Source organism: Wyeomyia smithii, chromosome 3 (assembly GCF_029784165.1).
Source record: "Wyeomyia smithii strain HCP4-BCI-WySm-NY-G18 chromosome 3, ASM2978416v1, whole genome shotgun sequence".
Lineage (NCBI taxonomy): Eukaryota > Metazoa > Arthropoda > Insecta > Diptera > Culicidae > Wyeomyia > Wyeomyia smithii.
In genome coordinates, this window is record NC_073696.1 from 83922100 (window position 1) to 84210457 (window position 288358).

Here is a 288358-nt window from a genome sequence, read left to right on the forward strand (position 1 = left end):
GTGAGCCAAGATAGACAAACTCGTCGAATACCGCGAACTCATCAACGTCGGTCGTAATGCTACTGTTTAAAAGTTGTTTGTCGGTTTCGGTTCCGCCTGCTAGCATATACTTCGTTTTAGACGCATTTATCCGCAACCCAATCCTTGATATTTTCCGTTTTAGTCTGATATACTGTTCTGCCACCGACGCAGTTGTTCTGCCAACAATGTTCACATCATCAGCAATGTCCACTTGATTCATAACACCCTGTAAGGAATGTTAAATAGCAGGCAGGACCATCACCTTGTCGAAACCTCCTGCGAGATTCAAATGGAGCCGACAATCCACCCGGAATCCGCGCACAGCACTGCGTCCCATCCACCGTAGCCTTTATCAGTCTAATCAGCTTCCCTGAAAAGCCGTTTTCGTCCTTGAATTTTCATAGCACTTCTCGGTAGATAGTGTCACACGTGGCTTTAAAGTCGATGGATAGCTGGTGCCTGGAGGTTCTTTATTCACGGCATTTCTGGAGGATCTGCCGCATGGTAAAGATTTGGTCTATCGCAGACCGTCCTTCCACGAAACCGGCCTGATAACTTTCCTCAAATCTGTTGGCTAACGGTGTGAATCAGCCTAAATTGATTTGGGAAAGTACTTTGTAGGCGGCATTAAGGACGATTATTACCAGTAGTTCCCACAGTCCAATTTGTCGCCTTTCTTATATTTAGGGCAGATTACCAAATTCTTCCACTCTTCCGGTAGCTGTTCTGTCTCCGAAATTCATGCAATCAGCCGTTGCAAACAAATGGCCAGCTTCTCCACTTTCGGTCACCACATGATCATCCGTCAGAATACTACTATCTTTATTCCGGCACATTTCGGCTCGTGACACAAAACTTCTGCGGGATGCGTTGAGTTTCTGGTAAAAATCTCGCGTTTTCTGAGAATGCTGCAGCTCTGCACACTCCTCCTCCTCCAGACGGCGCTTTTTCTCTCGGTACTTCCGTGGTGAGGGCTCTGCACATTTATAATGCTGATCTTGAAGAACCGGCCCTTGATTCTCAACCTGCACATTCGAGGGCTGATTGGACACCACTCAATCATCCGTCAAACTATAAAAGCTGTCCCCAGTTCATGTGTGCTGCCGCAGCTCTGTTAGATGGCATGATCATCCAGGCCCGTAGGTACCGGGGGGGCTAGCGGGGGCTTAGCCCCCCCACGCGTTTGTATTGCCCCACCACGCAATTTGTGATTGATACTGGGTGAAAAATTCCAAAAGAAAAATCTGAAATATTAGTAATAAGCATTATTGAATAGTCACCAGTTTTTTTAATGTTAACGGTATCAGTCAATTTTTTGGTCGAACAAATATGCCAAAAAAGATAAGTTCTTCAATCTTTTGGTGAGCCAGTATCCCAACTTCCTGCAATATGATCTTGTGATTCATGTTCATGTTCAGTTCAATATATTTTGGCCAGACTTTTCCACATCTCGGAAGCATAACCCAGACCGTTACCAGGCCCGAACAACTCTGTTCCGGTTCGGTCCGAAATAAAATCAGACTATGAAAATTGTAGTCTGACTGAACTAGGCATTCCACTCTTTACCTGGTCTGATGGTAAACACTGATCAAACAAAGCCTATCGTAAAATTTAGAATTTGGGCTGACGGTTGAATGGCTCCATTCTCTCAGTATTTTTTCGCGAATAGATTCTCTCAGTATCGTTGGTTGACATCGGTCGGCGACTCTCGAAGCTGGATTTATTTGAATTTCGTTTAACGATAGGGCTCAAAAGTTTCGTCTTCTCGAAAAAAATCATCCAAATTTTTTTTTTCCGATAAGGTACACCAGATCTTGACGTTTCATGCATCTTTTAGACATTTGGCATAAAAAATTCGATATCGACGATATCATGAACTTTTACCTGTGCATTTCATCAGTCAGAAAGTTGAAACAGTGATCGCTTTGAGGGACGTGTTCCCAAAGGCCGATTTAGCTGAAATTTTGCATGAGGACTTTTGAACCCTACCGCTAAACGATATTCTAATGACCTTTTTTCATACATCTCACTGGCGCCCTACTGTATATGTTCCATTACTCGTCAATTGAGTATTTTTACGGCTGGGTATTTGAATACAAGCTCGATATGAATATAAAGTAAACGTACGAACCTCTTACCCAGTTAGAGTAAAACTAGCTGAACCTGCGTAAAAGATTGGTCCCTTGAAACTCAATTACACAATGTAAACCTGCTCATTTAAGTTAGCAATTTGTAGATTTTTTTTCTTAAGTAAGGAGGTTTTCAACCACAAGCTGGCTCGCCACTTTAAGACAGAAATGATGAAGTTTATATCCCTGCTTTATTTCCGGGTAATTCCGGGAATATAAACCCGGAAAATCGGATTTTCGGGAATAAGAAAATTCTTACGGGACACCCCTAACGCTTATTTGAAAATAAATGAGCTTCTGAACCTTTAGGTGCTAAAACAATCGAAATGGGACGAAAACTGCAAACGGTATAAGAATTTTAATTTGTGAGTACCCGAGAACTCCGTTGCTTAATCCACAAAAAAACGTTTTATTAAATAAAAATTCTCTGCCCCCCACGCGAAACGGAGTAGCTTCGGCTCTGTGATCATCCCGGAACGTACGTACCATTGAGCCCTTCCAGCGCACCTTCTGCAGCGATGCGTCGAACCTACGGGATTTCAATACATTTAGGAGGGCACTCGTGTGCTCCCTTGGAAATTAAGAGATTAGCAGTTTCACGTCCCGAGCTTCCAACCGTTAGTCCGTTTTCGTCGTGGTCTGTGACGATTATTCCAGTCCGAATTTCTTAGTTCCTCGTTATTACATGTGAGTGTTTTACGGTGGCGGCTTGGCCAGCGCACCAATTGCCTGTCTCGCCGGAAGGCCATCGTACACAACACTGTTTAGAGTCCTACATTGGCACGATAACGGTGATCGGCCACCCCTCACCTGGAATACAGACGCCGTTTTGAACCGCTGCTAACATGGAGGACAGACGCATAGAAACTCAAAAGAGCCCTCCTTCTCTGCAGAATACGACCGAGTTCCCACTGGGGTTGGCACCGCGCGGAGGTTAGAATAGGAACGGCTAGATAAGAGGTTAAGGACCACGTGCGGGGTCTATGTTTTTGCTGTAGGTGCACTTGGCACCGATGGTACGTAAAATCCAGCTGTTTACCAGCCTCTGTTGGATCCAGAACCAGTTGCATAAGAAAGAAACAAGGACAACGAGATTAGCAAGTGCCATAAGAGATTAGCACGTGCCATTGGAGATTAAACTTCATCGAGTAGGATTTCTTCTTTAACGTGAACCCTCACGTTGAGCGACAAATAATAGTGCCAAAGTAGTAGGTGAAACAATTTGCGCCAGAAGCATATGAGAATGCTAGGATGGAACTATTTCCGGCATCTGCGAGAGATGAAAAAAAAGGTATAATGTTAAGTGAAGCCTCAGAGATGAAACTAAATGCGTGAAATGATCATAATAATGCTTTTCACAACAGCTGAAGAGACCATCCATTCGAATAATAGGAGTCTACCGATGACGGACGATGACTGATCAAGAGCGAGAATTCCACGAACATAGATAACGGCCTAGATTTATAAAGTGAGAGTTTTGAGAATATGGCTTACCTAGAGGCCAGCAAGACATCATATTGAAGTGAGGCGGATGCCACAGTAACCCCGTTCTCCCGTTTACCTGCAAGGTTCCGTCATTTGTTTGACATAGTCAGAACCCAGAAAAGCCCCGGTCTTCTGCTGGGTGAAGAAATGCAAAATCCAGAACACAATCAGGAAAACAGCAGGAATCTCACGAGAACTTACCGAGTGGTGTGATGTACGAGCACTTAGAGATAGACAAAGTGCGAGAACCCTGCTATAGTACCCTGCTATAGTACCCTGCTATAGTAATAGTACTAAATCAAAAACATCATATCAAGAAGACTGGCATCTCTGGATCGATCCCATACAAATGCGAGATATGCCCGGGTGTCTGCTGTATCCCGCACTTCTATTTTTAGCAATACCGCTATTGAGAAGTGGCATGCTTATTATTATTTTTGATCAGTGCTTGTGTGTAATGTACTTCTATACCGAGCCTCCTTCCTCCTGCCAAATATCGCCAATTATAATTTCCTGGAGAAGTTTCGTCCGTGCGTCCTTCTGGCCAGTTTTATTGATAAGAGGGACTTATTTTTTGTTAAGAGGAAGTCACGCAAAGGTATTATAGAATTCAGCGTAAAGGAAGAATAAGTAGTGGGGGTGAGAATAAACTCATACTTAAAGTCCTTTTTGACATCGAATGGCCTGGTTCTACTAAGATTCGAGCCCACGACCATCCGCTGGACAAAGCGGACTCTGTTACCTTGCGGCTACACAGCTCCCCAAGTAACACACAAAACATGTTAGAAAATAAGTAACAACGAAAGTAGTCATATAAGTGTACTACAAGCGCAATTGAAAACTTGTGTTATTATATTGTGTTTGAAGTTGTTTTTCATCAGTAATACAACCGCATTTCGAAAACAAGCTCGTTTTTTCTGGTTTTGGAGATGTTTTTAATAACATGAGTTCAAATCCCAAATCGAGATGCGTAAAATAACGTGATTCAGCCCATATATCATCTGGGTTTGGAAGAGGATTCTGGTTACATTCCAGAGCGTTGTTCAGCCTCATCGAATAATCTCCATACACATGAACTGATACACAATCTGATTTACGTAGGACGACTATCAAAGCTGCCTAATCTGAAAATTTTAATGATACTGTTTTTCTAGAACTTATCGAGTTCTGTGTTTACTTTTGGCAGTTCACCGTATGCAACGGGTCTCTTGGACAGTAGACTATCTAGAGGGTGGTTCCAAAAGTCATAATTTTTACAAACTGCGTTTAGAAAACTAAAATTTTCGAACCTTTTAGTCGATTCCATTACTATTACAACCAGAAAGCAGAAAACTTCGAACGATAATGCAACATGTAAGTAACTTAGAGTTGCACAATTCTTTTAAATTTCAATGGTGCAACGACCAATATTTCTTGCAATATTAATCATCGTCATTTGAAAAGATAATGCATATGGAATAAAAATTACAAAAAAACAGTGTAAGCACTAATTTTATTCAGATGAATTAGACAATGAGTAAGTAATCTCGCCCAAAAAGCACCGCTACAAATAATTAAATGAATCAAAACGTGAGTATTCATCCGAATCTAAAATATTTCCCAGAATTAACAAGTATTTCAGTAAAATTAACAAACAGCTCTCCAAAATCCGCTCATGGAACGCTAGCTATAGGAATAAATCTCAATAATGTTACACACCATCCCGAGCGAGCTGCACTTGGCAAATATACATTCAACCATGCGAAATGGCATCGTCAGACAAGCATATTGAAGTCATACCTGTTTTGTTCCGTGTCCTGTATTCAGTGGGAAAGCAAATAAATTGCTGCTGAAATGTGAAATAAGTTTCATAAATCCGTGCGCCTGTTTTTGACGCGAATATTATTGTCCATCAGCTTTCCATCAGAGTGGGCCGCATTTTTGCCGCCCACCCGAGCTCGTGCCGAAGCCGCCTCAGTAATCAGCTCTGCCAGCAGTAGCGTCCTTTTCATCGCAAATCATTTCTATATTCTATTTACGCTATTATGAGCATTAAAAGTCTGATTTTATTATACCCATCACAATTTGCACGGAAGCGTGACGATTTGTGTGGTTCAGAGAGGTACATACGGACGGTAGGCGTGCGCGTGAGTTGCCCGCTAGGGATGTGCTTGAATTCTAGAAATGTCCCTATTAGCTTTTGGATCATACAAACCGAACATCCCTACCGTTACCACTGTTGCTGATGTGCACAAACAAAACCAATTGGCAAACATTGGTCGCACATTGCGGGGCTTGGGCACACGCGGGTAACCGCCGGTGGTTTCACCCTTCACGTGAATCGAATCCATAGATTCACGTCCGTCCTATTGGTTCGGGATCGACGGATCGTAAAAAACGCGCACGCAAAACGTGAGCAAGGTGGGCGCAGAATGTACGCGTGCTCTAGTCAGCAGCCGCACCGATATGCTGTTAGACATACGTCGGCTTAGTAAACGATAACTTGCAGTGTTATCGCAAGTAGGATAAACATGTTTATATAGCATTGGTTATCACAACCGCTTACTGCTGAACTTGGTCACTTTCTTTTGTTTTCTAGTTATCGAGTCACTTCCTTCTGTTTTCAGCTATCGTAACATTTTTGATCAATATTTCATTCCCTTTGCGATTTATTTTTAATTTTATTTCATTTACATTAGTACCCATTTCAAAACTAGTTTGGTTAATGAAATACGAAGGTCTGTTTTGTATCAAATAGTAGAAAAACCGGAAAAAAATTTATTACATTATCTTCAAATACAACATCTTGATAACATTTTCACAAATTTTCATAAAGATCTGAGCAATAGGAAGAAAGTTAGAGCGATTTACAACGCGCCTCGCCGCGGCCGCATAAGCTAAACTTTACACGCGATTATCTCGAAATAGTTTTTTCCGGAAAATGACTTTGCCGTGATCCTAATTGCGGGAAAACTACTGAGCCGATTTCCTTCATCTTTTTTTTTTAAATATCCGTTATAAAATTCGCCGGTCCTCGAACGATCGCTTTTTGAAACATACAGTTACATTTTGCCGCAAAAATTTTTTTAGTGCAATTTTTTGCGCTCAAAACGTGCATTTTTTGGGAAAAACGTTCCTGTTTCCACTGAAAACAAAATACTCATAAAAGCGATCGTTCAAGAACCCGGCACACTTTCAAACTAATGAAATAATATGATTTTTTTTATTTCGGTTGATCCGCTGAGTCTTTATCGCCGCAAGCCTCTGCAAAAAATAGCGTTTCGGGGAAACGGCCATTACTCCAGTAATAATTGGTATATCTCAAAATCAAACGAATTTTCTTGTTGTTGATGAACTGTACTTTCAGAAAAATACTACTTTTATGCAATGAAAATGGTGCTATGCACTTAAAAATAAATTCAAACTTCCCTAATTTTTCTCGACCAAAAAGGTATATAACCCCTTAAGTTGTAATTTAAAGTTCGTATATTCAAAACACACACATACAAGCGCAATTTGCAGTATCCCGTTTCCAGAGATGGTAAACTTTGCTAAATTGACAAATGAAACTTTTCATGATAGAATGCGACAAATTTTCCTATACGTGTTCGGTGACAAAAGTGAAGCACAAAGTTTTCCATCATTCCTTCGAAAGCCACGTGGAACGGGTATTCTTTGTGCGAGGTTTGCGAGCGAAGCGATTTCCGTAATGCTCGTTTCGCACTGCGATGATTTGATTTATTTTGATTTGATTTGTTGCGAGTTCAAAGTTTCCCGGGTTGAAGGAGGCCGCCTCCTGGTGAATGGGGTTGGAAGGGATTAGGAGAGTTTGCTAGAGTTGACAAGATTTGTGCCATCGTCGTCATTGCCGGCGTCGTACATGATGCAGCATCAGCATCGTCTCCCGGAATTGCCTGGCCAGTAGCAGCAGCAGCAGCACTGGAACACTAAGCTCGAACCCGTCGGTATGTCGGAAAAGAGCGTGACAACTTGACGCTTCAGTTCAGCCAACAGTAGTGAAATTCGCCATTTCTCTGAATGGGAGGCAGGAAGGCATGTGGCAATGATGGCGAAGGAAAGCACAAAGAATGTAACATTTGAGGTAATTCAATCAAAATAAAATTACGCTCTCTGTCAAAGAATGATCGAGAGGGGAATTTTCGGATGCCGGATGAGTACAGATATTCGGATTCATAGCTTGAAAGCAATCGAATTTAACCGAGAAGACATGCAATGGCTGAGGGATATCTTGAATTTGGCTAACAACAGGAAGAGCAGGAGCTGCGAGTTAAGCTTTATTCTTTTAGGAGGCATAACGGTATTAATTGCATCGCGTTAACAAAAATGTATTAGGTTAAACAGTTTGCCCATACACTTTCTGTCGAATTAATATCAACGCACCGCAAATGCGATTTCGCTAATTTTTGAGCTAGTTAGCTACACTAAGGTCACTTTTTACGCGTATTCCGGAATTTACGCGGTTTTTTACGCGGATTCCGGAATTTACGCGGTTTTATTTACGCGGATCCCGGAATTTAAGCGGTTTTTTTTACGCAGATTCCGGGGTTTACGCGTTTTTTTTACGTGGCACGTATCCCCCGCGTAAAAAGCGACTTTAGTGTACACTGTTAGCGTCGCTAAAATTTCGGCCTTCAAAGGCCAATCACTAATTCGCTAAATTTTGTAGAGAAGCGAAAATATCGCTATTTATAAAAACTGTGAATTGCGTTCGTCACTTATAATCGTCATCCTGTTCCTGCTCTGCTCATCCGGCTCCTCACCGTTCAATAGCGCCTGAAAATGCTCCTTCCGCCTGGCTGCAACCGTCGGTTTATCAGTAAGCAGGTTGCCGTCCTTGTCATTACACATGACCGGCACAAAGAAATTCCTGCTTCTGACTCTGTTGACAGTTCTATAGAATCTCCGCACGTCGTTTTGAGCATAGCTGTCCTCTGCGCTGGCGAGCACCTGCTCCTCGTACTCGCGCTTCTTCCGACGGTGTGTTCTATTTTCGGCAGCTCTAGCCACCCTGTAACTCTCTCTGTTCTGACGCGTAGCCGCAGTGAGCATGCGGCTCCTGGCACGGTTCTTCTTATCTGTCGCTCTCTGGCACTCGGCATCGAACCAGCCGTTAGGCTGTCTTCCACGTGTCGTACCTACCACCTCTCTCGCAGTCGTTTCGGTGGCGCCGTGAATACTGCTCCACAGCCCATTTATGTCTTCCACTCCTTCCTCCTGCTCTTCTGCGATCCGTTGATCCAGCTCTCTGGCGTATTCTGCTGCCACGCCTTCAGCTTTCAACCGCTGAATGTTGAAACGCGTCGTCCTCTCTGTGAGAGATTTCAGCACGTTCGACAACCGTGCGCGGATCTTACAAACGACGAGATAATGGTCAGAGTCAATGTTTGGTCCCCGAAAAGACCTAACATCAATAACATCCGAAAAGTGCCGACCGTCAATCAGTACGTGATCGATCTGGGAGCAGGCTACATATGGCGATTCCCCTGGCCGCGGCAAAGTTTATCAGCCTCAGGCCGTTTTCATTGGTTGACGAGTGGAGGCTATGCCTTCCAATGAGCGAACGGAAGAATTCCTCCCTCCCAACCTGTGCGTTTGCGTCTCCGATGACGACTTTTACGTCGTGTTTTGGGCACTCGTCATAGATTCACTCAAGCTTGTCATAAAACTCATCTTTGACTTCATCGGATTTGTCGTTTGTCGGTGCGTAGGTGTTGATTGAACTGTAGTTGAAGAATTTGCCCTTAATCCTCAACACGCATATACGGTCATCTACGGGCCTCCACCGGATATCTCTTGTTTTCTGATTTCCCAGCACTACGAAACCGACGCCCCGTTCCGCTGCTTTGCCGCCACTGTAGTAGATGTGGTACTTGAAAGAAGTGCGTGCAATAGGGTCTACTGCACGGAATTCCCTTTCTCCGGAATTTGGCCACCGAACCTCCTGAATCGCTGCGATTTCGACTCCCTGCCGCTGTAGTTCTCGAGCAAGCAAGCCAGCCCGCGCCGGTTTATTGAGAGATCTGACGTTCAAAGTACCCAATTTCCAATCGTTTGCCTTAATCTTTTTCCGTGTTCGTAGCCTAGGTCTTTGCCGATTGATCCGTTCCGTATTTCTAAAATCGTTGTTCGTGGTTAATGAAAGGTTTCGGTATGCTACCTTACCAGGGTCGCGATACCTACATCCTGCTGATGGGGCTGCCATCTTAGGTGTAGCTGGCGGGATACAGCATTCCATAATTCAGCCGCCCGCTCCGGGTCAGACGCTGTTGTACGCCGCCCCTATGGGGATACAGCCGCGTATGACCCCCTTCCCAGTCAGCATACGACCATAGTTTCCACCGGGGTTGGTTACCCGATCTTCGCTGCGGTTACTCGTATTCCGGTCGGCACCACGTGGAGGTTGGGATAGGAGTTGCTGGACAGAGGTGAATGGCCACATTAGGGTCTCAAGTTACACGTGTCCAGCCATTTGCCAACCACAATTTAACACATAATGGTTAAAATAAAAGTCCGATTACACTGGTCAACACAAGTGTGGCCCCAAAGTTCAAACTGAGAAAAAAATGAAAAATTATAGCTTTTTTAACCATTCCTGTGAATTTTTTCTTTCTCTGACAACTATTGTGAGCTTTAGAGCAGCATTTTTTTCGATTTTGTCAACCAGTGTTATAGTTAAATGAAATGGGTACCAATAAAGCAACTAAACCTTTGATTTAAAACTAAGATTGTTGAAATCAGTCCAGCCATCTTTGGCAAAACGAATGAATTTATTCATTCATAACCTCTGAATTACGTGTTCAATCATCATAAAATTCGTTAGTTATGGGTTTTGAAGATAGTCCGTTCATTTGATACCTATTTTATTCAAATCGGTTGTGTAGTTTCGGAGATAACGGAGTTTCATAACTTTTACATTTTGATACATGACAGACAAAGTTACAGTCCGATTATTATAAAATTCAATAGGGTCTTATCAGGCAACTTGGTCTTTCTATTGCAACTTATTTCGTAAAAATCGGTCTATCCACTCTGAGAAAAGTGGGTGAATAGAAATATGTTTCTCATTATAGCTTGATTTCACATTATTATACATAACGGACAAAGTTAAAGCCAAATAACAATAAAATTCAATGGGGTTTTATGAGGCAACAAGACACTAATTTTGTGAAAATCGGTCCAGCCATCTCTGAGAAAAATGAGTGAGTTTAAACAGTTTTTGAAACACGTTTCTTTGCATAACTTTTGAACTACATGTCCAATCATTATAAAATTATTTTACGAATGGTTAAAAAAACAAGCCCGTTCTTTTGATATCAATTTTGTTCAAATCGGTTGTGTAGTTTCTGAGATAATTAAATTTTGTGATTTTTACATTTTGATACATAACCTAGAAACTAAAATTCTGATTACAATAAAATTCAATAGGGTCTTATGGGGCAACTAGACCTTCCATTTGCAATCAATTCCATGGAAATCGGTTCAGCCATCTCTGAGAAAACCGAGTGAGATTGGGAGAGCGTTACATACATACATACACACACACATATTCCAATTTTGCTACTATCTTTGGGCGGCATCCATAAATTACGAAACGCTCATAGGGGGGAGAGGGGTATCCTTGAGCGTTACGATTTGTTACATAGGGGAAGGGGGAGGCAAGATCAGCGTTACGTAACACGGAAACTCTGGAGAGACTCTTCAGAAACGAGCATTTTTACCAGGCAAATTCTTCTACAGCGTTACGTAATTTTCTGGGAGGGTAGGAGTTGGCGTTACGTTTCTTAACATATGGGGAGTGGGAGTCCAAAAATTGGGTTTTTTGTGTTACGTAATTTATGGATGTCGCCATGGAACTTTTTTTTATTATGGACATGCTTGATGATGTAATTTAATGGATATTGGCCAAGGTATTCAGAAAGTTAAGTCAATTAATTTTGATCAGAAATGTTGCCAGTTGCTCGAATACCCAGAATTTTTTTTCTATCAACTCTAAATCAAACATCTTAAACTCAGGAATTTACTAAATTAAATTTTTCAAATGCAAAAAGAACATATCTGGCAACACTGCCGCTTAAAATTTTTTTTCTGTGTGGACTCATTACTGTGACCAGAGCTTAGATCAATAGACCTTTTTAGTGCCACTAGTTGGGGAAAATATTTATAAATAGATGTTTTGTTTGCAATGCTATGGTTTTAGCAGCTGGACAAAAATCAGTTTAACACTCATTAGGGGCCATCCACATACCACGTGGAAAGCTTTTGGGGGGGGGGGGTTGGCTAATGTCCACGGTCCATATATTTTTTTTAGAATTTATATGGACAGTTGTCTACGGAGGGGGAGGGGGGGGGGTTACAATCGTTAAAAATCTGTCCACGTGGTATTTGGATAGCCCCTTATATGTTTTAAACTTGTTTCTGAAGAAAGTTTACTTCCCTCTTTTAGGGGGAGTAATCAATCTACATTAAAACTTAATAATTAATATTTTAAGCAAGCTCTCCGATAATGAGAATAACGTGAGCAAAATATCATACCTTCAAGCTTAATCCCACACGAAAATGTTTTTCACTACGTAGGGGTGTTTAGAAAGCTGATTTCTCACTTTTAGGGGTATGAATCACACAACGAATACTATCAAAATATAGGGATTGATATTCTAAGCATTTTCTCCGAAGATACTATGAGCGAAAAATCACGCTTTCAAGCTTAATTCTACGCGAAACTGTTTCTCATCACGTTGTTGAGTTTGCAACAGCAGCATGCTGCAGCAGTGTTGCTGGAAAAATTCAATGTTGAGCCGTTCGTCAGACATTCGATCAGTTTAAGGTGAATAACTTTTTCTACAAACTTTGTAGCGCCTTACAGTCTTCAGAAGAATTATTCCCAGGAAAATTTTCTACAAATATCATGTATTGGTATATTTTTAGGAGCCAACTGGAAATTTCTAGAGGATAAGTTTTGAAAAAGTGGATTTTCTCATATAAAATCGTATGGAAACTTTAAAAATCGGGCGCAAATCAGGGGTTCCACCGATCGATCTGAAAAGTTACACAGTTGTTACAGGACCCATAAGGAACACGAAAAGTGCATTGGAGCGAAAAAATTACACCAACGCTTTTTTCCCATACAACTGTGTCCCAGTCTAATACCCATATCGTTTTTTCTATCAATTGAAACACTTATGTCCTTTAGTGGATTCACGTTAGATTTGTTGAGCAACTTGTGTGCAACTCATCTAGATAACTTGTTTACAAGCTTGATATTCCTTCTTCAAAATGTCATTTTTGTGCGCGACTGCTTTCACGATGATATACTATGAGGTGTTCCTTTGCAATGCAATTCGAAATTTTGGGATAAATGTTAACACTAGCTAGATGTTAAATTCGACTTAAAAAAACACTATTGCATAAAATTCTGAATATTTGTATTTTAATTTGTCAAATTTTTATTTAGTTACTTATGAATTATATAATATAAAAAATTTCTTTGTAGATTCCAGCCAATCTAATAATATAATAAAGTTTCAACTTGTTCATATATCATCACGACTCTGGGAATTAAATTGTTATGTTTTGATTTCAATCGTATCTTCGGAAGTTTGGAGGTCGCCAACAGCTCGACATTTCGTGAAACAAATTACGATGTTCTCTTATCATCGCACACAAAAAGTACTACAAATTTCGCGATTCGTGCATGGTTTTGCTAGTAACACAACACCAGAACTGTTACGATCGGTGTCCTATGACAGCAAGCCAGTTGCAGACTTGAGACTACTGAATGAACGGTTACCTCCATTCGCTAAATTCAGCGGCTGCAACAACCGGCGAAACTACTCAAGTGTCAGCCAAGATGACATCCCACCGAATAAACCACGCAGCTTACCAAAGTTGATGGACTTCCCGGAATTAGTGTGGCCTTCAGTGGTAAAATCGGTCAAGAACTGGATCATGGTGCACTTCATTATCAGACCCTACTTTGACCGGGACTTCAATCTTCCGGATTTCATTCGTGGTGCCAAACAGGCGTTGCAAGTTAGCTGTTTGATTAAGAAGTATAATGTGTTAGCTAATAATAATCTTTTCTGTCCTAAGATTGTCTCTGCTTCATTGGCGGGTGGAGAACTTAAAAATCTGGAAGGCTTGGTTGAACGACCAGTTATAAATGATTTGAAAAGTTCGGTTGGCAAAATGTCCGTTGCACAGCGTTATGATCTGATGGTGGACAAAGAGGACATCTACTTTTCATTTCCCTACCAGGTAAATGCAAGGAAATATGAACTTTCACTCATCGTATTCGAACATTTTACCAATGTGTTATTTATCAGGTAGGCGTTATGTTTGACGAGGAAGATCAGGATAGCCAGAAACGGTTTGTTGAGATAACAATGGTGTTTCACGTGCTTAAAGGTTTAAAAGGAATGGTTGAAAGAGGTGAACCGATTCCGCTCAACATTGGGTTCGTAAACTTATATTTGTATGAATTTACTGATTGTTCAACTTGTTACTGTTTCTCAGTGTAATGCCTGAATTCCGAGACAAAATTAGTATCTGCAACTATCGGTTTATCAAGGAATTTACGAAAGGTGTTGATTCAGACTGGACAGTGAACGTGGTTAATCACTTTAAACCAAGCGATTTTGTGGATGAATAACAACCCACCAGCGCCGATTGGTGATGTAAACCGATGTTGATCGCTAGTGTGTGCTACCGTGTATATTATGCAAATAAAAAATCGAAACTATTAAAAGGTAATTTTTACAGTTTGTCCTTTACATATATTCAATGATCGATTATTACGGTGGCGGACCAGCCTATAGCTGAAAACCACCTCAATAAAGAAATTTAAAAAAGGATCTAGTAGTGAGTGGAATATTACAGAAAAAATCTCACATTGGAAAAGATTTATTACATATGTAAAAGATCCTAGATCATTCTACTGCCTGTTAACCCCACATTACGCTAAGTACCTACATGATGCCTTTTCAGATCTATCAAGTTAAAACACCGTTTTTCATTTAAACAGCCGAAAGTTAGGCAATGGAAAACACCGACAAATTTGAGGCTGTTACATTCTGAAATTACGTTAATGGGACCCATCTGAGCTGCGGTTAATCTTCAACTATACCAAAAACTTTTAATGAACAAACTGCTGAAATATTTTTTAACAATATTATCGACATTATATGTGATTATAATCGAATATTCAAAGCATCAAATCATTGCAAGCAGATTTCAAATTAAGGTGTCTCAAAGTTTTAAGGATAACAAACAAAAAGTGAACCATTTAAGCGGTGTACCTACTATTTTCGAGGCTTTTTGAAAACTTCAAAAGACATATTTGGCTTTTGCATGAACAAGTCGATTCGAGCAAATTTTAAAGGCTGAATTTTATACTTTGTTTTAAACTCTGTTTATACTTTGTATAAACCAAAATTCATATGTTATGTATATTTTCCTCTCTTACTAACAATTTCATATCACTCTTCATCTCATTTGATCAAGGATGATATGACATATAGTTGCAAAAAATTGCTTCTATTTTTCTCGTTGCAAATTACGGGACCTCTTACTATCCCACTCTTGACCATTTGAAAAGTGTCGGCAAAACTATAACCTGGACAAGAAAATTCAGGACATTTACACTACTGCGATGTGCATGATTCACCTCAGTTTAACCTAAATGGAAACTTGCAATTCCATATCAGACACGGAACCTGAATCCCAAAGGTTATATGATACTTTTCTAGATTGTGTAAAAGAAACTTGGAGATCCGTTATTGGGATTCTTCAATTGGTTGCAATGTGTCATGCTGATAACTTTGCTCTAATTTGTATAGCAGGTATTAGGTAGGTCGAAACGATGAATGGCTCATTTTATATGAAGAAGTACATTTAGGAAGCGCTACTCGGCGGTTATGGGCAGTTTCTTATCGTTGTTCTGCCATTCGTAGATTATGTGACATGTTCATAGTACACAGCTCGTGTGGAAGACCTTACATGAACTCTTGTTTTCAGTATACTAGTAGAGCCCAGTTCTAACGAGATGTCTTATCATGTGAAATGGAAAATAAATTACAGTGTTATTGGGTCATTTCCAGCCAAAATGCATAATTCTAATCTGTCGTTTTCGGTTTAAATGAAAATTTGCACACGTATTTGGTTCAGCAAGCTGAGTATCATTCACGGATAGAGGCATTTTTACACCCGAGAGCAATTTTCTAAAATGGCATATAGGCTGGTTAGCAAATTTTGATAACTATAAATCAAAGTCCCACTGCGACAATCAGCTTCAGCTCTAGCGAGAACGTCCCTATCTCAAACTCCTCGTGGTGCTAACTAGGATACAAGTTATTTTAGGGGTTATATACCTTATTGGTCGAGTAAAGAAAAGAGGGAAGTTTGAATCTATTTTTAAGTGCATAGCACCATTTTCATTGCATCAAAGGGGTATTTTTCTGAAAGTATAGTTTATCAACAACAAAAAAATACGTTTGATTTTGAGATATACCAATTATTGCTCGAGTAATGGCCGTTTCCCCGAAACGCTAATTTTTTGCAGAGGCTTGCGGTGATCCTGATAGAGACTCAGCGGGTCAACCGAGATCGAAAAACTCATATTATTTCATTAGTTTAGGAGTGTGCCGGGTCCTTGAACGATCGCTTTTATGAGTATTTTGTTTTCAGTGCAAACGGGAACGTTTTTCCCAAAAAATGAACGTTTTGAGTGCTAAAAATTGCATTGAAAATTTTTTTGCGGCAAAATGTAACTGTATGTTTCAAAAAGCGATCGTTCAAGGACCGGCGAATTTAATAAAGAAAATTAAAAAAAAAAAAGATGAAGGGAATCGGCTCAGTAGTTTTCCAGCAATCAGGATCACGGCAAAGTCATTTTTCGGAAAACAATATTCCGAGATAATCGTGTGTAAAGTTTCAAGTTTAGCTTATGCGTCCGTGGCGAGGCGCGCTGCAAATCGCTCTAACTTTCTTCCTATTGCTCAGATCTTTATGAAAATTTGTGAAAATGTTCTCAAGATGTTGTATTTGAAGATAACACAATAAAAATTTTTTCGGTTTTTTGAAAACTAAAAAGGTATATAACCCCTTAAGTTAAGATTCGGTCCTCTGTTGGAACAATACGATCTTCTGGCCGGATCTAGCTTCGTACCAGCATTTAACTTATATCCATGCTAACGAGGTCTCTCTTGTACCAAAGGACATGTACCCATGACATGAAATTGAACATGCGTAATTCACCGGTGAACCCTGTTATCAGAAGGTTGTAAAAATAAGACGAACTCACAAGGTAATTAATTTCAACAGTACGTGTTTATGTCAAGCAAATCCAGATTTAGAGAACCGGAACTGCGAGATTGAGCAGAGACAGGTTTTGCTTTAAATCTCGCGCCACTGGCCGTCGCGTCGCTACTTCGAAAAACAATGATGAGCGATCATTTCCGATTTCGCGGAATCATCGTTCACTTGTTCTTTTTTCATAAAAAGGTTATTTTATCCAAAACCTATCCAAAATGTGACTTAGTAGTATAATATTTATTGATTCGCCGAATGTATAATAATGACAATAAATATTTCTAGTGTCTAAATGGTTTGCTTAATGGGTATAGTGTCTTCAGAAAAGATGTACATAATATCTTTTGTTCTATTGGCGTTGACGGTGTTGCTGATATTTGTTTGGTTTCTGCGTGCGAAAAAAAAAGAAGGAAATATTTTTGCTTTTGTCATCACGCACATTTTGACAATTACATACGAGAGTTCACGTAGGTGCAAACAGCCTTCGAAATCTCTTCCAACGCGAATAAACCGAATAGACACGTTGTGGTGTTGACAAGTATCTCTTGCAGACTGTTTATTTGACATATTGTGAGTATGGGGTGGTACAATAATATTTAAATGACATAGGGTGTTTCTAATACAACATCTTCCCTTTTCCGAAAAGCCTTAAATTTCCGTACATTAATTGTTAGAAAAAGTCTTAAATCAACTAATCCAAAAACCTTGAAGGTTTAATAATTTCTCGCTTTGGTCGACCCGAGGACGACGGAACAATATTCTCTACGTCTTTTGAGTTTCGCCTTGATCGAGCTGTTGGTGTTGTCGGTGAATCTCTTTCCTCGTTACTGGGATTGGACACTTCTGTGCCCAAAGACGAATGCTGCTTCTGGTACTCCGGTACTGGCTGGTCCATCACGTTGGTTGCTCCATAGTCATGTCGTTCGAACACATATTTCTCCGAATTTGCTGCCGCTTTGTTAACCATATTGCTTCTCGTGAATGACGCTTTGTTTACTTGCTGCTGCTGTTCTTGGTGTAGCTTCTCTTCTCGTTCTTGATTTAGCCGACGCTGTCTTCGCAACTCTACTTGCTCGTCTAACTGCACTTGTTTGCCTGGCTTCACGTGTACTGCACTCCTGCGATAAACTGCACCATCCTTCGTTTGCACTTCATATGATTGGTCCTCAAGTCGCCTTAGTAATACTGCTTTCTCCCAGGTAGATCCCAGGTCCGGCCTACGTTGTACCAGTACATCAGCTCCAACACTCAGGTTTGGCAACTTTTTTTCGTTTTTATTGTAGCTTACTTTGGTGACCGCTCTCTTGTGCCGAATATTCTCCTCCACCTGTGGCGCTTTCGGTGGCTTTAAGCGATTAGTAATGACTGGCACTACACTGCGAGTATTTCTTGAATATAATCTTTGGTTCGGGCTGGATCCTATCGCATTCGGCGTGTTGCGATGCTGTTGTAGAACTCTCCAAAAATCAGTTCCATTTTTTGTACATTTCCTGTACAGCTATTTCATGGATTTTATTGCAGATTCCGACTTACCATTTCCTTGGGCATGGTACGGAGAAGAAGTCACGTGAACAAAATCCCATTTACATGCAAAACTAGTCCATTCGTTGTTATCAAACTGTGGTCCGTTGTCTGTGACCACCACTTCAGGACTTCCATGTCGTGCGAAATTGCGTTTGCAAGCGGTTACGATGGTTCTCGTTTTTGTATCATTTAAAAAGTCTACTTCAACGAAGTCCGAGTAGCTGTCCGCTGTGACCATCAGTGTCAACTTTTTGTCACCTGTTTTTATTTCGCCGAGGTCGATATTGACTCGCTGAAATGGATATTGTGGAATTTGATGTGTTGTCATCGGCGGTTTACTTTGATTTCCACTGAACTCCATGCAAATCTCACAGTTACGAATGTAATTTGCTACCTGATCGCTCATACCTGGCCAGAAGAAAGACTCTCTTGCCGCACGCAGTGTGTAATCAATCCCGAGATGAGCCATGTGTAGATTTTCGAGCAGTTTTTCCGAAGACTTTTAGGTACTAAAACTCTGCCGCTTTTGAAGATGACCCCTTGACAAGTTGACAAATCGCCTTTCATTGTCCAGTATGTATACATTTCATCATCCAAATCAGTTTTACTTTCCGGCCATCCTTCGATGAGCAGCTGCATCAGTTTACTTAAAATCAAATCTTTTCTGGTTTCCGTAGCAATTTCACCGAAACGTTCATCCGATATGTTGATGAATTCGACCGTATTGATACCTGCGATCTCTCGAAATGCTGTCTCTACCTTTTCTCCTTGCAATCTATCTAGGCCTGTACCTGCTGTTGCTGTGCGAGAAAGCAAATCTGCTATGTGCATATCACTGCCCTTCCTGTAGCGCAATAGAATGTCATATCGCTGTAACGTCATTCGCATTTTCTGTAGACGGAGTGGTGCATCTGTTATTGGTTTTTTAAAAATATCTTCCAAAGGCTTATGGTCTGATTCTACTACTACCGACCGACCTGCAACGTATTGGTCGAATCTCTTGCACGCGAATACGATGGCTAAGCATTCACGTTCAATAGGAGCATGATTGCTTTCTGTTTTATTGAGTGTTCGAGAAGCGTAAGCTACCGGTCGCCCCCCTTGAAGAAGAACACATCCAACGCCGAACATGCTCGCATCACATTGTATCACAAGTGGCTCTGCTGGATCGTAATAGCGCAATATTGGTGCTTCTGTAGCCAACTGCTTAATAAGCCGAAAAGAATCTGCTGCTTTCCGGTCCCAGACGTATTCTACCGCGTCGCGCGTAAGCTTTCGAAGTGGTGCACTTACTTCAGCCAGTCTAGGCAAAAATCGTCCCAGATATGTGACAAGTCTCAAAAATGTCAGGAGTTCTTTCTTGTTCTTTGGAGGTTGAATATCCAGAACAGCAGAAATTTTGCTAGGATCCGGCTGGACTCCCTTGTCCGTTAAAATATGTCCAAAAAACGGTACTGATGTTAACGCCACTTTTGCTTTTGCTCGGTTCAGTTTTAGTCCTCTATCCCTGCATCTTTGAAGAACGTCCTGTAAATTTCGATTGTGGTCTAGCATTGCCTCTTCCATCGTGTCTCCACATCCGAATACCACTACATCATCAGCTAAGCAGCGTACTCCTCGAAGACCAGAAATAATCTGCTGTTGAGCCTTTTGAAAAACTTCGGGCGCGCATGAGATTCCAAATGGCATTCGTTTCCAACGATATACACCCATAGGTGTCCAAAAAACTGTCAAATCCGAGCTACGCTCGTCTAGTTCTAAATGCCAGAAACCGTTCTTGGCGTCGAGTACGGTGAAAATCTTCACTTTAGCGAATTCCGGAAGGAGTTCTTCTATGGTAGGGATTTGATGGTTAACACGTTTCACTGCTCGGTTTAGCTCTGCCGGATCCAAACACAATCTCAGCTTGTCACCCCTCTTCACCAACACTAGGTTGCTCAGCTACTCCATGTGCCTGTTTACTGGTTCGACTATTCCTCTTTTTTACAAATCGTCAATCTTGGTTTTAAGCTCCGACAGATATGCGAGGGGAATACGTCGTGCTTTTTGTTGCACAGCTGTAACGGAATAATCGATTTCAATTTTGAATTTACTCTGGAACAGACCGTCACCTTGGAAAACGTCGTGGTACTTACGGAGTATTTGATCACAATTCTGTTGCAACGAATCCACGTTGTATATATTGTGTATCTTGATAATCCCAAGGTCTATTGCTGATTGCGATGACAGTAACGGTGGCCTATTGTTTTTGACAATCACAAATGGCAGTGTTTTAGTCCCTTTCTTCAGTCGGATTTCCAACTCTGCTTTGCCCTTCGGTGTTATGATTTTTCCAGAGTAACATCGCAGTTTAATCTTCGTGCTGCAGATGTTCACATTCGCCGCAACACGCTTTAAATCTCGGTAAGAAAGTACATTGACTCTAGCACCTGTATCCACCTGTATATCCAATGGTTTTGTCGCTCCAGTACTATCCACTATTTTCAGTTGTACCATAATCTTGCCTGCATCCATCATGTTGTCGCCGTCAATCTTCGCAATGTCGACAAACTCGCATTCCTCCTCGTCATCCGAGCTTTCCGTATTTTCAGTATTTTCTGCTATTTGCCTGACATTCCTTGTTCTGGATTTCATCTTCGCAGTCTTCCCTCGACAAACTCGTTTGAAGTGATTAAACTTCCCACATTCATGACACTTCTTGCCAAATGCTGGACACTTGTTTTTGTCTTTCTGGTGCTTTGTTCCACAGTATTTACAGTTGTTCATCATTTCCTTGGTAGTTGTCAACTTAAAAGTATCCCTCGGAGGTTCACTCGCTGTTGTCATACGTTCATATTTCTTGGCCAACTCTTCAATTTGCTGATGCTCTTTGATTTTCTTCGCCATATCATCTACCGAAATATCACCGGCTTTAAGTAACTCCTTTCTAACCTGGTGGTCTCGAACTCCCGCAACCAGGCGATCTTTTAGCAATTCTCCCTGCTGATCTGCTGCGTATCCACAGGCCAACGCTTTCTTTTTCAACCGTTTCACGAACTCTTCTACTGTTTCTTGTTCATTTTGACACATAGTGTTGAATTCTGCTCTCTCCATACGCTTGTCCCGCTGTGGAACCAAGTGCTGCTCTATTTGTGTCAAAATTGTATCCGGTGTGGCCCGTTCCGCTGCCGTCAGCTGCAATTCCTCAACCAGCATAACAGCCTCTACTCCAATTATTGCCATCAACGTAGCAATTTGTTGTGCGGCCGGTTTACTCGAAAGGTCTGTCGCTACTGCATACAGAGATGCCAGATGTTTTTGAAAAATGTCTGCAACTGCTCGAAAAACCGGAAAAATGTGCTCGAAATCTGAAAAAAATCTACCCGTGATCCGAAAAAAAATCGCTCACGCGGGCAAAAGTCTGTAAAAATCTGCACCATTTTAAGAAAATCTGCGCAAATATAAGGAGACTCTGACAAAAATCTGCAGAAATCATGGAAAAACTGCAAATATCTGCAAATCACTAAAAATCTGCACACGGACTCCAAAAATCTGCGTTTTGCAGACAAATCTGCACATTTGGTATCCCTGACTGCATAGTAGTTCCACTGTAGCTTGAATATTTTAATGGCTTCGCTATCTTCATCCAACTTCAGCGGAGCTGGAACCGGAATGTTCGCCATTTTGGGGTTATGTTTACACTGTCAATGTTTATCGCAAAGTTTTCCAATTATTCCGCACATTTACACTGATTCTTCACGCGATAACTTAGCCACTGTCCGCCGAACTTTGTCCCGGTCGCGAAAAAAGATAATTCTGTAGGTATTGTATCTAAAAATGCCCACTTCTGACACCATGTTCTATAGACACGTTGTGGTGTTGACAAGTATCTCCTGCAGACTGTTTTTTTGACATATTGTGAGTATGGGGTGGTACAATAATATTTAAATGACATAAAACACCCCCCCTAATACAACATCTTTATCCATCCAAAAAATATACACTAAAAAAACAAAAAAAAAAGATTTATTTTCAAAAATCATAAAGACCTAATATAAATGAAACAAATCATTTTGGCTCAAATAAAAAAAAACAGTTTTCTCTTCAAATTTTAATTTTGCCATTCTCCTAGAAAGGTATAGCGATCACTGAAAAAACCAAAGGTATAAAAGTGCTCCAAAGGGTCATATCTCGTATATCAATCAACTTAGTTCGACGAGCTGAGCATTTTCTGTATGTGTGTGTATGTGTGTGTGTGTGTGTGTGTGTGTGTGTGTATGTATGTAACAGTCTCCAAATCTCACTCGATTTTCTAAGAGATGGCTACACCGATTTTCATGAAACTAATTGCAAATGAAAGGTCTAGTTGCCCCATAAGACCCTATTGAATTTTATTGTAATCGGATTTTTGGTTTCGAGGTTATGTATCAAAATGTGAAAATCACAAGACTTCATTATATCAGAAACTACACAACCGATTTGAACAAAATTGGTATAAAAAGAACGGGCTTGTTTTTTGAACCATTTGTGAAATAATTTTATAATGATTGGACATGTAGTTCAAAAGTTATGCAAAGAAATGTGTTTCAAACACTGTTTAAACTCACTCACTTTTCTCAGAGATGGCTGGACCGATTTTCACAAAATTAGTGCCATATGGAAGGCCTTGTTGCCCCATAAGACCCTATTGAATTTTATTGTTATTGGACTTTAATTTTGTCCGTTATGTATAATAATGTGAAATCAGGCTATGACAAGAAACATGTTTCTAAGACTGTTTGAACTCACCCACTTTTCTCAGAGATGGATGGATCGGTTTTCGCAAAATAAGTTGCAATAGAAAGGTCTAGTTGCCTGATAAAACCCTATTGAATTTTATTATAATCGAACTGTAACTTTGTCTGTTATGTATCAAAATGTAAAAGTTAATAAACTCCATTATCTCAGAAACTACACAACCGATTTGAACAAAATTGGTATCAAATGAATGTCTTTAAAACCCCTAAATAACGAATTTTATGATGATTGAACATGTAGCTCGAAGGTTATGAAAAGAATCGTGTTCAGAAAACTTTATCAAATTCGCTCGTTTTGCCAAAGATGGCATCACTGATTTCAACAATCTTAGTTTTAAATTGAAGGTTCAGTTGCTTTATTGGTACCCATTTAATTTGATTATAACACTGGTTGACAAAATCGAAAAAAATGCTGCTCTAAAGCTATTAGCTGCCCTAGAAAGAAAAAAATTCAAAGGAAAAGCTATAATTTTTCTTTTTTTCTCAGTTTGACCTTCGGGGCAACACTTGTGTTGACCAGTGTAATCGAACTTTTATTCTATCCATTATGTGTTAAATTGTAAAAATATTCAAAATGTCTTCTTTCAAAGATTACACGACTTATTTAAAGAAAACAGGTGTCGCAAATTCGGATTTCAAAATGAAGTATGAAGCTGATTCCCGGTCTCTGAGCATCATCCCGGGTACTGAAAAACTCACATTGGGTAATGTTTGTCCCTTTCAGACTGGTAGAAACCGGAAGCTACTGTCTAGAAATTTGAAATGGCGTCTGGAGATGATTTCTGGCCTCAGGGTATCAGTATACCGCTTCCCCAAATCGTATTGGATGATATTTATCACTTTAGGCTGTTGATCAGAAACTGTCGCCATCTTCGCCATAGAAACACCCAGATTAGACAGTTCAGCAATTTTATGATGGATTTTATGATTTTATGATTATCAGGCAACCAGAAGTGGTCATCTGGATGGAAAACTGGGTTTTAGGTCGGATTCTGGCAATCTGGGTATAATCCAGGTTTCAAGAACCCATATTGATTGGTATTTGGCCATTCATTGGATGCCAATGTTATTTGCATGTATATGTGTTAATTTATATTCATATCGTCGGTTTCGTGCAACGCTGGCACAACTTAAAAAAACATAGTTTCGGAAATAACGCGTTTGAAAATTTGCGTCAAAAATTTATTTTTCGATTTTCAAGAAAACTTTGAAGTTTAAGATTACCAATCCTTATTAAACACCTTTGGGTCTGTTATGCACATACTGTGTGCTCACGTTGTCCAAGCTAAAACCTTATTTTTAATAACTTTATGGAGAAATTTCGATTTGTGCAGCAAAGGCACTTCTACTCATAACTCTGGAATTTTTGTGATTTTCGGAATGGGATTTCGTGTGATGAAACTTAACAGTATTTGGCATCGTTTGCCATAAAAAACTCAAAAATGCAAAATTTTGAGTTGTGCCAGTGTTGCACGAAGCCGATGATATGTTAAATTTTAAATGTTCGATATAGTTGTGCTGTTGGCTACCAAAAATTTGTTGTCTAGAATGAATAACAAATCGAGCAGAAATAATCAAGGTGTATTTTCTAAGTGTTGGAGTAAATCTATTTTAACAAATTATAAGTTCGAAGGAGAAAGGCTAGGTCTCACCGCTAGGTGGATTAATTTAGGTTTTTCTGGTACCATAGCTTTATTACCTAGAACTTTGCTGAAGACTGATAGGCAAAAAGAACAACTATCAACTAACAACTGAACAAAGTTTCAACGAAATCTGAAACCATGCTTGGTTCCGCTCTTTTGCTCTTTGAATACTCATTAGGCTGTATTTTGTCAAGGAAGCTGAATTCGAATAATCCTTGTATGAAGCACTTGTTGAGATACTCTATCTCCACAATTTGTCCAAACATTGAAATAGTATTAAGTATTGTTGGAATTGCCATAGGTGCTGAGCCAAAAAGTCAGACCAAGCTTGTAAAACCGGAAGAGCTCCTCTTTTGGTACCTATTATATTATCACACTTGAAGAGTGTCTTTACATAAACTAAGTCTAACTCACTTTCTACCAGAAGAGAATACTATGACCAGCACTTCTTCGAAATTTAATATAGAACTCAAGCAGCCATGCTCGAAACAAGTGGTGCAATATATTATCTCATGATTCGCTTTCACTCCAAGTTACTCACAACCACAAAGCCATTAACCAACAGAAGATACTCAAGCTTTCGATTGCAACTTTCTTGTTAGCCTTTCTTTTTCAAAACCTCTACACAACCTCCTAAGCAGTTTGTGTGTCTGTGTACCGCATCGAGGTGAAAAGGTGATTCACTATACGGTTGGTTCTCTTATCAGCGATTTAATCTAGCTTGTACTGGGGGCTGTTCGATGCGACGGCGTAAAACCTTGACAATACGCTGTTTGATCTGGTTCAACCGGAACGCTGGTCCTCGGTGGTAATCATTTATTTTTTTTCCGGACCATTCTCTGTAGGCGAATTTTGATTCACCATTACATATTCCAGCCAAGTCGGAGCTGATAACGGCGGCTGACGGGTGTTTTGCGAGAGTTCGCCGGCAAGCACGCTTCAATCGACTGGTGGAAAGCGTGCGCTATGGTTATAAGCTAGGAGTCACAGGTCCCGTGGAAGTGAAGTCGTTCGCAGTTAAAGCAGTTCTGGGAAATCGGTGAAATGATGTTAGATAAATTCTGTTCAAGGCGATGATTCAAAAGTGAGAGAGCTTTGAAAGTGCGAAAGAGAGCTTTTGTAGCTAAGTGTATAAACTGGAATCAGTATTGAAAAGTGCACCCTGGGGACAGATGGTCGTTAGTACGAAAGTCATCTACTTTCAAAGTAGTAGCAGTACTCATATGGAAAACTTTTGGAAACACACAGTGAATTTAGGAGATTGAATAGACTGTGAAGTTACAAATTAATGGATTAAAACATAATAAAACTTCAACTGCCATCCCATCCGATCTTATCTGACTGTGCGGTAAGTGGTCATCTTTTATCTTGGTTTACTTTAGAAAAAAATAACAAAATTTACTCAGTACCGGCAATTTGCAACATGAGACCAGCGCGTGTATGATGCGAAACAGAGCGTGGAATAGCTTGACGTTTCACTATCTTCTACACACAGTAAGGTTAAATTTAGGAATAAGCCTCAGGGTAAACAATTATTGTTAAAAAAGGTTATGTATCACTCACTCACAAGCGAACTGACACTTCTCAGCTCGCTGTATCACCAGACATCGTGCAGACAGATGACGTCCAAGCCGGTCGCCATCTTTGTGTTTACGTCTAGGATGGTACGAAGTACTGTACGATTAGAAACCGGCCGACACCGGTTTCTGCCAGCGTCTTTAAATAGAAGAACTTGTCGAGAAGTTGGTTATTCCGACGATAACTGCCCGTGATGATTTGCTAGCTATAACAGTGGAAGCCTGTTTTAGCTGGATGTTATCTATAAAGTGGGTGCAGAGACCATTGTTAATGTGTGATGTTTAGTCTAAAATTGCCGTTACGTGTTTGAAGAAACCAAATCAATCAATACGTGTTGAATGAGCTTCAATGATATCTCTGCTGTACAGTTGTAATATGGTACAGAACATCCGGTTGGAACAATTTATTCCAAGGTTACAGGATGTTGAATATATGAAAAACAAAATAAAAAATTGATTTTGATAGATAATTTTTTATTTTTCTGAGCGATTGTGGCGTAAGATTACAATTTTTTTTTCATTGAAAATTTAACAATTTTATTCGCGGTTGTGTTACGAACAGAACTGTTGATAAAAAATATATCCAAGTTTGCATGAATATATTAAGAAATTCGTATTTCATCCACGTCACTAGGTTCGATAGAAATTGCTTCTCATAGTCACGACTCGCGGTTGTCCTTGAGATACATTCTCCGAGAAGTGACCGACTAACCTAAACTATATTCAACCAAAACGAAATGAAAATTTAAAATCAAAGACAAACTCAGTTTTACCACAGAGAACAGTCATTCATGTTCATATAAAGAAATTTGAGAATCGTGTGTAAAATTTGAATCAAAATAAGTTAATATACTAACGACATCTGTCTTGTGGTGCCCCAGTTCCACTGTCCAAATAATGCCGTATCGATATTTTATCGATATCAGTGCTTGGTTTATCATGGACGTGATCCGCGTAGCGGAAGCATTACCTCTTACGGTGAAATGACGATTGCAAGTTTTTAAACATCTTTTGAAAATAGAATGAACGTCTCCTAAGTAACATTTTAGGTTTTAAAGCGTATTACGTGTACGAAATAAGTTTCAAGAAAGTCTCCACGAAACATAAATTGTTACTTGGGCTGTTCTCTGTGGTTTTACTTAAAACTTTTAGCAGTTTTTAAAATAAACTATGGCCCACACCTTTCATTCAATATCGTCTGCTTCAAATTCAGATAACATTTCATTGAAAACCTTCTTGTTATATAAGGTATATATATCACAAGGGGCCATTCCTAAACCACGTGGTCATGTTTTGATCACTTTTTATACCCCCCGTACCCCCCGTGGTCTTTCATGGTCTTTTGGCCAAGCCATCCCCCCTCCTTGCGACTTCAACCACGTGGTCTTGTCGTTTGTCAAGTGCCAAAAATTCACTAAAATGTTATATAATGTTATATAATGAAAATATAACACTTTTAGTACATTCTATATTTCCAAAATGCAAAAGCTTCATTCATGACTTGGTGGCAGCAATAAATTATAAGTCAGGAAAAAAATTACGTGGTTACCCCCGTGCGTGATTATTCGTGGTCTTCTGACAAATCCCCCCGTCCCCTTCTTTATGACCACGTGGTTTAGGAACGGCCTCCAAGAATTGCTACTGAAATAATCTTGATACTCATTGTTTTGTGGATCATTACCGATTCAAAGGTTTTCGTTTGTCCTGAACAAATGATCGATTGTTGTATTGTCATAATCAGAGTGGAATACATATTATTGTATTGCCTAAGTAAACGAAGTCTATTAGTTTTCTGCCTTTTAAAACTAGACGATAAATAACATGCTTGTGTTGGTGCATTTTACATGCATATGCAACACCCTGAAATATTTCCTTTTAAAAATAATTTATTAAAAATTATCCCACACGCATCCCAGCAAACCGATGCTAAGACTTTGCCTGCGAATTTGAGGCAATTACTCTCATGCAGTCCATTGTTTTGATTGTTCTAAATTATCTAATAGTGTGATGGTGATTACTACGAAGCATCGCCAAGCTTGCACAGAAAATATCCTTACGACGGTTTTTTTCATCCAAAGTAAGTCTCACCTTGTCCACAGCTTTCTCATGTCCAAATTTTGACTGAACTCATTTTATTTTGTCATAATTATAAATGGTATTTTAATAAACATAAAACAGTTACTATCACTAACTGTTTGTCATTGTTACGCGGTGATGTTTACCTATTTTTTCCTATGTCAGTTCACAGACTGAAACTATCAGTGTGCGAAGAAGTGTAAACAAAAAATTGCAATATTGTATTAAAAATCCCCTCTAAACAGTCCGCCGCAGTGTTTACGCTATAGTGTGACCTAGTACCGGCTAGAGGGCATCCGTTAGTCCGATAAAGCTTTCCCATGGGCGCTGTCTATGTGGACTTACACGAGTGGGTTATACTATTCCAACTGATAAGCCTGACCGGTACCGAGGTCAGCATTTGCTTTACTTGCACAAGCATTTGTTTCAAAACACCAATACGCGGGTTTGGCGTATTTCACAACTGAAATAATCCAAGTGTGGTATTCTTTTGTTCCCACTACAATCACTGTCACGTAACAATTTCTGGATGAAAAGATTCAGGTCACGTTTACTAGCGAACTTGTCGCAGTTGTCAATTTCTGACGTTAAGATCTTATCGGATCGTGATTCCGATAAGCTGCCGATTCCCGATGGATTGCAGTGAATGGAAGTTCACGATATTGATGAACATCATCGGTCGGATGGAGTAACAAAAAATATCTCTCTGTAATGACACTCATTTTGTTTAGGTGTTAATTTTGCATTATTGAAGATGTCTCACCTGACGAACGAAGAAGCACTTTACTAAGGAGATTCGTTTAAGAATGCTTTCATCTACAGTAAACAGTGATGTCCTTTACGTGACTTCTGCTAGAAACGCAAACCATCGATCAAGAAGCGATGAATCATAGTCTATATTGTGGAGTAAAAACTTTTCACTACTCTTTTGATAGACGTTCAACAATGAAGCAGCATCTTTTTTTTCGTTGAGAAACTCAGTAATGAAACCAGTGTAGGTAATTGCTTTTCCGACAAATTGAACTGTGAATCATCATCGATCAACAAGCTTTTACGTATGTACCGCTGTACTCTGGGGGAACAACCGGCTGATCTTATTTGGTTCTATAGACAGGTTACGTAAATATAATTGGAGATTGGCTCTAATGAACCAGTGAGTTCTCGAACCCCAACAACAAGTTATTAAATATTAAGGCAATCGATCCTGTAGCTTCCGAAGAAGCGTTGGGGATTATAATTCTTGCATACGATTATCGGACGTGAGCCCCTTTGTTGTACCACGTTTCCGTCTGTTGACATGTTGGGAAGACACGACCGTTGTAACATTTGCACGATGTTTCCCGGCTACGTGACGTCGTGCTTCAACTTTCCACACTCGGACGCGATCGCTATTAATTGTAATCATAATGCAAATAACAAAGTACCTGGCAGCGGCAGCAGTAAATGCAAATCACTGACGTTATGAAAGAATGGTTGGGTGTCAATACTCGGGTGAATATGATATATGCAACCGGCTGCTAGCTACCTGGGTTCTACCACGACTGGTTGGCGTTTATAAACACCAATAACAGCAACTTGAACGATCTTTGCAATACCACTAAGTAAGTGAAGCACTTCCTGCTGAATGGCGCAGCTTAAAGGTAGCAAGTGGAGTATTAGGTATTTGTGATAATTGTTGGGTACTCCTTGCATTAATTGTTAGATATAAACTAAAACTTGTAGTACCTCGAGGAAGTCATATGGGTTTTTTGGTATTAGTTTTTTTTTTTTTTGAACTAAGACTACACTTCTGTTTTTTTATTTTGTGGTACATTCCGTAAAAGTGACTAGAATTTTGAACCAATGTTCTGTTTCATAAAAACTAATCAAAATTTAATCACCTGACTTGGGAATGGCCCCAGTGCACCATTTCTCTTGATTACTAGACGAAAACCATTCAGCTGAAGCCACCAGAGTTACCACACTGCAAAAACGTTGTAAGTCATTGAGTTTGTTTCAACACCCGCCACCGTACAATCCATTGGCCCTAGCGCATAACTTCGTTCGCAAAGGTTATCAAAAAAGAAAACATTGCAAGCCTAGGTACCTACCCTCCGGAACAGTCGGAAATAATTGCATATGCCCTTCAACGGTCCGATCACCTAGAATTATCATTGTCTGTTTTGATTTCGTTTTACGGATTTACGAAATAACGTCTGGCATGAGGTGCGTGTTACGGTCTCTGAAAACAAACTGCTTATGCTAAGATGCCTAGTCAAACACTACTTCAGCATGCATTTTCGGTGTCTCACATGGCAATCGCTAACGATCAATTAGGTTCATTGGCACGGCGTTTGTTTTAAATAGCAAAATGCGTAGTAAAAAATCACTAAATAGTTCGGTCCACTCCATAGCTTTGAGCTTATTTACATTATATTTTTCAACAAGTGATTATCACTCTCCATCTTTCGCATAAACAAACAGCATTACTTTACTCAGTTCTGACACTTGTCGGTGCCTAAAATTTTAGCAATCATTAATTTTCGGTCGCCAGTTTGCACTCCATTGATTATCACATTCTGTGTGATATCAAATTTCTATCCAGCTACAAATCTCGGAGGGATCACTGTAGCTTGATACAATCAGCATTCAGCGGTTAATACCCACGACCACTTTCATAATCATCAACAGAGACAAGTTAGTAAACAACTGTTACCCAGCCAGAACCCTAGCGCCCATTGTGGCGAGTGTTCTTCTCACCATTTTCCCGGTTTTTATCGGCGACAACGTGATGCTGGATAGTAGTGTGGCTGGAAGTTGAGTGACTTTTTGCGCCTTCGCCGGAGTGCCGCTAGAGCACGGAATAAAACCTTCACCCTGCGCCCAGTTACCAATTAGTATCCGCTCAGTGCTCGATCGAGATCGAGCTCATTAGGCAAAACCGAACCCGTTCTTCGGACACACTCTAGCCACAAACATACATGTACATCAAAACAACAAGCGCGCTCGTTTAATTGTATGCCGATCGGATAACGGCGCTCTAATTGTTCAATTTAGTGTTTGCCGCCTTATCGGCTTGTGATATTGACGCGTTCAGCGGTGAATATTGAATAGAGAGAAGAAAAAAAGCTATAATAACAGTGCAGTGTGCGGTTTGTTTTCTTTGTTACTCGAAATTTAATCGCATTTAATCTTTCGCTCGAAACGTTGGATTTCTTTGATTCGGTGGGTGTGTTTTGAACCCTTGAGGCGAAAGTTTAGTATGTTTCCAGAACCTTTTACCATAAATAGCGTTTACAGAAAGTGTGAGTGATGGTTTCCAACCGAAAACATACAATAGTTTTCGTAAAACTCTCTAAATTGTAAGAAATTGTGTTTACACATGCCCGCATTATTCCAGCATTCTTTAAACCGCAGCGTATTATATGTACTGATAGTGGACAGAAATATACCAATTCAGTTCCAACCGGACGGCACCAGAAATGTGCCGGCATGTTATGTTTGTGCTTATCTGCGGCACTGACGAAATGATTGTTCAAACAACGTTAACATTGAGCTACCCAGAAAGGTCGTTGAAAGAGCTTACTTTTTCATTACGGTTTTCGAGTACAATACCTGATAAACCGAAATTCTGAATTCATCTTCGGCAGACGTCACACGTCAAAGGCATGTTGAGAGCAATACTGTTTGCAATATCAGACTCTCTTAACTTTTTTCCCTGTCTACCCCTGAATACTCATTATGAATCCTTCTGATAATAGTTATTCTAGGACTATTCTGTTCGTTTCCATCCATTTTTTTGCTATACGAACAGAGCTCTTGTAGAACAATAGTTTGTTGAAAATTTTGGTATCAAATTTATCCTACTAACTGGTAATTCATAGGTTTTAGAATTTTAAATCCAGGTAAAAAATATATGAGATAAGGTTCACCATAAAAAGCAGAATCACAAAAGACAGAATCGTGAAAGGCTGAATTCTAAGACTAAACTCACAGGGAAGAGTATTTCATAAAACGGAAACATGAAAGGCAGATTTACGCTGGGCACCAAAGGCAAGATATAGAAAAAAAACAGACAGGTAAAACTATGAACGCTATAATATAGCAAAAAAATGAAAATATAACAAAACACCAATGATAAGTACCGGCGAAAGATAAGTAAACAACCAACCCTGAAATCTAATGGTGATGAAATTGCAATTTTAAATTGTACAGAGCTTTGAACTGGTGGTGTTATCTCTCATTATCAACGTTTTTCATAAGTTTCTTTTTGCGCTATATAAAATTGCATTTTGCAGAGTGTATTTTATTTTTAAAGACGTTATCTATACTTAAAGACGTTAAAATCAACACTGAGAAAATTATTTAGTCCATAGTCAGTTGCTGACCTACCTTCGGAAGCGGTGGCGTCTCACAAAAAATAATTATTAACTGGTCAATACAGGCGCACTCAAAAGCTCAAACCGGAAAAAAATGAAAAATTATAGCTTTTCAACCATTTTGTCAACCAGTGTTATTTTCCAGGTTTACTCGAACATATTAACTTTCGTTTGATAATGTCTGAACTAGTATTCGATCGAAAGCCCCGAGGGTTTTTTCATTAAATCGGTACTGAAAATGATTCCTCCCATGATTCTACAGACCATTGGGGAAAATTTTCAACGATGCCAAAACAAAATACATTAACATAAAAATTAGCGTATAGGAGAATAACATTCACTTCGGAACCAATTGCGCTCACACTAATGATCAAAGGGACGCACTTGCTTGAAGAGAGCAGCGAATCGTGTGTATCTGAGTAGCTTGCAAAAAACCATCGCGGTGAAATCTGAATTATATCTAGGGAGATAATAAACTGGTGTGAGCTTTCTCACACGAAAGGACATTACGCACAATAACTACACAGCAGCGCTCACTGCAGTGCTTTTACTGTGCATGTCTTAAGCATACCTCTATCAAATGAGGGGAGCATCTAGGTAGGAAAGTGAATTGCGTTGATTGCTTTGCATCTCGAAACTAAAAAAATCCACCCGCCGTCACGCATTTTCTGCTTCGAATGCAATCGAATTTATCTCTGCAGTGCAAACCGCGGTGTACTTCTGTGTATTATCACTAGAGTGATTCACCACTCTTGTTTCGCTTAACTGGGGTGTCAGTAGCAAGTGCATTAATGTTCCTACACGCAAAAGTTGGAGTGTGCGTAACCAGATCGTTTATGAGCGAAATTAGCGCATTTACTGATTAATATTAGAACCTGTACAACGCATGTGCGTTGGGCATAACGCATATGATGCTCTAGCGTATTTTGAATGTATTGCGCAGCTCCAAACCACTACACTTATAAAGCATCAGCCGATGTTCAGAAGGTTGGCATCGTTAAAACAGTGCAACCAGCAATCAATACTGATAAGTTGGGTACTGACTCCATTGAAGAAATTATTGTCTGATTGATTAACTTTCATGAATCAGGTCATTTGAAAACATCATTCAACCATTAACAATAAACAAAAACATGAGACTAGTCCAAAACATTCTGCATTAATTATGACTCTGGTTTTATTCACATGCATTCGGTTCTGCGTTACTGGCACCAGCGTCAATAACTTCCGCGGCAACAAGGCTCGCTATTGGCTGTTTCGGTTGCTGACGATTTTTAGGGATGCACGAGCCGTTGATACGCACCGGCTCGCAAAAGTAAAGAACGGTTTTTTGAGCGCCTCGAAACTGTTTGTTCGCCCGAAGCCGAAGTTTACCGAGACATTACGATTTTTGTGTATATGATACATATTCTGATTTTGATCTCTGTCAATGTATTCCTTGTACAACTTTTGCGTTATGCGTACCACGCATTGGTTGTGCGAAGTCAGAGCAAATTCTGTGCGAATTGAAAGGACACATTGGATGATTAAGGCTTGAACTTTTGCGTGTACAAGCAGTAGAAACGCAATACAAAGTACACAGTACACAGTACAAAATATAGTGAAAAAAAAATTGCTACACGCAACGCTCATGCTAGGTATGAAGTGAACGGTGAATATTCACACTGCTCTTTCAACATAATGAGGAGAACAGCAAGTCATTGTGAAAATTGTCGAAATTGCAAACAAATTTTCACAATTTCATGATTACACTTTCTTGATTTTCCACCTCTCCTGGAAGACCCTAACGAATATATCATTCAGTAAAGTAGAAGAAGCCACAAGTCTTTTAACATTATAAAAGCATCCGAGAGGAATGCCAAGATGGCAGATTAAGTTAAAAGTTAAAAGAAGGGGAAAGAAAGGATTCCATACCCGTTTCTATGGTCACCATCGAACATTTACGCTTTTTTTTGACCAAAACTCCCGGAGGAGAAAAAATTCAAATTCACTCACAAATCTGTAAATCTGGTATCCCTGTTTTTTACTGCCTTTTAGCTGTATACCACTTGCAGTTTTTTTTTCTCTCTAAGTTTTCAGTTTGCCATATGAATTTATGATTATCGGGACACTCTCACTCACAAGGTGGTTCAATCCAAACATTTTCATTTCACGGCTCGATCGGATCAAAAGACGATAACACTGGTCGACAAAATAAAAAAAAATGCATTTCAAAAGCTCAAACCGGAAAAAATGAAAGATTATAGCTACTCAACCACTCATATTTTCCTATTTTGGTGCCCCTAGCCATTATCAAAACGCGTCAACTTACGTGAGAATGTCGTATAGAAATTGCTCGCCTGGTTCATCGCTATAACGCTATAACGAGGAAACTTCTTTAAGAGCTCTCTGACACGATTTTGATCATCTTTGTTAGAGAGAAGAGTATTTCATAAGACGGAATTTATTATTTTCTTTGTTATTTTCATCGTGTTCCTGAGAAAACTACATGACTATCACCCCGAGATAAAGCATGGCCCCTCCACATACCACGTGGACAGATTTTAAATGATTTTACTTTTTTAATCACAAAAACACCTTGTTGGTCGTCTTCTTCCTACCGAATTCGAGGCAAACACGATCATCGCTAAGTAGTTGTTCGACATTCTTACAACATGCTCTACCCAGCGTATTCGTCCAGCTTGAGCCACCTTTTGAATACTGGGTTCGCCGTAGAGTTGCGCGAGCTCATCATCCGCCTCCATATCCCGTTCTCCTGCACGTCGCCAAAGATCGTCGCTAGTAACCCGTCGTTCAAAAACTCCGAACACTTGCGGTCCTCCACGAACATTGTCTACGTATCATGCCCGTAGAGAACAACCAGTTTCATGAGTGTTTTATGAGGTTACACTTCGTACGGGGGCTTAGTCTGTTCGACCGCATTTGCTTGTGGAGCCCATAGTAGGCACGTTTTCCCAGGGTGGCCAGCGAACCGGGAAAACCTGGAAAACTGGGAAAAAGCCGGGAATTCGAAAATGAACCGGGAAAACCGGGAGAAAGCCGGGAATTTCAATACTAAACCGGGAAATTTGTCATATTTATTTTGAACATTATTTTTCATTTACTACATGCTTGGGATCTGTTGTATTAGTTCAACGCGCTATATATTTTCTGCCAGTTCACAAACACTGGAAGACTCAAGATACCATTTAATTCATTCTCGGGGTAAGATGCTGCAGTAACAAGCCGGTCGTCATATGTTAAAATCTCGGCTAAGAGAGACGACCGTTAGAGTCAATAGGATCCTAGCGCTAGCCCCGCAATTGTTCTGTATATTAACGGTTGGCAGCGATTGTTTCTCTCTAATTTGTCTTCCTTCTCATTCGCACTGATTAGGACTTCACAGTAAGTGCCGATCAAACATCAAAACAATCACCACTTTACAGTTATGTATGTTTAATGTTGTGTTTTAAAGTTGTGTACCGAATTATTTATAATTGACGTAAACATATTCTTAAAAAAAAAAACAAGATTTGAATCTTAGGTTACAAATCGCCAACAAAAACTAACAAAACCCAGGGAAGGATAAAACTTTAAATTACTAAAAAATATTTTGAAGGCCAGAGAAGTCAAGAATGCCTCAAATCAGGTTTGTTAACTTGAAATAGGCAAAAACTAAATAATGATAAAAATATATCTAAGCCGTAAAACAAGTGACGCCTCCACCAACCACGCTTTAATTTTAAAACAGAATCTAGAAAAGTGTGTGAACACTGTGTGTGAATTTTATATTTTATTAATGATAGAAAATAATTCCAAATATTTGCCGTTTCCGAAGCTCAGCAGCAGCCAAAACAATTTTGAATTAAATTCCAAATTTGTGAAAATATATAGGATTAAAAAACTAACGCCGAAAATCTCAACCAGAGAGTGCAAAAAGTTAAAAAAAAACGCTTCAGTTAAACAGTTTAATTAAACCAGGAATTAATGTGAGTCTCAAATGACAGAAAATTGTTCCAAAGAACGGTTCAAAATAAATTAAAAATTTTTGTGAAAATACTCTGAAACATGAGGTACACATTGATTCTAAATTATATCTTGAGTTTAGCTGAGTGAATTGATGAAATTTTTGAGAGAATGACATTTTCTGCGCGCCCCAAACGTGCCCTTTGTATTAGACACAAGATAATACCAGATAATTCGTTTGTAATTTACACAATGGGCCGAGTTGCATTCCTCAGCCATGAAAAGTCGAAAAATCAACAGCAACAGGCCGAAGTAGTTAGCCCTTTTTCAAGTTTTGAAATGAAATAATGATATCGAAAACAAAATTCTTTCACAAATTTATTTTGTCAATGAATAAACGTGGTTGAACTTATATATTTATGCGTTTTAAAACCGGGAAAAACATCAATTTCTAACCGGGAAAACCGGGAAAAAACCGGAAATTTGAAATTGGAAATCTGCTGGCCACCATGCGTTATCCGCTGATAATACACCTCCGGTTCTCACGGCTGGTATAATTGTCCTCAGTTACCAGTGAGCCAAGATAGACAAACTCGTCGGCTATCTCGAATTTGTCGACTTGTCGTTGATCGTAGTGCTACTGCCTAGATGTTGCCGGTCGACGTTGCGTTTTAGTCATATATACTGTTCTGCAACCGCCGCAGTTATTCTGCCAATATTGTCCATTTCATCAGCAAAGTAAACGAATTGACTGGATTTGTTGAATATCGTACCTCGCGTGTTGATGTACGCTCGATTCATTACACCCTGTAACGCAATGTTGAATAGTAGGCAAGAGAAACTAACACCCTGTCGAAGCCTCCTGCGGGATTCAAATAGACCCGGCAATCCACCCGAAGTCCGCACACAGCACTGCGTTCCATGCCTTTATTAGTTTAATCAGCTTCCTCGGAAAGCCGTTTTCGTCCATGACCTTCTATAGCTCTTTTCAGTCAATAGTGTCATATGCGGCTTTGAAGTCAATGAGTAGGTGGTGCGTGAGGGTTTTTCTGAATTCACAGCAATTCTGGAGGATCTGCCGTATGGTAACGGTTTGGTCAGTCGTAGATCGTCCTTCTACAAAGCCAGCCTGATAACTTCCCACAAATCTGTTAGCTAGCGGTCGGCGGAAAATGATTTGGGAAAGCACTTTGTAAGCGGATTTCAGGACGGTTACCACATGATAGTTCCCACATCCGATTTGTCGCTTTTTCTAATTGATTGGGCATATATCCCCATCCTTTCATTCCTCCGGCAGCTGTTATGTATCTCAAATTCCTGCAATCAGCCGTTTAAACAGATGGCCAGCTTTTCCGGTCCCATCTTTATAAGCTCCGCTCCGGGGTCATCCTTCCCAACCGATTTATTGTTTTCCAGCTGCTTGATGGCAACCTTAACTTCGCCTCCGTTGGGACTGGCACGTCTTCTACTTTTGTCGCACCGACGCGAACGTTTTTTCCGCCGCCATGGTCCTCTACCTGAGCGCCATTCAGGTGTTCGTCGGAGTGCTGTTTCCACCTTTCGATCACTTCATGTTCGTCCGTCAGAATACTACCATCTTTATCCCGGCACATTTCGGCTCGCGGCACACAGTCTCTGCGGGATGCATTGAGTTTTTGGTAGAACGTTCGCGTTTCCTGCGAATAATGCAGCTGTTTCAGCTCTCCTCCTCCTCCAGACGGCGCTTTTCTCCCGGAAGACTTTACACATTTGCCCGCGCAGCGTTCTTCTCATCCATCACCCCCCCCCCCTCGTCGTCGAACCACTCGTTTCGTTGGGATAGTCCCACATGCCCGATGACGTTCTTCGCTACGTTGTTGGGAAAACTGTTTCGATGGTGTTCCAACAGTCCTCGAAAGGAGCTTCCTCGTGTTCTCCCTTGGAAATTAAGAGATCAGCAGTTCAACGCCCCGAGTTTCTAATCGTTAGTCCGTTTTCATCGCGTGGGTCTGTTCCGATTGTTCCAGCCCGAATTTCTTTGTTCCTCTTTTATTACTTGTGAATATTTTGCGGTTTGTAAGACCTGCGCACCAACCCCCTGTCTCGCCGGACGGCCATCGTGAACAACACTGTTTAGAGCTTAGGATTAGCTTAAATATTATGACGAATTCTGCATTTCTTGAATATGCCATTTCAGATTCTGTTTTATGGAATAGTCCGCCTTTTGTGATTCGAACTTTCATGATTTTGCCTTGCATAATTCTGTTTTTTTTTCATTTTTCGTTGATCATATAAACATATTAAAAAATTCGTGATCATATAAACAAACCAAATAAACTTCAATTTTCAAATTTATAACTCTTTGACCAAAAATTCGTGTAGTTATAATGGCATTAATTTAACTGGATGGGGAAATTTTGCATACAAAAATTAGATTGAATTGTTGCAGGATTACAGAACAAAAGAAACACATGTTCATTATGACGGGGCTTATTTTCAAAAATGTTTTCGAGACCCGTTATCCCAGACAAAATAACCTCCTTGAGTTTCGATAACCAACATCTAAAAAATCAATCAAAATGTTTTTCAAAATATTTCCTATTTGCCAATCGAATTTCTTGAATGCTCCTGTGATAGCAAAAAAGACCACCAGTTCTAACTTAATACTCCAGCTTATATAATGAATTGCCAACCATAATTTGGATCGTTTTCATTAAAGGGTCTGCTTAATATCTCATCAATACTGAAAAAGTTCACATTCAACCTTACCCTTAATATTTTTTCTGTCCAATCACGAATTTCTTTAGTTCCGGTGCATACTACCACCCGATGTTAATTTGTATCCGGTACCTTGATAACAAAATGAGAATGAAAATCACTTTTTAATTCTTTATACCTAATTTAGAGCATTCTAAGAGTGGCTTCGAAATTTCTATGATGAAAATTCGAAATATGCATCGGTTTTTCTCCGGTTACTTTGAAAATCCTATGTAACATGCTTATGTTGTTGTAAGCATTGCAACCTTGGTGGCAAGAAACGGAGCGTAAAACAGATATTTCCGGTAAAAACAATTCTACGGAAACGATGAACAATATGTTATATGAATATATTATCTAATAAATAACCATTGACCAGTTGACCATTGTAAACAAAATTCAAAACCGTGCAGTTCCAAATGTTATTGATCACATTCAATTGGTCTGTTGACAGCCGCCACGTCCAACTGAATACAACGTAAACAAATTCAATGAGCAGCAGGAAAACAGCTCTGCTAACGCCAGATGCCCTAACTGTAGAAGCTTGTTAACGGTAGCGAACTTGTACATACGTTTAACTTTTAACACGTACTTTTACAACCTCGCCGCGAAGTCTAGACTCAGCTGTTTGGAATGTTTTTTTTATCACCCCCAACAGTGAATAGAGTTTAAAAATATCCGGCCTAATTTTAAAAACAATCGCCAATTCTAACCTGTTTCAGCGAACGAAAATTCCAGAAACACATTCATCGCAAATGGTTACTGTAAAATCACAAACAAGCACTCTCTTTGCGAATGAGTGATTTAACATTTTTATCTGAGAGTGTACATAGTGTACTAATGTGCTCATGACATTTTATCTTTTGAAGATTATTGACACATCGCGAGCTCTTCAAATTGGTTACGTGAGAGGGAATTAACTTTTATTTGAATCTGCCAACTGCTCATTTTGATAGCTGACAGATTTATGCAACGATGTTTAAGTCTAACTGCGTCGTTACTTTACAACCTAAATGTAACAGAAAACAAGCTTTGTAAAACGAGCGGGGGCCAAGTGTGGTTGGTAACGTCTCCGCCAACCACGCTCGACGCCTGGGTTCGAATCCCACCGCCGACATAGGTGTCGATGGTTGTGAGGTGGCGTGATCCACTCACAACCAACCCAACTGGTCTAGACTCAATCCTAGCCGACACCGGGAGATTTTCTGAGGCGAAAAATCTCTGGGATCACGCCTTCCATCGCATGAGGAAGTAAAGCCGTTGGCGCCGGTCCGTTAATAAACGGGTCGTGAGTTAGGGTCCTGGGTGTGGAGTCGCCTCCCTGGGCGTAGTTGATTGGCCACAACAGTGGCGGAACTAGACCGACGGAAAATAAGCGAGAATATAAAAAAAAGCTTTGTAAATGATTGTTTATAGCGACCCAGCTGGTAACAACGCGGAAGAGTTCCGTTAGCACAAATAAACGACTTCCTTTTCCCTAATTGACAAATCTGCTCAGCAGCCACGTCCGTTGGAAACCATCACTCACAGCGGTCGAAACCGCGCTACGCTTACTAATCCTTAACCTTTGCGGGTAATAAAAATTCTAACCAGAACAAAGACACCCATTATCGTTCAGTCAAAATCAGCACCCCAAACCGTTTCATCCTGTTTGTCAAAGGCCCAACTCTACCGGCACTGACCGAAACCGTAAGTCACAAAATGTTTACCGTGTTTCGTTTTGGTAAAAACGGTAACGAACCGAGCAGTCTTCCCACATTCGTAAAAACATTAGACCCTGTCGGATGCGAGCGTCTCGAACGGCCTTGATCTTGAGAAAGTGCCCCAGGTACCATACCGAACTTAGAGCAATTCAGATGCGTTTGTGTGTGTATATGTGTGCGTGTGTGTTTGCATGTCTAGCCTCCAGGCCACCTGCCGTCACCGCATCTACTACTGCTGCTGCTGCAGTTGAAGCTCTAACGTCGCGACGCAGAACCAGTTTCTAGATCAGTTCCCGTTTGGCAGCCTCGAAGAGAACCCGATCGACAGAGCAGGCGCGCGCGAGCATCGCGAAACCCGATCGTACAAAAAGACGCGCACGCCCTGCGTCGCGTTTCAGTCGCTTCGCGATATCCACGCGAAAATAGACGGTGAGGCAGAGGTATCAGAAGAGGTATCAGGTAGAGGAAATAGGTATCAGAATAGAATAAATACCGTGAGTGAGCGGGTCTGTCGATCGCGCAGTGGGAGATTCGTCATAGGTTTCGTCGTCAAATCGTGTGTGCGCGTAATTAGTGCAAGTTTTCTGTTTTGATTTCAATTCACGCTTTCAGTTCATTATAGAAATCGAAACGGCTAGGACATTTGTGCAAGGTTCGGTCGGGGTGCTCGGAGGTGGAAACAAAAAACATTACAATTGTACGAACTGTTCTGTTCGAATATTTTCTTTTACACATGCCTCGTTTCCAAAGGTTCTTGAGAAGAGCTACGAGTCACACGGAAAAAGAAATGTTTTGCGGTCCATCAATAATGGATCTGCTGGTCGGAGGTCAGTTTGCCGGTGAGCAGGACAAAACCGGTGGACAAGTGTCGCGGATGATTTCGGAAGAATCATTTCGTACGTACAATCAGCGCGGCAGCTTTCGCAAGGATTCATCGGATGCCGACGATTTGGTGTTGGTGTCTTCACGGAGCGAGGACGGCAGCCCGTGGTACGACACCGAGGAGGAGGTGGACTTGAGCCAGTTTGAAAATGAGAAACAAACACGAGACTATTTTCGAAAAAGGATTGCGATCTTCGAGGCATCGATGAAAACGCCGGTGGCTGCCAATCGTCGCCTAGCAGCGCGTAAAATGGAAATGGAAGGCGGCTTCGGTGAAGCGTGGGAGGCGGAGAACGAGTGTATTCCGCCGCGGCAGTTGCTGATGTACTTGGTCAGGTAATTGATGCTTGTTGATTGTTTTTTTTTTTGGGTGCTTAGATCACATTATTGCTACAAACCCGGTGGCACAAACTGTTACATAAATCAAATTTCTTCATCTCGCGTGTGTTTTCGCCGGCAATTAGCCCCTTTGGCAGATGTGAGTCGTTATACAGCCCGTTGAATACCTATCGAATTAGCTGATCTGGGTGACCGCTCTTGATTGAAAATTGCATACTAGAATGCATAATATAAGAGGTGATAGAGGTGATCTGTTACGTAGCAAGTCGTAAGTGTAGGATACTTAGAATAATTACATGCCTGCGATTAGTTTTATTCAAATCGGCTTGCGCATACATAACACCGTAATATTATTAAATTTTTGTCACAATTAGTTCGAAAATCACTTTATTTATTACAAACTCAGTGAGCAGCAACAATACATCGGCTAAAGGATATGTACGTGCCTCAGCCTGTGTTAATGCACAAGGCCAACAGGAAGGGTGTGCGCTTCTAGCCAATAAAACCCAGGAAGAATCAGCAAAGTGAGCAAGTCGTGAAAATATTATTTCTCGCAACCGTCTGCTGCCTTTGTGGATTAAGAGACTGGTGTATATTTAATTCCATTAGTTTATCGCTAGAGTTAGGTATTTGGAGAATTTTTGTGCTCCACTTGGCAGCAAATGCAGATTTTCATTGTCGTCACTGCAGTTTTTGCTCCGAGTAAAAAAATGTGTTTTAGGCCGTGACGTTAATCATTGTCGATTTCACGCCCAATTAATTTTTAAATTTTACATTATAAAAACAGATGGGTATATTTTTCGACTGCTATCTTAGTGATTGATTATAAAATTAGTATAAAATATCATAAATTCTGGCATTTTTTCTTCACGTGGCGTCGATATATTTTGTGCAAGCGTTTTGAACCAAGGTATTGAATTAAAGTAAGTGATGGTATTGAATTAATGAAGTTTTTTTCCCCTATAATTTTATAGCTCTAAAAACAAAAAGCTTGAAAATAATTTGCTACAAGTGAATCTATATAAGTTATTCGAATGGCTATTATAAAAGCTATAAAATTAATCTTATTGCGATTGCGTTTTTATCACAGTACATCTAGTTTCTATAAAGAGTCTCCCATCAAAGGTTCATATATAGTATGCTACGTACCGTAGCTTCCACTATTATTCTGTAGGTATCGGACATTACTATGGCTGTGCTTCGTATACCATCCATCAAAGCTAGTTTACTAGTAAATCATCTTGAGACTCGATTGTATTAGGAATTTATTTTGCCTTACAGAATCGTACGCTGCATTGAAATCTCAAAACAGAGGACGGTAACTCTAATAGCTCAGTTATCTTAATCAACCGAAAACATTGCCTTAAAAAAGGGTTTAGCCTTTAGAAGAGAACTGAACATTCTATCAGCGAAATAATCTCGAAAATGAAAAATTATTCATTTATTTTGTAATGGTGATTTTCACTGAAGGTCATTCGTCGCTCCCACAAAAATTTATTTTAACATATTTTATTTATTTATTTATTCGTTTTTGTATCATCAGACCAATATCGGTCCCCATGAATGATGGGTGAGGAAAAGCTCACTTGAGGTGGTCACGTGGATCTTCCTCAAATGTGCGTGAAAACCTCACCATCTTTTAATCTAAAACATACTTTATGAAACTAGCACATAACAATATATATAACATCACAGCAAATTGTTGGAAACTAATCTACGGCGATACATTACTGAAGATTCGTCGAAGTTAAACATTTCACTGAAATCATTAAATTGGCGAATCATAGACGAGATGGGGGAGTTTGCGGCGTACTCTGTTGAAAGTCAATTTTTCATCCAGTATTACACCCAAGTCTTTCACTTGTTCAACTCTTTTAAGTTTTGTATCAGAAATCTCGTAATCAAAGGAAAACATATTTCGTGTGCGATGATAGCTTATAATAAAGCATTTTTCAATGCTCAACAATAAGCAGTTTCGGGAGCACCAGTCACTGAATAAGTTTAATAGGTTTTGCAACTCTTTGCAGTCCTCGAGGCACCTGACGACTAGGAAAATTTTCAAATCGTCAGCAAAAAACATTTTTCCTCCTGAGTTGAGTAACAGTGCAGCATCATTAATAAAGATGGAAAATAACAGTGGCCCAAGATTACTGCCTTGCGGAACTCCTGAACAATTTGAAAAAGAGGCAAATTGACAGTTTCCAATTCGTACAAACAATTCCCTACGAACAAGATACGATTCTATCCATTTACAAAAGCGCGCAGTGCAGCCAAGTTTCTCTAATTTGGACAAGAGGATGGTATGATTGACCGAATCAAAGGCAGCTTTTAAATCGGTATACACTGTATCCACTTGAGCTTTAGAGCCAATATTTTTAATACAAAGTGAAACGAATTTTATGAGATTTGTTTCCACCGTACGACCTCTAAAAAATTCATGTTGTTCTTTGCATATATAGTTGCGACACGCAGCAAAAAATGTGTTGTTGATGATAGTTTCAAACACCTTAGATTCAGCGCGCAAGGAGGTAATTCCTCTGTAGTTCAAGACGTTACATTTATCTCCTTTTTTGAAAACTGGAAACATACATGATTTCTTCCATGCGACGGGAAAGCATTGTTGATGTAGCGAAGCATTAAATAGCCAAGTTAGCGGTGCTGCTAAGATCTCGGAACATTGTTTCATTAGAGCTGCAGGGATTACTCCCGGTTCAGGCGAAAATGATGATTTAATACTCTTAATGGCTGATATCACGGACTGCTCGCTCACATTGAAAATATCCACTGCTAGCGGCACATTACTCAAAGCTTGCTCGTTTTGTTGAGAAGTGACTGTGTTGCTACTAAACACGCTAGCAAAGTGTCTTGCAAATATGTTGCACTTATCCTTAGACGTGACAGCGGGCACATCATTGAGGAATACAGTCTATGGTAAACCATTCTCTTTCCGCTTTGAGTTTACAAATTTCCAAAAATGTTTAGGGTTTTTGCGCAAGCTTTGCTGAGCGCGAAGAATGTGGCGAGTGTACAGAAGCTTTTTGTAATGACGATATTTGTTACTGGCAGTAGCAAAACAGCGTCTAGAATTTGATTCACGTCGTCGGGTATAAACTCGAAGGGCTTTAGCTCGAATGCTTTTCAGTCGTCGAAGCTTCGCGTTAGACCAAGGTGGTTTCTCAGAGGCTTGGCGTAAGGGTACAGCAATCATAAGACAGTCATACAGCTTCTGATCGTAATAATCAACTGCATCATTCACATCAGTGAAGGTTTCGAGGACGCTCCAGTCAATTTGTGATACAAGATAGCGCAATAGGTCAATGTTCGTTTTATTATAGTCAAGTAGGTTTGTGTCAGGAATATCTTCGAATTCTACTGGTCGACGAGCAGCTTATTCTACGCTTAGAGCCGGGTAAAAAACATCAGGCGGAACCATCGCTTCAAGAGCTTCATGAACCTTGCATTGTGAAGCGCAATCTTCACTCACGATTACGAGGTCCAAACAGCGAGACTGATGGTGGCAAATACCATTTATCTGTCGGAGTCCCAAGAAAGCGATCCCGTCGAGCAACATGCGGCTAGAAGGCGTAAACGTAGAGTTGATTGGATCAGCGTATGTGAGCCCATGCGAAGTGCTTATCCATAATAGACCAGGCTGGTTAAAATCACCCAAAACTGAGAGTGAGTCTTGCGTGTTCATTTTGGTACATACAGATTCAAACATGTCCAGCACATTTTGAACTACGTTGCAGTCGGATTTAGTCAAATAAAACTTTTCACATAAGTTTGGCTAAGTATACTTAGTATTTTCAGTGAGTGTGAGAAATGTTTGGACTCAAGAGAAAATGTGAAAGGGGCGTAGATATTTTATAGAAAGCCTTCAGGAACGAGTAGAAAGAAACTAATAAATTAGTTTTTCTCAAAAAGAGCCAAAAATATACATTATATTTAGAACAAAAAAAAGATGAAAATTGTCTTAGTTTTTTTTTTGTTGAAACTTATTGCAAAACTTTTATTAAGAAAATTTTTTTCACCAAAGTTTATTTGCTATGTTCGATTATAATATTTTAAAATTTTTTTTAAGTTATCGCTTCGTTTAATTCTATGGAGATACACTTAGATAGCAAAAGGATGCCTTAGAAAAGTTTTGTCGTATTTCGAATTTATCTAGCCTAACAGAATCGTACGCTTCATCGAAATCTATGAACAGAAAAAGATGAATCTAGAAGCTGAGCTCACTAAATCCATCAACAATAATTTAGAATATTGCGGAGATTTTAGCTTTTATAAGAGAGCTGAAAAATCTATGCTAGGTTAAGAGACGCTACATGAGCGTTTCCAATTAGAATTATCTGGAAGTCCGCAAAAAATCAATAGATTATTTCTTATTATTCATGAATTTCATGAAAAAAATCAAAATGAATATTCACAAATAGGAGCGATACATTCATATTTTTTTTTTTTGAATCTTTTTAATACGAAACTTTTACGCAGACAAATTTTGTGTTCCAAGTTAATTTTGTGTTCCAAGAATCCTTTGCTATCATTTTTTTTTTCAAAAGAACTTGTTAGCACCTTTACGGTTGCTTTCACGAAGATAAATTTTTGACAGTACTGTGTTCCGTGTGCTGTCAAAAATTTTTCTTCGTGAAAGTAACCGTAAACGTACGCTTCATTGTAATTCATAAACAAAAACGGTAAATTTAAAAGCTGAATTCAGCAAATCAATCGAAATCAATGCTGTATGATGAAATAATTTTAGCTTCTAGAAGAGAGCTGTGAAAAATCTGTGTTACGTCAGGAAGTGTCGTACAAGCGTTTTCAACCAGAATGATCTGTAAAACTGAAAAAATTAATCGAATACTTTTTTAATCGATTGAAACGCACACATGTTTGGCTGCAGGGTTGTCGTATCTCCTCAGAGAATCACTGACGTGTAGGAGAACATTTTTCACTGCGAAAACAACTGCTCTTACGCTGGTTAACCACTTATGTTACGCTTGGTTGTGGTATAAGCAACAAGTGAGTTGATTTTTGCTGTTGGTTGTTTGTAGAAGTTTGTTGCTTTGTAGAAAAAGTATTGCTGATTACAAATATTTTTAGAGCCAAAACGGGTTATCAATCTCTTCGGCACCAATCAATGTGATGTCTTCGACAAGGTTGTGAATACTAATTTTGTCTTTCTGAAAAAAAATTAATAAATAAAAAATATAGCTGGAAAAAAATAAAAACTATTTTTTTTAAAAGATAATTTTGCTAATTATGTATTCTAATTCTATTTCGAAAAAAGAAACAATAAAGCAAAAGAAAGTTGAGGCCAGAACGGTTTCTTTGATTGGTGTAACATCTTTAGCGAAGTTGAACACAGTAACTTTGTCCTTCCAGGAAAAATATTCTCCGTGAGACAGAAATAATGTTTTTGCCTTTCTACTAGAAAGGTATAGCAATCACTGGAAAAACCAAAGGTATAAAAGTGGTCCCAATGGCCGAATGTAATATACCACTCGACCTCTTTCGACGAACTGAGCATTTTCTGTATGTATGTATGTATGTGTGTATGTGTGTATGTGTGTGTGTATGTGCAACTTTTTTTCTCACTCACTTTTCTCAGAGATGGCTGGACCGATTTTCATAAAATTAATTGCAAATGAAAGGTCTAGTTGCGCCATAGGTTGCTATTGAATTTCATTGTAATCGGATTTTTAGTTTAGAGGTTATGTATCAAAATGTAAAAATCACGAAACATCAATATCTGAGAAACCACATAACCAATTTCAATAAAACTGGTTTCAAATGATCGGGCTGTCTCCAGAACTCTTACCTTTTAAATTTCGTTATGATTGAACATATGGTTCGAAAGTTATGTAAAGAAAAGTTATCCTGAGGTTGTGTAAACTCACTCATTTTTCTCAGAGATGGCTGAACCGATTTTCACAAAATTAGTGTCAAATGAAAGGTCTAGTTTCCCCATAGGTTGCTATTAAATTTCATTGTAATCGGATTGTAACTTTGTCCGTTGTTCATAAAAATGTGAAATCACATAATGAAAGTAAACATATTGACTTTCTCCTAACGATCACTGGCTAATTAAAAGGTAGAAAAGTGATCCAAATGGCTGAATATCATATACTACTCGACTCAGTTCGACGAATCGAGCATTTTCTGCATGTATGCATGTATAGGTGTATATGCACCTTTTTTTCGCACTCACTTTTCTCAGAGATGGTCTGACTGATTCTTTCTATCTTGGTGTCAAATGAAGGGTCTATTTGCTGCTTATGTTGCCATTGAATTTCATTGTAATCAAACTTTTAGTTTTGGCGCTGCGTCAGAATGTGAAAATCGTTTTTATATCTCAGAAGCTGTGAACATAGTTGAATTCAAATTAATGAGCTTTTGAACCCTTAAACAATGAATTTCATAATGTTTGAACATGTGGTTTGAAAGTTATAGAAAGAAACGTAACCCGCAGACTGTTTAAAACTATAGCTACGATCAAAATATGTGGCCTCAACATCATTTAAATTTGATATTGTACTATTTCAATGTTTGCGGCCTTGCTCGGGATTGAAGTTGAAATTAAAAGTCATTTATATCATTTCACTTTTTTTTAAGTCATTTCAATCATTTCACTTTTTCAAAAGGGCCAAATTTCGTATATCACTCAACTCAGTTCGACGAGCTGAGCATTTTCTGTATGTGTGTGTAACGCTCTCCCAATCTCACTCGATTTTCTCAAAAATAGCTGAACCGATTTCAATGTAAATAATTGCAAATCAAAGGTCTAGTTGCCACATAAGACCCTATTGAATTTTATTGTAATCTGATTTCTAGATTAGAAGTTATGTATCAAAATGTAAAAGTCATGAAACATCATTATCTCGAAAACTACTCAACCGATTTGAACAGAATTGATTTTAAATAAACGGGCTACCTAAAAAACCCTTAACTTTCGAATTTTATGAAGATTGAACATGTGGTTCAAAAGTTATGGAAAGAAACGTGTTCTGGAGACTATTTAATCTCACTCATGTTTCTCAGAGATGGCTGGACCGATTCTCATAAAATCAGTGTCATATGGAAGGTCTTGTTGCCCCATAAGTCCCCATTAATTTCTTCTGCAAACGGATTATAAATCTATTTTTACAAATAATAAGTTTGAATGAGAAAGGCTGAGTCTGACCGCTAGGTGGATTAATTTAGGTTTTTTACAAAAAAATACACAAAAATGTAATTAAAAAAAATAAATATCTTGCAAGACTCACTTTCTATGAATCCTTTTTTTTCTACAAAAACTACACTAAGCTAAACAGCAATATTGAACGAGTAAATTAAAAAAACTGAAAATGTTGGAATTTGTCGAACAGAAAACAAACATTTTGACGTGGGACTACGTCTTTGTTTTCTATACTGGGATGCATTCTGTAAAATAAGAAACGCAACTTGCAAATGTTACGTCAGATTTCAGACGATAATAACAGTATAACCATATGATGGATAACAATAACCAATATATTGTTGGATAGATAAAATGTGTAACAATTTTATAATACGCTAGTCATCATTATTATTTCACTGCTCAACGGTGAAAATTGATAAAAAGTTACAAGGAAATTTACGTGAACAATTGACCAATCACACGCGAGCATTCCTAGCACAGACGATGTGAATGGACACCAACCATTCCCTGATGTTCTCTGTATCAATATCAAAAAAAAATGGACAGAGTTCCCCCGTCCCAACAGGTCAATTTGAGTTTGCTTCCATGAACTTAGACTAATTTGAAATCTCGAAGGTAAAGATCTTTCGAAAAGTTTTGAAACAAATCTTTTACTTGAACAATTTCTAAACCTGCCGTCAGAGCATAATAAAAACTGATGTCTTGAAAGAAAACATGCTGGTAAAAGCAACAATACCGTACAGTATAATATACACATTATGTGGAGCAGAGCGCCGCTGGTCTCTCTTCGTCTATCATTGCAGTGGTACACGACTTCTATTTCCGTGAAATCAAGAAAAAACTGCAATGCTGCTGCATTGATAGTGATTAAAATTTTATCTCATAAATGGTCGGCGTGCGACCAGACCGAACCAAGCGCCAAAAACATTATTTCGAGTAATCGGCGATCAAAGTTTAACCATCCCGTATGCTTCCTGCAAGCTGCTGCAGAAAAATTTTGTTATAATACCATTATAAACTGTTCAAATAATTTCGTTTTTTTTTTCATAAAAGATAGATTATCAGTTCTAACATCCACTAGTGTTAAAAACCCAATTTTCAAAAAAATGGCGCTTGGTTCGGTCTGGTCGCACGCCGACCAAATATGGTTACCTTAAAAAAACATAAACTACTCAACAAGAATTGAGCATTTTTGCAACAGTCATAAGATTTATTTTTGCATTTTATCTAAATGATCGTGATCGAAAGAGAGTTAAGAAATTTATATAAGCTTATGAGCCAGCGAATGCCATTGAATATTTTGTTGATTCACTAGGATCTATTCAAAATCTTTTTTCACATTTCAACATTGTTAGATGATCTATTTTTGTTATCAACTTTAAGTAATATTCTTACGTATATTAGCTGTCTTCGTAATACAGTGAATGTAATTGTTGGCAAATGAAACAAACTTGTCAAACAAAAAACAGAAATTAATCATTTTGAACTTCAACTTCCTTGTAATTGTTGATTGTTATGATTTTTCGCTGGAACTTCTTGATAATTTTGTTCAACTTATCTTCTTATGTTTCCTTATGAGTGAACCTATGTAACGGCTTCGAAATTATTTTCATTATTAGATTTATATAATAAATTTAATTTGATCAGAGTTTAATAAGACAAAATCATGTATTATGATAACGTAAATATTGTTAGATCTGGTTTATGAGAAAATAGAGTAAATTCTGATTCAGACGCATTGCGAGAAATTCTTGGTGTTTCTTCAATGACAACGATACGCCTGTGCCTTGTTAAAGAAATGTTGTTCGCACAAAGAAACACTACACAATATCGTTAAGTGTAATCGAAGTTTATTCGAGTATTGTTCAATATATTTCTAAAAAGAAAATTTATGGGGAGTCTGCATATAAAAAAATACTAAATCACAGAACAAACGAACTGTTGCTGTCTGCAGATTCTTTAACATTTGTAACTAAAAATCTTTCTAATTACAGTGTTTAGTCCCACGTCACCATTTCATATAACCCTAAGGCTGTATACCTTGTAGTATTTTTTAAAGACAAAACTATGTCGATCAATCAAACCAGAACAAAATCGGAGACGTCAAGTTTTTGAATTATCTCTCACGTATCTATTATTTACAAAAAATATTTCTAGCATCTAACCGGTTTGTTTAATCGATATATTGTCTTCGACAAAGTTGTAGATAGTATGTTTATCTTTCAGGTAAATATGAACTGATTTTAAAAAAATATTTCGGCACCTCTTTTTAATTTTTTTCATTCTTGAAGCTGTAGTGCGTAGTTTTTGTAGAAAAATAATTCAGATTAACAAAAAGTGAGTTTTTTAAGATATTTTTTTAATTATATTGTTTTTTTTTCTAATTATTTTGTCTCATTGTGTATATTTTCTCTGGAAGGAAAAAAATACTGTGTACAACTTTGCTGAAGTTGTTTTACCAATTAAATAAACCATTATGCTTCAATTTTTTTTCTGAAAGTTTTTTAAATTTTTTGTTTCTTATTTTCTCATGATCGGACAACCATCAGCGTTCAGTTAATTTTTTTGTCGTTTTCATAAAAGTTATTTTAGATAGTTTTTTTTAATTTTTTTTCAGCTTTTTATCTAAAAATAATTTTGTTTTATGTGGTATATATTTTTTTCGGAAAGACAAACTTATTATTTACAATATACCGAAGACGTCACATCGATAAAACAAACCCAAGATCATATATTTCTAAAAAAATTGTGCTTCAGATCTTAACTTTGAAGAGAAAAAGGTCCTTTCATATTATATACCAGAGTTTTCCAATAACTTCATGCTTTAGTTAAAAATATGAAGAATAAATTTGACCTATTTGTTTTAAATAAAATATTTGCTTGTTCTCTTTTATTTTTTTCGTGAACTGTATTCTAGAGCGCGTAATATTTTTCATTTTTTATTTTTTTGGTGGTGTGGCAACCTCTGCCTCTGTCTACTTCGAAAATGGAATATCGGAGTTCACGTTTTCATTATGCTGCGGTTTCTTCTTCCTGTTTAATTTTCAATGATAGTGAGTTTATTATGCGGGAGCAGCGAGTTTGCCCTGGCTGACAGCGGCTGTGCGGTTCTGTATTTGGTGATTGTATTTGGTGAACACGACCTCTGCGTATGCCTCTATTTGCATGCGAATTGCATTCAATTCAACCCGAATAGGTGAATGGTGCACCCCAACTTCAACCGTACTATCTCTAATAGAGCAAAATCGTCCCAAATGAAATGGAAATACGGAAAAATTTCATCGATCATTTTGAATATGAATGAAACTTTGCACACGTATTTGTTTTAGCAACCTGAACATTTTTCACAAATGAAGAGATGTTTTAAACCCATGAGCTATTTTCTAAAAGGGCGTATGAATTTTGACATAGGTTTTATTTAAAGCATTGTAGCCGTATAGAAAAATTGTCTGGAAATGAGTTGTAGGGAATTAATAACGCCTCATAAAAAATTTACACCGTGAAAAAACTTTTTTCGGCTAAAAAAATTGGAAATAAACACTAGATTTCAATAAAAAAAAAGTGTTAAATTTTTTTTTTTTTAAAGAAGTATAAATTTATTACGCAACTTGTGGAAAAGTCCAGGATGAAGAAATAGAAATCAATTTTTTTATCAAAGATATTTAAAAAAAAAAACAAGTCTAAACTTGACATTTTTAAAATATTTGTATTCAGATGATTTTAAAAGATTCAGGCAATCATTTTAAATCAAAAAGTTCTTGATAGCTATCTTTCTAAACGCATCGATTTTTGAGTTATTCTGAATGTGAGTTCGGAAAATTTATAATATTTAATAAAAAAATCTGTTCCTCAATTTGTCTGTGGTTCTCCAGCAAAAACCTCGAATTTATTTGAATGTTTCATCAATATTATGTAATTTATTCTTTAACAACAAGACGATGAGATGGACGATTCCAAAGAAAAGGTTTAAATGTTTCAAATGATATATTCATATAGGGTGTTAGGGAGCTCACTTAAAATCATTTAAAGGGGGGTGAAAGAGGACCCTATTTGATGAAAAAAAAATCCTTCTACGCATATGGCCAACATGTAACTACTGCATAGTTATTCACTTTTTTCAGTTTTCGGTTATGTTTGTCTTTAACGAGGTCTAGCACAATAAGCGAGATATGTTAGTATCATTGGAATGCTTTCGTACTGAATAGTGTCTTTAAAATGTCGAGTTAGAGAGTATAAAAAGCACTTAGAGAGGAATAAGTTGTAAGATTCACAATTTTCTGCTCTAATGTGTTTACGTAGACCCGTCGTTGGCGTCTTGTACACAACATGCACTGCATACTAGATAAATGCTCGAAACGTTTCGTTACACTTTAAATAGGGTCCTCTTTAACCCCTTGAAGATTTTAATTGTGCACCCTAATACCCTGTATATAAATTATATATTCATTTTCTGGTTTCATTATCTTAAGAATACTGATTTGGTGATACACAGCCTAAAGAAATATTCAAGTCATTTGAGGCGATTTAGCTCAATATCGTGACAAATGTTGTGTTTTAAACTGGTTCGCCTCATAAATTGTTTAACAGCTTCGGGAAACGTTATTATAGACTGTTCCGAAAATTATAAATGCATCTTTTTTTATTCAAATAAAACAAAAAATACAGGATTTTTCGGGTCATTTTATTCTGAAATATAGATAATAAGTGTTTTCTTTCCAGTTTCAATTCAAGTTGGGATTATTTTTCGTAGGATACGCGAGTTCTCTAACTTTTCTCTTAACACTACTCATAAGCTTTTGCACAGTGTGTTCTCCGACCATTTTTACCACTTTAAGCCAATCTTTTTTAAACTTTTCAACTTTGTTCGCTGGTTTGACATATTTCCTCAGCTTTGCCTTGGTCAAAGCCCAAAAAGTTTCAATAGGGCGAATTTCAGGGCAGTTTGGAGGATTCATCTCCTTTGGTACACATGTGACATTATTTGTTTTATACCACCCTAGTGCATCCTTAGAGTAATGGCAGGAAGCAAGATCGGGCCAAAAGATTGGAGGATTGTTATGCTGCTTAACCATGGGTAACAACCTTTTCTGCAAACACTCTTTCACGTAAATTTTACCATTCATTGTGTCATTCGTAATTAATGGACGAGATTACCTTCTCGCCGAATTTTTCGGTGTAAATGGCTTTCACTGGTCCAGGGACATCCTTTCCTTTCGGTGATGTATAAAATTGCGGTCCTGGCAGAGTCTTATAGTCCAGTTTTATGTAGGTTTCGTCATCCATGATAACACACCCCATTTTTTTGGTCAGAAGTTTGTCATAAAGCTTCCGAGCTCTCGGTTTCACAGATTCAGCTCGTTTTGGATTTCGTTTTGGCTGCTTCTGCTTCCGACGGGTCTGCAGACCCATTCTTCTCTTGGCACGCATAACGTTACTCGCCGAGGTTCCAAGTTTTCTCGCCACATCTCGTACTGATACTGAAGGATGCCGCTTGTAGTATTCCTTAACCTTTTTGTCCATTAAGGGATCAACAGGCCCGGGTTTTCTACCACGTCTTGAGGCATCAGTAAATGTGCACTCTTCACAATACTTCCGCAATGCGGTTTGAACTGCTCCGACAATTATACCTTTTTCTCTGGCTAATTTTCTTATACAAAGACCACTCACGGTGCCCCATTTGTGCACAGTTCGCTTTCTTTGCTCGGGAGAAAGGCCACGCATTTTCAAAATTTCGCACTAAATTTTAGAAAAAATGACAGCATCTGTTTCTTTTGGATGTAAACAACAGGACGCAGCCAACGTTTGGTTGAATACTGCACGTTATTTGAAATGACGGTTGATCGTAAGTGTATTTATAATTATCGGAACGGTCTATAGAACGCAATGCCGTACGAGTTGCATAGACTAAAATTGAGTTTTATACGGTCTCTAAGAAGTTTTTCTTCCTCTTGAATGCAGGGTCTTATGAGCATTCTAGGAAATCTACACAGACGATGTCCTCACGCATTTTTGGAATGTAGTTGTTAGTTTCCTTACTATACTTTCGTTTAGATTCGAAAACATCGAAATGTCACTAAATTTTACACATTCTTCATAGTTATAAATCACAAAATTGATGTCTTGTGGTGCTCTTGAAATCTTGGGTATTACATGCAGAATACTGCATTGCGTATCTCAGTGATTTACTCTAAAACAGACGCTGTTTTAAGCCACCCCTAGAATGAAAAAGCAGCCACATGCCCATGAAGTTAATCTAATACATAATAATTATCCATTATTTATACGACGTGTCCAACTCTACGCAACGGCATAAATCTGCTTTAGGCTATCAATCCTCGGCAGGTCATGAAACTGTTGGGGAAGTCCAATCGTTCAAGCACAAAAAAGACTATCGTGATCACAACATCATCAGACGACGCTGTCATGAGCCGTCATGCCAATCTAACACGGAGTTTATTCACTCGCAAAATCGAACTTCCCAGGACCACAGCTAGGGCCTAGACTAGAGTGTTAGCTGCGTGAGTAAGCCTTTTCCATTCACTTCATACATTGTACGAGTACTGACTTTGTAAGCCACCAAGTGATTGTAAATTTTAAATTCAAGCCGCGAACATGATTTATGTTCGAAGCTTCTAAAGTTTGAATTCGATTTTTAATTAACAAGCTCAGCGAGAAGCCTCAAATGATTCAACTCTTGTCAAAATTCTTTGGATAAACAATGCATTAAGGTGACTTTCAAACATGAAATCGTTTCTATTAATAAGAAAACTCTATTTGATACAAAACCTCAACCTCATGTCCTGAAAAACAACATTGCGAGGAAAAAAACTTATTAGTGTCATTAAGCAGCATCCAAAAACAATAATAATACTTACACTTGCTATCGGGCTCCGACGGAACTAAATCATCCTAGCGCAAAAACGTACAATAATTTAGTATAGTAATGATAATCCAGTGAAACAAAAACTAACTGACTTGAACCTTTATTTATTTTTTGTGTTTATTTCGAAGCTCCACGAGGCTCAATTATCGGAGCGCACAAACAACCATTATCAGCAATCACGCTAAATAGTGTAAAACTCAGGGTCGAAATGCTTCTGCGTGATTACGTTTCAGTTTCAAGTTAGATTTGCTGAAATAGGACTTAACTTTCAGGTGTCGTTTTTGAATGATTCGTCACTGCTAAGATAATGCGTGTGATGGAATTTGCCACACCACTTGATTGTCTTGGTAGGGAACGTCTATTCGTTATATAACAACATAAATAAAGATGAGTCAACACTCCTGGTTTCCATACAACCAGGTGTTTAGGTTTCCCCAAATTTCCATCGCGAACTGGTTTGAACTGATCAATCCTGTTTCTGATCTATGCTAATTGTACACATCCTAAGTCCTACTAGCGCTAAAATAAATAAAAATCATCAGACTGGAAACTGCCACAACACAACATTTGGCACAGGAAAGATCGCACACCCACTTTTAGTAGCAAAAAAAACAAAAATTTGATATATTTTCACAACGACACCTGCATGCTCGATCGAAGAATCAATAAAAAAGTCGATTTGGATTTTTACACACCCGGAAAGGAGAAGAGAGAAATAAAACGCACTGATTGGAGTGGTAAAAATTTCGTTGCTCAAAATCTTGACACCGAGCCTCCCAAATTCATGGGCATGTTGGGAAAGACCAAAATTCCATTAAATAAGAATGGTAAACCAGCTGAAAACTTCCACTATACATTTTATACCAAAAACCTCTACCGGTAGATTATGCAACTTAGGCCACACCACTTAATTGAGCCCGATGTTTATCGAAACAAACCAGCTGAGTCAAGCGCCATTGCTTCAAACTTTTTTGCTGCCGAAAATGGGGACACAAAGAAACGTCTTAGCCCAGCCCCTATCTACCGGTCAGAAAGCTTTCCGTTCGATAAACAAAACATTAATTCGATAAAAAAAACATCTTCGATCACTAACTAACACTTACTTGTTGTGCTGTTTATCACAGACAGAATATCACTTTTATTAAAATCCAACTTAACGGTTTGTTTTGAGTCCCATTCCCGAGTGAATGGAACGGGTTGTTGTCTTCGGTCTCGCGCCGTCTGCTGAAGCCTACGACGCAAAATGTTGAACTCTCCCGTTTACCGGCGCTTAGTGCAGCCGACATCCGCGCCATAATCATAACCATTCTCTCGATCGAGACCGTCAGTGAGTCGAGTCAGTAAATTCCGCCACCCGTCCCTGGGTAGTCGACCTGTGCTGTGCCGAACATTTGTTGTTTGGCCGGTAAACAACCGATTGACTTGTAAATGGAATTTTTATTGCTTACGCTCCACTCACCCCCCATTTGATTAAGGTGATATAAAGGTATAAAGTTCTAATATCTGGTTCACTTTACTGCTTCAACCTTGACAGTCGAACGCGTTAAATTCGATTAAGAAACAACCGACTCTCGTTGTTGTTCGTCTCTAGTCTGGCAAGTTTCTCTTCTTTGCAAAAAGCACAGTGAGCGTGAGCTGCATTACCAATTCGCGGTAGGACTAACAGGCAGACAGACAGTGAGCTTCGGTTTACCAATGCTAAACCTTACCTAATGTCTTAATCAAAATTTTCAGTTTGATGGAACAGATTAATGAATATGATTCGTTCTTATAATGCATAAACATTCGGTGGTATCTAAATTATGAACATATATTAGAGCTGAAAAAATAAAAAAAATGAAACGATAATGGATTAGGCACTATGTCAGGAAGTTGCAAAAAAGAGATACGATTAATGTTGAGCGGATATTTCGAAAATCCATCATAACACTTCTAGTAAATAAAAATATATCCGAAAATAACATAAACAGGGCGCGAAAAGATAATCATTTAAAATAATTAAGGTAGCTACATTTGGCATGGACCCTTTCAAACCAAATTTATTAGTGTTATGATACAAACTGCCAAAAATTTATCATTTAGGCCTAATAACATAAGGACTGAAACCATACCTAAACAGAGCTGGTTTCCAAACATTGTAGTTCTTCATAAACGTAATAACTAGAACTACAAATTGAGAATAGCAGACACCATCAACCCGACAAACCTGCCAACACTAGCTCAGGGTGGTTCGGTACAGACCTTGACCACCCAATTTACCCAATGAACGACTCTTTCTTGAACGCTGTTGATGCTGTTGTTACTCTCCGACAACGAGATTGTGCATCGTGCAACGGGTGGAACCTTAAATTGAAGCTGATAGAAATCTGAACCAGGCCGTGTACGTTGATTTAACGATCCACGACACATACACACTGCGTCGTAACATGAATCACCTGTTTGTTGTTAAGTGTTTTCCAATATAACTTACGTTCACGTACGATAACCGTTCGGCAGACAACAAAACCGTCACGAATCCACTGCCCGCTTCCGCAATTCTAAATCGTTTTGTTTATTTTTTTTTTGCAACCAGAGTGATTTTAGTTTTTCTAAACTATTGTTCGTGGGCCTCGGAATGGTCTAATTCCCCAGAGTCATTACAGAACAGTGTAGCTAGTTCCAGATTATAATTTACGCGCGGAGTTCTTTTATTTGATACAATCCGCTTCCTGAAATAGTATCGGTAGCTACTAGTTCAGAGCTTAAATGTCGACATCCTGGTAGTACTTGTACTCGCTTTGACAATAACTACGATACGCAGTGCACATGGGTGTGTCAGGAAAAATTGTTATTTCGATCTACACAAGCATTTTATTCCCTTCTCAAAACAAACTCATTAACTACTGGTCTTTAAAACTGATACCATCGGCAGAACGGAATTACCTTCCGTACATCCACGGTTGCCATATAATAGTGCCACGAAAAAATTTCCATCACTCACTCACTTCTTACCACAACAGCCCACGCGTAAATCTTCAAAGGGTCAATCAAGTTCGTGACGCGACAACCGTTGCTAACAGGTCATGCCTTAGCCGCATGATACTCAAACAACAGTAGCAACCGCACTTTAGAGCGGTAAACGGAGTCACCACTGATGACGATCGTTCGTTTACCACCCGAGAAACGGAAGCGATCGCGAATACAGTGGAAAATTCAAATTACAGTTAGCGATGTCCTTGAGCACTCCAACGGCGGCGACATGCACGCCTTCTACCCGCGTCGTAACCGACGTCATAGCGTAGGGCTCCGACGACCGACCAGCTACAGGAAGGGCTCTGAGCCATGCAAGGTAGTTTAGGACCACTTTGAAAAATTATTCTTGTGCCATGGGTAGTCATTATCCAATCGACAGGCTGTGAAAACACTTGCCCACTGGCGCGACATGTTAGACTATCTAATCGGTTTACGACTCTAATATCACGCTCTGTGGAACGGCAAATTGACCAGACAGCCGCATACCGTTTTGTTAAACGTCGACCTCTTGAACTTTGCCGGCTGCTGACAGCTGTAGCATCTTTTTCTCTGTGATGAAAAGAGGCATAGCGGTAACAGTTGGGTTCTAATCAAGACCTGATTTATGGGGTAAATTAAAGGGAAATGCCGTGTCGGATTTACCGTATAAAGACGCGCTATAGACGAGGAAATCAAGTCCATCAATCTTTTGATTTCTTTGTCACGATTCTACTTTGTGCAACTCTAGAGTGCATCTATATGCTAAACGGTAAGATTGCACCATCTCATCCGACGTGATGAAAAAAGTGTTGTTTATTTAAGCTAAGAAGTATGCTACAATGTATTAAATATGTATGAAGCAGTCAGTTTTTATCCATGATTCATCAACGATGACTTGCAATTTGGTCTATCGTAGACCTCTTTTTCTAGGAGTGCGTTTTACCTATAAAACGTTATTGGTGAAAAGGGCGATTTAATAAGAAACTGTATTGTTAAAAAAATACAAAAAACGTTGTAACTTACTGTTTAGTAAGTTTTACGCCATCTTCGCTGTTAATCGCCATCGCCCATTGCACTGTTATTAAACATACTGATCTTTCGTTTGTATTAATTCTGATCTGGTTTTGAGAGTAAAAATGCGTCTCTCAGAAAAGTAAATTCGATTCGAGTGTAAAATGAAAATCGAAAAAAGGGAAAAATGTGTATAATTTCAAATGCTAATAAATCGGTTAGTTTTTAATGGATTTACTTCACTATTGCGGCAATCGATTGAAAAATCATCGAGGTATCCTCCCAGAAACATAGAATTTGATTATTCAAAGTATTACTATTGAAAACTGTCAAACCTTGTTGAAACGCAGATTTCGACCTCCGATTGGACGCTTGATACTTGCTTTCCCTAGCAGCACGGTTAACAAAATTGTATACCTGGTAGACCGTGAGTGCACTATTTGGGCTATATGAGAGTCTGCTTCTGCTAATGGTGTAATATTCACCAAATGCTCAAAAACCAGGCTTTTTTCATGATTTTTTTGAAAGGACATTTGAGATGTAAAGTATATAAATAATATATCATTGGATTAAGCAACTCTTGGAGAATAGAAAATCAAATTTTATTACTTTTTTTCACAAAATGACGGCTGTGAATCGTTTTTTAAAAAGTTCTTCCGCGGCGAGCAGTTAAAGTCGTGCCCAACTCCACCTATAACCAAAACAATTTTTTTTTATTATCTACATAAGTGTCGCTAGTGAAGTACACATGATTATATTTTTAGAATTTTTTATCGCAAAATGGCAACGGTTTAGAAAAAAAAAATTTTTTGGCAAAAAAAATCGACTTTAATTGTTTATAACTTTTGTTGTTGTTAATCAATCGTTTAAATCATGTGTACTTCTCTAGATAATATAACAATGAAGCTACAGTTAAAATTTCAAGTCAATTGGATGTAAACTTTTTCAGTTCTACTGCTCGCCGATTATGAAAACATGGTTTTGAGAAACACACGTTTAGATTTTAAAAATGCTATAAATCTTAAGAATCGCAAAAATACAGCCCCTAATATTTTTTTAATTTTCAGTCAGCTATCCCTGCGCCGTAAAGTTGTCCTTCCTGGGGCTGCATCTACCCTTATTCACGGTATCGGACATGCGATGCTAAGCGACTTTGATGCGGTTGGCGTCCGATCCCACGCAAAACTCAAACTTGTCACTCATATTGAATACTTTTGAATATAACTCACAGTTAAAAAGTATAAAAAACTCAAACAGAGAACGTACACAACGAGAACGGCTGATCGACTAAACAAAGGGAAATTGTGAGTAAACACGTGCTGTAGAGACACTGTAACGGTCGAAAATTAATTCAGCGACCTCTATACTTGAAAATTGAAACATGATATCGATCATAGGTAACTTATACTAGTTTACAAAGCCTCGATTTTAATAAAAAAAACAAGCACCACTAAAATAAACGAAAAATGTGATTTTGTAACATAAAAGGTGGTCGGCAAAAATTGATTCAAACGAAATTTTAGTTTAGATCAATACCTGGGCAATGTAGGTTTTGATTCTAGGATAGTTTCAGCATGATTTAGGCCAATAAAAATAAATTACCGAAAAAAAATTTCAAACCAAACAGTTTACTAGTGGATGGCCACTAGAGTGATCCTAACTAACCAGAAACAGGTATTAGCAGCGACAGTGGTAGCAGCATCAGCGGTAGGTGCAGTGGCACTACTTCTTCCCCTAATATAAAGCTGCCTTTGTGCGGTAGTGGCAATCAGCGGTAGATGCATTGGCCAGCACTTTCTTTTTCATTGAAAAGCTCTGCCGTATTTTGGCAACACACAAACAGGGATGTTTGTAATCAAAATCTGTCGGCCGTCGAATTTTTATTGTGAAAACAGCTTTCCATCGTGTTATCAGTAGGATACCTGATTCCCACTGTCGGAGATAGCATATAGATACCATCAGCATTATATGTGATATTAAATTGAACAACAAATTGTCCTTTTGAGGACAAATTAAATAATTAGTAGAGGTAATATTTTCTCGTTCATTTATTATACTTTGTTCATAATTTACCAGTAGCGAGCAACGGTAGTGGCATCGGCAGGGGCAGACTTTCCGATTCGGCTTTCGGTTCAAAATAATATTGTCTGGTTCCGTCAATTGGGTCCTAGAGCTGTGCTAGTTTTTGTGTATCATTTGAAGGGGATGCGTTTTCTGAGCAAAGCGTGATTTTCGAAAAATGTTTGTCATCGTTCTTTGATTTTTAAATGTAGAGTGGGGAACTGCTAGAAATGTCTTGGATGACAGTTCGCTTATGTACGGTATATAGGCGAAGCGTCATTCGGGACATTTCGAGCTGTTTTTTATTATTCATTTAAAAATCGAAGGACAACGATGGGCATTTTATTCAAATCATGTTTTCCTCAAAAGATTTCAATCTTTCGGATGATACAAAGAAATCAGAAAACCGTGTAGGACTTTTGGACCCAATTTCCACGGTGAACACGAACCTTTCTTTCCGCCACAATCGCGGAGATGCAGAGATAAACTCGGTCTGGCCGCTTATCCAAAAATCGTTTCCGCTGCTTCTATAATTGCATGTATAACTGTCAAATTCGCGTCAGCTGAAATGCGTTTTTTGAGGTACTCCGGAACAGTAATAGATGAATATTTAACCACTTGGATGCTTCTGGGGGTAAATTCCATTCGCGCGCGTCGCTCGGTCTGATACTCATCGTTCGTCTTTAAAACGAGTTAAAATCACGCGCAACACTGTCCAACCCAGTCACAAACCACGGTGACATAACCCTTCCTTTCCGCCGCAGTCGTGGAAATGCAGAGGTAAACTCGGTTTCCGACAACAACGACTGTTACATCTCCTTCCTTACAACATGCTTCCCTACCCTAACGAGGAAGGACGTGGCCGGCGCCGTTATCGATTCGACTGAAGATGGTATACTAATACCAAGTAGCCATATACGTGGTTCCTTGTGCAAATTAACTAGCTCAGATCAATCCCGGAGGAGCAACTACGTAATTTGCGGTCGTCAAGCTCAAGCTCAAATAGTACTATGATAATATTTTTATTACACTGGTACACAATATAAAAAAATGTTGCCCTAAACAGATTATGCGTCAGAAAGCCGCAGATTATGTTGGTTTACGGGAAAACTCGTTTGAGTCTCTGAAAAATGATTTTTTCCAGGGGCACCATAATTTACACGAGTGATCAAAAAAAAAAAGGTTTTCATTTTTTCCAGTTTAATCTCCAGCGCAAAATCTGTGTTCATCAGTGTTGTCGTGTTAGTTTCGGTTAGGTAAATTGAAATTTGTTTGTTGTTGTGATTTAGTCGTTCAGAAACTGCAACAATAAAACTCGGGAAAATCGTTTGATGATAAAGGCAAAAGAAATATACTGCTAAAATGAAAAAAAAAACGAGAATGGCAATTTGTACCAGAAAATTAACCAAAACCAGACCAGGAAGTTAATAGTTATAGACTTGCCGGGCGTGACTATTGAAAATACCAAAAGCGCTTCTTAGCGCCCCTTAATCATTTACTTAAAAAAGTTTATATTACTACTTGCCAAAACAGCGCGGATAAAGGGCGGCAGAGAATTGTTTCGTTTTGAAGTAGAATTACGTCTTACGGCAACATTCTGGGTTAGGGGTGCAAATTGAAATACCAAAGACATTGGAACCGTCACGAAAGTTGTTAAATTTTAAATGACTTTATTTCGATCAGCTTGGAACAGGTTCCATACATTTTGCAACAGTCGATTGAAACACTAGCTAAGCCTCCACGGAAATGCGGTAAAGTGTGATTTTATCATGCTGGCTATTGCATTATTGAAAAATGTTGAGCGTTGTTTTGAAAGCAGATTTCGACCCATCAAAGCTGAGAACGAGACCAAATACCTTCTAATACGGGTATTTTTGGAACTGGGATGATACCAAGAGGCCGGAAATCTACTCCTGATCTCGGAGTTCGAGATAGTGACTTCCAATTTCCTAGAAACGGCTTATAATGGTCGAACGGTTCAAGACGCCATCTCGAAGTTCAAGATGGTAACTTCCGGTTTGTTAAAACAGTCTAAAAACGACCAAATACCATCTAATTACAATGCTTCCGGAATCGGAAAGATGCCTAGAGATCTGTAATCGACCGCAGTCGCAATTTTGAAATTTATGTCTGTAACTTCCAGTTTACGAGAAACAGCGTAAAATTACCAAATACCGCGTAGTGTGGGGATTTTCGGAATCAAAAGATACTTATACACAGGAAATCACGTCGTTTTTAATACAGAGATGATTTTTCTGGTTGCCGGAAAACGGCCCAAATTGGCCGATTGTCATTGAAAATGGGTGTTCCCTGAATGATGCCCTGAGGTCGGAAAATAGCCCCAGACGCTATTTTGAAATTCAAGATGGTGACTTCCGGTTTTCAGAAAACAACCAAAAATGGACAAATACCACGCAATATGGATATTTTTGGAACTAGAATGATGCCTAGAAACCAAAAACCAACTCCAAATGCCATTGGGAAGCTCAACATGGTGGCTTACAGTTTCTTAAATATTCAAAATTCAAATTACAGTTAGCGATGTCCTTGAGCACTCCAACGGCGGCGACATGCACGCCTTCTACCCGCGTCGTAACCGACGTCATAGCGTAGGGCTCCGACGACCGACCAGCTACAGGAAGGGCTCTGAGCCATGCAAGGTAGTTTAGGACCACTTTGAAAAATTATTCTTGTGCCATGGGTAGTCATTATCCAATCGACAGGCTGTGAAAACACTTGCCCACTGGCGCGACATGTTAGACTATCTAATCGGTTTACGACTCTAATATCACGCTCTGTGGAACGGCAAATTGACCAGACAGCCGCATACCGTTTTGTTAAACGTCGACCTCTTGAACTTTGCCGGCTGCTGACAGCTGTAGCATCTTTTTCTCTGTGATGAAAAGAGGCATAGCGGTAACAGTTGGGTTCTAATCAAGACCTGATTTATGGGGTAAATTAAAGGGAAATGCCGTGTCGGATTTACCGTATAAAGACGCGCTATAGACGAGGAAATCAAGTCCATCAATCTTTTGATTTCTTTGTCACGATTCTACTTTGTGCAACTCTAGAGTGCATCTATATGCTAAACGGTAAGATTGCACCATCTCATCCGACGTGATGAAAAAAGTGTTGTTTATTTAAGCTAAGAAGTATGCTACAATGTATTAAATATGTATGAAGCAGTCAGTTTTTATCCATGATTCATCAACGATGACTTGCAATTTGGTCTATCGTAGACCTCTTTTTCTAGGAGTGCGTTTTACCTATAAAACGTTATTGGTGAAAAGGGCGATTTAATAAGAAACTGTATTGTTAAAAAAATACAAAAAACGTTGTAACTTACTGTTTAGTAAGTTTTACGCCATCTTCGCTGTTAATCGCCATCGCCCATTGCACTGTTATTAAACATACTGATCTTTCGTTTGTATTAATTCTGATCTGGTTTTGAGAGTAAAAATGCGTCTCTCAGAAAAGTAAATTCGATTCGAGTGTAAAATGAAAATCGAAAAAAGGGAAAAATGTGTATAATTTCAAATGCTAATAAATCGGTTAGTTTTTAATGGATTTACTTCACTATTGCGGCAATCGATTGAAAAATCATCGAGGTATCCTCCCAGAAACATAGAATTTGATTATTCAAAGTATTACTATTGAAAACTGTCAAACCTTGTTGAAACGCAGATTTCGACCTCCGATTGGACGCTTGATACTTGCTTTCCCTAGCAGCACGGTTAACAAAATTGTATACCTGGTAGACCGTGAGTGCACTATTTGGGCTATATGAGAGTCTGCTTCTGCTAATGGTGTAATATTCACCAAATGCTCAAAAACCAGGCTTTTTTCATGATTTTTTTGAAAGAACATTTGAGATGTAAAGTATATAAATAATATATCATTGGATTAAGCAACTCTTGGAGAATAGAAAATCAAATTTTATTACTTTTTTTCACAAAATGACGGCTGTGAATCGTTTTTTAAAAAGTTCTTCCGCGGCGAGCAGTTAAAGTCGTGCCCAACTCCACCTATAACCAAAACAATTTTTTTTTATTATCTACATAAGTGTCGCTAGTGAAGTACACATGATTATATTTTTAGAATTTTTTATCGCAAAATGGCAACGGTTTAGAAAAAAAAAATTTTTTGGCAAAAAAAATCGACTTTAATTGTTTATAACTTTTGTTGTTGTTAATCAATCGTTTAAATCATGTGTACTTCTCTAGATAATATAACAATGAAGCTACAGTTAAAATTTCAAGTCAATTGGATGTAAACTTTTTCAGTTCTACTGCTCGCCGATTATGAAAACATGGTTTTGAGAAACACACGTTTAGATTTTAAAAATGCTATAAATCTTAAGAATCGCAAAAATACAGCCCCTAATATTTTTTTAATTTTCAGTCAGCTATCCCTGCGCCGTAAAGTTGTCCTTCCTGGGGCTGCATCTACCCTTATTCACGGTATCGGACATGCGATGCTAAGCGACTTTGATGCGGTTGGCGTCCGATCCCACGCAAAACTCAAACTTGTCACTCATATTGAATACTTTTGAATATAACTCACAGTTAAAAAGTATAAAAAACTCAAACAGAGAACGTACACAACGAGAACGGCTGATCGACTAAACAAAGGGAAATTGTGAGTAAACACGTGCTGTAGAGACACTGTAACGGTCGAAAATTAATTCAGCGACCTCTATACTTGAAAATTGAAACATGATATCGATCATAGGTAACTTATACTAGTTTACAAAGCCTCGATTTTAATAAAAAAAACAAGCACCACTAAAATAAACGAAAAATGTGATTTTGTAACATAAAAGGTGGTCGGCAAAAATTGATTCAAACGAAATTTTAGTTTAGATCAATACCTGGGCAATGTAGGTTTTGATTCTAGGATAGTTTCAGCATGATTTAGGCCAATAAAAATAAATTACCGAAAAAAAATTTCAAACCAAACAGTTTACTAGTGGATGGCCACTAGAGTGATCCTAACTAACCAGAAACAGGTATTAGCAGCGACAGTGGTAGCAGCATCAGCGGTAGGTGCAGTGGCACTACTTCTTCCCCTAATATAAAGCTGCCTTTGTGCGGTAGTGGCAATCAGCGGTAGATGCATTGGCCAGCACTTTCTTTTTCATTGAAAAGCTCTGCCGTATTTTGGCAACACACAAACAGGGATGTTTGTAATCAAAATCTGTCGGCCGTCGAATTTTTATTGTGAAAACAGCTTTCCATCGTGTTATCAGTAGGATACCTGATTCCCACTGTCGGAGATAGCATATAGATACCATCAGCATTATATGTGATATTAAATTGAACAACAAATTGTCCTTTTGAGGACAAATTAAATAATTAGTAGAGGTAATATTTTCTCGTTCATTTATTATACTTTGTTCATAATTTACCAGTAGCGAGCAACGGTAGTGGCATCGGCAGGGGCAGACTTTCCGATTCGGCTTTCGGTTCAAAATAATATTGTCTGGTTCCGTCAATTGGGTCCTAGAGCTGTGCTAGTTTTTGTGTATCATTTGAAGGGGATGCGTTTTCTGAGCAAAGCGTGATTTTCGAAAAATGTTTGTCATCGTTCTTTGATTTTTAAATGTAGAGTGGGGAACTGCTAGAAATGTCTTGGATGACAGTTCGCTTATGTACGGTATATAGGCGAAGCGTCATTCGGGACATTTCGAGCTGTTTTTTATTATTCATTTAAAAATCGAAGGACAACGATGGGCATTTTATTCAAATCATGTTTTCCTCAAAAGATTTCAATCTTTCGGATGATACAAAGAAATCAGAAAACCGTGTAGGACTTTTGGACCCAATTTCCACGGTGAACACGAACCTTTCTTTCCGCCACAATCGCGGAGATGCAGAGATAAACTCGGTCTGGCCGCTTATCCAAAAATCGTTTCCGCTGCTTCTATAATTGCATGTATAACTGTCAAATTCGCGTCAGCTGAAATGCGTTTTTTGAGGTACTCCGGAACAGTAATAGATGAATATTTAACCACTTGGATGCTTCTGGGGGTAAATTCCATTCGCGCGCGTCGCTCGGTCTGATACTCATCGTTCGTCTTTAAAACGAGTTAAAATCACGCGCAACACTGTCCAACCCAGTCACAAACCACGGTGACATAACCCTTCCTTTCCGCCGCAGTCGTGGAAATGCAGAGGTAAACTCGGTTTCCGACAACAACGACTGTTACATCTCCTTCCTTACAACATGCTTCCCTACCCTAACGAGGAAGGACGTGGCCGGCGCCGTTATCGATTCGACTGAAGATGGTATACTAATACCAAGTAGCCATATACGTGGTTCCTTGTGCAAATTAACTAGCTCAGATCAATCCCGGAGGAGCAACTACGTAATTTGCGGTCGTCAAGCTCAAGCTCAAATAGTACTATGATAATATTTTTATTACACTGGTACACAATATAAAAAAATGTTGCCCTAAACAGATTATGCGTCAGAAAGCCGCAGATTATGTTGGTTTACGGGAAAACTCGTTTGAGTCTCTGAAAAATGATTTTTTCCAGGGGCACCATAATTTACACGAGTGATCAAAAAAAAAAAGGTTTTCATTTTTTCCAGTTTAATCTCCAGCGCAAAATCTGTGTTCATCAGTGTTGTCGTGTTAGTTTCGGTTAGGTAAATTGAAATTTGTTTGTTGTTGTGATTTAGTCGTTCAGAAACTGCAACAATAAAACTCGGGAAAATCGTTTGATGATAAAGGCAAAAGAAATATACTGCTAAAATGAAAAAAAAACGAGAATGGCAATTTGTACCAGAAAATTAACCAAAACCAGACCAGGAAGTTAATAGTTATAGACTTGCCGGGCGTGACTATTGAAAATACCAAAAGCGCTTCTTAGCGCCCCTTAATCATTTACTTAAAAAAGTTTATATTACTACTTGCCAAAACAGCGCGGATAAAGGGCGGCAGAGAATTGTTTCGTTTTGAAGTAGAATTACGTCTTACGGCAACATTCTGGGTTAGGGGTGCAAATTGAAATACCAAAGACATTGGAACCGTCACGAAAGTTGTTAAATTTTAAATGACTTTATTTCGATCAGCTTGGAACAGGTTCCATACATTTTGCAACAGTCGATTGAAACACTAGCTAAGCCTCCACGGAAATGCGGTAAAGTGTGATTTTATCATGCTGGCTATTGCATTATTGAAAAATGTTGAGCGTTGTTTTGAAAGCAGATTTCGACCCATCAAAGCTGAGAACGAGACCAAATACCTTCTAATACGGGTATTTTTGGAACTGGGATGATACCAAGAGGCCGGAAATCTACTCCTGATCTCGGAGTTCGAGATAGTGACTTCCAATTTCCTAGAAACGGCTTATAATGGTCGAACGGTTCAAGACGCCATCTCGAAGTTCAAGATGGTAACTTCCGGTTTGTTAAAACAGTCTAAAAACGACCAAATACCATCTAATTACAATGCTTCCGGAATCGGAAAGATGCCTAGAGATCTGTAATCGACCGCAGTCGCAATTTTGAAATTTATGTCTGTAACTTCCAGTTTACGAGAAACAGCGTAAAATTACCAAATACCGCGTAGTGTGGGGATTTTCGGAATCAAAAGATACTTATACACAGGAAATCACGTCGTTTTTAATACAGAGATGATTTTTCTGGTTGCCGGAAAACGGCCCAAATTGGCCGATTGTCATTGAAAATGGGTGTTCCCTGAATGATGCCCTGAGGTCGGAAAATAGCCCCAGACGCTATTTTGAAATTCAAGATGGTGACTTCCGGTTTTCAGAAAACAACCAAAAATGGACAAATACCACGCAATATGGATATTTTTGGAACTAGAATGATGCCTAGAAACCAAAAACCAACTCCAAATGCCATTGGGAAGCTCAACATGGTGGCTTACAGTTTCTTAAATATAGCCAAAAATGACCAAATAATACCTAATATAAATACTTCCGGTATCGGGATGATGCTCAGAGACCTGAAATCGATCCCTGACGCAATTTTGAAAACCAAAATGGTAACTTCTGGTTCCTAAAAAACAGCTTACAATGGCTGATTTTCTTTTCATATGAGTCTTTTCGGAACCATGATGATGTACAAAGGTCGTAAAATGACCTTTGTTACTATTTTAAATTCCTTTTAAAACCAGTTTAGTTAGCTCATTCTATTCTTAGCATTAGACAGAGTTGAAAGAGTTTTTTCTCAAATATACCGCTACAGAACAACAAATTGAACAATTCCAATCGAATGTATTTACTAACGCATTGCAAGAAATACACTGACATGAGACAGGCTGTCGTAATTCTATGTGAACCTTGCGGTCTTGTCTCATACACAACCCCATCAACTTTTCTCTTCCAATCTGCCGTTCACAAAGCTCCTCCTGAGAGTTTGCTTATATCGCAGGAGCTCAAATTGGAAAAAAATACAGGATTATAGATTTTTAAATATTTCCGTAAATTCCGATACCCCTAGCAATGAGAACTTTTTCAGAGATTTGAACGAGTTTTCCCGTGGGCCAACGTAGAAGCAACGAACCTGGCGAGCAATTACTCTGCGGCCTTTTGATGCACTTCTAACCTGACTAGGGGTATCAAAATTCACAGGAATGGCTGAAAAGCTGAACTTTTAAGTGCAACTATTTAGAAATTTAGGGCAATGTTTTTTCGCTTTTGTCGACCAGCGTTATAATCAAATTGGCTGTGAATTTTAACTACTTTACTATAAGAAAATGTTTCAAACAATGATTTCGTAACTTTTCGTAACTTGTTCTCTATACAAAAAGATAACAATGATCAAAATCCGTTCAGTGTTAACAAATTTATGCATTTGAATTCTTTCATTCTGCCATTTTACTTCATTTGTGATTTTTTGAAATACTACCCTGCTAAAGTAAGACGTAATTCTATGCCGAAGTATATAAACAACGATGTTCAACTTTGGAATCCATGGAGTCGCAAATGACTGTTGCTACAATTATAGACATATTAATGTTATTTCGAGAAAAATTGAACGAAAACGTAAAATAATTAGATTGAACACCAGCAAACCAATGATGTTTTCTAATGTACAGCATCGTTTAGAAACATGTACATTACTAGAACGTAAAGGACCTTGAATTGTACCAGTAGTGGAGTAGCAAAACATTGCCTGCTGTTCCGTAACAGCAAATGTTTACTCCGAACGATCGATATTGTCAAAAAAAAATCCACGCGTACCGTCCGCCTCATCGAAAACAGAATGTTGCAAATTGCCCGAAAGTTTCGACAATAACAGACCGATTATATATCTTTAGCAGTAAAACAACGATACAATGAAAATGATTTCCTTCTCGTCAATTTTCCTTCTCCTCCCCCGTAGCAGACAGAGTAGCGGCGACTCACCAGCGGCTACACCAAAGGAGAAACAATTTCCCACCTAGCGGGGATTCGAACCGTGCCGCGAGCTTCCTCTCTCGCTCTCATTTTCTTTCTCTAAACCAGACGCCTAAAACTCGCTCGACGAGTCGGCTGTTAACCAACACACCATCACCGGCCCTGCGGGTTCCTCATCGTTCGCCACCGTAAACATACTCAGTCGACACACGGCGGTGCTTTTCCGTCCATCTACAGCTGTTCCGCGTCGGCCGTGTCGTACTGCTTACCACCAGTCGTCAGTGGCACTACTAGCGGAGAGTGCGAGAGAAAGTGTGATAGATTCAGCCACTATACAGTCACTGCCACATCGCCCGTACACACAGGAAAGGGCCAACCCGTCCAACCTATACCATGATGGACCTGTTTGTACGTACAACCTGTGTCTTCGGCACGAGGCGTTTCAGAGCGTTGCTACTTATTCCAAGGTAATCATCATCATACACGCTACTACTAAGAGCTCCGTCGGTTTCATTAAAATTTCCTGCTTGATCGAATTTTCGCACTAATCTAGATCATACACTAGTGTTCGAGTGTTTTTTCGGTGATCCTGTGTCCACGGTAGCAAGCTGTTTTCGTGATTCGTGTATGTTGGGTGTTCTGCCAGCCAGGTTCAAGGTGGGGATTTGATCGTATATTCATAGTTTGTCATCCCAATGTGCTTCGGCGCCCTTATCCCACATGGTTTTTAGTGTTAGACTTCTATCCGAAGACGAGTGATGTTGTAATCAATTGGGCGGAAAGGGTTTCGTGCTAGAGTCCCCGTTTATCGTTCAGTGGCATTGATTCGAAATTCATGGAAATGATTAAACTAATTATGACCAGGTGTAAGGTTATGCTGGCCAAGGCTCGGTCTGCACCGCTTCGGAGGAAACAAATGCAACTGGAAAGGTACTGTGGTTTGACCTTTACAATCGAAAGTGGGTGAACGGGAACGAGACTCTCGGGGACCTTTTACGCGTGGTGTGGATTGATAGAAAGGATGTGACCTCTGGGATTCAGTCTGGGACAAACGCAGTTAATCCGACTGGATCGGAGTACCCTTGAGTGGTGTCATCAGATAGTGAAAGTATTCACAATCATCTGGTCTTTCCATAGAAAACCACCACCTTTTTCGCAAGGTGGCCTATGGGAGTTGTTTGTTGCATATATTTCAGACGCTTCTTTGTGTGAGTGAGATTACAGTTACAGTGAGTCGTCTTGTAGTACGTAAATGATAGATATATGACGGCAAAGGAGTTTATAGTTTTGTAGAGATTTCCAAAAAAAAAGTTAGTTCGTGAAAATTGTAAATCAAAGGACGATTGAGTTGGCGAACCATTGCTGATAAGAGCTGATTAGAAATGCAATGCAGTTACTTATCAAAACAAAAAAGTGATTAGTTTACTGTCCGATTACAGAGTCTGTCACCGAAACCGTTAATAACCAACACCAGTATAACGAAACTAGGGAGAGCAAATCGTTACATCTTGCATGTTTACATTTCTCTTAGTTTTAGTGCTCTTTTTATTACCCATAACTGATCGCTCGGACGTTCGCTTGTGCATTGAGAGTGACGCATATGTTTTCATTTCGAATCGAAAAGTGCATTACTTGTGTTTGAGTGTCAACAATTCATTCAGAAAGATCGGGTTTTTTATGTCCTATCACAATAAAAACTAATAACAATCGCAGTTTTGAATTAAAAATGTCATTTCGTAAATAGTTTTTAACGATTCGCTTAATAGTATGGTGATGGTAGGCTATGTTGAGACGTCTCCGTATTTTGAAATTCTCAATACGCAATTCTATGTCTAGAAATAACATCAAAGTCAAGCCGTATCGTATCTAAATCTGAATCTGTATGAAGAAAAGCAGCTTTCGTTTACACAATCCTTAATTATTGCTAAAATGTTCGTGATAAACACATTTGACAGCTGTGCTAACCGTCCCCTGCAACGCTTCATTGAATCTACGTGTTTCCGATAGATGCGCATGCCTAAACACGTGAAGCTACAAAGGAAACAACACTTTCATTGAATATTCATTGGAATATCAGCTGGTTAATCAAGACAAATTTATGCTCGTGACCATCAAAAGGGTTTTAACGCGAAACCTCGACACTGCATTCCACATCTGGGAGGGCTCCGATGCCGAAGCACAGAATGCAGCATAACTGCATAGTTAATGCTGCAACCCAAATGACATTGAAAATTTTGGCTCGCCTTAACATTGACTCAGAAAAAGTTGTTTGTAATAGTTTGTATGCACAGTAAATAATATGAATATTACATCATGTTTTTTGTAGAAATTTTTATTTTATTTTTATTAGCTGTTTATAGATTCAACCGGTATAGTATATTTTCTGCTTCAAAATAATTTTGTAGAATACCCATGAAAGTTGATGCCACAGTATAATAAATTTACTATATTTCTCTTTCGCACTGGATGCTACTTGCAATTTCAACAAATATCCCTAGATCGTTGTCTTACCATACTACGGTAATTAGCTTTTCCACATAAAACCAGAGATTAAGCGGGATTCTTCAAAAAAAAAATGAGCAGTGGCTGAATATATTTGGACAGTGATTGCGCGTTCGAAGTGCGAATTTTTGAAGTAGAACCAAGCAGTTTATTGTGTTCCGGTTAACCTTATCTCGTCCCTACAGTTTCCAAATTTAGTTCGAAGTCTCTCACAATCTGCCCTAATTCTTCTCCAGAATGCATATTCGGACTTAAGACGCGTTCAAGATATTTTCATTCATAACATTAACGTTCCAACGCTCTCTGTGGGTGAATTACTTTGCATACGATTAGTGTAATTTTTTCCAACCAAATCCACGTCGAATTGTGCAAATCGTGAGTGCACAATGCCAGCCCGCGAAGGGAGTGTCACAATGTTGAACTATTCGACCGTCTAACCCCGGACAACATTGTACCTTGTTGTGGGCCTCGCTCGTGTAAAAGTGGACGCCCCCGCAACGCATCGCCATTCTACGCCATCTGGGCGAGGTAATCTCGATTCTTATCTTTGGCGGGTTTTACGTCAGCTAATGAATATGGAAGGGGTTTCTTCGTCTATTCCCGTGTGTACGCGAAACTAATTCACTATGCAGCACGTGTTAGTGCTGTATCCAGAGCAGATTTACCGGACCTGTGGCTATGACAAATTTACGATTTTTGAGCTCAGTCTTACACTGGTAGCCGTCAGAAATAATCTCTCCGTGAAAACTTCTAGCGTGGAAAATGACGGACACAAACGACTTGGTAAACAGTTCAACGAAGTGCAATGAACAATCGCCACCGGGCGGGAAAAAGAAAACCCATCTGCAGCGTATTATGCTGCAAAGGTACTCTTCATCAAAATCCTCCTAATTGCATCATCCTGTTATTCCAATTCATCTCAAACGTTAGTATTTAATCACCGCAATGTCACATCCCGTTTCAGAATGGGTTCCTTTACGTCGGCACCCCAGATCAAGAACGTCGACTATCAGGATGACCAGCTGGAGATATCCAACGGAATGTCGATTCCTGACCTGCTGGAGTACTGCCGGATTGCACGCGGTGAAGATCGGCCCCAGCTCGTAAAGCGAAAATTTCTGCGACCAAACGAACGAACCGGTCAGCCGGATCTGACCGACGGTTTTCGGATGCTGACACTGGACGCCATTTCCAAAAGTAAGCAAGAATCGTTCACGTTTTATGTGGTACATTACATGGGTATATATTCTCAGCTTGTAGTAAGCCAACGACAAATCCTGCTCAGCTCCGAATCTTTCAGTGGAATATGCTCTCGCAAAGTAAGCTGGTTTTACTGATGGTGTAATAATTAAGGAATAATGATTAACACTCTAATTTTAGCACTTGGTATGAACAACGATGGATTTGTTCGATGCCCGGTTGATGCACTGACCTGGGAATGCAGACGATATCAGGTGATACAGGAAATCGTCCAGAATGATCCGGACATTGTGTGTCTACAGGTGAGTTTGCGCCTTTTATCCGACCCCAAGTGTTCACTGATTCGTTGCAAAGCCAAATCAGTTTTTATCACGCAAAATTATCTTGAAAGTTCTAACTTGATGTACAACTACTCTTCTAATCAGAGTAAAATCAATCTTATTCGTGACACGACTGTCATCCACATACGATTTGATTGAAACTAAAATATTGGAGCAATCTTATCTTAGTCATAAAACTGTATGGTTAGGGTGGGGCTTATTTTCAAAAATGTTCGCGGGACCTGTTTTCCCAGGCAAAAAGACCTCCTTGGGGTTCAATAAGCAACATATAAAAAATTGGTTGAATTTCATTAAGGTCTAGAGGTAGCGCAGAGGGCCTAAAGGTCAAATTTTAAACGAAAGCAATTTTAAGACAAAACATATGCCTATATAGTTAAACAGGTGATTTTGTGACCCTTCAGGGCGTAAATTTCGTCCGTTTTGCGTTAAATTCTACCGTTTTTGAGATATTCGCAAATTCAGGGTACACTTTTGCAATCTCGGTGTATGTGATTATAAGGAAATGCACAATGTGCCTGTATAAGTTAACACGCCATGTTCTCGAATATATTCTTGCAATAGACATCATTATTCCTCCGAAAAGAGTGCAAAAGAGAAAGAAAAAGAATACGAAAAGCGAAAATGTAAACTTTAAAAGCAATAGCGCAAAATTACCTTTTAGGTAACAAATCCATTACTTAAAAAGCAATAAAATTCTTCCCCAGTTAAGTAACAACACATACTGTCATATATTTAGCACGTGTTATGAGAGTACGACTATCTAATAATGGTCGTTTCAACCACATGCAACGTTTTTTCTGTCGAAAAATGCTCCCTTTCCACCTCAAGTCAAAAAAAATCACACACCGTCGCATAAGTTGCACATGTTACAAGTTTTTTCAATCTCCAATTCATCCGGTGGGCGTGTATTAGTTCGCTCGTTGTATGCATACGGAGTAGCGAAAAAATTTGACAAGAGCTGCCAAGCAACATTTTCCCCGTCATAGAGTATGCAAACGTTGATGATTTCAAAGACTTGAAATGCGCCTTAAAATGACATCACGATCTGTAAACTGCGTTAGAGAAAAATAAAAACATTCGCTTTCTTGCAAGCTATTTACAGCACATAATCATTGGTTCATGGAAACTCATTTGGACCTGTTTGAATATACAAAACTCGTGCCCATCCAGAACAATATTCGCAACTTCGGCAACTCTGGTCAGACAGTATTACATATTTCCATTTCAAGTAAACACTGGGGGACGAAACGAAAGTGATTCTAATTGGACATTTGAGGTTGACGGTTGACGGTTGGAGCGTCACAAACTTGAAATTTACTAGTTTCTTAAGATTAAATTATTGCTTGTACGTGTTGCACGCATTTGACTTTTCTTAGTTTCCCTTTTCCATTCTCTTTCTTTCTCTTTTGCATTCTTTTCGGAGGAACAATGATGTCTATTGCGAGAATATATTCGAGAACATGACGTGTTAACTTATACAGGCACATTGTGCAATGTTCAATGTTGCTTATTGAACCCCAAGGAGGTCTTTTTGCCTGGGAAAACAGGTCCCGCGAACATTTTTGAAAATAAGCCCCACCCTACTGTATGGTGGTAATTTATATTCCAACTTGACACATATTTACGTCCGTTATAATGTTATTTTTAGAACCCTTGGTTTAAAGCTGGCAACTTGCTAGGAAGCTGTTCATTATACTTCTTGAATATCATGTTGTTTTCGACATGATCGACAATATACCTACCTCGAAATGTTCGACGTTGTAACCCATTGACAATCTAAGACGTCCTTGTTTTTGTTGTTCAACTAATGGGTTTCCTCGTTCAAATGTGTTTACACAAGAAGAGTTTCACGGCAGTAGTTGAAAAATAGCAATTATCTACTATCCTAACAAAGTAATTTGTTATTGATAAAAAACATTCAGATGATGGTAAACTGACAGTTGAGTAGGTCGGCGGACGACCATTTTGGTTGGAATTGACTTCACTGGTACACATCTTTACCAGTTTTGTCTTTTTTGAAGAGATAAACTTTGTTTATGTCAAGATCTACCTTTACTACTGGTAGCCCAGCTGCCTGAATTCATATGATATTTTTTACGTTACACCGAAATTCCGAATTCGACGATGGACGGGGGCGATATGCCCGCATTATACCAATTTCTAACTGTGAAAAGTTAAAACGCGGATTTTTAGATTTACTATGCATTTACGTGAACTCGGAAAATACACGTTTTTTACGTTTTTCGTATCCCCTGTGTAAAAACGACTTAACTATAGTTTCGAAAGCGCATCACATTTTTTATGCTTTGTTTTTTGAGTGTTCTGTTCTTCCATTTTTAATCCTTCTGAGTCAGATCGAGCTGTAACTTATGATGTTTCATAAGCTTAATCTGTGTAGAACCGTAATTTAGTTTTTTAGCTTTTTGATTTTTGTTTTGTTCTGCGATATGCTCCAAATTTCAGCTGCAAACGGTTCATCAGTCCATCGTTGCTGAAATTGGATACCAAGCATGGAAGTTTACGAACGTTTTGATCTACCTTTTAGAGTTCCCAGTGAACTTCGAGGGGTTATGCTACTAGCGTTAACCTTAACTGGCAAACTATTGTTCTTCTACAACCTAACTAATTGATCCCAAAAAAAGTAATCTTTTTTTTTGTAAGATTTGAACCACTGCAATCATTCTTTGATCTATTGTGGTTAACCTCTTCTTTAGTCTAAGATCTCGTGATAGACATATCAATATCAATAGAAGTGATCTTCGTTGTCATATGGCACCACCTCCCAAGTTGGCACTGAATCTCGTATGAATTATATCACCTGACTAGGATTCACAGACCAGATCTCGAAAGGCTCCATAGTTCCTTTTCCAAAGACACTTATCTCTTTGGGGCTTTTAATCAGGTTTTTCATTACCTTCCACTCCGCAGTGACCAGGGACCCAGTATAACCAGACTTGGTTCCCTTCTGTCAGTTATCTCAGTGAAAGGATGCACTCCCATACTAGCTTACAAATAAATGTGAAGGCTTTCAGTGCGTTAAGTGCTGCTTGGCTATCAGAAAAATATGTTAGCATGCCTATATTTGCTATCCAAACAGATCTGTGCACATTTAATGCAAAGCCTTGACTTGACTTTCTGTTCGCTACAATCCTACTGACTATAACAATCTTTTCAAAGCCGATACTCCAACCTACTTATTAGGCCAGTTTCGTACCTCGAGACCAACTGGAAGGTCACTTGTGCAAATATTTCATGTATTGCAAATATTTTGACCTGGAACACTGTAGGCCAACGGCCCATGGGTATCGGAATACTTATTCCTGGACCTGCTTTGGTTGGATTTGTCATTTTCGATCCGTCTGTGTCAAAAGACGACAGGGCCTTGGCGGATATTCAGACCACCTTATTCTCAAATATCTCGTTCGGTCGCTATAATTTTAAAAGGTATTTGAAAGTTTGCTTTTGTTTCCATTTAATCTTTGTTACCTGGCATATGTTTGCTCAGCTGAAAATCTTTAAGGATTGCTAGATGACCTCTTTGATTACCATTAGATATATCTTTATGGCGTGTTAGTTTCAATGCAGAACACTATAAACAACACTATAAAAAACGCTGTCCTTAGTTCGAGCGCAGAATCATCATAAAGGAGTTTTCCCGTATTCGTTGAAAGTCCCAAGACTTAATTTTTGTTAACCCATGGCTCTTGGTGAATAGCCACGTTGATGTTTTATGGTGAACCTGTGGCGAAGAATTCCGCTAGATCATCTCTGTGTAATTTTAGCCGCGGGGGCTCCTTCGTACTATAACACTGGTCAACACAGGCGCACTCCAAAAGCTCAAACCGGAAAACATGAAAGATTATAGCAATTCAACCATTCTTGTGAGTTTTGGTGTCCCTAGCCACTAACTTTTTTTCAGAGACTCAAATGAGTTTTCTCGTAAACATTACGTTGAAGCGACGAACCCGTCGAGCAATTACTTTGCAAACAGGAATGGTTGAATAGCTATAATATTTCGTTTTTTCCGGTTTGAGCTTTTGGAATAAACTTTTTTTCATTTTATCGACCAGTTTTATTGTTCATCGGTGCTTATTACGTGCTCGTTTGGCTTGCTTTCAGGTGTGCACGGGCTGTTTCCGCCGATTTTCGCTATCGCTCGGCTGTGAAGGCAAAACTTCTTCGGCAATTGTTGGCTGTTGCTCTGCAATTCCTGGAACACCATGTACTGGTCTACCCATCTTGCCCGCTGTGCCCCTGGCAGTTTATTTCCTACCGGATTCGAGGCAAACATCATCTTCGCACACGCAAAACTTTTCCTTATTACTTTAAAAGCAATAGCGCAAAATTACCTTTTAGGTAACAAATCCATTACTTAAAAAGCAATAAAATTCTTCCCCAGTTAAGTAACAACACATACTGTCATATATTTAGCACGTGTTATGAGAGTACGACTATCTAATAATGGTCGTTTCAACCACATGCAACGTTTTTTCTGTCGAAAAATGCTCCCTTTCCACCTCAAGTCAAAAAAAATCACACACCGTCGCATAAGTTGCACATGTTACAAGTTTTTTCAATCTCCAATTCATCCGGTGGGCGTGTATTAGTTCGCTCGTTGTATGCATACGGAGTAGCGAAAAAATTTGACAAGAGCTGCCAAGCAACATTTTCCCCGTCATAGAGTATGCAAACGTTGATGATTTCAAAGACTTGAAATGCGCCTTAAAATGACATCACGATATGTAAACTGCGTTAGAGAAAAATAAAAACATTCGCTTTCTTGCAAGCTATTTACAGCACATAATCATTGGTTCATGGAAACTCATTTGGACCTGTTTGAATATACAAAACTCGTGCCCATCCAGAACAATATTCGCAACTTCGGCAACTCTGGTCAGACAGTATTACATATTTCCATTTCAAGTAAACACTGGGGGACGAAACGAAAGTGTTTCTAATTGGACATTTGAGGTTGACGGTTGAGATTCTGATTATGTGTGGATGAAGGGAGACAAAAATGAACCAGATCGTTGCATCAATACAAATGCAGCGAGTGAAGTCTTGCCAACACATGCATTGCGGTGCTTGGCTGTATGTTCTCCTGCAGAAACACATACAAGCGTGTGGCCGTCATAATTTTTATTACTTTTTGTTTGTTGATTTTTGTGTATAATGCGCAGTCATAAGACACAAAAAGTAATAAAAAATTGGCCAAAAGTAATAAAATATTTCCCGTTTGCGTTGGGTGTAGAGTAATTGTCCGGAATTCTTCAAACACGCCCTGCCCTGCGTATAAGCCACGTTTTTAATACTGGGTTCGCCCTAGAGTTACGCGAGCTCATGCGTCATCGTCCGCCTCCATATTCTGTTCTCCTGCCACGCCGCCAAAGATCGTCCTTAGTACCCGTCATTAGAAAACTCCGAGCACTCGCAGGTGCTTCTCGAGCATTGTCCACGTTTCATGTCCGTAGAGAACAACCGGTCTTATGAGCGTTTTGTACAGGTTACACTTCGTAAGGGGGCTTAGGGGCCATCTACATACCACGTGGACAGATTGGAGGGGGGGGGTTGTGTAATGTCCACGGTCCTTACAATGAAAAAAAAATTTATATGGTCATTTGTCCACGGGGTGGGGGTGGTTAAAAATCGTCAAAAATCTGTCCACGTGGTATGTGGATGGCCCCTTAGTCTGTTCGATCGCAATTGTTAGTGGAGCCCACAGTAGGCACGGTCTCTGTTGATAATATGCCTCCGGATCTCACACGGCTGTTATCATTGTCCTCAGTTACCAGTGAGCCAAGATAGACAAGCACACAGCACCGCGTCCCATCCACCGTAGTCTAATCAACTTCCTCGAAAAGCCGATTTCTCCCATGACCTTCCATAGCTCTCTTTGGTCGATAGTGCCATATGTGGCTTTGAAGTTGATGAAAAGGTCGTGCGTGGGACTTCTGTATTCACGGCATTTCTGAGAGATCTGCCGTATGGTAAAGATTTGTTCCATCGTAGACCGTCCTTCCACGAAGCCACAGCTTTCCACAAATTTGTTGACTAGCGGTGAGATTCGGTGAAGAACGATTTGGGAAAGCACTTTGTAGGTGTTATTCAGGACGGTGATCGCACGATAGTTCCCACAGTCCAATTTGTCGCCTATCTATTAGATAGGACCGATAACCCCATCCTTCCACTCCTCCGGTAGATGTTCTGTATCCCGATTTCTTGCATTCACCCTGTGCAAACAGATGACCAGCTTTTCGGGGCCCATCTTTATGAACTCCGCGCCGAGGCCATCCTTCCCATCCGATTTATTGTTTTTCAGCTGTTTGATGGCATCCTCAACTTCGTCTATCGCTGGGGCTGGCACGTCTTCTTCGTTTGTCGCACCGGCGGGATCGCTTTCTCCACCGCTATGGGCCTCTTCCTGGGTGCCATTCAGAAGTTCAGCGAAGTGCTGCCTTGTTCTTTCGGTCACCTCACGATCGTCCGTCAGAATACTACCATCTTTTATCCCGGCACATTCCGACTCACGACACAAAGCCCCTTCCGGATGCGTTGAGTTTCTGATAGAACTTTCGAGTTTCCTGAGAATAATGCAGCTGCATAATCCTCCTCCTCCAGGCGGCGCATTTCTCACGGACGATTTGGGTTCGCGACATCTTTTCCTGATGCTTATTACGGGAGTCACTTAACGGTGAAATATATTTCACTCTCACGCTCACTCCACTTTTTTAGACCTATTCCGGATTCCACCTCAAGTGAGGTAACAAAAACCACCTCCGTGGAGTGAGATTGACAGTGAAGTGAAATTGAGAATAGGACAAGCGAAATGAGATTGTTTCTAGCTCAAAAATTTCTAAGTCCCAGAAAGTCGTTTTTTCCGTTTTTTTAGATAACACCAGGTCTTGACGTGTTCTGTATTTCTAAGACATTCGGCATAAAAAAAATGTTTTTTTTCGGTATCGAAAATTTCCCAGCAAAAACTAGCATTTTTTTCATCGGGCAAAAAATGAAAATTTGACCGCTTTAAGGCACGGATCAAATTCTGATTCGTTTCGTTACTGAAGAATAAATCCAATATTTACCATTAGATCACAAATCAATCAACTTTAAGACTTATGGCATCTTCGTGGAATCGTTTTACCGTTCAAAATGGTCGTGAAATAATTCCACGCGAAACGTCGCTTTTTCCGTTCTCACTTCACTGGTATGACACTCATAATAACGCAGATTCCACGACAGATGTCACTTTGCGACGTTTTTCACACTTACGTGAGTCTCGTAATAGGATTTTGTTCACTTCGCTCTGATTTCGCCGTGAAGTGACTCCCGTAATAAGCACCTCTGTCTTCGTCTCTCTACATTCTGATGAGTGGTACTGCGCATCTTAGCCGCCCGCGCAGCGTTCTCCTCATCCATTACGCTCCTACATTCGTCGTCGAAACACTTTTTCCATTGGGTTCGTCTCACATGCCCGATGACGTTCTTCGCTACGCTGTTGATAATGTTCATAAAACAGTCCTCGAGAGGAGTTCTCTCTAGCTGGTTCTCTTCTGGCAGCTCAGCTTCGAGCGATTTCGCATAGCGGGCATCGGTACCGAATGTCGTTACAACGCAGAGTTTTGGGCGCATCTTAACCATCACCGTGCTAGTCCGTGGTTGTCCAGAGTCGACGTTAGCGCTCCTGTAGGATCTGACATCGATGATGTCTGAGAAGTACCGAAAATCAATCAGAACGTGGTCGATTTGTGTTTCTGTCTCATTTGGTGACCTCCAGGTGTACTTGTGTAGGAGGTTGTGCTGGGAGCAGGTACTACGCACGGCCATGTTCTTGTAGGCGGCAAAGTCGGGAGGTTTCAGGCCCATTTCGTTGGTTAGCTGGTGTGCGCTGAACCTTCTAATCACCGGTTTGTATTCCTCCTCCTGGCCAGTAGTCACGCCTTGTCGTCTTCGGTACATCCGAGGTTAGGGCTGTGCATGTTTATAATACTGATATTGAAGAACCGGTCCTCGATTCTCAACCTACACATTTGAGGGCTGATTGGCCACCACCCAATCACCCGTTTGCGCATCTCGCCCATCACAACAAAAGCTGTCCAGAGCCGCAGATCTGTCAGATGGCATGACCATCCCGGAACGTACGTACCATTAAGTCCTCCAATACTTTCAATACTTCGGAGAGCACTCGTGTGCTCCCTTGGAAATTGAGAGATCGGCAGTTCCACGTCTCGAGTCTCCAATCGTTAGTAGGTTTTCGTTGCGAGCGTCTGTGCCGATTGTTCCAGTCCGAATATCTTCGTTCCTCGTTTATTACGTGTGAATGTTTCACAGTGCAGCTTGAAAGGCCTGCACACCAAACCCCTTGTCTCACTGGAGGGCCATCGTGGCACGAGGACGGTAATCGGCCGCTCTTAACCTGGAGTACAGATGTCGTTTTGAACCGCTCCTAACTTGAAGGACAGATGCTCGGAAACTCGAAAAAGGGGCTGGTTGCCCGATCCTCCCTTGGTTGCTGGCACGACGAGAAAGTCGGGATGAGAGCGGCTGAATAATAGGCTAAGGATCGAGTGTGAGGTCATGAGCTGCACATGATTCTTGATGGGCTTGTGCTACAGCACCCTCCAATCGTCAGTAGCAATGTTGTTGAATTGTCGTTTTTGCTACTTTTGAGAAAGAAGACAGCTAAAACTTCTGGTCTTAGAACAGATTCACTATCAACAACTATCAGATCCGCTGTTTTTCATGGCCCAAAACTCAGAACTATCCCTGCATATATTCTGCAGTTTCCTGGTTTTGGCACTCTGTTACCATAAACCCGGACTTGAACCTGCAGATGGTGAATTTGGGCTTGATCTGATCTAACGACTGCTGCTAGTCTAATGGTTTTGACTAGGATAGACTCTTCTACTGGTACTAGTTCTACTAGTCGTCGAGAGCCAAGACTTGGGATAGTCTTAAGGTATTAGACTGCCTAAGGACTTCACTATAGGTTGAAGGAGCTTTGGATTTACGAACCGGGCTGTTTTCAGTTCCAGTGGCACTCCCTCTGCTCACCTTCATTTACTGACTAGTTCCGGTGGCAGCAGGAGTCTGGCATTCCTTCTTCTTCTTTCGTGAACGAAGATTGCCTTCACTGCAGTTGGAGGAGTCAATCTGCCTCGGTATTTTGATTGTAAGTACTCCTTGACCTTATTATATGAAATAGGTCGTTATACGTAAAAATGAGGGCTTATAGCAGGGGAGGGGGGTATAGTTTGGTTTTGATACTTTTCTTCGAAATGATTAAAAATTACACGTTCATAGTAGGGCGGCGATGACTTGACTGGTATGGGAAAAACTTGACGTTTTCGTTTTGCAGTAAGGTTCCAATGTTTCGTATTCTTGAACAATGTTCTCATACAAAAGTCCAGCTGAAGGATGAGGTTCATGAAATGTTCATTCCGATATCGAACTTCAACTGGGACGGTTGTCGGTATCGATTTTTTTAATGTCAAATGTTTTTATATGCATAAAATGTCTAGATCTGGCATTATCTAAAAAAATCGAAAAACTCGACTTTCTGTTTTTTTTTCGAAATTTTTGAACGCGGGACATTTGGCGGGATGTTTTTCTTCGCGGGGATTTTGTCAACGATGATGTTTTGTGACGAACTTGGCGAACAGTTACTCTATGGCCTTTTGACGCATATCCGCATTTTTGTCGACCAGTGTTATTTATCCATCGTCAGCGTCGATTGTACCTGTAGGTAGAAATTAGGAATGAAATAGGTTCAAAGGGATAGATGACTATAGAAAACCGAATTTATTTCACAAAATTGACCACTTTTTCTTCTGCCGATTTATGCTTTCCTCAGGAGGTAGACCACTTCAAGTTCATTCAGAAGATCCTAGCCACCCAAAACTACGAGGGCGTGTTTTTCCCGAAGCCCGATTCACCCTGTCTGTACATCCACGGTAACAACGGTCCAGACGGTTGTGCAGTATTCTTCAAAAAAGACCGCCTGGAGTTGATCAACCACTTCACCCGTGTACTGGAGGTTTGGCGCGTTCAGAGCAATCAGGTTGCGATAGCTGCGCTGTTCCGTACGCGTGACACCAATCAGGAAATTTGTGTTACTACTACCCACCTGAAGGCCCGCAAGGGTGCCCTCCTCTCCAAACTGCGCAACGAGCAGGGCAAAGATCTGCTGTATTTCATCGATGGAATTGCCCAGAAGCGACCGGTCATTCTGTGTGGCGACTTCAACGCAGAACCAGTGGAGCCTATCTATAGTACGGTTTTAAACTATAAACCACTTGGACTGTCCAGTGCTTATTCTGACCTACTGATAGAGGAACCGACGAAGGAAAACAACCTAAATGTATCCAATAAAGAGCACTCCGGATCCGCTCTACAGTATCAAGCCAGCATTGGATCGAACCATAGTAATGATGACGACTGCAGCATCAGCTCTGCAGGAAGGACAAAAGCTGAACAATCAGCTGCTTACGAACCACCCTACACCACATGGAAGATCCGTGAGGAAGGTGAAGTGTGCCACACAATTGACTATGTCTTCTATTCCAAAGACCAGATGACCGTAAGTGATTTTATTAATTCTCTACAGCCATCAAAATCTATATTCCTATTTTCCCCACAGGTCAAAAACTGCCTAATGTTCCCATCCGGAGAGGAGATCAGCCCAGACCGAACGCCCAGCTTCCAGTACCCATCAGATCACTTCTCGTTAGTCTGTGATTTCGAGCTGCAACCGGCACCAAGCAATTGAATTGAACACTAAATAAAATAGAAGCACAAGACGTAACACCAGTATCGGTGCGGGAAAATAAAACATAATGCTTCTTCTAATGAAACAGTTAATTGTTTGAAAACAAACATCATCAATTGTACCGGAAGTATCAAATTAGCCTGTAAGGAAAATAATTCTTAAACGAACTTAAAAATATGTTTCGATTAGAATACAGCTCTTCCACGCGGTAGACAGCTAGCCCATGCTATATAGAAAGTGGAAGCGATTGCTTATTACTTCTAACGGAAGTGAAAGTCAAATCAATGGAGTTGATTTGAGTTTGTGTGAATGAAAATACTACAAAATCGATTATAGTTGTACAGTTTGTGATAATAGTTGTGATATTATTAAAAAACAAAAGCGCGTTAGTGCCCTTGATGGGCGACCGCTAGCAGAACGTAGAAAAGAGTCTTGGATTCGATTTTTTAACTTTTATCTGAGTACTTCACGATTCAATTACCCTATGCTAAATACCTATCCTAACAACATATGCAATTATGAAACTTAACATCGCAACCAAACAGCCATAATGAAACATGTCTACGTTTAGAGTTATGTGATGATTTTGTTTCCAAAATGTGTGTAGAATAATCGAATGAAGCAGTTGTAAGATGTTGTGTTGGTTACTGTCATTGTCAATTACCCTTGATAGCTAGGTGAAAACATTGGGTCTACCAGGAAAAAAGTGTATAGTTTTAAGTTCACAAAGTGACAAAACAAATTAAACCAATGTGTATGTTGAAACGAATATTACCGTAAGTTTTGAAATAAAAATAAAACAAAAGCCAATTCTGCTGAAGCCTTCAATTTTGGAAACCTTATACTTCTTGGAAGTTATAATGCTCTGCTCGTAAGAACAGGAAGAATCTTGGAGAACTCGTATCACAGAGCATTGAGATCCGCAAAGCTGAACTAATAATGTGGAAAGATGTGAACTCTGTCAGAACTGGGCGTAATTGGTCATGGTAATGATAGTGGGTTTTAAATTGTTGATCACCGCTGTCGTACACTCCATGTTTACCCTATTTCTGTTTGATGGCTACTGTGCCATCGTTCGTTTGTTGGTCCTGTACACAAATAATCTGCTCAAAATCGAACAGCTCTCTCCTGTCTGTATGTTACTCATTTCAGCAAGATACCATACCTTTAGTTATAATCTATTACAATTCTTTCTCAATTTTACTTTGAAAAAGTGAAACACTGGCTAACAGGGTTAACAGGGTTGGGCGAAGATGGCATCGGGAGACACTTAAATGTGTGTACCACATTCACGGTGACACCCTATATACATTAAAGGGTTATATATCTTTTAGCTCGAGAAAAAAAGAGTAAAGTTTGGGTTTTTCAAAGCGTGTAGCACCTTTTTTGTTGCATAAAAGTAGTAATTTTCTTATAGTTTAGTTATTCAACAGCAACAAAACATGTATTATTTTTTTTATAGGGGGGGAGTTTGTAATGATTTATTTATGTACTAAAATATCTATTCAGAATTAGTATTGTGTGTTCTGCCACAAATGGTGACATTTCAACACTATTATATATATTTGTACGTTTTCTAGTATTATTGAATGTTATTAGCTTTCACAGTTAAGATAATGTAATTGTAGGAAAATTATTAAACTTACTTGTCAAGAAAAAAAAAGGAATAAAAGGAATGAAACGAAACTTAAAACTATCTTACTGACTATAAAGTGAGCTAATCGTTGCAATTGAGGATTGCAACGATTTTTGTCGGAATTTGTTGATAATTTGGCTTGACATATTTTCTAATGTTTCTACATTAGTGAGCCTATGTAGCTCGTTCGTGCTAAACCAGGGAAGACGCTTCAAAATCATTTTCAAAAGTTTATCCTGAATCCTTTGAAGTGTCTTCTTCCTGGTTGCACAACAACTTGTCCAGATGGGAACTGCATAGAACATTGCTGGTCTAAATATTTATTTGTAAATTAACAGTTTATTCTTGAGACAAAGTCTAGAACTCCTGTTGATAAGAGGATATAAACATTTGATATACTTATTGCACTTTGACTGGATATTTTCAATGTGCTCCTTGAAAGTAAGATTCTTATCATAAATTAGCCCTAAGTATTTAACTTGATCAGACCAATTTAAGACCACACCGTTCATCTTAATAACGTGGTTATGGATGGGTTTGAGAAATGAAACTCTTGGCTTATGAGGAAAAATAATTAACTGTGTTTTTGAAGCATTAGGGGAAATCTTCCATTTTTGTAAGTATGAAGAAAATATATCTAAACTTTTTTGAAGCCGACTGCATATAACACGAAGGCTTTTTCCTTTTGCGGAAATGCTTGTATCGTCACAAAACAGAGATTTCTCACAACCTGGTGGTAAATCAGGAAGATCAGAAGTAAAAATGTTATATAAGATTGGGCCCAAGATACTCCCCTGAGGCACACCAGCTCTAACAGGCAATCTATTAGATTTACCATTTAGTTAGTTAACCTGGAGAGTGCGGTCGGTTAAATAACTTTGTATCATTTTTGTGAGGTAAAGCGGAAAACTGAAATTTGACATTTTAGCTATTAAACCTTTATGCCAAACACTGTCGAATGCCTTTTCTATATCTAGAAGAACAGCTCCAGTCGAATAGCCTTCTGATTTATTAGTTCGAATCATATTTGTTACTCTAAGTAACTGATGAGTAGTGGAATGCCCATGGCGAAAACCAAACTGCTCATTTGCAAAAATTGAGTTCTCATTAAAATGTGTTATCATTCTATTAATAATTATTCTTTCAAAAAGTTTGCTAATAGAGGAAAGTAAACTAATTGGTCGATAACTTGATGCCTCAGCTGGATTCTTTTCGGGTTTTAAAATTGGAGTGACTTTGGCATTTTCCCATTTTGTAGGAAAATGTGCTAGTGCAAAGCATCTGTTAAAAATTTTTACCAAGAAATTTAAAGAGTTTTCGGGAAGTCTTTTAATAAGGATATAGAAAATCCCATCATCTCGTGGTGCTTTCATGTTTTTGAATTTTTTGAGAATGGTTCGCACCTCATTCAAGTTTGTCTCCAATACCTCTTCGGAAAGAAATTCTTGGGTGGTGATCTGAACATACTTTTGGTTTACTTCATTTTCAATAGGACTTACTACGTTCAAATTGGAGTTATGAACACTCTCAAACTGCTGAGCAAGTTTTTGAGATTTTTGTTCATTCGTTAGAAAAATGCAATCACCATCTTTTAGGACTGGAATGGGCTTCGAGGGTTTCTTAAGAACCTTCGAAAGCTTCCAGAAAGGTTTTGAATAAGGTTTTAGTTGTTCAACTTCTCTCATGAAATTCTCATTTCGCAAGAGAGTGAATCAATGTTTAATTTCCTTTTGTAATTCTTGAAAAATAATTTTCAAAGCAGGATCACGAGATCTTTGGTATTGACGTCTCCGTATGTTCTTCAAACGTATAAGAAGTTGAAGTTCACTGTCAATAATTGGTGCATTAAATTTCACTCTTGCCTTAGGAACTGATAAATTCCGGGCATTGAGTATTAAGCTGCTAAAATTTTCTAATGCTCTGTCAATGTCAGCACTATTTTGTAAAATAATATCATCATTCAAATTTTCCTCGATCGTAGAACGATATCTATCCCAATTAGTCTTGTGATAATTTAACACAGATCTAGTGGGATTTAAAATAGTTTCATGGGAAATAGAATATGTTATGGGAAGATGATCAGAATCAAAGTCAGCATGAGTTAATAAATCACTGCATGAATGGCTGTGATTTGTTAGTACCAAATCTATTGTAGATGGATTCCTAATAGAAGAATAACATGTAGGACCATTTGGAAATAAAACTGAATAAAATCCAGCCGAGCAATCATCAAACAATATTTTTCCATTGGAATTGCTCTGAGCATTATTCCAAGATCGATGTTTCGTATTAAAATCACCGATGATTAAAAATTTAGATTTAAAAATTTAGAGTTTTTGCAAATCTCCCTTGAAATAATTTTTTCGCTCACCAGTGCATTGAAAAGGCAAATACACTGCGGCTATAAATAAAATGCCAATACTTGTTTCAATTTCAATTCCCAAACTCTCGATAACTTCGGTTTCAAGATGGGGTGCAACACGATGTTTTATTCGACGGTGGATAACTATTGCAACTCCACCACCGGCAACAACAATTCTATCAAACCTATGAACTATAAAATTTGGGTTCTTTTTTAGTTTAATATTTGGCTTTAAAAGCGTTTCAGTCACAACTGCAATATGCACATCGTGGACTGTTGAAAAATTGAAAAATTCATCTTCTTTCGCTTTTAAAGTGCGAGCATTCCAATTTAGAAAATTTACAGCATTATTTAAAATCATTGCTGAATTTCAATTTCATAACAATATTAGTTGTAAATTTTATACCTTCTTGAACAGCCTCGTACAGTTATCGAGTTACAGTTCAACAAAACGGACATTAGCTGCAGCATGGATTGTTGTAGGTATTCAATTTTTTCGGGAGTTGGATTACCTAAATCAATACTGGCTGACTTTTCAGCACCAAACACGAATGGTTTGTTACTGTTTGAATTTGAAATATTACCTGTAAGGACACTGGCATATGAACAGCCTGGTGTTGCCTGAACAGGATTTTTTGTCTGAAATTTGTTATCTGAATTTAAATTATTACCTACAGACACACCTGCTAGTGAAAGTGCTGGTGATGCCTGAACAGTATTGAAAGTCTTTTGTATACCCACATTGACAACAGGTTGCTTAGAATTCCTACGTTGTCTGGAAGCAATAATTTTTGACCTTACAAGACAATTAAAGAAATTAGATTTGTGATTTCCCCCACAATTTACACATTTGAAACTATTAGTGATCTCTTTCACGGGGCAGATATCTTTCGTGTGACTAGTGTCACCACAAATCATACATTTTGCAGCCATATGGCAGTTTCGAGTTCCGTGACCATAGGCTTGACAATTCCGACATTGCGTAAGATTATGGATTCCTACATGTCTCTTGAAATTTTCCCACTTTATTCGCACGTTGAATAAAACACGTGCTTTTTCTAAACATTTTAAATTATGTACTTTGGTACGATCAAAATGTACTAAGTAATTTCCTGGTGTATTCCAGTTTGAAAAATTTTGGCATTTGCCTTTCGTTTCATCAAAATACTTGGTTGGGGGCAAAACCAAGTGATTCTGACAACAATCTTTGATTTCATCAATACTTTGATCATTTGAGAGACCTTTCAACACAGCCTTAAACGGTCTCTCGTTTTTGGCATCAAAAGAGTAAAATTTATACATCTTTTCAGTCAAATACTGTAAAAGATGTTTATGGCCATCAAAAGATTCGGCCAAAATACGAATTTCGCCTTGGCGACCAATTTGAAAATTAACTTTCACATTCGATAGAAATGATGGAAGTTCTGTTCGAAATGCTTTAAAGTTTGCTACAAATACCACAATAGGTGGAACTTTAACCTTCTTCATAACGGCTTTATGCTCAGTATGAGAAGTTTGGAATTCTAGATCCCCAACAGAAGAAAGAATATCATACCTGTTAGTCGAAATTTCTGTGTCACTTGGAGGAGATGCCTCACGTTTCCTTGATGCCGCATCAAAGCGAGCTTTTTTATTTTTTCCAGGCATAACTGGACAACTTCACTACACTTTCACTTCACTATAGAATTTGAGTAGAAATATCTCAAACCAAATTAATTCACTAAACACTCGTTGACTTTAATAACAAATTTATCACTTTGCCTTTCAACAGGTACTCTTTTAAAAAGATTGCCTGTTGAAAGCGAAAAACAAAATTTTAATATCTCTCGGTAGTCTAAGACTTAGCCTCGAGCTGTTGGTAAAATGCGACCGTACTGTAGGACAGTTCAAGTCGATCGAACAAAACATGTATGTTCATTTGTTTGGAGGATAATGACCGTAATGGAAGCATTTCAATTTCAATCTGGTTATAAAGCAGGGGATTGTATCTGAGACACGGCCACAATATTGACGAACGATGACGCTAAATGTTATTCATTAAACTTTTGACGTACTTTTGATGTGATTACGTTTTACGACAACATATATAGGGGTACAAATTGAAAACCCAAAAGCATCGAGAGCGTCATGGAAATCGTCCACATTTAAATGCTTAAAACAGAAATCGATTGGAAAATTGATTATGCGTCCACCAATATGCAGAGCTGTGATTTTATGACACGAATTATTGTACAATTGTTTACTAGCTTAGTCCACAAAGACGCCTACCGGAGGTTCAATTCTCAGTAATTACGTATAAAAGCTAGCATGCAGAAATTTAGTCTTCTTTGTAAAACCGATTACTGCAGCAAGGGAACGGTTATTTTTTACTGGAACCTGGCTCGAGTCGCAGCCGGCAGAGTAGCAGCTGATTTGAGCGAGGCAAGGCGTCTCATTCGATCGCAGCGCAGCATGCTGAACACCGTTAAATTGATTAACCACAATAGAGTGTATTCCCACACCTATTGCAAAAAATACATTGGCATGAAACTGGTTGATGTACGTTAACCTTACCTTATATAAAAACCTCTTCAACTATTTTATTTTATCTAGAATTTTGAAAGGTTTGCCGTTTAGTATTTTTCTTCGCGAAATCATGTTTTGAGAAAATCGGTTTTTCTTCTGTGTCTAAAGGAAAGCATGACATATTTTAAGAGTAAAATCATGACACAAAGAAGAAAGTGTATGTTTTACTTTAAACCCAAGATTTTACAAAAATGTAATCGAAACAACCTATGTTCCCCAATGAAACAATAAAAATAATTACATGAAAATGTTAACAATAACGAAGTTGTAGTTGTTTGTATTATTACAAAAAAATCAGTGTAAAATACCTTGACGAAAAATATTTATTTTTCTTCAGCTTTTTGTCAGAAAATTTAAAGATTTCTGAAAATACTTACTTTTTCACAAAATATTATGTACTTATGATTCCGAGAGAAGGATTTCACTTAAACTAAAATAGTTAATTATTCATGTATGAATCTTGCAAAAATTGTTTGCAAACTGTTCGTAGATACATGACCTTTGTTTTAACATCGCACTAAGAATTCCACTACAGCCGTATTTTTAAAGAAAATTCTCCATTCTTCCATTCGTCCCGTATGGACGAGAGAAGTTTTTTCTAAGTCTAAATCACATCCTCAGCCCGTGTTCATTCAAATGTTCAAATGTTTTCAAATCACATACATTGCCTACTTTATAACTTAAAATTTCACTTACTACACTGCCTATACTACCTATACATAGAAACCCTAGTCACTACCTATACATAGAAACCCTAGTCACAACATCAAAACGGGCGAGCTGTATAATTTTGCATTGTCGTTATCCGTTTTGATGTTGACAGTTGCCTTAACGGTGAGTGTCTTGTCATTTCTCTAATATTCAGGTTCCCTAAGAAATCCCTTCACGCGAGGTAGAAAAAAAGGTAAAAAAGGTAAAAGGTAAAAACGAAAAGGTAAAAAGGTAGAAGACGAGTACGCTGAACTTGTCGCTCGGGTTGAAGCCTCCGAAAGGGAGACGAGGAATAGGAGGGTATCTGAATCTAAGCAGGCTCAGACCGATGTCCTCTCATTCGAAGTCTGTAAGCAAATTAGGCAGTTCAATGTGCAAGAAGCGGCCTCCGATAATGTGGAAAAGCGGTTGGTGGAGCTAGCCTCGCAAACTAGCACACCTTCAGGTTCAAGGGCCGGAACATCGACAGGAGCGACGACTACGGGAAACTCATGGGTTACCGTGGAAGGAAAAGGACACCAGGAAGCTAAAAAGCGCCAAAACGGGGCGGCGACAAAACCTCCGCCAAAAGGTCAAGAAAGCGAAAAGCAGGGGGAACGGCCTCATACTCAGGACAGACGGGTATAAGTACTTTGAAGTCTTGATTCAAATGAGATATGAAACAAAGCTCAAGGATTTGGGGACGGATGTGCTGAGCACTGGTGAGATGATTCTTGAGCCCCGAAAGGGTGCAAAGAATAAGAGAGGTGCTTCCTACAAGGCGTTAGCCTTCCTTCAGACGGAGGACATCCTGGACCTGCAAAAGGCCCGATAGGAGCCAGTTATGCAGGCATTGCGATGGTGCAGGTCATAAAGCGAAACCACGGACGTAAGGGTGACGCAACTAAACCCAAACCACTGCTACGCGACGCAGCAACTGCTATACCAAGAAACCACTGAGTCGCTGTCGGATATCGCCATCGTATCGGACCTTTACCGCATCCCTCCAGGAAACGCTAACTGGGTTACCGAGGTCCAGTATGGCGGCCATATGGACGACGAGTAGGTTCCCAGCTCAGGAGGTTGTTTCAACCTTGAAAGAAGGGTACGCAGTTGCCATGGTAAACGGAGTGTTCTACTGCAGTTGCTATGCTCCGCCACGTTGGTTAACCGGCAGTTCATTCAAATGGTCGACCTGTTATCCATGGAACTAACTGCCCTATCGATGTTGGTGATGGCGGGTGACTTAAACGCTTGGATTGTTGAGTGGGGAAGTCGCTCTATGAACCAGAGGGATCAGATCCTGCTGGAAGCTTTGGCAAAGCTCAACTCAGATGTTGTTGTGACTCCATAGCTGTTGCGCTCAAGAGCATCCACGTACCGGTGTGCTAGACAAGATTCTGAATACTTCCAGTCGAGTCGAGTACTTGTTTACAACACAGGGTCAAAAGTGCGTCCCGATTACTGCTGGAGTTCCGCAAGATGGGCCCAGTGTTGTGAAATGCCATGTATGACGGTGTGTTGAAACTCAAGTGGAGCTAAGATCGTCGGTTTTGCAGACGACATTACGCTAGAGGTCTACGGCGAGTCGATCTGGGAGGTCGAGTTGACGGCCGCGCACTGTATACGCAAGGTCAAAGACTGAATGCGCTCCAGGAAACCACCATCATAAGACGGAGGTCACGGTTGTGAACAACCGTAATTCCAAGCAACAATCAGTAGTCAGAGTCTGGGTTCTTGGGGGTTATAGTCGACGACAAGCTCTTGTTTGGGAGCCACGTCGACTATGCCTGTAGAAGGGCCTCATCGGCTATTGCAGCAGTCTCTTGTATCATGTCCAACAGCTCAGCGGTGTATGTCAGCGAGCGAAAACTTCTTGCCAGCGTGGTTTCGTCCATACTTAGGTATGGTGAGCCGGTGTGGTCCAGACGGCTTGTCTTCTCTAGATCCGCCTTGTATTCTCTAGGTCAAATTTGGGGAGCCTATACATATTTTCGACATATATTGAAATCATAATTCGTTTGTCAAGAAAGGTGAGTTTACAAAAATTCTGCAAATATAGTAACTCAATGGTTGGCGAATGGTTGGACACGTGTCACTTGAGATCCTATTGTGGTCATTCACCTCTGTCTAGCAACTCCTGTCGCAACCTCCACGTGGTGCCGACCGGGATACGAGTAACCTTAGCGGAGATCAGATAACCAACCCCGGTGGAAACTTTGGTCGTATGCTGACTGGGGAGGGGGAACGTACGCGGCTGTTTCCCCATGTTGAATCATGAAACGCGGTGCTTCGCCAGCTATTTCAAAGACGGCAGCCCCGTCGCGAGACTAGGTATCGCAGCCTTAGTGTAACAGCATACCGAATATTAAATACTACGAACAATTCATATATAAATACGCAACGGAATAATCGGCTAGGACCTAGGCGAACGAAAAAGGACAACGATTATTGGAAACTCGGTACTTGGAATATAAGGACTCTACTCGAACCGGCACGCGCAAGTATCCTGGCTAGAGAGCTGCGGAAGGTGAATGTGGAGGTTGCAGCTATACAAGAGGTGCGGTGGCCGAAATTAGGAGAACGCGAATTCCGGGCAGTAGATCCTATTGCGGACACTTAATTTAAGTACCACATCTACTATAGTGGCGGCGTGAAAGCAGAAAGAGGAGTCGGCTTCGTGCTAATTGGAAAACAGATGAAGCGTGTCATTAGATGGAGGCTGATCAGTGACTGTATAAGCGTGTTGAGAATTAAGGGCAACTACAGCCTAATAAACCAACGAGACCAACGAGAAACCCGATGACGAGAAGGAGGAGTTCTATGAGCTCCTGGAAAAGACATACAATGAGTGCCCAGGACACGATATAAAGATTGTCATCGGAGATACAAATGCACAGGAAAACTTCTTCTGCCCCGTAACTGGTAGGGTAAGCTTCCACTCTACTACGAACGACAATGGCCTGAGGCTTGTTAATTTCGCTGCAGCTAGGGGTATGGCTATCTGTAGCACTTATTTTGCACGCCGGAACATACGTAAGCACACCTGGATGCACCCGAATGGAGAGCTCTGCTCTCAAATTTACCACGTTTTGATTGATGAACGGCACTTTTCAGACGTTACAGACGTGAGGTCGTTCAGAGGACCGAACGTTGACTCGGATTACTATCTCGTAGTAGCCAAAATCCGCGCCCGGCTGTCCAACGTGTTGAAATCCTAGGCAACGAGGAGGATGCAGTTGAACATCCAGCGGCTATCAACTGAAGTGGCTGCAGAGTACTCGCAGAAGGTTGATGAACGGATTGAGGAAAGAGTTGAAGGGAACCTGAATGAACAGTGGAGGCACATCCGACAGTTCGAGCTGCGTCCAATGAGTGGTTTGACGCTGAGTGCCAGCGAGTGACGGAGGAGAAGAACCGCGCCAGAGGTCACATGTTGGCCACGGCTGTGACTCGTCAGAGCGTGGGTAGATATCAAGATGCTAGAGCCGCTGAAAAGAGACTCCATCGCCGGAAGAAACGTCAGCATTGGGAGTGTATTCTTGCGGAGGCGGAAGGTTGCTTCTCCAGGCACGATGCGAGGAGCTTCTACAAGAAGGTCAACGGAATCAGTAATCGAAACGTGTCAGCCCCTGTCATGTGCAACGATAGGGAGGGGAACCTGATAACCGATAAAACAGAGGTGGCCAGGCGTTGGAAGGAACACTTCAGTGTGCTGTTGAACGGTGAGGTAAACAGTGGAGTCGAAAGTGGCAGGATGACTATTGAGAATGATGGTCAAGCTGTGGATCCACCATCCATGGACGAGGTGAAGAAAGCAGTGAAAGAGCTGAGAAACTGCAAGGCAGCCGGGAAGGACGGCATTCCCGCCGAACCCTTCAAAGTCGGGAGCGAACAGCTGTATCGTGCCATCCATCGGATCATGCGGAGAGTGTGGTCTGATGAAGAATTGTCCTCGGACTGGTTGGAGGGTCTCATATGCCCGATCTACAAAAAAGGTCATCGCCTGGACTGTAGCAATTATCGGGGCATAACACACAAAGTTCTCTCCCGCATCCTGTTCCACAGACTGAGGCCATTGGAGGAGATCTTTGTTGGCGAGTACCAATGCGGTTTTCGAAGGGGACGCTCCACGACGGACCAAATGTTTACCTTGCGACAAATCCGCGTTAAATTTCGAGAATTCAACTTGCGGACGCACTATCTGTTCATAGACTTCAGGGCAGCGTACGATTCAGTTAAGAGAAATGAGTTATGGCAGATTATGATCGAACATGGCTTCCCAACAAAGCTGATTAGGCTAACACGTGCCACCTTTGAAGGTTCTACATCAAGCGTCAGGATAGCCGGTGAGATATCGGACTCGTTCGTGACGTTAGATGGTTTGAAGCAGGGTGACGGGCTGTCGAACTTATTGTTCAACATCGCATTGGAAGGTGCTATACGGAGGGCTGGTGTGCAGAGAAGCGGCACCATCATTACGAAGTCGCACATGCTTCTCGGTTTTGCTGACGATATCGACATCATTGGTATCAACCGTAGAGCTGTGAAAGAGGCCTTCGGACCTCTCAGAAGGGAAGCTGCGAAATTAGGGCTTGTCATAAACTCTGCCAAAACGAAATACATGGTGGCTGGCAGAGTGCGTGGTAGTCCGTTGGAGGTTGGTGCTGCGGTGGTGCTAGATGGGGAAACATTTGAAGTAGTCGACGAATTTATTTACCTGGGAACATTAGTGACATGTGACAACGAGGTTAGCCGTGAGATAAAGAGGCGGATAGCAGCCGCAATCAGGGCCTTTTACGGATTACGTAACCAGCTAAGGTCTCGCAGTCTGCAAATCCGTACTAAACTTGCACTCTATAAAACACTGATTCTTCCGGTGGCTCCCTACGGCCATGAAGCATCGACGCTGAAAGAGGCTGATCGGCGAGCTCTTGGTGTTTTTGAGCGTAGGATTTTGCGTTCAATCTTTGGCGGCAAACTAGAAAATGGTGTTTGGCGCAGACGCATGAACCATGAAGTGTACCAGGCATACAAATCGGCGGATATAGTCAAGCGGATAAAACAGGGCAGGCTTCAGTGGGTTGGGCATGTAGCGAGAATGCCGGATGAGCGTCAAGCGGAATCCCGATAGAGGTCGTCGACTTCGGGGTAGACCCCGCACTCAGGCCCGTAGCTACCATAGGGGCTAAGGGGGGCTTAGCCCCCCCACGCGTTTTCATTGCCCCTAGTGAAATTTTTCTAACTCGTATAAATAAAGCGAATACTTTACCTATTCACATATTCTAGATTAGCTTTTCAATATTTAAGCTAAATGTATCACTTCTTAATTACTTTTCTAATAAAAAATCGTCAGTGAAATTTCTGTGCCCCACCACGTTGGATACGTGCTGTCGACAAGGATGCACGCGAAATAGGTGTTAGGGGAGATTGGAGGATAGCAGCCCAAGACCGAGGGACATGGCGACGTATTCTGGATTCGGAACTGGATCGATAATCGGTCTGTCGCCTTAAAAGTAAGTAAGTAAAGTAAGTAAGTAGTAACTCAATCAACTTTATATAGTTATGCGCTCGAGTCTCGTTCTTTCATCTATTTAAGAATTTTTGCCATTCTAGATAATTGTGGGCTAAACAAAAACACGAAAATTGTGAATCAATAGATTTATTTATTTGGAAACGCTAGCCAAAATAAATTGAAACGATTACAAAAAAAGATTGATTTTTTTTTATAAAATTGTAGATGGGAGTAACAACGAAGGTTGGTTTTTACACAACGAAGAATTACGCCGATAGCCAGTGAACTGAATTTTGGCATGTTTATTGGTTGCTCAGCAGATGTCCAAAAATCCGGTAATTGTTATCATTATTCAAGCATCCGTAGGGCTTGGACCGAAAATATCTTTGGGACATCTTATAAAGCTAATACAATTACTATGTGTCTATGATATATATTTACGATCACAAAAGCACAATACAATTTTTTATCAAATTCACCATAATATAGGTACCTTATAGACAGAAATCGATTAGCAGAAAGATAATATCTTTGCTTAGAAGGTGGTGAGAAGTTTTTCAAGTATTCTCTCAATCAATATAACACAGGCACGATTCAAGTTCCAATCGATGCAAATGATATGTTGACCAGTAATTGTTTATCTAGAGTACTTTTAACTACTTTACATTGCTGCTAGCAATTTCCACATACAAGCATATTCTTCTAGTCGCAAGTGATGCAGCCCAGCTTTTCGCTTCGATGGTAGTTTGCGGTTAGTTCTATATTAGACCTAATTTTATCTGCTAGTTAATAGCAAAAAACAACTACAGTCTGTTGGTTTTAATTGTTTCATATCATATTCGTGAGTTCCTATCCTATATACATAGCCAGCGTGCTATTTGTAAGCTCGCTTCTGCACTGAGAAGAAATTGCTTAGGTTTTGAGAAGAAAACAAAACTACTGAAAGCTGTAAACGATGTCCCGAACACTTGTGTATGTTCCTGCGACAAGGCCGATTATACCGAATAGTATCAGAATGATGTCCTTCCAGAGGATTAGCTTTCCCGGGCCAAGCTTGTCGGGCCACAACACGCAAATTTCCATAATGGCAGGGAATGCAATTCCCAACGCCGACAGGCACAGAGCTCCGAAGAGTGAGATGAACAGACCGAGCCGTGGAATTGCAACCGCCAGTAGGACTAGAAATAAGATTAGAGGTAGGTAAGTACATATTAACTAGATAATAAACGAACGGTCACTCACAGGTAACGATGACAACTACTATGCGTACGAGCATTTCGTATACCAATTTTTTATTCGAATCCTTGTATCTGTCGACGAGATAAACGTTCCAAATAATATCAACCGGAACGTAGCACTGCAGTCCGTACGAAATAAATATTGCAATTGCGAACAAAACCCGTATACTTTGCGACAATCTGAAAAAAGCATCATTCGTCATTTTTTCATGTTTGATTTTGATTTGGTTATTTCATTACATCTCATTTTCAGGAAGATTGAGTGTGATACTACCCAACGACTCGGCACCATACTTCAAATACCCCAAGAAACCCATTCCGGCGTACAAGGCCACAATAACAATCATACCAACGTTGAGGACTCCACAAGGTCCACCGAAAGATTTCGGCGTTGCCATATTGTTTTCCAGCGCGATTATCTGAAAGAAGAGAAGTAGGTAGTAACTGAAAGATTTTGGCATACAGAATCACCACGAGATACTTACCACTCCAACTGCTTCTAGTGCGAAGAGTGTTGTACCGAAAAACAGTGGGAACTTTCCAATATCGGCAAAAGCTTCACGCTCCGAAAGAGGTGGCAGGTCATCCAAAATGTAGTACAGAATCATGCCGATGCCTGAGAAGTAGATAATTCCCTTACATATCAATAGAAACAACATTCTTCCAAAAACACACGCAATAAATAAAGTTTATTGCGAAATGTTCGGAACCGCTTGAGACACCATCTAAGCTGAGTAAATTTACAATTATTTTTCAGCCCATGTAGATTGTGCTTACCGACAAACGTGATCACATTTGCTAACGAAGAGAAAGGAGCCAGAATTTTGAGGTTACGTATCATGTTAATGCCTATCAGCGGTACCAGAAGTATCAGACAGTGGATTTTCACATCCAGCGTTAAGTAAACATCAACGAGCTAAAATTGAGACAAAAAATCCGAGTGAGTTTCCTAGTTTAGTTTTGCTTCAAATATACTAAACCTGCTTGATATTTGTGGCCACGAATACAATGTATACGCAGCAGATTCCTAACTGATAGACGATCATAAATCCATCTACGATCACACTGGAATGATCAGAATAAGGTGGTTAAGATTTGACTACTTTTTAATGACTGACACACAAATACTTACATGGCATACCGTGAAAACGGCCGCAAACACTGGGGTCCTTCCTCAAGCGCCATCTTCATCGAAATAGGATAAGTTAGAATGGGGACCCGGTGCCGCTTGCACAGGACATACTGAGCCTGGACCAGCACGTGTAAGCAGTAAGTACACAGGATGCCTATCAGTATGGTGTTTATCACTCCGGAGAGATAGCCGGAATTGTAGAAAGCCTGCGGCATCGCCAAAATACCGGTACCCAGTGAACCCTTAAGAAGGTGCACCAATGTTTCAAAATTGCTGATCGGAGAGAGTGAACATAATATAGGTAAATTAATGCAAATTGAAACAGAATGTTAGAAATATACTTACGTCGTTGGGTGCGGTCGATTCCGGTGCAAATGTGGATCATAATTTTCGTCTACAATCATTTCCCCGTTCCGAGATGGAGACGATGGTTTTCCAAGTAACTGCATGTCCACGTTGGTGTCCTTCCTGGGACTACTCATGGCGACGGTTGTTTAAGGAACTGCACACTTTCTGCCAAAGAACGAAACGGAACAAGTGATGTTAAATGGATAGAATACTTTCTACCTAGATAGGTCGATTGATACCCAAGGCTTCGAGCTACTCAACGAGGTTCAATTAAAGGGTGCAATCAAAGTACGACAGTCACTTAATTACTATTTAGTTCATTTGATGCACTCGGTTCTATCACCAAGAAGCACTTGTTTCAAAGCACGTGTTTAGCAACAGACGACACCGGATTGGATCGCAAAGTGAAAACCGGCTTAAATCAAGTCATGCCCTTGATCATGATCGGTTTGGTTATTATTTTAAGGTACACTCAACAAAGTGCACAATTGGCAAGCAGATAATCGCCCCACCCACACAAATTTTGTTGGAGCTCTTTGTAACGGATCTCTTATTTTTAGAACCGAACACACCTCTTGTCCACTAATATCAGCCGACCAGTCTGTATTTAAGATCCCTTCAGTGCAATTTATTTTGATCAGATTCAATTGAGATGCACCACTTGTGAAAGTGCATTCGTTATTCTGAATTGCTCGGTCGAAAATGTAAACACAGTACATGATGAATTCGTCGCGAAAAAACAAGTTGGTTAACCGGTTCCGTCCCGAAATCCGTACAATGGCAGTCGGCTGATATGACAGCTATGCACGTTAAGAATCTAAAGAATTTTTCAAAAGCCCAGAGTTCGCAATAGATGACTTATTGCAATACAAGAGACACCTGGTGGACAATGACCACATGTTTGGCAATGACACAGTTTTTTAGATTAGCGCTTTTTAACGAGGTGGAAAGAGAACCCTTTTGAAGTCGGTTAGGGATTTAGCAGACAATTTATGGCTTAAATGCAGCATAACTAAGGATATCGTGAAATAGATTGTCTGTGATGAATACCGCAAGGTTTTAAATTAAGTAGCGCAAAACTATTTAGACAGTTCAATAGAAGTTCATTTCGGTTTCTCTTTACTGTAATGTCAGACATTTTGTTTTCGTAGAACCGCTGCTTTTTAGATTTTGTCATATCATAAATGCTGTCCTACTTTAAAAATATGATACATTTATTTTCAATATATTTATTAAAGTAATTCACTAAGCATTAAACGATTTTTAATAATTATTAATAATCAAGAAATCATCGGTTTGGACGGTAAAAGAGCTATTGACAATGTTAACATTAGTTTATGTTTGTTTGTGTCTAAAAATAAATCTGCTTTTCATGGGCATAGGCTAGTCAGACATAGGAAACATTTTACTAGATTTGTAAGCATAAAGATGGTGAAACCTTTCAAATGTGCGGCGCTTGTACAGATGTCATTCACACATTGAGCGGAGTGTAATATTTGGCATTACTGCTGAATATAGATATCAGCAAGTCTGCTCTTGAATGCCCCGTATTGATAGATTGTTGGATGATCTGTTTTTTTCCACTGTTCGATTTCCTCAAGAAGGGCGAGGAATGGCCTATTTTAATCTGTCGAAGAAAAAGGGTCTCAAACTTTTCAATTTTGATCATTATCGACAATTGCCATGACGGAAATCAAATCTCTGATTCTCTAGCTTGATTCTGTAGCTGTTCTACGAATACATAAAATACTGTTCATTGCAGGGAAATCTTTGAATAAACATCAATTGAAAAAATTAACCTAAATTGTAACCATTCGGACGCCATTTGGTTGGTGATGAAAATACTCTGCAAAACAAATGCAAACTGTTTAAAATAGGTTCGGGTGATTAAAATAGTGTCTCTAAATTGGGAACTTCAATTAATCGTTGTTAATGTTTGCTAAAGCAACTTTATGAGTTGAAAACAATTGCTGATCCTTTAATTAGCTCCGTAAAATATCAAATTGTATTGTGCCGTGTCAAATGAATGTTGTGTGAACAAAAAAAAAACAATTGCTGATAGAGAAAAAGATAATGAATTAATATACCTGCTAATGGTTGTATTACACTTTACACATTTCAGGTATCTTGTCTCAATTAGCAGAAGGCTGGTAAACTGCTCAGAACAGGTTCCCTACTCTACCCGACTAACTACCTGACTAATTCATGGATTTGGAAACTCTGAAACGCAGTCACTAAATTATTAAGTTAAATACACAAAAAACATAACAAAAACTTCGAATTGCTAATGGTGTGCACCCCAAATTCATAACGATTGTTCCGAGCAAACCGTTTTATTTTTAGAACTAGTTGGCCCGTAGTGGCTAGCCACTTTCAAATGCATTTTGAACTATTAAAAGTTGGTATTTAATCTAAAATGAATTTTTTTTTTGAAATATCGAATCGAAGTTCAAGATGTAACTATGACACTATCGATAATTCGATGCAGATGGCCAGCGCTGATTTAAAACTTAATTAATTATCTAGACTGCGATAAATCCTTCGTTCAGTAGATCGTGGATTGATTGCTTACTCGAAAACGTATCTGCATCTCGCTTCTTTCGGATCCACTGCACAGCTGTTTTCTTCAATATCTAAAGACTTTTTCTCCATTATTTGATTATTTTCGGAAAAATGTTTTCTAACGATTAAATTTTTTGTAAAATTGCATAACTTGAATAATAGTTCATTTTCTCAATTGTTTGATGTTACATATGTTATATTCAAACTAAACTTACAAAATAACTCAAAATGAACGTGATTGAAAAAAAAAAACAATTTACAAAAACCATTGCTCGTGAAAAAATACTGGATTGCTCAAAAAAATATTCACCCATGCAAAAGTTTGTCTCTGCAATTTGTTAGTAACAATAGCAAAGCTTGGAATAACGAAGTTATTTATTTATTTACATTTGGTCGGCCACCAGCACAACTTGGGCTATTTGGGCCGTGACTGGAATAACGAAGTACTGTCCTCTTTTAATCATTGATGGGTAGTTCATATCCCTTTCTAATACTCCGATATAACCTCACATATGATAAATGACGCGCATGAAACATCCGTCATCTGCGTTCCATCACAGAAAATTTTTATAGTGTTGCGTAACAACATAACAATCTTCATCCCATCACCACCACCTTTGTCTACTTCTTTGTTTTTCATCTTCTTCTACATAAGCAAACAAATATTATTTGATAAAAAATAAAAAAAGTTGGCTTACTGTAGCGCATTTGCAGAATAGTAGATGACCCTATGTTTAATTTTTAAAACTTTGAAAATTTTATGTCGATATATCAAAATATCTTAAATCAAAACAGTTGATCAGATTTTACATAATGTTTAGAAATAATGACCAATAGCTTAACCCGATCCCGGCGGAGAGAAATCAGTTTTTACCTCAAAAAATGAACTTCAAACTCTTATTACTCATCAACTATAAACACAATTATCACAAACTGTATTGCATATTAAAGATCAATCTGTACCTTACTGAATGATTTCATCGTGAAAATTTTCAATTATAATTGTTGAATTTGAATAAAAGTTTGAATGTCACCCGTCGGGAATGGGTTAATCTTATAGCTAAGTTTTTTTGAAACAGCAAAAATTTTCATGTATCAGCAAAATAATTATCCCTTTCTCCGTACATCTTGAACGTCGTAGTATACTTAAAGAATTCATTTGGGGTACAATATGTGCAGCATGTCTTGTGAAGGTTAAATGTCTTTTCTATTTTTAAAAATATCGAAAAAAAATATATTGCTTTATCTTTAAGTACAACTTCTTGAGAACATTTTTGTAAATTTTGTTAGGGCTTTGAGTAATAGGGAGAAAGTTGGATAGATTTCAAGTGCGGGTTGTCACGCGCCATAAGCTAAACTAGAAACTCGATATGATGTTTTGCATAAAATGGCTTTGGCGAGTTACAGCCGGTTTTCTTCAATTTTTTATAAATGTTCATTATTAACGCCTTCGGTCGTAATTGGTATTTTTAATAAACAAACAACTTTTTGCTATCGAATACCTGTACTATTGAAAAATTACAATTTCAATGCATATAAAAATTGCTACACACTTAAATAAACCAAACTGCTTATTTTCTCGAGCAAAAAGGTTTACAATCCCCATTATTTTCTTGACTTTTTCATAGTCTATCCTAAATGAACTACAACAAGTACTGCCTTATTCCATCACTTGACAACCTAATTTTGATGGTAATGCCATGACATTACAGAACTTATTGGACATGTAACTATAAAGTAACGTTCATAATCAACTGACAGTGGTTTGGCTAACTTTAGATTTTATTTACATGATTGATATCTTTGATACTATGTCTTTCTTACATCTTCAAATTGCCTCCCGCTCTTTATTACGTTTTTTGCGGTTTTTGTCGATGCACCTGCATCAGAACCTATAGCCATGTGCTAATTTAACACGTGTGCCGAATATTAGTTAAGACGCAGTTAGCTATGATTTCCTTCCTCCTCCTTCCTACGACTGGCTTCATACCAGGCGAGAGGAGGTGAGTGGAGGACTAAAAGCAAAGGTAACTTGTAGTCAGAACAGGAGTGTTTGCGTTGCTACCCACAAACAAATAACAAACTTTAGTGTACCTCAGCTTCAGAGTTTTCTTGGGAAAAAGGCAATTTGAGTAACTTTAGTTTGTCGTGCGCGTGACTGAAAGACAAGCAAACTATATATATTCCGATTCCGAATTCTGTCTGTTCACGAAAAAAGTATTTAGGTTGATGGGCTCCCACAGACAGTTATTATAAAATAATGCACTCAAGGATCTGAGTACAACATTTGACTCGTTATGACGCTCTGAGTCTCTGGTCAAAATTTCGAAATCGTCGTACGGTACATTTTTGAGTAATGCCCTTTTGAAGGTTGTAAAGTACAAAAAAGGAATGATATATAAACAACGAAATAGTTATTGTAAAGCACATGGTTTCTAAATAATGTACGGTGCAATAAATAAAAATGATTTGCGTATTTTTCAATGAATAATCGAAAATCCTTCTAATTCTAGAAAACATAATATTTAATATGTAAAATAAACACATGTTTTTCTAAAAGGCATTTCCATTGTTTTGAACGTGTGAGCAATATTTGGTAGTTATCTCGTTACGAAATATATCCTACGTTTTTAATATTCGGGTACCAAAAAAAAAAACATGTCGTTTGGTCACAAACAAACAGACGTACCACGAAATTTATTTCCGTGGATTTTTGATTTGAACGGTCAATTCAAATGAGTTTCAGTTATGCGGAATATCCCCGCCGCAGCGGTGGTGGCGCTGATGTGCTTTTCCCCTTTGAACTCAGTTGACAGTTGTCGCGCGCCGTGCTGCCACAAACACCAGGAAAGCTGAAAGTTTATCTTTTGCGGTAAATGTCGCACAAGTTAGTCGGAACCATAATTTTCTTAAAATTTTGCATGGAGTGGTACGCCTGTGGTTTGGTAACAATTTAGAACTATAAAAAAGCAAAGCTTTGGTGCTACATTCCGATTCGGAACTTGACCCTTTTGTTTTTTATACCCAGACTTCGCAGCGCAAATGGCGGCGAATGGTTGGACACGTGTCACTTAAGATCCTATTGTGGTCATTCACCTCTGTCCAGCAACTCCTGTCCCAACCTCCACGTGGTGCCGACCGGGATACGAGTAACCTTAGCGGAGATTGGGTAACCAACCTCCGGTGGAAACTTTGGTCGTATGCTGACTGGGAAGGGGGAACGTACGCGGCTGTTTCCCCATGTTAGGGGCGGCGTACAACAGCGTCTGATTCGGAGCGGGCGGCTGAATCATGAAACGCGGTGCTTCGCCAGCTATTTCAAAGACGGCAGCCCCGTCGCGAGACTATGTATCGCAGCCTTAGTATAACAGCATACCGAATATTAAATACTACGAACAATTCATATATAAATACGCAACGGAATAATCGGCATGGACCTAGGCGAACGAAATAGGACAACGATTATTGGAAACTCGGTACTTGGAATATAAGGACTCTACTCGAACCGGCACACCAAGTATCCTGGCTAGAGAGCTGCGAAAGGTTAATGTGGAGGTTGCAGCTATACAAGAGGTGCGGTGGCCGAAATTGGGAGAACGCGAATTCCGGGCAGTAGATCCTATTGCGAACACTTCATTTAAGTACCACATCTACTACATCTACTACACATCTACTACAGCCTAATAAATGTGTACGCACCGACCAACGAGAAACCCGATGACGAAAAGAAGGAGTTCTATGAGCTCCTGGAAAAGACATACAATGAGTGCCCTGGACACGATATAAAGATTGTCATCGGAGATTCAAATGCACAGGTCGGGCAGAAAGACTTCTTCCGCCCCGTAACTGGTAAGGAAAGCTTCCACTCTACTACGAACGACAATGGCCTGAGGCTTGTTAATTTCGCTGCAGCTAGGGAAATGGCTATCTGTAGCACTTATTTTGCACGTCGAAACATACGTAAGCACACCTGGATGCACCCGAATGGAGAGCTTTGCTCTCAAATTGATCTCGTTCTGATTGATGGACGGCACTTTTCAGACGTTACAGAAATGAGGTCGTTCATTGGACCGAACGTTGACTCGGATCACTATCTCGTAGTAGCCAAAATCCGCGCCCGGCTGTCCAACGTGTTGAAATCAAAGGCAACGAGGAGGATGCAGTTGAACATCCAGCTGCTATCAACTGAAGGAGTGGCTGCAAAGTACTCGCAAAAGGTTGATGAGCGAATTGAGGAAAGAGTTGAAGGGAACCTGAATGAACAGTGGAGACACATTCACAGTTCGATCAGCACTACAGCACGAGAAGTGTTGGGTACAACTGTGGCAGCTGCATACAATGAGTGGTTTGACACCGAGTGCCAGCGAGTGACGGAGGAGAAGAACCACGCCAGGGGTCACATGTTGGCCACGGGTGTGACTCGTCAGAGCGTGGGTAGATATCGAGATGCTAGAACCGCTGAAAAGAGACTCCATCGCCGGAAGAAACGTCAGCATTGGGAGCGTATTCTTGCGGAGGCGGAAGGTTGCTTCTCCAGGCACGATCCGAGGAGCTTCTATAAGAAGGTCAACGGAATCAGGAATCGGAACGTGTCAGCCCCTGTCATGTGCAACGATAGGGAGGGGAACCTGATAGTCGATAAAACAGAGGTGGCCCGGCGTTGGAAGGAAAACTTCAATGTGCTGTTGAACAGTAAGGGAAACAGTGGAGTCGAAAAGAGCAGGATGACTATTGAGAATGATGGTCAAGCTGTGGATTCACCACCCATGGACGAGGTGAAAAAAGCAGTGAAAGAGCTGATAAACTGCAAGGCAGCCGGGAAGAATGGCATTCCCGCCAAACTCTCCAAAGTCGGGAGCGAACAGCTGTATAGTGCCATCCATCGGATTATGCTGAGAGTGTGGTCTGATGAAGAATTGCCCTCGAACTGGTTGGAGGGTCTTATATGCCCGATCTACAAAAAAGGTCATCGCCTGGACTGTAGCAATTATCGGGGCATAACTCTTCTCAATACCGTGTACAAAATTCTCTCCCGCATCCTGTTCCACAGACTTAGGCCGTTGCAGGAGACCTTTGTTGGCAAGTACCAATGCGGTTTTCGAAGGGGACGCTACATGACGGACCAAATGTTTACCTTGCGGCAAATCCTTGATAAATTTCGAGAATTCAACTTGCAGACGCACCATCTGTTAATAAACTTCAGGGCAATGTACGATTCAGTTGAGAGAAATGGGTTATGGAAGATTATGCTCGAACATGGCTTCCCAACAAAGCTGATTAGGCTGATACGTGCCACCCTTGAAGGTTTTATATCAAGCGTCAGGATAGCCGGGAAGATGCCGGACTGTTTCGTGACGTTAGATGGTATACCAAGGGCTGGTGTGCAGAGAAGCGGCACCATCATTATGAAGTCGCACATGCTTCTAGGTTTTGCGGATGATATCGACATTATTGGTATTAATCGTAGAGCAGTGGAAGCGGCCTTCGGACCTCTCGGGAGGGAAGCTGCGAGTACGAAGTACGAAGTACACCAGTGGGCTGGGCACAGTGTGTCGAACAGTTGACATTTCTGCATGACACCGTATCGAAAAGTACTGTTGCCTCACTCGCAGACTTCGACAGCAGCGTTCAACTGTACGCTTCGTTATTTGAAAGAATCGTGTGACGAGAAGCCAACACGAGTGGTTAACGATTCTCTTTTGTGTCGATCTTCGGCCTGGGCGACATCTCGACTGTCGCACTCTCCGAATGACAATAATTAGGAATAACGCGACAGTTTAGAACAGCAATATAATGGAAAATAAATAATTTCTGTATTCTGCCGAAGAATATCATTAATCGTGTAAACCAGAAGATTTGAATCTTAATAACTTCGTCTTTAGTTTGGATCTAAACTGGTTGTAACTTGAAACACGAATGCTTGTGAAAGCTACATATATCTTAGAGCAAAGTAATATTCAAGTTTGCAGCCGTTCGTGCTGAATCGCGTACATGAAAAAGTTACAAGCACGACACAACATATACGATAGAATACCACCCGTGACCCGATATTATAATTATTTTATTATTTCTTTTTGTGAACTTTTTCTTTCAAAAAGAGTTCGCTGTAGGTAAAATTTTATTTAAATTAGGCATTTGACATTCAAATAAAGAGCAGTACAATAAACGCATGAATCTTACAAATTCAATAAACGTCCGCGGACCCGAATAAAAAATCAATGCTAAGTAAATAGAATCCACCTCAATTCGTAATAAATGCCATATATAGCACAGAGAGCTACAGGCAATGACACTGAGCCAGAGATTGTCTTCACAATGACTACAATATGAAGACAAGTGAGCGAGAGAATTGTTGTTCATGCTGAATTCGTGACAAAAAGCAAGAGATAACAGCAGAACGTATGATACCTCGAGAGCGGCTACTGTCGCGTAGCGTTTCATTCCACAATGGCAATCACAAAATCTTGCTGCTGTCGTGTGAATGCTGTCGCGTACCAGTACAATTCTCTACCCTGGCTGGGCATAGTTCAACACTCCTCCCTTCTCTAGAAGAAGCTTGCATACAAATGAAACAAAAACATCTCCAAAACTCGAGAGTTAATCAAGCAAAATGAAATCAAGTTTGGGATGTGGGAAATTTTCGGATATTTTTATGATGTTATGACACCCCTCCCTACATTGGAAGAGAGGGTGGTTAATAAAAATATCTGCATTAATCTAGAGCTATTCAAACAAATGGAACCAAATTTGGCATGCGGGAGTTTATGGGAATCAAAAATATTTTTATGGTGGTACAACACCCCTTCCTTCTCTGTAAGGGAGGGCTTCCATACAAATGTAACACAAATTTCTGAATAACTCAAGAACTAATCAAGCATATGGAACCAAATTCGGACAGTAAGGATTTCAAGGTACAAATACGTTTCTATGATGGTTTGAGCTCCGTAGCCGAGAGGTTACAAAGTCCGCTTTGGTAAGCGGGTGGTCGTGGGTTCGAATCTTAGTAGAATCAGGCCATTTGGTTGTCAAAGGACTTTTAGCATGGGTTTATTCTCAGGCTCCCTACCACGTACCCTTCCTTCAATCTGGATTCTACAGTAACCTTGTTGACTCTCCTCCTAACAAAATAAGTCCCTATTATAATAAAACTGGTGTGAGTAACATATGGAAGTTCTCTCCAGGAAATTGTAACTAGGCGATATTGTTAGGATGGACAGTGGCTCGGTATAGTAGAGCAGTGAGCTTGAAACGAAAAGGTAAATTACACATAAGCACTGATATGAATGACAAGCGTATCACTTACTTCAATAGTGTTACTGTTAATAATATGAAGTGCGGAGTACAGCAAACACCTGGGCAATATCACAATAGATCTAAGCTCTGGTCGCAGTGATGAGTCCACACAGAAAAAAAAAATGATGGTTTGACACCCCTTCCGACTTAGGAAAGAGAGAGGGGTACCAAACAAATGAAACACATATTTCTACCAATTATGCCGGAAAACAGCCGAAAATGGCCGAATACCACTCAATATCGATATTTCTGGACCCAGACTGATGCCCAGAGGTTGGAAATTGACTTCACATGCCATTTTGAAATCCAAGATAGCGCCATCCGGTTTCTGGAAAACTACAATAGATTTGATGTAGAGCGTCTAAAAACCGTATCAGAAGCGATGATACTTTAAGACAAATCTCATGACGAAGATGTGTTCTCATTTCGAAAAAACCAATCATGAAATGTCTTGCCACGATTTGTCTTTTGAGTTTAATCGTATCCAATATCCGATTCGTTATGGATTTGCAGACTACAAATAAACCGCAAGGTTAATTTTTGGAAGTATGCATAATCAATTCAGAATGTTTAAAACTAATTAAATAAAGAAAACATGAGTGGGACGAAATTCGCCGGGTTAGCTGGGGCTACATATATTTTAACAAGCAATTACTGTCGACGAGAAAATTTAAATTACAGTTAACGTAACGCAAAATTATCATCATTATCAGTTTTCAAGTTATCTTCCAAACCATTTTTCAAAATGATTACCCTCGAATACTGTGCTAATATCTTAAGAATTTAGTTCTCATTGGCCCTGGTGAACATTGACGCACAGACTAACAGTCGTAACACTGGAACCCAGAGATCAACACCATCTTGGGCGGTGTTACTCAATCTCATGCGTTTTTGTGGTTCCCAATTTGTCACATGAACAAGCGCCAGCCCAGTTGTCGAAATAGGATACGTAGAGCGAGCATGGCAGTAGATGGTGCTAGTGTTACTTGCGTAAAGTACTGTTATCATTCGAGCCATTATTTTATTTAAAATTTACTCGAAGTGTTATGTCTGTTATTCCGTGATTGGATTTTTGGTAGTACAAAAATTGAAACAGTTTTTGAAATGGTGAGATAAATATGGGATCGGAGTGAAAAATAATTTATATTAATAAAATTTACTCAAGTATAGTTTTGTTTATTTCTTAGATAATTACAAGAAATTTTGTGTTCAATCTGCATTTTCTTCGCAAACTTCTTCGTAATGAGATGATAATGGGAACACATCCCCTACAATATTAGTATGGTTTCACATCTCCCACTTTTGTGTGCCCCCAGTGAATGTAATCATACGAAAAATAGCGTGGTCGAATTCCGCATCAAATCGGTTCTGTCACGTCACAACGAACGGAAATTTTATTTACACCCTTTGGCATTTCACTCGTAAACACTGAGTGCATGATTTCCATCTCTTGTCAACACTCGAATTAATTTGCCCGAGTAAGTGTTAGTACACTTGTCGGTAAGCGGTTGGCATTCACAAATTTGTCGCCTGCCGGAAAACGGTATCCCATATGCTTTTGGTTGGTGGCCACCAAGTGCAAGTTCACGAGCTTACACTCAGAAGCTCACCATTCGAAAAATGCATAGAAATTTTTCTTTACTCGTAGTATATTTAACCAACTATTCCAAAAATTATTCGTTAGAATTACCTTATGGCGTCTGTATGCACATAAATGAGATAAATAATTGGAGGTTTATAAATTTTGATTTAATTACAATCGCGAGTACGAAAATGCTCTTGGCATTGACTATTGGAGGAGAGTTATATTTATCCGATCACGATCATGTGCACCGACGATGTATCGACGGAATCAAATACAAGATAAGTAACTTACTCACTGTGGGATACGAGCTGTTAGGTTAGAGCTACTCAATTACTCAAAATTAATGTTAGTTATCAGCTCATCTCATTCAATCGGTAAGATCTGTCATGGCATATTAAATTAGAATTTTTTTTTTGTTTTTAGTAAGAAAATTCGTCCTAATTGTTTACTATAATGCATATAAAATCCATCGACGTCACCTCAGCTAGGCTCGGAGGAAATTGATTTGACCGGCACGACAGTACAAATTGATGATATTCAGTAGGCATGTGAACCAATTGAACCTGTCACAAACGTAAAAACTGTCATGCCGGTTCCTGCCAGGAAGATACACACAGGCAACTGGTGACCGACATCACGAGAGTTACATTATTGTCACTTGATTACGGCTTGAAGCTCGCTCGCGTTATTTACGAACCTGCAATCAGGCATTGATGGTACGGTGTGCGGCGAAGAAAATAACCGTTTTCTTGACACTAGTGCAAGTGCATGTCTGACGACTACGACGACGACGACGACGATGACGATGGAAAGCAATAGGACTTATCTGATTCAATTGAGCGGTTCTTGCTTGATTGGAGAGTCTTGTGCGAATTAAGCACGGTAACGTTGTGGAGATCTAATTTAAACGTTTGCACTCATTTGGAGGTATTCTGAATACAAAATTACTTAAACGTGCAACCTTCGGTTTCAACATTTGGGTAACGAAAATTTCCTGAACTTATAGTAAGCTATAGCAAAATATTAATAGTATACACAGTGATAAAAAAAAGCGTGTGGTAAAGTTCAATTCATTGCAGCGGTTCTCAATCTTTTTTTGTCCGCGTACCCCTTAGCGATATTTTTCATAGCGATTGTACCCCCTCGCTTGGAATGTTCTTGCAGAGTGGGAGAGAGTAGTGGTAGATCATGTTGTGGTAGTCTACTTCAGGTTTCAAATTGAACTATGGTTTGTTTGATTGCTACAGTCACATTTGAAGAGCTTTAAATAGATTGAGCAACATATGAAGTATTTTGAAGAAAAAATGCTTTGTCCGCCATTACTGTTTTTTCTTTCGGGTACCACCTGAAGGCATTTGAGTACCCTCAGGGGAACGCGTACCCCAAGTTGAGAAACGCTGGACTATTGCAATTGAATCTTTAAATTCTCTCAACGCCAGTACAGGTCGCATTCGATTATTCGGAGTTTTGAAATATATTTCACTCCGAATAACCGAAATATCCGGATAGTGGAACCGGTAAGTAATTTTTATTTATTTTATTTTCGATTGTCAAGAACTGCTAGCTCGCCAAAAAATTATTGTACTCGGGAATCGTGCCGTCATAAAAATTTAAAAATGGTCTCATGACTGTATGTTGATGTTTGTCATATATGGTAATGATTTAGCTAACGGCTTTCAATTTATGTATTTCAGAGATGTCTGAAGGTTTTTTATGTGCAACAGATTTTCCAAAACGAGCTCCGCAAAAATTATAAAAGGAACATGAAGTTGCTAAAATACCTATATACCCTCTTTATACGTACGTGAAATAGTATATATGTTGGATAATCGACAGTTTTCGGTGAAAAGTAGACTTAAAAAAGCAATTATATCCGAACGTTTCGACCTACTTTATTACAATTTTTTCGGTCATCCTCAGCAGATTCTAAAATACACATAAATACAATTCTCGTTTTAAATTTAACAAAAAAACACTTACTTGCTACACAATCTAGGTTATACCGGCGTTTCAACTTCAATCTATCTGTTTTTTTTTTCTTTTTTTCCTTTCTCTTTTACTATCGATTGCTGTCAGATCGTATTGTTTTTAGTGTTTCGAACATCCCGTTGTAAGCAGATCGGAATTTTATCGAGTCGCGTTGTAGGTTGAAGGTATTTTTTTCACCTTTAATTTTTATATGGAATGTTTCCGAAATGAGCCTCGTGTCAGTTTTGGTTATTTCGTCTAAGATTCTTGTGCTCTCAAAATCGAAAATATGTCCTACATTTATTGTATGTTGTACTAGTCCTGTGTTCCCTACACTTTTGGATTGAATGTCATTTTTGTGTTGGTCTAATCTTTTTTTTTTTAAAATTGACTAGTCTGTCTAATAAACGATTTACCAGTGCATACGCCGCATGGTATTTCATAAACCACATTAGTTTCCTTTGTTTTTCAATTTTGTAAAAACAATGTCTTTAATTTTATCAGTTGGTTTAAAAGCTAAAACAATATTGAACTGTCTCAAATATTTATTTAATTTCTCTCTTAAGCCTGGTATATATGGAGTTGAGACAAACTTGGGGCACAGTGTCGTCGTGGTTGTTATCGTATTATAAAGTTTTGTTGTTCGCTCTTGTATCAACGTATTGATTAAAAATTTTGGGAACTTATTATTACTTAGAATGTATCTGACTTTTTCTAAGCTCTGTGGTCTATATTCTGGCTGACTTAGTTTCAAGGCTCTTTCTATCAGTGCTATAGCTGTGTTCTTTTTGTGACTAATAGGACTTACAGAATTATAGTCTAGATACCTTCCTTCTAAATCTTTAGGCAACCATTCTGTAGTTACTTTATTGTTCTCTCGTCGAACTACGGTGTCCAAAAAATTCAGTTTCGCATTGTCCTCCAACTCCAAGGTAAATTGCAATCTCGGGTGGAAACTGTTGAAAACAACTAGCATCCTATCTACTTCATCTCTTCGTACAGCTGCAAAGCAATCGTCTACATATCTCTTGAAGAAAGCCGGTGTGATGTTTTCCTGTTTCAATTGACCTAGCGCTGTATTTTCTAATCTCTCCAAAACTATATTCGCTATCACAGGGGAGAGTGGTGATCCCATCGGTAATTCAAATTTTTGTTTGAAAACTCGATTCCGAAACACGAAAAAAGTAGACGATAGTATCAGCTTCAGTATTTCCATGAAATTTTCCTTTGGTATGTTGGTGAAGTTCCTCACTTCATTCCACCGTAGATCAATGGTTTCCAAAGCGAAATCGGTGGGAACATTTGTAAAAAGAGAAACCAAATCTAACGAGAATAGAATTTCATCGCTTGCTGCCGAATATTGTCCACATTACTCTCTGCTGCCGAATATTGTCCACAAATTCAAAGCTATTGACGATATGACATTCTGATTTCCCGGTAATATTTTTCAAAATGCTCGAGAAGTATCTTGCAATTTTATAAGTTGCTGTACCAATCGTTGAGTTAATCAGCTTCAATGGCCTATTCGGTTTATGAATTTTTGGCAACCCATAGATTCTTGGTGGATTGCAGTTATACATTTTTAGTTTAAACTTTGTGTTCTGATCGATCCATTCTGCATTTGCCCATTTATCAATCAATGTGTTGATTTTTTTTAAAGTGGCTGATGACGGGTCAGTTTTTAACTCCTCGTATGTGTCTACGTCACTCAATAGATCACCCATTTTTGCTTCATACTCTGTGCGATTCATGACTACAATCTGCTTTCCTTTGTCCGGCTCATTTCGGAAACATTCCATATAAAAATTAAAGGTGAAAAAAATACCTTCAACCTACAACGTGACTCGATAAAATTCCGATCTGCTTACAACGGGTTGTTCGAAACACTAAAAACAATACGATCTGACAGCGATCGATAGTAAAAGAGAAAGGAAAAAAAGAAAAAAAAACAGATAGATTGAAGTTGATACGCCGGTATAACCTAGATTGTGTAGCAAGTAAGTGTTTTTTTGTTAAATTTAAAACGAGAATTGTATTTATGTGTATTTTAGAATCCGCTGAGGATGACCGAAAAAATTGTAATAAAGTAGGTCAAAACGTTCGGATACAATTTCTTTTTTAAGTCTACTTTTCACCAAAAACTGTCGATTATCCAACATATATAAAATCAAGCGGTGTTGATCTCAACGAAACAAAGTGATTTCGACAAAGAATTGATTGTTAACAAAACTTCCAAACATGTTTTTCGTGAAATCCAAATCCATCAATACCTACATTATCATAATACATGATTTTGCTTTATTTAACTCTGATCAAATTAAATCTATTACATAAATCTTATTATGGAATCAATTTCCAAGCCGTTACATAGGTTCACTCATAGGGAAACATAAGAAGGTATGTTGAACAAAATAATCAACAAGTTCCAGCGAAAAAATCATAACAATCAACAATTACAAGGAAGTTAAAGTTCGAAATTATTAATTTTGGTTTTTGGTTTGACAAATTTTTTTCATTTGCCAACAAGGACATTCACAAGGATATCATTTGTTAAGTTGAAAACAAAAATATATCATCTAACAATGTTGAAATGTGAACAAAGATTCTGAATAGATCCTAGTGAATCGACAAAATATTCAGAAGCATTCGCTGGCTCTTGAGCTTCTATAAATTTGTATTTTCAGAAATATACTCTTTCGATCACGATCATTTAGTGAATATCGAAAATAAAATGCAAAAACAAATCTTATGATCATTGCAAAAATGTTCAATTCTTGTTGAGTAGTTTATTTTTTTTTTCTAAGGTAACCATATTCATGAGATAAACTTTTAATCACTATCAATGCAGCAGCATTGCAGTTTTTCCTTGATTTTACGGAAATAGAAGTCGTGTACCACTGCGATGATAGACGACGAGAGAGCAGTGGCGCTCTGCTCCACAGAATATGTATATTATACTTGTTGCTGTTGCTTGTTGCTTTTACCAACATGTTTTCTTTCAAGACATCAGTTTTTATTATGCTCTGACAGCAGGTTTAGAAGTTGTTGAAGTAAAAGGCTTGTTTCAAAACTTTTCGAAAGATCTTTACCTTCGAGACTTCGAATTAGTCTAAGTTCATGGAAGCAAACTTAAATTGACCTGTTGGGACGGGGAAACTCTGTCCATTTTTTTTATATTGAAACAGAAAATATCACAGATAATGGTTGGTGTCCATTCACATCGTCTGTGCTAGGAATGCTCGCGTATGATTGATTCATTGTTCGCGTAAATTTTCTTGTAAGTTTTTATCAATTTTCACCGTTGAGCAGTGAAATAATAATGATGACTAGCGTATTATAAAATTGTTATACGTTTTATCTATCCAACAATATGTTGGTTATTGTTATCCATCATGTGGTTATGCTGTTATCATCGTTTGAAATCTGACGCAATATTTGCCAGTTTCGTTTCCTATTTTACAGAATGCATCCCAGTATAGAAAACAAAGTTGTAGTCCCACGTCAAAAGGTCATATACCAACCAATTAAGATATTTTCGGAACCAGGATGATATTTTCGGAACCAGAGTACCCAGATGCTATTTTGAATGACTTCCGGTACGTCTGGGGTCGTTTTCAAGTCTCTGACTATCATTCGAGTTCCGTAAGAATTCATATGAGGAAGTGTTTGATCAATTTTGGCTGTTTTTTGGAAACCATTGCTTTCCGAGCTCTGGGCGATAATTTTCATTATAGGTGTCTGGTCATTTTAGGTTACTCCCGAAAACCAGAAGTTACTATCTTGGAATTCAAAATGGCGTCTGGGATCTTTGTCAGGCCTCTGGACCTTATCCCGATTCCGCAAGTATTCATATGAGGTGGTATTCGATAAATTTTGGCTGTTTCCTGGAATCCGTAAGACACAGAATTTTTAAAAAGCGGTAGGAGTTGATTGAGGAATTGAGTAGTTGATACAAAATTCTCTTCTGCAACCTGCGACTGGGAGCGTTGCAGGAAACCTTTGTTGGCAAATACCAATGTGGAGTTCAAAGTGACCAAATGTTTACACTGCGACGAATCTTCGATAAATTCCGGAAATTCAACTTACAGACTCACCATCTGTTCATAGACTTCAGAGCAGCGTACGATTCAGTTGAGACAAATGACTTATGGCAGAGCCGGTGAGATATCGAACACTTTCGTGACGTTAGCTGGCTTAAAACAGGGTGATGGGCTGTCAAACTTCTTTTTCAACAGGTTTGCGGACGATATCGACATCATTGGTAGTAATCGTAGAGCGGTGGGAGAGGCTTTCGGACCTCTCAGAATTGATAACGTGCGATAATGAGGTTAGTCGTGAGATAAACAGGCTGATAGCGGCCGCAAACAGGGCCTTCCACGGATTGTGTAACCAGCTGAGGTCCTGCTGCCTACAAACCCGTACACAACTTGCACTCTATAAAACACTGATTCTCCCGGTGGCCCTCTATAACCATGAAGCATGGACACTGAAAGAGGCTGAACGGCGAGGTCTTAGTGTTTTGAGCGTAGAATCTTGCGGTTAATCCTTGGCGGCAAACTGGAAAATGGTGTTATGCGCAGGCGCATGAGCCATAAAGTGTACCAGGCATACAAATCGGTAGATATAGTCAACACAGTAGGCTACAATGGGCTGGACATCTAGCTAGAATGTCAGAGGAACGGTCAGAAAAAACTATTTAGCAGGAATCCCAAAAGAGGCCGTCGATTTCCGGGTGTACCCTGTACTCTTTGGACAATGTGCCGTCGACAAGGATTCCTGCGTAACAGGTGTTAGAGGCGACTGAAAGATAGCAAGACTGAGAGATGTGGCGACGTATTCGACACTGAATTCGGCACTGAATCGATGATCGGTCTGTCGCCGCAAAAATAAATAAGTAGTATATATTGACACACCAAATTTGCATTTCATAGCTATCGTCAGGAGTCTTTTCAATACTCGTGTGAAATAGAAACCCCTCTAATTGATCTCCATTCTTGGAATTCACACTCAGGATTCTCAGTGTGACAATTAGAGTAGTGATCTTTAAAATCTCCGCGAACCAGCTAAAGTGAACCTGATCGTTACCAATTTTTCAAATCGTTCACAGTGAAAGATTTCGTTTCCAGGTATGTTTTTACGGAGTTAGCTACACGTGACCGAGCGTTGTCGTGCAAAACAATCACTTTAGCGTGCTTTTCTTGCATTGTAGCCGTTTCTTCTTCAACACTTGTTTCAAACGCATGAGTTGACATCGGTAGAAAGCTTCTGTGTTGGCACCACCTGGCTGTAAAACTTCATAGTCTATAATACCGAGCTGCTTCTACCAAGCACACATGATAACTTTTGAGCCATGGATATTCGGCTTAGCTTACGATGTTTATACATGGATGTATCATCAATGATCTTTTTCGCTTCGGATGATCATAATGGATCCACTATTCATCGCCACTCATATTTCGATGCTAAAACTGTTTCTTTTTCACCGTTCACGGAGCTGTTCGCAAATAGAAAAACTCCGTTCGATGTCTCGTGGTTTTATCCCATATGGAACTCAATAGCCTTACTTTTTATTCAGAAAAGACCACGCCTAATGATATTGCCAGTAGATGTTGTGTTTGACAAGAATCTTCTTGAAATTTCTGGAAAGTTCATTGAATAGATAATGTTTTCAAAATAAAGGGTACATGTGGTTTTTGATTCTATTCAGAATGTTAAATCAAGACTAGAACTAAACTAGAGTAATGTTATTTGCTAACAGAAATTGTAAACAACCAGATTCTCATCGAAGTACGAAGAAAAACGTCCTTCTATGCCAAAGTGGAAAAGAACACGTGGTTTAAGATGAGAAAAGGAGCGGTCTGTCAAAACGATGCTATTTTCTAACCCAAACACTCGATGATTGAGTCTAATATTTTAACTGCAATGTTGTGTTGAATTATTGTCTTTCCGAACCAACACATGCTTTATTTAAACCAGCGGAATGTGTCAAAACATCATTTTATGCTGATTTGAGAAGTGTTTCCTATAATCATTTCAATTGTCAAGTATCAACACTAACCCTCTCCAGAATCAGCCAGCATGTAAACATCAAGAGCAAATAAAAACCGCGTGTTTTTGACGCGTCTGTAAAACATATCCGGCAAATCTCAACGAATAGAACAAAGAAAAGGGAGGAAAATAAAAGCATTCAAGTGCTACCAAAACTCCTTAAAATCTTAATTCTCACTTATACGCTCTGTAGTATTCACATTGAACAATTACGTGACAATGCAACAAAGCTCAAATGTTGATAAATACACAACCACAATTTGTCAAAACCTAACAATATGGTACAGCTATACGGAACAGTTTAAGCTGAAAACCACCGTCGACAAAAGCTTCCCACGCGAAGCACCCGTTTACAACCCCCACGAACTGGTGGGTGGTAAAATCTTGCCTATCTCTCTATATATACACACCAGTACATGTCGACATCCGCACCGTCCCGACAGAACTCTCGCAAACACTTTCGTTGATACTGATGGCTTTCATCTTGACGGAGAGGAAAACTACTTTGCAGATGAAAATCTGACAACCACGATAGACAGTCGGGGGAAAATGTTTTGATCTGCACTCAACTTACCTGAAAATATAGGTCTGAAGGGCGCTCTGCTGAAAATTACATAACGCACCCGCTAGAAAACGTTGCAATCTCTCTGCTCGTCCTTGCACTGAATATATCTGTTTTGAACTTGAACCAAAAAAAAAAATACACAGTATGTCTAGCAAACAAAAAAATCAACCGATTCTATCCAGCTGTTAACAGCGAAACTTGTTAAATAACATAACTGCAGTCCTCGCAAAGAGATAATCATAAGAAACGAAACCTAACTAACAATCAGGAATAGACTGACCACCACAAAATCTTCCCCCTTTTTTCGCGTAGCGTTCTACTGTTGCTGTCTATTCCGGTCGGTTCGGGAGCTGTGATCGAACTGAGAGAAAATTTTCCTCTTGGCAGTAAAACGTTGATTATGGCGGTACGATGAGCGAAACCCCGCGTACTTCCTGCGAAACCATTTCAACACGACCACGGCGAGCACGAGGTGAGCTGCAGTTTGTTCGAAAGGGCGCACTTCCCTCTTGGGTAGACAGAAGAGGGTAACGAGTCGTGAGAGAATTAAGCTTGGACCATGTTTCAACTAATTTTGAAAATAGCGGTCCGACCAAATAGCAATGAATTACTGTACTGTATGAATACTTTCTAGAAACAATTGTTGATGAACTATTTCGCTTAAATTGTAAAATACATAATATAAAATTATTGCTTCGCGATATGAAATTAATAACAAAATGCGCGCTTCTGAACTTCACTTTCATCGCACCTGATGTCTCACCAGAATGCAGACCTCGTGGCGTTTGAGTGAGCTTCCATAACCTGCTACGTTCATGCGCAGTAACGTTCGTACGCGTTGTTTTTCAAGCGCGCGCTATTTTTCTTTATAGGGAACAGTGGTTCAATTGATGGTCAAACAACACGGAATTATGCTGATAAAATCGATAAAATTCTTTTTCAAACATGTTACACTGTTACAATGCGACGTTTTGAGCAGCTGGACAAATATTCAGTTGAACACCTAAATGTTTTAGGCTCGGCTTTAAATTTACTTTTGATCCGTGACCAGTAGCCGAGAGAAGCTCCTAAACGAAATTGGTATAAAAAAGTGGCAAAAAGTAACTAAAAGTCGGAACAACGAGATGCAACCATTTACAGTTTCAGAATAACACAAACAACTTTACACGACTATATACATTTATTTGTGTGCGTAGGTAGAGAGTCACTTATCTCTATTAAAATGTTCGCTTTAAAACAGTATTGGTAAATGGAAACTAAATTAAAATTGCACTACATGTGTTGTTTTCTCCCCAACTTTGCTGTTGAGTTATCAATCCACTATGAAGTTTACTCAGTGCGTCTTGAACTGTCCTACAGATCAGACGTTTTTTCGGTTGCTTGTGGACTGGTCTTTGACTGCCTATAGCTTCAAAGTTTGTGTTTTGTCAGTGTGTCTTTTAAAGATTACCTGAAAGTTATTTCCCATCAGTCTTTCTCAAGACTACCTACTTTTGAATTTAACATTTGTTTTAACTTTTTTCGTATCACCTGAAATGGCTGGACGGAAAAAGAAACCTCGCATCGCTGCGGGGAGAAAAAGAGAGGCATCTCTTTCTGACACATCGAGTGTCTGTAGTGACAATCCTTTTGATATTTTGCCTGAGCAAGAAGCTGGTGAAATGGAAGTTATTAATAATGAAACTATACAAAATATAAAATCTTTAAAAAAGGAGAAAGTTCCACCTATTGTGGTAACTATTTCTTCTGAATTTAATATATTCAAAAAGGAACTTTCAACGTTTGTTTCTGACGTTAAAGTTACCTATCAAATTGGCCGTAGAGGTGAATGCCGCTTATTAGCCGACTCAGTAAAGGGTCGTGATCGTCTTGTTCAGTATTCAACTGACAAGATGTACAAATTTTTTACATATGACACCAAGAACACCAAGCCGTTCAAGGTTGTCTTGAAAGGTCTCACCAACGATCAAACCGTTGATGAGATCAAACTTACTTTAACAGAATTACTTGGCATAGCCCCTACCCAAGTAGTTCTAATGAAACAAAAATCACGAGGCGAAAACAGTCAGAGAACTGGAATTTCCCTTGTTATTTATTTAATTCATTTTAACCGCAATGAGGTTAACAACTTAAAATTTTTTGAAAAAGCACATGCTTTGTATAATGTGCGTGTAAAGTGGGAAATTTATAGGAAGTATGGCGGAGGTGAAAAGCATATCACCCAATGCCGTACTTGCCAACGTTATGGCCATGGTTCCAAATTCTGTAACATGGACCAAAAATGTCTTAATTGTGGAGACTCTTCTCACAAAAAGGACACATGTCCTGTGAAAGAGAGTAAAAATTTTCGCTGTGCGAATTGTAACGGCAACCATATGTCAAATTTTTATCAATGCCCAGTCCGTTTAGCAATTGTTAAGGCAAGGCAAGGTAAACAAAATTCAATTTCTCAATTAAAACCAACTTCAAAACAAAATTCTCCAAGCGTACCAGTGACGCATAGTTTACCTACTCCTTTGCATACCCGTTTAACTTATGCACAGGTTACAGGTAGTTCGAACATTATACCGCCTAGTGTTGGTAGTTCGAAAATGACCGTTAATATGGGTAAGCAAAACACGCTAGAAAATAATTGTACACCTATCACTCCAGCTAATATTGCTGCCGAAAATATTTTTTCTAATGTCAACTGCCTGGGGCCTATTACGGCAGGTAAACTTTCTTTTTTGCAACAGGCAATGTTCGATCTTATGAACGCCATGTTGCAGGCAAAATCAATGTTTGAAGCCATTCAAATAGGCACAAATTTTACTATTAAAATTGTTTCTAATTTAAAATTTAGCAATGATTTTAAATAAAACAATTAAAATATTAAATTGGAATGCTCGCTCATTGAAGGCCAATGAGAATGAGCTTTTTAACTTTTTAACAGTAAATAATGTGCATATTGCAATTATTACTGAAACATTTTTGAAACCTAACATAAAATTAAAATATGATCCCAATTACGTGGTTCATAGATATGATAGGATTCAGGGTTCCGGCGGTGGAGTTGCAATTGTTATTCATCGCCGAATCAAACATCGTGCTCTTCCCCATCTTGAGACGAAAGTTATTGAAACTTTGGGAATTGAAGTTCAAACTGAACTTGGGATTTTATTTATTGCCGCAGCATATTTACCATTTCAATGCACACGCGAGCTCAAAAATTATTTTAAAGGTGATTTACAAAAACTCACCAGAAATCGTTCGAAATTTTTCATAATCGGCGATTTTAACGCTAAACATCGTTCATGGAATAATTCTCAAAGTAATTCCAATGGCAAAATTTTATTCAACGATTGTTCTTCAGGATACTATTCTATTTTGTCTCCGAATAGTCCTACATGCTTTTCTTCTGTAAGAAACCCTTCAACAATTGATTTGGTGCTAACAGATCAAAGTCATGTATGTAGTGATTTGATCACACATGCTGACTTTGATTCTGATCATCTTCCAATAACTTTTTCTTTATCACATGAATCAGTTTTAAACCCTATGAGCTCTGTTTTTAATTATAACAAGGCTAATTGGGAAAGATACAAAACTCATATTGAGAGAAATTTCAATAATGAGCTTGATTCGCAAAACGAAGTGAATATTGATTCCGCTTTGGACGCATTAAAATGTGCAATTGTTGATGCCAGGAATTATTCTGTTCCAAAGGCTCAAGTGAAATTTGATTCACCAATAATTGACGAAAATCTTCAACTTCTAATTCGTTTGAAAAATGTCCGCAGACGTCAATATCAACGTTCTCGTGACCCTGTTTTTAAAACTGTTTATAAAGATTTACAGAAAGAGATTAAACATAGATTTACTCTTCTGAGAAATCAAAATTTTGAGACTAAAGTTGAAAAATTGAAACCATATTCAAAACCATTTTGGAAGCTGTCGAAGATTCTTAAGAAACCTTCAAAGCCTATTCCAGTTTTAAAAGATGGTGAACGTTTTCTTGTATCCAATGAACAAAAGGCTCAAAGACTTGCTCAGCAGTTTGAGAGTGTTCATAACTCAAATTTGAATTTTGTGAGTCCAATTGAAAATGAAGTCACACGTCAATTTGATTTAATTTCTTCCCAGAATTTTTTACCTGCAGAAATAATTGAAACTAACTTGAATGAGATTAAATCAATTATTAAACATTTCAAAAATATGAAAGCACCTGGTGACGATGGAATCTTAAATACACTAATCAAACATCTCCCTGAGAGCACAATGGAATTTTTAGTAAAAATTTTCAATTGCTGCTTCAAAATTACATATTTTCCCAAATTATGGAAAAATGCAAAAATTACTCCCATTTTAAAACCGGATAAGAACCCAGCTGAAGTTTCAAGTTATCGACCAATCAGTTTGCTTTCTTCAATAAGTAAACTGTTTGAGAGAATTATTCTTAACAGAATGATGTCACACATCAACGAAAATTCAATTTTTGCAAATGAACAGTTTGGATTTCGCCATGGGCATTCCACAACTCATCAATTGCTCAGAGTTACTAATATGATACGAGCTAACAAATCTGAAGGTTATTCCACTGGAGCTGCTCTTTTAGACATAGAAAAAGCATTCGACAGTGTTTGGCATAAAGGTTTGATTGCGAAATTGCAAACTTTTAATTTTCCAATTTTCCTAATCAAAATTTTAAAAAATTATCTTACTGATCGAACTCTGCAGGTTGTCTATCAGAATTCAAAATCTGATAGATTTCCTGTCAGAGCAGGTGTGCCTCAAGGTTCAGTCTTGGGTCCAGTCCTGTACAACATATTCACTTCAGATCTTCCTGATTTGCCTCCAGGATGCACAAAGTCATTGTTCTGCGATGACACAAGCATTTCCGTAAAAGGAAAAAGTCTTCGTGTCATATGCAGTCGATTGCAGAAAAGTTTAGATATTTTTTCTTCCTACTTGCAAAAGTGGAAAATCTCTCCCAATGCTTCTAAAACTCAAATGATAATTTTTCCGCATAAGCCTAGGGCTTCTTTCCTCAAGCCAAACAATAATCACGTTGTCAAGATGAATGAGGTTATTTTAAGTTGGTCCGACAAGGTTAAGTACTTGGGACTAATTTATGATAAAAAACTTATTTTCAAAGAGCACATTGAGAGTATACAAGCCAAGTGCATCAAATATACGAGATGTTTATATCCTCTCATTAACAGGAATTCTAAACTTTGTTTAAAGAACAAACTTTTGATTTACAAACAAATTTTTAGACCAGCAATGCTTTATGCTGTACCGATCTGGTCAAGTTGCTGTTCAACAAGGAAGAAAACGCTTCAAAGGATTCAGAATAAAATTCTGAAAATGATTCTGAAGCGTCCTCCTTGGTTTGGTACACTCGAATTACATAGACTTACTGGTGTTGAACCATTAGAAGCTATGTCAAATAAAATTATTAACAATTTTCGACAAAAATCGTTGCAATCCTCAATTGCTACGATAAGCTCTCTTTATAGTCAATAAGTCAGCAATTAAGTTAGTTGTAAGTATACTTCCCCTTTTCTGACAAGTAGGTTTAAATCCCTACGAATGATAAGTCCTAGTTGCGAAAGCAAACAAATCCTAACAATTAAAATTACAAATTTCTAACAGTGTTGAGAAGTCACCATTTGTGATTGGACACACATACTCATTATTCACTAATATTTATCATAAATACTTAAGCTACTAACAAATCCCCCCTTTAAAAAAAAATAAATAAAAAAAAAAAAAAAAAAAAATGAAGTTTACTCGGGGTGTTTTCCTGGTTTTATTTTTTTGGTTCGTGCCTCTTGTTTGCTGTTTGTTTTGTTTCCTTTTTATGCTTTTATTTTTATAGATTCCCTGCTCGATTCATTTCTGGTTTGCCTGATTGATTCTAAAGTTTTTTGTTTTCCTTTTCGCCTTTGAAGTTTAGAATTAACATATGCTTACATTTTTGATACCAAATAGCCAGATTCTACTAAGATTCAAAACAACGACCTGTCGCTTGTCAGAACGGATTCTATTACTTCACCGCTACTAAGCTCGTTTTAATGTTTTTTCTTGTTTTTTGTTTTCCTGTGTTACTGATTCTTGGTGTTTCTACTTTCCTATTGCCTTTCCGTTTTCAAGTTTTTCCGTTTTTCAGATAATTTATTTCCTTGATTAACTATTATGCAGTTTCCTTTTTATTTTCTCATTAAATGAGCATCTATGTTCTTGCTCTTAAAAATAGTTGAAGAGGTTGTTAATAAGACACGACTGCAAGGTTAACCTAGAATTACGATTTTTTTTCCTGTATGGACTTTCTCACTGCGACCAGAATCGTAGATCTATTGTGAGAAAGAATTACGATAGCCTGTCCCATGTCAATATATTTCTTGCAATAGGTTTGAGAATACGATTGATATGTTCTTACGTTAAACTTGTTGAATAAATAATGAATAGAAATTGTGTAAATATTGTGAAGTCATTTGAATGTGTCGTAGTTAAGATATTCTGTTGTCTATCTGCTAGTTGTTATAGACAGCACAGTAGCTGATAAATTTCTGGAAATGGTAGAAAAAGTGACCGAGGTAACAGCAAAACGAGAGTCATCCCACGCGTCATGCAAAAGGTAATATGTAATGCAGAGAACCTAACTTCTTAGCGCACCAGAATCATTTGATTGTGCGTGCAGTAGGTAAATTTGTTCTGCCACTCGTCAAAATCTTGCGGATAGTGGTAAAACTCATTTTTTTTTAGATGGAGAAAAAAAACCCAATTTTTTCATAATACTACAAAAGGATATTATTTCTTCGCATTTTAATGATTTTCATGGTTTTCAAACGCGTTTTTCTCGAAAATATGAATAATGAACATGCACAAGTTTTAAACGAAAACGACGATATGACAATTTTGTGACAGTTTGTTTGTTATTCGTTTTGTAAAGTTACTGCGAACCAATCATGGGTGCTGTAGTTTCTTACTATGAAACATACAGTTCCTATCAGTAAATAGCACTCCATGCGTTTAGAGTAAACTCAGAATTATTGTGAGACTCAGATGTGGAAAACTCATATTTACTACTTCAATTTAAATTTGTGGTCGTCCTTGAAAGGACGGTTGGCTTTAGTTGTCACAAAACTGGAGACATGCCTGTTTGTCGACGGTCCTTTCCACTCAAATGGAAGATCGTAAAATCTAGCGCAGTGGATGGTGCTGTTTACTCTGTTGGTCCGTCCGCTATGGATGGCAGCGGAATATTGAAAATCGCTGCCTGCTGCAGCTCTGCTTGCTACTGGTAAATCAAGTTCGCAATGAGTTAACCTCTTGCAACAGTGATCGGATATACCGCTACTGCTATTTGCTGTTGATAATCGCTACTGCTATCCGCTGCCGCCACTGCTGCTACCCGCTGCTACTTAGTAAGAACCGTCCTAGAGGCCAACCACTAGCAAACTGATTGGTTTGAGAAAAAGCAGGCTCTCATATAGCTCAAAGAGGGTAGAGGTGAGGGAGGTGTTGGGGAAAGCAAGCATTAAGCGACCAGACAACACGATTGGCACGATTTGGCGGAATTTAATGTCACTCGATCTAAGCGAAATTTTTGTGAAGGAACGGTTATGGTATTGGAAAGATTTTTCTCATGACGAAAAACTTCCTATCTGCTGGATCACCACCAAAATGAATTCCAGCAACTTCTGTGAGCTTCTGGCAGACATTTTGGTTCAATACTTGTAGGATTATATGGATGAACCTGTAGTATTTCAGCAAGACAACGCTACTATTCATTTTTCTAGATAAACCAAGGCATGGTTTTCTGAAAAAGACATCACCGTACTTGATTGACCAGCATGTAGTCCGGATTGAAACCCAATCAAGAACCTCTGGGGTATATTGGCTGCATGAGTTTACGCCAATGTACGCCAGTTCAACACAGTAAACGACCTTAAATCATGCATACGTTCATGCTGGCAAAAAATCTCTGTAAGTACTCTCCATAACCTTGTCTATTCAATGCCCAGAAGAATATTTGAAGTTATTTAGAATAAGGAAGGAGCTACAAAGTATTAGCCAACTTATTGACTCAGAAATTTGAGCTTTTACTATGTTGACTTGAGGTGCGTCTAAATGATTTATTCTATCAAGTGCACTTTTTCTGAAGAAATGATGTTGTTTGTTTTAGTTTCTGATAACAAATAAAAATAAGTGATGACATTCAAAATCCAATTATTATTGAAAGAAAAACCTATGAAAAACATAGTGCGTCTAAACGAACGCATGTCACTGTAGGCGGAATACAAAAAAAGGTAGGAATATGGCGGATAACGCAGTACTTGAGCGTTTCGACGTAAGTTTCAACGACTTTAACAGTTTGAGATCAAGCGTTGTCACGCAGTAATATCGCTTTTTCGTAACTTCTCCTCGTATGGTAGCCGTTTTTCGCGTAAATCGCATCAATTGCCGAGGACCTTTCCCCAATGATAGTTTGGTTCGATTTCAATAGCTCATAATTAATAATATCGACCTGGCCTCACCAGACACACAGAATAACCTTCGCAGCGTGTATATTCTGCCGAGCCGACGACGTAGGAGCATGACCGGGCAGTCCCCATGACTTTCTTTTCTTTGGGTTACTGTAATGAATCCATTATTCATTACTCGTCACGATGTGACGATCAAAACTCCTCCTTTTTGCGCTGGAGCAGTTTTTCACAGGTAAAAAAACGACCCTTCATAAGGAAACCAAGTTCCTTTGCACTTATTTATTTATTTATTTATTGCAACTACCAACAGGCGGAAAGGAAGTTGCAGCGTAGATGACCTCTGCGAGTTTCTAGATGGCGCGTTTAGGTTGATCAAGCGGAGAATGGCTGGGCAACCAATCCGGGATGTCAAAATGTCTGACACTAAGATGGCGCGTGCTGTTTCCCGGCGAAGCTGGAGAGTATCCAGCTGGAGGAGCTGGCAGCGGTCCTCATATCGAGTATTGCGCATGGGCTGTCGCCAGGGGAGCATTCTAAGTGCGTAAGGCACAAACCGGCGCTGGATGCTTTCGATGCGATGAATTGCGTTGTTGTAGTGAGGAATCCAGACAGTAGAGTAAAATTCTAGCGAAGACCGAACAAGTGAGCAGTAGAGCGTCGTTAAACATTGTATATTCCTAAAGTCCAGCGTCAAGCGACAAATCACTCCCAGTTGCCTAGAGGCTTTAGCAACAATGAACGATATGTGTTGCTTGAAGGTGAGTTTGGAATCAAGGAGAACTCCAAGATCCTTGACGTATTCCACTCTCTGTATTGTAGACCCATCCAACGTGTAATCGAAATGGAGTGGGCGGTGCTTTCTGGTAAACGTTATCACAGATCATTTCTCGGGGTTTAGTATCATGCAATTCAATTTAAACCAGCGTGCAAATAAGTTGAGCTGTTGTTGAAGATGAGTGGCGTCTTCGACGTTTTTGATTTCATTGAACAGTTTCAAGTCATCAGCGAAAGCAAGGCGGGGGCATTTTAACGAGTGATGTACGTCATTGAAATACAACAAAAACACCAGCGGGCCAAGATGACTACCTTGTTCCTTTGTTTTTAAAGAATTCCCAAAGCATGAAATTGCCTCGAAAAGGCCGGCGGGTAACCCATAATACCGAAGCAAGCTGTCCTTGTGTTCGACATGGAGCTTCATTCAGTGTCTATTAAAGTATAATTCTTCGGATTAAAAGGGGAAGTTACAAAGATTTCAAGTTAATATTTTTTGTTTCGAACTGTAATTCAAAGTTTTTTTTTTTTTATAAAAGGTGAAATAGCATGTTATTTATAGAATTTTCGCCAAAGAAATAATAGTTCTATCTTTAATGGAAAAAAGTTATTTTCAGAGCTCAAGAACTTTTATTTTTTCGGCAAGAAGTCCTCAAATATCATGATATTGTACCTTGTACAGATATCATGATATTGTACCTTGTACAGTTCTTCTTTCTGTGCGAACTGTCTCCTGACTGTTCAAGAGTTTTAGAGTTAGTTACTTTTATACAATCAAGAGTATTATAGATACATACACTCAAAATATTTGTCACATTATTGTTATATGAAAGCTTCTGTACTTTTTAATTTTTTGTCATTTTGCATGATTTATGTGATAAACATAACATATACGTGAAAACTACATGCTTTCTATGTTTTATTAAATACCGTTTAGGTTAACTTGACAACGTAAAATAATATGTTAGGTATAATATTGTGTAAAATAATATTGTTAGGCCATTATTCATCTCATAAAGCCGATATTCACGAAGAATGCACGGATTAAACACAAAATTTTCACGAAATCATTGAACAAATAAACTAAATATGCTTACGTGCTCTTATGGAATTGTTTAGCATTGTACATTCAGTAAAATTAGTTAAATTTATCCTGAATTTTGTGAGACAAACCATTTTTTTTGTTAATTATGAATGAATCACGTTATTATGAATGAACGTAGCCGCAGCCCGTCGTAGAAGGTTACCTAGATATCCGCTGGAGTTGTTTACGTGCAAAATTGGTAACCTAGGTGACCACTACAGTGCTGTAGATTTATGTCAATTATGTCGGAATAATTCAACATTTCCAGTCTGATTTTTTCGTATTAACAGAAACTGATTTGGTAACTTTTGATTTTCTAACAACGCAGTGAAAACAGATGAAAATACATACAGTTTAAATTTGGGAATTGTTGAAATTCATCTCACATATTTCTGCTAATTCAAGCTTGTTTTTAAAAATTTGAGGTGTACGTTTCAAAGATTAAGATATTCTTAGTAGTGTGAGTGAGTGAGTGATTTTGTTAAGTGATTAAAAAAAAGTGGTCCGCTAATGATGAAAAAAACTTTGGTTGGCTGCTGAACGAGCCCCAGCCGTTTAGAACAATGCGCGGATTTTATTTTCTGAGGTAGGTGATTGAATTAAATGCATTTTCGAGTGGAGATGCCCGACTATAATATCAAATTACGTGCTTTTAAGTGAGTTTTTGAGGATCACCCTTTATGCGGAATCTAAAGTAAACTAATAAGAATCCATTCCATGGATTAGCAGATTGGTTTAAAAAGAAAATATGCGTTTTTTCCTGTTTCCAATTGTGTTTTCATATTGTATAAGATGAATATATGGGCTGAGATGAATAATGGAGCAGTTCCTCCATAAGGAAGAAGTATCGCTTGATTTCTCTGTGCGAGAATATTCAGCAATCAAAATGTCGAAGCTGTTGTCTAAATTTCCTAATGGTTTGCAAATTGATTTCGTTTGCCGAAGAGATACCTGAACATAAACAATTGCAACTGCCAGTAATTATTGCCGGCGAATGTCATTATATTTATCATTTTTTATGTTGTTAATGCCATTAAATTCATTTACAAATTACCAATTCGATATCCAAGCGATTTATTATGCAACATATTTCTACAATTGCTGATAAAAATTTTCTGTCTCCTAAAAAATACAACAAAATTTGGAATTCTACGTGAAACTCAAATAAAATGCACATGTCTATTGTATAAATTTTACAGGATAATTCATCGCAACTAGTCATGATATACTCAAATAAAAATCACGTAGAATCTACGTGAAAATGACAGTGGAAAATATTCACCTACCTTTTTCGGTAACTATGACGTGAAAAATTGTTTGAGTGTAGATATGTCAAAATCGATCAGCACTTGCTGCCATCTATTGACAAATAGCGAGAGCTTAGTTGCGCACCTAATAACGTTTGCACTAAAAAAATGGATTTACCTCCACACGTTCTGACGAAACTACCCATACAGCATCAATCACAGTAATCCATTATTCAGCAGTAAAAAATACAGTCTACCAATCGAACTCTTACCCCGATGGCGACAACAGTGAAGCTACTCCATTCAGAAGTGTGCGCGTTCAAATAACGGAACTCCGCCTCGTCAAAAACAGACATCGTTCCGTCCACTGGTCTTGGAGCTGCAGGTAATGCCGCATCGACTGCGGCTGATTAGGATGGTCAAGTCGATTTTCCCGGTGAATCGCGACAAGGTGTTGGTGATGAACGACAAGACCTATCTTAACCTGGATGGTCACGACTGGCAGGGCACTTCGTATTTTATTTCCCCCACTAAAGAAGTCGGCTCCGAGGTGAAGTTCTTTTCACACACTTAGGTCTCCAATTATTGGGGCTGGCAATCAGCGAGAAGGGGATGTGAAAGCCGCTCTTCTTTCGCTCCGGACTGGTGGCGAACGGGGAAGTTTATAGTATAAAGTGGCTGCCGGAAGTTTTTCTGGCCGGACCTATGGTCGGTCCACCACTCGAGGCGTTCGTTGGAGGAGATGAAGCGACTGGATATCGATGTGATATCCAAGTAGACGAACCTGCCTAACGTCCTCCGGCTGCGTCCCACCGTAAATTTCTTGGCAAACCTGGAACGATTGACTCCAAAAATTTTGTCGTGAAAACTGATTAGGAATTAATAAATAAAACGAAGAAATAATTTAAAAACGTGCCTGTACGCATGTTTTCGTCCGCCATGACGAATGATCCGGTTAACTGCCGGAAGGTCGCAAGAGCGTAGCATTTTTTCGCAAGTTAGCTAATTTATTGATTCGTTTACATTCATCGGACAAACAGTCTAAATGAACACTTAAAAACTAATGACTAGAACTATATCTGCACATAAAAGTTTGTAACACGATCACGAAAAACAGTAGAGGAAACATGAAAGTCGAACAAATAATAATATCTATTGAATAGAGCGCACATAGTTCGAATAAGCTCGTTTTGTGAGTAGTCCGTCCTATGTTGTTGGAGCCTCAAAAACATTCGATGACGCAGTGGACGTGGCAGCACGTTCACATCCATTTTATTGAGAATCCGGCGCGTTAATCTCTCCTAGCAGGATCTTTCCGACGAAAACCGCTTTTTGCACATTACGTCGCTTTTCGAGAGTGTCCATTCTTAAAAGTCTGCACCGGGCTTCGTACGGAGGTAGCGCATCTGGATTTCTCCAAGGAAGTAGTCGTAGAGCGAATTTTATGAACTTTGACTGGACTTTTTCGATTATAGTTATCCAGATGCTGCGAATAGGGCTCCATACGACGGCAGCTGTTTCCAGAACAGACCGCACTAGGTTATAGTACATGGGGCGCAGGCAGTAAGGATCACGAAATTCGGTTGTCATCCGGAGAGTGAACCCAAGATTCCGCCTAGCTTTGTTGATTATATAACTGTAGTGTTCCCGGAAGTTCAACTCTGCATCAAACATAACCCCAAGATCTCGCACTACGTTAGCTCTGGTAATGGTTTCATCGCCTATACGATAGTTCTACTGAATAGGTTGTTTTTTCCTCGCAAAAGTAATCAATGAACATTTCGATACACTGATTACCATCATGTTGTGTTGACACCAGTCGTAAAATCTGTTAACTACACTTTGCAGAAGTTCACAGTCGGCAGGAGTTTTGATTAGGTAATACATTTTCAAATCATCGGCATACAGTAATTTACAGTTTTTTGGCAGTGCTAGACAGACGTCGTTAAAAAAAATGGTGAATAGTAGTGGCCCCAAGTTGCTGCCTTGCGGAACACCTGATCGGTTAACGTATTCTGCTGACTCCACGAAACCCAATTTGACAGATAATCGGCGATTTCTTAAATACGATTCGAACCAGTGGAAAACGTTCGAGGACACACCAAGCCAACTTAGCAAGCAGGATACGGTGGTTAACTCTGTCAAAGGCCGCTTTCAAGTCGGTATAAACTGTATCAATTTGATACCCTTGTGGCATGGAGATGAGGCACAGTGATGTGAATTGAGTTAGATTAGTTACAATGGATCTGCCAGGGAAGAATCCATGTTGCTCATGTGAAATATATGACTCTGCTGCCCGGAAGAGTTTTGCGTTCATAAGTATCTCGAACAGCTTTGAACCAGCACATAGTGAGGTAACTCCACGATAGTTAGATACGTCGCTTTTATTACCTTTTTTTTAGAACTGGAAACATAATCGACTTCTTCCAACATTCTGGAAATAGTGCTTGTGATAAGGACAGGTTAAATATGGCTTTCAATGGCGCATACAGTTCAACGGCGCATTTTATCAAAACTGTCGAAGGAATTCAATCCGGTCCAGGCGTTTTCGAAGACTTCAATTTTTTAACAGCTGCTAGGATGTCTGTGTTATTGAAATCACTGCAGTACATGGAAACCATACCAGTAGGGACATTGGCAAGCGCGCTCTCAATTTGTTGATTGCTGCATACTGCATCGTCAAATATACTAGCAAAACGCAAACAGATTACATATTGCTTGAGTGGAGCTCGCGGTTTCGCAGCCCAAAAACATGCTTGAAGGCAGACCATGTTCCTTCCGCTTTTCAATAACGAAAGCCCAAAACCGTTTTGGCTGAGTTTTTAACGTTTTTTGCATTCGCATTACGTACCGTCCGTAGAGAGCTCTGTCGTAAAATTTATATTTGGTGCTCGCTTCAATGAATCTCTGTTTGGTGGCGGAATTTCGGTTGTTTGAGTAGAGCCTCAAAGTTCTAGAGCGTTGTTGTTTCAAATAACGGAGACGTCTATTGGTCCACGGAGGTGACACTCTTGGGCGACGAACTGGTACGAATCTTGGAAAAAGCTGCGTGAGCGTTGCGTTTAAGAATTGAACCGCCTTGTTTACGTCGGAAGCATTGTAAACTGGTGACCAATCGACAGACAAAAGAGCTTCTCTAAGGCCTTCAAAGTTGATGCGAGCGAAATCAAGGAGTTGATCGTCCATAAAAATGTTACTAACGGAGGCTGATTCACTGGGCACAATTTGGGCGTACCCACCATTAGCGGCCCGCCAGCACAAATCCGAAAGATTGAAGTCACCGAATAGCATGTAAGTGTCGCACACATTTAAAGATTCTGCCACGGAAGAAATCGAACTGTTGAGTCTCTCTAAGACAAAGCGGTTTCTAGATAAGTCCGGGGGAACGTAAGCCACGCCTAAGCAAACCACTCGTTCAATGCAGTCAACCTTAACCCAAAGATGCTCTAGGCTGTCGTCGATACGAACCGTGCAGAGAGTGGAATTAAGTGAGTTCTTAACAGCTATGAGAACGCCTCCTCCACGCGTTTTACCCGAGGGAATGTGCTATGAGTTATAACATCGAGTACAACATAGAAACGTCAAATCCAATGTTTTTGCTGTTTGCTGTATCAACGAAAATCGTGCTGTTCCTTATATTTTCGAACGGAAGGCTCATATATAAATTATGAAGAGTTTTTTTTACTTTGATTACAACATCATTTTTTGGATAAAAACCTAATCCACTGTGTCTACCGCGTCCACCTAAGAATCACAAGGGCTGAGCCCCAACCGAAACAGTAGAACAATCCGACCGAGATTGACGTTCTCGTATCAGGTTTGACGTTTTCGTATCAGTTTTGACGTTTTTGTATCTTCGATGTTATACTCTGTCAAATGTACAGCGAGGGATAGTAAAAGGCATTCCCTCGGTTCTACCAGTCACTTCGGGAATGCGATCCTTCCTATACACACAGTAGCTCTGGTTGAACAACTGCATAGAATTGATATCGTCTTTCAACCAGGTTTTTGTCAGAATGATGATGTCGTACTCGCAGTCAGAAACAGCAATAAAAAATCGTCGATTTTATATTAATATTAATATACTTGCCCATGCAAGCACGATGGAAGACCTTCTGTCTAACATCAACCTCAGGACCGAGACGACTGTGATGAACGCTGGCTGCTGGGAAATTCAGATTTTTTATCATCATCCGAAATAAGTCAGCTTTTTATTGCAAACGTTACATTACCGTTTTTTATGTTCCTGATTCAGCGTTATCTTTTTCTCGGCCTTCCATTTTTTATGCTCACGACAAAAAAAAACACGCGTAACATCATCATATAATAATTTTATTGAATCATCTTTTGCATCAAAAATGTGTTAAAATGCTTGAGAAATTTTTTGAAACATTCTACCTTTAGTTATGGCTTAGAAAAAATTGGCACACTGTCAGAATATCACTCTATCGATGCAATTTCAAATTATTCTTTTAATTTTTTTTGACATTAATAAAGTATTCGCTGTGGGATCTCATAATACCGCCATAAATTACAAATATTTTCAGTTAACTTATCTTTCTACAATTAAACCACTCAGGAATGCGATCAAGGTTTGCCGTCGAGATACAAAGAATGTTTTCGATTCGTTGCCGTCTATGTCCTAATAGTTGTTTATCCAACGAATGTACAGAACTATTTTTGCATCTCTACAACTTTTAACGATAAATAATACTCGCTTACGTCAAACGTGCGTCTGAAATCACTTTTCACTTAAAATAACGGATACCTCACTTTATCCCCTTGGGACACTACCTTCAACTGAGATCTTTAGTCATGATCGCCGAAAGTGTGAATGATTTCCTTCAGACTGGTGCTTGTTCCTACGACTAACCCGAAGATGGCTATAACACCAATAATAGTATTTTTAGTAATCATCCACACTTTCTGTAATCCATGTCTTTCGTGCCAGTAGGTACAGGTCTGGATCAGGGCGGGAAAGGCTATTCCCAACGCCGACAGACAGAGAGCTCCGAACAGGGAGATAAATAACTCGAGATTAGGAATAGCAACTGCCAACAGGACTACAAAGAGAACGGGAAATTTCTAAACTATACATTCATTAGAAGTATTTTCATACTCACATGTGATCAAAACCAAAACGGTGCGAACAACGTATTCGAAAAAGATGCGGCGAGGCGAATCTCCATATTGCTTTTTCAGATAATCATTCCACGTGATGTCAATGGCCACGTAGCAAGCCAATCCGTGCGTGATATAAATGGCAAATGCCAACATTCCTTTCACACACTGGGCCAAACTAGAAAATTAAAAATAATGTTTAATTCACATTTATTTTCCACTCTTCAACTCCTACATTTCCTGCTCTGGTAGGTTGAGGGTAATCGATCCTTTCGAGTCCGGTCCGTAGTTTAAATATCCAAAGAATCCCATTCCAATGTAGAGGAAGACAATTAGCACCATAGCTTTATTGAGCACTCCGAAATTACCACCAAACTTTTTCGGTGTTTTCATTTCATTTTCCAGTGGTAGAATCTAGAAATGAAATCGGGAAAAATCATCTAAGCAAGTCGCTATAATCTTGCCGTCGTAACTCACCACACCGATCGCTTCCAGAGCAAACAGAACCGTGCCGAAAAAGAGCGGGAACTCTGCCACATTGCCGACGGCTTCGCGCCCCTCGAAGGAGACCGGCTCGCGGAAGATGTAGTACAGAATGATGGCGAAGGAGACCATCGTGATGCCGTTCGCCAGCGTTGAAAACGGTGCCAAAAATTTTAGATTTCGAACCTATAAGCAAAGATTTGTATGAGAGGAATGTGGATCTGCTGCGCTTGCTTATATGTATTGTCTTTTTCCTAGGAAGTGGTATTACAATGAATGTGAAAACTAAGGTTCAACGTACCGAAACTAACTGTGAAAATTAAGGTAACATTTAAAATTTTATGATATATCTTAAAATCTATGAGTTTACAGTCTAAATTAAAAAAACTCGTATGAAAATAAGCCGACCATATTACTAGGGGGATTAGCCTGTGTTTTTCCTTTAATACAAGGGAAAAATAAAAAAACGGCTTGGCGCGGGTATAATGCACTCGAAACTAGTTGAATAAAGATCATGATCCGGATGAAACGGCTAGGCTATTTTTGAACTTACTTCCGACACAAGACGCAATTCCCTACAACCAGGGTTGAAAGCAGTGTAGTGCAGTGAACCCAGCACGCCAAAAATAATGATATTTTCTTATGTAACTCAGATGAAACGCAATATCATTGAGCAAAAAAATAATTTCTGACTCATACAACTTAACTTGAACTACATTAAAGCGCAGTTCAGCATAAAAGATTCGTACTTACCCAGTTGATCAAGATCAAGGGCAGCAGGATGATCAACATGTATAGTCGTACATCAGTGTCACTCTCGGTGTAATAATCAGCGATGGCTTTGATATTGGACGCCACGAACACCACATACACACAGCACGTGCCCAGTTGGTAGATCAGCAGAAACACGTTAATAATATGCCTGTCAGATGGACACCAAAAAAATAAAAAGAATGACGGTGAACGAAAAATTATTATTAATAAAAATTCCACCTGATCGCACACGACATTAACTGGTTTCATGGCTTTTAATTAAAACAATAATCTACGAAAACAAAAATTACTTACACAATAATATTGGCCAGTGGTTTTAACGCATCCGGTCCTTCCAGTAGAGCAGTTTGCGTCACGGCAGGATAGTTAAGGCTAGGAACTCGTTTCCGCCGGCACAGTTCGTACTCGGCTTTGATCAACAGATGGATGCAATACGTGCATAGGATACCGATTAGCAGTGTACCTACACCACCGACCAGCCAACCGGCATGGTGGAAAGCATTTGGCATCGCAAGGATTCCCGTTCCCAGCGAACCCTTCAGCAGGTGGATTAGCGTTTCGTTGTTCGTCGTAGGATGCTCAACATGTCGGTGTTCGTACGGATTGTAGTCTGTCTCGAGACCTGGTTTCTTTTCCTGGATTTCCAGCACATAACTGTTGCTGCTAATATTCTTTCCGTGGACAGATTTTTTACTGCAAATGTGAACCTGTTACATGCTGGATTCCAGCCAATTGAGTATTTTATTGATAGCTAACCTGTTCACCTCGTCATCTCCCACGAACGCCGTATTACTATGCCCCTTATCCACCGTCATCGTGGTTAGCCAGACTGGAAATAAAATCAATTAAAAGAAATCATTGGAATAACACTGAGATAAAAATTTCATATGCGTTTCAAGGGTATTTTTAACGACTAATACTGGTCAATTGAAAATATATCAGAAATAGCAAACACAATAAAGACTATCGTTGGAATCGTTCATAAAGTTTTCTCATAAACTACTGAACTAGATGTTTTGTATGCTATAACAGTACCAACAGTTACTGGTGATCGAAACTGAAAGTAAACACTAAAGAGACATTAAAGACCCACAGAAAGAAGCACGTGAATGTGCCATTTTCTCCACAGGTGACACAAACAAACGCGCCAAAGTAACTGGATCAAACCGGATCGTTAACCGGTGGAGATCAACCGAAACTCCAAAAGCGGTTCGATTGCGAATCACGTTCTTTGCCTCGGCTGGTTGCCGCTCATGAATATTCAGCTTGGCAGAGGGTTTCCCATTTTTGTTTTGCTTTTGGCCAGTAGCCAAAAACCGTTGACGCGGAACGCAGGGTGAAAGGAGAATGCGCGACAGTCGTGATGGTCGTCGAAATCACAACGCGAGCCAAGACGGTGCCAAAATTAAGCAATAGAGATAGGTAAACAAATAAACCGTCAGTATACTTTATTAGGTGGCAATAAAATAGATGGTAAAAACACAGCACTAACTCTCCTAGTGAGGGGGTCAGTGTTTTCTCCAAATGGGTGATACTTTTTCACCCATTCGAAACAAATTTAGATATTTAAGATGGTTATTGCTACTGGACAGTTTTATCATAAGCTTGGAAACTATAATTTGGATCGCAAAATTCTTAAGAAAAAAATATAACTTCTAAGCTTTCAACCAACAGATACCAATTATTCTACAACTCTAGGTAACTCGAACATTTTTGGTGGTCAAATTTTCAAATTGAACGCAATCTGTGGCAATCGTATATTGAGTCAATACAGTTCTGAAGAGGTTATTCCCCGGTATCAAGCAGACAAACAATAAAAACCAAAAGAGAATAATCTTTTTTTGGAGCACACAAATACCTAGTACTCATAATGTGATTGTGTGTGAATTACGGAGTTGTGCTCTCCATATCAAATGGCATAACTCGAAATAAATATCTGGTGATGCATATTTTGGTTGATAAATAGCTAGACACGGGTCACTCGAGGCCCTATTATGGTCTTCCACCTCTGTTCAGCAATTCTTATCTCCGTCGGCATGACCGGGATATGAGTAACCTTAGCGGAGATCGGATAATCAACCCTCGGTGGAAACTTTAGTAGTATGCGGACAAGGCCGCAGATGTGTTCTCATGTGAGCAGCGGCGTACAACAACGTGTGACCCGGATCGGGCGGTTGAATCATGCCTCGCCAGCTATATCTAAGGTAGACCCGTCGAGAGACTAGGTATCGTAGCCTTAGTAAGGTAGCATACCGAATATGAATTACTACGAACAATTCAGTTAATGATACGAAACAGATTACTCGGCATGGACCTAGGCAGGGCCGAATTTAGGCACTGGGGAGCCCGGGGCAAATTTGTTTGTGAGGCCCTCTTTTCTTAAAACATTTAAAGAAAACGTTCTTGAAGGTGACGAGCATAAAAAAAGGTCGCCCCAGGACTTGGGGGGCCCTTCGAATCGGGAGGCCCGGGGCATTTGCCCCTTTTGCCCCCCCTCAAATCCGGGCCTGGACCTAGGCCAACCGAAACAAGGACAACGATTATTGAAAATTCGGTACATGGCATTTGAGGACTCTACTCAAGCTGGCACTTACAAATATTTTGGTTAGAGAGCAGCGGAAGGTGAATGTGGAGGTCGTGCGTGCGTGGAGAACATGAATTCCGGGCTGCTGATCCAATTGCGCCTACACTTCATTTGAACACCACATCTACTACGGTGCACTGTGCAGTGGTGGCGTGATGAAAGCAGAATGAAGAGTCGGTTTCGTGCTAATTGGTAGACAGATTAAGCGTGTTATTAGATGGCAGCCGATCAGTGACCGTATATGCATACTGAGAATTTAGAGCAAATGCTTCAATTACAGCCTAATCAATGGGTACGGATCGATAATGATAAACTCTATGGCGAGAAGAAGGAGTTCTACAATGTCCTTGGGAAGACTTACAGTGAGTGCTGAGGACATGACAGCAAATTCTTTATCAGAGATGCAAATGCGCAGGTTGGGCAGGAAGATTTCTTCTGCCTCGTTATTGGTGGAGGAAGCTTCCACTCTACTACGATAATGACCTAACTTGTTTTACACGCTGGAATATTCGTAATCACACCTGGAGCAACCCAAATGGGCTGGACTACTCTCGGATCGACCAAGTTCTGATCGATGGTGGGTACTTTTCAGATGTTACAGACGTAAGGTTGTTCAGAGGATAAAACGTTGACTCGGATCACTATTTCGTTGTATGCAAAATCCGCATCCGGCTGTCCAATGTATTAAAATCGGGGAAACCAAGGAAGGTATAGTATAAAATTCAGCGGTTATCAACTGGAAGGGTGGCTGCAGAGTTCTCGCAGAAAGTTGAGGAGCGGATCGAAGGGCATACTGGAGGGGACTTGAACGAACAATGGAGACATATCCACAGTACGATCAGCACCACAGTGCGAGTACAGCTTCGGCAAAAAGAACCCCGCCTGAAGTCAAATGTTGGCTGCGGCTGAACACGTCAGAACGGAGGGAGATATCGAGTAGCTAAAGCCGCCAAGAAACAGACTCCATTGCAGGAAGAAGCATCAGCATTGGAAGCGTGTTCTTGCGGAGGCGGAGGGCTGCTTCGCCAGGTACGATGCGGGGAGCTTCCACAAAAAGATTAACAGAATCAGGAACCGAATCGTGTCTGCCCCTGTCATGTGTAACGACAGGAAGGGAAGGGGATTACCGATAAATCATAGGTAACCAGGTAGGAGGAAACAACATTTTAGTGTGCTGTTGAATGGAGATGACAACAGAGACGTCGAAGGGAGCTGGATGGATATTGAGAATGCGGATGTTTTTTATTTTTGGCTTTCTCAGTCCTTTATAAAAATTACACGACAATCTAGGTTAGTTGCCCGACGTTTCGGCCGTTTTGGTGCCCTTTTTCAAGGGAATTTGTATCTTTTAAAATATTCACTCATTCAGTTGTGTCGTATTTGTCTATATTACGAGAAAGTTTACATCACAGCCGAACCATAAACCGGACTACAATACTACTAATAGACTTCCGACAGTTGGAAAACAACCGTTTTGACAAATACGAAACTCACTTAGTTGAGTGACTATTTTAAATTCTGTACAATTGCTACAAACTGTGTACAAAATTCTCTTCCATATCCTGTTCTATAGGCTAGGGTCATTGTGGCAAACCCTTGTTGACGAATACCAATGTGGTTTTCGAGAGATGTCTCACTACGGACCAAATGTATTCATCTTGCGACAAATCCTCGATAAATTTCGAGAATTCAGCTTGCTGACTCGCCATCTGTTTATAAACTTCAAGGCAGCGTACGACTCAGTAAAGAGAAATGATTTGTGGCGTATTATGTTAGAACATGGTTTTCCAACATTCCAACATCGCATTGGAAGGTCCTGTACGGAGGGCTGGTGGTTCGACAGCCTGCAAGCCCGTACAAAACTAGCACTCTAAATAACACAGATTTTCTCGGTGGCCGTCCATGGCCATGTAGCACGGACATCAAGAGACTCCGATAGGCGAGCTTGGTGATTTTGGTGTTTGGCGCAGACGCATGAACCATTAAGTGTACCAGGGTTAAAATCGGCGGATATAGTTAGGCGGATAACACACGGCAGGCTTCAGTAGGCCGGGCATGTAGCTTGAACGGCGAAGAAATGACCAACAAAAACTATATTTAGCAGGAACGTCAATATAGACCGCATACTTTGGAATAGACGAGAATATCCGCTTAATAGGAGTTAAAGGCAACTTTTTTAAAGGTTTAAGTAAGTTTTTTCAAAAACGTTACGACAAACCCGGCGTGCAATTACTATGAGACACTTTGACGTAGGTTGACGCGTTTTGACAATGGCAATGACAATGACAGGAATGGTGGAAAGCTATAATCTTCCTAGGGCAACTATTTTTAACTTTAGGGCAGCATTTTTTTCACGTTTATCAACCAGTGTAATCGGTCCATCGTCGCAAAAGTAAAATAGGATGTATACTTTTTTATGTATTTCACAGAGCCTATTGCCAATAATTTTTATTATTTCTGAGAAAACAAAGGGCGGAGGAAGTCTAGGGAAGTAATTCTGGTCATACTAGTGTTCAATCGATAGTTGTAAAATCATATGGTTAATGCAAAGGTTGGTCTGTCTTTTGGCTTTCTTAGTCTTTATGAAGGAAAAACACGACAATCTAGCAAAATTGCCCGACGTTTCGGCCGTTTTGGTGGCCTTTTTCAAGGGAGACTGTATTTAACGTAAAAAGTTAATAATAGAGTGTAAAACATAAATAGTCACTCACTTTAGTTGTGTCGTATTGGTCTTAAACGTTGGTTTCCAACGGTCGGAAGTCTTGTATTGCGGTAGTTTGGTCTTTGCTTCGGTTGCGATGAACTTTTTCTAGTTTTATTCATCGGAAAACTGCGAACTTTGGTCACTTGAAAATTGGCTGTATAGTGCATTAACGTTCGATTTGAAATGGTGCTCAGATTGGGCGGGTATTGATCGTTACGGTGAGCTACTAGGGGTGGTTTGTTGGTGTTGAGTATTGCTTCTGCGGCGGGTGTAGTTTTTGATCGTGTATAGGATTCCAGCGTAAGCAGTGTTGATGCCATCGATATCAGTTCAATGGTTAACTGTGTTGTCTGTATTGCACCAACAAACCACCAACAGCTCACCGTAACGATCAATACCCGCCCAATCTGAGCACCATTTCAAATCGAACGTTAATGCACTATACAGCCAATTTTCAAGTGACCAAAGTTCGCAGTTTTCCGATGAATAAAACTAGAAAAAGTTCATCGCAACCGAAGCAAAGACCAAACTACCGCAATACAAGACTTCCGACCGTTGGAAACCAACGTTTAAGACCAATACGACACAACTAAAGTGAGTGACTATTTATGTTTTACACTCTATTATTAACTTTTTACGTTAAATACAGTCTCCCTTGAAAAAGGCCACCAAAACGGCCGAAACGTCGGGCAATTTTGCTAGATTGTCGTGTTTTTCCTTCATAAAGACTGAGAAAGCCAAAAGACAAACCAACCTTTGCATTACCAGTACCAGTCGTTAACATAAAAACATATGGTTAATTATTCCTCTATCCTCTATCAATAGGATCAACTTCATTACGAAAATTCATATTTATATTAAAAAAGAAGATTATTACATTGATTACAAAGATACAAAGATAATTACTGAGACGCCTCTTTACACCGCCACAGGGTCGGCAAACGCTCTAGGGTTTTGGTCAATTAAACACTTGAAATTCGTCTCAACTACACGTATTCGGGGCCTGTTCTTCGTCGTCTGCAGTCTTCTTTTTTTTTCATTTCCACCGCTCAGCAATCATCGTTGTTAGTAGTTATGTGCCGCGACACCCCGTTGAACTGGCTAACTCCACCTGCCGGGATAAATACTCGAGATTATAAAGCCGGATTCAAACCGTCGGTTGGAGGCGACTTTTCGCAGAAGTTACGAACTTGATCGATCTGTTTATCTTTCCCTATTCCTTCACTCTATTTTTCCAACTTCTCTTCTCGAACTTTTACAGTTATGGCTTCTGAATGTCTTCTAGCTTTTCTTTATCTCTAATAAGGGTCGCAATATCGGTACTACCCCTTTTGTAAATTTGTCGGGCGTGCCGCAAGGAAGCAACCTTGGGCCGCTGCTATTTTCCTTGTTCTTCAACGATGTTTGTTTTGTCATTTCGCCAGGATGTAAATTAATCTACGCCGATGATTTGAAGATTTTCCTCGTCGTAAGATCTACAGCTGACTGTGAGGAACTACAGCAGTATATTGATGCTCTCTATAACTGGTGCATACGCAATTGCCTGACAGTTAGTATCTCCAAACGCTCTGCGATTTCATTCACCCGCAGAAAAAAAAAACAATCTGTGTAGTTACACAATCTCTGGTCAGCCGCTTGAAAGATTCACTGTAGTTGAGGATCTTGGTGTGCTCTTAGATTCTCAAATGTCCTTCAGAGATCACTACACGAGCATAATTGCACAAGCGAATAGGAACCTAGGGTTTATAATTCGAATCGCCAAAGAATTTTCAGACCCATATTGCCTGCGTTCATTATATTTTTCCTGGTGCGGTCGGTGCTAGAAACATCTGCTGTTGTTTGGTGCCCCAATGCGGAGATTTGGAAGAATAGAATTGAGTCAGTGCAAAGCCGGTTCATCCGTTATGCACTACGTACTCTACCATGGAGTAACCCGAGTGAGCTTCCTCCATACATTGATCGCTGCCGTTTACTAGATATGGACACTTTAGCAAAAAGGATAAATATATCGAGAGCTGTTTTTGTGGGGAAACTTTTCGCTGGACAAATTGATGCCCCGGCCATTCTTTCTCAACTCAACATCATGAGATCATGGAACTTTCTACGACTTGACTACCAACGTACTAACTACGGCCAGAACGAACCTATAAGGGCGATGTGTGACGTATTCAATAGATTTTTTGACTATTTTGACTCTAATGTAACCATAGACGTTTTCAAGAATAGGTTAAGACGACTCATGTAATGCATAAGATAGTTTAAAAATGTTTCATGGGCTTGTTAGATAGCTTGTATTGCTGGAAATCTGTTTGTTAATGTTGCTCTTTGTTCGTTATTGTTAGTGTATCAACACTTCATTAAGACCACTGCGGGTCAGATGGGAATAAATAAATAATAATAAATAATAATAATAATAACATTCCTCGGACAACCTTTCTCTTCAAGATTTTTGTAGATAATTAAATTTCAGAAGATGGTTTGCAGTTAAATCTTGGCGCTCTGCACCGGTTTACCTATTATTTCCGCCCTATTTTCAGCCGTTTTTTTGCTCCAGCGTTGGTGGCTGTTTTATTGCGTTTGTCTTCTGGTGGCAACTAGCTCGTTGACTTTTAACTGCTCACAGTTCTGCCTTCAACTAGTTCAACTAGTTCAACGTTTACCGGACCATTTCATTTTATTATTATTTAAATAATTATTCGCGTAAATCGCGGCATTCTTGACCTATCGACACCCAGCTTCTTCGTCTTGGGCAGCAGTTCTCCAGTCACCAGCAGTCGTACACCAGCAGATCGTGCATTTGCTTCATATCCGTAAAGAGCACCGGAAGGATCAGCGTCCTATGCAGCCCTAGTCTTGTGCGAGTTTGTAAACTACGGGACCTTAGTTGATTGCGTAGTCGGTAGAAGATTCTGTTCTCAGCTGCAACTCGTCGTTTCACTTCACGGTTCGTTACGTTGTCACATGTTACAAGCGTACCAAAATAAACGAATTGATCAACCACTTCAAATCGTTCTCTATCAATCCACACTTCAGCGCCATGTACCTTTGTTTTGGCAGCTCCCATGTACTTTGTTTCGGCAGAGTCCTCCACGGCCCTACGGTCGATACCGATGATATCAATGTCGTCCGCGAAACCAAGTAGCATGTAAGTTTTGTGATGATCGTGCCAGATTTTTGCCAGACTTTTAATTTTCGTTTTGCCGCTGAACGTAATGCCTCGATAGTTGCAACAATCCAGGCGATGCACAGTGGGGCGACTCCATACAAAGGCTGGCCAAGCAAAAAAAGTGTCGATGAATGCGACAAAAACTTGGTATTTACATAATTTTGGAACGCTGAACACGAATTCGGCATCCATTTTTTGTTTGGGGCCGTCCACAAAGTACGAAAGCCAATTTTAATATATATTTTTCCTTTATTATAGAATTATATTATCTTTGACCACAAGTAGTGCAACCGGGCGTCCTTCCCATTGAAAAAAAATTATTAATTTATGGACGACCCCTCGAACTAAACATATTTTGCCTAAATATATATATATTTTTTAAAATAAACTTAAAAACAACATAAGAAATACAAACTAATTACAAATTGAAAAAAACACCAACAGCTTCATCATCTTTCGCTGTGATCGCTTAAATCTCGTGTTGAATTGTTTCCAGAAAATTTGAAGTTCATTATACTTATCAGCAGGAAAAATGTCTTTCGCTGCTGTTTTCATTTCTTCTAGTAATTTTCGATGTTTCATTGTTTCATATATATGTTATCTTCCTAATCCGGTTTTTATGGTTGAAAGAGAACATTTAAATACATGTATAACACCATGAATTGACAACTTACTAGACATTGAATTAGGTGGTGCGCTGAAGTTGAAGGCTCCATAATAATATGTAACGAATTTATGAATTTTAAAACTAAGACACTGGAATGACACAACGTTCTAAATGAATACGAAAAGATGCGGAGGGCGACGACTGGTCTTTGTTTTTTTCTCATAAAGCAAAATGTGTGTTTTACTTTTGTATGCAAACGAGTGCGAAGCAAAAGCAATCTTCAAACGGGCTATTGTTGGCCGGAGTTTGATGGTATGAATTTGCTGCTAATATTTGACACTCCAATCAGTTTAACGAATTTCATGATCATAAATTGAAAAGGGCTGAATGTTTTTAGTATTGTTTTAAACTTGCAGAAAGTGATAAAGTTTGAGATAATTAAAATTTCAGATTTGTTTACTGTTTTCTTGTTTAACACTTATTTTATAACTTTTCATTGATAAATTTTGTGATTTTTGACCAAATTTATATATTATCCTTACGGATTGAGTACGATATCATAAATTTTCATTAATGGGGTATCATGGTTATGATTAAAATTAATCCTGGATGAAATTTCAACTTCAAAAATAAAAACTAAAAATATCTGCTATCGCTTTTTTCACTAAAGTGACAATTTGCGCAGTTTTGCGCAGCAGCGGACAGTATGCATTTTAAAGCTTACATTTTTACCTAAATTTTGAATGTAGTCACAACCATGGCAAACTGCGGCAACTAAACTTTTAAGCTACTTTTCTACAAAAAATCACGTTTTTTTTTAATTTTTTCTAGTGTCAGGCCTACTATGACCAAATTACACAATATCTAATGAAAAGCGTTTGTTTTGCACAATATTTACAACAACTTTTCTTTTGACGTTAAAAAAATCCAAGCTATCATTGAAGCTACAGAGCGTTTTAAAGTAATGTACTTTTTTTCAAGAAAAATACAAAAACCGTCAGTTCGCCAAGCTTTGAAAAGTCATAAAAAATTCAGATTTTATGATATTGCGCCCAAATTTTGGATTTAGACACTTGAATGCTATAGCAATAATAGAAAAATATTATGAAACAGCTAACGAAAAAATTTTTTTTTGGCTGATGGCCGCGATTCCCCACTGTGCGATGGCCCTTCTTGTAGATTGGGCATCTTTTATATATAATATATTGTGCACAACACTGGTGGTCTTACTCGATGATTCTCTTATAGAAAATGAGTTTTTATATCGTAGAAAAATGCCCCATCGGGACCATTTTTACACAAGATTGATTTTTCATTTGACATATTTTTTATGAATAAAATGGTGTTGAAGAAAAGTATGTTTGAATGTTGCGAATATCTTAACTCGCAAACTATTAACACTTTATAACGGTATTAGATATTATTAAACAATAGAGCCATTGATTGTTGAAAGTTTTCAAACAAAACAATTCGCATTTTTTCTCAATATTTTACATTATTATTATGAAAAAGATGAAGAAATTCACCGTTCATACTTATATGAAAAGTAAGGTCTAGCAAATGTTTTACAAATGGTAAGCAGAATCAAATTGAATTTTTTGACGTAGAACTACGCCTCTCAGGAAGTTCGGCTACATACTCGACTAGATAGGGATGTAAAATGAAAATCTAAAACAGGAAAAAGTGAAACATATGCCCAATTTCAAATGCTAATAAATCGGAGATATTAGTTTCATATTAGTTTCAGACAGCAACAATAGCGGTCCGCACTCAGCAATGCGGCAGTAGTGCAGCGGATACCAATGGCAGCGGATAGCGGCCACAGCTGTGGCATGGCAACGGATAGCACAGCAGTTGCAGCGGGTATCAGCATCGATAGTGGCAGGGCCAGCTGATGCAGTGGGGCACTTCCTTAAAAGAAATGCTGTGTCTGTGCGATAGCGGGTACTAACTAGTAAATGCATCCAACGAAGGGTTGCCTCATTTTAACAACAAACCAACGTTCTGGAAAGCTAGCGTTCAAAATACATGAGCCGTCTAGTTTTGAGTGTCAAAACAGCTTTTCACTGTTTATTCTATCACAAGAAATACTTTATTCGCACTGTTAGTGATAACGCAAAGAAGTAATCGGCATCTTATCCGATATTGGGTTAAACAGCAAATTGTCCTTTTCAATATAAATAAATACCTAATTGTTAATATTTAAGTTAATTTTTTTAAGTTAATATTTTCTCTTGAATTATTTACACCTTCAAATTTAGAACAGTTACAAATTTGACTTCATCTCCATTCCTCAGAACGTACTGAATTACCTTTTCCGTCAGTAATATGGATAACACCCAAACAGCTTTTATTTTCTGCATAAAAATTAAGTTTTTGCATAACCAAACCTTAAAAATTATCAAGCCCCAATTATGACAAGCAACTATATTATTGAAAATGGTCAATCCTTGTTGAAGCGTAAAATTCGAATAATCTGATTGGTCGTTATATGATTGCTTTTCCAAGCACGGTCGACATAATTACAGACCTAGTAATTTGAAATGTGCTATTTGGCCTATATAAGAGCATGTTTCAGCCGAAACCGCTCATACAGTGTCGGACATAAGTTAAGCAACTGCGTGATACAATAGATTACTTTTAATATTGCTTGAAGTACATTAAAAACGAAAACATTATCCGAACCCGAAAGCAATGAGCGCCGCTTAAATCTATATTTTTTGAGTCTGGTTCGCATACCTCAAACTACTTAACTTATGTCCGACACTGATAGCATCAGCAGCAGCATAGAGATGGTCGGGTTTCGGGTTTTCAAACCCGAAAAAAAAGGCAAACCCGACCATCTCTACAGCAGCAGTGGTATCAGCAGCAATATTGGGGCCAGCTAGTGCAGCGGCACTTCCTCTAGTAATAGCGGATACATTAGCCAGCACTTCCTTTAATGAAAAGTTGCCGTATTTTGATAACACACAAACGTTTTGGAATGCTGGCTTTCACAGTATATAGACCGTTAAATTTTCAGTGAGAAAACAGCTTTCAACTGTGTTATCAGAAAAATGCCTTAATCTCCCTGTCGTGGTAGCACACAGAAGCGATCAACATTATATCCAATATGAAATTGAACAACAACAACAGTCCTTATAAGGACAACAACCAAGTTATTGAAGATTTAACAAGGAATTAAAAGTAAAATGTTATTGTATTCTGCATGCACTTTGACTTTTTTTTTTGACCTTACGGTCGTGGCTTTGCATACAACCATTGTGATTTTTTCACTGAAAAAAAAATGATTTGGATGTGTTTTTAAATATTTTATCACATATTTGTAAATTAAGCCGATGAACATGTTATTGAAATAAATTTACAATAATTAATTGATTAATTTTGGTAACATTCAGCGTTTCTTTAATAAAAAGCATAATTACCAACGTCGCATATAACGCTGTTTTAAATAGGGTTAAGAAACGTATTTTTCTTAGTTAAATGATTAAAATTATTATAAAAATGTCTTATCGAACGAGAGAAGGTCAAAAAATTATTGAAATACTATTGCATTGAAATTATTGCCTACACTAGCTTGTTTAGTATATATTAAAATCAATAATACACAATTCTGCCTAATAATATTCCTGTCATGTATATTATTTATTCAATACCGCTTCGGTAGCATTGAATCGAATGGTATTTGATACTCGTTGCACAGTGATGTCACCTATCTCCATTATTTTTACAATCATACAAATTTGCTTGATGCAATCATGCGCGTTGATTAAATTATTACACATGTTGTTAAGTTATACCGAGCTTTCGTTAACAGACTATCAATACACTAATAACTAGCTTATCTTCGGCAAATACTAAAAAACAGGTTACTATAAAACAAAAAATGAGGCTGTCAATCGTGAGTAATCAGTTAGAAAACAGAACTGATTACTTCAAATTGATTTGTAACCAAAATGAGTAAATAGTTTTCACTATTAAGAAAGAGATGGAAGACTATTGACGTTAATCAAAGAACTTCAAGCTCAAACGAGTTGTTTTTGTTTCGACAATTTACGAAAAGCCTGAAATTTTACTGGTTTGGATAGTGAATTGAAAATAAACATATTTATTGTTGACCACGGGGATTGACACAGGTAAAGATTAGTTGCTAATCGTGAATATTTTTCTGTGATTTGTCAAGTCAAGAAAAAAAATTGAGCTAACCAAAAATATTATGCATACGTTTTCTTCTTCTAGAATGATAGACAAGTAAAAATACAATTCAATATAACAATTTCAATATAACATGTTACTGCACAGAATGACGTCAATCATATGTGGAGCACATTAATTCGATAAACCTGCGGTTGCCAGAGTATCCTGACAACAAACACTCAACTTTCAGTTTATTGCCCTAGATTGTTTTCATCAAGCCTGTGCAAATTACCTCCTGGAACCGGTTCTATTGGTGCTCCTCTGGTGCTCCAAAGTTATTTGATATGCAACAGATTTCAAACACTCAGAGAACTAGTAAAATCCGGAACGTGTTTGGCATCCGAGGTTAATTATAATAATTTGCTCGCTTGCCAAAAACGGGCTAAAACTGGAAGACGCCATAAAACTCGTTTGGATTTTTTTATCGCAAACTTTTTCCATTTTCTGGGCTAACGCAGACCCTTTTTTCGGAAAGTTGAGGAAGGTTATGGAGGAGATGGAATGATGTGTACAGACGGTTCTCGCACTGTGCGGTTTGTTTTTGTAGGATTCAGGCATGGTTTTTTTTTGAGGTTTTTGCTGCACCTGCACTAACACGTCTTGAATTGTTGTTTGCTTAAGTAAACCTTATTCACAACATTGCTACTTGCATCTACATTTAGCGGATATTTTTCTTTATGGGGAATAGTTTCTTATCAACTTACTGTAATTTTTTTAACTCAATAAAACAAGTCTAGATCGATTGTTTTTAACGAAAGTCACTGCGTGGTACAATAATCCCCGGACGGACGGAGAGCATTTGTACTTCATTCCAAAGACAGTCGAGTCAAATTCTTGATAACGCTTTATCAATCACCGGCATCCAGACTCTGGCTTATACTATCGTATCACAGGTACAAATTGAGAGCAATCACGGCCAACACACGGAACCCGACAGATATGACATGGCCCTACCAAGCCGTTGGCATCATACATTCGAATTTCGAAATGAGCAAGGTGTATGTTTTGTAATGGGTATAGATTATAGTGGTTCTATGGAATGATTCTTGAAGGTGAATAGATCGATTGCGGGCTGGCGATTAGTGGCGTCAACCTTGTTAGGGGCCATACACATACCACGTGGACAGTTTTCTAACGATTTTAAAACCCACCGCCCCCACCCCCGTGGTATGTGGATGGCCCCTTAGGCAGTTTCATCTTGCTCCCGAATAATTTTTCCACACAATATCTGAAAAACTGGATCAAGAGGAAAAAGTATAAAAATTTTCAAAACCATCGAAAACAGAAAAAAATGCCTATTTGTCAAAGTTTGACGACCAGTATAGAACCCATTTTAAGAATGCACAATCCGGCAAGCTCACCAACCAAATTACTTCATTTAATACCATTTGTTCATTGAACTATTGACAACAATTTATGAATCGCCACCGAGCTAATTTGTCCCAGCTGGCCTGAGCTCGCAGATGTGAAGCAATGTCAATGTCAATAGAGCACTTCCTACCGGTACCTAACTATTGCAATAATTTAAATACCTCTGTGTAGGAAATGTCTGAATAATTAGCGCTACCTGTTACGTCACCTCATAAATCTGTGTAATTGCAACGACTTTTTTGTTCCTCTCCTCGCTGCGATGAGCATTAGCAGTTAGGCAGAAGCCTCGTGTACCGTAGGTTTTGGGGTACGCACATCGAACGATCCAATTATTCAATTGAAGAAATTGCATTCTTCCTCAACACTGCTCGTTATGCGGTCTGAACTGCAGTGTGATCTTTGGTCGTACCTACGAGAAGCGCGTTTTCAAGTGACAACGCAATAAATTGATACGAATATCATACGCGAATTTGCAAGTCAAACAGCGAATTCAAATGGTTCTATTTTTGAATACTGCTACTGGCAAAAAGTTAAGTTCCTGGTTTACCGGTTACTGAGTTGTGCAGCAATTCCAAACACGGGAATCGATTCACTTTTAACTCTTAATTATGTGAAGGGTATCGTAAAATAATTCCTCATTCTTCACATAGCGAAGCAAAAGCGTTACTCTGCAGACCGCAATGTTGTCCGTTACCCTTAATGCACTGAATTAAATCAACCGCTTCAATGCCATGGCTTCCTGAATAAAAACCAGTTCTTGGGAGGTCCGGCTCTGACCCTGCTAGAAATCTCGCTTCCAACTTAATGGTTGCGTTGGATTCTGTGCTCTCGATTCACTTTGTTCTGGAGCAAGTTTTATTGCTCACGCTGACGCAGCTGCAGACACCCTGTAAGGCAACCATGCAGCACCGGTGTAAAATACACAGCTTCTTAACCGGTTACCAGTGTGGCGAATTAAACTAGTAAAGAACGATTGGTTGGTTGGTTAAAAAGAGGAACCATTATACCAGTTAACCTGCTAGACATTAGTGCTACAGAAGGTCACTTTTTGAAAGTTTTATTTTTACTAAACAAAGAGTCACATCGTCACAGATGATACTAAGAAAAAGGACATGGATATAAACCGCACTGTTTCAAAAAAAAATCTTTTACATTCATTTTATTTTAAACAGATTTGTAGCAATGTAGAATAGATCAGTGAAATTCCGCCTACACTATATAGAAAACTCGTTAGTACGTCTTATCCTTGCACCTTCACCACATGTGGGCAACAATGCAAGCTAACCGGTAGTGGCAGCGGTAGATTGATGATAACGCCGCACGATACACACTGGTACGTCACAAATGATTTCAATTGTGCATTTTTTACTAAGCGCCCGTAATAGAGCTGTGTAATGTTAGCTACTTACGCGAAAAGCGTAGTCCGTAGTGATCTGATGTCGTTTATCACCTTTAGATGATTGAAACAGCTCCGCTACTGGTTGGAACTGATGTCAGTTTTGTTTGAGTAGCGGTGTTAAATGAACAGTTAAAATCGAACAATGTATTGTTTACAATCGTGCATTTTGTTTGCTGAAGAGAGTTACTATACGTAACGCCACAGCAGGGTGAACTCTTATGGAATGATGTCAGTTGAAAACATGTAAAAAGTTAACAAAAACATGAATGATTCATACATCACTTCCCGACAAACAATTTTGTTGTGGAACAGCTTATTAAGTTTTAGTTTAGCCGAAACCACCTCAATACCAGTATAGACTAACAAAATTTAAACTGACGGAAAACGGGACAAATAGATTCAAAAAACGGGACACTAATTACCCAAAGCATGTAACGAGCACCTTGGAACTATTTATTTTCAAATATTAATCTTACTAATGGTAAAGTTGATCACAGATGTTTTCTTATTTAATTTAGTTTGCATTACTCAAAATGCATGCTAGTGTTAATTTTATAATTTATACGCTTCAATATTTTTTTAAAAATAATCTGCTGTTGAGATTACCGCAACAGGCTCAAAAAGTAGTAATTGGCATAACATTTGACCAGAGCAATGAGTTCCCTTACGTTCGCTTACGTTGCTTTGCATGCATCGCTGGCGGTCGAAGAGTAGATTGACCCAGCCGAATAAGTCTATTGACCTATTGCGTCACTGGGAGAGTTTCCTTTTTCTCTCTATCCTCAGGGATGGGATACTGGATGCTGGGTGGAAGATGCACGCTAGAAGAAGATGACTTTGCCGAAACTGCAACCTTCGGGCTTTTAGCGTGGGCAATGATCCTCGCGAGACAGGTTCCGGTAACGAAGTTACCGTGGACGGTTGATCTGAGGGATCCCAATGCCTGATCTTGCATTCTTAGCTGACAAGTGCAAGAGGCAGGATCAACCTGCAGTTTAGAGTTCCGCGCGTGTACTAAGACAGATAGCCTTTTCCCGGTAAATAGCTAGGCAAATCAGTGCATGTGCGAAATAGGAGAAAGTGTGCAAAGGGAGCAAGGAGTATCGCTGCTAGTCATCATCCACTACACTTCCGTCAGCACCAGCAGCATTCCTATGCAACACGAGCATCGTCAAACGTTTATGCCTGTACGGAACAGGCCGAAGGACCAATAATCGGCACCACTACCCTTGATGATCTCACCCGTCTAGTGATCGAAGCGCACGCTGTGCGCTGCCAGACAGCAGAGCAGACAACCGAGGAGACAATAGGCGAGACGACAGAGTGACAACCCCCGTTTTTGACCCAGCGTGGCGCTGGTAGCGTACCGAAAGGAGTTCGGTAAAGGAGCACCCGCGTAAAGCGGAGCAACAAGTGAAGCCGCAGAGCAGCAGTAAGCAGGCATGGCGGCTACGACATGGTAAACCCTCATGTAAGACCGGCTATGAGTGAGTACGCAAATTTATATATATATTGTCCATGCGCATGCGACTAAGCTAGGGCCGCGACCCTACGCAACCGCCGGTGAATATTACCGCCACCGCACCCGTACGCCTTTAATAGCACACTTAGAAGAGTTAGAATTTGAATGGGAAAAGGATAGGGGAAAGATGATTCAGATAAAACTAGGCCTAGTGAGAATAGTACCAAACTAATTGTAAAACCACTATACAATAAATGTCAAGACGTTAGTGAAACGAAAAATATCAACCTCGCAGTTTGAAATGAACTACATGTAGTTGGACAACAGGAATCGGCTGTTTCTATGTAGAGGGAATTCACTGTCCTGGTAGATGAGTTAGGGGTTTCCGCTGGTTCGGGAGTACGATTAGTTTTCCGTTCTTCTTTTTTTGTTCTTTTGCTGGGGTGGCTGACTCCGAAATCAGTCCAGAAAAGTTCCCGAATCAGCACGGATCAGATGGAGTCTGCGAGACTGGATTGGGCCAGTGATGAGAATTAACCCTCTACTGGTTTGTGTCCGCGGTATCAAGTACCGCGTTTAAGGGCACTAGGTTTGCAGCGTAGGCAAGTCATCCGACGCGCTTCGGTTGCGGAGTATAGCGAGTCATTGTAAGGTCAGCGGACAGCTTCCCTTCCCGAATCGGGATAAAAAGAACCTCCCCTTGGAAGGTCTCAGGCTGGGCAATCACATCTCGGCGGGTGGTCTCTCTTAGGAGAGTGGCGCATTTAAGCCACCCGCTTATCATCGGGGAGCGATTCGGCCGACCAGTTACAAGCATGAAAACAATTATTCATTGCTTTAATGAACCTACCTCATTCTGTAGTCTCATACCTAGAATTTGATGAAATTTTACGTGGTAGAGTGTGATTGTTGGCAGTAAGGTCATGAAATTCGTAATTTTACAGACCACAAAACGCTCGCGATAGAGGTCTCTTCCAGTGGCGCGGTACTGTCAAGAAGGCACAAAATTTATTTGGTAATATTGACAAATTCCTTGAAGCTTGGCACTTTTTTTTCCCAATTTAGAAAACTTCAAGGCAGAGCTTCATTTAAAAATTAAAGGAGTATCCGAATCAGTATGTCCCATTCGAAACGGTACATCTGGTCAGCCTATACTTGTTTCATAAGCCATAAATCATCTAAATAGCTTGTTGGGTTACCGACCTTGACCAAACTGATGAACAACATGAAACGCATTGCAATGTTTGTGATAATTGAGCTTGCAAATAATTTTCAAAATAGGATTCATCAGTTACTCTCTTACCTCAAGGTACTCTCTTACCTTCAAGATGCACATTGAGAATCTCCAAATAAAGTGCAATAAATATATAAAATGTTTGTATCCTCTTATCAACAAAAATTCTAGACTTTGTCTCAAGAATTAACTGTTCATTTACAAACAAATATTTAGACCAGCAATGTTATATGCAGTCCCTCTGGAGAAGTTGTTGTACAACCAGAAAGAAGATGCTTCAAAGGATTCAGAATAAACTTCTGAAAATGATATTGATATACAGGCTTAGTAATGTGGAAACATAAGAAAATATGTCAAACCAAATTATCAATACGTTCCGACAAAAATCGTTGCAATCCTCAATTACAACGATTAGTTCACTTTATAGTCAGTAGGATAGGAGTAAGATTATATAAGGGTTTAACTTTAAATTCATTTTTTTCTTGACAAGTAGGTTTACAATTTTCCTACAATTATATTCACTGCGGAAGCAATTACAATCATTTAATGAAATGAAAATTGAAATATATGTAATAGTGTTGATATGTCACCATTTGTGGCAGAACACACAATATCAATTCTGAATAAATATTACTAAATAATTAATTCATCACAAAACATCTCCTCCTATTTAAAAAAAAAAACAAAAGGAACTCCAACTAGAAAAGGTAACATTTCTAAAATTCATGTCAATACAGTCAACTGTCTCACTTTCGAGTGGATTTTGTCGGATTTTGATGCTGAAAGAGATTTTTTCCATTTTTTCCTCAAGGCCAATTATAAAAAATAGAGATCAATTTTCAAGCTGATAACGGAATAGGGTCCCAGCATTGAATTCAGTTCTATTTTATTTGCATGAAATAATAATTCACAAGGTTAAATATGAAGTATTCATTAGAATAAAAACTGGATGTATCAAAATATACGTACAATAGGGTTTCTTACGTCATAATGAATATCCATAAGGTGAAAATCAAACCGAAAACCAAAGAAAGAAAAGAATTAATGCTGCCGATCGCTAATCTGCTAACCATCAAAACTTGGCATCACTAACCCTTAAATGCCAATTGTTAAAAACCCAACAAACAATTCGGCTGAACTATAGCTTAAGAAGCCATTTCAACATAGTTGTTTTTTTTTGAGAAAGATTAGCGTTCACCATCTATCAGAGTTCTGGAAGCACACAAGAGCTGGGAACATCTTTTATAGTGATGAGCGAGATGCAGAAACGGCCGATCGGATTGTGACCGATCAGTCCTAGAATGTTCAGTTTGAGAATTAAAGGCAGTTTCATTAGTATTGTTAACGTGCATAGATCACACCTCGGAAGCACCTGCGTGTACACAGTTGGAGATTGAATACGATCAGAACGCTTAGGCTGGCCAGGAGGATGAGTATTAGGATGGGGCAGAGTGATCAATTTTCCAGAACCAAGTTTTCTTGGCTCCTTTTGGGGTCCCAAACAACTCTAAACTTACCTGAAGTCGATTGGCTTTGTCTCCGCTTGGCGCATTGCATTTCAAATTTGTATGAAAACTCATATGGGAAAACCTACTTTTTCGCATTTACTTTTCTAGAGAGCTCAATAATGCTCTAATAATACACTACATTTTGTAAAAGTATAGTATTTTAGATGCCCAACAACTTTGCAGAAGGCACTGAAGAGCTAGAATGTCCCTAAGAAGAGCTATAGCTGTTCAAAGTTGAGTATTTCGATTTAAACGCAGAAAATCTTGTTTTCTGCTAACATTACCAATGTACCGGCGTCAGTAGGATTCCCATCAGAAGTAACCTGTCGTAACGAGTTTACGCACTCAACTGGACCAAGCAAACAAATTTAGGTCAATATTCTAGGCGTAGGTAGAATCTACAACATGTTTCAGAGGTTACTTCTGATGGAAACCTGTCTGACGCCGGTACACTGGCAGTGTTGGCAGAATAAATGATTTGCAACATAAATCTCGACATACTCAACTTTGAACAGCTCTAGTATTTTTTTTTTGGCACACCCTAGCTATTTAGTGTCTTCGGCCAAGTTGTTAGGCATCAAAAAACCTACCATTTGAAGTCATGAAACTTATGGTTTGAGCCATTTTGAGCTCTTTACAAATCTCCATATAACTTTAAAATGCAATGCCCCAAGCGGAGACAAAAACAATCGATTTCCAATAAATTCAGGATTGTTTGGGGCCCCAAATAGAACAAAAAAAAAACTTGGTTCTGGATTTCTGCTATCAAGTTTCGTTTTTTCTATACAACGATTCCCCAGTCTAATGAGTATAGACTGGTTACTGGACGTTTCAGAGTACACCAACTGACGAACGAAAATAGCCTTAGACTATTCGTCTTCGCTACTTCCAAGGACATGGCCATACATAGTACTTTTTTCCAACATAGCTCCCACAATAGATTACCCTTGAGATCACCAAATAGAACACAAATTTACCACGTTTTAACAGATTGTTGGCACTTCTTGAACATTATCGTAGTCAGAGCACATCGAGGCTCTATGGTGGAGGTTATGATACACCAGAACAATTCGTTGTAAAGAGCATACGGTGCCGTCACCCGCCACGGTATAATCTCGCGCGACTGAAGCAACACGACGTCGCAACCCTTAGCTCGTCATCGCTCGAAACTGTGCTGCCAGAAGAGGGTAAGCATGAAAAAGCCCCTCTAAAGGATCGCTGGAACGCCGTTGAAACAGCTATCAGTAGTGAGGTGGAGGTAGTCCTGGGACACGAGCAACGGTATCGACGTAACGAGTAATTTGAAGAAAAATGTCGGCAGATCTTGGAGGACAATAACGCAGCACGAGCAACAATGCTGTGTAGGCCACCCGTCAGGAGACAACAACAAGAGCGTAGGAGGCGTGGTCAGTGCAATCGTTTGTTGATGTGGCACCTTCAACAATAAGCGAAGTTAAGGATGCGATCCAGCAGCTTAAGAACAACAAATCGGCCGAAAAGAACGGCATCGTAACGGACCTTATAAAAATGAGCCCCGGCAAATTGGCCAGCTCACTGCATCGGCTGATCTTCGAGATCTGGAAGACAGAATGTTATTTGCCCCATCTACAAAAAGGGCGACAAACTAAACTGCGAGAGCTATCGAGCAACCACAGTCCTGAATGCCGCCGTTTTCCCAGGTCAACTTCCAACGCTTGTCGCCATTAACTAGCAGGTTGGTAGGAGGTTACCAGGCTGGTTTCATGGAGAGACGATCTACGACTGACCAAATCCTTACACTACAGCAGATCCTCCCGAAAGACCCGTGAGTTCAGAGTCCATACACACATCCGTCGATAATGAAGCCGCTTGCGACACAATAAACCGACACCAGCTATGGAAAGCTCTTGACGAAAACGGTTTTCCGGGGAAACAGACAAGACTAATTAAGGCTACGATGGAAAATGTGTAGGGTTGTGTAAGGATTTCGATTTGAATGTTAGACTTCTTCGAGTCCTACAGGAGGCTTCGACAGGGTGACGGCGGGGTTCAACATGCAGGGCATGATTTTCAACAGATCACGTTAATTTATTTGCTTTGCGGATGACGTGGATATTGTCGTAAGAAAATTTAACCAGTATACCTGACTGAAACGTGAAGCAGATAGGATCGGATTGAAGATTAGCACGTCTAAAACAAAGTATATGTTTGTAGGTGGCTCCGAGAACGAAAGGACACAACTAGGAAAAACGGTAACAATCGGCGAGCTTGAGTTCGAGAAAGTCGACGAGTTTCAGTTCCTAGGCTCTCTAGTAACTGAGAACAATGAAACTTCCGTGAACCCAATTCCGGTAGGAACAAGAAGACGAGGGGCGCAAAGAGCGAGATGGGTGGATCAGATGAAGAACGATCCTCAAAGTACCGGGTGCCCGCGAAATTTAGAGACAGGCTGCCATGGATCGAATAAATTGACGGAACTACGTTATCGATGCCATGTCTTAGGATGTATTGCCATTTAAAAAAGTAAGTGTAAGTAAGTAGCTATAAGTTTGGAATAGCTTCACTGAGTATTGCAACAAATTTTGAATATTGCAGCATTCCGAAAAGTTCAGCGTCACCTAAAATGGGCAGAATAATGTAACTCTATCTCATGATTCCAGCAACCTAAAGAGCTGTAGTATTCAGCAAATTGTTCAGAAGGTCAAGTAGTCGTGGTCGACGGACGGTATGGTCAGATTTTAACCGCAATTCGGAGTCAATGTGAATGTTGTTTAGAATATTTTGAATATAATTATCGTAAATCCGACTATATTCAGAAAAATAAGGGCTTCTGGTTATTATATTGTATATAATGGAAATCAGCCACTACATGGCTGTAGTGTGCATGTAGTTTTGGGAATTTCGAACTAATTTTATCTTGTGAATCCAACCACCTAAGCAGCTGTGGTCTTCAGGAAACTTCTGCAGGAAGTCATGGACTATCACTTTTTGGACCTTGTGGGTGGAAATGTGGGTGCTCGAACCGGCACGCGCGGGCATGTTGGCCAGAGAGCTACGGAAAGCAAATGTGGAGGTAGCAGCCATACAAGAGGTGCGTTGGCCTAAAACCGGAGAACGTGAATTCCGGGCGGTTGATCCGACCGCGGGCACTTCTTTCAAGTATCACATCTACTACAGTGGCGGCGATAGAGCGGAACGGGGCGTCGGTTTCGTACTACTTGGAAACCAAATGAAGCGTGTTATTAGGTGGAGGCCTATTAATGACCGTCTATGCGTATAACACACGTATACAGCCTTATCAACGTATACCCGCCGACAAACGATAAAACCGATGACGTAAAGGAGGAGTTCTATGATTTCCTCGAGAAAACGTATGGAGAGTGCCCACAGCACGATATAAAGATCGTCATCGGAGATACGAACGCACAAGTCGTACCAATCTGTAGTACCCATTTTGCACGTCTGAATATTCGAAAGCACACCTGGAGACACCCCAATGGAGAGGCCTGCTCCCAGATCGACCACATGCTGATCGACGGCCGGCACTTTTCAGACGTCATAGATGTGCGGTCCTTTCGAGGGCCAAACATCGACTCGGATCACTATCTCGTGGTAGGTAAGATTCGCGCCCGGTTGTCCAATGTATTTAAATCGAGATCGGCGAGGAAAATACATCTGGACATCCAGAGGTTATCAGCGGGAGGAGTTGCTGCAGAGTATACTCGGAAAGTTGATAGACGGATCGGTGAACCAGCTGGAGTAGACCTGAACGAGCAGTGGAAGCACATCCATGATGCGGTCAGCGAAACAGCGCGAGAGGTGATAGGCATGATAACGGGAACCACGCGTAGTGGGTGGTTCAATGCTGAGTGCCTAGAGGTGACGGAGGAGAAGAATCGAGCCTACGCCAACACGTTAGTAGCAGCTAATCGTGTAACGCGTCAGATGCGGGAGAAATACCGGGAGGCAAGAGCTGCCGAAAAGAGGCTTCATCGCCGTAAGAAACGTGGGCACTACGATCGCGTCCTCGCGGAGGCGGAGAATTGCTTCACCAGGCACGGCACGAGGAGCTTCTATAGAACGATCAACGGAATCAGGAACCGGACCGTGCCAGTACCTGCCATGTGCAAAGACAGGGAGGGGAACCTGATTACCGATAAATCGCAGGTGGCCAGGCGTTGGAAGCAACATTTTGAAGTGGTGTTGAACGGTGGGGAAGGGAGGAGAGTCTTCGAGGGGAACAGGATAGAAATTGGGGAGGACGGACAAGCTGTGGACCCACCAACATTGGACGAGGTGAAGAATGCTTGCAAAGAGCTAAAGAACAACAAAGCCGCTGGGAAGGACGGCTTACCGGCCGAACTTTTCAAAGTTAGGAGCGAGCGGCTGTGTAGTGCAATTCACCAGATTATCCTAAGGGTATGGTCTGAGGAACAACTACCTACGGACTGGTTGGAAGGACTCATATGCCCTATCTACAAGAAGGGACATAGACTCGAGTGTAGTAATTATCGAGGCATAACCCTCCTCAATTCCGCTTACAAAATTTTCTCCCGTATCCTGTTCCAGCGACTGAGGCCGTTGCTGGAACTCTTTGTTGGAGAATACCAATGCGGGTTTCGAGTGGGGCGATCTACAACGGACCAGATGTTCACCTTGAGACAGATCCTCGACAAGTTTCGAGAACACAACCTGCAGACACATAGTTTATAGACTTTCGAGCGGCGTATGACACAGTGAAACGCAACGAGCTGTGGCAAATAATGCTAGAACATGGTTTCCCAACTAAACTGATAAAACTGATACGTGCGACGCTCGACGGATTCACATCATGCGTCAGGACAGTGGGCGAATTTTCGGACGCGTTTGTGATGTTGGATGGTCTGAAGCAAGGTGACGGGCTCTCGAACTTGCTGTTCAACAAAGCTTTGGAAGGTGCAATACGAAGGGCAGGTGTGCAGAGGAGCGGCACCATCATCACTAAGTCTCACATGCTTCTGGGCTTTGCGGACGACATTGATATAATTGGTGTTAACCGTAGAGCAGTTGAGGAGGCCTTCACGGCTCTCAAAAGGGAAGCTGCGAGAATTGGACTCACCATAAACACTGCCAAAACGAAGTACTTGATGGCTGGCAGAGAGCATGGTAGTTCTACGGGTGTTGGTGCTGCGGTGGAGATGTATGGGAATACTTTCGAAGTGGTCGACGAATTTGTTTATCTTGGTACTCTCGTGACATGTGACAACGAGGTGAGCCGCGAGGTAAAGAGGCGGATTAGGGCTTATTACGGATTGCGTAGCCAGCTTAGGTCCCGTAGCCTACAGATCCGTACGAAATTTGCGCTCTATAGGACTCTGATCCCCTCGGTGGCGCTCTACGGACATGAGTCGTGGACGTGAAAGGAGGCCGATCGACGAGCGCTTGGGGTCTTCGAGCGTAGAATCCTGCGATCAATACTCGGAGGCAAACTAGAGAACGGGGTGTGGCGTAGGCGCATGAATCACGAGCTGTACGAAGTATACAAACACGCTGATATTGTCAAGCTGATGAAACACGGCACGGTTACGGTTGGGCTGGCCATGTAGCACGGATGGCAGATGAGCGACCGGCAAAGATAATATATAGCAGAGAACCGGATAGAGGCCGACGACTTCGAGGCAGACCGCGCACGCGCTGGATGTGTGCTGTCGACGAGGGTGTCAGAGCAGCGGGTGTAAGGGGAGACTGGAGAGTAGCAGCCCAAGACCGAGTTTTGTGGAGACGTATTCTGGATTCGGCATAGGATCTTAACGATGTGTCGCCATAAAAGTAAAGTAAGTAAGGGTGGAAATAAGATTACTCCATGAGACTAGTGTATGTTCCGTTTTGAGTATCAGAAACTAAACCTATTTAAGAAACCTACTACTTAGAAAGTTGCAGTATTCAGTACTCCAACTTCTTTTCAATGATTGATTTACTGCTTTCGTGTTCATTCTGAATAAGTGCTTTCATTTGAGCAAGATACAACATGTAGCAAGGGACACTAGTCAACAACGCCAATACAGTTTAGACTGTTTGAAGTGACTCATATATTTTGTAACCAGTAATACCCACGAAGTTTATATATTTCATAGTTGACATGACATTGGTGGTGCTGACCGAGGATTACAACTTTAAAGGATGTAAGAAGCGCGGAACAAGTTAAGGTCAAACTATGAAGGATTACGTGCACACTGACCTTCTAAATAACTTTGCCGAAGACCGCAACTTTCTAGGAAGTCGAAACGGTAAGATAAGCTGAAGTACGGAGAATTGCGTTCACACCAGCGCCACGTAGTAGTGGAATTTTACATTAAACTGTCTCCCAATCAAAAGCCCTCAGCCTTCTGAACAACTTTGCTGAAGGCCACTGCAATTTAGGAGGTCGGAATCGTGAAAATTGTTAAGACCAAAAGACGAATAATCATGTTTACACTAACGTCACAAAGCAGGGAAATTCCATACTAAACCGTCCATCATTCAGCAGCGATGGAAAAAGTCTAGCCTACAGCGTTTATTCATGCGTCTGTTTTCTCTCAAAAACCTTTGCACCAAACCATCATTACATTATGGGTTGAGAGGATTCAGGTTTAGTCGCAGTCTGTTACACGTCAAGAGTTGTGCAGATCGAGAATAAACGACGATTGCATCATATTTGTCTCATTTTCATCTCTGCCATCAAGAGGCCATAGACCTTCTGAACAAGTTTGCCGGAAACCACAACTTTTTAGGAAGGCAAAATGATGAGATAAGTTAAGCTCGGGATACAAAGAATTTTTTACTCATTAGCGATCCATAGCGAACAAATTTGTTGGAGACCGCAACTTAGAAGGTCATCGGAAACCCGCGATATCAACCTATTCCATGTAATAATGCTTTTTGGGTTTTGGGAATTAAATGCATCATCAGTAATTCACAGTTTTGCCCAAATAAAGACAATAACAGCCTTATAAAGCTAAATTCTAACGTGAAGATGTTCCTAGCAACAGATCAATGACAGTGCATCTATGTATTGAATTAACACGGAAAACTATTATTATTATTTATTATAAGACCCTAATATCTCTCTGACATGTATAGCTACAATCAATATCATATATCAAAATCACGTGATTCTTCTCTATAATAATCTAGGCCTTCACTTGACTCCGTAAAATATGAAATCAAAAGGAATAAAAATCGGTTTACGTTAGACTCTACTAGAAATTTGGGAAATAAATATTGAAATTCAGTCCGCGCAAATATATATTTCGACTGTGACATACAGTCATCATCAGTGCTTATGTGGACCAGTCGACCAAAGAGGTTACCTAAGAAGTGACCACTACAAAATTGACGAAGAAATTTCGCGAAATGATATAACTGGAAAGAGTGTTTAATTTCTTCTACAAATATTTTCTGGAACTATAACAAAAGTATGAGAACATTCAACGCAGTATGATAAAAAATATATCTGAAGTGGTATTTAATATATTCGAATATGCCGGAATGTAGTAAAGTGAGAAAAAACTCAAAGATATGCGGTTTAATAAATTGGACTTTAAATCCCATATAACAAATATTCCGACGCGACTCTTGTCAAGCATTTGGTCATATTTTTTTGCGATTCATGTCAAAAACTTCGAATCCATTCTGTGTGCCTTCACCCATTCAATTTCCGACGGCAGCATTTAGTTACGTAGTTCATGATTCAACCGAAAGAGACAACTCATTTTAATTCATAAAACGAACTGCGAGGAGATGATTTCAAACCACCTCCAGGTTCAGTTGAACACTCAGTGATGGAAAGCATGTCAGTAGCACGCTACAAGGACGACCGATCGCAGCTCAGAGCCCAGAGCACTTAACGGCGGCGCGGCGGCTCGATTTACAGCAGGACACATGTGCAGTAACAGAATGCAAAATCCGAAACAATCTTGCCATCGGTGTGCCTACTGGTGACTGCGGTAATGGCTAATTAAATAACTATATTCGTAAAATACATATAATCAACCGCCGATATGGAAAAAAACAATGCACAAACAAAAAAATCGCACTAAAAAAACCGAAAGGTTATTAAATGCTTTACAGAGACGAGATGTCGTCGAAATCGTCCCCATGTTGGTGTTGGTGCATTTTGGACCGGTTCGTAAATAACAGCGAAAGCCTTACTGCGCAGTTAATTTGATAGGTTTTGAAGCAAAAAAACCAAATCTCGATGCATAAATTGGAGTGAATATTGAAATTCAACTTGTAAACAACCATTTTTGTTCTTAGCCAAATGTTTTTATCAGCTAATTTATCATTCCAATTAGTTCTATCGTTTAGTCCAGAAGCCGTAGAATTTACCTTGTATAACAGGTAAATTGGTCGTATACCCACATGAGATACACCCTATACCAATCCTTCAGTAGCCGCCATTACACTTCGATTGTCTGTTCCCGGTTATTTGTTTTTTTTTTTCTTTTTTTTCTATCCCGTATCAAATTATATATTTTTTTTTTCAATGGGGGGGATTTGTTAGTAGCTTAAGTATTTATGATAAATATTAGTAAATAATGAGTATGTGTGTCCAATCACAAATGGTGACTTCTCAACACTGTTAGAAATTTGTAATTTTCATTATTAGGATTTGTTTGCTTTCGCAATTAGGACTTATCGTTCGTAGGGATTTAAACCTATTTAAACTTAATTGCTAACTTATTGGCTATAAAGAGAGCTTATCGTAGCAATTGAGGATTGCAACGATTTTTGTCGAAAATTGTTAATAATTTTATTTGACATAGCTTCTAATGGTTCAACACCAGTAAGTCTATGTAATTCGAGTGTACCAAACCAAGGAGGACGCTTCAAAATCATTTTCAGAATTTTGTTCTGAATCCTTTGGAGCGTTTTCTTCCTTGTTGAACAGCAACTTGACCAGATCGGTACAGCATAAAGCATTGCTGGTCTAAAAATTTGTTTGTAAATCAAAAGTTTGTTCTTTAAACAAAGTTTAGAATTCCTGTTAATGAGAGGATATAAACATCTCGTATATTTGATGCACTTGGCTTGTATACTCTCAATGTGGTCTTTGAAAATAAGTTTTTTATCATAAATTAGTCCCAAGTACTTAACCTTGTCAGACCAACTTAAAATAACCCCATTCATCTTGACAACGTGATTATTGTTTGGCTTGAGGAAAGAAGCCCTAGGCTTATGCGGAAAAATTATCATTTGAGTTTTAGAAGCATTGGGAGAGATTTTCCACTTTTGCAAGTAGGAAGAAAAAATATCTAAACTTTTCTGCAATCGACTGCATATGACACGAAGACTTTTCCTTTTACGGAAATGCTTGTGTCATCGCAGAACAATGACTTTGTGCATCCTGGAGGCAAATCAGGAAGATCTGAAGTGAATATGTTGTACAGGACTGGACCCGAAACTGAACCTTGAGGTACACCTGCTCTGACAGGAAATCTATCAGATTTGGAATTCTGATAGACAACCTGCAGAGTTCGATCAGTAAGATAATTTTTTAAAATTTTGATTAGGAAAATTTGAAAATTAAAAGTTTGCAATTGCAAACCTTTATGCCAAACACTGTCGAATGCTTTTTCTATGTCTAAAAGAGCAGTATTCATTGGTTTGTGCCAACGTAAGAACCCCGATAACACTCACGGAACGCGACGAGAGACAGGACACAACACTTATTGTTCTTACAAAACATAAAAAAGGAATTTGATTTACCTTTTTAGTCGACCGGTTTCGGGCAGCGATCTTGCCCATCAGCTGGACGATGTCCGACTAGTTGCGCATAGTAGTTGTTGTCTTCTATATATCACAATTTCACCACTGTTACAGCTTTGTCAGGTGGAAGAGCGAAGAGAGTATTGGGGGATCATCCTCATTCATTAATGGATTGTCGGCGGTGGTGATGTACATTGATTCCCATGCGTTTAGGTTCGATGTTTTTCGTACATTTTTTAATAATTTTGCATTTTCCCAGTCGATGGCATGGTTTTGGGATATGGTGTGTGCTGCCACGCTCGATTCATTAGCCCGATCGTTGTCAACTGCATTCTTATGCTCTCGCAGTCGCACTTTTAATTTCCGTCGTGTTTGGCCAATGTAAACCGCGGAGCAGTTTTTGCAGGGGATTTGGTAGACACCTGATTTTTCATCCGGGGGTACTTTGTCTTTTGAATTGCACAACAGATCTTTCAAGGTGTTTTCACTTTTGTAAACAGCATAGAAATCATGTTTCTGTAGTACGGATTGGACGGGATTGGTTATTTTTGGGTAAAATGGAAGACTGATTCTATGCTGTTTTTCTTTTTCCGGTTTTAGTGTTGTGCAATTTAGCCTGTGTTTTTTCCGTTGATGTTTTCGGAGAATTTTGTTTACAAAGTCTTTGTCATACCCATTCAACTCAGCAGCTTTATGTATCCTGTTTCTCTCGGTTTCAAAATCTTTTCTGTCCATCGGTATGTTGTATAGGCGGTGTGCCATAGAATGGAATGCTGCTTGCTTCTGGGCGCCGTAATGGTTAGAGTCGGATGTTATGTATCTGTCTGTGGCTGTTGGTTTTCGGTATATTGAGAACTTCAGTGTGTTATCTCCGTTTCTCTTTATCCTCAGATCCAAGAATGGCAGTGACCCATCGGTTTCTTTCTCTACCGTAAACTTTATCGTTCTGTGACGGGAGTTCAACAACTCGAGTGTTTGTATAAGATAGCGTTCTTTCACGACTGCAAAAATATCGTCCACATAGCGTTTCCACACTCGAGGGAAGTATTTCTCGGTCGATAGTGCCACCTCAAAGTCACTCATAAAAAGGTCTGCCAAAAGTGGGGATAACTTGTTGCCCATACTGAGCCCAAATACTTGCCTGTAAAACCTCCCCCTGAACGAAAAGAAGTTTTGGTTCATACAGGTTTCGGTAATCAGCAAATATGCTTCGATGTGATTGGGTGGTGCTTTCTTGCGTTCTAGGTGTCTGCGCAAGCTGTTCAATGCATCAGTCACTGGAACGCTGGGGAACAGAGCAGTGACATCAAATGAAACTAGAGCTTCACCTCTTCTTATCTCTACATCTTTTAGATAATCCACCAGTTCTACGGAGTTTTTAACGCTCATACCATGTGTTACGGGGTAATTTTTCATTTCGTCCACCACCCATGCAGCCATTTTTTCCGTCGGTATGCAAATGTTTGACGATATAGGACGCATCGCCAGTGGACTTTTATGGATTTTTGGCAGGCAATACAAGGACGCAACTTTCGGGTTGGGGACATGAAACTTACGTTCTAATTTATCCTCTCCCATCAGACGCGCAACCTTTTGCCGAACAGTGTTAGCTTCTTCTGTCATTGTATTGAGTGGATCTTTGGGTTTCCCGTTTTTAAACTTGTACTCTTCGTACGGGCCAGCAGCGATCATATCTAAAACACGAGCATCGTAATCTTGTTTATCCATGATCACCACTGCATTCCCCTTATCCGCACGAGAGTATACAACATCACGGGCCTTAAGCTGGCGTATTGTACACCACGCATCAAAACTCAGCTGTTTATCGTCCTTCTGTGCGCGTGTTACATTCGACATACAACGTTCAACATCATGACGAATTGCTGATTTAGATGCGAAACTGTTGTACTGAATGGCACTTTCAATATTGTTTACTGTATCGGCAACAGGGGGGCACGAAGGGGAAACAGCAAAATTCAATCCCTTGTTCAACAACTCCAACTCCGGCTGTGTGAGTTGGGTGGACGATAAATTGACGACAAAATTATCGATGTGTTGTGGAGATCGCTTTGCTTTTCTTGGTGCTTGCGTTTGTGAGAGGGCCAACAATTTTTTACGGTGTCTTCTTTTTGTAGCTATGACGTGCCAACGGAGATTGCGACTTGTTCTACACATCATAGTTTGCCAACACTCTTTCTTTCCCTCCATACACTGATGAACGATACACTCTGTGGCATTATGGTAGACGGTTTGCTTAAGCAGCTCTAAGTGAAGTGAATATAGCTGTTCTTCGACTATGGATAGAGCTTTGTGTTTGAATTTTATTTCTTCTGCCAGCCAAATCTTCCTAGCACTTTTGGCGGCTTTCACACTAGATTCACTTATCACGCACGGTTTAATTTGAATAAACTTGGGGATTAAACCTCTTCTCTGACATTTTGTGAGGAATTGTATATTCAACAACAACAATTTTCGTTGATGTGTGACATCATTCTGTTAAGAATAATTCTCTCAAACAGTTTACTTATTGAAGAAAGCAAACTGATTGGTCGATAACTTGAAACTTCTGCTGGGTTCTTATCCGGTTTTAAAATTGGAGTAATTTTTGCATTTTTCCATAATTTGGGAAAATATGCAATTTTGAAGCAGCAATTGAAAATTTTTACTAAAAATTCCATTGTGCTCTCAGGGAGATGTTTGATTAGTATATTAAAGATTCCATCGTCATCAGGTGCTTTAATATTTTTGAAATTTTTAATAATTGATTTAATCTCATTCAAGCTAGTTTCAATTATTTCTGCAGGTAAAAAATTCTGGGAAGAAATTAAATCAAATTGACGTGTGACTTCATTTTCAATTGGACTCACAAAATTCAAATTTGAGTTATGAACACTCTCAAACTGCTGAGCAAGTTTTTGAGCCTTTTGTTCATTGGATACAAGAAAACGTTCACCATCTTTCAAAACTGGAATAGGCTTTGAAGGTTTCTTAAGAATCTTTGACAGCTTCCAAAATGGTTTTGAATATGGTTTCAATTTTTCAACTTTAGTCTCAAAATTTTGATTTCTCAGAAGAGTAAATCTATGTTTAATCTCTTTCTGTAAATCTTTATAAATAGTTTTAAAAACAGGGTCACGAGAACGTTGATATTGACGTCTGCGGACATTTTTCAAACGAATTAGAAGTTGAAGATTTTCGTCAATTATTGGTGAATCAAATTTCACTAGAGCCTTTGGTACAGAATAATTCCTGGCATCAACAATTGCACATATTAATGCTTCCAAAGCGGAATCAATATTCACTTCGTTTTGCAAATCAAGCTCATTATTGAAATTTCTCTCAACATGAGTTTTGTATCTTTCCCAATTAGCCTTGTTATAATGAAAAACAGAGCTCATAGGGTTTAAAACTGATTCATGTGATAAAGAAAAAGTTATTGGAAGATGGTCAGAATCAAAGTCAGCTTGTGTGATCAAATCACTACATACATGATTTTAATCTGTTAGCACCAAATCAATTGTTGAAGGGTTTCTTACAGAAGAAATGCATGTAGGACTATTCGGAGACAAAATAGAATAGTATCCTGAAGAACAATCATTTAATAAAATTTTGCCATTGGAATTACTTTGAGAATTATTCCATGAACGATGTTTAGCGTTAGAATAGCCGATTTTGAAAAATTTCGAACGATTTCTGGTGAGTTTTTGTAAATCACCTTTAAAATAATTTTTGAGCTCGCGTGTGCATTGAAATGGTAAATATGCTGCGGCAATAAATAAAATCCCAAGTTCAGTTTGAACTTCAATTCCCAAAGTTTCAATAACTTTCGTCACAAGATGGGAAAGAGCACGATGTTTGATTCGGCGATGAATAACAATTGCAACTCCACCGCCGGAACCCTGAATCCTATCATATCTATGAACCACGTAATTGGGATCATATTTTAATTTTATGTTAGGTTTCAAAAATGTTTCAGTAATAATTGCAATATGCACATTATTTACTGTTAAAAAATTAAAGAGCTCATTCTCATTGGCCTTCCATGAGCGAGCATTCCAATTTAATATTTTAATTGTTTTATTTAAAATCATTGCTAAATTTTAAATTAGAAACAATTTTAATAGTAAAATTTGTGCCCATTTGCATGGCTTCAAACATTGATTTTGCCTGCAACATGGCGTTCATAAGATCGAACATTGCCTGTTGCAAAAAAGAAAGTTTACCTGCCGTAATAGGCCCCAGGCAGTTGACATTAGAAAAAATATTTTCGGCAGCAATATTAGCTGGAGTAATAGGTGTACAATTATTTTCTAGCGTGTTTTGCTTACCCATATTAACGGTCATTTTCGAACTACCAACACTAGGCGGTATAATTTTCGAACTACCTGTAACCTGTGCATAAGTTAAACGGGTATGCAAAGGAGTAGGTAAATTATGCGTCACTGGTACGCTTGGAGAATTTTGTTTTGAAGTTGGTTTTAATTGAGAAACTGAATTTTGTTTACCTTGCCTTGCCTTAACAATTGCTAAACGGACTGGGCATTGATAAAAATTTGACATATGGTTGCCGTTACAATTCGCACAGCGAAAATTTTTACTCTCTTTCACAGAACATGTGTCCTTTTTGTGAGAAGAGTCTCCACAATTAAGACATTTTTGGTCCATGTTACAGAATTTGGAACCATGGCCATAACGTTGGCAAGTACGGCATTGGGTGATATGCTTTTCACCTCCGCCATACTTCCTATAAATTTCCCACTTTACACGCACATTATACAAAGCATGTGCTTTTTCAAAAAGTGATAAGTTGTTAACCTCATTGCGGTTAAAATGAATTAAATAATTAACAAGGGAAATTCCAGTTCTCTGACTGTTTTCGCCTCGTGATTTTTGTTTCATTAGAATTACTTGGGTAGGGGCTATGCCAAGTAATTCTGTTAAAGTAAGTTTGATCTCATCAACGGTTTGATCGTTGGTGAGACCTTTCAAGACAACCTTGAACGGCTTGGCGTTCTTGGTGTCGTATGTAAAAAATTTGTACATCTTGTCAGTTAAATACTGAACAAGACGATCACGACCCTTTACTGAGTCGGCTAATAAGCGGCATTCACCTCTACGGCCAATTTGATAGGTAACTTTAACGTCAGAAACAAACGTTGAAAGTTCCTTTTTGAATATATTAAATTCAGAAGAAATAGTTACCACAATAGGTGGAACTTTCTCCTTTTTGCCTTTCTCCTAGAAAGGTATAGCAATCACTGGAAAAACCAAAGGTATAAAAGTGGTCCCAATGTCCGAATGTCATATAGTACTCGACCCCTTTCGACGAACTGAGAATTTTCTGTATGTATGTATGTATGTGTGTATGTGTGTGTGTGTGTGTGTGTATGTATGTGCAACTTTTTTTTCTCACTCACTTTTCTTAGAGATGGCTGGACCGATTTCATAAAATTAATTGCAAATGAAAGGTCTAGTTGCGCCATAGGTTGCTACTGAGTTTCATTGTAATCGGATTTTTAGTTTAGAGGTTATGTATCAAAATGTAAAAATCACGAAACATCAATATCTCAGAAACCACACAACCGATTTTAATAAAATTGGTTTCAAATGATTGGACTGTCTCCAGAACCCTTAACTTTTGAATTTCGTAATGATTGAACATATGGTTCAAAAGTTATGTAAAGAAAAGTTATCCTGAGGTTGTTTAAACTCACTCATTTTTCTCAGAGATGGCTAAACCGATTTTCACAAAATTAGTGTCAAATGAAAGATCTAGTTGCCCCATAAGTTGCTATTGAATTTCAATGCAATCGGATTGTAACTTTGTCCGTTGTTCATGAAAATGTGAAATCACATAATGAAAGTAAACATATTGACTTCCTTCTAACGATCACTGGCTAATTAAAAGGTAGAAAAGTGATCCAAATGGCCGAATGTCATATACTACTCGACTCAGTTAGACGAATCGAGCATTTTCTGCATATAAGCATGTATAGGTGTATATGTTTGTGTGTGGGTGTGTACGTGTCTATGTGCACCTTTTTTCGCACTCACTATTCTCAGAGATGGTCTGACCGAACAGATTTCAATGAAATTAATTGCAAATGAAAGGTCTAGTTGCTCTATAAGACCCTATTGAATTTTATTGTAATCTGATTTCTAGTTTAGAGGTTATGCATCAAAGTGTAAAAATCACGAAACATCGATATCTCAGAAACCACACATCTGATTTGATTAAAATTAGTTTCAAATGAACGGGCTACCTTAAAAACCCTTAACTTTTGAATTTTATGAAGATTAAACATGTGGTTCAGAAGTTATGGAAAGAAACGTGTTCTGGAGACTATGACTCATGTTTCTCAGAGATGGCTGGCCCGATTTTTATAAAATTAGTGTCATATGAAAGGTCTTGTTGCCCCATAAGACCCGTATGATTTTTTTTACAAACGGATTATTACTTTGCCTGTTATGTTTAAAAATGTGAAATCCAGCTATGAAAAGAAACATATTCCAAGACAACTTACGTGGACTCACTCATATTTCTCAGAGATGGTTGACCCGATTTCCACAGAATTAGTATCAAATAAAAGGTCTACCTACCTCATAACACCCTATTGAATTTTGCAGTAATCGGACTGTAACTTCGTCTGTAATGTATCGAAATGTGAAAATCACGAAACTTCATTATCTTAGAAACTACACAACCGATTTGAACAATATTGATATCAGATGAACGGGCTAGTTAAGGGAGTAACTGATGAATTATGATTGAACACGTGGTTTCAAAGTTTGGCTGCCCCATACGTTACCTTTTCATTTGATTGTAATCAAACTTAAGCAAGCGTTATGTTTTAATTTGTAAAACAACGAAATTCTATTATTAAATCTATTTTTACAAATAATAAGTTTGAATGAGAAAGGCTGAGTCTGACCGCTAGGTGGATTAATTTGGGTTTTTAAAGATTGTATATTTTGTATAGTTTCATTATTGGTAGCTTCCATTTCACCAGCTTCTTGCTCAGGCAAAATATCAAAAGGATTGTCACTACAGACACTCGAAGTTTCAGAAAGAGATGCCTCTCTTTTCCTCCCCGCAGCGATGCGAGGTTTCTTTTTCCGTCCAGCCATTTCAGGTGATACGAAAAAAGTTAAAACAAATGTTAAATTCAAAAGTAGGTAGTCTTGAGAAAGACTGATGGGAAATAACTTTCAGGTAGTCTTTAAAAGACACACTGACAAAACACAAACTTTGAAGCTATAGGCAGTCAAAGACCAGTCCACAAGCAACCGAAAAAACGTCTGATCTGTAGGACAGTTCAAGACGCACTGACGTATCAAATTATAAATTCTTAGTAAACAGCAGCCACTCTATCAGGCATTTCTCACGATCGAACGGCATTAACCACTGAAATTCTTCCATGCGTTTCCACCTCAAACCGCATTCCACCCTGATTAAATTAAAATTTCCAGTGCGCCGCCAATTGTTAGAGATCACCTATAAGTAGATTCTGATATGCACCTGGCTGTGTAATCACTCACAATGTATCTATCTACATACGAGTTTCTACCCTACTCACTCATATTCCAGTTTCAATTGCAATCAACCTAACACATCAATACATTAGGTCATAAGTTTTCCAGAACAGCAGTGGGAAGCTTGATACAAACGAATCACGTCATGATTCGTTTACTTTGCGACACGTTTTGAACGCATTAAATGATCAACTCATCGACCAAGTAATTGCTGGGAACGGGCGTTGAGCTGAATCAATAATATACGCAAATATTTAAGCAGTCAACTTCTATGCAACATTGCAATAGAAGTTCGCATCCATTATGTCGAAGGCAGCCATTCCGTAACGGTCGCACTTTTATTTTAACGCGCGAACGATAATTACTACAGCAAACAGTAACAGCAGGATTTTTTTTTTTGCGGAATTTTCCTTTAATCAAACAACCGCAATAATAAACTTATACATACATGTGGGGAAATCCGTCGCACAAAGCTAGACGATGGAAGCTTATTATTTCGGAAAGTCGGTGGACAACTTTCGAGTTCTTGGGGATTACCTTTCGAACTGGTCCCAAAGTGCGAACGAAAATTATTAACCAGCGACAGGGTTATAGTATAGTATGACGCAGGTCCAGGCAAAATAGCGCCGATCGTTTGTATGCCAAACACGTCGCTCAAGGTTTGCTCGTGGGCAAAATTTCAAGTATCAACCGACTGTGAATACGAAGGGTTATTGATCATTCTTCAGTATGATTATGCCGGTAACAATACTTATATTACGAACACCTCCACACTAAATTCAAAAACTTCCGAAAGCTCTGCAGATTTGACAATATTATTAGAGAATTTCTAGTCTTAGCGAATTTGGCAGGGTAACCGAATCGAAAACTTTTGCTAATTTACATTCTTCTCTGAACGATTCCATTCGACTAAGGTGGCAAACCATTCGTTTGTTTTGATTCAGCTTCCATTTCTCAATCAAAATTGAATTATTTGAAGGTTTCAAACATAATTTCGCACAACATTGCACCATTCAACTAATGCGTGTGCATAACGCAGTTTTGTTGTCAAGACGTAGCATTTACATTAAAATTCCATTAAATTCAGAGTGGGTGTTACCAAACTCAATATGGAATATGCGCATAATCCGTTTTTCATTTGAACCCCTTCAGATTTGGGTGGTATTTGGTGATTTTTATTCCTTTATTTCAAGTAGTTTAGATGTACAATGAACGAAAATCTTAAAAAATTAACTTCATAATCTGGAATTTCATGGAAAGTATTTTTTCCAATTAGTGGTCATATATTGTTGATAAGTTTTCATAGCGTATCGTAATATAAATATGTTAACAAACAAACGAATAAACTAAGGTATATTAGGTTTTTTGTTGACTTTGATATTTCATAAAGCAATTTCTACTGGTTGTAAAACAAAAATAAACATTGTTCTTTACAAATTTATTAAACGTTCCAACAGACTGTTCTACTATTTGTTGCTCTCGCTATGACATGTATTTTTAGAACACACGTTCTATTTTGAAAATTTATGTTTAAATTATACAACACATCAAAGTTAGATAAGAAAATTACCAATTCGAAATTTGAGAAGCCCACTTCCCTTAGGGCATCTTCAGCGGTGGTCCAAATCTTTGATTTGTTATATTTTTTTGGAAATTTTGTTTTATACCACATCTGAACCGATACATTTTTAAACTGGAATACTTTTCGAACTACTTTCGTCACATTTTGGAACAGGAAAAAAACGTTCAAAAACATTTTGCACGCTACCCATATATACTAATTGATGGGTAAGATGAGATATTTTAATCAAATACCTCATTTACAGGTATTTTAGTATGAGTGTTAAGCGTGCGCGGGGGTGGATAAACAAAATATTTTTTTTAATATTTTAATTATTCCATCTTGAAAAAATGTCACTGACGTTTGACTAATACCGTCAAATGCCAAGTTATGTAGATATTGAGTGAGATATTGCGCCTCTAAATTATCAATTTCGTTTTGCTTAATTTAAACAAGTTTCATGAAAATCTCTATCTTAACCCTCTAGTACCCAGTGCCGCCTTTAGACACGTTTTAGTTGAACTTCTAAAAAGCTTCAATACATACTCAAAACATGTTCTAAAATCTTCAATACATACTCAAAAAAATCTTTACATAGTGATTTTACCGAGGTCCATCTGAAAAATAACTTGGGCACTAGAGGGTTAATCTCTAGCAGTAGCTTAAGCTCTAGCTCTAGCTCTAGCACTAGCTCTAGCTCTAGCTCTAGCGCTAGCTCTAGCGCTAGCTCTAGCTCTAGTTGTAATTCTAGCTCTAGTTATAATTCTAGCTCTAGTTCTAGCTCTAGCTCTAGTTGCAATTCTAGCTCTAGCTCTAATTCTAGCTCATGTACTACCTCTAGCTCTACCTCTAGGTCTACCTCTAGCTCTACCTCTAACTCCACCTCTAGCTCTACCTCTAGCTCTAGTTCTAGCTCTAGCTCTAGCTATAGCTCTAGCACTAGTTCTAGCTCTAGCTCTAGCTCTAACTCCACCTCTAGCTCTACCTCTAGCTCTAATTCTAGCTCTAGCTCTAGCTATAGCTCTAGCACTAGTTCTAGCTCTAGCTCTAGCTCTAGCTCTAGCTCTAGCTCTAGCACTAGCTCTAGCTCTAGCTCTTGCTCTAGCTCTAGCTCTAGCTCTAGCTCTAGCTCTAGCTCTAGCTCTAGCTCTAGCTCTAGCACTACTTCTAGCTCTACCTCTAGCTCTACCTCTATCTCTATCTCTATCTCTATCTCTATCTCTATCTCTATCTCTATCTCTATCTCTATCTCTATCTCTATCTCTATCTCTATCTCTATCTCTATCTTTATCTCTATCTCTATCTCTATCTCTATCTCTATCTCTATCTCTATCTCTATCTCTATCTCTATCTCTATCTCTATCTCTATCTCTATCTCTATCTCTATCTCTATCTCTATCTCTATCTCTATCTCTATCTCTATCTCTATCTCTATCTCTATCTCTATCTCTATCTCTATCTCTATCTCTATCTCTATCTCTATCTCTATCTCTATCTCTATCTCTATCTCTATCTCTATCTCTATCTCTATCTCTATCTCTATCTCTATCTCTTTCTCTATCTCTATCTCTATCTCTATCTCTATCTCTATCTCTATCTCTATCTCTATTTCTATCTCTATCTCTATCTCTATCTCTATCTCTATCTCTATCTCTATCTCTATCTCTATCTCTATCTCTATCTCTATCTCTATCTCTATCTCTATCTCTATCTCTATCTCTATCTCTATCTCTATCTCTATCTCTATCTCTATCTCTATCTCTATCTCTATCTCTATCTCTATCTCTATCTCTATCTCTATCTCTATCTCTATCTCTATCTCTATCTCTATCTCTATCTCTATCTCTATCTCTATCTCTATCTCTATCTCTATCTCTATCTCTATCTCTATCTCTATCTCTATCTCTATCTCTATCTCTATCTCTATCTCTATCTCTATCTCTATCTCTATCTCTATCTCTATCTCTATCTCTATCTCTATCTCTATCTCTATCTCTATCTCTATCTCTATCTCTATCTCTATCTCTATCTCTATCTCTATCTCTATCTCTATCTCTATCTCTATCTCTATCTCTATCTCTATCTCTATCTCTATCTCTATCTCTATCTCTATCTTTACTATGCTCGTGGAAATTTCGATTTTTTTCGACGGAAAGTTCTACCTTACTCAAATCCAAATCATTCTAGAAGTGTAAGTTAAATAAATAATATTCAGTATTAGATATGTATAGAGTTCAAAAAAATAATCAGATGACTATGTTTACGAGCTGACTAGAGACTTTAATTTTCAAACTAGAGTATTTTTTTGAGTAAAGAATGGATTAAAATGGTTGCTTGAGATGGAATGGACACTTGCGTTTTTCTTGTGATCAAAGATACTCAATCAGCTACAAAAAAAAACTTGTACTGGATCCAATCCACTTCATAGTTCAATGTCGGTTTAATGACCAGGACAAATACTTCTGACCACCAGCTAAGGGACCGCCCCACTTCACAATAAAGTATTACCACCATAGACGCCACCTTAAACATTCTCCTCGAGCTTTGTATTCTACTACTCAAGTGCCGTCATCGGCATGGCTTTGATAATTTAGCAAACGAGCTAACAAGTGATCGATCAGCTTTTTTAAAGTTCATATTAGAACTCGGTTGCTTACCTTGCTGGAGAAATTCTTTCGAGAGCGCAAACTTTCCCGGAATTGTACCGGTAGCTGTGAACCCAATCGCGCGTTCGGCGTTTTTCCTCCAACAACAGGTTAGTATGAATAACTCAGTGGTTGTTTGCGATACTCAGTTGTCGTACAGTTCTTGAGTTGTGATTGTATGTAATGTTGCCACTAGTAAAGTATTCTTTAGGTTGAATGTATTAACTGTAGACCAGTTCCAGGTTTGGAATGAATGATACATTTATACCGTGTTTACTGTTTGATCAAATCATTTTTACGCCACATTCATCTGGAATGAAATTACATTATAACGCGTTAGCGTCTCTACCGACTTCATGTTTATACAGATTTTTTGGCAGAGACTAAACTTCTAAACTATTAATTCAATGCATCGAAAAGAAAAAAAAAAAACAAACATAATAAAATTATGAATAGTAATCACATATGGAATAATACCATGGATTACCAAAAAAGTGTGTGTGACAACAATAACAACTCAATTATCACCTACAAATGGAGCAGATGCTTTTTTTGCTTTACGCAGATACCTCACACTTTTAGTAAACGCAAACACCTTTTGTTAGCTATCATTAAAAAAAACTTCATATTTAAATTACAAACCGGATACATCACTGGATGTCAGTGAGTGCCCGAAATTAAATCATAGACCACCGTGGATTTGGAAAACCACTATCCTAAACAACAAGTGACTTGTGATAACTAGCTCAATTGAGCCTTCCACTGTTTTAATAGTTTTTATTGCCAGCAGTGTATACCAACCTTATTAGTGAATATAACATAGCTTTTAAAATACGATGCATATTCAACTTTATTGCATAAGAATGAATTGCGTTGGCGAAAAAAGTTTACACCCGGCATTCCGAAAATTCAGCGGAATTTATTTTTATATCTGCATTTTTGCCTACATTAAACTTTGAATATCCACCATAGAAAGATGACCTTCTCGCATGACGCGATCCTGTCTGAATGCAACCCACTTCGCCGTTGATGCTCTGGACGAATCTCGTATGATAAAAGAGAAACCGCTGGGTAGTAAAAAATTAACAATCAAGCAACCATTCTACTCGGCTCGAATACGGTGGGTTGTTATCAGAGAGAGAGAGATAGAGAGGCAAGTATTTAATAATAAGATTGTGGTATTTATTGTTTTTAACCTGTTGTTGTGAGTTAAAACGGTGGAAACCGGGCCCGCCTTAATTTATAATAGCAACGCAGGCTAGCGTGCCACTGGAATTCAGAGCTGTTAAGAAAAGGTGTGTTATCTCTGCTTGTTCATGGGGTTTCAGGACGCAATGCAATATTCATCATTACGAACTTTATCGTTTAAAACGATTCAAATTTGAACTGAACCTAAACAGGGTTTTGTAGTTGTGGTTCGTCAATATTGTAAATTAGAATGTTTCTGGGGTTCGAAATCCTCTACTTTTATTGGCTGCCTGAAAGGCGCGTTTGCGACAGAAATTTTTGTGATGGCTGTACACAGGTTACAAGATGTTCGAATCCATTGATGGAGTTGAGATAGTTGGTTGCAATATTGTGCCCTAATTCGGTAGTACATGGGTAATGAAACCAGTGACCTTTTAAGGATTGATACACCTTATCAGGAGTGGAGTTGAAAGGTAACTTCCGAAGAAATTAAAGCTCGATGAAGCCAGAGCCCCACAAAAACAGAGCAAAAGCGCTGGACTTTCTGTTACGAAATAAACTAAGTAACCTTTTCGTAACCGCAAAGTTCTGGTAGATAAACTGTTTATCCTGCATGCATGGAAAGAAAAATTGAACTACTAAACAGGAGCCAATTAAATTTTAAGTACAAGCGTTCCAAAATTTATAATAGAACTTGCGGATACAAAGTGAATCACACAGTCTCAGTTTTACTAGTTTTACTTGCTTTGCCAGTTTTCATCTAAAAAATTGCTCAATGAGCTCGCAATCTGAATCTAAAAACAAATAAGAAAATTAGCATGAATTAGAAGAATTTAAATCGGATAGACACCAACAGTTAAACATTAAAAATCTAAACACAAAAAACACCTTCTACGTTGATCTGAATTCGAAGCATCCACATTTAAAATGAGATTCGATTAAGCATTGGTTTAACATAATTCAAAATTTTAATGCATGATTGTCTATCAGTAAGCATTTCAGTACAGTGAACCATTCAATTTTCCATGAACAATTAGTGAAATCAAAATACGAACACTATGATTAACTTCATCCCAAAATTAACCAAATATTTTTTCGCTTACATCACACTTGAAACTGAACCAATTTATCATTAGCATCGATGGCAGAAATCACTTACCTTGGGACTTGGCTGCTTCAGTCGTTGATCGAAATTCACCCCCGATGCGACAACGGATACGCCCGTATCAACAGGAGACTGCCGCTTCACAGTAGCGCAGGCAGCCGGTACTCCGCACGTTTCAATGCACTGATCGTGCACTGCGGTAGACCACGACAGGTAGGTAGGCACAAGGCACGAATATTACACGGTCGACTTACACGAGGGTCGCCTCCGTCGCCCTATTAGGTTCGCACAGCTGATTCTAAACACACCGTAGCAGGTCGCACAATAGCAGCTCTGACATTCGCCTTGAGTGTCACGATTTAGAAACAGAGCACTGTTTTCAAAACAGTTTCTATTGTTTGGTTCTGGAAGTTGCGCTAAACCTAGTGTATGATCCGATCGCACAAAAGATCGTATTGAAGACTTCGACCAATACCAGATATGAACCTTCAATACCTTCTTCTCAACATCACGTCAATTCTTCAGAAAAAATACCCTTCACCTGTCCAGAACGCTGAACCGAATGCATCCACGATCTATTCTCAACTGATACAGCAAAGGATTGAAACGCGCGAAGCTCCTGGCACAGAACTGATCTTTCAGAACTCGCAAACTGCCAACGCCAAACGGCAACGACAACACAACAAGCCGAAAACTAATTCAGTTATTACTATTACTATTGCCTACGAGTGTTCTCTAACGCGTTACCACTACTAGTCTGTCTGTGGGTACAGCTGACCGATCCTAAAACTGCGATAAATAGCCAAAATCTGCGCGCCGTTTTAGCTCCGAGCAGTCCCTGTGTGCAGTTGTGGTTCTGCGACAAACAGCTGATCACGATCAGTTTGGCGTCGGTCTGATCTGGTCGACTGCACTTTGTCGACTGACGGTATGATTCGGATTTGTTAGTGTTTTCGTTGCCTATGAGATTCATACGCTAGTATACCTGTAACTAGCGGCAGCAACTCTTATCGGCTTAAGTACCCTATTGTCTGATATTATAGGGGAGCGTAGTGACAACACAGTGTCGAAAGCGGATGGTTTAGTTTTGATTTATGATTTTGCGTTACTCATGTGAAACGGTTCTTCGTGCGAGCGTCGGAGGGTTGACTGCTACATGAACGAAATAATTCAGTGGAAGAAAGTCTCCTATTGGGGCGGTATCGAAATGCTCTACTGTCATTTTCTAGAAGTGGGATTTGTTTTCGAGAACAATTGTGTATAACGGAAGATAAATTTTCACAGATATTTTTATTTTTGAAGATACAATATAAATAAAGTATGAACTCCAAAAGAATGGCAGATCTAATAAAGTAAGGCACCTTCTGAAAAGCTCACTTAAAATTTATAATTTCATTCAAAACATGATTTCGAAACATTCGAACATTTTGTTATTTATTGTATACAGTGTTAGTACAAAGTATATTTCGCCACAGAGTCAGCACCTAGTTATACATATACTTGGTCTCTTCATGCCCACATCTTTTATAAATAAAAACGTTTACATCAAGATGCAGGCTGATATTGTTCAGCTAATGAGTATTTGAAGTAGGGTGATGCATATGTTAAGTGTCTAGCCGTATGAGGAGCATATAGAGATTTTAAACGACATCTTTATTCACTATGCTGAGGTCCAATCTGTGCAAACTGGATGAGCATGTAACGACAGAATTCGAAATTTTATATTTTTCATGAAACAGTGCGGAATTTAATCATCAATGTATCGTGGAAAAGCTAAACAATAAGAACTTTATAATATGATAATTATTCCCACCATTTCTTTACGTGTTGAAAAATGACAAAAAGCGTTAAGGTCGGATATCCTGATAATATTTCTATACGATTGGTCATCTCCGCAGGCAGCAAAAAAGGCCAAACGTTTTCAAGCAAACAGTTGTCGATTAGCAATAATTAATTCGAGCAATTCGATCAAAACTTACCGGTAATCTAGTGAACCTATTTAGTAGGCAAACAGCTTTGGAAAAGATTTAAGAGCACTTTTGCAGTGCGAATATTGGCATTTGACACGTTCCCAGCGATGATTCACCAACAAACCAATATTTGAAATTCATTTCCCAGCAACGTGAATATTGGTCCCAGACTATATAGTACTTGATTCTTTTAAAAGCGTCAAATTCCTAGTGTTTAAGGAACTATGAAAATCCTATTGCCAAGTTTACGTAAAATCAACAAAAAATTAATACTTAACAATACATTTTTTAATTATTCCGGACAACCTGAAATGCATATCGAATATATTTTTTCCGGTTATATTACCATGAAATCTATGCTTCATTTGATGCCTGGGCGGTTTTGGTAAAAACTTTCAAATATGTTGAAACAAAGTTTAATAAAACAGGGCTTACTCCATTTTAACGTCGATCGTCACGAAAAAAGTGCATTTTTTACTTCATGAAAACTTTTCACATTTGATGGAATAATTATTTGATTTTCTCTCCTTCTCAAAAATACGTTTATTCTAAAACTAAAAGAACTCAGCTTGGTTGAATACAACTCAAGTTGCATATATTTGTGAAAAGATCGTTCGTTGGCGAACTGGAGATAAAAGCATTGGATATTCCGCATGATGTCAACATAAAGAAACAATGGACGTTCATCAAGAACGCCTTTATCGAGACTAGCCAGAATAATCTGGGTCAGAACATTGGATAACAGATTGCAACCTGATGAAAGAAATAAAAGCAGAGAGAAGCAAGAGCCGCGATATCCGCCTCCCGTACGCTAACTCACGACGCCTGAGTGCAGCTAGGATGGATCCAAGGTCGCCTTTAAAAGACGCGAATGGGCAGCTACGTATCGTCCCCACTGACCAGTTAAAATGCTGCTTTGAACAACTTCTTCAAGTTTCGACATCAAGATATCGGCAGGATCTGCGACGTAACACTCGCGTCAACTCAGAGGCTCTTGCAGGAGACCGATGCATGAAATCCAACAAAGCTCACCGGGTCGACAAATATGCTCAAAGCTGACCACATTCTATCCACAAGCATACTGCATCAACTATACTGCAATATCTAAGACACCGCGACATTTCCGGCCGACTGCATGCAAGGCATCTTAGTGAAGGTCCCTGAGATGGGCGATTTGACTGTAGTTATGCGACAATTGACGAGGTATCATGCTACTGTGCATTGTTTTCAGAGTCCTGTGCCAAGTTATCCTAGATCAGATACAGGAGAAGATCAATGCGACTCTCCAACGCCAGCAGGTTGGCATTTCGTGCCGGACGATTCTGTGTGGACCATATTATCACGCTCCGATCCCTATATTTAATATCCATCAACTACGAAAAAAAAAAAGAAATGTATTTTCTTATCTCAATCCCATGTAAAATTCAGACTGAATCAGGCAATGAAACTTGTTCTCATGGGCAGTACGCAGCTGAAAAGAAATCATAAACCGAAAGAGAAAACAAAGTTCACTTGGTGTGAACACTGCTGTGAAGCGAAATGTCACTTGTTCTTGTGCTGAATAATGAGCACTGTCATTATTCAGGTACTGAAAGAGTCAGGTCGTTAGTTGGTCGTATCACATCAGATCGCGTTTGATAAACAAGTGTGTTCAAGTGTTTTACGATAAAGAAAAGCAAAAATCATGCACTCACTGACGTCCGGTATCGTTACTGTGATGCATTTCCAGCTGTCAAAATTTCATTTGGTAAAAAAGGCAAAATTTCGTGAACCTCTTTTCTTTTCAACTGCGTACCACGCTATGTCACCGCTACAGTTTCTTAACATTATCGTTGATATCATGGTACCCGACCTGGCAGTACGCTCCTTTGCGGCTGGTCTCAACATCAACGAGGACAATCCTTCCAACTTTACAGTTGGCAGTACGAAGAGCGATATAGGTGCAGGAATCAATAAAGCTAGGGCTGCTTTTACGAGTCTACAAAACATATGAAGATCGACCCAGATTAGTTTGCGCACCCGAAATCTGTTCTGCTATACTGACGTAGTGTCACGATCAGAAAAACAAAACAAAAATGTAACAGAAACTGTTAGTTTCTTACGATGTACATAATACCTCTGCACGAAGGTTCGAAAACATCACATTGTAACAACTCATTTTTTCCTATTCCTGGTGCCGGTGGGGTCCTTGAAGAGAACCGATTTTACTGCACTGTCGTCTGGGATCCTCGCGAAATGCCCGGCCTGTCGTAGCCTCCCGACCTTCATCAGGAGCACAATGGGAATCTCTCCAAGTAGTTCCTGCAGCATGGGTTAATACGCCTACGCCACTCTCCGCTTTCGGTTTGTACTCCACCAAATGTTGTCCGCAACACTTACCGTTCGAATACGGCCAGTGCGCGTATGTCCTCCGTAAGCAGCGTTACGGTTTCGAGTTCATAGAGAACTACGAGTCTAATTAGGGTTTTGTACATCGCCAGTTTTGTGCGGCGGCGTATGCTCCTGCGAAGGGCAAAGTAGGCTCGATTTCCAGTTTGAATACGTCGTTGGACCTCCTTACTTGCGTTATTGTCGGCGGTCCCAAGTAACTTCGCGTTCGTCGCCGTCCATGATCATCGTCCGTGGGAGGCGAATGTTGATTTCTTTCGAGTCTCTTTCTTTCGTATACTTGGTTTTCGACGCATTTTTTTCTAGTCCAACTCTTCTAGCACTTTTAGTCTGGGGTAGATTGCCGCCACCGTCGCTGAGTTTCTCGTAATTATGCCCTGGTCGTAAGCTCAGAAGACGTACAAATGTTCACGCATTACGAAACATTAAGAAAATCGAGCGATGAATATGTGTATCGCGGTCCTATCGGTGCGAAAGCGACGTTGTCTCAGAAGCATACATATATTCTCCATCCCATCGTTAGAAAGCAAACAGAATCAGTCAAAGTGGGGTGGTGTTGGTGATGGTGACGAGGAGCCTGAGAATTAAACCCTGCGTAAGTCCTTTGATAATCTAAATGGCCTGCTTCTAACAAGTTTTGAACTCACGACCATCCGCTTATCATAGTGGACTCTGTAACCTTTCGGCTACTAGCTCCCCTGTACCATATGTTTTTTGTTTTTTTTTTCGTACTAAAGAGTTACTCTGCGACATCCTCACTGAGTCGTAATCTCCTCCGTTTTGTTTCAATGTTGGTAGTACACTTGCAGAGCGATTATCAGACAGACAGTTGAAATAATGAATTTCGCAATACAAATGTATGAAAATAAGATTTATTTCGTGTTATTAAGCAGCAGAGCCGAACCGATAGAGCTCCTACACATGCACAATATGACACGTATTGTGTCGTGTTGCGGCATGGAAAGAAGACAGTCAAATTGCTCTCGTATCAGATAGAAGTAGATTTGAAGAGTGAAACTGTTGTGTGTTGCATATTATTGATGTGCGACTGGAGAAAAATTTTGTTCATGTTGGCGTAAACTGATGGCAGACATAAGTATTATGCTCGAAATTCTGCTATGATGTCAAACTATAACCTTCTTTTTGTGATGAAGTGAAAATATTGTGAAGTTGAGCACTCTACCGGTAACTAAAAAATATTTTGACAAAGTTGTAGATAATAGTTTTGTTCTTTCGAAAAAATATTACCTGTGAAAAGAATTATAATAAATCTTTTTTTCAAAGTTTTTTAACTTGTTTTACCTAATTTCTCCATGATTGGACAGTCCGCAATGTTTAGGTAATTTTTTGCAGTTTTCATAAAAAATAATTATTATTAAAATGAGCTTTTTCAGATAATTAATGTTTAATTTCACCTTTAGTTTTTTTTCAAAAAAAATTTTTTTTTTCAGAGTGTATATTTTTCTCTGAAAGACAAAATTATTATCTGAAACTTTGTTGAAGCCGTCACACCGATCAAATAAACCATTTTGGCTCTAAAAATGTTTGTAATCATCAATACCTTTCCAGCATTTTTAACAGCTTCTTGAAACGAGCTGTGTTTCAAAAAATCAAACCAATAGCACAAAATGGCATCTCTTGTCTATAGAAACGTCTATGGAAAGTTTCAGCCAAATCAAAAATGGACGATTAAATTGGTTGTTCGATTTTTTGTGTAGTTGCAGTATGTACTAAATTGGAGGCAGATTTATCATTTTTCAATTAGATCTGCATTGTTTTCTTGAATTTTATTATCTTTTTTCCACCAGAACTCGTCTTAGTTAACGAAAACTTCGCAGAATCTTTCAAGGTAAATAATTTCTTCAGTTGTAACTTAGGTCATTTAATTTTGTACAATTTTTTTTTTTAAAACCTAAATTAATCCACCTAGCGGTCAGACCCAGCCTTTCTCATTCAAACTTTTATTTGTAAAAATAGATTTACATGAACGCTTCAATCCAATAAATGTATATTCACTCTTTAGGTTCTAAAATATTGATGTTGCAATCTATACATATAAAAATGCAGTCCGGTCGAACTGATCGACGTGAAAATTTGTATGTAGGGGTTTTTGGTGCCGATAAAGGTTCCTATGATAGTTTGAGACGCCTCCCTCTTTTGGAAAGGAGGGGTCCCTTACAAATGAAACATAAATTTCTACACAACTCAATAACAAACCAAGCAAATAAAACCGAATTTGGTATGTGGATGTTTTGAGGGGTAACAAACACGAATACAAATGAAACACAAATCTCTGCACATCTCGAGAACTAACCGAGTAAATGGAACCAATTTAGCATGTGAATGTTTTCAGGGGTAACAAATATGTCCATAATGGTTCACATTTGGTTACATAAAAGACAACGTTACAGTCCGATTATAATAAAATTCAATAGGGTCTTATCAGAAACTAGACCTTTCATTTGCAACTTATTTCGTAAAAATCGGTCCAGCCATCTCTGAGAAAAGTGGGTGAGTTCAAGTAGTCTCAGGATAACATTTCTTTTCATAGCCTGATTTCACATTATTATATATAACGAACAAAGTTAAAGTTCAATTACAATAATATTTAATAGGGTCTTATGAGGCAACAAGACCTTCCATATGACACTAATTTTGTGAAAATCGGTCCAGCCATCTCTGAGAAAAGTGAGTGAGATTAAACAGTCTTCGAAACACGTTTCTTTGCATAACTTTTGAACTACATGTCCAAACACTGAAAAGCTAATTATATTTGGTCCAAAAAACAAGCCAAGTTGTGTAGTTACTGAGATATTGAAGTTTTGTGATTTGCACATTTTGATACATAACCTCGAAACTAAAAATCCGATTACGATAAAATTCTATAGGGTTCTATGGGGCAACTGGACCTTTCATTTGCAATTAGGTTCATGAAAATCGGTCCAGCCATCTCTGAGAAAATCGAGTGAGATTGGGAGACCGTTACATACATGCACACACACACATACACACACACACACACACACACACACACACACACACACACACATACAGAAGATGCTCAGCTCGTCGAACTAAGTCGATTGATATACGAGATTCGACCCTCTGAAGCACTTTATACCTTTGGTTTTCCAGTGATTGCTATACCTTTCTAGGAGAAAGGCAAAACAAATATTTTACTAATATGTACTAGATTGGTCATCCCATAACAAATAATGCTAAACCGAAACCATCTTCGTACTCAATACAATTCAAATGAAAAACGAGTAATGGTCACTATCCAACTAGGATAATCAATTAATAGTAAAGAATAATTGGAAGGAAATGCTGAAGCATAGCTATTTTTCTAATCACGAAGTTTTTTCTAATCACGAAGTTTTTTTTAATATTACTCACTGAAATTTGAGTTTGTGACATATAAACTTTAGATTTTAGTCTTTAATTTCTGCGAACTATTCACTATTATATTCCTTCAATTGTAGAACAAATCAATACATGTCAATATAATATGTTCCCGCATAAATCCTTGGTAACCCAAGCTTACCTATTTATTCCTCCTATTTTCGGTTCATAAATTCAGATTATTATGTATGATAATTTATAAGTACAAAATGGCGAAAGTTATCCACCGACAACAAATTCATTTATCGTCAACGCATCCAACAGTGGCCGGTGACCTTCTTCGCACTTGCCGGCCAGCAACCGCACACAGCATATATTCCTTAAATTTTAAATTGCACCCCAAAGTGGTTAGAGTGTATTATCTCGTTAGCTAAAAATAATATCCCCATCCGCCGATGAAAAGCGTGCAAAACTATTCAAGCACCCGGTCGAGTTCCAGTTGAGCCGTTCCGCTTTGACGGCTATCTGTCTTCATAGCCGCCGCCGCCGCCGCAGCTCGAAGGTGATTTCAATTCCGACACGTTAATACACAACATACAATTGGATAAACACGTTCTCAAGGAGTGTGTAAGATATTCTGCCAGATGGGACACCTACACCTACCTAATCATGGCAAATAAGTCGATCAGTGGGTTTCACCTAGTAGAGCAACTTTTTCTACAATCATAACGGTTGGAATTCTCGTCAGACTAAGCAATGGTTATGTTTCAAAATTTATTGTAATTGATAATAATAGGGAGAGGGAGGCAGTTTCGGATACTTTTTCTACTAGGATTTTTCATATTTTTTTATTATCTTTCAAAAAAATCTGAATTCATCCTGGCTATTGCTTGGGCATCATAGTATCATATAAGCGTGTTAGTAGTGTGTGATGATGCGATTTCGATTGATTTATTTGTATTTTTAAAAATTGCTTTTTTGTCCGAATGTGCCCCGTGTGTGGCACTTTCGGGCAGTGTTTCAACACAACCTTTTCTAGATTAATAAAAATTTTGTGTTTTTCAACTATTTCTTTCATATAAACAGTGACTGAGATCGGATGCTTTGCAAACTTCCAAACTCATCCTTTTATTTCAAATTTATTTCATAGAATAAAAATCGAGCAAACTGGCTATGAGGGGGAAAGGATACAAGAACTATGCCATTTTCTCGGCAATATTTGATTGGTTCGAAGTACAATGGCATTCGTGATTGGCAAGCAACAGAAAAATTGGTTCACTTACGCTGCTATCTGGAACCTCATTCAAGTGTTCCAGAACATTGAGAAACAATTTTCCAATCGCCTTGGCCTACGGTACGTCAATCCATATTTCATATGGGAACTTTCGATCAAATATTTCTCTAGAAACGTTTCTTCCACGTTTGCAAACATTTGTTGATCTGAGTTTTTGGACAAGAAGCTTTCTGATTTTTCCGTTTTTTCGTTTCTTTGATTTTTCAGACGACAGACCAAGGTACTTCTTTTAATTCCGCAGGTATCAGAAGTGTGTCTCAAAGACATTGTTCCGTTAGAAACTCATCCCAGCTCATCTTTGTTGATGCTTGCTCTATCGGTTTTCCTTTTGTAGTTCCGAACCATTTTTAGGACTGAGACTGAGTCTGAATCGATATTTGTCAATAAACAACAATCAAACACAAATTTGGTAAGTTTCCGAATGTGCCCCACGAACGATGTCCGAATGTGCCCCACCACCATCCGAAGACAAATCTCAATTTTATCTAATAAATAAGATCTTTGTTTTCCCGATGTTTTCACGTTTTTTCATTGCATATTAGTTAGGAACTAAGGTGGTGTACTCAAATTTTTAAATCGTTCACAAAGAAATTAGAAAAATTCTTTCAAATTTAGGCTTAAACGGTTGAAAACATGAAAAAAAAATGACACTGTGTTGTTTTCGTAATAATAAACAACCAAGAGCTATCCAACTATATGATAGATGTTGGTGGAAAGACTGCCAGCTTACTTATATTTTTAGTTTGGTTGAAAATTGCACCATTTGTTTTTTTAAGCTCTGTCCGAAACTGCCCCCGTCCGAAACTGCCCCCCTTTCCCCTATTAAAACAAATTCTAAAACATGATTATTTGGTCCTCTATACGCTATGCTATTTTTGATTTTAACAACGCATGTTTTTTGACAATTGAAAAAGAAATGAAGGAAAAAATATTTTTTTAAACCGTACTTTTTTATTTAGGTCTCAACTGCTTTTTCTTTTAATGAATATAAAAAAACTACACCTGAACTGCGAGAGAAACAAATCTTTGAAGGTTTATTGATTGAGTCACACGTTATTATTATAGTAAAGACTTTAAAAACAGTTAAATAATGGTTGCTTAACTAGCCTAATAGAAGAATTTTAGTTAACAAAATATGACTGCGTTTGTCAAAATTTTACGTACGACATTGAACGCCATACAACATTGCATGTTCCTTTTTTCAAGTTCAAAGATAACCAATGTCTAAGAATTTAAAGGATCGCTAAGAATTGGAAGGATGGCTGTAAAAAAAAACCTTTATGCATATTATTGATTACGGACATTAAAAAACAGTTGAAGCTTAGGCGTCGTACACAAATTACGTAACGCTGAAAATCTAGATTTCAGACCAATTAATCCAAAGCAACATTTCTACAGAATTTAAATAAAGAAATTTGCGCACAGATTGTGCGTAATCGGAACATCCTTTTCTGCCCCTTCCGAGGCAAAAATTAACAGCATGAACATTACCGTAAACGAATCAAGCGAGTCACCTCTCGTCATATCCAAGTGTACGTTGGTTCTTAAATGAATTTGACTTCTAGCCGTTGTCCTCCATGAACCTGTTCAGCAGCACATCAGCGCCGACGCAAGGAGAAACCTTATTTTCTACATCATATCTTGTTACCAAATAGAATGCTGGGCAATTCCGGCAAATCATTGCGCACAAAGTTATAACGAATGATCGTCAACTTTGAAGAAGCGTTACGATTCAACTGTAAGGAGTTAGTAGACAAAAGCTAACACGTAACAAATAAAATAAGTAAATATCATTCAGCGCCAGTGTCAAATGAAACGCATCGTTGCATCTTGTTAGAAAATAAACGTACCTATAATGCACTGATGCATTCACGCGAATGATATCAATTCGTAAAGCGCTGCCAGATCAAATTTGCTTAATATTCATCAATGCAAATTATGCAAGCAAAATGGCAAAACTCTCCCCTTTTTTTTTTTGTTTGAATGATTCGTACATCCAAACGGTGAAGGTTACCCCTCCACCCTTAAAGCTTACAACTGAGAGCTAATTTGATGCAGCAATGAGCCTCCCTCGAATTAAACTCCCTCCATTGCAAAAAAGAACGGATGTTTTTAGATTGTAATCCAACTACCATAGACGAATGATCAAGCGGGCCGCTCTGGCCCGCGGGCGCTACATTTTTATTGCACTACATTGCAAGATTTTAGTCACTTCACGATGAGCTGCGGCGGCAGTGTCGCTTTAGTGATGTCCCAGTGAACACTTCCGAATGTGAGCTGTTGACACTCAGAGAACTGCCCCTAACGACTGTTTTTCGGCGCGTAGACTTTCCAATCGTGAAACCTTCTAGCGTAACCGTTACGGTTCTCCGAGCGACTAATTACAAAGAACTTTGGTAATCTTATGCGATTGATTTAGTCAACACCCGTCAGCTCTGTGCTAATTGTTGAAGGAGTATACGTACGAATATGGATCAAAATGTTCCGGCATTGGAAACAGCTGTTCAATCACAAACCAGTTCAGAAAAATCAGAGGTGAGGAATGATTAATTCTATTAACCCTCTAGTGCCAACAATTCTAGTGGTAGAAAATATTGCCAACTATTCTAGTGGTAGGATATATTTTGTTTCTATATTGCGTTTCAAGTTGAGTTGCCTATTTATATTCTGTTCAGTTGAATTTTACCTAAAAACATCAATATAAAAGATAGCGGTATAACATGAAAAAATTTCCAGATGAACTGGACAAAACACGCCGCATTGATTGAATAAAATAACAAATCAATAATAAAAGAAAACATATCTAGAGATAAAAAATAATAATAAAATAAAAAATTCAAAGATATTCGGAAATAGAGGGAACAGAGGGAACAGCGAATTTGCAATAAGTACTGCCTCAGACTAACAGACATAACAATTAGAATAAATTTTTAATAAAATCGTCGTTCGGATAACACCAGTACTTCAAGCAAGTGACACTAGCACCATCTGCTTCCGTGTTCGCGCTGCGTCTTGTATTTGAACATCAGCGCTAGTGTACGTGCATGTGTCAAATTGGGAACCACATATGTACTGAGTATAGGATTGCATAACAGCTCTCCAGACGGTGCTGTCGCGCGATGGCTGTAATTCGATTGAAAATTTGAAATGATCGATTCATTGTAGCAATAGAGCTAGGTTTCAGTGTTACGTCTGTAAATCTCAATCTCAAGTTGTGGAAAACACTACAAGGTATACAGCCCTAGGGTTGTATGAAATGGTGACGTGGGACTAAACACTGTAATTAGGGGATTTTTTGTTACAAAATATACAGAGTCTGCAGACAGAATCAATGTGTTTATTTTCAGCCTCCCCTGGAAATCAATTTTTGGAATATATTCAACAACACTCGAAGAAATATCATTAATATTTGGCGATATCATGCCTTTAGTATTTTTTTTTGTGCAAAAAAATATGTATTTAACAAGGCACAAGCATATCGTGCTTGTTGAAGAAGCACCAAGAATTTCTCATAATGCGTCAAAGTCAGAATTATCTCTATATCCTCAAAAACCAAATCCAATAAGGCTTACGTTATCATGATGAATGGTTTTGTCTTATTTAACTCTAACTAAATCGAATCTATAGTATGGATATTACTTTCAAAATAATATGGAAGCCCTTACAAAGGTTCATCAATTGGAAAACATAAAAAAATATTTTGAACAAAATTCCTAACAAGTTCCAGCAAAAAATCGTAGAAATCCACAATTACATTTTTATTTTTTGCTTGACAATTTTTTCATTTGCCTGCAACTACATTCGCTGTATTACGAAGACAGGAAATATACGTTTATTATGGTAAAGCTTAGAATAATAATATATCATCTAACAATTTTGAAATATAAAAAGAGATTCTGAACGAATCTTACTAAATAAACTAAAAAATCACAAGCATTCGCAGGTTCTTACTCTTCTATAAATGTATATATTTAGGAATTTACTCTTTCGATACTATCCGGTCACGATTATTTAGTGAATATCGAAGATAAAATTTAAAAAATATCCGTTGCAAAAATTTACAATTCTTGTTAAGTAATTCATGGCAATCATATTTATGAAATAAACTTTCAATCACCATCAACAGCAGCATTGTAGTTTTTCCTCAATTGCATACGAATAGAAATGTACGAACAAAAGTGTACCACTGCAATACGAATAGTACTGCTGCAGTACGAATAGAAGAGTACCAATGCAATCATAGACGACGAGAGACCTGCGGTTCTACACTCCACTGATACTGTTGCTTTTACTGGCATGTTTTCTTTCAAGACATCAGTTTTTATTAGGTTCTACAGTACCTAACACGCAGGTTGAGAGATTGTTCAAGGATGGGTATTGTTTCAAACTTTTAGGAAAACTTTTACCTTCGGGACATCATATTAGTCTAAGCTCATGGAAGCAAAAATAAATTGACCTATTGGGACGGAGAGACTCTGTCAATTTTTATTTCGAAATTGATACAGGGAATAACACAGGGAACGGATGGTGTCCATTCACGTCGTCTGTGCTAGGAATGCTCGCATGTAATTGGTTCATTATTCGCGTAAATTTGTTATTGAAATTATTATCAATTTTACCGCTTAGCAATGAAATTAGAGTGATAATTAACACATTACAAAAATGTTATACATTTTATCTATCCAACAACATATTGGTTATTGTTATCCATCATGTGGTTATGCTGTTATTAGCGTTTGAAATCTGACGCAACATTTGCCCGTTTCATTTCCAATTTTACAGAATGCATCCCAGTATAGTAAAAATTCAGGGGCCTAACTTCGATATAGACGTTAGTCAACGTCAACAAAGACGTGTTCCACGTCAAAAAAAATTTCCGCTAAAAAAATATTGATCGTTATTAGTTTACTACAACTCATTCCACAACAGCTTTCATATAGGGTATACAATCAAAAGTTTCTGAGCAAAAATACTTCCAATAAATTTTATGCTGAAATACATACGTCCTTTGAAAAAATACATTTAGGTTTGAGAAATGTATCCACCATGAAAAGTACTCACTTATTTCAACCGAACGTATGAAAAATTTCATAAAAATCGGAACGTATTCCAATATTTACCCTTTTAATTTTCACAGCGCACTTCGCGGCAATAATTGATTATTTTTTTATACGGTCAAACGTGTTCTGTAAATTGTTTAGTATTACCCTAACCATGTACAGTGACATTAGATGCATGAAAAAAAATCTTCATTACCTCCTTTACGAGTGTGAAAAATTAGAGTATATGATCCTATTTTCGCCCTATTACATATTATCAACATTTGTAACATTGACACTCACAACGAGAATAGCCCACATTTTGTAACTAAATCAGTCTATCAATTTTGGAAATGGTTTTGGTTGGTCTAATCCAGGTTTATCATGAAGTAGAAAATGGATATTTTGTTAATATTATATGTTAGTTCAATTAAACAAGTTGGGCTAAGCTCCAGATTTGGTGCGTTTTTAATGGAACTTTCTAGCGAATTTAGTTATACTTAAATACTTGGAACTGAGGTAACTAACATGTAATAAATGGATTACACGTATCTGTTCGAAGATACGCATTATAACGGAAATTTTAGATGAATCTCACCTATACCGCTGTATCTAAAATCAAACTAATTTTTGATATTGTCATTTCTGCTATTCTTCGAATGTTGAGGCACGAAAGTGATTTGAATGGTGAGACAAATTTGGGAGGGTTGTAAAATATAATTTGCTAAAAAATATCATTCATATCTTCTTTATTTTCAAAATAAACTAAATAGTGTTATTATAGTTAGAACTGCATTTTCTATCTACCCGATGATGATGATGGTCGCCTTTCATGTTTATCTCCATTTTTAATTTTGAAACATCGACAGCGTAGAGCAAACAACTTTGATGATGATACTACACTGATGATTTGACTCCCTGCAGAAATGGCTTATAAGACAATTTTGCGACTAATGAGAAATAAAATTTCAAAGGCATAATACATTTTGAATTAATCAACTTTATCGAAAACGCGACGATTCTGTCTCATAAATGAAGTAAGATTTTTAGGTTTTAAGCGGTCCTCTCCAAAAATGCGACCCCCTCCCCGTGAAAGTGGGAGGATCATGTGAAGAAAAAAATTATTGTATCCTTGAGTATAGCTTATACTATTGATATTATTTTAAACATATTTCAAATAAGTTAATCTTAAAGCACAGTCTTAGCACTACATTCCGATTCGAAACTCGATCTTCTGTTTATTATACACTGACTTCGCAGCCAACTGCTAAGTGTACAGGACAATTGCGGGGCCAGCACTACTGTCATACTGACACAAGGTGCTCCGAGTGGTAAATTAAGTAATCCTTTGGTCAAAATAAGAGCTCAGAGAAGACTCTTGATTAAAAACAACATCATAGTAACATCTTCCAAAGTTGAATTATTTAAAGAATTTGAGCGAAATCTCCTTTTTTTTCGAAAGGTGGAAACCCCCCTTCTCTTTGTTCGGTATAAGAAGAATCCCACGCATTGCATAATAGGCATCTTAGATCTTGGAAATGAGCTTTTCAAATTAGTCCATAGCGGGGCCGGTGTCACATTATTTTCCTGAGTGGGTAGTAAGGAGGGAAGGTTCATGGGTGACAACGGCGTAGCCGGGGGGGGGGGAGTTAGGAGGAGTGACCTTCTGATACCTGAACAAAATTTAACGAAAAGTCGACAGTGCATCAACAATAGGGTGCCAATGGAATGTTTAAGAAAAATTAGATTTTCGAATTTCGTTCAGTAGTCATGTTTCCCATTAATTTCCCATGGAAGGCTGATTTGCAAAAGTAATTCCACGCCCTTGCGAGTGGCTTTCCGAGAGTTCACCGGAACATTCGCCACGGTGGACAGCGTGTAGGCATGTTTTTTAGTTCTTTCTTCGTTCTATTTATCAATTCCTGCTCAATTTTCGCGTCAAAATTGTTGTGGTAGGTCTCACGCTTCTGGTTCGTCCAGAAACTCTGGATGGGATGCAGCTGGGGATCGTTGGGTGGGTTGACCGACCTGGGTACCGCATCGATTTTCAGCCGCTCCATCTCCACCCACGATTGCTTCGAGTAATGGGCCGACACCAGATCGGGCCAGAGCACCGCGTCTTCATCCCTACGGTATTTTTTTGCTAAACGACGCAACTTCCGGCAGGCACTTCGCACTATGAATTTCCCCGTTCACGGCCAGTACGGAGCTTCTCGCTGATTGTCAGCCACAGCAGCACCTTCTTTGGAAACTTGGTGTGTGAAATGAATTTCACCTCAGAGGTCACTTTCTTCGTGGATAAAGTAAAATATGGAGTGCCCTGCCAGTTGTTGTCATACATGGTGAGATAGGTCTCGGCGTGGACCGCCATCATCACGTCGCGATTCACCGGAAAAATCGACTCGACCATCGAGCAACTCCGAAGCCAATAGACGGAACTTTCGCTTTCTGATGGCCCTGTTCACCAGGTACTTTTCCACTGTTTGGCCGGTTGAACGCCACACCCCCTTGGTTTTCCTCTTCAACATTCTTTGGAGTTTCTTGTCGCTCAGGGTCGTCGGCCGTTTGGAACCGGTCTTTCTTTCGATACTCTGATTGTAGTCCAGCAGTGCCAAGATGTTGTAGACACCGGAACAAGCGAAACCGGCGTCCCTTTTCCGTACGATGTTTGCTTTCGACGCGACGGGGTAACGTTCTTTGATCGCGCACACTTCTGAACGGAGTAGTTTCACTGTTTTCGTTATTATGGTTAGATTTTGAGTCAATTTCTATCTGCTGACTAATGGGTTACTATGCTTGGGTAGTTTCGTCAGTGCGTGTAAAGGTAAACTTATAAAAAATCGGACTTTTTTGAGCATTTTTTTCAATGCTAACGTCAAGACTCAACAGTTTTGTCTTCTCGAAATAAGTTTCCATTCAAAATTTGAGCTTAATCGAACTTCTGAGAGGGTTCCACTTACAGTCGTGAAAGTCTTACATTTTTGACCAACCTAAAAATGCACAAGAGTAGTTTTTGAAGTTTCAGAAATCGATTTCTTTATAGCAAATCTCTTAGAAATGCATAAAATGTCGAGAACTGCTGTTGTTTCATATAAATCAGTTTTAAAAACAAAAATTAAATTTCAGGGACATGGAAACTTTTGCGTTGGGAGACTCGAGCTACACCAGAACACACAAGAGACACTCCCAGCTCGAACATTTCCTTTATCGATAAAAAAACTGTAACTTCGGCCGCTTTGAGGCTCTACTTCCCAAAGTCCGATTAAGCTCAAATTTGGCATGGGAAATTTTTACCAAAAAACAAAACTTTAGAACTCTATCGTAAATGAAATTCAGAACTCCATCGTAAATGAAACAATAAAAAAAATAATCCTTTTCTCTGAGTAACGTTACAACTATACATAAGTCTGTAGATTTATAACCTCTCGCTCAACGATATCCATCAAAAAATCTGTCGCTCGCAAGAGTACTTTTTTTTTGGTTTTGTCCGATAGTTCCGTGTGGGCAAGTACCCACATGGATATTTTCCGAGTGGGTACTACTACCCATACTACCCACATGAAACGCCGGCCCTGGTCCATAGTGCTCACGTTATGTTCGCTCTGCTTGGCCAGCATGTACGGACCATACATGAAAGTCCAGGGAATTGGGGTCAGGGACCACAACGTCTTTTGAAGAAAATCAGTCAAATTTTCCCGACGCCGCGCTTGGACGATATTCGCCGTGTGGGTTAGTGCGCCGTTCTGTTGGAAAACGTAATGATCCTTCCCGTAGAGGTCCCGAACTGCCGAGGCCGGAGTTGATGCCCGGACGAACACATACGATTCGCATAGATTCTCTAGGATTCCTCACATTGGATTCGTGAGCGTCCTTGAAAAGGATTCCTGAAAAAAGGATTCTAGGATTCTTGAATAAGAATCCTGAGTGGGAATCCTCCGGATCGTGTTTGCGATTCCTGTCACGATTCCGTCACCGAGTTAAAGGTATCCTGGAGATTCTTACTCAGGATTCCCTGCGTGTTAGTAAAGGTAGTCACAGTTTGCTAAATAAACAACTTCCCACGCCTGGATACACCCCAAACCGTCACCAACTCAGTGCTCTGGAACCGCATGGACGAGAGGATGATGATCAACATCGGCACCACAGTCGATCATTTTTGACATTGTGCGCCTGTTAACCGGAATATTTGCCATGGCGGACGAAAACGTGCGTGTAGGCATGTTTTTGAGTTCTTCCTTAGTTTTATTTATCGCCTCCCGGCAGGCACTTCGTACTATAAATTTCCCCGTTCACGACAAATCCGGAGCGAAACCCGCTCTTTGACATCCACTGATTGTCAGCCACAGCTGCAGCTTTTTGGGGGTAAAACACGAAGTGCCCTGCCAGTCGTTGCCATCAATTGGAGCTGTTTGTCGCTCACCCTGAGCGACTGTCCGGAACCGGGCTTTTATCTTATGCTTTGATTGTTGTCCAATAGTGTCAAGATGGTGTAGATACCGGAACAGACGTATCCGGTGCCCACAAAGTTCCGCACGATGTTCGTTTTCGACACGGTGGAGTACCGTTATTTGAACGCGCACACTTCTGAACGGAGTAGCTTCATTGTTTTCGCCATCACGATTAGAGTTCTATTGATAGAGCAGTCCATTTTTGTTTTTTTTTTTTTCTGATACATTTACCAGTTTCGTCAGTGTGTGTGAAGGTAAACCCGTGAAAAATAGGCAATTTTTGTGCATTTTTTTAATTTGTATGTCATCCATAACGTACTAAAGTAAAAACCGGACCATTTTACCATTTTCATTTTAAACGCATTCCATTATAATTTCCAATTATCGGTGTTCTGGTTTATTCGCAATTTTTAGAGTATCAAAAACTTTGACATATTGCAGACGGTATGAGGTATACTTTTTTTTAACTTTGAGAATGTTAAGAATGAGATTGATCTGTATCTATATTTAAATACATATTTAAATTTTAAGACTTTTTTCACTGCTTGAGAAATTGCGTGTATTTCCGTTTATAATTTTCACACATTTGAGTTTCAAACTAAGACCTGTTGAAAATGATTAAGATAAATCGATATAGTTTGCACTGACCTGGTTCCAACTATTTGTGATTCCGATATTTATTTTGATGTTTTATTGTTGAACTTTAAAAGAAATCTGCTATTTGCATCATATAACAAGGGCTCTAAATTCTGTTTTGTGCGTATTTAGTATAGTGATTGGAATGCCCCGATAAAGGTTTCAAGTGTTCAGGAGCAAGCATCCTTTTTCCTGGTAACTTTATATACATTCCGTTGTTGACTATCATTGCACAAATTTATGGTCGATAGTCAAGTTTTTAATGATTTTCTCTGCAAAATTAGTATTGAAGTGTGTTTTGTAACATATAATGATATATTGTAACAAACTATAAGTTTTCACAATCCTGCTGCCAATTTCGCCCTTTTTGTATTTATGTTTACCGCGTTCTTGCAAAGTGATAACAGTTGAAAAAATTCAACTTAGATCAAATTAAAAATTAAAGACCATTACTCTTAGGTTTGTTTCCGAATTTCGCAATGACAAGGCATTCAGTTTAAAACTTAGGCAAAGTTTCACGGCATCGGGTGAACGAATAAAGAAGACGTTTAAAAAACTTTTAACCTCGGAGTTTCCTTATTAGGTATATGAAATATTTTGAATATTTCACTAAGAAACTAAATTTTCGTATACAGCCCAATAAACAATTTTGCTGAATAACGGCTTGTTAAGCAATAGTTCAGCCGAAATCTACTGAATAATGGCGAAACGGTTCAGTAAAGAACTTGGTAACTGGGCATTCTTTTAAACGCTCACACAGATATTGCTCATTTCTACCGGTTCTCGTATTAATCTGCTGGTTCTCGATTAATTACTTTCGTAAAACAAACGAAAAAATCACAGGAAGGTTGTATGCAAAGCCACGACCGCAAGGTTGAAGTAGAATACTTTTACAAGAAAGATAACCCGGCTGCTTGCGTGTCAGTCATTTTTTCTAGTAAATAAACGTTGACCGTTCATTGGCAGTATTGTAATTTCTTTTTGTTTGATATTTTGAATGAAGTTCATTGAATATTTTTAAATTTTGTGCAAATGAGAAGTTGAAGTGCTGCCGAATTGTAATATGCACATTTAATACGACATCATTAAACAGGAACGGAAAAAAGGCTACGGTTGTGCAGAACGCGAATGCCGGCGCGATGCGATTCGCCTTACCGTGGTGAAATGTACAGCTCTTTCTAAGGCGAAGTAGAGCTATACATTTCAACACATTTCGTCTTGCCGAATCGCATCGCGCCGTTGTTTGCGTTCTGCATGACCGTAGCCAAACACTAAGCGACGCAAACACGTAATAATAGTCAGAGTAAGTATGTAGATGAAGATAATTAACTTTGGATTATAGCGCAAAACGAGAAAATATTAACTCTTCAAATATTCATTTGTGTTCTTCAAATTTCAGTTGTTCGATTTAATATCCGATGAAATGTCTGTTTATTATCTGATGAAGCTCTTATATAGGCCAAATGATGCATTCCCAATTTACTAGGACCGTAACTCTGCCGACCGTGCTTGGGAAAGCGCGGTATAACGACCAATCAGAGGTCGAATTTTGTGTTTTGACAAGGCTTAAGAATTTTCAATAGTACAATAGTTCGAATGATAAAATTGCAATTTCATGCATTTGGTAGGAATCTTAGAAGATTTTCTAATCGATTGCTGCAAAAACGAAGGAAATCCATCGAAAACTAACCGATTTATTAGCATTTGAAATTGGACATATTTCTCACTTTTTTCAGTTTTAGATTTTCATTTCACATCCCTATGTAGCCGAACTTCCTGAGAGAAGTATTCTACTTCAAAAAGTATGGTGTGGTTCAAAATCGGTTGCTAATTACAACCTTTGAGCTGCCCTAACATTGGGGGAATTAAGATACACGGACAACATGCACTGTGGAAGCTATTTCACATTCAGTAAATTAAACGGGTGCGACAAATTTAAATTGCTAGGATGCAACACAGAATGCTTGCTTGCGTTGACAAAAATTATTAACTTTCAATGACTTGTTTATTTGCCTTCAAAAAGGCATTTTGATTTCCGAAACTGGATTTCCTGATGGCAATCATCATGCTGCCCCAACACGGGGGGAATAATGGCTGTCTGGCGACACACGCTGAGAAAAACCGCGCTGCTCCTGAGACGTGGTGACCAACCACAGGGCTAGTGCTGCTGCTGAGGAAGGACGACTGCTGTTGTCGCTGTCTGATGCTACGCTATGCCACAGTTGTGGCCGCTATACGCTGGCCTATCCACAGCCAAGCACAGTTGTGGCCGCTTCCGCTATCGATGGTACCCACTGCTGCTAAGGGAGGACTGCTGTCGTCGCTGTTCAGAACTGTTATGAGCGGCTTGGACTAAAACAGGCTCTTATATAGGGATGAAAATAGGAATGAATTATTTCACGTACGTGGTGGAATGATATAGCGATCATTTGATAAGCTCCACCTCTTTTTTCAGTTTCTAAAGTTTTTCCTCAGTTTCGTAGCACGGATGCACAAAAATGATTTCTTGTCGAGCCGGACCGATAGCACTCTCATTGAAGCAACAAAATAACATGTTTTGTGTCGTGTTGTGCAGCTTGGTTGAAGAAAATGTTCCCGTCCCCGTGTCGCATGTAAGCAGATTATTGCGTTCAGTAGACAGTATAGAGATAGTGTATCCAGCGAATAAACACCGATGGTGCTCTCACACACGCAACGGTTTTAACCCGTATCTTATTGCGGTTTGTAACATCAAGCGATTTCGTTTGCTCGCTGTTGCGTGTTGCATCATGTTGCAACTTGGCAGCTGGGAGATGACGAAATTCTGTTTATGCTGATTGATTGAATCGACTTCATATTAGCTCTGCATAGTCGGACTAACTGCTTTTGTGAAGGCGTACTAACAGGGAAATTTATTATTCAATGTCGGTTATGCTGATCGCAGCCTTTGCGCTGCCCCTACAGTGGGGGGTTTACTAAATAAAGTGAAAGTAAAAATTAGACAACTACAACAGAATTTGATTGCATCCCGCACAGAATGTCTGCTTGTGTTGATGCCAGAAAATTATTAACCTTCAATTATTTTTTATTTGCCTTGAAAAAAGCATGGTGTGGTTCAAAATCGGTTGCTAATTACAACCTTTGAGCTGCCCTAACATTGGGGGAAATAAGATACACGGACAACATGCACTGTGGAAGCTATTTCACATTCAGTAAATTAAACGGGTGCGACAAATTTAAATTGCTAGGATGCAACACAGAATGCTTGCTTGCGTTGACAAAAATTATTAACTTTCAATGACTTGTTTATTTGCCTTCAAAAAGGCATTTTGATTTCCGAAACTGGATTTCCTGATGGCAATCATTATGCTGCCCCAACACGGGGGGAATAATGGCTGTCTGGCGACACACGCTGAGAAAAACCGCGCTGCTCCTGAGACGTGGTGACCAACCACAGGGCTAGTGCTGCTGCTGAGGAAGGACGACTGCTGTTGTCGCTGTCTGATGCTACGCTATGCCACAGTTGTGGCCGCTATACGCTGGCCTATCCACAGCCAAGCCACAGTTGTGGCCGCTTCCGCTATCGATGGTACCCACTGCTGCTAAGGGAGGACTGCTGTCGTCGCTGTTCAGAACTGTTATAAGCGGCTTGGACTAAAACAGGCTCTTATATAGGGATGAAAATAGGAATGAATTATTTCACGTACGTGGTGGAATGATATAGCGATCATTTGATAAGCTCCACCTCTTTTTTCAGTTTCTAAAGTTTTTCCTCAGTTTCGTAGCACGGATGCACAAAAATGATTTCTTGTCGAGCCGGACCGATAGCACTCTCATTGAAGCAACAAAATAACATGTTTTGTGTCGTGTTGTGCAGCTTGGTTGAAGAAAATGTTCCCGTCCCCGTGTCGCATGTAAGCAGATTATTGCGTTCAGTAGACAGTATAGAGATAGTGTATCCAGCGAATAAACACCGATGGTGCTCTCACACACGCAACGGTTTTAACCCGTATCTTATTGCGGCTTGTAACATCAAGCGATTTCGTTTGCTCGCTGTTGCGTGTTGCATCATGTTGCAACTTGGCAGCTGGGAGATGACGAAATTCTGTTTATGCTGATTGATTGAATCGACTTCATATTAGCTCTGCATAGTCGGACTAACTGCTTTTGTGAAGGCGTACTAACAGGGAAATTTATTATTCAATGTCGGTTATGCTGATCGCAGCCTTTGCGCTGCCCCTACAGTGGGGGGTTTACTAAATAAAGTGAAAGTAAAAATTAGACAACTACAACAGAATTTGATTGCATCCCGCACAGAATGTCTGCTTGTGTTGATGCCAGAAAATTATTAACCTTCAATTATTTTTTATTTGCCTTGAAAAAAGCATGGTGTGGTTCAAAATCGGTTGCTAATTACAACCTTTGAGCTGCCCTAACATTGGGGGAAATAAGATACACGGACAACATGCACTGTGGAAGCTATTTCACATTCAGTAAATTAAACGGGTGCGACAAATTTAAATTGCTGGGATGCAACACAGAATGCTTGCTTGCGTTGACAAAAATTATTAACTTTCAATGACTTTTTTATTTGCCTTCAAAAAGGCATTTTGATTTCCGAAACTGGATTTCCTGATGGCAATCATTATGCTGCCCCAACACGGGGGGAATAATGGCTGTCTGGCGACACACGCTGAGAAAAACCGCGCTGCTCCTGAGACGTGGTGACCAACCACAGGGCTAGTGCTGCTGCTGAGGAAGGACGACTGCTGTTGTCGCTGTCTGATGCTACGCTATGCCACAGTTGTGGCCGCTATACGCTGGCCTATCCACAGCCAAGCCACAGTTGTGGCCGCTTCCGCTATCGATGGTACCCACTGCTGCTAAGGGAGGACTGCTGTCGTCGCTGTTCAGAACTATTATGAGCGGCTCCGGCTGAAACAGGCTCTTATATAGGCCAAATAGCATGTTTTCAATTGCAAGGTATATGATTCTGTCGACCGTGCTTGGGAAGCAAGCATATAACGACCAATCAGGGGTCGAAATTTTCGTTTTGACAAGGCTTGACTATTTTCAATAGTACAATAGTGTGAATAATAAAATTACAATTATCTTATTTTGGGAAGAATCTTAGAAGATTTTCCAATCTATTGCTGCAAGAACGAAGGAAATCCATCGAATACTAATCGGTTTATTAGCATTTGAAATTGGACATATTTTTCACTTTTTTCGGTTTTAGATTTTCATTTCACATCCCTATGTAGCCGAACTTCCTGAGAGAAGTATTCTACTTCAAAATGAAACTTTTGAAGCAATAAAAATTCTAAACTAATCTGTTTATTTAAAGTAAGGTCGTAGTTTCATAGTAGACAACAAGCCATCGCCCTCGTGCACATTGCTGATGTGCTCGAATATTAAGCGATCGGAACTCAGCAGCTGTGCTTTTATCACAGCCTGCATGTATGCTATTCCATTTTGTTGCCCTCCAACGATAAGCTTTACCTCTCTTAGTGCTTTTCATTCATGAAACATATTTTGTTCAGCTCCAGAAGTGCGGTAGTAGTACCCACGATAGTAGAGTGACTGCTTCAGATAGGGGCATACATTCTTATATCTTACGATAACGCGCTACAGCAACCGGCAGCCGCTACGGAATCGAGCTGGAAGTGCGTTTACTAGTCGATCATCGATCAATAGGAGACGAGTCGGAAATGATCTTTATCATTGTGGGTGTTTCTTGCTGCGCAATTGCTTATGCTGCTACATATGTACTAGTGCGGAGAACTATTTCCGCAATTAAAATCTATTAAAAACGTGGTCTAATGGAAATTTTCCGAAGCCGCCATTGCTTCACTGATGCTCTTATTTGGTTAATGAAAACTGGTGGATGGCTGATAGAAAGTTAGTTAACAAGCGGGGAATTTTCAAAAAAATGACAAGTATCTGTCATCGTTTTTATGGCTGGTTAAATTTCCAATACTGCACATGATTCCCACGCCCCACGTGCTTACCCACCAGGCGGCTGAATATCAATTTTTAATTTGCTTTTATTTGTTGGCGTCATCTTCGTGCAGTATCAGTGGCGCTATTATATTCGCGACGCGTCGTGTCACCTATCAATTGAAACAAATTGATCCATACGACATAGCGCATGTGAGTTTTGCGTACACTGTTAACCCGTGACGATTGAAGATTTTACCAAACCAATATTCTCCGGACAGAACAAAATTTGCGACGGAAATAAATCACTGATTGACTGGCCTTGTCGGCGCATAAAATCTGGCATTTTATGACAAATTGATACGCCAAATTGTATTGTCTTGTTCGGCGAAATTCTTATCAATCAATCAGTGCTTGCGTTTGGGGAAAAGCATGCTTCTCATGAAGTTTAACGGATTCCAGTACAGACATATGAAAATTGCGCCTGATATCAATTTAAAATTCTTGCACCAAATGACAGTTCTAATGTAAAATAATGCAATGGATATCGAAAAATAAGATATTCATTGTTTGACAAATGGTAACTTGCGGAAAAGAAAAAATACCATAGAACATTTTTTTCGTCTATAGTTCAGCTCTTGTATTTCTTAAAAGTAATCTTAGTTCACCTATAATGAACCTTCAAGGTGAGGTTCTACGATAGCATAAGCCGTTACGTGAAATGCCAAATGTGAAAAAGAGGGACTTCAACAAAAGATTCTTAGCTCTTAATACCCTTGAATGCAAAAAAAACTTATTCAAATTCGAGCACATGTGCGTTAAAGAAGAATGGCAATGCCGACAGGCATTTCTTTGCATTCCCTACCTGCCGCCATGAACAATCATGGCAAAACGTGACATTCAACTGATGTTTCCCGGTGCTACCACCGAGAAACAGCAGAAAAGGTGACCGACCGAATATTTCACACCGACCAATTACTCGCTATCGTTTGTCTAAAATAATCTAAAGTAATCAAATGCTGGGCTAATTAGCCTCAGCAACTTTGAGGCAAAAGTGCAAAACATTTCGGTCCAGTAACCAAACATCTTGCCGTTATCTACCGGAAAGATTTGGGCAATGAAATACGAGATAACGAGATGCGTTCGTTTTACCACCCTTATTGTCGTTCGGCTTCTGTAAGGGATGAGCACGTAGCTTTGCGTGTAGAGTAATTTTTTGGCGCCTCGTGCAGGATAAATTTAGCCAATTGTGCAAATTAATTATAGCACTTCGTCAATCACGAGCACTGAACCAGGCAGGTGATCGTCTCGGGATGTAATGTAGGTATCTATATCCACTACTGGGGGCAATGGCTCGAAATCAAATTCGACTAGGCGACGCAAAACTGTGCAAGGTTTCGCCCGTGTCTATTGCAGGGAATAATTAGTAATTGCGGTGGTGATGACATCCGATGTTGACAATTTCAAATTAACGGCAATTGCTCATCTCATTTTGTGCGGAAATATTATAAGCTTTTACTTACTACAGTGGGTACATTTTATCTCGAAGAAAAGGTAACAATTTATCCAAATTCGTTTACCTAATACTCTCTGCGTTATATTTATCTGCAGCTTGTAGGGTCTTGTTATTGGCTATCAAATAATATACAAGTCATCATTACCAGAATATCTGCCAGGTCGGTTTAATTTGCTCCCACGCTTTTATTCAACTTAGAAAGTGAGTAACACTTTTCTTACCTTAAATCTTATATCCTTTTATTTATCACGAATGAAACAATTCTTCAGAAACTTAACACGTATACCGTTGTTCAACCACAGTTGCATTTCAATTCCATCTTATTTAGTTTTTTTATGCTGCCAAAGAAAACCTCTACTCTACACATTTTAGACACTTGTGTTTCTAGATTATCACTTCCATTAAAAATATTTAAGAGCCAGTTCGCAAGAGGCGCAACCGCATGTTGTTTTGATGTACTCCGATTGGGCTGAAATTTTCAGCGTTTGCTTGTCTATTCAAGGTAGGATGTTTTGCAAAATTTCAATTTTTCTCATTGAGGTTGAGTGGGGTAAAACGGCCTTTGAAAACGATATGTCCAAAAACGTCCAAATACTCAAAAGTGCAATAACTCCTGCTAGACTTGATGGATTTTCCTAAAAAATTGTAGTATTATTCTACACTAAGAGTACGCATGGTCACAATATATGGCAAAGAGGTAAACTGACGGAAAAAACGCATTTTTCTTTTAAAAATTGTCAATTTTCAGAGTCATCCTATTCTTCTCAACATCGCTAGAAAAAATATCTGAATATGGCGTTTTGTAGAGCAACTCAAGAGCTTCAATGTCATGTATAAGCCAAGTGTGCCAAATGGGGTAAAACGGCCCTAGAAGGTTTTTTTCCAAAAAACCGTCAAAATCACTAAAATCACTAAAAGATACTATCGATATGATACCTTACCTTACCAATCAGACGAGAGCCGTAGTGGCTCGTGCTGTATCAAGAATTTGTCGCCATGTTGCTCGGTTTTGGGCTGTGTTTCGCCAGTTCCCCAAGCGTCTTATCACCCGCAAGTCTCCTTCGATCTGGTGGAACCATCGTGCACGCTGCGCCCCTCTATTTCTGGTGACGGCAGAGTTGCTGAAGAGAAGTGATTACACACGGTTGTCGTCCGGCATCCTTACGACGTGACCGGCCCACCGCATCCTATTGACTTTCGCCAGGTGTGCAATGAGGTTCTCTCCAAGCAGCGCGTGCAGTTCACGGTTCATGCGCCATCGCCATTCTCCGTCGTCCGTCTGTACTCCACCGTAGATAGTCCACAGCACATTCCGTTCGAAAACTCCAAGGGCGTTAAGGTCCTCCGCGAGAAGCGTTGTTGTCTCGCTTCCGCAGAGGACATCACTTATCAAGGTTTTGCACAGCGTCAACTTCGTGCGTCGTCACACTCGACTCGATCGAAGTGTCTTCCGAAGTGAAAAGTAGGCACGATTTTCAGCCTGGATGCGTCTCTGGATCTCTTCGCTGGTGTTATTGTCGGCGGACACTAGTGACCCCAAATACACGAACTCGTCGAACACTTCAAGCTCATCTTCGTCTACGGGACTTGAGTTGAGAGGCTGATGTTGTTTTCGACATTTCGGCATTTATTAGCAGCCCGATTCGTCCGGCTTCGGCTTTTAGTAGGGCGTAAGTTTCTTCCGCCGTCGCAAAGTTACGTGCTATGATGTCAAAGTCATCCGCGAAGCTCAGAAACTGAACAGACCTTGTGAAAATCGTTCCTCTCGTGTCGATACCCGCCATTCTGATCACACCCTCAAGGGCGATGTTAGACAGGAAACAGGAAAGTCCATCACCTTGTCTTAACCCTCTGCGCGATTCAAAGGGACTCGAAAGTATCCCCGAAACACGCGCGCAGCACATCACTAACGCCATGGTGGTCTATGACGAATGTTTCGAATGAAGGTTTCTTGATTGTTAATAGTTTAAGTGTTTGGATAGGTTGTCTTCCTAGAGCCAAGCTACCGAGTCTCGTGATGAGGCCGGTTTTGCTGGGTAGGATGCTATGGACCACAATGGCATCTATTTTATGCCTGCAACCAACCCTGAAAATTGTATCTACCGCAAGAAAGCTTTTTCTCTAGAAGCCACCAGACATAAGGACCTATTGGCGGAATGTTCACCGTTGAAGATTAAAATACCAAATAAGCATTTTTTTCGGGATTCAAATGGTAAGTTGACAACCTGGCATGAGCGTCAAATTTACCTCCGGTCCACACAAGTTCCGATCTCACATCTCCACGAGTCTTACAATCACAAAAAACTGCCAGCTGAAACTTGCACACAACTAGTTGTTGTATTCTGGGCAATGTTGTCACCCGACAACAGCTAAGTGAGAAGGCATGACCATATCTCAGTGGTACAGGAAATGTTTCGCCAACCCGAACGTCTGTTCACCAAGATGGTGCGGCTTAAAACATCGTCTGTTCCCCATGTTAGGGGCGGCTGATGAGCGTCTTGGTGCCAGCGTGGGACTCTAAACAGTACTGTCACGATGGTCCTCCGGCAAGACCGGGGGTAGGTGCTGGCCTTACAAGCCAGCCGTAAAACCAGTCATTACAGGAAGCATATAATGTTATTACGGACCAGAACAATTGGCATAGACCTAGGCAATGAAAACAGACTAATGATTGGAACTTATGGAACTGCAAGTCTCTTAATTTTTTGGGAAGTAGTTGTAGTTCCTTCGACTTATTGATGGTCTGCAAATTCGACATTGTAGCGCTGCAGGAGGTATGCTGAAAGGGAGCTGGCCGAAGCCTTTATTGTGATGGGAAAAATGCAAAAGCGCGTGACCTACTTCCAGCATAGCCTACCATATCGGTACACCTGGAGATCATCCCAACAGACTGAAAAACAGATCGATCACTTCTAACCACTATCTCCTGATGGCCAAAATGCGCCAAAGACTTTCAGTTGTCAACAACATCCCCTACCGTCGACCGTCACGGTATGATCTGGAGCGACTTAAGCTCCCCGAAGTCACTGAGTACGCGCAAAGGCCGGATTAGGGGATACTGTGAAAGCATTCATAAACAGCACAGCGGAAGATGCTTATGGATTCGTCGAGAGGACCTAACGACTGGTTCGACGAGAAGTGTCAAATGATTCTAGACGAGAAGAATGCAGCGCGGGTATTGATGCCGTAGCAACGCGTCCGCGCACGCTTTCTGCCAAGAGCTGAAATGTTCCGAAATAAAAATGGAGGAATCTTGACGGATGACCGTGAGGTGGTCCACTACAATGAACACCTGAATGGCGCAGAGGCAGAGGACCAAGACGGTAGTAGGAACGACTTTGTCAGCATAGCGGATTAGAGGGACATACCACCTGTTACGATAAGTGAAGTTATGGTTAATATCAAGTAGCCCAAAAACAATAAGTCAGCTGGGAAGGATGGCATCGCAGCGGAGTTTATCGAACTAGGTTCGGATAGGTTGGCTCCATGTCTGCATCAGCTGATAGCCAGGATCTGGGATACAGAACACCGGAGGAGTGGCAAGAGAGTGCAATATGCCCAATATACCAAGAGCGACAAGTTGGAATATGTGAACTACCGAGCGATCACGATTCTCAACGCAGCTTACGAAGTGCTCTCCCAGATTATTTTTTGCCATCTAGCGCCTCTAGCACGAAGGTTTCTGGGAAGTTATCAAGCCGGTTTTGTGGATAGGCGATCGACAATGGTCCAGATCTTTACGCTGCGGCAGATCCTCCAAAACAGTCGCGAATACCAAGTCCACATGCACCATCACGCTTACGAAACTATCGAATGTGTAGAGCTATGGATAGTTATGGACAAAAATGGCTTTCCTGCGAAATTATAAAGACTGATCAGGGCCACGATGGATGGTATACAGTGCTGTGTGGGGATATTGGGTACGGTATCAAACCCGTTTGAAACACGCAAGGGGCTTCGACAAGGCGACGGTCTTTCCTGCCTCCTGTTCAACATGGCGCTTGGAGGTGTGCTGAAACGTGCGACCTTTAACAGCTCATCTGCTTCGCTGACAACGTGGACCTTGTCGGAATGACGTTCAGGGCGATCGCCGAATTGTATACCAAGCTGAAACGGGTAGCTGAAAAGGTTGGATTAGAGGTTAATACGTCGAATACCAAGTATCTGCTAGCAGGGGGAACCTCGGATCATTGGTTACATCAGACAACAACTGCAGCAGAGAAAATTCAGACGTATTGTAGCTGGAGGTCGTGCCTTCTACGGACTCCACAAGAGGTCTGGCAAACTTCGCCCCCGTACGAAGTGCACCATTTACAACACGCTCATAAGACCGGTAGTTCTCCGGTAGAGACACGGACAATGCTCGAGGAGGACTTGCAAGCACTAGCAGTAGGTACAATGGGCGGGACATGTTGTAAGAATGCCGGACAACAATCTCGCAAAAATAGTGTTCATCTCAAATCCGGCCGGTACCAGTCGTAGAGGCGCGCAACAAGTTAGATGGCTGACCCAAGTGGAGAAAGATCTTGGAAGTGTAGGATCAAAAACTGGAGGCTAGCTGCCATGGTCCAAGTGCGTTGGCGTAACACACTACACTATTGGATTACACTATTGGAAGCGGTCGCCATTATATGACCAATAGCAGTAGTCCAATCTAGTATAACGCTTCGTATGAAGCGTCCTGCAGAATTCAAAGAGTTCTGCAACAACTCTTTGTCGACGAACTTATATCTTCTGACTTAGGAAGCAGATAAATCACAAAGGAGCTTTGTTCCTATGAACTGATGCAAGTCTTGCAAGTTCTCTAGTTCTGTCGTTTCCATCAATTTGGCATTGACCAGGAATTCAATGTTAATTGATTATTATTACAACCAGGTTTTAAGATGATCAACGATGTCAACTGAGAATATCTTTACTGCCAGGCAACTCATTCCATTGGTGGTGTTGCCTCACAGGTAGGGTAGAACTGCTTAATATAGACCACTTCCTTTAGTGGACCACCTAAACTTCTTACACCAAATGACACATTATAAATATACTTATTATGATTTGTGCTTTGACAACTTCACGTTGCTATAATATTCTTTACTATAATATTCTTCATTAAAGCTGTAAAAAATGTCTTTTAATAACATCCACCTGGTTTGCCATGGTCTGTTAACGTTTTCATAGGAAAGGGCTTTACCAAAAACTGTACTGGCATCACACTTTCCGAGCGAAACTAATCAGATTTTCGATGAACGGGTAGGATAATAGTGTCTTCAAAGATAAGCAATAAATTTTACTAGAAAAAACATTTAAAATATAAAAAAATAGTGGCCCAAATAAGGGTGGAAATAATATTGTTTTCCTTATTCCGACATGCTTCATTTCGAACAAGAGCTACCATCGATATAACGCCGCGAATCATAGTTACCATAGTAACCATAAATTTGTTATGATCGTGTTATTGTACAAAATTGCTTCTAAAATGGGAAAAACGCCGAAAATTGGTAAAAATATAATGAAGCATAGAAGCATAAAAGTAGTGTTTCGACTAGAAAAGCTTACAGACGCTACAATGATCCACGATCCACCGTAATGTTCCGGGCAAGCAGCAAGTGGTCAGGAAAACCACGAAGAGGTAAACCAACTGCATTGACTGCCGCGGAAGGATTCAATTGTTCGTTGGATAACTCGGATAGCACGTGAAGGATTCCCTATTACGAAGTCTACAAGATTCATCTCAGAAAACCCTCGTCATTCGGACGGCAAGATGAAAGCCGGCATGTTGTTACAATAGTAAACTTTTATGTTATTCAATGCTATTGCAATATTCCTTGCGACATTTTTCTCACTATCATGAGTCGTGTAATAGGACTTCATTCACTTCACTCTGTTTTCACCTTGAAGTGATTCCCGTAATGGTACTGTGGATTCATGAACCGCCATCCAATACACTCAGTGCGTAAGCCAGAGTAAGTTTCATCAGCGGAAGCTACGGTTGAAGAGATATATTATTTAGACCTGGCCCAAATTAGGAAACTGTTGTGGTCCAAATAAGGAAACGGTGGCCCATTAAAGGAAACTTAAGCGATGATTTATATTAGAGATATCATCTTGTTGTTTTTCATGCAGAAAATATGTTAAACATGGTACTTCATGTTTACAAATAATGAAATACTAAATTCAGTTTAGATATTTACACTTTTTCTTGCAAAATTTGCAGCTACGCTACTGAGTGGTCCATCAAAGGCAGTTATACCCTATTTTCGCCAGAGGTTTGATTTGAAGACGATGCTGGCATCACCAGCCAATGGCCATGTGCTTGGAACCAGGGGGGATTTACTGCTGTCAAAATTCATATATGTGTGCGTTATCGCAGATCAACTCTGGTCCATGAAGTTTGTTGGTCCATGACGTTTAAAAGATTTCCTGTGTGGTGAGGAAACTTCATGATTTTCAGCTAATTGCAGGCTGCTGCCACCAAATTTCACTACGCAACGCAGTATGAATGAAATTTTTCCGCGATTTTTAGAGTTTTGTTAAAAAAGAACGTTACAATGCTACTAAATTTTACTTCAATCAAAACTACACAAACCAAAACAACCGGACGCCTTGTTGCCAAATATGCTGGTCACGGTTACACGATATTTGACAGATAGATTCCCCCTGCTTGGAACCATTTCGTCTACCTTCATGCAATCTGCAATAGAAAAATAATCCAATATATGGGGATATTTCACCTTGAGACTTTTTCTCAATTTTTAACACAAAATAAAAACAAGTTAGTGATAATTAGGCTGATACAAATTTCGAATTCTTTTTATGTCCAAGATTATCAAAGTTAGCAAAGGGGGTGGCAAAAAGTAAATAACACCGAGACGAAAAAAAAGAAATATCTTTAATCAGTTTGTGTGCAAGTTATGACGTTTGTAACTTGCACTCAAATAAATGTTGAAAAATAACACTTTATTATTATCAGGATATTGATTATTGCATTCGGTACATTAGCTATTAGCTTTTAAAAACTTCCACGCCTAAAACATTATATACCTGATTCAGTATGTACAGTAGGTACACCAGTATTTTATATAGGAGTTTATGTAGGGTTTATATAGGAGCGCAATGCATAAGTTAAATAATTAAAAACATTAATTTCATAATATATTTACTTAAAAAAAAACTAACAAATCACAATTATTTAATATATTGCAGTTATTTCATAACATGAGTTCATTAAATAAGAATGATATTAGGAATCTCATGTTATCTATTTTACAGTCTATTTAATCTGCAATATGTCATAAGACAAACAATACTTCTGACATCCCGTTGCGCAAACGGTATGTGACTCAACCTAACGCCAGCCGTTCCAATACTTACAAGAAACTCCTACAGCCTGATACATACCTACATACTATACATACAACTGTGTGTTCCCACACAGCATCGTTCATTCATTGCGAATCGTTGCATGACACCCTCTCAAGGAGCAGCAAGCGAACGCGGCAACATTAATAATGTGTCGCACGATTATATCGTTACACACGCACGCGATCAGAAGAGTAGTTGCATTTAGGTATCAGCGGCGAAAGGAATTGAATACCTAGCGTGTCGCACTCGCTTGTAATACTCGACGGTTGGCCATTCACAACTAGCACCCGCCCAAAACTGCTCATTCGTACGGGAAATCTCGTGAGAATCGGACGTGTTTGTCGCTCTCTTCCGGCCTGACACTCGCAAGCTTGCTGGTCGCAAATTCGCTCGCTCGTTCGGTTCGTGGAAAGTTTTTTTTCTCCAAATCGCAGTGGACACAAACGTTGTTGATAAACTGTTTACGTACACGTGGCTTTGAACGAGAACTGCCTGACAAAGTTAGTTTTGCATTCTTGGAAGGAAACAATTTAGAGTGTGATTGTAGAAGTGAAAATTTTGCGAGACGTTACCCAACCCCGCACAAGAGATAATTGACAATGGATAATTTCAAGAAAAAGACCACAGGGCGTGCTGAACTGGAGTACACGGTAAGTGGAAAATTTTAAGCGCGAGGATACAAGGATTGAATAATTAAATCTGGAATAGCAGGGAACGTCCAGCAGGGTGGCCTGTTGCAGTGCACTTGTCGCACCAGACAATGTCCGCGCACGATCAACCACCGTGTAAAGCGACGTTGGCATTGATCTTCTTTCACAAATGTAAACTTGAAGATAAATTTAGGTAGGACTTTTGTTCGTGGGAAAGCATCGTTCGGTATTGCAACGTGCGCTGCCTGCCGTGCGCTCCGTCATCGTGTGCGTATTGCGTGTCGATTTTGGGGGTGGGAGTTGGATTCTTCTCGCTGTGGGAATGACCGAGTGTTGGTGGTTGTGGGTGGTTCGACTGTGCCGCGTTCAAAAGTACGGTGGAAAATCGGCGTTTTCCATGATAAACGGCAGTTGGTAGAAAATGCAAACCGGATCAGAGAGTGGTTTATTTATTTTGCAACTGATACTTTGCTGATCAATGATTTGATACTATTTACGGCGTGTTTTCGATTCCGATCGGTTTCTGGGAGTGGATTATCGGAAAATAATCGTCACGGAAGCGCAAAAGTTAGCAGGAATTCTCGTTTTATAACTGGTAACTAGGCAACTCGTTAATTGGCTATCGATAATACATTCGTTAGGGGGCGTTATTTGGAATCGAAGTTAAATTGTGAATGTGGAATATTCAAACCGGTAACAGTCTTTCTATTTCATAATATCATTTCCACTGTAATTTTAAACATTTGTTTGAGAAACTGAAAAAATATGTTCTAGGTATATAATCGTAAAATAAAAATTGCGGAATAATCGTGTTCCCATTTAAAAATTGGAACACAAACACGATATGTAACGATTATCATGTACAGCCAAAAACCTGTGTTTCATCTGGCACGACAAATGTATTTTAATATTCTGCTACATTTCGATCCACTTACTAATATTTGATGTCTGTCTTTTGAGCCCCAGGCGTTGTTTGTTTTATTTTGTATACTTTCATCGAACCGCGGCTAAACAAATTGGCAAAACAATTTCCTTGCTTTCCGCATTCCTTTTTATACTAGTCTCTCGACGAATTGAACTTGATATTGATGCTCACTTGCACATCACCCACCCGCATGTTGGCAGCAATCTGTGCACTCAGTCAAGCGTTCGAACTCAATCTTGGTACGCCGAAAATCGAGCCCCACTACGCAAAACAACAACCTTTTTTCCCATCTCGGTGGACCAAAACACGAAAATAGCATCCACAGATTGTATAATATTTTTGTTGATATTATTTTCTCGAGTACACGAAAATCTCATGAAGTATTTCTCGCCCAAACTGGCCAGGAGCGGACCGCTTAGGAAGGTGTGTTAGGAAAAATGTTATATTTTTCTCTCAGTTTCGATCGCTCGCGGCGGAAAACGCCAACCGAAACCAAACGCACCATCATTGGTTAGTTCACTTGTTTCTCGAACAATAACCAAAAAATATGAAAAAACGGAATTTGTGAAGCTGACCCCTAAAAATAGCCAACCGTCAAAGTCCGTCACTACATTCCTAGGACGCGTGACGCACTTTGCTGTCGCGCAAGGGGGGCGCTCAAGTAAGCACTGATGTTCGTGCTTCAGTGGACTTATTTCTGTATTTGTTTTTTATTATTATTTGCTGGGTAATGGGATTGAGACTCTCGAACAACTGCTCAAGCTACAGTCATTGTTTTGGTTTTAGTGTTTGGATACCACGTGATTGATTATGTCTCGGATATAATTATGCTGCCTTCGGCCAATGAACTTTAAGTCTTCAAAGATATTGTGAAGACACAATTGATTTTCATGTTGAACATTCTATGTTTGATTCGTAGATTCGTGGAAAACAATTTTTTCTGAAAATTTGTACTTGGCTATTATTCTTTTTACTAATATATATTGTCGCATTGTTGCAAAATTTGTGTTTGTGTGCTAAATAACTAATATACTTACAACCTACTTATGCACTTACTCATTTACCTACTTACTTACTTACTCATTTCTTCCTTACTCACTTAGTACTTACTCACTTACTGTTTCACTTACCATTTTTTTTCACTTACTAATTTTTTTTTACTTACTTTTTCACTTACTTACTTTTATACTAAGGGACCGTCCACGTTCCACGTGGACAAATTATGGGAGATAGGGGGTACCAAAATGTTAACGCTTGTTAAGGGAGGGTGGGGGTAATGATGATATCCACGGGGACACGTTTTTTTTTCAAAAAACGGAAATCTGCCAAAAAAATATATTGACTTTTTTGAAAATTTTCACAGATATTTTTGTTTTAATCGTTTTCTGATATATTTTAGATAAAGTTGAAAACATATTATTTGGGCTTCTACGTTTTTTGGAAAGGTTCTTCAAACATGTTGAAAACATTTCAATATTTTCGGGTAAAGTAGGATTTTTTTGTTTTTTCTTGTTGGCAGTGGTACTTTTAATTTTTATAGGATAATTTTAAATCATTTTTCATAAACTTTGTTATTACACCTTTAGACACTTTCAACTAAGCTCTTGAGCAACTTGAGCTAAATTTGAATTAAGTTTCGTCATATGTCTCGTCTTTGTATAAACCGCATTCAGTTAAATTCGGAATCAATTTTTGCTTTGGTCTTTTCTTCTATTAGGCTGAATTAGAATCATTTTCCTCATGGACCTTTCCTCTCGTTAGAATTTCCTACTTTATTAATTAGAACCGAATTAATGATCATTTTGACTTTTTGTTTCAACTGTGTTTTAAAAGTAATTTCATTTTTTTCCTTCACGTGTCACTTCAAATTATATTCAAATATTTCTTATTTTGGTTTATTTCTGCCGGTTTTTAGGGAAATTTTTCTGCTCTTTTGTATGCATTCTTCCTTTTTTTGGAGACGTTTTAAAGTTTTTCGAGGTTTGGGATAGATTTAGGATTTTGATAGTAGTTTTTCACCTTTACTGATGCTGCTGATTTTTTGGACTTTACTATTTTTCTGAGAACTTGTATAACTGAAACTGAAAACAAAATTATTTACTTTCTGCTAATAATGGTTTCAAGCAGTTTTCTTTTGACACGTTTTCATGTATTTTGAGTTAAATTTGGTGTCATTGCTATTTTTTGAATCTTTTTCAACTTGTAGAAAAATTTCTATCATTTTCATTCAGCATCCGCAGAAGCTTTCAGTCATATTTAACTAACTGTTGAATCTTTCTTGTTTTTGATCTCTTATTTGATTTCTTCTAGCGAGTTTAAACTTCATTAGAAATTATTTTTCTTCTGGCCATTTCATGGTTTCATGATTTTTTTGAATTATGTTTTGACTATTTACTATTTAGTTTCTAATTTTGTTTCTCTAAAAGTCTTTTTAGAGCAGATTTTGGAGTCTATTGTGTTATTTTTCTCGCGTTCAAAGTGTTATCAACCATCCAAATCATAAATTATGATTATATTTCTTTTACTTTTTTCTAGAATATAAAGGCATTTGCAAGTATTTGGATTCCTTTGCTGGTTTGAAGAGAAGTTTTTTTTTTTTTTGCATCAACCAATATGAGATCGACATTTCAGTTCTTTTTTAACAAAAAACAAAAATTACAGCATAATTTAGAATTTGTTTCTTCTGGCGTGTTTCTCAAACCTTTCACGCTAAATTTTGACTTAATCCATTTTATTCATAACCAGAGTCCAGGGTGCTCAAAATTATTTATGTTATTTTTTTTGACATTATAATTGCCTAATCCCTAAAGAAACCACAAAATCAAACGCTTTCCATTTTTTTTTTGTAAAAAAATGTCCACGTGGACAAAAAGGAGGAGGGATCTAGATCTAGATAAACATTTTAAAAGGTCCTATCTGCTTTAATCGTTTTTCCGGAGCGTGTTTCTATTTGGTAATGGTTCAGCTTTAGTAACTTTCCCAAGCGTGGTTGTCGTTCAGAAGGCTAGAGTGATATCTCCACTATCAACTTGTGCAAATAACGTGGCATAAAAAGTGTTTGATAAGTTGTGGTGATTGAATGAAAGTGATCGATCAAAAATCGATCAAAGCAGATAGGACCTTTTGAAAGGTTTCTCTAGCAATGTCCACGGTTGTCCACGGGAGGGAACGGGGGGGGGGGGGGGCGCTCTAAAATGGCGATTTTTCTGTCCACGTAGAAAGTGGACGGTCCCTCACTTACTCTTTCACCTACTTACTTTTTCACTTACCTAATTTTTCACTTACTGACTTTTTCATTCAATTACGTTTTCAGTCACTTACATTTCTATTTACTTTCGTTTTCAAATATATATACTTTTTCACTTACTTACTTTTTCACGTACTAACTTCTTCACTTCATTATTTTTTATTTAATAACTCTTCCACTTACTTACTTTAAAACTTACTTACTGTTTCACTTACTTACTTTTCACTTACTAACTTCTCGTTTACTCACTTTGCGACTTACTTTCTTTCCCATTTACTCTCTTTTTCACTTACTTTCTTTTCTACTTACTTCCTTTTTCATTTTTGTTTCATTTTTACTTAATTTCTATCCCACTCACATTCTTTTCCACTTCCTTTTTTTGCACTTACTTTTTTTTTTTCATTCACTCTCTTTTCCACTTACTTGCTTCTCCACTTACTTACTTTTTCACCTACTTTTTCTCCAGTTATGTTCTTTTTCATTTACTTACTTTTCCATTTACCTTCTCTCCCATTACTCTTTCTCGTTCACTCGCTTTCTTTTTCATTTACTTTCGTTTTCATTTACTTTCTTTTTATTGAATTCCGTTTCTATTTACCTTCTTTTCCACATATTTTCTTTTCCACAAGTTTTCTTTTTCACTAATTTTCTTTTCCACTTACTTTTATCCACTTACCTTCTTTTCTACTTAATTTCTTTTTCAGTTACTTCTTTTTCACTTACTTATCTACTCTTTTCACTTATTTTTTCGACTTACTAACTTACTTACTTTTTCACTTACTTTCTTTCCCACTTACTTTCTTTTCCACTAACTTTTATTTCCACTCACTCTCTTTCCACTTACCTTCTTTTCCACTCACTTACTTACTTTTGCACTTTCTTAATTTTTCACTTACTTACTTTCCCACTTACATTCGTTTACTTTCTTGATCACTGCCTTTTTTTTAATTACTTTTTTTCATTTGATTTCTTTCCTAGTTACTTCCTTTGCCATTTACTCTCTTTTCTACTTACATTCTTTTCCACTTTCTTTCCTGTTCACTTGTTTCACTTACTTTCTGTTTCATTTGATTACTTACTTCCTTTTTTTCCACTTACTTTCTTATCCACTTATTTACTTTTCCACTCACTAACTTCTTCACTCAAATTCTTCTCAATTCACATTTTTTCCACTAACTTCATTTTTCACTTTCTCGCATACTTTTGCACTTACTTACTTCTTCACTTGCTTATTTTCTTACTTTACTTACTTTCTTGTTCATTTGCTTCCTTTTCCACTTACTTTCTTGATCACTTGCTTCCCTTTCCACTTACTGTCTTTTCCATTAACTTTTCTTCCACTTTCCTCTCTCCCAGTTACTTTCCTTTTCACTTACTTACTTGGGCTGACATAAATTTTGAATAGTTTTTATGTCCACGGTTATCAAAGTTAGCTAAAAGGACAGAAAATAAATAATACTGAGAAGAATAAAAAGGAATAGCTTTTATGAAAAAAATGTGTGCAAGTTACGACGTTTGTAACTTGTATGCCAAAGTGTGTTGAAAAATATCACATTATTATCATTATTAATCATTTGGCTTGACTTTTGATGAGACTTTCACTGTCACTGGACTTGTTTGTTGCTAAATTAAGCATATACTCTGTCGAAAAGTCAATAATATTACCAAAACGACTTGAAAATTTTTTTCTCCCCCTTCCTATTTTCAACAAATTTGTATCGGCCTTACTTACTTTTTAACCTACCTGGTTTTTTACTTACCTTCTCTCCCATTTCCTTGCTTGTTTACTTGCTTTCCTTTTCTTGTAACTTCCTTTTCATTTATTTTTTTTTACAAAGCTTCTTTACCACTTTTTTCCACATACTTTCTTTTCCACTTATATTCTTTTCCACTCACTTTCATTTCCACTCACTCCCTTTCTACTGACTTTCTCACTTTCTTTCTTTTGCACTTACTTAATTTTTCACTTATTCTTTTCACACTTACTCTCTTGTTCACTTACTTTAGTTTTTGCTTACTTTCTCTTGCACTTACTTTTTTGTTCATTGACTTTTTTTCACTCACTTTTTTTTTCATTTGAATTCTTTCTGACTTACTTTCTTTTCAACTCACATTCTTCTCCATTTGAATTTTTTTCCACTCACTTCATTTTCCACTTACTTACTTATTTTTGCACTTACTCACTTTTTCACTTACTTATTTTCCCACTTACTTTCTTTTCAACTTCCTTTTTGCCACTTACTTTCTTTTTCACTTACCTTCGTTGCCACTTATTCTCTTTTCCACTTACTTTAGTTTCCAGTTACTTTCCTTTTCGCTAACTTAATTACTCATTTGTTCACTTCCCTTCTCTCCCATTTGTTTTCTTGTTAACTTACCCTCTTCTTCATTTGATTTCCTTTTCATTTAATTTCTTTTTAACTTACCTTCTTTTCCACATACTTTCTTTTCCACTTACCTTCATTGACACTCACTTTGTTTTCACTTACCTTCTTTCCCACTCACTTACTTACTACTGCACTTCCTAACTTTTTCACTTACTATCTTGTTCGCTTACTTTCATTTTCGCTAACTTCCTTTTGCACATACTTTCTTGTCGACTGACTTTTTTCAATTATTTCCTTTTTCATTTGATTTCTTTCCTGTTTACTTCCACTTTTTTTTTCCACTTACTTACTTTTCCACTTACTTTCTATTCCACTAACGTACTTTTTAGTTTCTTACTTTTTCACTTGATTTCTTGTTTATTTACTTTTTGCTGTTACTTAGTCAAATTACCATCTACTGTCTCTTTCACTTACTCTTTTTTTTACTCACTTACTTAGGGGCCATCCACATACCACGTGGACAGATTTTAAACGGTATTGACCCCCTCCCCGTGGACCACTGCTCATATAAATTCTTTTTCTTTTGTATGGACCGTGGACATTATTACACATACGTTGAAGTTTCCGAAGGTTCAGACAAAAGTTTTTCAGTCCAGAGAAAAGTTTTCGTATGGAGGAACCTGAGTATAAAACCCCGTGCTTAAGACCTTCGATATCAAATGGCCACTTTCTACTAAGAATCGAGCCCATGACCACACGCTTGTAAAACGGGCTCTGTAACCTTGCGCCTACGAAGCTTCCCCACTTGTTTACTTATTTATAATCAGATGCTTACCTAATCATTTGCTTTCTCTATTATTCACTCGCTTTATCACTCACTTATTCGATCACTCACTCACTCAATTACTCAATTACTCACTTACTCAATTACTATCTTACTTACTAAATTACTCACTTACACATTTACTGAATTTCTCACTTATAAACATGCTTGGATAGCCACTAACAAACTTGGCTTACTTACTCTACGTCTGTGGCCTACTTACTTACTCTCTATGTTTAGCATTTTATGTTTTTTTAACACGTTTTTCTGTTCACTTATTATTCATTTTACTCGCTGTTTAGTCTTCTCACTATTATACTTATCCAACTCTATTACTATTTTTGCTTAGCTTAATATTCATGTCTAGCCTTTCCATTTTTAGACTATTACTTTTTCAAATTTTTACTAACGTATTAATTGATAGTAATAAATTTCAAAAAAGTAAGCAACGATATACATGACGGATAAGATGTTGGCAGCACCCTCTCGGAATTCAATACTACTTTGTGTGGGTTTGTGTGTGTGTAGGCCTTGAAAAACTAGGTAACTTTGCACACAGCATTTCGAAAAAATTATAATTTATTTCTAAGTAATGACGAGAGACAAAAATAAGTTGTCAAGTAATGGCTGTTGGTAAATTGTCTGAATTTTCATTTGAAAATATTAAAACTACACAAAAATTTAGGGAACCGTTTGACACATTATTATTTATTTAGTTACACAGTACAACAGAAATTTATTTTTCATCTCCTTCGACTTATCTGTATAATAATCGGATGTAATTCCTCGGAGCTTGCACCGATTCACCACAAAATGCAACAATGGCGCTATCATGAGTTTTTGAGGAATAAAAAAATTTGAATGTTTTTTCGACGCCATTTTGTTTGAAAGCCAAATAACCCTAAGAGTTTGTTCACTCAATAGCATTTTCCTCCTATCCGTCTTGAAAAAATAGATCTTGAATTGAACAAAAACTGACCTTAAAACGGTGATTCTACGAATACAGTTTTGGCATAATGTTAATATATTTTACAAAGCAAATAATAACAAGCAAATAATAACAACAAATATGTAGACCATTATGGACTTGCTAGTATCCAAATGTGGTATTCAAATTATGTCTTATATTGCGGTGGTGGTATATTGTAGGTGTCCAAATAACGTTAAATGTCAGCAAAATGTCAATTTTGCTTCAGTTTCGACGTATGAATAACTTATTCGAAATCTGTTCAAGGTAATATCAAGAGTGTAAGCAATACTAAAAGATACAAATACAATTCGTCATTACATAATCCTCCACCTTTTCCCGGGGATGGGGTCGTATTCTTGGCCAGGGTCGGTCAGAACATAAAAATCTCGCTCCAGCTATGAAACAGAATCATCGCGTCTTCGATATAGTTATTATATTTGAAATTTCATTTATCGGTTAATAATAGCAAAATAATTGCACAACATTTTTTTTCTTTGGCTTCTTTGTACGAAAAACAATTTCGTACAAAGAAGCCAAAGAAAAAAAATGGTGTGCTGTGTTATAGCGACTTTAACAAAGGTATGCCATTCGTCACTAACAATTTCGTAATTTCGTCACTTAATTTGATCGTATTATATTTCATTGTACACTAACGCTAGCTCAGTTCTCCATTTTTAAGGAAATTAAATCGAACTCGCCACTTCGTTGTTTTTATCCTCATCTCACCCGTATAATATTGTTTCAATGATCATCAATGCCGAGAAACCTGCTTTTATATCTTTCTACTTAAAAAAACCTCCTTCAATTAGGAAAAGCGTAATAAATTTTGAGTCTGAGATCTTTTTTGATAGCGTAGAAAATAGCACACCGACCGAAGCCGTCATCTACCTTATATAAATTTTAATCAAATAATGCTGGCTCTTGGTGTATACCACCGCATGCAGCAAGTATGCACTTCATGCTTTCCGTCTGCTGTGTTTATTGCCGTGAGTGATAGATTATTGGGAAGTCTGCAGTACAGACGGTGAAAAAATAATAAATCGCGCGTAACTTAATCTGAAATTACATACAACGGCATGAAAATTCGTCGTTCGTAAAGTGCACAGTGCAAAATCTGAAAATATCTTTGTCATGATTGATAAAAACAAATCCAGATTCGCCAAGCGTTAAGAAAACGACATAATTTCATGCTGGTTTTCCCCCAAGTGACCGACAGACCGTGCGTCAACACTGTTTACTAAACGACTTACTCGAAGCCAAGCGATGATTGCATTGAACAACTCGAAAGGACGAACAAACATCTTATCGGCATGTGACAGGCGTGTAGCGGCTGTCACCCGCAGGTGCGCCCCAAGATGGCCTGCTTGTATATACTTGTCGAAAGTGAAAGCTTCCCCCACGACGGAATAGAAATGTCGCAGTTAGTGATATTCTGAGATCCCGCTGATGGATTCGGAAACAGCCATTAGAATGGCGGACGTGCGATAATGACCACCAGCGAAACAAAAATTGCAAGCAAGCGTAAGCGTTTATCAGGCGAACCAGGGCGCACAAATTGACGAACTGGCGCTTCCATCTGCGTCGTCGGTCGGCCGCTTACGGTTACATCAGCAAACACACACAACACGTGAGTTTTCCGTACGTTGCTCCACCAATAATGAAGCAGCTAGCATAAACAAAAGCAGACATCAGAGGGAAAAAAACTGCTGTTTCATTTGAACAATTGCAACTGGCTGACATTAAATTAATGCAGGTTCGTCACTTACTTTCTGCTTAGAACTGCAATTGTGCTACACTCCGAATGCACCACTTGAATGTGTGTGATTCGTCAGAACGTGTGTGTGGCTGTCTGGGTCACAAATTAGTGCTGCGCTATTAGAGATCACTTTCTGCTGGGGTGGAATTCATGTTTTTATTTATAACTACGATTAGCGTAACCACATTTGAAATTGCAACCAACTCACTGCAATTATTGAATACAGTTCTTCAACTATACAAATAAATTCATTAAACTAGTTGTTACATAAGATTTTTACGTTTAGAGTTACTTTTTTTCATTTAGTAGTAAAATTTTCTTATGTTGTACTCTTCCGCCCTGGAAAAAGCGAAACATATTAAAAAATGCATAAAAAAGTTACCTGTAACACTTATGGTCATTTTCATCACCTTCAAGTATGATTTGAAATGTCAAAAATAAAAATTTCGAAGTTTTCGAAATCGGAAAAAGATCATAAAATTGAAACTAATCAAATCCCCACGTTAGTGCTATCTAAATAATTCCAAGTCGATTTTAATGGTTAACAAAATTCAGGAAAAGGCAGTGCTATTGATAAATATACGTCTCAAACCTTTAAAAACAAGCCCTAATTTTTGGTTGATTGAAAATTCTCGGAAACGAAAAGTTGATTAGTTATTACATTTACAAACACAATAATAGGTATACAAGCAAAAAACTTTAAATTTCAACCACAAAAGCATAGAAAAATGAATTAAAAATGAACAAATTTACAATAAATCTCGAATTATTGCTAGAAATAAATAGACAAGAAAATATTCCAGAACATCCTCTCAGTCCGCGATAAGTAAATGCAAATCCAATATGCGATCTAGCAAACCGCTGGATTTGCTCAACCCAATCCCCAAGTCAAACCGCACGCAAATTCAGATGTGAACAAAAAAACTAAAACTTCTTTCTTTAACCCACCGCTGCGAATCGACCCTTTATCAATTGGATTATGCTTCGTCGCAAAAGAAGTTCTAAAGAAAGAACTCCAATGACCTTGAGCATTGGTCCTTTCCCATGCTTTACTATACACGCTCACACAATTTTCAACAACGCAATTTGTTTCCCTTCTACCGCGCTGTCATGCAATGTTGTGGTTTGAGCCTGCGTCGGTTCTGTTTCGCCAACATAATTCTCAAAGAACTGCAGTAAAGAAGGCGAAATTCCGGTTCTGCCGCTTTCCAGGGTGACCACTCGTAACAGCTGTTATATTTCACAGGTCAGGGTTGAACTGCCAAAAGAAAGAAAAAGACAATTTTTACTACCATGTTTAGCCTAAATATCATGTCAACGGGAACGCATGGTAATTTGATTCCTTTACAACCTGCTCACAACCTCCTTCTTTTCGCAGCATGAATATTTAGAATGGAATCCAAACTCTACTGAAAGCTTGTTATCATCTAGCATTTTACCAGTAGCTTTCAAACTCAATTTTCACAAAAAACCACTATCTGTTCGATTTACTTGTGTTTGAGTTCTCGAAGTCGAAACATCAATCACGAGTATTTACCCACCAAAAATAAGGAAGAGAAGAGGTGGTCTTGGGGAGTTTACGAATGTGCGTCGCACGTGCTGCTTCTGTTTGGGTTATCGCTGGTGGATGTAGGATGGCACATTATTTACTGGCGCCAAGTGCGGAAAGCAATTTATCCCACGAACAAACAAACGAGCCAGTCAGGCGATAACTACGTGAAAGAGGATGACCTTAGCGGTATCGCAGAGGAGCAGCAGAGGCATCCAATCTCGTGACATTGTTCTGTTTTGCCGCGGTGTTGCAGGCTCGAGATGTTGCATGAAACTTTTGACAGTGATGTTATCACAGGCTGTTTTACCACTTCAAAACTTAATGTGATGAAAAGCTAAATATTGTATTTAGTTATATATAACAAAATGAATTTAATGCTGAAAAATATTTTAAAATAATGACGATATACGATAAAATAAATATCATGAAAGTTTCTATAAAACAATACCACTCCTTAATTTTATCACAAAAACCCCTGTTTCCGCTACACCCGCTTCTTTGGCAGTTGTGCGATCATAACGGACGAAGAGAATTAGATTTGCACTCGATTGAACATAATGATGAAGTGTCACGGGTGAATCTGATATTGAAAGCAACATTTCATACACATGCATTATTTTGAAGGCCACCGCGGTAGAGCGGAAAATTGCGGCTATTGTCATTGACTACGCTGTTAGTCGTATCATCGATATCCAAGGAACTGGAAATATGCGAGACATGAGAAATACATACGGTTCTAACTCGAATTAATAAATATATTCCACATATTGTCGGTATTATCTTTGCCCTGAAATGAATTCATAGAATTTTTGTGTTTTATTCGAATCCAAACGAAAAAAAAAACAAATCTTCATTTATTTTTCGCTTACAATCATTTTTATCTAAATTGGTTTTCATAATTGTGAATATTCCTAATAAAATCACAGACGAATAACTGTGTACTAGATCCAAATACGATTTCCGACAAATGTTGAAAATAATCAATAAAATCTCAAAAATAAGGAATACACTTGGTAAAACCAGTAATTATAGAAAACGAATCGTCCTGAATTTGAGCATTTTTTGTGTCACCCTTTGTTCCCAGCTATTCTTAGACTTTATCAAACGCGGAAGCTGTCTTTGAAGCTACCTTTCAGATATTTTTGGCTGTCCGGTGCTAAGCAAAAAAATAAACAACGTGAATCCACCTACTGGTGTTAGCCTGCCCACCTCACGTAGTGCCATATTATTTCCAATTTCTCGCATTTTAACTGCTAGCCAGGAGTTATTGGCGCTTTTCACATAAAAAGTGTATCTTTTATTACACGTTAATAGATTTGAGTATTTTTACGACTGGGTTTTTGTATACAAACACTATATAACCCCTATTGTGTTGGTTTCACATAATATTACGGAATAAAACTTGTTCGTAAGTTGTAAACAAAATTGTGTATGGGCTGCATGCAAGAATATCATGCAACTGAATGTAACGTAGTAGAAAAACAACAATTTCTCATACTTAGTTTCATAGTGTTCAACCGCACTGTGGCATATTTCATGTTTAACAGAAAATTTAAATACTAGTATATCTAGATTTGGCAAGCGTGAACAAACGGAATTCAATTGCCCTTTTAGGATAAATTCGTAGCCTTTTCTCAACAAGCAAAGTATTGTGTATACTAAAAATTTTATAAAGAGCACTCATCACAACCGACAAAAAAAGCGACACTAACAATGAAAATTAACACATTGCTGTCGATCGTTGATTCACGGCCAAGGGCTCGACGCGGACAGGGCGAACTAATCACATACACGGCGACATTTTTCAGTTACGCTTTTTGTGGAAGTGTGGACACCTTAACCTTGCCCACTTCGTACCGGGCTGTTATCTAGCGAGCGACTTCTGTTCTGTGAGTACTGTGTAAATTAGAGTTGCGTTCGTTCCGCTACTATTTGACACGTGCGATACCGATAATCCGTGAGCCCTAGCGCACACACACGATACGTTACTAAAACCGCTTCAAACCGCCGACTCGAAGTGCCAGAAGTGTGCTTATCGCGCGAAACATTTATGGTGCAATTTATGTTTATCTTGCATTTTGTGAGAGCCTGTAGTACACTATAAACCAATTTTGAGCTTGGAAGTACTACTGGAGGGTTCGTCCTTAAGCAGCAGCAATAGTTGCAAATAGTAAATGCAACTTTCAGTTGACTTTTATGTGTATTTTCACAAATTTTTGGGAGCAGTTTGTGCATTACGTGTCGCGCTTTTTCTAATCTTCGTAGCTGACTCAATTAACTAATAATTATTTTCCATTATACTTTTCCGAACCTTTACTATGTGTGTGTGGAAACCTGTTTCTAGATCGCTCTGTTTGACAATGATATTGTGAAAAAATTTCTGCAGCTATCAAAGTTTCGGGATCGTGAAGGTGTTAGTTCGGCCGACCTTACAAAAATCCCTTGCAGAATGACTGAGTACTTGAAGTGCATTCCGGAGTCATTTTCCATTCGGTAAGCTCTGCTTTAAAATAATAGACTTTAGATTTGATACATCTATATAAATGAAATATTCACCCGAATTTAATTATATATTACATTTTATTGATTCGATAGAAGGGTGATCATTAATAAATAATTAAATGAATAAATCTTACCATTTAACTGGAGTCGTGATTCATTTTTTCTCGAATAGTACTACAATCAATCATTGCTGGAAAGGTTTCAAAAAACGGTACATGAAAGCATAACGAGTTCTGATTGAGAAACTAACACAAAGTTCAATGGAAAAACATGTACCACTTTTATTCTATGGGAAAAATAATAACAAGCAGAAAACGTTGAGAGCAAAAGTGCTACATGTCCCGTCTGAGCATAAAGGATGCATTATAGCTCGCCTATCTTAGGACATAGAACATTCATGTCTTCTGCAGAGTTGTCCAAGTGATTGAGTACTATAGGATGATGATCTGTTTGTTAAGGAATTCTGTCACTTCATGGCGCTATTGTATATGTATTTGGTAATCTAGATCGACTGGGGCCAAATTAAAGGAAAACACCATGGTAACATCAGGATTCTTATTTGGCCGATAATAACTACACGATGGATCCAGGTTCAACTGTCGGTAGACCTACCGGTTGCCCTCCGGGTCCAAAAATGCTGTAGAAGAGGAAAACTGAAAATTGTTTTGGCTATAACTCTGGAATAAGTTATCAGTTCTCGATTTTCCTTTGATATTATAGTATATTATTGCGCTCAGCATCAATTTATACAAAAAACACTTTTGCTCTCAACGGCTAATATGTACCTAAGTATTCCCTAAAATTTGTTGACAAAGTGCCAAACTATGTAGTAATAAATAAGCAATATGTTAATCGATTCCGAGGTAAATACGATTTTCATTGCAAACCCAACACTAAGAAAATTAAACTAAAAACAATAATAATGATGATTTAAAAAACAAAAACAAAAAGTTATAGTAATTTTGATTGCATTTGCGCCATTTACGGTGAAAACAGCTGCACTGCATTTCAGCCATGCATACAATCTATTATGCAAGCTTTCATGTGAGAGGTTGACGCTACTCTTGATTGTCATTGCCAATTCTAACAATGGTCACAACACAATTTTGGAAGTAATGAAGAGTTCACTTTTTAACTGCCTCATGCCTGTGCACTATGCTTATCTCTAGTAGTACACACAGAACTTTTCTATATTACTTTAGAAGAAATAGCGCAAAATTGCCTTTTAGGTAAGAAACCTATTACTTAAAAGGCAATAAAATTCTTCCCGAGTCAAGTAACAACACATACTGTCATATATTTAGCACGTGATACGGAAGTACGACTATCTAATAATGTTCGTTTCAACCACATGTAAGATTTTTTCTGTCGAAAACTGCTCCCTTTCCATCACAAATAAAAAAAAAATCACACACCGTCGCATATGTTGCACATATTCTTTCTTCAATCTCCAATTCATCCGGTGTGCGTGTATTAGTTCGCTCGTTGTATGCATACGAAGTAGAGAAAGAATATGACAAGAGCAGCATTTTCCCCGTCATAGAGTATGCAAACGTTGATGATTTCAAAGACTTGAAATGCGTCTTGAAATGACATCACGATCTGTAAACTTCGTAAGAGAAAAACAAAAACATTCGCTTTCTTGCAAGCTATATAAAACACATACTCATTGGTTCATGGAAACTCATTTGCACTTGTTTGAAAATACAAAACTCGTACCCAGAACAATATTCGCAACTTCGGCAACTCTGGACAGACAGTATTACATATTTCCATTTCAAATAAACACTGGGGGACGAAACTAAAGTGTTTCTAATTAGACATTTGAGGTTGACGGTTGAGATTCTGATTATGTGTGGATGAAGGCGACATAAATGAACCTAATCGTTGCATCAATACAAATGCAACGAGTGAAGTCTTGCTAACACATGCATTGCGGTGCTTGGCTCTCTGTTCTCCTGCAGAAACATATACAAACGTGTGCCCGTCATAATTTTTGTTACTTTTCGGTTATTACTTTTTGTGTATAATGCGCAGTCATAAGACACAATAAGTAATAAAAAGTTGCCCTAAAGTAATAAAATATTCCCCGTTTGCGTAGGGTGTAGCGTTTTATTGTTCACTTTGAATATCACACGTAACTCAGTAGTATTGCTTACACCATTGAAATTAATTTTATTTACGGAGGATTGATTGTGCACTTAAAAAAGCAGTGTTGCTACTTTTCCAAACTTTTACAATGCACTTTTAAAGGCAATTTTTGTTTTGCGATTCTGTGTACTGTTTGCTAGAAACAAACTATTAATTTCTTTCTGTGTTAACTCGTCGTTACCTATCTTCAGTGGCGTAGCGTGACTGGGTGACACCCGGGGCGGCCAATTTGCGGTTGCAGTAAAATTATCTTGCAACCAATAGGAGAAAATGTATGTTATTTTCGTAGGTTTCACCTCTCAAGGATGACACGCATGATAAAATTTTTTTTATTTTCGCGGATGTCACCCTTCTAAAGGTGACATGCATGGATATATACTCATGGGTGTCATCCTCTTAAGGGTGATACACGGGGCGACCGATCCTCTTGTCATACCTCCACCATGCTACGCCAGTGCCTATCTTCTTTTTTCACCAAACTTTTAGCATAAATGTCAAATGACATCCAGAACGTTTCCAGTGTTGCCTGCTATGTTGTAACACCTTGACCCGTAATATTCGAATCTCCAACATCACCAAGTTGACCACACCGCGTCTCTGCACGCTGCCATCAGCTAATCTCACGTCCGCCTGTCTTATCCGTCCATTTAAACCCTATACTGTCGCCTTCACAATTCCTCTTTTCCAGCATTTACCGTCTTACCGTCAACTGGTGTTCATGGTTGACGGTAAGACAGTAAATACTGGAAAAGCACCTTTATCGAGCGATTTTTGCTCACCGAACCACTTTGTTCGCTGATTCACTGTGGGCAGGAATTCCTTGAATCATCTCTCCCTCTCTCATCTTGTCGATATCTATAATGTGAACGTTTGTACATGTTCTGTAGAACTTCAACCTGGTTTTTGCGATTCATCGTTCACTTCAAAATCAGTACCGACTACTGTTCTTCGCAGAAAATGGTTTGAATTTTATACTTCAGTTCCACTTCTCTTCTGTTTTCGACGACCAACCGTTACCTCTAGTGGCCTAAGGTAATGAACCCCTACCGAGCTGAACGATCGCAAATGAGAGGTCACTCGCTCAACTGATGATAGAACCATTCTAGGGAATCGTGACTACATCTGTTCACACTGCACCATGCATTGAATTTCTTAGCGCAGTTTTAGAGTTCTAAAATCACTGTATCATCTCGTTGAACACGGTTTCCGTATTCGCATGCCCAAATTGCTCGTCATACGCAGTACACCCTTGTCGTTAAGCACTGGTGAACATTTTTAGATACGGCTACTCTTCTTTAAATCATCGGTCCCCTGATCTGAATCGCATTTGGAACGTCACAGATACTGGATGATTATTTTGCCGTGGATGGTGGAAGCAGCCCCAGTGGGTCGAAAAATCCCATCACGCAGCTGACAGGGTGTCTTTTTGTTGGTCTCTTATTTTCGAACAGGTACGGCAGAACCTTTCCGTGATGTTTTGTTGAGAAGGCGAATTCGTCCAATAGTGGATACCAGATCACTCCTAACACTATACTCTCCAGTTCTTTATTAGTCCTGGGCTGGAGAACGTCACGTCGATGATCGACTTCATATCATTTTTGCTTTGTTTCCAACGTTGGCCAGATCTAGGTAGAGCTTTGCCAAAGCCTCCAACAAGATCTGACCCCTCTGGTTTGTAAAACGACTTCCCCCTCAACAGCCCAAGCGTTAAAGTCGCCCGCCACCACCAACGGTGTAAAGTTTTCCGAAATATACCATATACTTGGGAGACTCCGCGCAGTCCTTCGCTTCATGGCCTGCACCACCACTTCGCCTGCATAACAAGACTTATGTCCTCCCTCGAAGCACCGGAAGCAAATTTTCGGTTGCTGTAGGATGGTCAGAGGGCATACAGACCAACCGACCTTCAGATTACCTTCCATTAGTGCCAGTTTAGCATCCGCTGACAGTAATCGGAAGGTAGCGGAGGCGGACTGATTCAGTAGCAGCCTCCACCCCGCACTTCGCATTGAGGGTTTGTGCAATGTCGCACCCCTCGGTGATTTCGTCCAGGTTTTGAAGCTGGAGAGTTACCTCCAGTACTCGAACTTGCATATACTTCTCCAGGGCCTTTTCGGCTACCGTCAGACCGCTGGAAACCGGGGGGGGGGGGGGGTCTGTCTGTACCTCTTTGAATGCAGTCACCCTCCTGGTCCTATCCACTTTCTCGGCCGCCTCCATTCGAGCTACGAGCTCCTAGTGTTTTCTCCTGGCTTCATCGATAGTACTCCAAAGCAGGAAGAGGCTCTGCTTCAAGTCACCAGCGTTATTCCGCCTATTCACCAAGAACTCGATTTTGGCGTCGAGTTGTTCGGACAGCGCCACCAGTCTCGACCGCGTGTTCATACACTTTTCGTCAGCCTTGACTAGCAAGGAACCGTCTACCGATATGTCCGATGAGGACACGGACGTATTCGCCGTTTATCTACCTCCGGACTACGCCGCACACGTCTCCGCCTTTTTCTGCGGAGACCGCTGGATGCCACCTCGCGTGAAGTGATTTGGTAGTCCCTCCGCACCCGTCAATAGTTTTGTACTTGAATTTATTTTTGTTAATAGGGTCTTCCTTCCAGCCGCTATCCTTGGCCATGATGGAGTCACCAATGTGGTCCCATGGTGATCTATGCCGAACCAGTGAGGTCATGGCTAGGGTACGACGCAAGTCAGCAACAAGCAGCTGATCCTATTCCTGCCTGGTTCCCATCAGGCAATGGTCTCGAAACGTACTGAAAGGCCTGTCAAGTTTCATAGGACGGAGTCTCCTGCACCGGGTACCACCTCGCCGTTTCAAGCCGTTGCCACACCAGGGTTAGGACCTTACTGGCATCAGTCCCAACGGGCGGGTTAGTGCATCTTGGTGATGGGAGCGGCCCTATTCGCTCCGTCAGAGATGCTTCCGGGTGCTTGAGGCTTTTGTGAAGAGTCGACTGTCCCGTGTTCGACCTTCACCACCCCTAGGCGACCTCCCGCTGCTTGTCCGGGACTGTTAGGTACTGCTAATGGTCAGACATGCATGTGCCCTCGACGATCGCCACACGTCGACCCGCAGTGGCATGCAGCTCTGCGGAAGTCTTTATCTGTAATGTGGTTAAAGCTATCGTATCATTCAATGAATAAGTAAGAATTAAAAAATTATGACGTAGATTATGTCGTAGAACGAGTAAATCTTGATGCATACAATCAACTACATTTTTTCAAGAATATAGCTCTTAATAACCACAAAACAAAATTTAAAAATGAGTATTGCCCAACCTACGATTTTCATATGTTATTCTTCGTAGAATGGTATTTTACCGAATTCCAAAGTTCTACAGCTTGAAAATTTACCCTCAATTTTTGCGCACGACTGGAAGTCTCCTTTGGATAAGATATTTATGAATGTATAGTGAATTAAAATGAAATAAATAATTGTTAGGAGAATACTTCTGACGAAATTTTGAATCTATACCCTTAGACTCATAGAATCTTTTGTCTTTTAGATTCATTAAATAAGGAAAAACTAGATTTGATGTTTTGGGAGTTAAATATTCACTCTCTCCAGAAGCAATTCAGTAACCACAGAAATACTAGAACCACACCACACAACAAAGTTCTATCAAAATTGTGCGTAATACTTGAAAAAAAAAATTCAAAATACAAACTTTCAAGAAGAACTTTTCAATAATTCAAAAAAATAAAGATCGAAAAAAAATGTTGAACCAAAAAGCGAAAAATCTACTCAACCAGGAAGAGATGATTAAAAGTGTCAAGTTTTTAGAACTTTTTGAGATAGGTAACAACATGAAATATAAATAATGGATTATTTCATACACAAGACGTTCAAAAATGTGTTATGGTTATACACTGAAGGTTTCATGTGTCCCTTAAATAAAAGTGTTCGGTTTAATATCTCAAGTAACACACAAAACATGTTAGAAAATAAGTAACAACGAAAGTAGTCATATAAATGTACTACAAGCGCAATTGAAAACTTGTGCTATTATATTGTGTTTGAAGTTGCTTTTCATCAGTAATACAACCGCATTTCGAAAACAAGCTCGTTTTTTCTGGTTTTGGAGATGTTTTTAATAACATGAGTGCAAGAATGACAATCACTATCACTTGGTCTTTTCGTAAGACGTTACACCACCTAATAACAACACTACGTACCTGTAAAATGCTTTTCCTTAGTACAATAGTCGTAGCATTCAACAGCAAACTCAAAATAACTTGATCAAATTAATATTTAAATTATATGAACGATTTGTATATTTATTCGAAGCGGGTCGAAACGCGCCATCCAAAGATAAACACAACGCTTGCAGTGTAACCAATATCACTTCAGTTTTTTTGTTATTGTATATCTAACAACGTTTTCTAGTTTTGTTAGATTTTATATCCAGAATACGTAGAAACTATGCGAAAACAATTTCAATATTCAAGGGGAAGAAACAACTCTTTTTGAAAAGTTGAATATTATTTTTGTCATCATTTTATAATCAATTAAAACTGCCACTGATAAAAGCAATTGTCGATCTAGTTGCACTGCGCAGACACAACACATTTGCGCATGCGCTTGTTAACAGTTGTCATAGCAACAGATTTGCGCATTGCCGTATTAGTACTCGAGATGTATTTTGCCACTTAATTATATCAAGTTGGCTTGCTTTCATGCAGTTATCGGTACTTGTTCTACTAGACTTCATGTTTTGCGCTTTTCTGGTGATATTGATGGCATGGAATAGGTAACGTTAACTATTCTATATCAACGTGTGTTACTTGGGATGTTCTCAATAGAAAGATTGGTGAATCTGGTATGGGTTAATTGAAAATTTATATCATTTTTTGCGATTCTAACCGCTTAGATTTTAATTTTGCTTGGAAGTTCGATCCTACACCAAGTGGCAGGATTTAACAGCACATTTATATATTTTTAATTGCATAGTCAGTTTTCTTGAATGTCTTAAAATTTTTGAATATATATATTTCAAAATACACCTTATTGAACAATTTTCTGCATTCTAAAACGAAACAACACTCAAATGGTTGACTAATCACGTGCTATTGTTGCTTGCTGATTTTCTAAATAAAAATATAACTCTATTAACTGTCAGACACATGTCATGCGAACACGGTAACCTCGCCTGCTCCAGTCGCCCTACAGTGTGTGGTTAATGAATGTGCAAATCGCTTTTTCCTTAGAATTGATGATAGCCGAGCGTACATTCCAGCACTATTTGTTCTACGCGACCAGGTCGAATCTGCTTACCGTTGCACTTTCCTTACCGGACTTAAGTTCGTGCAGAACAAAGTGCATCACAGCGAAGTGAAATGGTTACGAGCTGGCTGCATACCTGCCCGCGAAGTATGTATAGTTAGGGTGGTCAGCAAATGAATTTACTTTACTCAACGTGCAATCGATTTCATCCAAACTAAGATATAATTTCCGCAAAGTTTTGAAGTACTTTTGTGTATAGAAAAAAATCTCAACCTCCCAAATGACAGAGCCACCCTCGTATGCAAACACATATGAGTTTCGCAAAAAAGTGTCAACTCGATGGAACCGAGTATTTATATACCACAATAAGCATTTTGCCATACTGCATTTGTTTGAACACTTCTAGTGCGTCTGATGTCAGCCAGCCAGTGGAAATTTCCACTCCGAACTATAATTTAGTCTACCGGTTAGCGGTGAACTTTCCGAGAGTTTAGCGAAACTTGTCTAGAAGCTTCGATGTCGCCACAGGAAACTCGACTAAGGTGTAAAAACAGACGCTCTATAGATATGGTATAACTGGTGCCTAGTCAATGCAGGCACTCGGGTACGGTTGCGCTGTGAGTGGGAGCGGAAAAAAACCGCTTAGAATTTTATCAGAAGAGCGATATTTGTTATGATAACAGCACCGCCGAGGGTTACGATGTTGTTCATCATTATCGGTAGATTTCCGTGCCATGCCGTGTAGAACACGGCAAGAAGTGGGCATGATTCAGACTATAAAAAGTATGATGTAGTTTTCCGGAATATTTCCAATTAGTAGGTTCGGCTGAATGAGTCAAAATTCCTTTCGAGCGACCACTCTAATTTGAAGTTTCATTAGATTGTTTATCAAGCACCAGGGATCAATCAATTAGTTTTTCTGACTCAATAAGACTCTATGCCTCGTTCCTGAAAATTTATTTACTTTAAAACCCCGATTAACCAATTCCCGCAAATTAAATTCCACCGCCACACTAATACGGGTTGAGATGTACGCAAAAGTAAATATTTGTTGCGTGTCAAAATTGTACAATTCCGCAGATCTGAACACCAAACTGTTTGCGCGTTTGCAAGTACATCTGCTCTTGATTTTCATACACATACACACACGATCAGCGTGGCACACGTGCGCATGCTGCGAGTTGCGTGAATTCTTCGTGCATGATCATCACGCAACCGTGCGCACGCGGCCTGACCTCAATTCGATCAATGACTCTGGGAGAACAGTGACAGTAAGAACCAACCGGATGGGACAAGGGCCAAGAATTCACAATTACTAAGACGCCGATTATTCCGTCCACAAGAAACTTAGTGACCGATGGCACTTCCGTAAATCAGCTGCGGATGGGTCGAGGTTGGAATTTCAACAATTCAATGATTCGAGACACCGATTTCAGCTGTTTTCGCTGCATACGGAAGCGTGCGCTGGCCATCGCACTGCAACATGTCACAGACTGTGAACCGACCTTCAAAGGTTGTTCGTATAATAATTAGCAACTCGACAGCTAGTAGCGCCAGCCGTTAGTAGGTGGCCATTGGCAGAGAAATTCTAAGTAAATAAACCTCCTGCACCAGTGTAAACCGGTTCGGGCGGTTGGCGCTTCGCCGCGAAGCCGCTGAGTGTGATTAATTTGCACTCTATGCCACGAGAGCTGACCGATATTGATCAGGCATGACAGCGTAATGATAGAAAATTGCAACTTATTTGCATATCACCTAAGGCAGCACTTGTCAACACGATGCTAAACCGTTTAGCGTAAAGCAAATGTGTTGGGTTAAACTGTGCGGTTGTGGGAATTGTGAAATTCTGTGGTTGGTCCATATCTAGTAATAGGTTGTGATTCACCGTTTGATGCAAAAAGTTTGGTTCACCCATGATCAAATCGTTCGTTTTTTTAACGAATACTGAAACTCTTATTCGGAAAACAAACTAGAGGATATACTTATTCAAATCTCTACAATGCTTAAAAGTATGGAGAATGTCAAGATCCAGTTTAATCTCGGAAAACTTTTTCGTTTACCTGAAACTTTTTCGACTTCGTTTCTTGAAAGCCGGTTTTCGAGTTTGTCGAAGTAAAAAGTGCAGTTTCAAAAATTCATGAACTTGCATCTGAAACTAGTTGAATACACTTCTTCGTAGTGTATCCTTCCTTCTTTTCAAGGTACTCTCCCTTGGTAAATTCTTCGGGACTTTCAAAAGCAAATGGTATTGTAAAGATAAGGTTGTCGAAAAACTACTTACCCGAAAATTTATGGTGTTTCTTTCAAATATTATTTGAAGTACTTTTAAGTAATAATATCAACATTTTCGAACTTAGTTATCTGTATAAGGTCCTATTCAAGAAATTTACTTGGTTAGTGCTCCTTTTTTAGCAATGACATCATCGAGACGACACCGAAAGCTAGAACACGACTTACGAACGTAGTCCACCGGCATCGACCGCTATTCGCGCGTTATATTAGACTTGACTCTTGATTAGTATTGACTCTTCAACATACGCCTAAATAAGGGAACTGCTCCATTATTCATCTCAGCCCATATATTCATCTCATACAACATGAAAACACAATTGAAAACAGGAAAAAAAACGCATATTTTCTAACTAAACCACTCTGCTAATCCATGGAATGGATTCTTCTTAGGTAACTTTAGATTTCTCATAAAGTAGAATCCTCAAAAACTCCTTTGAAAGCTCTAAATTTGATATCATAGTCGGGCATCTGCACTCGAAAACTCATTTTATTTATTCACTTACCTCAGAAAACAAAAACCGCGCATTGTTCTATACGACTACAACGGTACTCGTTCAGCTGCCAACCAAAAATTTTTTCATCACTAGCGGACCACTTTTTATTTTAATCACTAAACAAAATCACTCACTACACTAAGAATACTTTAATCTTTGGAATATTCACCTCAAATTTCCTAAAACAAGCTTGAATTAGCAGAAATATAAGAGCTGAATTTCTACAATTCCTAAATTTCAACTGTATGTATTTTCATCTGTTTTTACTGCGTTGAAGAAAATCAAGAGTTGCCAAATCAGTTTCTGTTAATACGAAAAAATCATACTGAAAATGTTGACATAAACCTACAGCACTGTAGTGGTTACCTAGGTTACCTATTTTGCACGTAAACAACTGCAGCGGATATCTAGGTAACTACTCAATGGGCTGCGGCTTCGTGCATTCATTATAATGTGATTCATTCATGATTAACAGTGTGATGAATATGGGGGCATCGTGATATGAATAATTGGGCAGTGATTCAAGTTTTGAGATGGATATGTAAGCGTTGTGAAAAATGGTTTGTTTTACAAAATTCAGGATAAATCTAGTTAATTTACTAAATATACAATGCTAAACGATTCCATAAGAGTACGTAAGCATATTTAGCTTATTTGTTCAATGATTTCGTGAAAATTTGGTGTTTTATCCGTGCATTCTTCGTTAATATCGGCTTAATGAGATGAATAATGGAGCAGTTCCCCTAGCTTACAAGCAAGTAACTTGAGAGTTGAGTTCGAACTCAAGTGCACCGAAAAAGAATGTTGTTTTTCGAAAAATGCATCCCAGTAATATTCTCGATTCATCACTGTCTCGTCGAAAATAGACGACCTGACTGAATTGTCCAATAGCACCGACAAAGACGATTGGAAAACATCTGTGTTTTTATAGAAAATGTTCTCCGGAATGCAGCGGTCAGCTTACGACCGTAAAGCGCCACCACCAGTTGGTTAAAGGTCTATTTCAGGATAGATTTTGCGGCGCACGATATTTGCGTTTATCTCACGAAAACAACTCTGGGAAAAATCGTGGTTTGCTTCTACTCTGCGCAACCTACGCATCGAAAGTCACAAGTGATATTTGATAAATTACGCAATTTCGGGTCATCAGCTTCTTTGACTGCTCGGTTAAAATGCAATTAATTTCGTTTGTGTTACTCCATCATACATCGACATTGACAGATTTTGTTTTAAGATTAATTATCAAAGCCTGATCATTGCAACCTTAACATTAATTATACACATTATTTTCATAAACCAAACTACCGTAAGTAGTGCAACTCTAGTTATGAAAACTAGAATTCCTCTAAGACTAGTTGCAGTGCTTATCGATTCCCGGAACGAAACGTACATTTGACGACGTACTTGCACGACCAGTTTCTACTCATGCTTTTATTTAATCACTCGCCTCAGAAGTTCCTACTGCAGTTGCGCCTTCCCACAGGCTGTGATCAGGTGTCAGAACTGAATTGCCCATTACAAGTCTGGTAATTGCATATTTACCGGCACATGCGGCGGCTTCGGCTTACTAGCTGTAACACAACGACCGGCTATTATGGGTTGCGCTAGGCACAGTCCACGTTTTAGATATCTGTTTCCAATCAGAGCCGCCCGCGGTACCTATATTTGCGACGTAATTTCAATCTAGGAAGCGAAGTAGAATTTGATCCAATTACAATCCCAGTAAACAATTTGGTATTGTTTATTTTTAGCCCATTCGACCCCACTGGACCGGCTCTAGTAAATCTGACGTAAGCAACTACATTTTTGGGAACATGAAGGCAAGCCTGACGGATGTTCCGACGCAAACGGCAGCTGGCTCGACCCTTCCGCTGGTGGGAATGCCTAGAGATGACGAGGAAGCCGCCTGCTACAACCCGTTCGAGCACAGGAAACTAACCCATCCCACATCTGATGTCGACACCCTGATTCACTTGCTCAAAGGTTCTCTTGGTTCGGGAATCCTTGCGATGCCGTTGGCATTTGTAAACGCCGGCCTATGGTTTGGATTGGCAGCAACCCTAGCTATCGGTGCCATCTGTACCTACTGTATTCATATTCTAGTGAAATGTTCGCACCTGCTGTGTAGGAGAGCGCAGATTCCTTCGTTGGGTTTTGCTGACGTAGCCGAAACGGCATTCCTGGCCGGCCCGGAGGGAATCAAAAAGTACTCCCGGCTAGCGAGATTCATCATAAATCTCTTCCTTGTGCTGGATCTGATGGGATGCTGTTGCATCTATCTTGTATTCGTAGCAACTAACGTAAAACAGGTAGTGGACTATTATACCAACAGCCACTTAGACGTTCGGTACTACATTTTACTGACGCTAGTTCCACTGATATGCATTAATTTGATCAGGTAAGATTTTCTCTTGAATGGCTTAATTCAGTGATTAGAACTTAAACTCAATTTTACAGAAAGCTCAAATATCTTACACCCTTCTCGATGATTGCCAACGTCCTAATCGGAGCGGGTGTTGGTATAACGTTTTACTATATTACCCAAGATCTGCCAGCATTTTCGGAGCGGAAAGCGATTGCCGAAATTCACCATATGCCTATGTTTTTTGGCACAGTAATTTTTGCCCTCGAAGGTATTGGTGTAGTCATGTCGCTGGAAAACAACATGAAGACTCCCCAGCACTTTATCGGATGTCCCGGAGTACTGAACACCGGCATGACTGTCGTCGTGGCACTGTATGCTGCCGTTGGATTCCTTGGATATTTGAAGTATGGCGAGGGAACGCATGGCAGCATTACGCTTAATCTTCCTGTGGAAGATATGTAAGTTTTTCTCGAATTCCATTTATAGTTTAAGAGCACTGAAACCACTTTGATTTACATTATTTTTTCGTTCTTTTTTTTCAGCCTAGCACAAGCCGTAAAGATTATGATTGCTATAGCTATTTTTCTGACCTACACTCTGCAGTTCTACGTGCCGATGGAGATCATTTGGAAGAATGTGAAGCACAACTTTAATGAGCATAAAAATGCCGCCGAATATACAATCCGTATCGGACTTGTGGTGAGTACTGAAATTCCTAATCGTTTACCGATGTGTCCATTCCGTTGATCCGTTTAGTAGGTCAATTCTCAAGAAGTTTGAAGTAAAGACCATATTTCATAAGCCTGGGGCACAACAATAATTTTTTTTATGCATTTGCACTGCTCTGTATGGGGTTGCACATGAACAACTGAAAAATAATAAGCTGTTGAACGAAACTGTTTACCTTTCCATGCTTGGTCTTGCATAACATGCAATGCGTAAACGTTCCTATATCTATTGATATTTTTTTGTCTAACAGCAGTTTAGACAATTTATTAAACTAAACTGCCGCGCATAGCAAGTCCGTCCCATTTGCATTTTCACTAAAATTAAGGTTATAAGCGGAAATGGTAGCTTTGTTTTTAAAAACTTGGGGAAAACACCCAAACATATTGTCCCATCTCATAAGAAGCAATGGTATGAAATTACTGTAAACTGGGGTGACTTTTATCACTTTTTTGATTGTATCTCAAATATTTTCAGAATATACTGAAAACAATATTGTTTGATATTTTTAAAATGAGTACTGGCATGCATTGAAAAAGATTCAGTCACTACTTCGAAAGCTTAGCAACAATTTCGCTGTTTTTAAATATGCTCTAAAAATTTTACACCAATCATCATTCCGGGGTGACTTTGATCACTTTATTGTTTTGATGAATTTGGAGTAACACTTTGCTACTTCCACTAAATTGAACAGCCCAAAACGAATTTCAAGCCATGCCCCATAAATTTCCAAGTCGATCAGTAAAGAGCACCGGAGATTTCGTTGAAAATTTAAGATCCTCGGGTAACATCCAATCTGATGAGATAATGGTTTCATTTGACGTTACGGCCTTATTTCCTAGCGTTCCAGTGAATGAAACCTTAAACCTTTTAGAGGACTGGCTTCTTTCCCAATATTTTGATAATACTTGGAAAAAGAAAGTTGACAGTTTGTTGAAACTTTCACGCCTTTGCATGAAAGAAAACTACTTCACATTTCGTGGTAAATTTTACAAACAGACTAAAGGGGCACCAATGGGGAATCCTCTTTCTCCCTTTCTATGTGAGCTCTTCATGGCAAATATAGAAAGTACATTAGAGAAGAGGAACATCTTACCGATTCGATGGTGGAGGTATGTGGAAGGAGGATCTTGAAACTTTTTTCATATCCCTTAATAATACCCATAAAAATATAAACTTCACAATTGAAAAAGAACTTAACAACAGACCCTTTCTTGGACGTCGTTGTAGTCAGAAAGTCTACGGACTTGGAATTTGAAATTTCTCGGAAACTCACGAATACAAAACGGGTAATACCTAACACTTCAAACCATCCCTTCCAGCATAAAATGGCATCCTTCTATCATATGATCCACCGCATGGAAACTTTACCTCTAAGTGAAGTAGCCAAGCTAATTCCTTTAGCTGGAATATATTTTCGAAATTGCTAAACTTAATGGCTACAATGAAAGTATCATTCAAGCCATTGTCGATAAAAAGAAGCGTGCTCAAATTCGGAAATCTTTTACAACACTCACCCCAATAACAGAAGATCTGAAAAGGGTAGCCGTTGAATCTGACGTTAACTTGACACGCCCACTTCGTTCAAAATTTAGAAAATTTGGGATGGATATTGTCTACACTAGTAGAAATACCCAACTCAAAACAAAATTAGGGTCTACCAAAGACCCTATTGATACCCTGAACAAAGCTGGAATTTATAAAATTGCATGCAGTCACTGTGGCATGGTTTACATTGGACAAACTAAACGTAACCTATTGATACGTTCCAAAGAACATTTCGCAGAAGTGACCAAAGCAAGTAAAGTTTCAACAAATGCCCCACCACACCATTTCAAATCAAAAGTGGCTGAACATATTTTTAACGAGGAACATCCACTAACTTCGGATAACATTCACCTCCTCCGCCCCGTTAATAATTTATGGAAATTAGACGTAGCTGAAAGTTTAGAAATTTATAAACAACACTCATGCACGCTTCTCAATAAAGACGCAGGTAACCACCCCTCATGGCTATTCAATCTGCTTCCCAAAAACCCCAGACATGGTACGGTAAACAATCGACCGCATAATTCCCTACCTAACTCCAATTAAGGGTGCTAAATTTTCATTTTTACCTACTACAAATAAAAAAAACAGGATTTACGCTTTGCTCTTTACCAGAGGAAGACTGTACGTCACAGTCGAAATATATATTTGCGGACTGAATTTCAATATTTATTTCCAAAAAATTTAGTAGAGTATAACGGAAACCGATAACTATTTCTTTGATTGGACTTAAACGAGTTTATAAATATGGAAAGCAATTTGGGGACCATTCACTTTCTACGTGAACAGTTTATAATGACGAATGTCCATGATTCATACAAAATTTTTAGAATATATATGATTATTTACTGAGAGAGAAGGTGGTCTAAAATCATCAAAAACTAGTCCACGAGGAATATGACTTATGAAATTGTCCAAATTTGCATGTTACTTCGTGTCTTGGGTTTTTGTTAAGAAGAAATATGTAATACGCTGTGAAAAATATTGGGACCCAACATTGCCTTCGAGGAAAAACTTGCAAAAATAACAATAAAATATATTGTTATAATATTTGTTCATCTTAAGAACTAATCTGGAAATAAAATACAAAAACTTTACGTATTGCAACTTGTTGTTTTGAATCTGCTTGAACCGATTGTTTGTATGCAACAAAAATCGCCAAAAATACACTTTATTTTCAATTAATATTTTAGCATGAAAAACACTCTTTAAATAGCTGGAAATGCATGAATAGTAGCAATTCGAACATATATCCACACAATGAGTGATGATTACGACAAATCCCAAGCACTACGAGCGCTTTTTTATCACATTTTTAAAAAAGAGGTACAGCGATCAAAGTCACCCCGGTGATCAAAATCACCCCAGTTTAGGTATATAAAAATGTGTTTTTCTCGGCTTGCTGAAAATGCAAATGGGACTGACTTGCTATGTGCGGCAGTGAACTACTGACGGAATTTTGGAAAATTCAAGTGTGGTACTATAAACCTGGATAATATTTGTCACTTTTCCTCTTTTTTGAATTTGTGAGAAAGAACGCTCGTAGTGAGTGGAATTTGTCATAACATCCATTGATGGTGAGAAAATATGTCTATACAGTGACATGCGTTCGTTAAGACGCAGCATGTTTTTCATAAGTTTTTCTTCCAAAACTAATTGGATTTTGAATGCCATCACCGATTTTTATTTGTTATAATAAACTAAAACAAACAGCATCATTTCTTCAAAAAAGGTGCACTTGATAGCATAAAAAATGTAAAAATCCGAAAAGAAGCTGATGCATTCGTTTAGACGCACCTCAAGTCAACGTAGTGAAAGCTTAAATTTTCTGAGTGAATCAGTTGGTTAATACTTTGTAGCTCATCCCTTATTCTTAATGATTTCAAATACTCTTCTGGGCATTGAATTGACAAGGTTATGAAGAGTATTTACAGAGATTTATTGCCAGCATGAACGTATGCATGATTTAAGGTCATTTAATGTGTTGAACTGGCGTCGATTGGCGTAACCTCTTGCAGCCAATATACCCCAAAGGTTCTAGATCAGATTACAATCCGGCCTACATGCTGGCCAATCAATTACGGTGATGTCTTTTTCAGGAAACCGACCTTGGTTTGTCGGGAAACAATAATAGAACCGTTGTTTTGCTGAAATACAATAGGTTCATCCATATAATCCTCTAAATCTGAAACCATAACGTTTTCCAGAAACCCACAGTAGTTGCAGAAATTCATTTTAGTGGAGATCCGTCCAAGTTTTTCCGCCAGACAAATTTCTAGGGAATTTGGGGGGTTGGCGGTTTTTGGAACAGAATCAACGTTTCAATCCAATTTAGACCGCGCGTAATGACATGATGCTAAGTCCGGTCAAAATAATGTCTCGCCTCCGTGGGACTGCATTAACGACACCAGGACCAGAGGCTCCTGGAAGTACTCGGTGCGGTAAATTTCGCCGTTAATGTTACCTGTTGTGATGTTCGGTTTACTCAGTTTACGGCGTTGGCATATGGCCTACCAGAACAAATATTTTTTGGTCAATTTGTCCACTTTTTTCTTCTTTATGTCTTTTGGAACATCAAGCCGTGATTTGGCAACGTAGAACTCCGGCCCCGGTATCTCGCGTCTGCCTTGATGTAGGCTTCGGCATCCATAACCACACACATCGGTTTCGTTAACCACTCTCGATACAGCTTCTTAACGCGGGATCACGCCGGTTAGGTGCCTTCCGGAGCTCGAATATACACAGCTCAGCTCGTTTCATGGTTTGTTGAACGAACCAGGTGGAATACTTTGCCTTCAGAGCTGCGTCGCGAATCGAAAGGCTCGGATTGAACTTCATATAATCCACCTCCCGGGCCTCCACAAGCTTCGATTTTCTTCCACTTCCGGCTCGCCACTCGGTAGCCGGGGACTCTTTACAACCCGAGACAGTTGTATGAGTGATTCCCGGTTGTCTTCCGATCAATCTCATGGTTGCAGTCGTGGTTTTCCATGACGGCGGCAAAACTCTCTGGCGCTTTTCTTCTTGTTTCGATGACATATCAATAACCATTGAACCGATTGTTGTGAAATTTCGCACATGTAAATAATACACTCCAAACTGGTTATACCCAACTTTTCATCAATTTTTACCCACGGACAAAACTGGTGAATTTTTTTTTGGGGGACTACCTAGTATTATTATTATTATTATTATTATTATTATTATTATTATTATTATTATTATTATTATTATTATTATTATTATTTCTTTATTTGAGCATGTAGAGTAAGAATTACTTCTTATAAAATTCTACACTAAGCAAAAGTATTGCGAAGTAAAAAAGTGCGTCAAGACGTAATCCCTTACACGTGAACTACGAAACGGCTGAAGTTTGTCGCGCAGGTACTCGGGACCGACATGAATAAATTTAAATACAGCTGAAAGACAACGGACAACGAAAGTTTTCGAAAGAGAAACCAAGAATTTGGTTTTGTAGATGTGTTACTCGGGCGAACCTATTGAGGTTGAAAACCCAGCGAACACAGCAATGCAGTGCCACACGTAACCTGTCCAAAGCCCGTGCAGAAGCAGCGATAATAAGCTCAGACCCATAAGTGAAATGTGGAAGTAGCAGAGATTTGAACATTTTCAGTTTCAAATCAACATGCAACATATTGGCAGTTCGCAGTTATTTTCAAATGCCGCAGACCGGCATAGATTTCACTACATTGCATATAAACTTGTCTGTCCCATTCTAAGTTATTCTGTAAAATTACGCCTAGGTTGGTAGCATAGTCGACATAGTTTATTATGTCGCCATCTATTGTAAGGTTTGGTAAGGTTTCGGGTCTTTGACGTCTTGTTATGAACATAACTTTCGTTTTGGTAGCATTAATGTATAGCAAGTTACGCAATCGAGACAACAACGCTTTTTGCGGTGGAACTGAACACCCTTCGAGTTTTCAAAAGGTGTTGCGGGTTATCTGCGGTAGAGTGCATACGGACGGAAAATGGCAAAGCTGCACGCGTTGCTTGCAGATAACCCCATGGTATATCTGGCGAAAGTCGGAAACGTCGCGAGGATACCGGACGACAACCCGGTAAAATCGCTTCTGTTCAGCAACCCTATCGGCAACAAAAAAAGGGATGCAGCGTGCATCGACCCAGTTGAGCCGAGTCCTAGAATACAAACATAACAATTGTTTTCTATACAACAACTAAAGTAAACAAACAATTATGAATTATCAAGAACTTGTCTACTTCGATTGCACTCCAACACGAGGTGAAGAATGGGTCCATGCAGACCATAATTGATACGTTGCAGAGGTATCTGCAAAAGTCGCTGATGTTGTTGAGGGCGATAGGGTAGTAGAGTTGAAGTGACGACATAATGTTTGGGCAACCATAGATGTCAGTTATAGTTTCGTGTGCAGTTTCGTCGCTGTTATAATGATTCTATACCAACCAGCGAACAGAAATCCTCATGGGGCTGCAGCATATTGGGGTTTTTCCATGGCACAGTGGGGCAAACCCTCCAGACAAAAAACTTTTGCACGCGTTCAGTACGTTAGGCCCAAAACTCGTAATATGGGTCCCATACGACACAGGCAGACTCCAGTTAGGAACGTACCAGCCAACAATTAAGGGTTCTCGAGGTACCAGGATCATCAAATTCCTAGCGACATATGATTACGGCGGCACCATTCAGCGAAAAGATCAATCAGTTCTTGCAGTCTAGTGCAGATGTCATAAGTTTGAATAAGCTAGATTGCGACGTTCCTAATTTGATGGCAGTTTTGCGATCACGAAGATATGAATCAATCCATGTCACCATCTTTTTTGAAGCACCTAGTTTATCGCATTTAGCACATAACACGCCGTGATGGACACGTTCGAATGCGGCTTTCAAGTCAGCACAGACCGCATCAACTTGCAAATTATGATCCATACCCCGTACGCAAAACCCAAGTAACAATATCAGTTTTGAGATGTACTTAAAGAAGTTTTGATAGCTTGTTCTTTTGAACAGGGCATAAATCTTATTATTCTCAAAAACTGCTACAAATTAGCCGTAAAATCCCCATAAGATCAAAGAGGCCCATGCTAGAGAAGGTTCTCAAGAATAGTTCCTAAAGTTTGCCTAAAACTCATATTTTTATCGGTATGTACTCATGATGAAAACTGTAACAAATTTCGAGAGTTTTATAAATCAGGTTCGCAACTCTTCTTTCTAGCTTATTTCGCTACGAACAGAATTTATTTTTTATTCACATAGATCAATTTATTAAACAAACCCCAACGATCTACTCTTTCTCCAAAATGAATGTCATAGCAGTCGTTGAATAAAATAGGTTGATAAATCTACATGTATTTTCAAGTTCATATTTGTAAATTTTTAATTGCCACGTTAAGTTTATACGTTATAAGACAAAAAAGTTTGTAATTTTCAACGCGCCATGATATTACTGGCAAATTAGTAATTAATTTAGAAAAAAAAATTTATCTAAATGTTCGTTAAGTTCGGGTTTGCTGGACTACGGAACATTTTACTAAACTTTGTGTTCAGCATGGTCAACATTCACTACTGAACTGCCAGAATTATTAGTAGCATTAGGAATCTCGGCCTTTTATTACCGTTTAATTACAAATGGCTGTTATTTTGACGTAGTTAATCACAGTCTGTTTGCCATATTTGTCGTTGGTTTTATTTTAATCCCTCATAAGACGGCTTCTAACTAAAACTTCTTGAGCAAGACTAATAAGATTTTTTTAGTATTTTGACAAGTTGGCATTTACTTGTTGCATTCACGGAGGAGGATACTTGTTCTTGAATAAAACTTGCTTGAACTTTTCAAGACAAACAAATTTTATCTAAGATAGCCCCCTCTCCCGTTTGACAACACAGTCGTAGTTTACAGTCAAGCACCATTTTTGTGATCATCGCTGTTGGAAAAGTGTACTTGTAGCGATTTTTGAACAAGAAACAATAAATGGTTTAGAACAAATATCCGGTGTATTTTATAATTAGGGCCTAAACAAGAGCAAAATGAAGAAATGCAACATATTGCATGAAGCAGGGGAATGAATACCATTTCTCTGTCATTCTCAGGTACAAGTCGGACTCGATTATCCGGAATTTTAGATTCGATTATCCGGAATTTCATTTTTTTGGTGATCGTTTTAATTTTTTTCCGAAATTTTGCCTTTACCACCCCTTCTGGCATATTTGTTACCATTTATGTCATTTCCGGCATGTTTGGGAAATGTTCGATTTAACTGAAAATAATCCATGTCCAATTTATTCTTTTTTGCTTCTCAAGAAATAATTTCTGGTTACGCCACTGCATCATACACGTAAAATAAAAAAAAGGAAATACCTATTTATTTCTGTTCGTTAATCGCAAATTTAAATATATTTCTGTGATTCGATTAACCGGAATAAAAAATGTTTTGGTAATCGAGTCCGACCTGTACTGAAATTTCTACCATCTTATATTTCATGTCCGTTAGTGAGTATTGAGTTTTTGCTGTTTTTAACACCAAAAGTAATATATCCTTAAATGACTTGATTTAGTAGGGCTTATTACGGGAGTCACTTCACGGTGAAGTGACAATCGTAATAGGCACGGTGAAAGTGATTCCCATTTGATTTGCACGCGTCTTTTTTCACCGTGAGATTTTTACATTTCGTTCTCACCGTGAGGTGACATTCGTAATAAGCCCCAGTATGATTTAGGCTGACTTGATTTAGTATGAGCTGGTTGTTTGAATGAGCCAAAAATTTTTGTTTATTCTAGATCCTTTTCTTTCCCCAATTTTTTTGCTCTTTCATGAGACAAAATGGGTTTAAGAAAATTTTATGGGCACATTTTCAAGATAGATTCATCCTAAAGATAAGTACCATAAAACTATCTTAAAACTCTATTGAAGTTTTATGGAAGTTTCTCATAGGTATTTTGAAAGGGATATTGAGTGCGTTTCAAAACCGCTCCTCAGGCTTATTACACTTATTGATGAAGGAGTTTTTTGGAGGACTCTTCAAGTGTTCTTTAATAACTCTTGGGAACTGTTGATAAATAAAAACCACAAGTACTTAAATACATTTATGATTAAACTCGATAGATTAAGTAATGTTTCAAAAAAACTTCTATAAAATGTTAATAAAACTAAATCGTCTTTGGATTGTTGCTTGGGATGAAGTGAAATCCAGGAGGGTAGTCGTTACGAATCTGCCGAGGTGAAAATCATGCTGAGCAGTGAAGCTAAAGTTTTTCACGCCAAACATTAGATGGTTGTAGATGTCAATGTTTGTAATATAATTACCACCAACCACAAAAGATCAAAATAATGGTCGCAGTGGTCCAAATCTCACAAAAAAAATATAAATACAAAGATTACAGAGTCCGCATACAGAATCAGTTCATTTGTTCAGTGGCATAAGCATTTTTATCCTCGACCTAATATATTCACTTACTCGAAAGAATTCGAGTGCCAAGAAATTCGTATACCTTGACAAAAATTTATATCTTCGTCTTGAAAATAATGATGTAATATCACTCAATTTCCCTACAATCCTCATGAAAAGTAAAACTTTTTTTTAATTCGGTTGTGACGAATGAATTGCTGTAATAAACTATTTTTATGCTACTTCCATTGTGAGCTATATCAGATATAGAAAACAGAATCCTTTTTTATCCTGTTCGTGACAACTATAGCTTGAAGTGCTTATTGGTTAAATCTGAAACGCTAGCTTGTCAGCCCAGCAGAAGTGGTGTTCTGCAAGATTTGCATCAATCACCTCGATTGCTAGAATAAGTCCTTATATTTACAACCTGAAAGGTGACGCAAATTCAAATGCTACTTTTAGCACCACGATTTATGGAACACGAGATTAGTTGGTCGTTTTGACAATGACGCACACTTTCGCTTCGTCCAATTTTAAAATCATAAAATCAGTATACTCTTCACTCGTGATGATAAGCATATTCACCGCATCGTACCGATACTGGGCGAAGGCTGCCTAATTGATAGCGCTGGTGGAGTGAGGTTTAAAGTTTTCAACCCACGGAATGTCAACAAAGTGTACGATGGTCTTTTTTTTTCAAGTAACTTTTGCAACACGTGATTAATGTAGGTAAAGATAAAAATCAATAAAACCATATAGAACGTTTACTTATGCAGATTCACCATTATAATTTGATGATTCATTTTGTTCAAAAAGTGGTTGTCACGGTCGAAAAAATAATACTTTTTAAAGAGTATCACGAAAGCAACTTTATTTTAACTGTAACTAAAGCTAGCACTCACAATTTACGTAAATCATCAGTCTTCAATCGGAACATCAGAATTGTCCTCTATCCAGTTGAGGTAGGCAGACATGCGTGTGAAAACAGCGGCGCGTCCACTTCCGCATCCCAGAATCGAATGGAACGAGAAGACTCCAATCTGAGTGGTGATTCCATCGGTATCAAGAATGGTCAACGGTGCGCCACTATCACCCTGACAAGGTGAACCGTGTCCTTCATCATCGTCCGTTCCGGCCGTGCAAATGTGTTCACTCAATACGGTTTCGGTTACCAAACTCACAGTACAAGCGATATTCGTGATCACCCGTGAGGTTCCGAAGCGCAGAACTTCCGAATTGCTTGTACCGTCACCAAATCTGCCCCATCCCATAAATGTTCCTTCTTGTCCTAGGAAGGAAGCATCTGCTTGACGGCGATTCGGTAGACGCACCGCTGTGATGGTGTCAGTGAAGGAAATCGGAATCGGAAGAATGACTAGAGCGACATCGAAGTCTAGAGTATCTTCCATGTAACCATTATGAATAATGAATTGTGTTGCCGTAACACGCAGTTGACCTGATTCGTTTCCGTCGTTGAGCAACAGTCCACCCATTACCACAACTGCATCTTGTATGCTATAGAAATAACTTGTGTAATACTCTTAGTACAAATTACATAAACCAATTAACCTTACCCTGAAACACAACTCGCAGAAGTGAGGATGGTTCGCGTTGAAAGAATCGATCCTGAACATTGACCTGACAACAGGATGTTGATTCTAGTGATCAATCCGGCGACATACGGAAACTGCCCGGCCGTAGCGATTGAACCTCCAATAACACGTTTATCCTTAACAGCTGAAACCGAAACGGCCAGCAATAGAAATACTAAAACTGCAGTATATTTCATCCTGTAAGCACGGTCTGCGATGAAGGACTAACAGAAGCTGCCGTAAATGCAATGTTTTTAAACATCACAAGCAGTGTTTAATAGAGTTGAAACTGGGTTTTCCATCAATCTAATCGGATTGCCAGAAGGTTCAATTACCAACTTACTTTCATTGCTATCAATTCGTAAACCGTTTTCGATTATCTGGAAACCAAAATATCAGAACGGCAAACATCTGTTGCATTTGTTACCGCATTTGGTACGCAATCATTTTATCTGAGAAATTTTGTTTTGCTACTTGCAAATAGATATTATTGGAAATAATATTTGATGACCCATTCTTTTCTCTGCTCTCCAATGAGTGTACTCGAAAAAAACTACTCGAAAACTGAGTATGTCAAACAATCGAGACATGTTTAACAAGATACTAGCCTTTGTTCGTAAGTAACCAATAACTTAACCCTCTAGTGCCCAAATTAATTTCTAAACGGACTTCGATAAAATCATTATAAACCACACTTTTTAAGTATTTATTAAAGCTTTTCGGAACTTCGACTGAAGCCCGCCAAATGGCGGCATTGGGCACTAGAGGGTTAAACAGTAACAATTCGAATTAGAACACCAAGCGACTGAAAAAATTCTAGAATCCAATTTTTAAAATAACTTTAAAATAATTATTTCTAAATTTCTATCTCTTCTTCCATTCCAGACCCTCACCGTAATAATTGCAGCCGCCCTGCCGAACATTGGTCCATTCGTGACCCTTATCGGAGCCGTATGCCTGAGCACCTTGGGCATGATGTTCCCGGCCGTCATCGAGCTGGTCACCTACTACGAGAAACCCGGCTACGGACGGTTCAACTGGATACTCTGGAAGAACATTGGGCTGATATTTTTCGGCGTAGTCGGCTTCGTCACCGGAACCTACGTCAGCATCGAAGAGTTCTCCCAGCATCTGGAAGAAGTTTAGATAAGATTTGCCCCTGCAGAAGCATTGGGCATACTTCCGCCTAAAGTATAATCAATAAAGAATTCAAACAAAAGTCAAACTGTGCAGTTCGTGGTAAGCAACACCGCGAACGCACTCGGAAGTGTGCGCATTGGATCGGAAGTGCACGTGATGGTGTCCCGAATTTCCGCCAGCAGCCCCAGACCAGTTGTAGCGCCAAGCGAGACTGGTTCCGGTCGTTACCTTGACGACCGAGCATGGCTACTTCTAGCCAATCACGCCGTCGGAGTTCGGGGGTATCAAAACTGCACGTGTCACTTTCTACCCGCCATCGGAAAACAGTTTATTCAGCTGAGAAGTGAAATTTATATGCAACAATAAAACATTTCGAATTTGATTCGACTCAACTCTACATATATCTAAAGTTCCCAAATACGACGATTGTGTGTTAAGCCTTCTAAAGGAATTTCATTAGAGGTAGTGACTTTATTGTTATAGAGTATCAGACGGTAGAGACGAAACCAATGTGATTTTGAAACTGTTTCTATTTGTTTAACGTACAATCTGTTGATTTGATAATGATCATTTCTATTCGATAGAAGAAATGACAGCATTATAAACCAAATATATTTCTCGAAAAGACAGAAAGAATATAAGCATGTTTTCAGTAACTTTAATTTTGGCAAAACGGTTTACAGTACGATTAGCTGCGCATTGGCAACAGATTTGTTCCATTTATAAAAACGCTTGTTCTTTAAAAACGCTTGTTCCTTAAAACAAATAAAACTTGCACGCTTGAGAAAAGCTATCCTTAAACGAACATGTCAATAGTCAAACAATAGTGAAATTAAGAATAAAACAAAATTGTCTTCCAGTTGTCATTGAGTACATTTCTTTCCACCAAACTCACAGTTCGGTTAGATAAAATTTGGCTCAGGAGTGATGAAAGGGTTCCTAATATTATTATCATTCTCGCATCGAAATGCCAGAGGTTCGCCTATTGCTAATGGAACCATACTGGCTTTGGTGGTATAACAGTACATATTTTACATTGTCCGAACAAATCATTGAAACAGACAACATCCGGCACATTTAGATAATAGCTTTAAGCTCACTGTTACTGTGTAAGATATTTTGTAGAAATTTTGAGTAGAATAAACACCATTACGATTCCATTGTTCAATACTTCCACAAAGATGTTTGCTTATTTTTGTATAAATTGGAAAGAAAATTACTCATACCACCCTTTAAAACACGAGTTAAAATCGTCGAACCACTCTATCGAATGAATGCAGTTCGTACACAAACCCATGTTTAATCGAAAATGCCATCTACCGGCGAACACCAACAAGTTTCCCGCAAAGCTTCTACGAAATAAGAAGAAAAGCGACCAAAAGGTGTTTTCACGAGCGACTGTCAAATGCTTTGTACATAACATACCTGTGACATCAAATCACGACCATTAACCAATGAAAATATGTATGTAATTGGATTTTTGATGCAAAAATATCGAAGAAATAATTAAAAAAGTTGCGGTGAAGGAAAAATTAAACTAGCACGCAACAAAGATACAGGTGGAACATTATTAAATTCGCCTAATCGTTAAAAGGCCTTTTGCGTGTAAGGAAAACATGCTTTAAGCAATGTAAATTTGCTCGAAGAAGAAATAAAACAAATGTTTTTGAGCCTGATGTCTCTGAACCAAGGAATTAGTATCTAATTTAACGTTTTTCTTATATGGTAACTATTGATATTAGTTTTTAACGTGAACTTTTCTGCTATATTATGATGTTGCACAAATTGAAACAAACTGATCGGATCCTTTTTTCGCTTCGGGTGGACGGTATATAATTGATAACGGAAGAGTGAGATCTGATCGGATGCTGCTAATGGGAGCGTGAGTGTATGGACCAAACTTATCGTTTGGGTATCATGCTGAATTGTTTCCAAATAACTTCTCTCGATATTTTTTTCAAACTTACAGAGAAATTCATGGCGATGTGTAAGATATACTTATAGTTACAATTATCCATCGGAAAATTTTATACTTTATTACTAGGTAGTCCGTCAAATTGTAAAAACATTCTTTTTCTGTTCTAGGGAAAGATATTCATTTCTTGACCCTAGAGTTTCTTCACATGCAGTATAAACAAAATATTAATAAATTTTAAACACTCGCAGCACTAAGCGTGCGGAGATAAAGGACGAGTATAAATTTCTATCGTTTTGTAAGTCGAATCAATAATTATAGAAGTATTTTTATTAAAAAAAACAGTAAAAACAGGAGAAAAACTTATCCAAACTATCAACAATCGTTGATATAACAATAGACTAATACAATAATATAACCATAACAGATCAATTGTTTACCTAAATTTTAAAGGAATTCTAAAAGCTTCTCCAAAAATAATATACAGGGTCTGCAGATAGAACCAATGTGTTTGCTTCGCGACTGTACGTATTTTTATTTTCAGCCTACCCTGGAAATCAATTTTTGATATATATATTCAACAACACACGAAAGAACCCAAGCAACAATTGAAACATAATAAAAATATAAATTGTGATCATTTGTTGCACTAATGAAATTCCGAGGTTTTAAGAAACATTTTTTATTACTACGATGAAATTTTAAAGAAACAAGCAACAACTAAAGTTGCATCGCTGCTTCAAAAATCTTCACACCAACAACGTAATTCGCTAGGTTAGATTTGTTGTTGAAACGCGTAAACGGCATTTGAAAACCTAACCTTCACTTAATAGATCTAATGGGTGGAGCATATAGGTTGCCAACGTGATGCTTGCGAGATACAAAAAACAAACACACAAAAATACTTCTAAAAGTTGCTGTCATGTTCTGAAGCCATGTAACAGCAACTTTTGCTCGATTGTTTGCCTTATATTCGTTTTTGAGATGAGGGTATTTACTGCGTTGTAACTTTTGGGTACTTGGACTAGAAGTCGTTCAAAAAGTGTGGGTCTCTAAAACGAAATGTGATAAATTACTTTGAATTTCATTATCACGCTGAGGTACTGATGAATTGAAGAAGCAAAATTAAAACTGCTAATGTCCATTAGCATGATAAGGGAAGCAATATTTAAAACTGAGTCATGAACTTGCAAGTGTTTCTACAGCAAATGACGTAAACAGTACAAACGAGAAAAGTAAATAGAAATTGATAACTGGAGTTGAATCCCCAAGTTTCTGGAAATAATCAAAGATAAATCGCTATACAGACAACCTCTTTCCATTCTGACCATTGGCCATTTTACAATCTTACCACAACGCCATGAAGTTTCTATTGCGCCCTAGTTGCTGCTACGATGCATCTTCGTAGCTGAAATTTTACCATGCAGCATTTACCATGTTGTTATCAAATTCCATGCATTAGTTCATACACGTTGCGGTTTCATTCTTGAAACTTGTGTTGAAACAACGAAAATGTTGCAATTGGCTCCACCTCCTGCGCTTTTTTTGTCATTGTATAAGAAACTGAGATGTAACTGCAACTTGATTTCGCATAAGAATTTGTTGCTGTGATGCACAAAGTTCATGAGCGAAACAAATTTTGCTGCTTGGGAAAATCGTTTATATCTGCCGATATTATGCCTGTAGTATTTTTTTGTGCAAACAGCATGTATTTGACTGTATTTGACAGGGCACAAGCATATTGTGCTTGTTGAAGAAGCACCAATAATTTCTCATAACGCGTCAAAGTCAGAATTAACTTTATATCCTCAAAAACCAAATCCAATAATACTTACGTTATCATAATGAATATTTTAACTCTAATTAAATCAAATCTATAATATGGATCTTACTTTCAAAATAATTTGGAAGCCCTTACAAAGGTTCATTAATCGACAAACATAAGAAGATATTTTAAACAAAATTATTAACAAGTTCCAGCAAAAAATCGTAGCAATCCACAATTACCTTTTTTTTTGCTTGACAATTTTATTCATTTGCCTACAACTACATTGGCTGTATTACGAAGACAGGTAATATACGTTTATTATGGTAAAGCTTAGAATAATAATATATTATCTAACAACTTTGAAATTTAAAAAGAGATTCTGTATGAATCTTAGTAAATAAACAAAAAAATCATAAGCATTCGCAGGCTCTTACTCTTCTATAAATGTATATATTTAAGAATTTACTCTTTCGACTATCCGGTCACGATTATTTAGTGAATATCGAAGATAAAATTACAGTCGAATCGCTTTATTGCGACATCGCAAGGGACCGTCGTTATAGAGAAATGTCGCAATAAAACGAATATTTTTTATGAATATAAAGCAGGAGGGACCATTGAGAATGTCGCTGCAGAGAGATTTGCTGCTATATAAAGTGTCGTAATAGAGGGATTCGACTGTAAATAAATATTCGTTGCAAAAATTTACAATTCTTGTTGAGTAATTTATGGTACCGTAAACTGGGGTGACTTTGATCACTTTTTTGATTGTATCTCAAATATTTTCAGAATATACTGAAAACAATATTATTCGATATTTTTAAAATAAGTACTGGCATGCATTGAAAAAGATTCAGTCACTACTTCAGAAGTTTAACAACATTTTCGCTGTTTTTAAATATGCTCTAAAAATTTTACACCAATCATCATTCCGGGGTGACTTTGATCACTTCATTATTTTGATGAATTTGGTGTAACACTTTGCTACTTTCACTAAATTGAACAGCCTTAAATGGCTTAAACGAGTTTATAAATATGGAAAGCAATTTGGGGGCTATTCACATTCTACGTGAACAGTTTATAATGGCGAATGTACAAGATTCATACAAATTTTTTAGAATATATATGAATTGTTATCCACTGAGAGAGAATGTGGTCTAAGATCATCAAAAACTAGTCCACGAGGAATATGACTAATGAAATTGGCCAAATTTGCATGTTACTTCACGTCTTGGGTTTTTTTTTTTTTTTTTTCTTCACATAACATTTATTTGACACGGCACAAATACAATTTAATGTTTAACGGCGCCAATTATATCTGATGACTTAAAAACTAAAGCAAATTTTTTATCCTCGCTGCCGACTACGAGCTGAAATTAAGTCTAACTTAAAACTAGCATGGGATTTCCAATCAGTGTTTTGTTGTTCAATGGTCGTCTGATAATCGTCGAATGGCATGTATGGATTCGTTCTGCTGAGCCACGATGTCGTGAGTTGGGACAGAGGCTCGTAGTCCTTGGGTCCTGGTTCTGTTGTGCGGGGTCTGGTTGCTGGTTTTGTGCTTAAGGTTCAAACGTGTTCTTGTCGTTTTGTTGGGTGTAGACGGAGGGGAACGGGACTAGACTGGGGCGTGGATGGATTTCAGGAAAACGTATATAAGGGACATGTAGGATAGGTCACGGCTCGCCAAGACATCACGAACAGGAACAGCCGGCTGTCTACCCTCGGCCTGCAGGGAAGCTATTAATTTAGACCTGGCGTCACGGTGTACAGGGCATGACCAAACCACATGCTCTATGTCGTGATAACCTTCACCACAGGCACAGATACCACTTTCCCCGAGCCCAACACGACGGAGATGCGCGTCAAGTCTATAGTGATTGGACATAAGCCGGGACATCACGCAAATGAAATCCCGACCTACATCCAACCCCTTGAACCACGGGTTCGTCGATACTTTGGGGATTATGGAATGTAACCACCTTCCCAATTCCCCTCTGGTCCAAGCATTTTGCCAACTGATGATCGTATTCTGACGTACAAGTGCGAAAAATTCATTAAAGGCAATTGGTCTTTCATAAATATCACCGTTTGTTGCGCCCACCTTAGCCAAAGAGTCCGCTTTCTCATTACCCGGTATCGAGCAGTGAGAAGGGACCCACGCTAAGGTAATCTGAGTAGATTTTTCGGATAAAGCACTCAGATGTTCCCGTATTTTCCCCAGGAAATACGGAGAGTGCTTAACATCTTTCATCGATCGGAGAGCCTCAATGGAGCTGAGACTGTCCGTAAAGATGAAATAATGGTCCGTGGGCATTTTTTCGATAATCCCTAGGGTGTACTGAATTGCAGCTAATTCTGCGACGTAAACAGAAGCAGGATTATCGAGCTTATGGGAGACGGTTAAATTGTTATTGAAGATACCGAAGCCAGTGGACCCATCAAGAAGTGATCCGTCAGTGTAGTACATATTGTCGCAGTTGATGTTTCGATATTTATTGGAAAAAATTTTAGGGATCTGCTGCACGCGTAAATGATCCGGGATTCCACGAGTTTCTTCTATCATGGATGTATCGAAAAACACAGTAGAATCAGAAGTATTTGATAAGTCGACACGATTTGGAATATTCGAAGAAGGGTTAATATTTTGGGACATGTGATTGAAATACAATGTCATAAAACGGGTTTGAGAATTAAGTTCGATTAACCTTTCAAAATTTTCAATCACGGGACGGTTCAAGACCTCACATTTGATTAGAATACGAGAAGACAGGCTCCAGAAGCGGTTTTTCAATGGTAGTACTCCAGCTAAAACCTCCAAACTCATCGTATGGGTCGACTGCATGCAACCTAAGGCGATACGCAAACAACGATATTGTATTCGCTCCAGTTTGATCAAATGTGTGTTTGCTGCGGAGCGGAAGCAGAAACACCCGTATTCAATAACAGACAATATCGTTGTTTGGTAAAGCCTTATAAGGTCTCCTGGATGGGCTCCCCACCATTGTCCGGTTATTGTACGAAGAAAATTCACTCTTTGTTGACATTTTTTCATCAGATACCTCACGTGACAACCCCAGGTGCCTTTAGAGTCGAACCAGACACCAAGATATTTGTGTACCAAAACCTGAGAAATCGTTTTACCCATTAATTGTGTTTGAAGCTGAGCAGGTTCATGCTTCCTAGAAAAAACTACTATCTCAGTCTTCTCCGGAGAGAATTCGATACCTAGCTGTAAAGCCCAAGCAGACAAATTGTCCAAGGTATCTTGCAATGGTCCTTGCAAATCGGCAGCTTTGGCTCCTGTAACAGAGATTACACTGTCGTCTGCAAGTTGTCTTATCGTGCATGAATTTGCCAGACATTCGTCGATGTCATTTACATAAAAGTTGTAAAGAAGGGGGCTTAAACATGAGCCCTGGGGAAGACCCATGTAGCTAATGCGAAAAGTTGCCAAATCGCCATGCGTAAAATGCATGTGCTTTTCGGACAACAAGTTGTGCAAAAAATTGTTCAAAATTGGAGAAAATCCTTGTCGGTGAAGTTTACCCGAAAGAATGTCAATAGAAACGGAATCAAAAGCCCCCTTAATGTCCAAGAACGCAGACGCCATTTGTTCTTTACGAGCATACGCCAGCTGAATATCTGTTGAAAGCAACGCAAGACAATCATTCGTCCCTTTGGCACGGCGGAAGCCAAATTGAGTTTCTGATAGTAGACCATTTGATTCGACCCAGTGGTCTAAACGACGGAGTATCATTTTTTCCATCAATTTCCGGATACAGGATAGCATTGCAATCGGCCTATAAGAGTTGTGATTAGAAGCTGGTTTCCCTGGTTTTTGGATGGCGATCACCTTCACTTGCCTCCAATCCTGCGGTACAATGTTTTGCTCCAGGAACTTATTGAACAAGTTCAACAAGCGCCTCTTGGCATTGCCGGGTAGATTCTTCGACAAGTTGAATTTGATTCTATCTAATCCAGGCGCGTTATTGTTACAGGACAGGAGGGCAACTGAAAGTTCTGCCATCGTAAAAGGTGATTCTATCGCGTCGTGGCCCGGAGACGCATCGCGAACAATATTTTGCTCAGGAACAGAGTCCGGACATACTTTCCTGGCAAAATCAAATATCCACCTACTTGAAGACTCCTCGCTTTCGTTGACCGTTACGCGATTCCGCATTCTTCGGGCTGTGTTCCAAAGAGTGCTCATCGATGTCTCCCTCGACGTCTCGTTCACGAACCGACGCCAATATCCACGTTTCTTTGCTTTAGCCAAGCTTTTAAGCTTGGTATCAAGCTCCGAATACCGTAAATAGTCGCCAGGTATACCTCCCGTCTGGTAGGCCTTAAACGCGTCGGATCTTTGCGTGTAGACATCGGAGCACTCTTGGTCCCACCACGGAGTGGGAGGCCGTTCTTTGATCGTTACGCCGGGATATTTCTTCGTTTGGGCTTGCAACGCGGCGTCGAGAATCAAGCCCGCGAGGAGGTTGTATTCTTCAAGTGGTGAATGATGTTGAATCGACTCGACCGCTTTTGAAATCATTTCCTCGTATAACTTCCAATCGACATTTCGTGTGAGGTCATACGGAATGTCAATTGGTCGCATGCGAGTTGACCCGTTAGTAATTGAAATAAGAATAGGCAGATGGTCGCTACCGTGAGGATCGAGGATTACCTTCCATGTGCAATCCAACCGTAGCGACGTCGAACATAAGGATAGATCCAAAGCGCTTGGGCGCGCTGGAGGTTTCGGGATACGTGTCATTTCACCGTTGTTTAAAATAGTCATGTCGAAGTCATCGCAAAGGTTATAGATTAAAGAGGAGCGGTTATCATTGTATGGGGAACCCCAAGCCACGCCATGAGAGTTGAAGTCTCCCAAAATCAAACGTGGCGAGGGAAGAAGTTCTATTAAATCAAAGAGCAGCCGTTGCCCAACCTGTGCTCTGGGGGGAATATATATTGAGGCAATACAAAGCTCTTTACCTTGTATTGTCATTTGACATGCGACAACTTCGATGCCTGGAATCGAGGGGAGGTTAATACGATAGAAAGAATAGCACTTTTTAATCCCTAAAAGTACTCCTCCATATGGGGTGTCTCGATCAAGGCGAATAATATTAAAATCATGGAAGTTGAGATCAATATTTGAAGTAAGCCAAGTTTCACAAAGGGAAAATGCATCGCATTTGTTTTTATTTATCAAAACTTTAAACGAATCAATTTTTGGTAAAATACTTCTACAATTCCACTGTAAGACAGAGATAGAATCCTTCATATACGCAGTTGAATTAGGCATCGAAGGATACAATCGCTGCAAGGAGAGGCCATTGGGCAGTCAACTGCTTCAAAAATGATCTAACTGTTGGGAGGAATGCTGTAAGAAAAATTTTAATTGGATCGGGTACATTGAAAGTTTCAAAAATCCAGTCCACAATGTCAGAAAATTTCACTAATCCAGAGTTTGTTTCATCAACTGGGAGTGTAAAAGGAGCAACTGGGGTTTTAGATGTTCCTGGCAGTGCTGGGAACTCCTTCTGGGACTTTAAATTTGCCAGCCCAGGAGGAGTTTGCTTCGGTTTTTCCGCAGCACTGTTTGGTTTGTTTGTAACCTTCATTTCACTTTGAGAAATCTTAGGACCTTTTCTGGGAAGTTTAGGAGAGGAAACACTTTTCCTCTTTCTAGATTCCCCAGGATTGGCGTAAGATGCTCCCGCTGGTGAATCGTCAGAATCGGTTTCCTCAGAGGGCAACAGATCGAAGGGGTTCGAAGTAACGGGAGAAGTGGTAACGGTCTTCTTCAGCATGTCAGCGTAGGAACGCTTTGAACGCTCTTTGAGAGACCGTTTTATTTTATCCCTGCGCTGCATGTACACCGCACATGTCGAGAGCTCATGCAGATTTTCTCCGCAGTGAATACACTTTTCAGCGTTAACACTGCAAGAATCTTCCGCATGAGACTCCCCACACTTGCCACAACGTGCCTTATTGCAGCAGTAGGCGGCTGTATGGCCTAACTGCTTGCAATTCAGGCAGTTCATGACGCGGGGCACGTAGAGCCTCACAGGGAGACGAACCCGGTGGATCGAGACGTGGCTTGGTAGTGCAGACCCGGCGAACGTAACTCGAAACGAGTCTGACGGAGTGTATACTGTTTTGCCACCGATGATCGATGCTGACCGCAATTGCTTGCAGTCGAGCACCTTTACTTCGGGACACGTTTTGTTCTTAAAGCACCCTTTGGCACTTTGCAGTATACACTCGACGGACAGACTCGAATCGGTTATGACACCGTCGATCTCCACGTCTCGTGCGGGTATGTAAACGCGATACTCGCGTGTGAAGAGCTCAGAGCAAGCTATATCGTTGGCCTCTTTCAGGTTACCGACCACGACACGGAGCTTGTTAGGCCGGACCTTGGAAATTTCGGTCACGCCCTTGTACTCCTTCGTCAGGTCTTTAGAAATCTGCAAGAGGTTCAACTTTTTCGATTTCGGTCCTGCCTTTGGCCGAAAATAAACAGTATAGCTGCCCTGGGCTCCGTCTGGGTAAAGCCTGGGGCGAGGGGGGACTGAAGAATGAACAGGGGAGGGGGTAACAGAAGGGTCAGGGTCAGAGGGGTTCGGGGATGGTGGCGCGGGAGGCGAGGGATCTACATCCATCGCGCTATGTTTAGCGCACTAGCGCTGACAAGAAAACGTACCTTTTTATTTCTCCCTTCCAGTAAGGTTGGTTGTCCGATCGTTCGAAGTAGCAGCCGTTACAGCCAGCAGCACCAATACAGCAGCACCAAACAGCCACCAGCAGCGAGCCAGGTGTGAGATCACTCCACACAGCGATACGACTCGCTGACACTGATGGCTTCTTCTTTTTCCTCGTTTGTGTCTCGTCCACTGCTGTAGCACAATCCAGCCAGCAGCCAAATCGGCTTACGCACCAGCTGGCAGTCACGATGCGAAACAGTTGCACAAAGGAACGACCTTGAACCCGGATTTATTTCACTCGACCAGGCAAACAATGCCAACAGTTGTTCACACGTCTTTTGTTTTATACTCTATCGGACCGATCACCAAACACGTCCAGTACTGATGCGTGTTCGGCACAGAATGTCTTGGGTTTTTGTTAAGAAGAAATATATAATACGCTGTGGAGAATATTGGGACTCAACATTGCCTTTGAGAAAAAACTTGCAAAAATAACTATAAAATGTATTGTTATAATATTTGTTCATCTTAAGAACTAATCTGGGAACAAAATAAAAAAACTTTACGTATTGTAACTTGTTGTTTTGAATCTGCTTGAACCGATTGTTTGTATGCAACGAAAATCGCCAAAAAAACACTTTATTTTCAAATAATATTTTAGCCAAAAAAACACTCTTGAAATAGCAGGAAATGCATGAGTAGTAGCAATGCGAACATATATCCACGCATTCAGTGAAGATTACGACAAGTCCCGAGCACTACGAGCGCTTTTTTACCACATTTTCAAAAAAGAGGTACAGTGATCAAAGTCACCCCAGTTTACGGTAATCATATTTATGAGATAAACTGTCAATCACCATCAACAGCAGCATTGCAGTTTTTCCTCAATTGCACACGAATAGAAACGTACGAACAAAAGTGTACCACTGCAATACGAATAGTACCGCAGCAGTACGAATAGAAGTGTACCGTTGAAATGTACGAATAGAAGAGTACCACTGCAATCATAGACGACTTTACTTCACTGGTACTGTTGCTTTTACCGGCATGTTTTCTTTCAAGACATCAGTTTTTATTAGGTTCTTCAGAACCTAACACGCAGGTTCAGAAACTGTTCAAGGATAGGTATTGTTTCAAACTTTTAGGAAAACTTTTACCTTCGAGACATCATATTAGTCTAAGCTCATGGAAGCAAAAATAAATTGACCTATTGGGACGGGGAGACTCTGTCAATTTTTATTTCGTTATTGATACAGAGAATATCACAGGGAACGGATGGTGTCCGTTCGCGTCGTCTGTGCTAGGAATGCTCGCATGTAACTGGTTTATTATTCGCGTAAATTTGTTATTGAAATTTTTTATCAATTTTACCGCTTAGCAATGAAATTAGAGTGATAATTAGCATATTACAAAATTGTTATACATTTTATCTATCCAACAACATATTGGTTATTGTTATCCTTCATGTGGTTATGCTGTTATTAACGTTTGAAATCTGACGCAACATTTGCCCGTTTCTTTTTCAATTTCACAGAATGCATCGCAGTTTAGTAAACAAAGACGTAGTCCCACGTCAAAATACGTCGTTTGAATGAGTTGTTTAGCTAAAATAGTTTTCATGTATCATTTGAAAATGCTGCGTTTTGTGAACAAAACGTAATTTAACGAAAAATTGTTTTTAAATCAAGAATTAAAACTGCTTGAAATCACCTAAATGATAGTACGTCCGTTTATCAACTGTCATTCAAACGATTTTTATTCTTCTTTTAAAAATTGAAAAACAACGACAATATGTGTCGTTGTTTTTCGATTTTTTGAAATTTTTTGAAAATTACATTTTGCTCAGAAAAATAAAAACTAGTGTAGCTGTGTTTAGCCATACTAGTTTTTATACATCATTTGAAAAAATATTAAATGTCGTTTCTTTGGAGAAGATTTCAAATTTTCACTCTGTTTGTTCCAGCAGATTTCGAGCAGTTTTAGTTTGTGATTTAAACACCGAAGAAAAACGATATAGAGTAAAGTCTTTTTCACACGATAGATACGTACCGCGTTATTTGGAAAAACGACGTAAAACAATCGCGTTATTTGAAAAAAAAAACGCCTTAAAAATCTGGTAATAGAACCGTTAAAAAAATGTAACTGTGTAAAAGCACCTTACTATAACCTGTAACAGCTACTGTTACTCATAATAAAGGATTCACAAGAGAACGAAAAATCGTGCAAAAAACCATTTAAAAATAAACGGCGTTACTGAAAAAACACGTAAAAACCGCGTTATTTGGAAAATCGTCCTAAAAACGTGTAAAAAAGACCTTTTTTTCCAAATAACGTTTTGCTCTCAAAACACAGTTTTCTAGATTCTATACTAATTTTGGGATTGCTTAACAACTCAATTATCGAAAGTTTTATTTTTATCTGAACAAACGAATAAAAAGAAACAAATCAATTAAAAATATAAACCATAAGATAGACTTGCTTGTGAAATCCACGCGAAAATTAATGCGTTTTAACGCGTTCAGTAAGGGGCCATCCACTTACCACGTGGACTGCTTGTGGGGGGGGATGTAATGTCCACGGTCCATACAAAATTTTTAGAATTAATATGATCAGTTGTCCTAGTGGGGGGAGGGTGGTAGTGGGGGTCAAAATCGTTTAAAATCTGTCCACGTGGTATGTGGATGGCCCCAAATCTGCGTGAAAAAACACGTCAACTTTAGTGTATATTTATCAGGCCCTGACGAAGCTATTGACCATTGAAAAACGTCTGTTAACTTTCGCTTTCAATTGAAAGTCATGTGTTTAATTTTCGAGCACTTTGTGAATCATATAAAAACTACTCGAATGCTCTTGCGTAAATCCTGATCACTTCTCTGCTACTACAATTCTTTCAATCTTATACGACAGTATCTTCATTACTATGAGCCCCTCGAGGCTGAGCCCCAAACAACAATGAGTACAACACATACATGAGTATGTGTTTTATTGTTCACGTAGTTCTACGTTTTGTTTATTTGTTGATGATGCTATAATTTTTAATATCGGAATTTCTATCAACCGGTTTATTAGCATTGAACATATCGAACTCATTTGGTGCATTTTCGTGAACCACAAATTAAGCGCTTTCGATTGATGTATATATCATCGTTGTTCGATTCATTTGAAGAAAAATCATGTTTCACGATAGCTTGACTCAGTTTTTTGAAAATTTCTCGGAAACCACTTAACCACAAATTAGATTTCGAACTCACAAATTAACCACTAAATATTGGTGATAAAAGAATTTAAAAAAAAACTTTTTTTTTAAAGAATTTAAAAAAAAAATTAAAAAAAAAAGCCATCTTGATTTATGCCTGCTTGCACGAAAAGTATCATCAAATGACGTAATACGGTGCTAATGCCAATTGACATCGTAAAAAAGTGAAATAAAACTGTTCGAATTGAAATGACTGCGCGAAATATACAATTTCATATTTGGTCGGCGTGCGACCAGACCGAACCAAGCGCCAAAAACATTATTTCGAGTAATCGGCGATCAAAGTTTAACCACCCCGTATATTTCCTGCCGGATGCTGCAGAGAAATTTTGTTATAATACTATTATAAACTGTTCAAATGATTTCGTTTTTTCATGAAAGATAGGTTATCAATTTTAACATCCACTGGTGATAAAAACTCGTTTTTTAAAAAAATGGCGCTTGGTTCGGTCTGGTCGCACGCCGATTATTTGTACTCCGAAAACGTGCAGTTTTGGTGTCAATAATGTCTAAATAATTCAACATGATTTTGACGTAGAATACGTCTTACTTTAGTAGAGTGCCATACCGAAATATCGAAAATAGAGCGAAACGGCAGAATGAAGGATTTTAAATGGTAACAACTTTGTTACCACTAAACGGATTTTAGTCATTGTAATTGGTTATTGAAATTTTTTATCAATTTTACCGCTTAGCAATGAAATGAGAGTGATAATTAGCATATTACAAAATTGTTATACATTTTATCTATCCAACAACATATTGGTTATTGTTATCCTTCATGTGGTTATGCTGTTATTAACGTTTGAAATCTGACGCAACATTTGCCCGTTTCTTTTTCAATTTCACAGAATGCATCCCAGTTTAGTAAACAAAGACGTAGTCCCACGTCAAAATACGTCATTTGAATGAGTTGTTTAGCTAAAATAGTTTTCATGTATCATTTGAAAATGCTGCGTTTTGTGAACAAAACGTAATTTAACGAAAAATTGTTTTTAAATCAAGAATTAAAACTGCTTGAAATCACCTAAATGATAGTACGTCCGTTTATCAACTGTCATTCAAACGATTTTTATTCTTCTTTTAAAAATCGAAAAACAACGACAATATGTGTCGTTGTTTTTCGATTTTTTGAAATTTTTTGAAAATTACATTTTGCTCAGAAAAATAAAAACTAGTGTAGCTGTGTTTAGCCATACTAGTTTTTATACATCATTTGAAAAAATATTAAATGTCGTTTCTTTGGAGAAGATTTCAAATTTTCACTCTGTTTAGATATATAAAAATTAGAAATTAGTATAGACTAAACAACCCAATTTCAGAAAAAAAAAATAAAAAAAATCTCCCAAAATACTTTGCGGCTTGTAACAACCCGTGCAAGTTTCTAAGTCATAAAAAATGTCGATTAAAAATAAAAACCAAAAACAAATTAAACGTCAGGAAGAAATAATAAATTGGGTTATAAACTATATACATGGGTGAACTATCATTCGATAAATTTCCAGCAGATTTCGAGCAGTTTTAGTTTGTGATTTAAACACCGAAGAAAAACGATATAGAGTAAAGTCTTTTTCACACGATAGATACGTACCGCGTTATTTGGAAAAACGACGTAAAACAATCGCGTTATTTGAAAAAAAAAACGCCTTAAAAATCTGGTAATAGAACCGTTAAAAAAATGTAACTGTGTAAAAGCACCTTACTATAACCTGTAACAGCTACTGTTACTCATAATAAAGGATTCACAAGAGAACGAAAAATCGTGCAAAAAACCATTTAAAAATAAACGGCGTTACTGAAAAAACACGTAAAAACCGCGTTATTTGGAAAATCGTCCTAAAAACGTGTAAAAAAGACCTTTTTTTCCATATAACGTTTTGCTCTCAAAACACAGTTTTCTAGATTCTATACTAATTTTGGGATTGCTTAACAACTCAATTATCGAAAGTTTTATTTTTATCTGAACAAACGAATAAAAAGAAACAAATCAATTAAAAATATAAACCATAAGATAGACTTGCTTGTGAAATCCACGCGAAAATTAATGCGTTTTAACGCGTTCAGTAAGGGGCCATCCACTTACCACGTGGACTGCTTGTGGGGGGGGATGTAATGTCCACGGTCCATACAAAATTTTTAGAATTAATATGATCAGTTGTCCTAGTGGGGGGAGGGTGGTAGTGGGGGTCAAAATCGTTTAAAATCTGTCCACGTGGTATGTGGATGGCCCCAAATCTGCGTGAAAAAACACGTCAACTTTAGTGTATATTTATCAGGCCCTGACGAAGCTATTGACCATTGAAAAACGTCTGTTAACTTTCGCTTTCAATTGAAAGTCATGTGTTTAATTTTCGAGCACTTTGTGAATCATATAAAAACTACTCGAATGCTCTTGCGTAAATCCTGATCACTTCTCTGCTACTACAATTCTTTCAATCTTATACGACAGTATCTTCATTACTATGAGCCCCTCGAGGCTGAGCCCCAAACAACAATGAGTACAACACATACATGAGTATGTGTTTTATTGTTCACGTAGTTCTACGTTTTGTTTATTTGTTGATGATGCTATAATTTTTAATATCGGAATTTCTATCAACCGGTTTATTAGCATTGAACATATCGAACTCATTTGGTGCATTTTCGTGAACCACAAATTAAGCGCTTTCGATTGATGTATATATCATCGTTGTTCGATTCATTTGAAGAAAAATCATGTTTCACGATAGCTTGACTCAGTTTTTTGAAAATTTCTCGGAAACCACTTAACCACAAATTAGATTTCGAACTCACAAATTAACCACTAAATATTGGTGATAAAAGAATTTAAAAAAAACTTTTTTTTTAAAAGAATTTAAAAAAAAATTAAAAAAAAGCCATCTTGATTTATGCCTGCTTGCACGAAAAGTATCATCAAATGACGTAATACGGTGCTAATGCCAATTGACATCGTAAAAAAGTGAAATAAAACTGTTCGAGTTGAAATGACTGCGCGAAATATACAATTTCATATTTGGTCGGCGTGCGACCAGACCGAACCAAGCGCCAAAAACATTATTTCGAGTAATCGGCGATCAAAGTTTAACCACTCCGTATATTTCCTGCCGGATGCTGCAGAGAAATTTTGTTATAATACTATTATAAACTGTTCAAATGATTTCGTTTTTTCATGAAATAGAGGTTATCAATTTTAACATCCACTGGTGATAAAAACTCGTTTTTTAAAAAAATGGCGCTTGGTTCGGTCTGGTCGCACGCCGATTATTTGTACTCCGAAAACGTGCAGTTTTGGTGTCAATAATGTCTAAATAATTCAACATGATTTTGACGTAGAATACGTCTTACTTTAGTAGAGTGCCATACCGAAATATCGAAAATAGAGCGAAACGGCAGAATGAAGGATTTTAAATGGTAACAACTTTGTTACCACTAAACGGATTTTAGTCATTGGATAAAGAACAAAATTCTCTAGTTTATGAGAACAATTCTCGAAACATTTTGACGTTGACTAACGTTTATATCGAAGTTAGGCCCCTGAATTTAAAAATCTAGTAATTCAACCAGGGAAAACCAGAGAAAAGTGGTCAGGTTTTGAGCGCTTATTTTGCAGTCATCTATAATCAGGTTTTCGAGGTTTTGGCATCAATCGATCAGAAATTCTTTTACGGTTAAATTTATGTAACAAAAACAAACTATTGTTTGAGATACACTATTGAAAAATTGGTAATTAATATCGATTGTCTAAATCATACCGCGCAGCCAATCACTACCTCTCTTCCCAAGCACAGTCGACACTACAATCGATCTGACTTTGTTGTTATTGTTGTTGTCACTTTCTGTTTCCGATGTTTATGCTGCTGCTAGCGGAAAAAACCTTGCAAATATGCATCTTTTTGTTGGTGTTAATTTTACGACAGCGGCCGGCGCCCCATCATTCTGATTCCAAAACCGCACCAGTGACATGCGGACGCTAGGTGATAGCAGCTGAAAGGAGGAAATACAAAATAGTACCGGTCATCTCGTGCCGGTTTCACCCGTAATGCTGGTGGCTTTAGTAGTAAATGGCTACTGCAAAACACTTAAATGGCTGGAATTCTGGACGGACTAACCAGGAAACTATAATCGGCAACTGGCACCTTTTGGTGTCTCGAAATTTTGGTACAGAAGCGGCTAATTGAATTTTCTGTTTTACCAAATGCTGCTGCTAGCGGAAAAAACCTTGCAAAAATGCATGTTTGTGTTGGTGTTAATATTATGACAGCGGCCGGCGCAGCTTTCAAGAAACATTTGTCTCTGCCATTCCATCATCTATGTAGCCCATCCCTCTTTCTAATTATCTGACGAAGCCTTGGTATAAAACGTATCGTTCGAACATTTCACCCCATCAGTTTCATTATTAAACCGTACCGGGTACATACGGACGCTCGGTGTTAGCAGCTAAAAGGAGGAAAAACAAAATAGTACCGGTCATCTCGTGCCGGTTTGACCCGTGATGCTGGTGGCTACTGCAAAGTACTAAAACGGCTGGAATTCTGGACGGAAACCAGTAAACAAGAAATCGGCAACTGGCACCTTTTGGTGCCTCGCAGTTTTATAATAGAAGCGGTTAGTTGAATTTTATGTTTTACAACTGCTGTTGCTAGCGGAAAAAAACCTTGCAAAAATGCATGTTTATGTTGATGTTAATTTCACTACAGCGCTAGGTGTTAGCAGCTGAAAGGAGGAAAGACAAAATAGTACCGGTCATCTCGTGCCGGTTTCACCCGTTATGCTGGTGGCTGTTAGTAATAAATGGCTACTGCAAAATACTAAAATGGCTGGAATACTGGACGAGAATAATCGGAAACTGGTACCTTTTGGAGCCTCGAAATTTTGTTACAGAAGTTTTGTAAAAGAAGCGTTGCAATTCCCTCTACTATTTGCTTCAATGGAATATTTTTTTTTAAGAATACGGTAGTCAACGTCATGCGGTCGTGTCTTGAATACCACCCTCCTACTTTTTTTTTTTTCATAGTAACAAGGTTAAAATTCATAGCCAATTTGAATATAGCTCAACCAATTGCGTGCCCGAATTGAAGCAATCTAAGCACTTCCCCAACACAACCAGCACTAACGTATACAAACGATTTGACTTTGAAACGATTTGTTGTTGTTGTTGATTTGTTCGCTTGAGTACACAACGACACACTGCCGTTCCAATCATAGTAGTCCCATGTTCTACACAAACCTTATGCACGCTGGGACAACTATGCTTGGAACGGCAGCACACCCACCGGAAGTATAACTTTCATTAGTCACATATAAAATCTAACATACAAAAACTCTGTCTTCATTGTTCATCAGATCCTTGTAGCAAAAGAATGATTTATAGAAAAACCGAATCGACCAAGAGCAAGCAGACTTGCCGCAGCGCAGCAACGCACACACGCTCATTTGATTGCAAAATTCCGTAGCGAACGGCGCATTGTTTTTTAGTGCATCAACATTATTCAATTGGGTCCCAAGGCTATACCAGCTTCTATATATCATTTAAAAAGGCAACGCTTCCTGAGCAAAACCTGATTTTCAAAAAAAGGTTTATCGTTTTCCTTCGATTTTTAAATTAGGAATAAAAAATTGCTCGAAGTATCTTAAATGACATGTCGCCCATGTACGGTATATGAGAGAACTAAAAAACCAGTCTTCGTAGGTTCGAGTCTCGGCTCGGGAGACCCCGCTATTGCCCTGTGCACTAAACTGGTGACTGCGAAGTCTGTACATATAATAAAACAGAAAGTCGAGTTCCAAATCGGAATGTAGCACCAAGGCTATTTTTTGCTTTGTTTCTTCATAATACAGACCATCTCCCTGCAAATGATCTTTAATCTATTAATTCTCTATGACTTCATTAACCACCACTCGGATGATAACCGGATTGACCGCAGACGGTGTGTAACTGCAATAATCTAGCTGTTTAGTTTGAATTACACATACTAAACGACACAATAAAAACAACGAACGAGTTTCAAACATAATTCAAACTAGCTTTAAAGTTGAAAAAAGATCGCATTTAGCGAGAAACAATCTAGTGTCCCTTTTTGACCGTTTGAAATAAATGTAGAACTGCATAATTCATGATTTGCAAGGCAAGAAAATTCAACATTGCTTCAAGAACATGTCTGTGGCTTTGAGAACGGCCAATTGTAATTTGAAAGATGTAATTTACAGGAGGAACGAAACAATTCACTTTGAGCTAGAGTATTTTGTAATAGCTTATATAAAGCTTGTGTCCTCGATGCTATGACAAGTTTATTGATGGTTAAACAGTTGACGAAAAACTAATGCACTTCGCGCGCATCTTTATAACTAAAAAACGCTTAGCGCAGCCCAACTTTTTTTTTATTTACTTCCATAATACCGTGTGTATGTCCCCGCCCACTTGTTGCGTTAGTCTTCTCCGTAGGTATTTAAGACAATCGCGAGGGTTTATTTTATCACATCATCATTCATTCGTCCTCTGACTTTCATGCGATTCGGTGTATGTTTCAAGATCGATTCCAGTTTACATTTATTATTCGTGTTTCTCGTGATTACGCTTCCGGTGGTAAACGTAGAATAAGGTGTACAGCCAGTCCTAAGGCTGCTAACGCCACGGCCAGTACTCGTAAAACATGCGGGTTGGTACAGGAGTGCCTATCAATCTAACAGCTGCAATGTACCTTGCTGCGGAAGTGTTAGAATTGTCAGGGAATGCTGCTACAAATAATAGAACGAGAATCATCCTACAAGTATCAATTCACAATAACGAGACACTTAACGAGCTTCTCTCCGGCGTCACTAATTGGCCAGGGAAATGTTTTTCAGAATGTTTCTAGCTGGTCTGCCTTCTAATGAACCAGTGAAAAGACATTATTCGTATGATCCCCAGGTTTGTGAAAAATAACCCAACCGTCCTTTTAGGCACAATCACTTGCTTCCAATTTAAGCAGTTAATTAGGTTTTCACATCTTTATACTTTACAGTACACGTGAGTTTACTAAGGGGCCATCCACATACCACGTGGACAGATTTTTAAAAACATTGTCCCCCCCTCCTTACCCCTCCGTGGACAACTGCCCATATAAATTCTAAAAAAATTGTATGGACCGTGGACATTAGCCAACCCCCCCCCCCTCCCCCCAAAGCTGTCCACGAGGTATGTGGATGGCCTCTAACAATAGCAAAAATCAACGCAATTCTTGAATTAGCCACACTCAGAAAATTCAATTAAAAGCATCGCAAATACCTACCTATAGGGCACGATAATCTGAACCCTGCGATCAATTTTTTGAATGAGTGTATCAACTTCTCGTGCGATGCGAATAGAATAACACTCAATGTTTGTTAATAAATTTCCATCAGTTGCGTTGTTTGACAATTTTGAGTAGCAAAAATCAAACTCCACGTGGGCTATTCAACGAAGATTTAATTGATTCAACAAATAATAGTAAACTTTATGACTTATTACCTCATTCCTGGCGGGTGATACCATATGGCATCACCTGACATTCAAACTTTTGACGTGGGACTACGTCTTTCTTCACTAGACTAAGGTACATTCTGGGAAAACTGGATTGAACATGTAACGTTTTTGGTTGGCGGAATGGAACATTTTAAATGCTAATAGCGCTCAAACAACGGTTCCGATTTCGATAGTTAATATACCGTTGGAAAGCTAAAATATACAACATTTGTATAATATAATAATTTTAGTTACCATTTTCTTATTACTCCGTGAAAATTGCGGAAAACTTTGAAGGTCGAATATCCACATACATTTTTCATACGATTGGTATATTTCCCTAACGCAGACTTCAAAAACATAGACGAAATGATTTCACGCCTTCAGTCATTGGCTAGCAATGCCAGCTAATTGGCATCGCATCCATCACCCAACGTAAGCGACGAAGAAAGTAAGCAGAGATGCTTCCATGTGATTGGTTCTTCCCTCAATCACCCAAGTTCCCCACACCGAGTGACGCTATAAAAAGACATTCCGTGTTGAGAGAAGATCATTTCCTGGTCGACCGTCAAGGCGAACAGTTCGGCTTCCCTTCGATCTGAGTTGGACCCCACCAGTTGTAATCTAATTCAGATATCGTTGTTGGAATACAGGCCGAAATTGGACGTGAACGGCACTGGGGACCATTGGAAGCCGTTGGAAAGGACCATTGGAAGACTTGGAAGCCGTTTGGGTGCTGGAGATAGTGTAGCTATAGTGTGTCGTATATCAAGCGTGTGTGTCTGAGTAGCGTTTGGGTGCGTATGTGTGGGTGTGTGAATAGCGTGTGTGTGTATGTGTGAGTGGCGTGTGCGTATATGTGTGTATGTGTAAGTAACGTGTGTGTTCGTATGTGTGTTTGCGTCTGTGTATGCGTGTGTGTATGCGTGTGTGTGCGTGTGTGTGTGTGTGCGTGTGTGTGTGCGAATGTGTGTACGTGTGTGTGCGTGTGTGTGCATGTGTGTGTGCGTGTGTGTGTGCATAGCGTGTGTGTATTACGTGTATGTGTGTATGTGTGTATAACATGTAGGTGCAAAAATGCATTTATGCGAGGTAAATATATTTATGACAGAATACCTGTATAGGCAACAAGTTAATTATTTTTCCTATTACAGGTATACCTCGATTTCACGCACATTCTCGTTTTTGAAATGTGCGTAAAATCGAATTGTGCGTAAAATCGAAGCAAGATTTTCAATATTTTAAATAACCCAAAAATTATTTCCGTAATCGGAAATTTGCAAATAAACATGTAATGGAACATCCAACTATTACGTAACGCCCAAAGAGGGAGTTGTAAAGTTTGACAACCCATATAAAAAATTTCAAGATCCGAAAAATAGTTACATAGCTGGAGGGGGGTCTAAGAAGATAATTATTTGCGTTACGTAATTAATAGACGTTCTCTAATGGGCCCTTAACCCTCTAGTGCCCAGTGACTCCTTTAGACACGCTTCAGGTTGAACCTCTAAAAAGCTTCAATAAATACTTGAAAAATGTTAATAATGTTTTATAGTGGTTTTACCGAGGTCCGTCTGAAAAATAACTTGGGCACTAGAGGGTTAATGGCAAGGAACTCACTCAGAATATCTGTAAAATGCCTGGAAGGGATTACACAAAAAACAATGAATATGGGTGCGTGTGTATATGTGTATGTGGCCCACACATTTTTACCCATACTAACACCAACTTCCATTGAAAAGAGTCCATTTATCTTGATTAAAGTTTGTTTCAATAATTGACTAAGCCAAGTGCCTAATAATTATAAAAATATTTCAGAGCCAACACGGTTAGTTTTATCGATGAACTGTCTTCGGCAAAGTTAGAGATACTAATTTCGTCCTTCAGAGAAAAAAAACTCTGTAAGAAAAATTGAAAAAAAATTTTTTTTATAAACTACTATTTTTATATTAATATCTCCAAGGTTAGTTAACCATGATTGTTTCACTAGCAATATGTAGTTTCCGTAGAAACAAACTGTTTTTAAAGAATGGTATTTTTTATTAAATATATTCAAATTTATGTTATTATTATATGTTTGTGTTGTTTTTTGACTTTTTTTGGTGTGATCTTATTCTGAAAATTAACATTGATTTTTTGGTGCAACGGGTGTTGCGAATTGTAGTTGAGGAATCTTCCACTTGCGATAGGTTTCATGTACCATTCTGTTTTAATCTATTGGTCGTCGTTAAGTCGTAGTTAAGTCGTAGTTAAGAATTTTTAAAAAACAACCCGGACACATACGTATTAAAATCAGACAAAGGAAACAAAACAGTACTTATGCCAATGCAAGATTACCAAACTAAAATGCTACAGCTTCTAGACAATGAACATACATACCAACGCGTACCACGTGATCCAACACCAGGTTTCCAACAAAAGAATAACAACTTCGTACAACGCCTACTCACACTTAAATTAATAGACAGAAAAACAGCTTCAAAACTATCTATCCACAACGCAGTTTGCCCCAGAATATATGGTCAACCAAAAGCACACAAAACAGGAGTTCCGTTACGCCCGGTAGTACCAAACATGACAGCCCCATCATATCAATTATCCAAATTCGTCAGTAAAATAATCCATAGTTCGATACATAGCCACTACAATATCAAAAACTCGTTCGCGTGCTGCGAATTGCTGAACAAAATGACCTTGCCTCCAGGATATATTTTAATATCCTTGGACGTAACATCCCTATTCACGTCAATACCCAAAGACCTTGTTATGCACGACATAATCAACAACTGGAATCAAATTAAGCAAAATACCAACATTACTTTGGATTTGTTCTTAGAAATAGTTGAATTTTGTATAGACTCGAGCTACTTCCGTTATAATAATCAGCACTACCAACAGATCTTCGGAACTGCCATGGGGAACCCTTTGTCCCCAGCGCTAGCCGAACTAGTAATGGAAAATCTACTGGATTCCGTACTACGAATACTAGATTTTAAACCACCATTCATTTGGAAATATGTGGACGATTCATTGATGTCGATCCCCCCTGACAAAATACAACAGGTTATGGACATTTTCAATAACCACAACCCGCACATACAGTTTACGTACGAGCTAGAAATAGATAAGCGTATTCAATTTCTTGATATGCTCCTTATCCGAACCGACGACCAACAGATTAAAACAGAATGGTACATGAAACCTATCGCAAGTGGAAGATTCCTCAACTACAATTCGCAACACCCGTTGCACCAAAAAATCAATGTTGCAACGAATTTCATCAACAGAGTACAACGCCTGTCTACAAACCTGGAAGATGCAGAAATTTATGCAATCATCGACAAACAACTCAATCGCAATAGCTACCCGAAAGGTCTACGGCGCAGACTTATAAACCGGAAACAACAACACAATAACATCGCTGAACCGCTGCCGAACAACTCGCAAAACCTGGAAAATACTTACCGCTCTATAACATACATACCGAACTTGTCTCATAAAATAGACAAGCACCTGAAAAAAGGATACCCCAACAAACGACTGGCAACACATAACATAAATACCGTAGGTAAACTTTTCACCAAAGTTAAAGATCCCGTAACCAACGACTTCCAAAGCAACGTCATCTACAGCATACCTTGCATAAACTGCGAAGCATGCTATATTGGAATGACATCAAACAAACTAAAAACGAGAATTAGTGGACATAAAACACACTACAACGCACTGGACAAGCAGCAAATTATAATATTAGCAGAAAAAACAGCCACCACCACTGACACCAGGGTTGCCACATTTAAATCTGTGTTTTCCCTTGAAAAAATCTGAACATCTGTATCTGGAACAAAAATATCTGTAAAAAAAATCTGTGTTGTTTAAACACAAAGGACTTTGTATTTTTTGAGTTTTTATGGTACATAAATAATATAATTTTAAATATAATAAATTTTCAGCATAAAACGTGTGAGGAGTTGAAAATATGTTCAATTTGCTCAATATTTAATGAAATAAAATTTGAATTGTTTTTAAAAATTAATGTCAATTTCGAAAAATCTGTAAATCTGTACTTTTCGACGAAAATCTGTATATCTGTATATACAGATTCTGTACCGTTTCTTCGGCCGAAAATCTGTAAAATACAGATTAATCTGTACATGTGGCATCCCTGACTGACACTGATTACACGAATACACAAATAGCCACACTGAAGGAGAAAACCGCACTAATGAATTACAGCATAACGTTAAACCATCGGTTCGACTTGAACCACACCAAAATCCTAGATAAACATAAGAAACAACAGTCACTACCGTACTTAGAAGTATGCCATATTATGACAACCGAAAACAGCATAAACAAACGTACAGACACACAGGGACTCAATTGATATATGCAGGAGTAATACAAACACTTAAAAATACATCTAAATAAAACTGTTATACATTCATCCATAAACGTCAAATCAGCTAACATAGTTGCCACACACCAACACAGTGTACAGATAGCAAAGCAAACGATAAACCAACGCTAAAATAGAACGCTTAAGCCAAATTGAACCGTACTGACCCGTTTTTTCGCCCGGTAACAAATAAATAGTTTAAACAGACATAGCGAAAATAAAGTTATAACAAATTATAGTGAGTAGTGTTAAAATAATAATCCAAATAAGCTTAATTTATAATATATCTTGACAATAGTTAGAATTGACGCCATTTTAGTAAGGAAAACAGATTAGGACAAATATTACTACATGCATACATACATTAACAACAAACGATATAGCCTCTGTAAGTTAAACACAACATGCAATTTATGTATAGATAACAAAAATTTTATGTAAAACATTCCAGAATCCTTGAAAAAGATGAAATAAATCATCGAAACGTCGGATAGTAGAAGCGAAACATCGTTTAGCTGCTCTAAATAGACTGAATAGCAGAAAATCCTCCCCTGAGTTGTACGTCACAGTCGATAAGCATCCACATAAGAACATCTTTGCAAAATTTCAGCTAGATAAAAAATGTCAGTTGAAAAAATGTATCAAAATTGGAACGTTTTTTATTTAAATACTCTTAGTTTTAATCTCCCAGATGGTCTCGAGGTACGACGCTGGCCTAACAAGCTAGTCGTCGTAGGTTCGAGTCTCGGCTCGGGAGAGACTGTTAGTGTCAGTAGGATCGTAGCGCTAGCCCCGCAATTGTTCTGTACACTTAACAGTCGGCTGCGAAGTCTGTGTATAAAAAACAAAAGGTCAAGTTTCAAATCGGAATGTAGCACAAAGGCTTTGCTTTACTCTTAGTTTTTGAACGATTCCAAATCAAACAAGTTTTCATTAGAGACTATCCATAAAAAGTAAGGTTTTTTTACGCGGGTTGCATTTTTCTATAACTCAAAGACGGCACAAGATATCGACCTGATTCCAATCACGGTTTTCATTTTAGGACACAAGTAATCATACATCAGTTTTTAAAAAAACACAATCACAATTTTTGGTCCAAATACTGAAAATTTATAACATTGTATTTTGGCCTTCAGAATGACCACTATCATATATAGTCAAAGTTCAAACCTTTTGGGACGGTTTTCTACGTTATTTGTTCAACTCAATTTAGTCTTTTTTACGCGATCCCATACACATTAGAAACGTATCCCCGCGTAAAAAAACCTGACATATTTGTGAACATATTTTGGGTGATTTCAGACCTCCGTGGATGAACTTTTATATAAATTCTCGAAAAATTGTATACACCGTGGACATCCTCCTACCTCTCCCTTAAGTTTTCACGTGATATATGGATAGCCCCTTTTTTGTGAGCGATGCTTAATTAATATAATCCTGCAATATGCACAATTCAAACAAAAAACATCGGAATTAAACATGTGTTTGAAAAAAGTGTGCAAAAAATCGAGGTAAAATGTGCGTAAAATCGAAGTACGTAAATTCGAGGGTGTAAAATCGAAGCACGTAAAATCGAGGTTTGCCTGTAGTACTTCAATTGGTATTTCTATGATAGTAACAATAATTTAATGTCAGTTATTTTCAGCACTGAGCTTGTTTTGCGTTTATTTGTAACATGGGACTGACCAAAATTCATATTTTTCTAATCAATTTAGCAACAAAAAGCTTTTTCTTGCGATATTTTGAGAACACCGGGTATGTAAAGAAGTTTTTGAGGTTTTAGCAAAAAGTGATGAGAAATTACATGGGACTGTTATGCATTTATGGGCAGTTCATGTGGGTAATGGTATTTGTATGCTGTGGTTTATGACAGGTGTATGTGTTTTTTTTTTGTGAAATGTTCATTCAGTAGGGTTTGCAATCCCGGGAACGATTTCCCGGGAATTGCCTTTTCCCGGGATTCCCGGATCCCGGGAATAGGAATATTGATTCCCGGGATCCCGGGATTCCCGAGCTCCTCGGAAAATTTTCCATACAATATTGCAATAAAACTAAATATCGTTTCAAAACACGAAACTTACGTCGTAGAAGTGTAGAGCAGCTTCATAGTGTGCATTATACGAAGCAAATATCTGCTTGAAACGACGATCAATATTAGTTTACCGTGTAATATCAAATTATTTGCTTAATTTATTTGTCAAAAATATATGCTGTCTTATTAAGTAAACGATAAATTAAGAAATATTTTCTTCGTCTCATGTCTTTTTTTGCTAGTGAGTTTACAACTAAGCGGATAGTTGCTTGATTTTTTCTTTGTTCATTGACAAATAATTTTAAAACCTGTAAATTGATAAAAAAAAATTGAAACCCGTAAATCAATGCGACCAGAAATAAATAAATTAATAAAACTCCGTCAGTGTAACTTGGGTCGTGGCCGCGATTTCACATTAATTACGAAAGCATTCAAATGCTCTAAAATCTGACTGCCAAACACTCAGCTTAATCTTCTACATACTAAAAGTATTGGACTCTTCAATTTCTAATGGAATGTAGCAAGAGCTGGAATCGGTGATTTAGAAGTATTTTAGAAATCAGACACCAGCGGTGATCCAGCGATCTTAAGCAAAGTTTTACAGAAGGGAACTACATTATTTGGACCTAACAAAAAATTGTCAGCGGAACTGAGGCGATTGATAGACGATTGTTCATGAATTTCTGGAGTGAACTTGAATAAATTTCGTTCTTCAATTGATAAATAAATTGTAAACGATTGTTTGAAACTTTTTATTACTAAACTTTATTTGAAATCTCATTTTCGCTAAGGACTTTTTCCTTTCCCGGTTCCCGGGAATTCCCGGGAAATGAAATTTTTCATTCCCGTTTCCCGGGAAATCTATTCTCGGGAATATTGCAAACCCTACTATTCAGTAGAGCAAAGCCTTGGAATAGGCCATTGGATTTAAATCAGGAGAGTTTGGAGGCCATTCATCTTTAGTTAAACATCTCGGAAAAAGTTTGCTACAGAGTTCAAGTGTATTTTCGCTCCATGCGATGGAGCCTAATCTTGTTGTAATGTTCATTTAGTTTAACCGAAATGTACACGTGCCCAAGGTGCCACTGTGTCGGTTAAAAGCTTTTGGTAAACAAATTGATTGATTTTTACACCCTTTTCAATGATTATTGATGGGGTTTTACCGGTAGCCGTAATTCCCGCTCAAACCATTACCGAAACTGGATGATGTGATCGAGTTACGTTCATACGCTTTGAAGAGCCTTTAGGCAAAAGTTGACAGTCATTTTGTTGGTTAAGAAATTGCTCCATAGTGAACATTTTCTCATAGGTGAATAAAATTGTGCGATGTCGTCCATCGATAAATTCTTTCAACAGAATCTTCGATTTTCGATACCGATTTTCTTTCGTCCTGTTATTTATGTAATGAGTTTTTGAAAATTTATAACAATGTAATCCTAAATCCTTGTAAAGAATATTGTCGCCCTAGTAGAAAGTCGAATTTTTCGACTAGCGACATTCGATTTTTCTCTCAAACCGTACATTATACTTAACGTCGGAAGTAGTGCGCTGTATAGCAAATCAGATGCGCTATACAGCGCACTACTTCCGACGTTAAGTATAATGTACGGTATAAGAGTAAAATCGAATGTCGCTAGTCGACAACTCCAATTTTCAACTAAATGCATAATAGTGCCTACAGATTTCGGATCAATTTTTAATGATTTTACCATTTTTCGAATTGACCTTCTAGAATCACAGTTAATCCGATGACGAATCTTCCTGAACGGACTTCTAAATTTCCCAGCTTATTATATCGTTTTATAGCGTCTCTAATTGTTTGTATAGGCATTTCTAACATACTAGCGATACTTACTGTACGCTTTCCTTGTTTATACAACTCGATCACCGCACTGCGTAATGGACTTGACTTCATTATGACATAATGCACTGTTTCAAAGGAGATTTCGTGGTTTTGTTTACACATAGCCAAAGTAAAAAATTGCATAGGTAAGCTCATTTCAACAACTGTCAAATCTTAGTTATACACTGAAACAAAAAACACGGATGATTATTCCTAACCCTGTAGTGTACTGGACAATTGCGGAGCTAGCGCTACGATCCTACTGACACTAACAGTCTCCTACGACGACTGGCTGGTTAGGCCAGCATCGTAACTCGAGACTATCTGGGAGGGCTATTAGAAACTATTCAGTATGGGCAGAGAAAAGATTGATCTTTAATATGCAATATAGTTTGTGTCAATTGTGCATATAGCACAGTGCAACAATTTTTTTGCCTTGGCTTCTATGTATGATTTTTTGATGAAGTTTGATGCGAAAATAAATTTCCCGGAGTTTGAACATATTTCAACTTAAGGGGCAACAATGGCGTCATTTGGAATTTTTGAGAAACCGGTAATTTTTGATGTTTTTTCGGCGCCATTTTGTTTTCAGGCCAAATATCAAAATTCTAAGAGTTTGTCAACATATTAGCATCTTTTTACCCATCTTGTGAAAAAAACAGATCTTAAATCGGACAAAAACTGAGCTCAAAACGGTGATTCTACGAAACCGGGCTTGGCATAGTTTTAGTATATTTCACAGAGCAAAATAATATCGATTATTTCTGAGCATTAATGGTAATTCGCTAATATCTTAAAGTGGTAGTCAAATTATATCTTATTTCGAGTAAAAAAGTCTCAGAAATCGAATGGTAGGTGTCTGATCTACGTAAAATGTCAGCAAAATGTCGATTTTGCCCCAATTCCCCTACTATACAAAAATAAGTTTATCTGCTGACATTTTACGTAGATTTTCCGGAAAATTTAGTTTTGCATTAAAATACTTACAAAAATTATATAAAGAAGCCAATGCAGAAAAAAGTCAATTTTTGTTGCACTGTATAGTTGATGAAAAATGTGTGTTTGAAGTTCAACTAAAAACTGATTTCTCTCCGCTGGGATTGGGTTAATAAAACACTCTTAACAATGCATTTGGTA

The 288358-nt window shown here is 38.9% G+C and overlaps 9 protein-coding genes across 25 annotated transcripts; 3 read left to right on the top strand and 6 right to left on the bottom strand.

The window, feature by feature from the left end:
- Window positions 1–13015: 13015 nt before the first annotated feature.
- LOC129729483 (m-AAA protease-interacting protein 1, mitochondrial) lies at window positions 13016–14380 on the top strand. The gene is made up of 4 exons (XM_055688089.1): window positions 13016–13664; window positions 13725–13889; window positions 13958–14088; window positions 14148–14380. Exons 1-4 carry the CDS (start codon window positions 13275–13277, stop codon window positions 14281–14283), a joined length of 822 nt encoding a protein of 273 aa, XP_055544064.1. The 5' UTR covers window positions 13016–13274; the 3' UTR covers window positions 14284–14380.
- Window positions 14381–17631: 3251 nt separating this feature from the next.
- LOC129728367 (uncharacterized protein K02A2.6-like) lies at window positions 17632–18870 on the bottom strand. Its single transcript, XM_055686804.1, has 2 exons — window positions 18474–18870; window positions 17632–18395 (listed from the first exon to the last, which is right to left on the bottom strand). Exons 1-2 carry the CDS (start codon window positions 18868–18870, stop codon window positions 17632–17634), a joined length of 1161 nt encoding a protein of 386 aa, XP_055542779.1.
- Window positions 18871–20447: 1577 nt separating this feature from the next.
- Window positions 20448–21686, bottom strand: LOC129728368 (uncharacterized). The gene has a single exon (XM_055686805.1). It carries the CDS (start codon window positions 21684–21686, stop codon window positions 20448–20450), a length of 1239 nt encoding a protein of 412 aa, XP_055542780.1.
- A 4121-nt stretch (window positions 21687–25807) lies between these two features.
- Window positions 25808–87628, top strand: LOC129733261 (nocturnin). Of its 14 annotated transcripts, none has more exons than XM_055694999.1 (7): window positions 25808–26230; window positions 71979–72459; window positions 75459–75691; window positions 75748–75813; window positions 75875–75996; window positions 85886–86611; window positions 86672–87628. In XM_055694999.1, the coding sequence occupies exons 2-7, from the start codon at window positions 72386–72388 to the stop codon at window positions 86798–86800; spliced, it is 1350 nt and encodes a 449-aa protein (XP_055550974.1). In that variant the 5' UTR covers window positions 25808–26230; window positions 71979–72385; the 3' UTR covers window positions 86801–87628. The 14 variants fall into 14 exon arrangements, with proteins under 14 accessions (XP_055550974.1, XP_055550975.1, XP_055550977.1 ...); XM_055695000.1 differs by having other exon boundaries at window positions 71982–72459; XM_055694989.1 differs by lacking the exons at window positions 25808–26230; window positions 71979–72459 and adding exons at window positions 31421–31774; window positions 42028–42495.
- A 12071-nt stretch (window positions 87629–99699) lies between these two features.
- Window positions 99700–122683, bottom strand: LOC129729687 (proton-coupled amino acid transporter-like protein CG1139). Its single transcript, XM_055688443.1, has 9 exons — window positions 122317–122683; window positions 102284–102451; window positions 101939–102211; window positions 101787–101871; window positions 101584–101722; window positions 101292–101422; window positions 101047–101225; window positions 100811–100986; window positions 99700–100746 (listed from the first exon to the last, which is right to left on the bottom strand). Exons 2-9 carry the CDS (start codon window positions 102418–102420, stop codon window positions 100505–100507), a joined length of 1362 nt encoding a protein of 453 aa, XP_055544418.1. The 5' UTR covers window positions 102421–102451; window positions 122317–122683; the 3' UTR covers window positions 99700–100504.
- A 15508-nt stretch (window positions 122684–138191) lies between these two features.
- LOC129730827 (proton-coupled amino acid transporter-like protein CG1139) lies at window positions 138192–185169 on the bottom strand. Of its 2 annotated transcripts, none has more exons than XM_055690407.1 (8): window positions 184282–185169; window positions 141015–141087; window positions 140553–140951; window positions 140238–140406; window positions 139479–139670; window positions 139237–139415; window positions 139004–139179; window positions 138192–138943 (listed from the first exon to the last, which is right to left on the bottom strand). In XM_055690407.1, exons 2-8 carry the CDS (start codon window positions 141071–141073, stop codon window positions 138690–138692), a joined length of 1428 nt encoding a protein of 475 aa, XP_055546382.1. In that variant the 5' UTR covers window positions 141074–141087; window positions 184282–185169; the 3' UTR covers window positions 138192–138689. The 2 variants fall into 2 exon arrangements, with proteins under 2 accessions (XP_055546382.1, XP_055546384.1); XM_055690409.1 differs by lacking the exon at window positions 184282–185169 and adding an exon at window positions 181947–182188.
- LOC129728370 (uncharacterized) lies at window positions 170304–172370 on the bottom strand. The gene has a single exon (XM_055686807.1). The coding sequence runs from the start codon at window positions 172368–172370 to the stop codon at window positions 170304–170306; it is 2067 nt and encodes a 688-aa protein (XP_055542782.1).
- Window positions 185170–195420: 10251 nt separating the features above from the next.
- Window positions 195421–258986, top strand: LOC129730639 (proton-coupled amino acid transporter-like protein pathetic). 3 transcript variants are annotated; one of them, XM_055690143.1, is made up of 5 exons: window positions 195421–195756; window positions 244812–245458; window positions 245518–245883; window positions 245968–246124; window positions 257564–258986. In XM_055690143.1, exons 1-5 carry the CDS (start codon window positions 195691–195693, stop codon window positions 257822–257824), a joined length of 1497 nt encoding a protein of 498 aa, XP_055546118.1. In that variant the 5' UTR covers window positions 195421–195690; the 3' UTR covers window positions 257825–258986. The 3 variants fall into 3 exon arrangements, with proteins under 3 accessions (XP_055546118.1, XP_055546119.1, XP_055546120.1); XM_055690144.1 differs by lacking the exon at window positions 195421–195756 and adding an exon at window positions 218361–218785; XM_055690145.1 differs by lacking the exon at window positions 195421–195756 and adding an exon at window positions 244532–244755.
- Window positions 256004–256875, bottom strand: LOC129730640 (collagenase-like). The gene is made up of 2 exons (XM_055690146.1): window positions 256661–256875; window positions 256004–256601 (listed from the first exon to the last, which is right to left on the bottom strand). Exons 1-2 carry the CDS (start codon window positions 256873–256875, stop codon window positions 256004–256006), a joined length of 813 nt encoding a protein of 270 aa, XP_055546121.1.
- Window positions 258987–288358: the final 29372 nt, after the last annotated feature.

Coding starts and splice junctions, on each gene's coding strand:
- LOC129729483 (XM_055688089.1), top strand. CDS start 13,275: ATGTTCTCTTATCATCGCACACAAAAAGTACTACAAATTTCGCGATTC. Junction 13,665..13,724: donor GTGCCAAACAGGCGTTGCAA/GTTAGCTGTTTG, acceptor TTCTGTCCTAAG/ATTGTCTCTGCTTCATTGGC. Junction 13,890..13,957: donor ACTTTTCATTTCCCTACCAG/GTAAATGCAAGG, acceptor GTTATTTATCAG/GTAGGCGTTATGTTTGACGA.
- LOC129728367 (XM_055686804.1), bottom strand. CDS start 18,870: ATGAGCGATCAGGTAGCAAATTACATTCGTAACTGTGAGATTTGCATG. Junction 18,396..18,473: donor GTACCATGCCCAAGGAAATG/GTAAGTCGGAAT, acceptor ATTTTTGGAGAG/TTCTACAACAGCATCGCAAC.
- LOC129728368 (XM_055686805.1), bottom strand. CDS start 21,686: ATGGCAATAATTGGAGTAGAGGCTGTTATGCTGGTTGAGGAATTGCAG.
- LOC129733261 (XM_055694988.1), top strand. CDS start 42,011: ATGCCTCGTTTCCAAAGGTTCTTGAGAAGAGCTACGAGTCACACGGAA. Junction 42,496..75,458: donor TTGCTGATGTACTTGGTCAG/GTAATTGATGCT, acceptor ATCCCGTTTCAG/AATGGGTTCCTTTACGTCGG. Junction 75,814..75,874: donor GTGGAATATGCTCTCGCAAA/GTAAGCTGGTTT, acceptor CTCTAATTTTAG/CACTTGGTATGAACAACGAT.
- LOC129729687 (XM_055688443.1), bottom strand. CDS start 102,420: ATGAGTAGTCCCAGGAAGGACACCAACGTGGACATGCAGTTACTTGGA. Junction 101,226..101,291: donor CACTAGAAGCAGTTGGAGTG/GTAAGTATCTCG, acceptor CTCTTCTTTCAG/ATAATCGCGCTGGAAAACAA. Junction 100,987..101,046: donor AATCTTCCTGAAAATGAGAT/GTAATGAAATAA, acceptor TGCTTTTTTCAG/ATTGTCGCAAAGTATACGGG.
- LOC129730827 (XM_055690407.1), bottom strand. CDS start 141,073: ATGACGGTGGATAAGGGGCATAGTAATACGGCGTTCGTGGGAGATGAC. Junction 140,407..140,552: donor CCACTGGCCAATATTATTGT/GTAAGTAATTTT, acceptor TCCATCTGACAG/GCATATTATTAACGTGTTTC. Junction 139,416..139,478: donor CTCTGGAAGCGATCGGTGTG/GTGAGTTACGAC, acceptor TTTCATTTCTAG/ATTCTACCACTGGAAAATGA.
- LOC129728370 (XM_055686807.1), bottom strand. CDS start 172,370: ATGTGTAGAACAAGTCGCAATCTCCGTTGGCACGTCATAGCTACAAAA.
- LOC129730639 (XM_055690143.1), top strand. CDS start 195,691: ATGGATCAAAATGTTCCGGCATTGGAAACAGCTGTTCAATCACAAACC. Junction 195,757..244,811: donor CCAGTTCAGAAAAATCAGAG/GTGAGGAATGAT, acceptor GTTTATTTTTAG/CCCATTCGACCCCACTGGAC. Junction 245,884..245,967: donor AATCTTCCTGTGGAAGATAT/GTAAGTTTTTCT, acceptor CTTTTTTTTCAG/CCTAGCACAAGCCGTAAAGA.
- LOC129730640 (XM_055690146.1), bottom strand. CDS start 256,875: ATGAAATATACTGCAGTTTTAGTATTTCTATTGCTGGCCGTTTCGGTT. Junction 256,602..256,660: donor TCTGCGAGTTGTGTTTCAGG/GTAAGGTTAATT, acceptor TTATTTCTATAG/CATACAAGATGCAGTTGTGG.